The following is a 229,279-nucleotide window of genomic DNA, read 5'->3' as shown; positions in this document are numbered from 1 at the left end:
TTGGATGCTTTACTATACTATGACGTTTTTATGACATTTTGGATGCCTTACTATACTATGTCGTTTTTATGACATTTTTGACCACATACTATACTATGTCGTTTTTATGACATTTTTGACCACATACTATACTATGACATTTTTATGACATTTTTGACCACATACTGTACTATGTCGTTTTTATATTTTGGATGCTTTACTATACTATGATATTTTTATGACATTTTTGACCACATACTATACTATGACATTTTTATGACATTTTGGATGCCTTACTGTACTATGACATTTTTAGGACATTTTTGACCACATACTATACTATGTTGTTTTTATGACATTTTGGATGCTTTACTGTACTATTACATTACATACTGAATACTGAACATAAACACTTTAATGTCAGTGCTCCATGTTGGACAGTTGACATTAAACTGTTCGTGAATTACCTGGAGGCCTCTGTCCTGGTCTCAAAGAACTTCTTCATTGTACAAAGACTTTCTGTGATTGTGGACGTCTCTGCGATCGTGGACAATGTCTCTGCGATCATGGGCAATGTCTTTGTGATCATGGACGATGTCTCCGACATCATCAACAATGTCTCTCTGATCGCAGGCAATGCCACTGAATCGGTGACCCCTGTCTCTGCCAATTCTTGCGCAGGTCTCTACAAGTCAGGGACAATATCTCTGATCATGGACAACATCTCTCTCATCTTTGACAAGGTCTCTGCAATCATGGACAATGTCTCTGTCATGCTCAACAATGCCTCTCCAATCGTGGACCATGTCTTTGCGATCGTGGACAATGTCCCGGCGATTGTGGACTGGAGGAAATCAAAGAAAAACATACAAAGGAAAATGATCAATACACTACTACCTATTCCTCATCAAGAGCTTAACCATGAAAACACAGAAATATTCAACATTACAGGTGAACCACAACATTTAACAATCAGAGGGCTCTTTCAGAAAATCAGCAGTTGACTTCACCTCCTGAAGAACCAACAACAACAAATATTTGAGAAAAAGTTACTAATTAAAATTAAAGTACTTAAAGTTACTAAGATTAAAACTGACTTAATCCTGACAGTCACACTTGTCACACTTTGAGTTTCAAGACGAATACTTTGATTACAAAAGTTGAAATCTAGTTTTCAAGACTGTATTTAACACATACTGTGCTCAATCAAGTACCAAGTCACCAAAAACATATTAATAAATACACAACAGGAGATCAGTGTACGGCCATGGACTGATAACTACCACACACAGGTCCGACAGTCCGCAAAACCACTGAGGCAAGGCACAGCAAAACGACAAGGTATGACCAGGAACATAAAAAGCAACACAAAAACAATCACAGAGAGCCAAAAAAACTGAGGTGCAAAACAGGCAGTCAGAAGGCTGACGCTAATGCTAATGCTCACAACTAATGAGTTAGCTAGCTAACTTACCTTCACGCCGAGCATCCAAAACTTGTTTTAGCATCCAGATTTCCCCAGTTAATGAAGCTTCTCACAGTGCGAACAATCCAAAGCCACGAAACGATGACTCAAACATTGTTTTTTTTTTCCCTTTCACTGGTTTGTTTGTCTGCCGCTCTGCGACTGCCAGTGATGACAGACGCCAGCCAACATCTGTAGACCAAACGCTGATTGGTCGGCTGATAACTGAGTTTCACCCTAAATATAAACAACTTGTGTAACAACGATTAACTGTGTATATAACATACATAATTTATACTCAATCATCAGCCAGTTTTATCAAAAATCAACAAAACTACAAAAAAACATTTTATGTAATTTTTTCAGGAAGTAATTTATTCTGGTAGACATTTTCTGTCTAACAAGACCTAGCCTACATTTATAGAGATAGTAGTTTAACCGCTGGGTATTTTCTGGGTGTTGAGGTTTTCCAGAGACACAAAATCTTACTTTTAATACACTTTTAATATTCTTATTCTATTATTTCACAGTATTTCTGCTTAGTTGGGGATGTATTAAGGAGGCAGAATCACTCACTTTCTTAAGTTTTACAGTAGAAGTTTATATTTCAGTTTGAATTTAAAAAAAAGAGATGTTTGTATAGAAATAAAGTGACAGTGACAGTTTGACTGTATTTGTAGGTCAAAAGTCATCACAACCTGTATTTATGGAGATATTTTCACAGTGGCTGCATTTAAAGGTGCTGTTTGCAGAAAAACAGTTATTTTACAGGTTTTTTTGTATAAAACAGATTGTGTTTTGTTTTACAGCACTTGACTAACAATTCATTCTTACCCACCTCTGGTTTGTACCTTTCACCTGCATCACCATCTTCCTCAGCATGGAGGACACTGGCCCTTCAGTCTCCAGAGGCAGCTCCTCCGAACCACTCAGACCCTGACAGAGCCAAACCCCCACCTGGTAAAAGGTCCTGACATCAGTCGTGAAGTTGTGAGATGTAAGGGATGATGGGAGATGACTGGAAAGTAGATTTTTCAAGAGTTTCAAAGATGGGTCACAAGCACACGTTTTCCCCTCGGCACAAACTCTTCTAACAACTATTGTACGACTTGTGGTGATTCCTGGAGTCATACAACTTTTATATATATGCAACTGCACAACTGTCTGCTGGGTAGAGGCAGACTCAACAATTACAGGCTTCCAGGCTGCCTCGGAGTGAGTATGTGTGAGTGTGATGTATAATTAACTTCATCAAATGAGTTTGTTTGCCTCGCACTTCGAGTTTCCACAAACAAAGCCCATTTACTCACACGAGTTGTGGAGGGCAAAGGCTGTAATTGTCGTTATCTGGTAAGCAGCTCAAGTCAAACATGACTGTTTATACGTCAGGGTCGGGGAGGCAGGGGGGCGGACACAGGGAAAAGCAATTAGAGTAGAAATGCAAAACTATTCTCGCTGAGTAATGCTTTAAGCCTCTGTGTGTAGAATTCTTATGTGATTAAAGTGTCTTACAAACTTTTTCTAATGGTGATGTTTGGAGAAAATGAAACAATCACTGCGAACGCTGGCTGGTGGAGTGGGTGTTGCTTCCTCACTCATTTCAATGAAACCAATTAGTCGGCACAGCGGGGGTCCTGATGCAGAAGAGCAGAGGCAAAGAAACACAAAAGAGGCCTTTACAGGTCCAAAAGTTTGCTGCCTACCAATGCAATTGTCTGCTCGGCCAATCATGTGGCAGCAGTGCGATGAAAAGGTTCAGGCAGCTTCAGTTAATGTCCACGTCAAACATCAGAACGACTTCAACCTTTGACCCAGACTGGCTGGTTTGAGTATTCCTGACACAGCTGAACTCGTGGGATTTTCACACAGAAGTGTCTTGAGAGTTTTAGTTTTAAAAACAAAAAACATCCAATGAACAGAACAGCCAGACTGGTTGGACCTGCGAAAAAGTCTACAGTTACTCAGATAACCAACCTTTATAACAGTGGTGAGCAGAAAAACAACTCAGAATAAACAACACATTGACAACCTCTACTCTGATTTACTGATTTGTCTATTCCAGGCAGATTTACAGCATCTCAACCCTTCTAGAGTTATTTAGTCCAGCTCAGGAGGAAGTGACTCTGGCTAATTCACCATCTTCAGCTTAACATTGACGTCAAAATATGTCAACCTTTTCTTCTTGTTTTTGTTACAAATTAAACGTAAAGAATCACAACAAAATTCAGGCTTCAACCTGAGAGATCTAGCACCTGAAAATAATCCACAGCAGACCAGGTGAAGTTTTGGTTTCATATTGGTTCTTTAATAAAAAAGATCCTTCACATGAGATGTTAACTGAAGAGCTGAATACCATGTTTTTTTCCCTCCCAGGATGGATAGAATAACGTTTATGGAAAATATATCTTAAAGTTCTGGCACAATTTTTGATCTTTACTCTTTATCTTCAGTTCTTCCTCCTGGTTCTGGATCCTGGTGAAGTCTGATGCAAAGATGGAGGCAAGATGGCATGATCTGCTGTGACATCACATCCTTTGGACAGGGTTGATGCCCAAGATATCGAAGCCTTTGGCCATGACGGCGGCTGTGGCTTCGCAAAGCAGCATCCTCCACATGTTCACCTTCACCACCTCACCTGGAATAAACGGAGAAGAAACATTTAAGATTTTTTGTCTTATAATTCATTCTATTTTTTAATTTCTCAATCATTTGTGGCCCAGTAGCTGGTTAGTTTAGTTCTTTCTTCTTTCTACGTGAATCTTCCATCAAAAGGAGTCCACAAATCACCATCTTCACTTCTTCCTGCTCGACGTCCGCCATGTTTGTTTACTCTCAAGTCGCGTTTGACCACGCAACATTTTGAGTTTTGAGAGTCCAGACTATGGTTGTGAGTATTGCTAAGAGATTAAACAAGTGGTTCCCAACATTTCTGAGTCTCCTTGGCATGTTTCAGATGTCTAAAAGCCAGAGATGGGGATCACGGATTTTTATTGATATTGATCCCATTTTTGAGACTGCTTAACGATTCGGGTCTTTAATGATACTTAACCATACTGATACTTGCATACAAAAACCTTGAGTGCTTTGCACGTTCAGCCAAAGTAACAAGCAAGCAAATAAGAAACAAAGCGAGAACGAGGACATGATCGCTCCAAGAATTTAGTTCCAAGTCCATACAGAACCAGGTCTCGATGCCCATCCCTAGTTCCACCAAATTAAAAAAACTCTTTAGTTTCTCACAAAAAGTAAAAATAAATAAAAGTAAAAGAGAAACATTTGAAAGATTGATACAGTTTTATGAAGTAGATTTTTGCACCTTCCCGACCCATTAATCATCTCACAACTCCTCAGACTCACCTTAAACAAAACTATGTAAACTCTCTTTAACTGGGAGTGAATTGAGAATTAACCTCCAAGGGGGCAGGGTAAGAATCTGTTGACAGACCCTTATTGACCCCAGACATCCAGAGTTGATTTAGGTCTTTTTTTTTTTTCTTTTTTTTTTTAAAGGAAAACCAATAATTCACCTGACCCAGCCTCTTGAATGTGAATAATTTCTGGTGTCCCTGTTTTCTATGACAATAAACTCAGCATTCAGGCAAAATAAGCAGTTAGAATATGTTAACTTAGGCTTCAGGCATTATTGAGGCATCTTTTAATCTTTTTCTGACATTTCAGAGATAAAGCAATCAATCAATTATTAAAGAAAACAACTGTCAGGTATATTATTAATGAAAATAACTATTTGTTGCACCTATGATGGAATAACACGACCTTGCCTCAGGTTTTCTGTCTGAAAATTACCAGATACATAGAAAAAAAGTGAAGCTGGCTCATAAAACAAAAACATGAAGCACTTAAAGGTAGATTTTGACACTATAAGGTCTCTCTACAAGACCATGGAGGATGGAGGACCTAATATAGTCGACACTGTGTTTCATTGGTGCAGATTTCTAACAAATTTACAATGAGTCAAATTATGTAGACACAAATTATATGAGCTAAACCTGAGGCTTTTTGGCCTCCTGGGTAGTAGCCTTGCTAAGTAGTAGCTTGAGTGTGCAACGTAGTCCTGATATCCTTAGCCCCCATTCACACCTCAACCCATGTGATCCTAACGATTCATGACAACAGGGTGGCTGAATGACTCTGAGGACCACCTCCAAGAGGTTCAATACCTCAGGACTTCCAAACCAGTCTCTAGAACTGATGAAGCCTCAGGTGAAACATCTTCAAGAAACCTAAAATAAGTCCAGCTGCCTTCAACTTTAAAACTTCAGAGCAGGGGAGCAAATTAAGATAAAAGAAGTGAGGTGAAGGTGATGAAGGAGACGGAGGAAGAAAGAGAGAAAAACAAAGGGAGAGGTGAGGCAGACTGGAGAGATGGGGAAACAGAAAAACAGCCAGTGAAGCAGAGAATGACACCAACCAAACAACAAAAGGTCAGAGGGCAGGTTTAATGATGATGCCATCGCACAGCGGCGGCGGCGGCGGCCGACATCATGGCTTCAAATGAAAAAAATCAATGACCCGGACGTCCACGTCCACATGCAACATCCATGACCGTGCAGCCCATCAGGCCAAATTGCTACACGGCGCAGAAATCCAATAGAAATTAAGTCGGTAATGAGCAGCAGAGGGTGCATTACACAGACGAGTCGTTAAAGGGGCGTGAACGTCGATGGTCATTGACAGACAGCAAAATTAGTTTGTAATTTGCACAAACAAGCTGATGCTTCAGAGTTTACAAGAGGAGGACAGAGTGCTGCTGAGGAAGAAACTCTGATGAGATACAAGAGGCCGAGATCACATTTAGATTTAAAAGTGTTAACACAGTTTGATATGTTACTTATATTACTGGTTAATTGATGTAAATGGTCAGTTTAAAGCAGGAACGATTAGTTGACTAATTGAATTTTGATAGTAAGTTAAACATTTTAAAACAAACCCTGTTATAGACAATCAATCTATTAATCTAGGAAATAATTGGCAGATTATTTTAATGAAAAAAAGTTGCAGGTGTAGTTCAGTTTGATTTAAATCAGGGGCCAGAGTCACAGGACATCCTGAAGTGTGAGGAGTCTTAAAGTTGGGGCTGACTTATATGTGCACACTTTGGCCTCTTTCTCTTAGTTTTGAAAATCTTTGTACTTTTTAAATTCACCTTTTCCTCTGAAACATGAACACATGTACAGTATTTCAGAAAGTGAAGGCAGTGTTTGATTTACACTGTGACTTTCCATCAGTCTGAACTTTTACACTTCCTAAACATGACATAAAATAATAACCTCCAGCTGGGGGTTATTGCCACAGCGCTAACTGAGCATTAGCATAATTAAACAGCTTTAAGCCTGAAGTGCTAGCACTCCAGAGCACCACAGGGATAAAATGCTCATGGTAACGAGTGGAGGGCTAAGACAGCTTTTAGTGGAAAAACCCTCTCAGAGTGTGAATTACTATGAACAGACTGACTCAGAACGACTTTGCACTTTGGGTTTTGAGTTAGAAAAACATTAATTGCAAAACACAAGAGCAGAATCTCTTTCTAAATACGACTTTGTTGCTGAAGATAATCCTCCTTTATGACAGAATCTATGCATATAATTAGACTTAGACGGACTTATTATAATGCAGCCTGAAGAGTTTACAAACAGATCTCAGTACCTGTCTGTCTGTCCTTCTCCACGCAGTAGCAGCTGTCGTAGAACTCGGTGAAGGTGGTGGCGAGCTCGTACAGGTAGTCGCAGAGCGTGTGGAGCAGTAGATCATCCAGGATCTTCTGCAGGATCTCGGGGAAGCGCAGGATGCACTTCCCCAGCTTCCACTCCTTGTCGTGGTCCAGGATGACCTCTGTGGTCTCTGCCGCTTTCCTCAGCGTGGCCTCATCGATGTTGGCCAGGCGGGCGATGGACCTATGGGGAAACGATTACAACGTTAATATGGATAAACAGCTTGTAAACAGTCAGGATTTACCAGAGTCTGTTCTGACTTTTCCTGCTCAAGTGCAGCAGCAGAGATGTGGATCAAGGTGGAGTGTGTCCCAGAGGATCGTTCCAGTATTTACCAGCTGGAGTCTGCTTCTTTTGTACGAGAGAAAAAAATAACTGAGACTGCGACACAGCTGCTTTTCAGGTCAGCATCTCTGACACACAGCAGAGGGAAAGAAACTTGTTCATGTTGAGAAACGAATGGTGTGTTCTAGTTGTACTCGGAAGTCGGGTTTCCAACTCTGAGAGTCAGAGCAACCCCACCAACCCTGATATAAGACGTCAAGATGGCTGCTACTCACATCAACAGTAGTGAACACAAATTTTACAGTTCTGTCTTATTTGTTCCACATTAAGTCAGTCACACACATAGTACTGTTGCCATACTGTTTGCAAAATACAGCGTAGAGTGCTGTCATGGACTGGTATCGCTAACAATGGCTAGCAATGGCAATGGCTAGTCTGGGATGCATTCAAATTAGTTCATGGTCATAGCTTAATATTACATTAACACGATCACCAGATCTCAGTCCAATGGAGCATCTTTGGGATGTGGTGCAACAAGAGATTCACTTCATGGATATGCAGCCGACAAATCTGCAGCAACTGTGTGATGCTTTCATGACACTATGGACCAAAATCTCAGAGAAGTGTTTCCAACAACTTGTTGAATCTATGCCATGAAGAATTAATGCAGTCCTGAAGGTAAAAGGGGGTCCAACCCAGTAAAAGCAATGCGCACCTAATGAAGTGGCCGATGAGTGTCTATTTACTTGAGTTTAAATGATGCGTCTCTCTTAAGGAAGCTCTTCTGGACACCGAAAACTCAGAAAAGTAATCTTCACATTAACTGAAATCATTGCTTACGGTTCTGGTGTCTTAAAAAACACATTCAGTTCAGTCTCTGATCATGTGGCTACAAATGGCTGCTGCTCCGTTCTTCATTTATTCTGTTAGGACACAACAAGTTGAACAACCATCACCCCCCTCTGAGGTTTTGAGAAAGTCTCTCCTTCTTTTCGTGCATGACACTTGAACACCCACAGTGAGGGGAGGGAGGGGAGGAAGGGGGAGGGCTGTTGGCATCAGTGAACGCTCTATTGACTGAGTGCAGGAACATCGAGTCTTCTCAGGCAACACTGCTCTCACCCTCCCTGCTGAAAATCAAGAAGATCAATCTTCGCCGTGCACTCTGCCACCCCCAAGTCTAACACCTCGGGGGGTGTGGTGGGGGGGCTGGATCAACACAGCTCTCTGCAGCCGGGAGACGCTCACTCGATATGTGGGGTGGGGATAAGGGGTGAGGAGAAATTGCGTCTCGCGCTGGCTGAAAATACCCCAAAGACTAATCCCTTGCCACAAGCTGCCGCGAGGGCCAGCGAGGCTGATCTGATACGGCTAATGAAAGTATACTGGTGTGGGTGGGAGGTGCTCTGAGGACACGAACGAGGGAGAAACGTGTCTAAAGAACTCAGTTTATCTTCCAAAATACTTTACGTGTCCCAAAGTGAGGCGTCAAGCTGGGGTTTGAAAATGAACCAGCCTTGAGTATCTTGTGTCATGTTCATGGTAAAACTCCTGTTTTTGTCAGTGGAGTCTGGTAGTGATGTTTCTGGTGAAACAAAAATGATCTTACTCTTTAAAAAAACCTCTGTCTCTGTAGGAATCCTATCCATGATGTTGTCAGAAAACTTATAATAATAATCTGAGTCTGTCAGCAGCAAAAATATAAATCACAGTCATACACATAGTATTGTTAGTTCTAACTGACACGTTGCTACGCTGTTTATATGTGGAAAATACCATGTAGAGCATTGGTATTGCTAACAATGGCTAGCCATGACTAAAGCTAGCCCGGGATACGTTCAAGTTAAATTTGATCACATTTTAAGAATGTTCTGAAGTGTTTGCATTAAAATCTAACGTTAACATCTGAGGTGTTCCTCAGGAGGAGTGTAGATTTGTTTTGAATTTGTCTGTATTCTCAAAGACCAACTACAAAGGCTCTGCGAGCAGTCCATGTTTTTCCAACTTCTTAACTGGAACGTTGTTAACTCATACGTGACCTACGACTTCCAATGTAAATGGAGCTACAAGTTCACTACTCCTCTGAGGACTGTGACCGGTAGACATTCCAATAATAGTCAAGATATTTTACCCCTGCTGGTCTTTGTTAACCTTACACTGCTAGTAAGGCTTAAAGTAACATTAAAGCAACATCCAAGTTTTAGTTTTATCTGTAAAATACTCTCACACACATTACAGCGAGACCTCACCTGATGCGGGTGAAGGCGTAGAGGAGGTATGCCGCTGTGTTGCCCCGGTCGTCCAGCATCTTGTCGAACGAGAAGACGTAGTCGTTGATGCGGTTGTGGGAGAGATCGGCGTATTTGATACAACCAAAAGCGACAGACCTCTGGGCTTTAATCAGCTCCTCTTGGCTCAGGACCTTCAGAAACACAGACGAGTTTCGTTCAATAAAGCAGACATACTAAACACAGGTATGGAGTTAACGATCTTCCTCATCACCACTTCCCCTGAAAACTCTTTAAAGGCATTAAAAACTGTTGATAACTGTAGCTTCAATCAGCTTGTAATTACTGCAGGCACTACTTCACCTCATTCTTCTATCAGTAAAACCAGCGAGTTGAATTTAATCCAAATAATGAATCAAATTTTCTAACCTCGGGCAAAGATTAAATTGACTTATTAAGTCATAGCCTTCCCTTGACTCCATATGTGACGTGTCTGATACCACAGGGAGTGAACAGAGTAAGAAGGGGATTATGCAGAATGCAGATTTAATGATAGTGGTTTTGATTGGAAAACAAAAAAAACTGCAGTCAAGCAGAACGGAGAAGACTGAGGGAAGTAAGGGTCACAACAAGACCAATTATTAAAGAATTGAGATAAACAGTAAAGACAATACAAGAACACATTAAAAAACAAAAATATAACAGGATAAATTTGTCCTGACTTTAAATAAAATAATAATTATGCGATTTACGATGTTTATTAATGGGAGGTGAATGATGGTTCTGTCTTCCCGTATCATGATATGAGATTATGGATGTTTGTATCATGGTTTCAGGAGGAACCTCAGATTTCTTTGTCAAACCAACGATCCAAAAAGCCCCAAACACTTAATTTAGTTTCATATATAAAAGCAGAAAATTCTGACATAAGTCAATTATCAAAGTAGTGGCTGATTATTTTTATGATGTTCAACTACCTAATCAATCAACCAATCACTGCAGCTCTTGTTATAGCCGCCAATTACAAGCCACAGCAGGACAGGAAGGGACAGGATCTGAGAGGTCAGGATCCAGTGTGACACAACAGGATAAGGCCGGACAGGACAGAACATAACAGGATATAAAAGTAAAGGACACAAAAAACAGTATGGTGAATTACAGAAGAAGAGAAAGGAGTTCAAAACAACATAGTTGGAGAAAACAAATCTTAGCAGTGTTAGCGGCGCAGACTGAGGTTCACGGAGGCCAGGGTTGGGGTTCGTTTTAATGAGGCAGGGTAAGCAGATGGTAGACGTGGGCACTGACCCAGACTGAGAGCAAAGTGCCAGGCCAGAAGGGCCTGCAGGGAAACTGTGCTGGCACCGGTTTCCCACAACCTTCTCAGCATTAAAATCATTGCAGTTCAACTGGAAGTCACTGACTGTTTACACTGCACCGAGCGCTCCAGACAATACTTAACCAGGTCAGGTTCTCTCTTGCTTTGTTTAGTGTTTTTCCTCACTCATTTTTACCCACCTGCAAGTTTGATTTCAGATACAAACGCCTCAACATCAAACAGTGCAAACACATACAGTCAAATTAACAGAAAAGTCAGAGTTTTGCCTTGTGAAGTGAGGGGAAAACAACAGCTAATGATAGCCCAGGGATGGTGGAAAAGGCTTGTAAACAGATATTTTCTGGGTTGAATCGGGAGACTAGCTGGAACAATCAGGTCAGGGGGTGAAAAATAACACTTCTCATTCCTAAACAACCACCACATACTTCTTTTAACGAGGTCCAACAGAGCTGCACACGAGCCAGAGATGGAGAGTTTGTGTTGTAGCAAGAGTTTGTGTAATTTGTGAGAGTGAGGTCCCGGTGCTGCTGAGAAAATACAACTCATCAAAGCTTTCCTGGATGAGGAAAAGCTACAGAGGAAGTGATTTTGGTGAAATCTCTCACACTACCAAAAGAACAAAAGTTTGTGAAAGATGATTTCATAAGCTAAATGTCAGGGGAAACAAATGACTTTAGACTCAAAGGAATTTCCAGCTGAAACGCTTCAGCGACAAAACTTTTGATTCAAGAAGGAAAAAAAATTTGATTCTGTGAAGTGTTCGAAAGTTTCCAGAGCTGCCACTGCCCAGACTGTTTTTATGATGTGTCAGAGGTACATTTTTTTAAGCCGATGGTTTATCAGTTCACCACTTTGCTCCTGACTAAAATAACCTTACACTTTTTGGATGGACTGCCAATGAAATTTGGTTCAGACATTCTTCTTGCCCATGAGATGAATCCCAGTGACGGTGGTGTTCAACTGACTTTTCCTCTACCACCAGCAGGTCAAAACTTCAGTTCTGAACTTTGACTTATGACATAAATACAAAATTACTGCATTCAATCAGCCTCAGGTGTACTTAGTGAAACTACTGCCTTCCCATCCACTTCAGGTGTACTTGGAGAAAACTACTGCCATTCCCATCAGTTTCTGCTCTACTTTGTGTTGTACTAATTACAAATGTTAACATGGATAAAGAATTTACCAACTCAACTATTATATCGATCACAGCCTTTAACGAAACCATTTCCCAAGAGCCCAAGACCATCTTGTAGCTAGTTCCAACATGAATTTAAATGAGATATTTTTACGTTTTTGCTATCAGCTACATAGACAATGTTAGAATTAACAGCTGTTTACTTCACAGTCTAGAAGAAATGTTGTGAGTTCAGCGTCAATGTTTTGCTTCTAGTTGCTATCGCTTCTTTTCTTCTCTGTTTTTTTTTTTTTTTTGCGTTATTTAAACCATTATCACTCTGAGTTGTAAAATCCTGTCTGTGATTACTACAAAGCCTTTAACCTATGTCTTTAATCTCATTAATCAGTCAGTCAAACTGGAAACTCCTCTTTAGACGGTCTTCATCTTTGGGTTTAGGACTGTTGGTTGATCAGCACATTTGAGGATGTCATTCTGAGCTTTTTTATATTTTCTGACAATTAAGCACATGATTGAAAACTGTAATCTACAGATGAATTACTCACGAAAATAGTTGGCAACCTATTTTCATGAATTCAGTTAACTGAATTAGGCATGAACAATCATTACTGATGACAGGTTTATCAATTAATCAAAGTTTATACACAATGACAGAAGATTTTGTATATACTTTGACAACAGCTAACTGCCATAACAATGGACAAGGAATACTACAATTTTAGTAGCCGTAACATTATGACAAAGCTTACATTTTTTGTCTCTCTGGTCCTAAAGCACTTATAGCTGGGTGTGGTTCATTAAGTGACATAATTCAGTGTAGCAGGCTAATGAGGGGATGATCACACTGAAAAGTACAGTTCAGAAACAAATAGTTCTGAGTTGTTTTTTGACAAAAACATGTATTTTCAGTGATAAAAAATGAACATGAAAAGCATCGGTGTGGCTGCAGACATGAGGAGGCTTGAGCTCACACAAGCTATGGGAAGAAACAAGGAGCATGATGAAAAGATGGAGGAGAGGAGGAGGAATAAAAGCGTGCTGTCCTCAGAGCTCAGCAGATGAAGAGAAAAATGTCTGGCGATGTTGTGCCCAGGTCGTCTCTGGGCGTGATCAGAAAGAGCCAGAGTTTGGCAACGAGTTCGTGCAGGACGAGAGCGAGGAGAATTAATGGCTACTGTAGAGTGAGACGGTCATTACAGTAAAATAAGCCTTGTCAGGGTGAATCGAAAGCTGAGCGCAAAGCGGAAATAATGAGCTGCTCGCTGGACTAAATGGCTGCTTATAAAAGATTAAACATTTGTCACGAAATATTGATATAAAATGATTCAAATACAAGACGAAAAAATCTGCAATAATCTGCCAACAGACTGCAACTGAGGAGGGTTTCTGTCGTTAGGTTTTTTGCAATTATTCTGAGAAATGAGCGAAATAAAAGAGACTTCCCACGGATGTTTAAATATGAAACAGCAGCGAGCTGGACATAAATAAAAACACCTCAGAATGCTTTCACAAGGACTTAAAGTTAAATATTCAGTACAGCCATATAAAGCATTAAAAACCTCAACCCCTAGGGTGCTGAAGTCGTGTTTGGCTTCTGCAGTTCTTGGTTGTTTCAGGCCTCTAACTTCTTCTTCTTCTCCAAAAAAGTTCATTTGTCCCAATTTAAATCTTTTTGGTGTCACGTGCAGGTCAAAGGGGCTCAGGTAAGACTTTTGGAGAACCGTCCTTACGTAAAAAAACGATCACACCAATACCTGATTACAACAACACAGTAACGTCTTCTTGTTAAACAACATCTAGTGGCAGTACCCAAGCTCTGAGGTGTCATCTGTATAAAACTGATGTTTCACTTTTGCTTCAGATACAATAAATAACATTATGATAATAACAATTTTAATATAATTTGATGATAATAATAGAATTAATCTTGACAGAACAGGTGATCACAGATGGAAGAAGTTCTGCAGTAAACTGGTAAATGGACCCTGGATTAATTATTAGACCCATAATCAAGAATTAATTAAACAGTTTTTGTCTGATTTTTTTCTGTATAATCCAGAGTTATACGGACACAGTTTCCAGATGTAAATGCTGATGTTATGATTAAAACTAATTAAACTGAAAATTATCTAGCGTCTATTTTTGTCAATATTCATGCAAAAACACCAAACTTTCCACTCCAGTTTCTGAACCATGCATGCAGCTTTTCTTTGTTATAAATGAGGCTAATCTGAATATCTTTAGGCTTTAGACTGCTGTGGTGATAAAATAAGTAATTTTAGCAAAACCTTTTGCTCTGGGGAATTTAAATTGTCCCAAAACCTGTCCCTTGTCTGGTCTAGACTTTGCTTTGACCACGCCTGGTACCAGACTCCCACAATCACCTTGTCTTTGCCCTTCATTAATGTTACCCCTCTCTCTCTCTGTCTGACAGCAAAAGAGCAACTTTTTCAAAAAGCAAAAACCTACTTTCTCACCTTGTCTCTCTCCTTCTCTTTCAGTTTGTCCATTGACCTCTTCAGCCCCTCCTCCAGCAGGTCCATCAGCCTCACCGTGTCTCCAGACCGGGTCTTAAACTTCTTCCTGAGAATGAAAAGACGAGAAACCAAAGTTGGAACAAGCTGGGAAACAAAAGAAGTGATTGGGGGACAATGCGGTGAGTTTTTGGCCTGAAAAGAGATCAGACGTCTCTACATCCCCCAACAGAACTTTCCAGCAGGTACCGAGGTTTGACTTTCTGTCGACAGCAATTATCGTGACAACAAAGTATTAGATTATTTCTGCTTGCCAACGCCTCGGGGTGATACATTTTGTACAATCAAGCAAATCAGATGAGCATTACAAGCAGAACATGAGCCAAAAATTTAATAACCCCCCCTCCACCACCACCACCACCTCCCCCCTGCTCCTCCCTGTTTACTTGCAGCTATAACAGCTCCCCCCGTGGCTGCGTTAAGCTCTTATTGTCTGGTTGAGCGATTATGAAAACAGCATGATAAATTTCTAATGGAGTTTGGAGTAGCGCAGACATTGTGGGGCCAATTTACGCCTCCTCATGTTACTGTGGGGTGTTTAGCAGCATTTAGTTATGGCCTCTGCGACACGTAACGCCTGAACTCGATTCTTCCTCTCTGGACGATTGATAAGGGGAAAAAAAAAAACAGAAGCATGACAGATAGAGTTCAAATTATAGAGCCTGTTCACCTATCAGCCACACAGTAATCACTGCTTACTGTAAGAGGAAATACAGAGCACACAGGGGAAGTTTGTCCTGTGAACAAAGTGTATGTACAAATACTTTGACCTGGAAAACAAAACTGAGATCAAGGTGGAAAAAAGTGTTTTTTAAATGTTCATGACAAATGATGTGTTTCACATTTCTGACTGCTGTTTGTTTGGAAACAAAAGAATAAGGAAGAGAAGAAGAAAGGAGGAGAATAAAGGAAGAAGAAGGAGAGAAGAAGGTGAAGAGGGAGGAAGAGAAGAAGCACAAGATGAAGAAGTAAATGGAAGAGAATAAGATGACAGAGGAGAAGAAGATGATGAAGAGGAGAAGAAAAGGAGAATGAGGAGACTGAACGAGGAAAATGAGAGTAATGAAAGCGAGGAGGAAGAGGAGAAGGAGATGAAGGAGGGAAAAAGGAGGAGGATTGAAAAGGAGAAGAAGGAGGAAGTTGAGAATGAGGCCAGGAAGAAGGAGGAGGAGGAGGATAAGGAACTGGAAGGACAGGAAGGAGGATGAGGAAGAAAAGGAGGGAGTACAAGGAGAAGTAGAAGAGGAAGGGGAAAGAGGAGAAGGAGGCTGAAAAGCAGACTGAGGATGAGGAGGTAAGGAAAAGGAGGAGGGGGGAGACAGGGAAGCAGAAGAGGAGAAGGCAGCAAAGAAAAGAAAAGAGAAGAAGATGGGGGAGGAGGTGAAAGGGATGATGAAGAAGTGGAGGTGAAGAAGAAAAAGGCTGAGGATGATTCTGTTTATTACAATGTGTATTATTTAATTTCATTTGATTTTTCATAAGATAATTAAACAAAAACTAATATTACATTATCATCTGAATAAAGGTTGGTTTTGAATGTCTGTTCGCTGCTGTGTTTACTTTCTTTTCATTAAAAAACAATCAATAAGATAAGAAGGAATTTAAGCGTCTGATGAGGCTGATAATCAGACTCCAGTTTCTGCTGCATGTTCACATTCAATATTTAACAGAAGAGACTCGGCCATTGTCTGCTGTAGTTCTGCGTCTTCGGCTCTGAGGATGATGAGGCGGCTTCCTGGACATTTTTATGTCAAAGCTAATCTCTGCTGCGATGAGCTTAGAAACTCATCTTTTGAAAATTCTGTTAAAGCTAAAGGCATTTCTCAAACTTGATCCGACGCTGTCGTCCTGACTTTTAATTACCGTTGTCCACCTACAGCACTGCACAACTTTCTGCTGTTGCCTTCATCCACTCACACACTGAGTAATAACAGGCCTGTGTTGTCGTTGTTGTGTAACTGCGTTGGTAGTTCAAACACTGACTCCGCTGTTTGTGGAGCAGTGGCTGTATATTTTGCTTTTTATTTGTCGCTGCAGTCGTGTAGTAAAATTCAGTTTTTATGTTTGATAATAAATGTAATAAAAACATGAAGAAGCAGAGGTAATAAAGACACAGTGAAGGACATTCAGATGATTACAGTGTGGCGCCGGTGGTGAAGGCTCGGTCTTCAGACGAGGTGTTCGTCTTTGCTGCAGCTCTGACGACGGTGATTTGGAGTTGTGTTAAACTGTTATTAGTTTGGACGTGGCCACAGCTCTCAGGCCTTTAACAGTCTGTCAGAGATGAGTGTATTTAATGCTTTATCATCCACCACTCCTAAAGGAGAACTCCAGGGTTTTTATCGGAGTAAGATCCTTTTTGTTTGACCAGAAACATCACTGTATACTATAATTTCAGCTGAAAACTTTCAGTTCAAGAAGTAAAGATTGATTCTGTGAAGTGTTTGAAAGTTTCCAGAGCTGCCACTGCCCAGACTCTTTATGATGATTCAGAGGTACATTTTTAAGCCATGGTTTGTCAGTCCACCACTGTGCTCCTGACTAAAATAACCTTATACTTTTTGGATGTATCACCCGTAGGTTTACTTGGTGAAAACTACTGCCATTCCCATCAGCCTCAGGTGTACTTTGTGTTTGGTACTGCTGACCGTTAACATGGTAAACATTATAAATTCACAATTATATCTATCAGCAGCTTTTAACGAACACTATTTCCCATTCTTTTAAGTAGACCATCTCTAGCTAGTTCCAACAGCTATATGTAACTTTTTGCTAACACTACATAGCAAATGTTAACAGTAACAGCTCTTTATTAACAGTCTAAAGGAAATGTCCAGCACCAAGCAATGTTTTGCCTTCTTCTACTGAAGAAAATGTTTTTGTTTCAACAGTGGTATCACCATATATCACTACCAGACTCCATAGACAAAAACAGTAATTTTATGCAACAGAACACAGGAGCTGCTGGAATACCACTGCCTCCATCTGTTAGTTTGTTTGTGTTATTCTTTTTTGGCGACGCACAAGAACACAACTACAAAGTGTCAGCTCCCTGAGTGTGTTTTAAACTCACTTGTCCTCCCCCAGCACCACTCCAAAGCCGGCGTGCTCCACTCGGGTCACCTGGGGATCGTACCAGCCAATCATCTGAGCCGCAGCAAACACCACCTGGAAGTGTGTGCCCTGAAAAACAAAGAAAAAACATATACATAAACTGAGTGACATATAACATAAATGTCATGCCATACTTTGCAGATTAGGAGAGGACTTCCTGTATGTCACCGCTGCCTGGACGAGGACTGCATCCTGACCGGCTGCAACGTTAATTTTGGAGGATATCAAGACCTCATCTGAACGTCTGAATCCATCTGAGGTTGAGATACTGTATCACTGAGGATAAGTGAAAACTTTGATGCCACTGACAGAGGATGCTACCCATCTTTCCTGTCATCGTTGATAACATTTCCAACAGGTTGCCTTGTATTTACTGCTCTTGGTAAATTAAGTTTCCTCAGATGACAGCTTTAGTCTCAGTCAGTCTGCAGACACTGAGCGCCACCTCCTCCTCCTCCTGCTTGCATCTGCCGAGGACGATGTCTTTCCTCATAACAACCCACATAACATTTTAAAGCCCAACCTGCTGTCTGAGACACAGACGATGACTTCTTAAAAGTTTTCAGCCTCCAACTTGTGTAGGAAGCAACAGACAGACTGCAGGAAACTGGACACTGATTCATCTGTACTCTTACTAGACCAAATTAATTAATTAATAAATTACAGTAGGGCTGGCAATTATGGCAAAAATATGATTGTGATTTTTGTCCTTATACTGATCGATATCATGATAAATAATCTGGGAGTTTGAAGAGTATCCTGATAATGACTGAAGCCTAAAGAAACTAGTGGGTTCATTAGTGAAACTTTGAGAATTTAAGTTAGTGACAAAAACAGAATAACAATTAACCATACAAACATGTTTTATCTGCCTTTATTACGTATTACAAATTAACTTGTGAAAATTAAGTTAGAAAATGAAAATAAAACAAAATCCTGTGACGACTATGACTATCACTAATTTCTTTGATAGGACCTTCTATGTAGAGGTGAAAATTGTTTGTTATATCCAAGGTTCTTTTCGATTGTTTTTCATACAGCGAAATGGACGCAAAAGATGCCACGATAGATGTTTGTTTCGGTACAGCTCCGCTAACTGAGCTGACTTGGCGTGGACGGACAAACAGCATTTTCATCCTCTCTATGTGGTCGCTGGGATGAAAACCATAAGATTTCTCTCTTGGTACCGACCTGCAACATATTTTGCAGTCTGCCTTAATCGGAGCTTTGTAGCTTTAAAGCTAACGGAACAACTTCCATATAATGCGACCTTTCTTGTCAACAGTGAGTGTGTTTTGTGAAGTCACAGTGACACTGACGGGCAGCCATGTTGTTGCATTCAAAAGATGACTGAAAAAATTGTGAATTTAAAGTAGACTTTCTCCTTCACTGAGTTTCTTCTTCTTGAAGTTGTGAAGAATGGTAAAAAGTTATAGTTCAGGACTAACAGGTCTGAAACTGCTGTAAAACAAATCGTCCCTCTGCGCCCAATTAAGACACTTTGGTTAGTTTTTTCCCTCTTGTTTACCTTTTGACTTTTAGGTTTCTTTGTTTTCGGTTTTTTTTTTGTCCAGCTTCTGTATTTGCTCACAGTGTGAATCTAATCTCTCTGCACCCACCTGCCCACTGTCTGTGACGTAGATGATGACGTCGGCCTTCTCGTCGAAGATCCGCTGGCGGATGGCCGCGAGGTCCGAAGTGTCGTAGGTGTAGCCGCCGTCTGACTTGACGACGGTGAGGGGGATGGGCTGACCTGGGACGAAGACAACCTTGCGACCCTCGTCCAGCTGTAGTAGACCTGTGGAGAAGAAGAGACGATGAGGCAGGGAAGCAAGGGAGAAAGCATGGATGGAAACAAGAGAGAGAAAAATGGAATAAATGATGGTTACAGGAGAAGGAGAGAGTAATAATGTGGGTATGATTGGAAGGGGAAAAGAGGAGATAATGTGTGAAATGGAGAATGAAGAAAGAGCAGAAAAAGAGGGAATTGAGGGTGAAAAGGAAATTACACAACCCCAAAAAGAGAGAAGAAGAAACAGAAGGGGACAGGTAGTACATTTATGGGACAATTTTGCCCCCTAGTGGTTGAATCAGGTAAAGGCAGACTGCAGAATGACAAGTCTATTGACTGTCAAAGTATTACTGGTACAAAAATGATTTTAATAATCTCAATAACCAAAGACACTGGTTAAATATCAATAAAAGATGCAACAAAGGTCTAAGTTTATAGGTTTTGTTGTTAGGTGTCCTGAAAATAGATCTTTGACCTGTTGCACACTGACCTTTCTCCTCAAACTCCTTCACCACCTCCGTCATCATTTCCTGGTAGAACGACTCTCCCCTCTCGATGATCTGGATGTCCAGGCAGTCGTAAACCTTCTGAAACTCTGGAACACAAAGAAAAAAATCAATTTTAAGATCAATTTAAAAATCAGGGTGTGAATTAATAAAATCTCTTAAAAATGCACCTGGACTTAGTTAAAGGTCATAAAGGTGAAAAGAGCGACCAAATTTAAAGGGATTCCCTTGAAGTGTTACTAAGATATTGAGGCCAAAATAGGTCACAATGACCCTGACCTTTGACCTATGACCACCAAATTCTAATCCATTCATCCTCAAGTCCAAATAAATTTTTGTGCCAAATATAATTAAATTCTCTCCAGCCATTCCTGATATATCGCAGTCACAAGAACGTGAGGTCGTCATGACCTTGACCTCAAGTCGCTCCTCAGAGATCACATTTAAGAAGTCATAGTGATCCTGACCTTTGACCTGTGACCAACAAAATCTAATCATGTCATCCCTGAGCCCAAGTACAAAGTTACGAGTATAAATATGAAAGATCAGACAAAAAAAAAATGATCAAACAGTCAGTAATGCATGGTCTATGTCACCTGAAGCATCAAGTCTGATCTTCAGTTATCAGATATCTTCACAGATGAACACCACTGTTCTGATGTTTGAAGTAATCAGAAGTAAGAAGCTAATGTTAGGCTATAAACCAACTACACCACGGTCACATGACGTCAACGTCTCCACCACTAAGCTTCCAACTGGTCATTTCATTTAGCTCTGAGCTCTTCTACAAAAGCCTTTCTTCTTAGAAAGTTAGTGAGAGTTTGAAAGAGCGTGAGTAGAAACACAACGAGGCTGTAAAGGTGGACTGGTGAGTAGATGGGTTTTCATGTTAACGTCCCCGACAACCTCTGTAGTCTCATTTAGACACTCGTTAGCAACCGCCTTTTTTAAGACACGGAAAAGCTTCAAACATCAGGAGTGGGGGATTTACTGACCCATTTTATGTCGGAGAATAAAACCTGAAAATGTCTTGAGCTTGTGTTAAAACCACAGACCTTATTTCACACATTTAACCAGAAACACACTGACTTTGGGACTTCGTCATCAACAGACAAAGTGTACAGACGGCATCTTTGTGTGTTTTAAGGTGGACTGTTCAGAGTCTACCTCTCCTGGAGACGTCACAGATGAGATTCCAGGCTTTGATGAAGTCCGGCTCTTTGCTCTGCAGTCTGACGACACACTGGTACGCTCGTTTCTTGAAGTCCTCCTCCTCGTCGAAACGCTTCTTCGACTCCTGATTTAGAGGGAGGAGGAGGAGGAGGGAGATAAAAATGAGAGGGGGACAGAGAAAAGAAATAAATGAGAGGAGCAGAAAGAGTAGGGTGGATGATGTAAGAAGAAAATGAGGCGTGGAGAGAAATGAGGGAAGACGACAGCAGAGAGGACAGACAGAGTCAGAAAGAGAATTTTTCTTCATCGTGAAGATGATTTTCAGCTCATCCAAAAGACTTGTTTAGACATTTAGCAGCAAAGTGTCTGATTATTATCTCGCAATTTGAGCTCTACGTGTTAAAAGGGGCTGTAACTCCCACACAGTTCTTTCTACATTGATGTAAACCCACTCAAACTAAAGCTGAGACATGGCACTTTAATGTAGTATCCTTTATTTTATTCTAAACTCAAGCACAGAGCCTGAGGAACAAAAGAACTGTAGACTGTAGGACTGTAGATCTGCTTTCAACTTCGCCCACATACTGGAGGCAAACTTAAAAGGCTTCCTCTGGTAATTAAACCTGATCAGATGCAATTTTATTTGCTTATTTACAAATAAACTGTCCGACCAATCACAGGCCATTAAAAGCTCTCTGGACAGCCAAAGGAAATCAATGTTTTCTTATAATTTTTGAACGATTTCTTTGGCCTTTTACTCCAGCTGATATTTAGCCAACATTTCCTGTGGATTTCTGTGGATTCAGACGCCGAGCAACAGTGGGAAACAAAGAGGACAGACGGAATGAAGCATCAACTGACTTTGTAGAAGGCCTGCAGGTCACTGATGGGCGGCGAGACGGTCAGGTAGTCTGGGAATTTATCCTGCAGGTGGGCGATTAGCATCCCAAACTGGGTCCCCCAGTCTCCCACATGGTTCAACCTGTAAATGTTAATAGGAGGCGTCAAAAACTGAGGTTTGACTTTCTACATTTCACGTCTTTACATGAGTCATCAAGCAAAAAAAGCAGACAGCAGAACGTCCAATCATCTGCCCAGCACTCTGGTCCTGTGCAAAATATCGCTAACTCCACAGATGCTACATATTAGCATGATAAATGTCTGAATGTCACATGGGAAGTGTTGTAAGCTAACTGTTAGCATGCACACAGTTACCACAACATCTAGAAATGCTAATTGTCACATCAGTTACCATTCAGTATTCGCTAACGTTCACTTTAATGCTAACTGTGGTACTGCATGTGCTTTAGCATCATGCTAGCATGCTAATATTGGTTCTGCTTTGACTTGAATGCTACAGTTAGCTTTTAAAGTGATTAAAGTTACATGCTAAACGTGCATACTGATGCTAACTGTGGACCTGTGCTCTTGCATATCAGTATGCTATATTAACTGTTTTGTGTTAGCGTGCTAATATGCTAATATGAGCGTTCAGGCTGAGTCTAAACTATCCTAAAATGGCCACCGTACAAAGGATAATGCCACGTTTATGTCGTAATTATAAGGTTACCACTTGTGAAAAATTGCAAACATCAACATCCAGGCCGTAATCACAACCGGGAAAGTCGAATATTTCTAAATGTTTGTGAGAACAGTTGAGAGGATGCAGATCTTTACGTAGCCTAGCTCAGCCCTGTAACGTTTCAGACGCAGCGACTGAACTGACCTGAGAACGTCGTGGCCCAGAAACTCAAACAGTCGACTCATGCTCTCCCCGATGATGGTGGAGCGCAGGTGACCTACGTGCATCTCTTTGGCGATGTTGGGAGAGGAGAAATCCACCACCACCTGAGCAACAAGACACAATACAGTCAATAATAATCCTCTGAGACTCGAGTGTCTACATCTAGCTTCATGCTACATATGTGTGCGAGACAAACCCTCTTCTTGGAGGCCAGTGGCGGCGGCTGCACCCCGTTGATCAGCAGGTTGCTCAGCAGTTTGGACACAAACGACCTCTTCAGGTGGATGTTGATGAACCCTGAAGACACAACAGACATCAGACCAAGAATACAGACTAATGCTAGAGAACTGGGCTTTGAAAAGTCATTGTATTAGTATCTAGTGTGTTCTATATACCTGGTCCTGCGATCTCAGTTTTCTGGGTGAGTTCGTTGTCTGGGAGGTTCTGGACGATCTTCTCTGCGATCTCCCTCGGGTTCACTTTGATTCCTTTTGCCTTTAGCATCTGCAGCACGAAAAAAGTCGGCGACCATTTGGCTTAAAATGTGTGAAATGAACTGAAACAAAAAGATCTAATTCACCACTTTTCATCCTCAGAAAGAACCTTTATCTGAAGCTTTAAGACGGCTACATCACTGCTGCAAAAGTCTTCAAACAGCTAAAGAAAATTAGCTTTTTGTAACTTTTGACAAGTGTAATTTTAAGGTTTGCTGTAATGGATTTTCACAGATGATTAAACTTGCAGTGGTGGTGCTGATTCAGCAGTTTGCTGCTACAGAACAATATGAAATCCTAAGGAGGAGGACTAAAAACCATAAAATCTGTCTTAAAATGTTGTATTTATTTAACAATATTCAAGGCAAATCAAGGTCTGATTTAATTAAAAGACATTTAAACAGTTTCAGGATGTGTAGACTCACTGAAATGTTCATTTAACCCCAGTTTAAGAGTCTAACCTGGGCCATGGCCATGGCACTGTTGCACTGGTAGTCTCCAAACTTGGCCTGCTGGTTGGGTGTGACGGCCAGAGGAGGGTTGTCCAGCTCGGGACAGGACGCCCGGATTGCCTCGCCAAAAACCTCCTGGAGCCGCTGGTTGATGTTCATCATGGATTTACTGCAGTAGGTTCTCTCCTCTTGCAGACTCTAAGGACGCACAACAACTCAGATTCAACGTCAACGATGTGAAGATGATACATAAATAATAAACAAAATAAATAAATACAGGGAGAGAATTTTGAAGAACAGCGTGAGCCGACCACTGGTGCTATTCTCAAAAACAAGGCCTTAATATTGTGTGAAAAAGTCAGAATTTATGGAAATGTATTCTTTTATTAATCACTTGTCTAATTTGTGTGACCATTTTTTTTGTGAATTTTCATTTGCTTTGTTTTTTTCTTCACTGTCATTTTGGTTTCCTGTTTGTTTTTTTCTATCATCCCTTGTTTTTTTCTGTGGTAAATTGAGAGTTTTTTTCACCATTTTAACAATGCTTGAGTCAGTTAAAATTTTTTAATTTAATTCAACGAAATTTAAAAGTACCAAACTACTGTAAAGGACACTATACAGCTTTTTTTTAAGTTTTTTAAGTTAAGGGTGGAAACTTTAAATGTCTCAATAACGTTACTTTTCAAGATTTCTTTTTTTTTTAATAGGTTTCTTTAAATAACTGAACTCCACAATATTTAGTCACAAGCTCTTTTTAAATACTTTATATTGGTTAAATGTTTGTAAAAACCCACCAACAGATGTAATGGGTGACAAATAGCACTGATTCACAAAATACAAGATTGCAGCTCAGACTGTGATGATGAATTTGGATTCACAGTAAATTCTGGGAGTGATGATCAGATGAGGCAGCGTTAGCTCACTTTAATGTAACTAAAACATTTAGACAAGAAATAAGTTGTAGTAATATTCCCATACAACTAAGAAAAAGGCTTTATCTCTATGAAGTCAAAGCAGTGAGCTGAGAGCGCCCCCTGCTGCACTCCTGCATTATCACTCACCCTCTTCAGGATGTTAAGGCGGTATTTCAGTTTGGCGTTTTCCTCCCGCAGCTCATCCAGACGTGGAGATGAACTCAGGTCCTGTGGATTCTTTAGACTCTCGATCTCTGCAGAAAGACTTTGGATCTCCCGCTCCTGAAAATAAAAAAGAAGAAGATTGGATTCCAGTGTAGGAGGACAATACATACTAATATTATTAATAAAAGAGGACCAAGAACAGAGCCTTGTGATACTCCTCAGAACAGCTTAAGCTATTTCAACACATAACCATTCATTTGAACATCAGAACACTTAGATCAGATGTTTCCAAGGTGCATGGTGGTGTAGTAAGATCAACAGGAAGTAGTTATTCCAGTCTGTCTCCTTATAGCTCCAGAATTTACCTGAGAATCATCATGTTTTTTAATTTTTCCTTTTAACTTTTACTTTTAGTGGCGCCAGTTGTGACAAAATATTAACAAACATAGGTCAAAGGTCCCAGATGCTTAGTGTCTGAACAAAACTGAAATATTGTTTCTTCTTTCAGATACTCAGTAAAGTGAATCATCACTTTTACAGCAGCTGAAACTGGACTTACAAGATCAAATCAGTACTTTTCTTCAGTTCTTTTCTTTAATCAGACTTTATTTTCACAGCATTTTTTTTTTTAACAGTGAATTTGAATAATGAACATTTAGCCTGTGAATAAACCAGGTTTAACTGTGTTAAACTATCACTGGGTTTCTGTCAGGACTCAGGAGGAAATCTGATTATAAATGAGGCCATAAAACGTTTCCCTGCATCGGGCTGATAAAAACAAAATGAAAGCAAAAGTATTCATCCAATTGTCAGTACAGACCTTTCAGAGACTGAGAGAGACTTTTTCTAACGATTAATTTTCTTAATTAATCATGTGATAATATGATAATAACCAACATTTGTGCTTTAAAAATGTCCTAGTAGTAGTAATAGCTGCTAATTAATTTTCTGTTTTAATCAACTAAGTGATCAATCATCTAATTCTTGCAGCTGAGGTAAGGAAACTAAATTTCTTTGGATTTTAAACCACTGGTCAGAGCAGTATAATAAATATTTTTAAAGATTTTCTGACATTTAATAGAAAACAGAATAATCAGTTAATCAAAACAAGTCAGCAGGTTAGTCAGTAATTGCATAATTAATTTGCCGGAGCCCTAAAACAACATCTAAATGATGAAAACAGCTTTTATTATTCAGAAGGCCACTGGAGGGCCCCAAACAACACTTTAATAAACTGTAAAATTTATATTACATAAAGGATAGCTAGCTGTCTGACTAACACTCACCTTTTAATCATATTTAACTGCATAAAATTAATGAGATATGGAACTTATGACACAGTTCAGCGTCGGTACATAAAATGTACTCGCACAAAATTCTATTCAAATATCTTCTCATTTAATATTAACTTCATATTTAATACAGTTGCACATCTTTTAATGTACCACACTACACGTTAAATTAATTAATAACATCTTCTCTTAAGTTCGGCAAAGAAAGGAAACTTAAATTAACGATATTTTAATTAAAAAATTACCGACAACAGCCGTAAACAGATGCCCGCTGATGTGCTGTCACTGCGCCGCACTGTCAACGTCAACCAAAACCAAAAGTTGAAAATCTTCTATGATAAGCGGTTGTTGGTGTGTTGGGTGTTAGCCGAATGTGAGAGTGGTGATAAAAGACTCGAAACACGTTACTTGTTTGGTTTGGTCGTGTAGCGTTTTTAGTAAAAGACGAAAACACTTTAAATTGGTAGTTTTTCGCTCAGTAGCTATCTAACTGACGCCGGCGCTCATAGACAAACGTGTACTTCGCCTGCTAGCTAATGTTAGCCACTCTCCTCCACAGACCGGCCGGTTACCTGCTGTTGCAGCCGGGCTGTGTAGTCGGTCACAGGGTCTCCCATCTTTCTGTAACACCGCAGAGAAGCTCTTCTGTGGCTGGATGTGGACTCTCGTGGCTGATGAAACAAACTGAGAGAAGAGGAAGAAGTTCACAACTTTCCAAATGTTGTTCCGGTGCCGGCAACGTCATCTTCTTCTTCTGTGTTTTTATTGGTGGCTCATGAACCACTCTTAAAGGTGCAGGCAGCCACCTAGTGTACGGCGGAGTGTAGTAGAAATATTCAGATCCTGTTGTTAAAATGTTTAAGTACTCTTTTATACCGATAACTATATTTTCTTTGATAACTGATTGATTGTTCATTGTATGAAATTTAAAAAAAAGAAAAAATGAAGCAAAACACCCACAAAGAAACGCAAAATGAGTGAAAATAGTTGCAAAATGATGATAAAAACATGCAAAATGCTAAAAACAGACAAAAATAACAAAAGAAAAATGAGTAAAAGTAGAAGAAAAATGATCACAAAGATGTGAAGAATAAGTGGAACCAGATGCAAAATGACCACTAGGATGAGCAAAATGAGTAAAATGAAATGTAAAATGATCAGAGACTCGCAGACATGCAAAAAGAGCAAAGACATGCAAAATGACGATAAAGATGTGCAAAATGAACAAAATCAGACATAAAATAACTACAAAAAAGGCAAAATGAGTAAAAGGTAGATGAGAAATTACGATAAAAATTAGTAAAATCTGATGCAACATGGCCATGAACATGTGCAATTGTAGTAAAAATGCAAAACGGGCACAAAAAATGCTAAATGAGTAAAAATAGATGCAAATGTTTAATTTTTTCTCAGTTTCTGGAGTCTAATAAGAAACAGAAACTGACAAACACATCTGAATAGAAGAGAAGAACTTTTTTTTATTTGTTGTGAAACTACAAAACATATTTGTTTTTTTGTGCTGGTGAAATATTTACAACTCTGGTCGACAGTACAGTGTCTGAGAATAAAATTCACAGCTTTTCGGGACTCTCGCGATAAAAAGAAATAACAGGAAAAGCACACCCAAATCACAAAAGTGCAATAAATACATGCTGTATGTTTCTTGTAGCCGCCTCCATACACATTACCAGGTTCATCGCCAGTCGTAATACAAACAGATTCATTAGAAATAAAAAAAATAATCATCAAACGAGGAAAAAAATGCACTTGAACTTCAAAAAACAGACAAGAATTATATCACAACCTACATGATGAAAAAAATAATTTGTGACTAACAGCATTTGTTTTTTATCTCTGAATGATCGTGATTTCTTGTAGCAAAAATCCTACATTCCTTCATCCAGACGTTGTTACATATAAATGAGTCTTTTGTTTGATTAAAGGTTAAACAACATTCGGTCGATCATGACAAACAGACAGTACTGTTCCTCAGACTACAGAGAGTCCTATTCTTTAAATCTACTAGCTCTACAGTGGAGGAGAACAAAAAAAAAAGTTTACATTTAGAAAATTAATGCAAACGTTTCTCCACAGTTCCTGCTTCTTCAATCAGGTCAGATGATGGCGGCCATGTTTGGACACGAAAAAGAACAAAAAAACAAAAATAAAAGTAGAATAACAGTTTACACGTTGCTCTCCAAAGGCACACTCTCTCACATAACTCCAAAGGCTTTCATTCATTTCACAGTGTTCCTGCTACAGTAAAACCCTCGGCCCTGACAGAGTCCCACACAGCTGCATTCACATCGCAGGAGGAGATCACATGACTCTTAGTGTGGAAATTTTGCGTACGGAAGCCAAGAGCAGCTGTAGTTTCAATTGTTTTTTTTGTTTGTTTTTTTAATGTCATTATCAAGCTCACAAGTTAATTATTTTATCATCTCAAGATTTCTAAGCTAGGTTTTCTCATAAAACGGGTCAATCAGTTCGTTATCTTGAAATAATAAAGCTTGTTTTTTTTCTTGTGAAACTGAAACTAAACTCAATTATTTTGTTATCGCAAGATAATAAAGGTTGTGATAACATGTTAATTTATCTTGAAAATTCACCTTTTGTTTTCTTGAGATAATGTAACAAACTAACTTCCTTACAAAACCAAGCATTGTTTAATATTTTGTTATCTCACGGTGGTGGAGCTCATTTTCCCGTTACAACAGGTTTATTTATCTTGTTGTCTTGAGAAATCAACAATTCGTTTTCTTGAGATAACAAGATAAATTCACCCTTTCTCCCAAGAAAATGAGCTTTGTTATCCCGAGATCCTGAAATATTTAATTCATTTTAATAGGAAAACGGCTTTGGTATCTCAAGAATATGAAATAATTAACTCATGATCTCAAGACAATGAAATTAAAAAAAAAAAAAAAAAAAAAACAGCAAATATGGTGGTTCTCAGCTTCTGAACATTCAATTCAGATTTTGAGACACTTTCTGCTGCGGCAACGTGACCTCAGTCTGAACAGTCAGATCTAATTTTGATAACTGTCAACATTATTGTCATCATTATTATCAATTTCTGGACCAGGGACGTTGCAGGTACAATTATTTTTGTTTTACCATTTAATTTGTCTGGGACAATGCTTAAAAAAGGCACCATAAATACACAGCATATCATGAAGAATAAATAGTGTATATTGTATGTTCTGTTTGAGCATCAGGTGATAAATCTTTGGTATTGATCTAAGACTGTTCAGACTGATATCACGTATTGACCACGGTCTACTTCCTGCAGGGTGAACACAGCCTCAGTGTCAACGTCCTCACAGCATTTGATTCAGTTCCCAGTTTCACCTTTTTTTTCTTTAATATATATATTTTTTCAATACAAGGCATGATGAGTCGTAGTGTTGGTTGATTATTATTAAGTATGTGTGGGATATTTATTATTTTAATAGACCTTTGTGCAAAATATTCCTACTGCTACCTGAATATGTTGTGACTATTTATTTTTTTTTTTTGGTGAATTTCAAACATTTACAGTATTTATTTATTGGAAAACATGACTGATTATAATTGTTGGGACTTTTTGGAGATCAATTAAGGAGTAAAGGAGTGACATTATAAAGGAAAAAGGACGTGGAGACAGTTAAAACCTCCTCTGTTGGTCTTAAAAACACCAAAGGCAACAGATGAACAACACAGAAAACAAAAAAACAAGATCGATTCTGGATTTGATCCAAAGCAAACAGTAAAATGAAGAGACACATCTGGAATGACAGAAGCAGCAGCAGCAGCAGCAGCAGCTAGGTTTTTTATGAAGCTACATTCTTGTTTACACCGGGAATGGAAAGATGATTATATGAAAACCACAGCGTACCCCAAAAACACCAGTTTGGCATGGTGACCCAGCAAGAAGTGAATCCGTTCGATGGCAAAACGTCACAGGTGAAAGACCTGAATTCGACTTTAAGACTGTAAACTTCAAACTTCATCTTTCCCCAATGGTTTCTAAACCTTGGCTGTATCATCTATGAGTAATAATCCATGTTTTTGTTACTCTTCATCTATCAAAACCATTTTTCCATCATTTTCTGCTCCATCTTCATATTTTTCCTGACAATATTTCCTGTTTCCTTGTTGAATGCGAGACTCTTTATTTATTTTTTACCTGACATTTTAACAAGTAAATCCTTTAAAAAAAAAAAAAAAAAAAAAACTTATGTTGTCAGACCACCCCAAAGGAATACACATTGTATTTGGAAACTGGTAGCAATCCAGTAACTTCTTATAATTATCTTATGACATTTGGAGTCGTGTTTCTGGTCAACCGATGAATCAAACTCCAATATTCTCTCACTTTTAGCTCTATTTTTGGTCTCCTCCACCATTTCCTGAAGGGATTACGTGGCTCTTTAGCTGATAAATGCTCTATTATGTTCACCAGCTGGTTTCTAACTGTTTCTAACTGCTGTTGTTACTGACTAGTTAGAACACAGAAGGATTATAGAGCTTTTTTTTAATGCTAACACCTTCCTACGGTGGCCTAAAACGTCGCAATAAGAGCAGTAGAAGTGAACCAAAACAGTAAAGTTGTGGTCCAGATGGATAAAATAAATAATAATATTGATTTAAAGACTTGTTGGGAGGGTGATGAAGACGATATGTGCAGTTTTGCTGGGGCACCACGTTAATACGAGTCGACTTTGTACAGTTTCAGCTGCAGAGTGTCCAGTTATAAGAGACATGACTCAGATATGTATCCAAAACATCCAGTTACAGAGTAGAAACAGGAAAAATTAAAACTACAAAAACTGACTACACATAGTTTTCACCTCGTATTTCAACCAGCCAATCAGAGGAAGTAGAAATCGGAGGGGGGATTTTAGTCACTTCCAGTCTAACAATCATACAATCAGTAAGAAGTTCACAGTCATCAAAAATACATTTGATCTTCACTTCCTGTGTGTGTTTCGACAATCATTGAGTGCTTCGACAATCAACAATCATTCCAGCACGAGGCAAAGGTTTCTGGATTTTCTTTTTTTCTTTTAACTTCCAAAAAAACCCACATCAAGGTTCTTTTTTATCCTTTTTTTTACCTCAAGTTTCTTAAAGTGCAGACTATCCGATCAACTACCTGAGTGTTAGTGCTGTTTCTACGCCTTGTGTGTGTGTGTGTGTGTGTGCATGTTTGTGTTTGGTGAGAGACAATCATGACGACTTTTTTTTACTAAGTCTCGCCCACGCTCTTGGAGCATCAGATCCAGTTTATATAGTCACATTTGTAGAGTTTTCCTCTCTGAGTTATCGTGTAGTGAACCCACTTTTTTTTTAATCAAACATAAAAATACAGTTTTTCTGTCAGTGTTTGATTTGATATGAAAGTTATAATCCTTAAGATTTCACTCCTGATTTATGTGGCATCATGACAGGAGTCTTGTAGTAGCTAAGTTCATTTGGAAATGACGCATGAATCGACCACTAGGGGGCAGTAAACATGTATATTGTGTTTGCTGCCCCCTAGTGGTCGATTTAACAAAACAAAATCGATTTAACAAAATAAGAAAAACCAATGTATTTATGGACTGAGGGAAGAGAGGGGTTGCCTCGATTTAAAAAGGGTAATTTCACAATACTGCCCCCTAATGGCTGAGACATGTGACTACAGCACAATATAATGTAAAGTAATGTCTTGAATTTAAGGCTGATTATTTCACCCCTGGCTTAAACCATGCACCTATGAATGCAGATACGCTACTCTGCCTTTGTGAACGTGAAAGAAAAGAACAAATAAGATGTTGTCAAGCTAGCATTCACTTGATATGGCTTTAGCTGTGTAGCTGTGTTTAAATTTCTATGGCTTAATAATTTTAATTTGGTTAAACAGTTTGTAGTTGCTGTGTTTCAGTTTTGAAGGGCAGTATGAAACTTTGGCATGGCAGAGGACGTTGGTATAAATTAATTTAGCTAGAAAAAGAAAGACAGGGCCTGAAAGGGATTTGACAACAGTAGACATAACTTGGACCTGTCCAAACTCGAGTCCTGGGCCTAGTCTTGACAACGAGACACCAACCTCCAGATTTTAAGGACTGAAAACTACAGACTGGCTGTTTTATGCGGAGATAAACCATGGGAGTCATAGTTCATTTAATTTCTTCAGTTCTTATGTCCTCCGGCTTGAACCACCACCAACCAGGCTTTTAATATACTTATCTGTTTTTTGTAGCCAGTCACCTATGCTATCTATGAGAAAATAACCAAAATATCACCTCTAACTTGACAACTTTACGTCTACTGCTGTAAAACTGTTGCCTTAAATCATAAAAATGGGTTTTAAAGTGTACAAATCTTAAGGATTATAACTTAAGGGAGACAGTAAAGGAAACAAACTGCTCCCCTGCTGGTTTCAAATACAAACTGTAGTGACTTTAACAGATTATTAAAGGAGAATCGAGGAGCTCTCAGATCCATATTCACATGTATGGAAGTTATAGAGTGCCTTCTGTAGAGGAAATTATGATAAAAACAAACAAAATAATAATAAAAAAAAGAACGCTGTTTGTGCTTGTCTGCATATAGTTTTCAAAACGCTCCTAAACACATTACTTTTGGTTGTTTCATCACCAGTTCAAGATGCTTATTTTCCTCTAGTACCGTTGTTTTGATTTTAACTTTGTGCTACTAATACACATTAAATCCTTTACGTCCTGATGTGTCATTTTAGTACAAAACTCTTTGTACATTCATGTGCAGCTGTGTGACTTTGTGCTGGAATGATTTTAAAACACCTAAGAGCCTATAAACAGCCTGTTAGTAACAGAAACACGATGCCATAAACAGAGTGGAAGAAAGAGTGAAGTAAAAACAGAAGCTCTAGCAGTGCTGTCGCTAATTTACAAATGAACACTATCCACATTAGAAATGCTGAGCTCTTTAAAAATTTGTTTCTTCACGTTTTCTTTTTTTTCTCTACTAAACTTGTTTATTTTTAAATTCTTCATAACACCGCCAAACGTTTGCTTCATTTGTGTGGGGAACAGCAGGTTAAGACTGAGGGTGAGGGTGGAGGAGGAAGGAGGGAAATACTTTGAAATGCTTCTCTACACGTTGTCAGCCGGCAGGTCGGGGATGCTGGTCTTTGCTCGTGTGAAGAACGCCATCTTCTCTCTGAAATCACACAGGTCAGGACAGTCAGAACAGACCTCTTCTACAAAAGCCTTTCTTCTTAGAAAGTTAGTGAGAGTTTGAAAGAGCGTGAGTAGAAACACAACGAGGCTGTAAAGGTGGACTGGTGAGTAGATGGGTTTTCATGTTAACGTCCCCGACAACCTCTGTAGTCTCATTTAGACACTCGTTAGCAACCGCCTTTTTTAAGACACGTAAAAGCTTCAAACATCAGGAGTGGGGGATTTACTGACCCATTTTATGTCGGAGAATAAAACCTGAAAATGTCTTGAGCTTGTATTCAAGCTATTTAACCAAAAACCCAATGACTTTGCAGTGAGGGAACCAGTAGTGCTAAAATGCAAATTTACTTCCTGGTTTAAGACTCATTCCTGCACCAATTTTGTCTTAATTAGCACCTGAATTCTTGAGTTACTGCTCTGGGACAGACTGGGAACAAGGTCAACTGGCTGTGCCGAATCCAGCTCTATTCATACATCTCTAAGTAATAAGTAATAAGATAATTTGGTTTATCCTGCACAGTTTGTCAACCAGTTCTCTGTGTTGATTGTTTGGGTTTCTGACTTTTAATAGAGATATTTCTGGTTTAACTCAACAAGAAGATGAAGAGGTCTGTCTTCAGGTTGAATATTTGTTAAAAATGTGAAAATGTCTCGAGGTTGTGTTCAGGCATTTAACCAGAGACCCACGACTTTGAAATGAAGGAACTGGAAATCCTAAAACGCTAACTTCCGTCCTGGTTTTAGGACTCATTCCTGCACCATTTTGTTTGAACTTCAGCGTCAGATCTTAAGCCATAATTTATTAATTACACGTTAATGTCGCTTAAAGTTTAAAGTCAGTCAAATGTTTTTAAACATGTTGTTCAGGCTCTTTCTCTGAGACTCTTGATAAAAAGCAGTTTTCTCTCCCACCTGAAGGTCTGGACCTCAGGGACCTCTTTGCGGCTCTGGCCCCTGATCTTGTGGACGTCCTTGGCTGCTGCCCTCATCATCTTCTCCACCCGCTTCTCCTGCAGCTGCTCCTCTCGAGTCTGAACAGTTCAAACACAGATACTGAACCCTTCTCTCCTTCATTCAGAGCACCCTCTGGTGGCTCACTGTGGTAAAAACACTGACCCTGAACACATCAGTGGACTTCACCTGTTTCTCGGCCTGTTTGAGGAGGAGGCGGAAGCGCTCGTCCTCTTGGACCCAGGCCGGCAGCTCTCTCTGGCCCTGCTGCCTCGCCTTCTCCAGCTGAGCCTTCAGCTCCCGCAGCACCCGAAGCTCCTGGGCCAGCCGGGCCTGCCGAGTCCGAGACACCTGCAGGTCCAGCTCCAGGTCCAGGGAGGTCCGCAGGAGACCGTCCAGACCTTTGACCTGCACGGGAGGCTGGGGAGAGGAAGGGGAGGGATGTGGTTTAGTGATTATTCTCATTATTGATCAATATAGTGTCAGAAAATAATTTTTAAAAAATGGCCATCACAAGTTCCCAGAATGTCTTTGACAATCCAAAAACCAAAAGAAAAATATTTACATTCACGAATCAGGAGGAGGTAAAATTCTGCTGCTATTTTGATTAATTGATCAAAATCTTTGTAGATTAATTAACTAATCAATTAATTAGTAAGTAATTAATCGACTAACTGTTAGCAGACAGGTGATGTTAAAGATCTAAATTAAGATGCTTCATTATTAAGACAAAGCATCCGTATTAATCTGGAGCTCTGTACAGGGACAAAGGTTAGTTTTACTGCAGTCGAGTTTTTAAATTCAATTTCAGATGTTCTAGTTTAATTAACACATTTTGGTTGAACCGGCCAATATTCTAATACCTGTTACATAAATGGTTATTTACCTCTTATGAGCAAATAACATACAATCAGCTCTTAAAACCATCAAACATCAGATCAAATCAGTCATTTTTTCCTCCTGCTTTAAAAACATTGACACAAATTCCTTAACCCACGCACGTTCACTGTGATTGTGACCCTCGGCCCACCCCATAGTTTGGGAAATCAGGATGCAACGTAGCAGAAACAAACCTCCTCAAGGTTTATTTTTTGTATCACCCTGTTCTGGGGATGAGGTTTCGGCACTGTGTGAGATTATCTGCTTTAAGTGTGCAGAATCTTTGGGGTTAATTCTGGAGAATATTCTTGTATTTATCACTGTTTTGATGTCATAAAACATAAAACAAGCATATCTGTTCACTCCCATGTTGATAGGAGTATTAAAAACCTGAAAAATATCCCTTTAAGGTGCATTTTGGACAAGTAAAAAATTTCTCCAAGCAAACATCCCAAACTTTATTTAGTTCCAGCGTTGTCACCAACATCTGAGTGCGAGTGGAGGAATCATTGAAGCAGCCGTCCTCTAAATTAATTGAAGCTGGCAAATGTCAGAGTTGCATTAAACATTCAGAGGGTTATTAAATATTAAAAGTCACTTCACTGGGCCGATTTAAGAGTCAAAAAATGCAAATAGGCTCTCCCTCTCTTTCTCTGACTCTCAGGAGAACGGAGAGCATGGTTAATGTGGTTGGCAAACCCGGAGGTTTGACTTCATGATTGAACTGTCGAGAGCTCAAGAAGCAGGACGACGACGACGGGAGATATACGACCGTTAACAGGAGTCAAATCAGTAAAGTGTAGTGAGATCTACTGAGCTGCTGGGCTTCAGCGTAAAAACTCCACATCTGACTCCATCAAACAGACAAATCTGATCATTTAACGTCAGTCGCACCAAAAAACAGACGTTTATAACCGTTTGCATCATTTTATGTTTTAGATTTCTTCTTATTTGTTGTTATTTGACTGTAAACTGTCTCTTCTGTCGCAGAAAGTTATTATTACATCATTAGAATAAAACAGGAAAAACAGAAACACAAACATTTAACGTCAGAAATAAGGATAAGAAATTACTTTATAAACTTGCAAACACCCTGAGGAGTCCATAAAAGGACCTTTGTTCAAATGTTAGATGAGGATTTGACTGAATCTCTCCTCCAGCTTTACGAACAAAAATAAGCTTCAGGTGTTCAGAGCCAGTGTCTCATCTTGAACCAGCAACAGAACCGACTCTTGCACAGGAGAACAGTCTAGAACCAGCACCCACTTTGTGTTTGGTTCTTAGAGAGTTCAGTCGAGTCCAAACCAACACCAGCACAGAAGTAGGTTTGCCCTGGTGGAAAAGGGTTGATGAGGAGGAGAAAGAAGGAAAAAGTTATAAATCTGTTGTTCGTACCTTCTTCATTCGCATGCTGCGTCTCTCTGAGGCGTTCCTGACGAACGGAGACTTCTTGGAGAGGGTGGAGCTGTCGCTGTCGCTGCGGTTGATCTGAAGAGAAGCAGAAACAGAAGCAGTGAAGCGGTGAAATAAAAAGAACCTGTGCATCAGACTCATCAGACTCAGCTGGTTTTCCGGTTACCCTGCAGATGTACTGGCTCTGAGGTCCAGGGGAGAAGGTCTTGGAGCGGATGATGGTGTTCCCTCTCATGAAGGGGTTCTGGTGGACGTCCGGGCGGCGCTCTTTGGGCCGGACCACGGAGCAGTGGTGGGACGACGACAGCCCGTCCATACTTGTCTCCTTGTTCACCTGCGGCGAAGAAAACGCAGACGATTAGAAACAGGAGACGAGCTACGTCTTTAACCTTCGGGCTCGAGTGAAGTCACCTTCTCTGTGATGGCGGCGGCGGCTGCTGCTGCTGTCGGAGGAGGAGGAGGAGGTTTGGTCGCCTTCTCCTCCTCTTCCTCTTCCTCCTCTGCTTCCCATTGGCTGCTGTCGGGATAAAACTCGTCCTCCTCCAGAGGCCCCTCCCCCTCCACGCCATTTCCTTCCTCGTCATCGAACAGGTCTGTGTCCAGCGGGTCGCCATGCCTGTCGAGTATCAACTGATTACTTTACTAGATTACTTGAACGAAACCTACTCAGAGAATACAGAGGTGCAGGTGGAGCTGGTTTTAACGACTTTATATACAGTTAATGTAGTCCAGTGGTTCCCAATCTAAGGGTCGTGCACCTCCAAAGGGTCACCAGGTAAATCTGAGGGGTCATGAAGAAAAAATCAATTCTGCAACTTTATTATTTTTAAAAAACTTCTCTCTTATCTTTGTTTTTTTAATTTAAATATTTAAAGGAGCAATGTGTGGGATTTAGTGGCATCTAGTGGTGAGAACGCAAACTGCAACTGTTGAACTCTCCCTCTGTCGCGTTTTGTTAGTGGAGACAGGTCGACAGCTTGTCGCGTTAAGCACAAGAAAAGTTAAGTCAAAAAGATTTGGAACTATTTTAATCTTTCATGATAATGATGCATAATTTCATATATATACATATAGAGAGAGAGAGGTTTAAAGTGGCATAAAATAGAAATATTCAAGTGTCTTAATGAAGATCTAGAAACCGATCGTCAACAAAAGTAGAAACACTCACCACTCGTCGTCCTCAGCAGTTCTGACTCTGTCACTGCTGGAAACACGAGTCTGAAACACAAAACACAAACATCAGGTTGTTGAGAGGTGTATTTTAAACTTTAACTTAAAATCAAACAGGTAAAGTTTTGTTTTAGCTTTAGTGTCACTTCTGCTTTTACCAGTTGTTGTTACATTTATTTTTCTTTACTAGCCTTACTTAACTCACTGATTTCTGCTTAATTCTTTAAATCTATTTGACAATTTATTTCATAATAATCAGTATCACTGACAAACAACCACAGACAGACAGAAATCTTATTTAAAAACTGATAAAAAAGAGACTGTTTTTTCTCACATCGCTATAAAAGAGAATCTTCTGCAGCTAAATTCCTACACCTTTAAAACGAGTAGAAAAGATTTTTATTGTCACTGATTGAAAAACAACAAAGGACAAATTAAAGACAGATTAAAGAAACAGCTTAATTTTCACTCTGTACTTCACATTATTTGCTTTTTGAACTATTACCTCTTTATATACGACCTAATTGTCACACAGAGGAAAAGGCTTTCACTCAGTTTTAGCAGCAATAGATTAAAAATGGAGATATTTAAAGGCAGCTCTGGTTTAATATATCGTTTAAAAACTCATTTTTCAGTTGTATTTAATTGTCTCTGGAAGTCAGAGTTATAAGTGTCCACTGGGGGACAGTATCTCCCCTCTCCTCCCCTCTCCTCACCCGGTCCGAGCCTCCTGCTGCTCTGCTCTCTTTGTCCTTGCTGCTGATCTCGGGCATGTAGGCTCGGCTCAGCAGGTTGTACCACTTGGTGCATCTCTCCTCCGAACAGCTGACGTCAGCCAGACTGATCTGAGCTCCCGCCTGGAGGAGGAGGAAGAGGAGGAGAGAGGAGAGATGTTAGAGGAGGCAGGAATATTTACAGCACTGCAGCTCCTTATTTTGGCGTTTTGCCTTCTAGTTGATTGCAATTATTATGACAGATATTGTGATTTGAGTCACAGTTTTAGTGGCAATTTTTTAATTTCATTTTCACTGTGAGAAATATATTTTTTAAATGATGTAATTTTTTTTCTTGGCTGTTCTGTTACATCTGGAGAATAGACTTTGTAGGCCATTATAAATATAAATATACATACTTTACTTTTATCATAAAATAGCAGCTCCTGTGGTTTGGATATTTCACATATTGTGGTTTCCATAATACTTTGATTAGTTGTTCAGTCCTTATGAGAAGCCCCAAAAGAGATATATTTAATAACTAAAAATGATTAAATTCTCTATAATATGTAAATTTGTCTGTGATTCCTTGTTTTTATAAAACTATCTTCTAACATTAAAAGAAGGAGGATGCATTCATTGTCACTGTAAACTAAGGTGTCACAAGTTAAAAACATTCTCCAGACATTCATCATCCATATGTAAAAACAAAAACGTAACAAAAACAAAAAACAAAATCTAATAAGTAACAATTAAAAACAAAAAGACGAGGAACTGAAAATGCTAGAGCGCTAATAGCTGCTGCACAATCGCATGGTGCCATCTCACCCTCTACTCCTTAACTTTTGAAATAAGATATCCCAGAAGAATTTTTTGTTTGCAAGGCTCCAACTACAGTAACTGGCAAAATAATGATAGTATGAGGAGTTAAAGTATTTATATTATTTTTATTGATTCTGAACTACGTGCTTCCAAACTAAGATAATAAATAAATAAATAAATAAAATCAAACTCTACTGACTAGACACTCCTCGTGGCCCGACTTGCTGGTGTTGCAGACGTCGACCCGCAGGGTCTTCTGCCGCAGTGCACTGTGGGATATCTGCATGCCGAACACCTCGTTGACGTCCACGACGTCCTGAGGCGGAGAGCCACGCGTCCGGAAGAGGCAGCGAGTCGCCTCCACGCAGGGAAGCACCACCACGCGCACGTACCTGCCAGGTAAACATAGGGACAGGTGTTACAGGAAGCTGTCTGGTCACATGATACAACCAGGAAGTAAGGGTCAGTAAGTAGAGCCAAAATAAAAAATGTGTGTCTGGTTGTGATGATATGTTGATATCCTGTTATCAGTTTACCCTCAGCTCCACTTTTTTGCTGTGTAAACATCCAGAGAAAAAGTCAATAAAGCACCTGCTCAGATACACATCTGCATGAACAAACAGCGTCTATAGAGGATACAAACAAGACACGCCTGAGGAATAAGTAAACACTGTGAACTCTTTACTTCACAAGTCTCAAAGACTGATGACTCATCTCTGTTTGGAACGAGTATTTTCAAGGAACTGTGACTTTTGTTGACTTAAACTTTCTGTTTTTTGTTTTCCCTCCTTAAGTTTTCTACATTTAAAGTGACAAACAGAAGTTGCGTACATTTTCTGGTCAGCCGGCAGACAGAGGGCGCTGCAGTTGGACAGCTGCATGACGTAGACGGTGAAGCGTTGGTCTCTGGACTCATAGCGGAAGCCGAGCTGCACCTGGGAGCAGCCCGGCGCCAGCCTCTCGTCGTAGGAGCTCAGGAGGAGGTCTGCAGGGAGGCCCGGCCTGGAGGAAACACAGACAAAGCTGTAAAAATGGCCTCAATGAGACTAAGAGAATCAGTCTAATCAGCCAATCAGAGTCAGCTTAGTCCACTTCTGCCCAGAAACTGCTGAGTCATCACCAACTGCTGAGTAACTGGTTGCTATGGTGACTCAGGCCCCCAAAAGTGTTGAGCCCCAAAGAAACTGTTGTCTCATAAGGCAAAACTTGCCATCAAAAATGCCCTCCTAGCTCGAAAAGTACAAGTCCTATCCACTAAATTTCTTCACTATGAGCTCCGCAAAGCTTAAATAAAGACAGTGATGTATTATATGTGTATGTGCTGTTTACGGTTTAGGCAATGTTGCAGTTTTAAAACACCCACCATCTCTGTTTTTAACAAGAACTTCAGAGCTCAGTTTAACATGGCAGTCTATGGGACTGTGGGTCAATGCGCTCTCTGTGTTTGGAGGAGATTTATTCAAAATCTCTGAGTCATGTCGCATTGGGAGTCACACTGGATGAGAGAGGACAAATTTCTCTACAATTTCATATCGAAACTGTCTGTGTAGGTTGGAAATTGTGGGTATTAAAAGAGGTTTGAATGAGTTTTTTGGGCAAAATTTTCAAATGTGGCAGTTTAGAGTGCGAGTGATGTCACACATTCTAATCCAGAACATTCTGTGCAATACACACCCATTGAAACAGTAAAAAAAAACAAAAAAAAAAAAACATAAAACTTAAACTGCGATTTTGTCAAAACTGTAATAGCTATCATAATGCAGATTTAATACAAAAAACGTCTCAAGTCTTGTGACTTGTTTAAAGTTTCAACTAGGTTTCTATGTGAAAGTATGATGAAATCATGTGGCCTCAAAGAGGGGTGAGTTTGGTCATTTTTGCAACCACTTCCCATTTATTTCCAATGGAAAATTTTTCGTTGTCATGGTTACTAAAAACATTACTAAAAGACATAGCAAACTATTCCCAATTAAACAACATGTTTTGACCTTACTGGATGTTCATCTTATAAAATTAGCTGTACCGTGGGTAAAATTCTTCGTACCTTCGCTCTGAGGGCTCGTACACTCCACTGTCGCCAGCCACTGATTCGTCAGACACCGCCGAGGTCACGCCAATCTTCTTTGGCCCCGCCCCCGTCCCTCGTAGCTGGGGGGCAGAGTCTGAAGAAGAGGAGACGAAGGATTAATTTAGGATTGTTTTCTTGCTCCATTATTGTCCAAAAACTGTTAAAAACATCAATAAACCACACTGTTACACTGGGAGACATGTTCCTTCATCACCATAAACACACACACTGCAGTTTATTTTGACTCAGTCGGACACACACAGTCCTGCTGCCCTAAATACTCACTAGAGCACAAAATGTGGACTAATCCGCCGCTGAAAATAGTCCCTAACAAATGCACTATTTCCACTTGTTTGCTTCTTAAACCGGGTCATCATGTCTCAGAGAAACCGTATAAAAATAGAAGAATGTTTTGGAAACCTCAGCACAGATTCTGATCAAACCCTCTGTCAACACTTCACAGATAAAACCTGTTTGTTTTGTGCTATGGGATGTAATTAGGATAAAGTGGCTTTGCTGGAGTCTGCAGAGTAAACAAGCCTTTGTAGAGGTGGCAGATGGTGGTGGAGAAACCCCCCGACTGAAGACCTGTGCTCACACTTCAAAACACAAAGAGCAGCGTTTTGTAGCTGCAATATCAGTCATGTAGAATAGATTGGATTGGAGATTGTATTTAGGCTTCAAACATCAGAACAGTGTTAATGTTGATCTGGCAGCAGGGATGGAGAGTGAGCAGGAAACCCGACACCTCATCCACCTTTCACCTGCGGCTGCTGCGACGAGAGCCTGAGTTACGTTCAGCTGCAGTTCAAACTTCGACTGACCTTTAATACAATTCACTTTTAATTCTTATCAAAGCCACAAAAAAAGAATTATTTTTCATTTTCTTTCAAGGCTAATGTTACTTATTCTCTGAGTCTGAAAATGCACATTATTTTTTAGATTTATAGCATCCATATATCCACTTAGAAATCATGGAAATATTAGACTTCTTATAACTGCAGAGCTTGCCTGGGAATTGTCAGGTTTTTAGGTTTACTTCAGTATCACATGAATTCAGTGATAGTTGTCTGTACATCTATGAATACACTGCAATCAGGAGCTGCTAACAGATAATTTGGCTGCTTTCAATGTGCTGATTAATCCAACAAACAGTCAAAAAACCACAAGAGAATCAGTTTACGTTGACGAAACAGAGGAAATCCTCACATTTAAGAAGCTGGAGCTGATATAATTCACCCTCTGACAGCTGTAACATGTCAGTAAATTAACGAAAATGTCAAATATCTCCTGAAAAACCACTAAAACATGAGCTGTAATCCAACGCCTCCCTATAACCTTCACCTCCTCTCTCCTCGCTGCTCCCACCAGCAGTCAGGTTTCACTCACAGTATTAGATTTCCATCTCACACACAGAGGAGGAGGAGGAGGAGGAGGATTCCTGGTGTCCTGCTTTCCAATAAAGTTGGAGGGCGTCTAGTGTAGCAGAGATAAAGGTCTTACATCTCTCCTCTCTCTATTGCTGCTCGTTTAACTGCAGATAATTCATCACCGTTATCGTCCTCGAGTTATTAACTGGGATTATTGTTCGAGTCGTTATCCTGCAGCAGCTCTCCTGAGGTGCTATGCAAATACATGTTGGTGACAAAATTGCTGTGAGGATAAGAGACTTAGTCGCTCACTGATTTAATATTTTACTGTGTCATTTGTTCAGCTCTGACTGTGACTGAAAGATGCTGTGGTTTCATTAAAGCTATAAAAGCAACTTTTCTGCATCAAAATGTCTAACAATGACTCGATCTGTGTCGTATATTTAGTTGAGTTGTGTATTCTTCTTTTAAACCCTAAGAAATCCGTGCTGTGTTACTGGTTTTAATCACCTGGGGTTTCATTTATAACCATAACAAAGAGCTTCCTGTTTACCTTTGACCTCCTCGCCCAGCGTGGTGTTGAGGTTCTGCTTCTCCTCCAGCCCACCTGGTCCACCGTGCTCCTCCTGTCTCTGCTGCTGAGAGTCCAGGCTGAGCTCCAGTTCTGCCAGCCTGCTGTGGAGCTCCAGGTCCAGGCCGAGTCCGCCGGGCCCCGTCTGGCCCGCAAACGTCTCAGGAAGGAAGCTAGCGTCCGTGACGAGCGGCGAGCACGGCGGAGACAGCGAGGAAAGAGACGAACGCGGAGATAAAGAGCTCATGGAGCGAGGGGTTTCTGAAAGTCTGAGGGCCTGGATCCTGGACGACCCCAACTCCGCTCCTCCTCCTCCTCCTGCGCCTCCTCCTCCAGCAGAGCACCCCATGTCTCCTCCTCCCACTCCCCCAGTTTTGCCCTCGGGCCTGTTGGCATCCCTCCCGCCGCGGCCCGTCACCACCTCGTGTTCGTGGATGGTGGTGATGGAGCTGGAGGGCCGGTAGCCTCCCTGGCCGCCCTCCTGCAGGAGGCTGTCCAGCTTGTTGCGCAGGTCCGGGTCGGCCAGCTCCGGCTGCTCCAGGTAGATGTCGGTGAAGCTGAGGGAGGAGGTGGAGCCCAGGCTGGAGGTGGTGGCCAGGGAGCCACGGCTGGACGTCAGGGAGCCTCGACTGCTGCCGGAGGAACAGGACAAGGTGCTGGCCGACAGGCTGGAGTGGGAGAGGCAGAAACAGATTTAGGATCAAGAATGGAGCCCTGAGTGTCTTTTTTACGGCCTCTTATAAACTTATAAAAACAGCTTTATGAGATGATCCCTGAACTGCAGCTGCTTCAAACCCAAACTCTGAAGAATCCCTGATGATATACCGATGATATCAGCCGGCCATGCACATACTCTACAACGAGTCGGAGCCAAGCTAAATGTTAATTTGCCAATCGAGTCGAGTTACATGACCAAACCGCGGGAGTAAAACCAAACTTTTCAATAATATATGTTTACATGTAAAAAGAGATAACTCGTCGAGTCGTGTTTTGGGGTGTCAATAATTGATCAGGACAAAAGTCTTTGGAATCGGAGCAGAATTGATCAAGACCAGTGAAGCCAGACCTCGCTAACGATGCACATGTCCATGTTGGCCAATGTCCAAAAAAATATTCAGTGTCTTTTTTGAGGTGTTTTTGTGTCATGCTAGTCATGAACAGACACAAGTGAAGACCTGAGGAGGAGAGTAAAGTCATTTTCTGTGTCCTCGACGCTCCTCATCACCTCTCACTGTCTCTGCCTCTGTATGAACAGCTAATTAAAGCACGGCAGCTCGTTATCGCAGACACGGTGGAGTTCCTGTCTGCCGGCGAGACATTTGATATCAGACCATCAGAGGACAGACGGGATAATAACAGAGAGAAGAGAGAGAAATTCACTGTGAAGTAGATTAACATCTCTGAAAACATGTACGGCTCTTACAGCTGCCTTGCGTCACCGTCATCATTACAGGAGTCAAAAAAAGGCGAGGGGGAACAAAATGGCTTTCATCTTCAGCAAATGTTTGGTCATTAAAGGTTAAATAATACCTCTGCCACTTCAAAGCTCCGCCTGATTTCAATCTAACGACTAAAATGAGTCTTTTTCAGTGAAATCATCTGATGATCAACGGCTGCAGGGAATCTGCTGAACTAAAGTTGTGATAAATGAAATAATTGGCTGAATAAAATGAACAAGAGCGCACTTAATTAAACGGATATTAAACACATTATTCTGATCTTCTGTGAGCTCCTCTGTCCTTGGGAGAAACTTGGATGAAACGTTTTTCTTTGTAAACTGTCTCCAAACTGTTAAGAACCTCTCTGCTCATGTTGTCACCTGACTGTCGTCTTTTTAGTGATGTTTCCATGTTCCCAGATCTCAACGATTACTGAGTGAAATGAAGGACAATGCTACGAGAATAACACCCACACTGTAATTAGCAGCAGAGGTGAGATGAACGAACCTTTTGAGTTGAGTGTGTAGTGATGTGGCGAGTCGAACCATCTCCTCCAGCTCTCTGACCAGCTTGTTTCTCCTGCAGTGAAGTCGCAGCCTGAAATGAACAAAAAATAACTTTATTTGGAAACAAATTCACCTTTAATTGGACGTGAATCTCCTGAACATTATCCTCCATCTCTGGAGGTGTGAGGACTTGATTGTTGACAAATACGACACGGCGATGGCGATGGTGATGGCGATGGCGATACGTTGGGGTATTGTGAGCAGCTGCTTTGTGTTCAGGTGGCGGCGGTGTCACCTGTTTGTCGGAGCTTTGTTTGGAGGAAAGCTGTTCATTAACAGCTGTTAATATGATCTATGGTTTGAGTGGAAACAGGCTAAAAGAGGGGGTCAGGTTACAGACAGCTGCTGCTGCTGTGTGGGTGTTTGTGTTGTTGTCGGTAAAGTTGCAGGAAATATGGTCACTATGTCCCGTCCTGCTCCTGAGTTATGGTGCTGAATAACGACCAGAACGTCATGATGAAGATGACCTTTGACCTTCTGGACTCTTCATCATTTTATCCCATTTTACATTTGAGTTAAATTTGATCATAAACAGCGTTTGAATTTGTTTGCTTTGTTTCCTCCTCTCCTAAATCTGTCTCCTTCTCCTCTCCTCTCCTTTCTCCTTTCCTAAACAGCAGCGTGCACCAAACCAGAACCTCCCTCCTCCTCCTCCTCCTCCTCCTCCTCCTCCTCCCTCCTCCCCCTCTCTAACAGGCCTCTTGTTGTTCAGTGTTCAGGTCAGACTCTACCTGAGCTCAGTCTCTCTTTGTGTCTTGTCTCCTGTTGCTGTAACCTGAGAGGCTGAGGCAGAGCTCGACCACAAAAGAAACCTCCTGTCGTCCACCTACACACTGTTAACACACATACACACACACACACACACACACACACACACACACACACACACACACACACACACACACTCTTATTCACCGTCTGAAAATGTCACATTCACTCGCTCCGAATCAGGAAACGATGAGTCCAACAAAGTTGTTCGTGGAGTTTTTAAAGGAGTCTTAAATACTCAATACAAAAGTCCCCTTGAAAAACTGTCGATTTTACTGAGTTTAAACCGACACATTAACCACACAGTTCCTCTGTTCCAAGATGTCGTCACCAAATATTTTACCTGAAGCTGATGTGTTTAATTCATTTAAAAGATAAATAAATAGGGATATAAAGGGGTCTAAACAGAGGAGAGGAGGAGAGGAGAGGGGGAGGTCAGAGTGAAACAGAAGATGAAGGTCAGACACATCATCATCAGCTGATGAGTCAGCGATGACATCAGACACCTGTCATCACCTGAGCTAATGTTTAAAAACCGCCTGAAGACGTGAGGAGATCCAGCTGTTACTCTCCTCTCCTCTCTCTCTATTTACCACTGCCAGACTCCATTGACAAAAACACTCATTTTACCTCACAGAACACTGCTCGGTAAAATACCTGTTTTTGTCAATGGAGTCTGGTACTGATGCAGAGCGACGTTTCTGATTAAACTCTTTCTCATGTTTAGTGGATGTACATCCCTCCTCCTCACCTCTCGGTCAGGGCCTTGCTCTGGTTGTCTCTGGCGGCCTGCAGGTCTCTCTCCAGTCGTTTCTTCTCGGACTCCAGCTTCTCGGCGTCGTTGGGCTCCAGCCGCTGCCGGGGGCTGACGTACTGCAGCTCCTTCAGCAGTTCCTCCTTCTCGTTGATGAGGATGAGGCGGTCTCGCTCGGGGTCCAGCAGCCCCGGCCACGCCTCGCTGTCCAGTTTGGCGATCTGCACCTCGATGTTGGCGATCCTGCGGGACAGGAGAGAAGACGGTGAAGGTGGAGAACGGAAACAACAAAAACAAAACACAGACTGTCCAGAAAGAGCGACATCTACCTCCTCTTGGCCTCCTCGTACTTCAAACTCAGGCGAACCTTCTCCGCCAGTTTGTTGGTGCTGGTCATGAACTGATAACAAACAGAAAACAACATGAACAGAACGCCAAGATGGACGTCAACACATCAACTCACTTGAGGAAACAAAAGAAAGATCGATTTTTCTAAGCTTTTATATGACGATATAAAAAGGAACAATGGGTTACCAAGTATTCTAGTTGGGAATGATATGTAGATTAACTGATGGGTTAGGAAATTAACTGATAACAATTTATTTCTCTGTTTTTTAGGACCGTTGAATAAATATCTTTGTGTTGGGGACTGTTGATCGAACGTACAGGTAATCACAACTTATTTTGTTTTCTTCCATTTTACAGATGAAACAATCAATCAATGAAGCTGCCCTATTGTGTTCTATTAACTAAAGAGAAATAAAACCAATATACTCTAACAAACAAGGCTACGCTTTGTTGCCAAACTGCTAAATAAAAAAACATTTTACCAACAAGACAAGCAGCCCATATTAACCTCCTGGGTTTTCTGCACCTTATCCTTCATTTTGCTAAAGTTAGACCCAATGTAGTGTCAAACAAAACCACAACACACCACATCAACAGTGTAAAAACAAGATGGTGGCGATCTCCGTCAGCATATTCTACAGCCGAGATCGAGAGAAAAGCATCATCAGAGTTTCTGATGGAAATTTGTTTTTTTATGCCCAATAATATTTATTGTTTGATATGGCAACCATTCAGATTTGATTTTTCAGCTTTCTGGATGTTTATACCGATGAACCGATAAAGTAAAATAAACCAGTTTTTTCAGAAACAACTTCCTGTTCAAAGACGTGGTTTAGTTTTTATACTAATCGGGTCCTACTGATCGCAAAAAGCTTGGAGAAATTAAGACTGAGAAGCATTTAGTGCCAACGTTTAGCTCTCAACAGTTCAGATATTCCAGCTTTGTATTCAGAAAACGTCAGAGGTTTGAAGGAAACGATCAGACGTTCTGCTGTCTCCATGTTAAGTGTTGACTACTACTCTTTCTCTGTGTGTGTGGTCTTCAATGTCTCTGTGTTCACCTCAGCGGGAATGTCGGTCTGGGATCCGGCGTCGGAGTAGAGCCGAGGGATGGACAGCTCGGAGTTGGCGAGCGAGGCGCTGCTGCCCCACAGCTCCTGCTGAGAGCCCGAGTCCAGCTGGAAGCCGTCCTTCAGCACTGCCAGTTTCTGTGGGTGGAAACAGAAACAAACAGAGGCACAATATAAACGATTTACAGCAGGAAACAGCACGGAGAATATAAAAGAGGGAGGGAAGGAAGTGATGAAGGGCAGAGGAAAGGACTTATCAGATAAAATAAAACACTCCAAAATCTGTACTCGTCCTTCTTCAGGACATGATGAAAAATCATCTGGTCCTCACCAGGTTCTAAAATTATTTAAATCTAACCTCAGATTCCGCTGTGTCATAATTTATTTAACAAAAATGAAGACAAAATGGAGAAGCCACATAATAACTTGAAGTAATGGTTTTCTGTACAACATTATCTCCTCCTCACATCGTTGAACCATTCCCAGACTGATGGGCAGCAACCAATGCTTCTCTAAGCTTTTATAGAGGCGGTCACACTGGCTGATGATCAATTAATCAAGAGTATTTTATCAGCACACGACTGTACACTCTGAAGATACTGTAACCTCTGCAGTCCATTTTGAAAAATCATCCAAAATCTGCTGGGAAATCAGAGAGAAAAAGACGCTCCATGTGTCTTTGTTTCCTAATCTTTTATCGTCCACCAATCAGAAGGTCGTGGTTCGATCCGGCTCCTCCAGTCTGCATGCCGAAGTATCCTGGCAAGATACTGAACCAAATGCTCGATGTGTGTTTCACATCGGTGTGTGATGTGTTTAGAAAGCACATTAAATATAGAATATTGCTGTATGAATGTGTGTGATGGGTGAATGTGATCTGTAGTGTAAAGCGCTTTGAGTGGTCGAAAAGACTAGAAAAGCGCTATATAAGTACAGTCCATTACATCCACTGAGAGCTGCTCGGGCAAACGGACGACACTGTAAAAATCTAAACCTCCTCAGTGTTTTGCTTCATGAGTTACAGTGATGCAGCAGCAGCAGCAGCGATGGTGGTGAAGGCTGCCGCAGTGACACTTTCATCTTTACAGCCGTGATGAATATCTTATATGACTCTGCGGTTCGTTTTGAAGGCCGCTGAGGAATGTGTCTTATCTTGGTTTTTCAGATGGAGCAGAGAAATAACACATCACCTCTGTGATAAGCAGTGGCGTTACAGTATTTTGATGACTGACTCTTTTCTTTCTGAGCGCTGATTCAGCAACGTAAAGTGGCATCTCCAAGTGGCAGCCAGAGATAAGTGTTTACATTTATATTTTCAAGATTTCATTAGCCCAAAAGATACATAGCGTCTTCGCAATAAGTTCAGCTGATGCAGTTTTCCCTCCGTGGAGCAGCCTCCTCCTACAGTAGGTTTTTCCACTTCACACTCTCTAATTCAGTGTTATATGTGCATGTATAAATGTGCCTGATGTTCCCAAACCGTTCGCTGCTGCTCGTTAAGTTTACTGCTCTGAGCGAAACGTAACGACGTGAAGGTGACTCAGATCTGCAAATGGACATTTTAACAAGCTCCTCTCCTCCTCCTCCTCCTCCTCCTCCTCCTCCTCCTCCTCCTCTCTGGATTAAGATGCTGTTTCAATATTTTTTTTAAATTTCTGGTCTATTACAGCAACAAAATGTGACTTTGCTCAACTGAAACAGGTCTATATTACCCATGATCCCCGGCATCTGGAGCAGGAAGCAACAAATACACCAAACTCCATTCAGAAATCTTGTGATTCTGAAGCTGATATTTTCAGGTAAAATAGTTGAATAATGTTGCTTTAAATTTCAGAAACATTACATCATATATTTTCCTTAAAGCCAAGTTGTCATCATTAGGAATGGATCATCTTTTTCAAGGTCTTTGCAAACGATCTGGCTCAGGAGATCAGCAGTATAACATTTAGTAAATTGTGAAACTGCCAACAAGGTTTTAAATGACCCTTTTCTATCAGATTATTATCAGATGACATGATAAAGCTGCAAACTGTACTGTAGCTGTCAGTAAGAACACCACACCTCTTTCCTCACTGTCCACCTCTCTGATTTAAGGCAATCAAACATTAACAAGCACAGTGCACCACACGTAGATACACAGATATCACATACACACTTGCAGACGCACAAACATTAAGAGACAATCTCACACACACTGAGCTGTCAGCTGCAGATGGTAAGAGGGAGGGAGGGAGGCAGCGACGAGTGCACAGAGCAGATTATGTTTTATTGAACACACTTTCCTTCCTCTACTTCCAAACCGATTTGAGCCGAACGGAGCTGCAGCCAGATTTCACAGATAAAACCTGCTGTTTTAAATCTATATGGGGGTGTAATGTTGGAGCACTGTCAACACTGATGCTTTGTATTTTACAACTGGAGTCTAAAACGCTGCGGGTATTCAGTTTTGCTGCTTTATCGGTTTAATATGCCGTGCAGATGCAGATGTGCTGCGTTTATTTGCACCAGGAACGTCAAACATCTGCACTGTTAGTCGATAAAAATGATTCATACAACTGTAAAATATAAACAATAAAACAATAAATACTTGTTGCCAAAAAACCATCATGCAACTTTAATACACTGCAGCCGTGGTGGAAACGTGGATGAGTTAACACTCATGATAAAGGATGGTGGGAGTGTGGAAGGGGGAGGATGGGGGAGATATGAAACCAGGTGGAGACGCCTTCTGCATGTAAAACACCAAAACAAGAGGACAGAGCTTCATTCATCCATGCAAATAAAGATGAAAATTGGAACTAAAGAGATGGAGGAAAGAAAGAGAGGAAGTTCAGGTCACAGGGAGACTTGACTTCACCGAGACTTTCCGGACTTTTTCAAGGAGGAAAAAAGATCTGACAGTTAGAAAAAAGAAAGATGTACTTTTGTTTTTCTCGAGATCTCACAAAAGTATATCTTGCAATATCTCATGAAACTTTAGCAAAATTTCGAGAAACCTTTGCAAGATCTCGAGAAAATTTTGCAAGATCTTGTGAAACTTTTGTACAATCTCAAGAAATCTCAAGAAACTTTTGAGAGATCTCAAGAAACCTTTGCAAGATCTTGCGAAAGTTTTTCACAGAGGGGATCTCTCTTTTTATCAGTTTTCATCATGTCTTTAGGAACAAAATGTTCTATAATCTAACTAATTAGTTAATTCTGTAATAATTAATATCTTCGGACTAACGGTCACAGACCTGTGACATATAAGAGATTTGATAATTGGCCCATTTGATAGTGGAAGTAATAAACAGCACCAGTGTTTTGAGACATGAGCCCTGACGGACATTTTCCTGCTCAGAGGCACTGAGAGTTTTATACCACAGGAGCTACAGAGGAAATGAAACCCTGCAGTTGAAAAATGTTCGCTGCCATCAGCTAAATTGTTTTCACTTTCCAGAGTTTCATCTCAAACTGATGCTCGCAGCCTCTCGTCAGCTCGAGCTCGACAGGCTGTCATCACTAAAACACCACCTGCCTCCCTGCAGCCTCAGCTCCTCCAAGTCTATAAATCTCTTTTACTACATCTGGATTTTTACTTTCTTTTAATCTCACAGCAGAATAATGTAAAGTGCTTTAACGCGAGACTCTCCTGAGAGTCGTCCGGTGCCAGCCTGCCTTCTCTTCCTCGCTTCATCTCCTGTTCATTTTCTATTCTCTCTGCTTCTTCATCAAAAATCAACTCTTTTCATAACTTTACCAGAGGAGCTCGACGCTGTTTGCTCTGTTCACCCTGAGGTACATTTCATTCTGTAAACATTAAAGACCATTTAAATACATCTTAGAAGTCGAAGGAACAAATCAAAGTAGCAAGCAGGGCCGTCCCTACATAACCTACTACCTCTTCGCCAAGGTGAAGAAGGAGCCCAGTGGCCGCCATTTTGACTGTGGTGATGATTGATGACAGGGCTGTGACTTGCAACGTTCACCGACCCGAAACAGAAAAACCACAGAAGTTATAATCCTCAAAATTTATTGTATTAACCTTAAACAAGCAAAAAATGAATCAAAATGTGTTTATACAGCAGCTAGCTAGCTGCTAAATCAGATGTGCTAAATGTAAGCTAGCTAACACCACTTCATTGACAGTTAAAGAAGCTAACTATCATGGTGCTAGCTCCGTTGTGATGCGGTTTCTTCTGCCAGTTTTGACTGAAGGTGATGTTTCTATTCATTTATCCAGCATTAATATGTTTGTATATGATACAGTTTGTATAAATTACCCTAAACTTCCAGTAAATTCCCATAATTCGGACCATCTGCCCTGCTCAAGAGCTCTTAGGCAAAGCTCTCACTGCCTAAAATCTCACATAAATCTGTTCTGTAGCCGATAACTCTCCCTACCGTCCAACAACTGAAAACACAGACTACATCTTGTTGCTCTGAAACATCAGGACGAGGCCCTGCTGTGATTCCTGACATGATCCACGTGGCTCTTGGTCTCAGGTGTCGGCATGTGGATTATCTGTCTCCTCTTTCCTTCTTCTTTTGTCCGTCGAGGAGATGATACTGGAGCTGATCAAACTCAACATCCTGCCTCCAGCGGCCTTTAAACAAAGCTTTTTACACGCAGAACAAATCTGGACTTGCGTTCGCTCCTCTTTTCTCTCGTGTTCGAGATTTCAGGCTCGTTTATTTTGTGTCTTACCTACGTGATAAATCCAATCTCACCTGCATGAGCTCCTGTTTCTCCTTCTCCCCGGAGCTGATGGCGTCTCGGATGGAGCGGACCTCACTGAGGATGGCCTGCGCCTCCTGCAGCTTGTAGCCATACGGGCTGTTGGACACCTTCTGGTCGATCCTGGAGGTCAGGAGGAGGACAGATGATAGAGATATTATTAGAGCAGATATTAAAGATCTAATGACTTTAAATTAGCTGTGTTCATGCGTTCAAAGTCACAACACTTTTAGCAATGCTGCTAAACCATGCCATATGTCTATATGGCACGTATTAGATTTTTAGTTACATTCTTGTTCACTTATTTGAGGAAAAACTGGGGTTTTAAAGGAAAACATGTTGACACTCAGAAAAGGAACAGAAAATGATTTGATGATTTTCAGGTGACGCGTCCTGATAAATACGATAAATAAAAACGAGAGAGAGAATTAATCGGGAAAAATCTGATTATCGATTTCAGCTCCAGGATGTTGTTATCAGCATCTTTTTATTTTCTGGCATTTTTTCAACCAAACGAACGTCATCGATTAATAAAAAAAGGAAATAAAGGTTAGTTGCAGCCTTATTTCTGTAACACATACTGCTTATAGGTACACCATGGGTTTGAGTCAGGGTTTCAAAACCACTAATATTTTCCATCCAACACGTTAATTTTTTGGTTTTGTTCTGTTTTTTTTAACAGAAAAAACAATCTATTATTTATGTTCTGATATTGGTGAGCTGCAGGTTTAGGCTCATTTAAGGGACTTTTTTTTATTTTCATTTTATTATTTTAACGTAACATACACATTTATTAATGTTCCAAATATTCCAATTCTCACCAGGAATAACTCATTTTAGAGTTGTAATGGCGAAACTGCAGTATTTTTGTTTAAGCTTTTCACACCGTCGCAGGTGATTTCACAGGTAAAACATGTTTTTAAGGTGAGTATAATCAGCCTGAGAACAAGCTCAAATGTTTGTTTAACTTGTAGTGTCCAGGTTAAGACACATGGGAGCCTGTTTTTGGCCATGGGCAGACAGGGACGACCCGGCTTCAGGGGGAAGACGCTGCGGTAAACAACCGTCAGAGGCAGCAGCAGCAGCTACTACGTAAACCCTGTCATCAGCAAGTCATGCATGCATCCGAATAACAGGTCCGACCACATTCTTCAGAGAGGGAAGGGGGGGAGGTTCTGACAGAAAGAGAGAGACAGACGGAGGGAAAACAAGGTACAGAGAGAGAGAATGAGGAAGTGAGGGAGGGAGGGAGGGAGGCACTTGTCTGTAACAGGCAGAGAGAACAAGTAATCCTCTCTAAGTCCTCCTCAAACACGGACTTACGCTGAGTGAAAACAGTGTTATGAACTTTTAATAATTAAAATCACAACGATTGCTTTACGACAACACACAGAGAAAGAGGCGTTTAACAGATACTCAAGGGTTTAATTCACTATTCTCATGTCAATTCACGCAACGCTGGAATTAAACTAAAATATTAAATCCAGCTGAGGATGTACGGAGACCTTTAACCTCAAAATTCGTATGTTTATCTCCTATGTAAGTGTCATAACGTACAGAGCATACGACCAAAGGTATGTGGACACTAAAGCCCCACTGATACTGGATACTTTTGACGCTGATAACAAAGAAAAAAAGAACTTTATTAAAGCAGAGGCAGAGATATCCTGACCTCTAGTCTCTAGAGTGGGTCAAGCTCCAAAAACAGTGGACACTACATTTCCCATGATGCATCTTGATGTTTTCTGGTAAATCCCCTGACTTTCAAACTGGAAAGCCTTTGGAGTAAATTGCACGTTGTTATTTTCAACCCTGTCAGCTGGGACATCTCTAATTTTTCATATTATTCTTGTTTTTATTAAAAATATCTGACAATATCCTTTTTAATATGTAATTGCAAACATATTATGTCCTTTATCTTAATAACAAAATATTAAATTTAGATTAAATTAGTAGATCAGCCCATTAACACTTTTATTTTTTAAATTTTTTTGATATATTTAATAAAACAAACTTCAGGATGTGTTAAAGTGATAAATAATCTGTCAACAGATCATGTTTATGACACGTGAAACAATAAAAAAAACTTGTCATTCAAAAGAATTATCGCTTGGGTGAATTTACTTTTTGCGGTTGTAAATGTTTCCCAGATAAAACTCAGCAAGAGTTTGACGTATCCACGCGATATTTTGTGGTTCCTGGTAGGTGTTGCGTTCACTACCTGCAGACACAGTTGGACATTTCAGAGAAATCCGACTTTTGGTGCGTTCCAGTTGTACCCAGAAGTCGTAATTTTCTGTCTGTATTTCACATTACGACGTGGAATGTGATTAATATGTTTGTTCGTTTTATAAACGTTTGATATGATTGATAACATTTTTGTTTTGTGTCTTAAAGACGTTTAGTTGTGTTTCTGACGAGCTTCGTAACTTTGGCTTGTTTCTTTCTTCGGTCTGACTCTGCGAGCTTTATGAGCATGTCAGATCTTTGTTGTTGAAATGATCTGATGAACTAAACCCGCTGCTGGAGTGTGTGTTTTTGTTAACTTGACTTTATGAGTATGTTTTGTGTCTCATTATCTTTAGACAGCATTTTGTTAAATTAAAAAACTAAAGTCACCACTCCGCCAGTCGGTAACGTTGCAGGACATATCCTCACAATGTCCCCTTTTGTTCCGGAGTTATGGCGTCAAATAACGGCTGGAAAAGTGTTTTTGTTTTTGGCAGAACACCTTTGACCTTTTAGATGTAAAATATCATGCCTTCACCATTTTTGTCATAATTAGCGTATGAATTTGAGAGTTGAGCGACCTTGACTTTTGACCTTTGACCACCAAATTCTAACGGGCTCATCACTGGGTCCATGTGAATGTTTGGGCCAAATCTGAAGACATTCCCTCAAGGAGTTACTGAAATATTGCGTTCAGAAGAATCGGACGGACGAACAACCAAGGACCCAGGCTGGACCAGGTCCAACTTATTCTCTCTTTCTGCTCATACTTCATGTTTCTATCTCTTTCTATTTCCCTTTACTGGAGCATTAACAGACCCAAGAAGAGGTGTCCACATTCTTTTCTGCTCAGGAAACATCATAAAACACTCTCCTCTCCTCTGTACCAGTATTTGGTGAAATCTTATCAGGAGCTGAGAGAGTGTGTGCGGCTACATTCCAGCCCTAAGCCTATTCGTATTTCTGCAAACAGCGATTGGTGGCTGACGACTGTAACAGGAGAGGAAAGTCACAGAGGAATGCCGTCCAACCGCTCTGCCTCAGCTACTCTTTAATCCTCCTGACACTCTCGCTCGCTGTGCTGGCGTGAGGCAAGACAAACAGACCGGACATTCCTGTTTGCATCGAACCCAAACAGCACTGAAAGAGCTCTGCGTTGAAAAAAAAAAAAGACCCAACATTTGAGATGGAGAACAAATAGAGGAATGAGTGCCCCCTTTTCTGATCTGATGCCTCCATCATTGCTGCGCCCTCTCGGGAGCTCGGAGGTGTAGAAGTAGGTCGTGTTAGACGGGTTGTTTCCTCTCAAACCCTGCATTCCTGAGCTGTTGTTCCAACCGTGTGCGCGTTTTTACAGAGGTGTTGGTGTTTAATGATCGAGTGGAATGTGTGATAATGCCAAGGCAATAACTGGAGGAGATAAGCAGCAGTTTACGGCCAGTTCGAGTCTCCAAACAACCTGCAACGTTTTCACATTAACATGTATGCTTTCTAAACCAACACGCTGTCAAATGGGGCAAATTCCAACAGAGGGCAACGGCGGAGAAAGTCTTAACTCTACTGTACAACACTTCACCTGTGATGCCTGAGGGATCGTGTAGTAGTTAAGGAATAAGACAAATGGAAAGATAAGAGTAGAGTAATTTGTGCTTGTAGGTTCATTGGTTTTTCTTTAGAAACATTAATACTGGTGATTTTTTTTTTTTTTTTGGATTAGAATTTATCTTATCGTTCACTTCCCTGCTAATGTAGTGTGTGAAAACATGACATTTTCACACCAAAAAAGTAAACGTCACATGATTTGAATCATTTTAAAGGAAAACACAGGTATTGTTTAACCCAGGCCTTATTTTCCCGTGATAATGTGATTGAGTCATTTAAGTAATTTTACGGCACATAACACAGGAGTTGCTGTAATACTGCTAGGTCAGTTAGAGTAAGATCCTTTTTGTTTAACCAGAAACATTGCTATATATCAGCACCAGACTCCATTTACAAAAACAATAATTTACAAGCAGACAGAGAGCTGCTGCTCATCTGTTATTGTTTGCATTACTGTGTGTACTTTTACTAAGGTAAAGCATCTGAATACTTCTTCCACTATGGAAAGTCACACCACAACCCAAACAAACTAACAGGTGGAGGCAGTGATATTCCAGTGGCTCCTGTTTTTCTGCTCGGTAAAAGTACTGTTTTTGTCAATGGAGTCTGGTATTGATAAAACGTGTTTCTGGTTAAACAAAAAGGATCTTATTCTTTAATAAAAGCTCTGTCTCTGTAGGAATCCTAATCCATAATGTTGTCAGACACCTAACAACCTGAGCCTGTCAATGGCAAAAATGAGCACTGTAGTGGACGTACTTTGACATGGACATTTGCCCACAGATAAAGATTCAGTCATCTTGGACTGTCAGATTAATCAAAAATGAGTTGTACACCCTACTCTTTACTGACATTAATTACTAACTGTGTTTACATTTCCACACTGGACGTTTTTCACTATTATAGACCAACTGAAAATGAAAATAATCATTAATTCTAGTTGTAGTTCTGCCTTCCTGCCCTTTGAAAAGCTGATTCCTAATAAGGAAATATAAAGTTGTACCACATTAACCTTTAGGAGATGGCTGAGGAGTTACTCTAACAGCTCAGTTTTTCCAGCAGTGAACTTAACTCGAAGGTGTTCAGCAGCTCAGACGGTGAAGCTGTGAGGACTGAGAGAAGGTCACGCTTTCACTTAATATTCAAGTCGAGACTCTGGACTGTCTGGCTTTGCTCGTCAAATTAAATTAGGAGGGCTGGCACAGCCTAAAGGATCAAATCCCAGAGTCAAGTGTCAACGAATACACCTGTCAATGCACCCTTCAGCAAGGATTCAAGGTGGAGAAAGATGGAGCGGAAAGACGTCAGGAAGCAGAACTTACTCTTTGAGCGTCTCGAAGCCTTGCTCTTTGTACTGCAGCTCCTGCTTCATACAGGCCAGGTCCCGCTTCAGCTTGTTCACCTGGAGAAGGAAATACAGGATGATCTTTAAAAACACCTTACAAATATACATATAATTTCATTTTTTTATTTAAATTTCAATAAACAATGATTTTGTTGGGGACTATTTTCAGCAGCGATTTTGATCATATTTGGTGCTCTGAGTATTTCTGACATTAAGACGGTCTATCTGTGTGATAAAATAAAAATTAACTACATTTTATGATGTCTTTTTAATAGTTTGTGGACACAATTGCAGTATAGAAACACCAAAGACATGTTTGAACCAATTCAGAGACGGTTCTGTATCGGTTTGTCTTTGAGAAATTTATTTTTCCTCTTTAAAAACAGATTATTAACACATATAATTACTAGATCAGGCATGAAAACAGGTTTTACAGTTGCAACAGGAGGGAGAGGCTCTTACCCGACTTTTGGCTGTGGCTATTTCTGCTTTTAGGATCTCTGGGTCGTACTTGCTGGAGGAGGATGATCTAGAATTCACTGCAGAAAAGGTGAGATATGAGGAGAGAAAAGAGGTGTTAAAAACTGCCCCCTTATATCGTTTTCTCCTTTGGTTATTTCAGCAGTTGTCTAAGAGAGACACAGAACCATGGCTGTGGGGAAAAGTGTAGATATATATATATATATATCTGTTAAATTGAAGAAATCTCCAGAGAAATATCAGCTTGTTTTTGTTCTGTCAAGGCTTAAAGAGAAAAAGAAAAGTACAGCCACACAAAGAAGAAACCTTCAGCTTTTCTAATGTCAAGGATCATTTTTCTCTTCTCTCCACAACAAGAAGGATCGTGGGTTATTCTAAATAGCTTCTATCTGAGAAAAGGATTCGACCCTGACGGCAAAAGAAAACTCTAAACACTCTGCACTCAAAGCTGTTTGCACTCAGTTGGTGACACAAATTGTTTGTCAAAAATCAGTAAACTTGAAAGTAGAGCGGGGCAATAAAACAACCTTGATCTGGGACTGCGATAAATTATAAAAATCATAAATCATGTTGATTAAGATGATAAAATTTTATTCTAACAACCTCTCACACGGCAGCATTAATGCAACAACAGCCAGTCAAGCAGTTTTTGGCGTGTACGTCAAAGTACACGTCCATTTCCTGTCGCAAAGCATTGCTGGACGGACCAGCAGTAAAGAAAGCTATGGACAACTAAGAAACATGAGGGGAACCGGGGAGAGAAGAACTTACGTTATCCCCCAAACACAAAATTGTTGATAATAAAGGTCACACCATGTCAATTAAGCGGGTACACACGACAAGATAATCGAGTTTCGGCCCAATTCCCCCCTCCTGATCAAAGTCAGCGAAGGTCTGATTATCTGATGATTCTAAAGGAGATTGGAAACACAACAGATCTTAAGGTTTTCATTGCAGCGACCACACAGAGAGGATCATCTGTCCACACCAAGTCCTAGCAGGGCTAACAGGGTTGACAGGGCTGTACCAAAACAAGAATCTATTGTGTCATCCTTTGCGGCCATTGCCCTGAAAAGAAGCAAGGATAAAACAAACACAGTTTCCTACTTAGTGAAAGACATGATGCCCTTGGGTTCAGGAAATTGATTAAAGTTCTGAACTGTAGGTACGAACTCCCAGACAGGAAGTACTTTTCACAAACTGCAGACTGACTAATTTGCACCTCTACATGGAAGGCACTATCAAAGAAATCTGTGATCGTGGTCGTCACAGGTTTTTATTTACATTTTTTGATAAGTTACAACACAAGTTGATTTTTAATGTTTGATAAGTAACGAAAAACCCTCTACATCCCCATCCTCTTGTCTGGGGGTTTCTCCTCCATCCATACTCACAGCTGGTCTGCGACGTTGACTTGTCCCTCCACGCGTCGTTCAGCTGCCGGTACTCCTGCTGTGCCAGGCGGAGCCTCTGCTCCTTCACCTGGTAGATCTCCTTCTGGGCGCTGAGGGCGTCCCGGGCCACGGCCAGGTAGTCCCGCAGCATGGCCTCCTGCTCCCGCTGCCACTGGGCCCGCGGGTCCTCCAGCTGGGTGCTCTCTGGGAGGAAGGAGGAAGAGGATTTAGCTCTAGATAAGGGAGGGTCAGATGAAGAGTTGAGCGGTAAGAGTATCGGACGGTAACTCACTGGTGTTGTGGTCGACATAGTAAGCTCCAACAACGGGGTCGTACGCCTCCTCCCAACCGACCGGCAGCTCATCCCCGATACAGTCAGCAAACGTCAGAGGCTTCGTCTGCCTACAGAACCAGAAACTGAGCTTTAGAAACAGAATCATCTTGGCTGTGATTACGGACAGTCCCAGAAACAGAAATATCACAGAATCAGGAACACATGTACAACAAAACATGAGAAGGAAAGTCTGCAATAAGTCAGAGAGATAAAGAGACCTAAATTAAATCAAAAACATATGAAATATGATGATGTTTTCCTAAAAAGAATACACACTACAACTGTTACAACTACACAAGTAATAGAAATATGTAGGTAAAAAGTAGTATCGGTATCTGTGATGTCTTTGAAGCCTCTGCACACGCCCACATGCTGTCTCATGTTTGATTAACTATTTAAGGCATGTGACAATATAAACACTGTTGTAATAAATCATACAATACAGCAACTGGAGTCCAAACAGCCACAACATAAATCAGGTACAATAGGTAAAGAATGTGATGTGAAAGTGTACGACACACGATAATTAATGAGGCTTTTTACAGTTCATACCAAAATGATGTTACATGTTATTCTCTGGCTGCTGCTGTTCACACAATCGCCTCTAACAGCTAATCCCTAACCTCCAATCCCTCCAGTAACTTTGACCTGTTGGTGGCGCTAGATTTTAAATCAGGGGATCACCAAAATCTGTAAGATTCATGATCTGGGGACCATGAATGTCTGTATAAAATTTCATGGTAATCTATTTGACAGTTGTTGAGATATTTCAGATTAAAGTGGCACAGCAAACCACTGCCTAAAAAAATATAAATCCCTACATCATCAGCATAAAAACACACCTTATCAATCAATTGAATAAACTTATACATTTGTGTATATGACTTGCAGTTCATTAAAAGTAATTCTGTTTTTACACATGACGATCATCCTTCTGTAACAAAGTCAAACAGTGTCCAACCCAAATTAAACCCTGGTTAGAAGCAATTCTGAATAATGGACCAGACTAAAAGATGGATTTATCCCAGCTCACTGTGTTCATCTGAAAGCAGGAGAAGTAGGAGGAGGAGGAGGAGGAAGGGTGAGTGTGAATGTGGAGGAGGGGGGTGGGTAGTCTGGTGTTTCACTGAGTCCTCTATTCACCTCTGAGGGGGGGAAAAGGAGAAAGAGGGGGTCGCTGTGGCCGGCCACAATAGGAGGAAACCGGCCCGTAGCATTCCACAAGCAGCGCTGACGCATCGCCTGGAGGTTTCTGGGGCAACCCTCAGCCTTACGGCAACTTCACTGCAGCAGTGATGGTAAAATCAGCCACTTTTACATTTTTTTGACACAAATGAGTCTGAGTGTTTCACTGGGCCAAAGATAATGAAGTTTCTAATGCAACAGCAGTGAAAATCACAGTGTAATGAAGAAAATATGTGATGCAGATTAGACTTAGCTCCCCAAATACTAGCACTTATAGGAGCATGAGAACAATTAACAGCATTGTGAAAAGTTGTTTAATGGTACAAAATAACAGTAAAGCAATGAGGATTTTTCCTGCCATTGATTGATTGGGTGCAGGGAGGTGGCAGCGACAGGAAATTTAACACTTTAAGGAGGTCGCTGTCACCTGAACATGTCGTATTTTATCAAATCTGCATCCTTTTGTGTCAAAATCAAAATATTGAATCTTTTTAAGCAGTTTGTCAGAAGACCAATTTCATCTGTTTTTATTATAACAAAAGATAAAATTGATATTTAAGACTCTCATTTCCTCTAAACAATGGGTAATTTTACACTGAAACCAACAGAAACTACAGTAATTATTTATCAAATCTAAACTGCCCCTAACAGGGAGAATGGAGCCTCTGTCATTCGAACACCTGTTGTTGCTCTATTTAACTTTAGTTTTTCAGGTATGATCTCTGTCTAACTGAGTGATAGTCAGCAGCTTAAACTGCTGGAATCAGGTCCAGGAAGTTCAATGCTGAACTGTAGATGAGTTAAAAAGATTCAGAGGTCATCAAAAACCAGCGGTCATCTCTGGTATCCAGCCAGGAAACTTTGAAAATATCAAGAATTATAAACAGAGCTAGTAGCAGTAAAGTGAATTATAGATTTGATAAGAGATTTTGTGGCTGTAGAGGTTAACAAATCTAGGTATTTCACCCTCTTGGAACCAGATCCAAACAGAACCATCTACCAGAACCCATTCCTAATCAATATAAGGCGTCTGCTAAGTAATTAAGTAGTGGAGAACTAGGTCAAAAGCAACACGTCACATCACATTTTAAAACGTCATTTTAAAAGATATCGTTAAAGACAGAAACAGAAACAACTCTCTTGTGCTCCATCAACACCAGCTGCTATTTTATAAAGGTAGAATGGCTTTGGAATAATTTGACTTTGAATAGTCGTAGTGTGTTGTTACTTTCAACCTGTCCGACGGACAAAAAAACAAACAAAAAAACACATTGGTATAAACTATAAACTCAAAGTTTTACTCGTTTTTATAAAAATGTCTGACAATATCCTTGTTAATATGTAATTGCATGTTATGTCCTTTATCTTGATGACAAAATATCAAGTTTAGATTAAATTTAATCTTCAAAACACAGTACCCATAATGATCAATGCACACTGCACACTGATTTTTTCATATCTAAGTAGATCAGCCCATTGCCAACCTAACCTGCATCTATAGTGGAAAACTTCACACGGCAAACTTCAGGATGTGTTAAAGTACTAAACAATCTTTCAGTTGATTATTTTTATGACACGTGAAATAATAAAAACAACTTGTGATTCAAAAAAATACGGCTTGAGTGAATTTGCTTTTGCAGTTGAAAACAGTTTCCCGGGTAAAACTCAGAGTTTGACATATCCACGTGATATTTTGTGGTTCCTGGTAAGTGTTGCGTTCACTTCCTGCTGACACAGTCGGACACATCAGAAAAATCCACCTGTTGCGATTTTTAGTAATTCTACATACCATTCCTCTAAGATTAATCTCCATTAATGAAAGAATGAAAGAAACCACTACTCGCAGAGTAAACTAAAAAAGAAAGCACGTCCTTCTGAATGGTTTTCCTCATCTGCTGCCTCTTGTATTTCGTGACTGCAGATGCAGAGAAAACACTGAGCGCCAGTGGCGGCGATGGCGATGGCGAGGGAGAAACTGAACTGGGTCCTTTTTCAGCTGATGAATAATGAAAGGGGGCCCGGGGAGAAGATCCCCCCGAAGCTCTGCTGCTCTAAATTTAGCTCAGGAAAAGACAGGGGAGGTTTCTGCCAACTGCTGATCCTAGAGAAGGCCGGCTGGTTGGCTGGCTGGGTATCTGCATCCCATTATTTGATTCCTCTCTCCCTCTCTCTCTCTCCTCACCCACTAAATCCTTTCCTCTAATCACCAGGGCCGAAGGGGGGAGTCCGCTGACCTGGACTCGCAGCGAAGGCCCAGCTGGTGGCGGCGGCCAAACCTCCATTTCACTGTCAGTGATTTAATAGCCACTTGTAGTCGCTTCACTGCTTTTAGTGATGGCCGAGGGGGAAACATACAACTCGCCGTCCACCTAATAACAACACAAAAACCAGACCTACACAAAGAGACATGGACTGGTGGATGTGCCTCTAATTCCCCGCCCAAGTTGAATCCACATAATTACCTTGTTTAGTGAGAACCAGCCTGACTGCACACCACTTTTAGTGTTTAATCCTTTTTTTGATTGCAGTGTCGTCAACTGCTGCTACTTTAACTAAAATTAAATAATTTCATTTGACTGACTGGAAGTGGTATTAGATGGTTGGTTGTGCAGGAATGAGTCCTAAAACAGGGAAGTAAGTTAGCATATTAGCACGTCAGAAAATACCCCACTTTTGAATTTTGGAAGAAGGTTGGGGCTCCAACTCCAACTTAGAATCGTTTCCTAATCAATCAGTTGATCAATTAAACATCAGAAAATTGTTAAAACTGCCCGAGGAGATATCGTCAAACTGCTTTGTTTGATCGACCGGGAGTCCAGAACCCAAAGATGTTCAGTCGTACGAAAAGGTTTCCAACGTCCTAAAACTAAGAGGTAAGTTAGCATGTTAGTACTTCCAGTTCCCTCGTCCGACAAGTCAGAGTGTTTCTGGTTAAATGTCTGAAATAAGGTCTGTGGTTTTAACACAAGCTCAAGACATTTTCAGGTTTTATTCTCCGACATAAAATGGGTCAGTAAATCCCCCACTCCTGATGTTTGAAGCTTTTACGTGTCTTAAAAAAGGCGGATGCTAACGAGTGTCTAAATGAGGCTACAGAGGTTGGACGTTAACATGAAAACCCATCTACTCACCAGTCCACCTTTACAGCCTCGTTGTGTTTCTACTCACGCTCTTTCAAACTCTCACTAACTTTCTAAGAAGAAAGGCTTTTGTAGAAGAGCTCAGAGCTAAATGAAATGACCAGTTGGAAGCTTAGTGGTGGAGACGTTGACGTCATGTGACCGTGGGTGTAGTTGGTTTATAGCCTAACATTAGCTTCTTACTTCAAACATCAGAACAGTGGTGTTCATCTGTGAAGATGATCTGATCAACTAAACCTGAAGGATCAGAAACTTTAGCTGCTCACTGTTTATTTTCTGGAATAATCCAAAACACAATGAAAAAATCCCATTGGCTTTTTGTGGAGGAACCAGGCTGATGCTAACTTCATCCCTCCAACACTGATGCAAACTCTCTCCTCCAAATGTTGAGCATCACAGTACCAGGGGAGGTCCTGGCTGACTTCCACAGACAAAACCAACTGGTATCTGTGAAATCAGACTGGCATCAAACAGCTCGTCGTCACATGGATGAGTTGTCGAGCTGCTGGTGATCCATGTGGACCAACACAGGTAACAACACACCTGTAGGATCTGGCTCATGTAATCCTAAGAGTTTTATTATTGATTCTACTGAAAACTAGTCACATTTATGAGGCAATTGCTGACTTCAAAAAGACATAATGTGTGTCTTTATCCTCCCATTTATAATCAAATCTATAGAAAACTACAATTTCAGCAACAATTTTTAAATAATTTTTCATGCAAAAATGTCAAATTTTTCTGGCCCCAGCTTCTAAAATATGAAGATTTGCTGCTTTTTGTTATTTTTATTCAATAAAAAATGATTATTATATCTTTGAGTTTTGGGCTGTTGGTTTGTGTTTGTGGGTTTCAGAGGAGAGTTTTAGTGTCACATGACGTCTGCATGTGTTTTAAGAAGCTTATCTGAGGCTAAAACTCTGTGAGGGAAACACTGAATTCTTGTGACATCAAAATGTGGTTACAGGATGTTAATTCTGCTTCCAGATATCAGCCACAAAAAATGGAGAGCACAGACACACACCCACAGGTTTCCACACATACCAAGGTAAACAGCCAAGCCAAGCCAGGCTGGGCCGGGCCGGGCTAATGCAAGCTGACAAAGTGTGCGGCAGAGTGCAAACACACAGGGAGGCGAGCTGCATAGCTGAACGCTGAGTCAGACGGCGGAGAAATGTTCATTCAGAGCGGCGTGGAAATTCCTCAAGTCGAGTTATGAGGCTTCGGAGTACGTTTACACAACCACTCCAAAGTTCAACAACACCACAAAAACACACTCTAATCAAAGCATTTAACAGAGAAAAGGGTGAATATATCATCATAAAAAAAGACAAATCAGCCTAAGTGTGTCTTCTCATAGCGACAGTGGTGTGTTATCTGACAGATAACATTCCTTTCACCTGACGATATGCCTTCAGTGCGTCACTCCGAGGGGTGGATGGATGATATTGCACTCAGAGGAATTTATTAAGGGCCACAGAGGCAGGCCTTTCTGAAAACATCCTGAGATTTTGCACACTGGAAGTCTGCAGACACGTTAATAAGGCTGCTGATGCTTCACCAGAGGAGTGTAAAAGTGAATTTCACGTGAAATCAGCACTAATCTGGACGTCCTGTACAGCTGCAGGTACATTATTCAAATGAAGAACATCGGATATCTGTGGGTGTTCCTCCGACAGCCCCGGGCACACAAACACAACGAGCTGTCACTGTCAAAATAAAGCTGGCCGTCTTTCTTCATTCCTAAAAGTACACGACTATAATAGGCTGGTTTTCACATGACTGCAGCTGTAAAATCCTTTCTCTTTCTGTCTGTCACACACCATCATTTCAAGCTTCACATGAATACTGTAGGCGGCTCTCAGCCTTGACCTCCTCGCGAGCCGTATCTGCTGCATTCAAGCATCTTTCTATTAAAAATGTACATGTTTCTGAGGCTGAACAGGCAGAACTAACACCTTAAAGGGAAAAAATGCTGAAAAACATGAAGTATTAAGGCTGTTCTCACATTTTTTTTGTTTAGTTGATTCCTCCTACTGCAGGTTTTTCCAGTAAGAATGACTAAGTTTGATAGCGGGAAATATTTCAGCCATCTTTGCTTCCTCTTCCCTGCACAGGCAAGTGAAGAGAGGGTTTTGGTGATTCAACAGGAAAAGAGAAATATTTCTATCTGTGACAGGCCAAAAAGCCAAACAGATGTCTTCATCTGTTTTGCATCTAATGATTATCTCCATTACTGATCGATCTAATGATTGTTTTAAGCAGTTAAAAGTCAGTTTATGATGATATGAGACAGAAATCTGCAGATCCTCATACTGTGGAATCTACAACCTACGTTACTAATGTCTGACATTCTTATTTGATATATTACCTAAACTTTCATCATTAAAAACCATTTTAATTTGATTTCTTATGGATACAAGTTGGAAAAAGCTGTGAAGCTGCACATAACCATTTATTAAATGGGTTATAACACACTGTAAGGTAGTTGTAGGCAGCTGCAAGAATATTTTAAGTGTTTATTTATTATAATTTCTTCTTTCTGTGTTTTACAATATTATGATTCATTATTTGTTTATACAGCAGCCTACTCTTATGGGTGCTCACAGGATACATTAGCAAACACTTACAACTACAGTTAGAGTGTATTGTAATATTACTATCAGTCCAGTACTGGCCAAAATCACTGGACTAGATATCTTTAAAACATCCATTAAACAAGTTAATCGTCCCAGTTATACCCAGAAGTCAGAGTCGGGAATTTCAACTGGAAAGTCGAATTTCCAGCTCAGAAAGTCAGAGAAACCCCACCAACCCCAACATAAGAATTCAAGATGGCTGCTACTCGCATCAATGGTAGTGAACACTCTGCTAATTTTACTGTTTATAGCAGTGTTAAGCAGTATTGTTAGTGGTACTGCCAGTTGCTAGCAATGGCAATGTCAAGTCCAGGATACGTTCAGTTTGGTTAACGCTCATGGCTTGAGTTAAAATCTAACGTTAACAACTGAGGTGTTCTTCAGGTGAAGTTTTTTTGTTGAAGCAACTATAAAGGCTTTCCTGTGAGCATCCATGTTTTTCCGACTTCACGACTGGAACGCCGTCACTCAATGCAGCAATGCTCAAGCTTGCAGTATCGGTATCGTCCTATCCCTGATTATAAAGCTTTTAAAGCTTTGAAACTGGTAAATAGAGGCACTCAAATTCGAGTGTTATAGATTTAAAGCTTAATAAATAAACTGTAGAGGTTAAAAGAGAGAAATCTGACCACCTCCAGCTGCAGAGGTGTCAGAAAAATGGATCTAATCAAATTTATTGACTTATCTATTAACTGCCTTATCATTTCAGCTCTACTTTAATGGTATAAACTGCTCTTACTTTGCTAGAGTAAAGAAAACTCACTCCACAGTGTGGAAGCTGTGTTTTAGTCCGGTTATGTATTAAAGTAAAAACTACACTGCAGCTGTGATTGAGCCTTCGTTCAGGTCCTGGTTAACAGTCTGCAGGGCCTCACGCTGCACTTTGACCCCGTGCACCTTGGCAAGCAGTGAAAGGGATTTCAGATGAATCAGGCCTTTGGCTGGCGAGTCTGCGCGCTGCTCTTTCCTTCACGTTGTGTGTTTGTGTTTCAGGAATGTGTGTTGTGTTTTAAGGACTTTGTTTGGGAAGGCTTTCTTTCCTTCTAGCTTCCTCTATGAGTCTAAATCTGAAACGACCAGAGGAGTTTCACAAAAAAAGGGGAAAGCGTTCGTTCTACCTGCCGTCCTTTCGACTTAAAATGTCACACAATAGTAGAAAAATGTCAGTTTCAGTTGCTCGGAGCTTAAAAAGACGTCTTTGAATGTCTTGTTTTGCCTGAGAAACAGTCCAACGCCCCAAAGATATTTAATTTATAATGACGCAAAACAAAGATGAGCAGCAAATCCTCACCGTCGAGAAGCTGGTACAGGGACGATGTATTTTTGTAGTCCAAGTTGTTCTTTCTAAAATGAGTGTAGCCTGCTTCATTTAGTTTGTTAAACCAGGACAAATACATGTAAAAACGAACCTTATTTTCTGCTTTGCTGTTTTTTCTCTCAGGGCACATTCTCCTCATTTACATTCCTGTAATTAGAAATCAGGTCTGGAGGTGTGAGTTACCTTTTTTTCTCTCTCTCCATCAGTGTAATAGGCTTACAGTCCCGGCTTGTACCAAAACACAGTATAGAGGGGAGGGCAGACTCGTTTTTACCAGTTACTTAAGACCCCTCGGACTTTGACACCAAATCCTTTTAATGGCTTATGTCTGGAATTCTGGAGGCTTAGAGGTTGTTGTTTTTTTTCTTTTCTGTGTGACAACTGAGCGCACCATTTCTTTTCTTATGGCTTTAGGTTTCATTTGTGTCTGTATTTAACATAAGTTTTATCGAATGTACAAAGTGGACACTGTTTTCCAAGCTGGACTTCCTCAATCGTCCACAAACAAAAAGCCAAAAGAAGACGAATTTATCCTCAAACAATGTCCTTCTGTAGAGTTTCTCAGGCCTGTTTAGTTCAGTTTTAAATAAATACTACCTGCCAAATCACGTCCTATAAAAACATATGGCCCTTTTCTTTCTTGACTTCACAACAAAATCACCACAGCCATTTAGTTAGGGTTAGGGTTTGGAGCTATGCGACAGAAGGATCTTGATCTGGTATTGCGATAAAATCTATGCCGATTAAGACGCCAATCAGGCAGCAGTAGTACGCACCCATTTCCTGTCGCCAAACGTCATTGGACGGTAAAGAACCCGATGGAAGTAGCTGACCAGAAAGGTCACACCCATGTCAATCATATGGAAGTCATTCAGTTAGATTAAAAACAACGAAGCTCAGATGAAGAAATCCTGAAAAACACGTCGCCAGTCGGTCCAAAGAAAGATCGGAAACACAACAAATCATAAGGTTTCATCCCAACGACCACACAGAGAGGATGAAGATGCTGATTGTCTGTCCAATCCAGGTCCTAGCAGGACTAACAGGGCTGGACCCTGAACATGTGGCTTCATGTTCTGTTCTGGTTCTAAATGTGAGTATTTGCTGGTTTTCTGTCATAATAAACTGAATATTTTTAGGTTTTTTAAAGGTTTTTCAAACATTTTAAGGGTTTACTGTTTGCGCTAGAAAACTGTAACTGACATTTACTCTATTTTCAGATGTTTTTAGATCGACACAATTAGGGTAAATCGTGGTTTTTGTCATTTTTTTGTTTGTTTTTCTATCAATCTTAACACAGGTTCTTCTCCATGTATTCAGTTTATGCTGAAGGAGGAAGCCTCAGCTTCAAGGTCATGCATCTAGATCAGAGAATAATGAGGCAAGAAAGGAGCTTTGAGTCCTTCAGGGGGATAAATCAGTGGATATTATGGGCAAAGTTGTCAATTAATCGATTAATCAATGAGTCAACAACTGTTTTAATGATCTAATAATCATTTTTTAAGCAAAAATGCAAAATATTTGCAGGTTTCAGCCTCTCAAAAGTGAAGATTTGATGCCTTTCTTTGTCATAAATGTTTACAAACCAAATATTTTCAGGTTTTTAAGAGTTAGTTGGACAAATGTCACCATTTTTACATTTTATAGACAAAACTATTACTTTATTAACCAAGAAAACAATCGATATTAAAAATACTCATTAATCGCATCCCTGTCAACAGTCAACACTTAAAGTCAAATTATTTGGTGTCTTTAATTGAGAAGATGTAAACTTGAGTATTTCTCACCATTTTCTGACACTTTCTGACAAAATGGTTCATTTATTAATCAGGGAAATACTCATTACTTGCAGCCCTGCACACTTATGGTCAAATTCACTTGCTGAATAAAAGGTGTTGCCTCACAAATAGACAACTTTTCATTATAAAACAATACTTTAAAAGAGGTCGACATTCACAGCACCCCTCAGAATAAACACTGACATAAAATGAGTTTTTATCCATCACCTCTGGTGTGTACCTTCCTCTTCTAAATAAAGCATGAGGGGATGGAGTTGTATGTTTATAAACTGTAAAGTCTTCTTAATGTCCATCAGGCCTATAATGTACAGTAGCACTTAGAGGATGGTTATTACTATCTTAATTTGCAGGGATGCAAAGATTTCCCTGCTGGTAGCTGTGACTATTGGATTATTTTGACTGATTAAGCAGAGTAAGAGACTTTTATACATTATTTTCTGCCTCCTTTTTGAATTAAGCAGCATTTACTCCTTTCTACTCCTCAGTTTGGATCTAATGAACCAGCTGCTACTTGCTATGCTCCATAAATCTCCTTTCAGGAAGATTAAACTACTTTATAAGCGATCAAACAGAGATGATGAGATTATGACTTATATTCTTAAAGACGAGAGTGTGTGTTGTGATGCTCATCTGCAAGAGGTCAAAGGTCACGCATCCTCCTCCCTTACCTGTCTCGGGGGTCGATCCAGCTGGTGCACTGGTTGATGTGGTCAATGTAATAGACTTTGCCGTCAAAGTCTCTGGCTTCCTCCCAACCCTCAGGTAGTGGCAACTCCTTCCTTGGCATGTCAGGCGAGTCTCCATGTAATTAACTCCTCTCTACTCAAAATCATAACGAAGGGAAACCATCGCTCTTCTCTGTCACCATCATCATCATCATCCTCCTTTGAAAATCAGGGTTATTCCCAAAATCCCCGCTCCTGCACGGGCTGGATTGGGCTGTAATAACAATAATCCATAATAATCCACAGATGAATGATGAATCCAGAGGAGGAGGGGGTGTTAAAATAAGCTACTTCAGTGGGGGGGGTGGCTCCAGCAGGCTGCACATGAGCACCAATTCATCGCTATACATCTGTAATATAAACACAACACTAACAAAACTCAGCCGTGTTGCTATTTGAGGCGTTTTTCCAGCGGTGGGAGCATGTTTTGCAACTTTTTCAAACCCGGTGGGAAACTTTGAGGCGGTCTGATGCCAACTTTTTTCTTTTTTTCCTTTTTTTGAACTCCCAATTATCCACGGTCCAGAAAACACGGACGGTGCTGGAGCGGCTGCTGCTGCGGCTGCTGGAGCGCTGTTGTCGGCGTAAACACAGGAGCCAGCCTCCCCTCTAACCCCCGGATAGTCAAACCCCTCCCCGGGAATGTGTCCACAGCGGCGGTGTGTCACGGTCAGAACCGTCCGAGCGGGTTTAAAATCAATAGATCCTCCTTAAAATCCCCAAACCGGGCTCGTTGCTCTGTGTTCTCCCCGACAGGCCACCATGTTTAGCAGCGGTAACCGATGCTAGCCGCCAGCCGCGGGGGGAGCGAGCACTCCGAAACACCGCTGACAGAGGAGAAGTAACGAGCGGGTCCACGGCCGTTAAAATCCGCCGAATCCGCCAGAAACTCGTCTGTTTGTCTCGGTGAACTATCTCGTTTAAAAGCAGGACGGGAGGGCGGCAGCAGAAGCGGCGGCGGCGGCGGCGGTAAAGTCTTCCCTCAGTCCCGATGACTTCGGCCGGTCGACCGCTGTCAAGCTACATCCAGCCGCCATGACAGCTTCCGGTTACGATTTCAAAATAAAACGTTTTTGTTGACAAACTCATGCAGGCAAAATAAGAACTTCCGGTCTTCTGGTCAAATCTAAAAATAAACGTTTTAAATTGGTCTTTTGTTTAGATTATGGTTGATATTAACAAAATCAGTGAATACACACGTTTTTATGATGGACTGATGAGCAAAGTTTACTACTTTACTTTGACACTACATTATTGGTTTGTTAATTATCTATGTCTCAGCATCATGGTGCTGTTTCTAAAGACAAAGGCGTAATTTATTTATTTTTTCCTCCTGTTTACTGGACTTTTTATGAAGTTAACTGATGAATAAAAACTATTCATGACCTAAAACTTCAGCACAGAAATGCATGATATCAGCAATGTTCTGTATTTGTAAAGTATGCCTCTTCTTTTAATAATAATAATCTGTACAGTCCAATTTCTGTTTAGAAAGTTTATTTTTCAATCAACTAGTTGCAGTTTTCCTACATGAGGTCAAAGGTCATCTGTCCTCAGCTTGTCACAGCTCTATATTTGTTGTTGTGTGTTTTCTTTCTTTTGTTATTATTATTTAATTCATCATTCTTATTTCTTGCATCTATGTCTGTGTTGTTGTCTTTTGAGTCTTTTCATTTGTTTGTTGTTCTTTCATAAAAATATTAGGAGTGTTTTACAGTCTACAGTGTAACCTACAGCTTTCTGTACTGGCGAACTTTCAAGCTCACAGCGCCCACTGGTGGTCAGAGTAGTGAACTGCAGAGCAGATCCTCCACTCTGAGCGTCGGAGGCTGATTTCAGGTCAGTTTCTCAGGTGCCACAGGTTGAATTGTGATGAAATTTGGAGAAATGATTCCTAGCAGCCATTAATTTAAAAATGACACAATTTGATCCATGGGTAACAGAGTAAATACTAATATTAAAGACATGAATATTTCCACTCACAGACCCTGTATTTTGAATAAACTCTGGACTTAAAGGACTCTTTAACACTCCGCCCTGCTCCTGATTAAACATTTGACTGTTACTGATTGGGATTGTAGCCCAGTGCTCCGGTTGTTATCAGCTGTATACTTTGCATGGTTATAACACCGGTGTTCATCCATGTAAATCAGCTTTAAGTTAATAATGTAACCAGGAGCTTCTTCTTCTGCCACAATGTCCAAATCTAGAGGAACTCAGGGATCATTTTTTAGTCAAACCAGAGGGGCTGATGCAAGAATTAAATAAGCAACAGTACAACAGGTATTTGTCTAGTGTGTAGATTAAATGTGATTTTTGCTTTATTAGCTTCACCTAGCTTGTTTATGATGGCACCAAGTTGGAAAACAGCTTTTTAGGTTTTTGTGTCTCGTAAAGTTCTAAATGAAATAATACATACATAAGTCTTTTAATTAAAGGTGGCTTGCAATTTCAAATTCTAACTTATATATCTGGAGAACTGCGGTAAACTGCATTAATTTGAGCAAACTCCCAGATGATGCTATTTATTTTTGATTTATCTTATTCCTACTGTGTCAGTTTAAGACTTTTTAAAACATATTTAAGTTTATAAATTGATCTATTTGCTTTATTTCTAGTTGCAGAAAGTAACTGGGTAACATTTACTCAAGTACTTATTACTTTATTTGAATGTAACCACTATGTTATACACATTTTACCCAAAAGGCTTCACTTCAGAGGTAAATATTGTACTTTCACTACAGTTATTTCACACGGTTATTCTGTGCATTAAGACTTTACATCTTAATTTTAACTCAAACATAAAATATGTTGCTCTAAACCACAAGAGAAAATGATCTCAACTTGATCAACTTTAAAATACTGGTTAAGTTTAGGCATAAAAACGAACTTGGTATGGTTTAGGATAAGATCGTGATTTTGGCTAGCTTAGCAAAGAAACAAGAAGTATGATTTTTTTTTGTCGGGAGCTGAACACAGATAAGTTCCCTGATTGTTTGAACCATTCCCCCACCTCTACGCGCGTTCTTTGTCACTATTTATACATGTACTTAATAGATGTAATAATTACTACAGCCATTAAATGTCGCTTAACAAGAAGACGTCACTGTGGGTCGTAATAAGGTGTTTGCACAAACGACTTATGTGGTCGTTTTTTTCCACAGGAAGACTCAGAATGCTGCCAACACATAAATCATGTGTTATAGTTTACCTTCAGTACATTTTGCTTTTATGTATTTTCAATTCAAGACTTTTACTCGTAACAGAGTATTTTTGCACTGTGATATTCCTAGTTTTATTTGGCCTAAATCATCTATACCTTCTCCACCCTGTTCCTTCAAATCGGCAGGATATTTTAAAAAGACGAACATATACAATTGAGCCTTTTCATAAGTAAGGTTCATGAGGCTGAGGTTTGAGAATAAAAGAAGAAATATATTAAACTTGACTTGACTCTAGATGGAGCACTTCACCTCTGAGTCTTCTCCTGGATGGATGGACTGAGAGGGAGTGGTGGTGAAAACCTCAAACCACCTCCATCATCATCATCATCATCATCATCATCACTCTGATCTCAGGTCAGCACAGGCTCATTAATATTTTTAGTTTCATTCTGTTTCTGCTCGGATTCAGAACACTTCAGCTTCTGTCTTTGACGTCCGAGCTCTCGCCGGTAATCTGATGCCTTCACGTGCTGTCGGAAAAATCATAAATAAGGACTTGCAGCGCGCAGTGTGTTTTTTTTAAATAATATCCCATTGAAGATTTGTTTGGAGTGGGCCAGATACAGCCATGAATCATTTATGGTGAACATTATTTTATAGGTTAATGGCCTGTTATATGCTTTTTAAAATCACGTGTTTTATCAAAATATATTTTATCAAAATGAAAAGTGAAAAATCTTTTTCTTGTTCTTACTTCCTCTCTGCTCATGTTATTTCGTTTTATTCTCAATTTATTTGCTTTATCTGGTATTATTTATTTATGTAAGAAGTATTTTTAAGAAAAATAGACATGCAGTTTACTGTCATATGTGTCAAAGAAAAGCATTACATCTTCACATTTGAGAAGCTAGAGCCAAAAGTTTGCTTAAAATGTTTAACTGATGGTCGCAAATATATATTTATATTTTATTTATTTAATCTTATTGATTTTATTGCTTTTAGCTCCTCTGTGCTCACCGTCTGTGGTTGTGTTCTCATTTTTTTCCCTTTATCTGATTTCATTTGTTTTTGTAAAGCACTCTGGAACATTTTAGAGAAAGTGCTTTATAAATAAAGTTTATTTTATTGTTGTTATCGTTGCTGTTTTATTTATGTTATGTGCGTCCCTGAAAATGCTCGGAGCCGCATTTCCTCAAGACAAGCGAGGTGTACAAGCCGCGCTTGAACGCAGCATTTTTTTTTTTCTTCCTCCTCTTGCGCGTCTCGAAACAAAAACAAGCAGAGCGAGCTCGGTCACATGTAGAGCGACCAGCGGCAGCGGCAGAGCACCAACAACAACAAGCCGAAGAAGGAGGAAGCGGCAGGGCTCAGAGCTGTCGGTGTCCAGGAAGCAGTGACTCCCGCTCAGGACCCTCCACCCTTCTCATCCCTTAATCCCTCCCCCCTCCCTCCCGGTTCCAGTCGCCGCCGATCGGTGCGCTCCACATATGGTTCTCCTCCGGCACATCTCCATCGCCCTGACCGCCGCCGTGGCAGCCCTGGGCTCCGCTCTCTTCATCGCCCTGAACTACTTCTACAAGAGGCGAATATGGTCTCCACAGGCGGAGTACTGCACGATCAAAGAGGTGGGACAGCTCGTTTCTAATTTTAACATCATGTTTCTACTATTTTATAAATTCTATTTTCTACTCCCAAGTGTTTAAGTTGGACTGGAGAAGGTGCGTTTGGAGACTGACTGATGACTGACGGTGATGAAGATGATGAATGAGAGGAAGATGATTTTATTAAAGAATAAGAAGATGAGAATGGAGGGAGTGAGGATGAGGATGGTGCTGCTGTGTTAATAACCTGATGATGAAGATGAAGGCTTTGATTATGTGATGGTGATGAAGGTAGAGCTGATCAGAGAGGTGTGAATGGTGAGGATGATGATGATGATGATGAGGGTGCTTCTTAAATGACTGGTGATGAAGATGATGTCGGTGACGATGATGATGGTAAAACTGTTCAAAAAGGGAGGAAGATGTGATGATGATGATGCTGGTGAACATGGTTGATGGTGACGAGTTTGAAGAGGATGAAGATGTAGAAAATAATGGTAGTGATGATGATGATGATGATGATGAAGATGACGGCGATGATGGTTCTGATGATGAGGACGGTCGAATGACGAAGGTGAGGACGGTGACAGTGATGATAAAGATGAAAATATGAAAAAAATGACTGTGGTAGTTGTTGAAAAATTTTAAAAAATAATGGTGACAGTGGGGATGATGAAGATGACGGTGATGATGTCACTGATCTAGTTGATTGATGAGGATGAAGATGAGCTAAAAATGGTGACTGGTTATGAAAATGTAGTCATGATGATGATGAAATGATCAAAATGAAACCGGATGATGAAGCCGATGGTTTTGATGAACCATTGTTTCTGAAGACGGTTGCCAATCATGACAACAATGCTAGGGCTCGAACTTGCGATCATTTTCCCGATCAATCGTTCTGTGGATTAAAGGTCAGAAAATAGAGATGTCGTCAAACTGCTTTGTTCAATCGACTGAGAGTCCAGAACCCAAAGATGTTCAGTAGTAAGTTAGCATGTTAGCATGTTAGCTCTTCCTGTTGTCAGTGTGTTTCTGGATTAAATGTGTGAAATAAGGTCTGTGGTTTTAACACAAGCTCAAGACATTTTCATGTTTTATTCTCCGACATAAAATGGGTCAGTAAATCCCCCACTCCTGATGTCTGAAGCTTTTACGTGTCTTAAAAAAGGCGGTTGCTAACGAGTGTCTAAATGAGACTACAGAGGTTGTCGGGGACGTTAACATGAAAACCCATCTACTCACCAGTCCACCTTTACAGCCTCGTTGTGTTTCTACTCACGCTCTTTCAAACTCTCACTAACTTTCTAAGAAGAAAGGCTTTTGTAGAAGAGCTCAGAGCTAAATGAAATGACCAGTTGGAAGCTTAGTGGTGGAGACGTTGACGTCATGTGACCGTGGTGTAGTTGGTTTATAGCCTAACATTAGCTTCTTACTTCAAACATCAGAACAGTGGTGTTCATCTGTGAAGATTATCTGATCAACTAAACCTGAAGGATCAGAAACTTTAGTTGGTCACTGTTTAATTTCTGGAATAATCCAAAACACTAACTAACTAACTTCAGGGTTGGACTGCAGAAACACATCATCCCTGCACTACTGTATAATGTAACAAGGATCAACACACTGAAAAAAAGGGAGGTATCTTCGTCATCACCTGTAACTGAGATAACTGAGAAAGAAAGGAGCTGCTGCACTGTGCAGGAATCCGAGACAGAAACATGGGCAGTGTTGTAAAGACCCGATCCTGGATATGATTAAAACCAGGACAAGACTCCAAACAGATTGCAAATCAAAACTTTGCTTGATAAACGATTTGACAAATAACCATCATCCAAATAGTTTCGATACATTTTCTGCCAGTTGACTCAGCAATCAGTCGACTCTAATTACTGCTGCTGCTGAGAGGAAACAGAAAAAGAGGAAGAAGATGATGGTGTTGATTTTATGTCTTTCCAAAATCTGAAAATGACCAGATGTTGTATCTCAGTTGCACATCGAGTGAAGCCTCAGTTTTCCTGCAGACAGACACAGAAATGAAGCAGCCTGGTGACTTAATGAATGATTCTTCACTGGAGCACTACTGCAGACTGAATCTCTTAATAAAATCTATTTGCATGTCTCTAATCTTGTTTCCTGGATTCAATCAGCGGCAGCCTGTAATAGGCTTAGCCTCCTTTATCTGGCTCAGCCCATCTTTGGAGGATAATATTGTCAGTGTCTGCCGGCGGCGGCTCGCTATCCGCAGAGGGGACGTAAATGTTTTCATCCCCAGGAGCCAAAGTCTACCAAGATACAGTACACTGTTAATCACACATCTTCAGCTTTGGAAAAAACAGTGACAATAACAGCGTGTTTTTGACCTCGGGGGAGTTTTCAGCGGGTGGGAGGGCTGCACGTGCTCATTTATGCAGCAACAAACAATCACTGAAACAGCAGAGAGGAAGACTCAGCTGCTGGATAAATTGTACAGGAAGCTGCAGGCCAGAGTCAAGCTGACAGAAAATGTCCTGAATTTTCTGAGTCCATTTAGATGTTTGGCCTTAACTGTTATTTCTGCAGATGCATACACTATGTCAGCAGTATGGCAGGCGTTATACCGGACCATTGTGGTGAAGAGGGAGCAGACAGTCCACACTCCAACCCTAAGCTGTGGTCATGAGCTTTGGGAAAGATTTAGATCTTGAGTGCAACAAGCGGCCAAAATGAATTTCCTCCAAAAGGTAGTTGACCTGTTTTTTATGGACAGGGTAAGGAGCTCAGACGTCTGGAAGGAGGTCAGAGTAGGTTCAGAACCACTTTTCCTCCACGTGGAGAAGAACCAGCTGAGGTGGTTTGGGCATCTGATCAGGATTCCTCCAGGGTATCTTCCATTGGAGGTTTTCCAGGCACGTCCAACCGGCTGGAGACCCTGCGGTAGACCCAGGACATGCTGGAGAGACTACATATCTCACTTGGTCTAGGAACAACATGGGGTCCCCCAGGAGGAAGAGGGGTGTCTGGAACCTTGGTTAACCTGCTGCTACTGAGACCTGACCCTGGATAAAATGGATGGATGGACGGACATGTATAAATGTAGACGATGTGCTGGATGTACTTACTGGAGAGACTATATATCAGATTCAGCCCGGGAACTCTACAGGGTCCCCCAAGAGGAAGTTGAAAACACTGATGGGGAGAAGGATGTTTGGGACCTTGGTTAACCTGCTACTACCGCAAACCTGATTCACATAATCATTAGAAAACTGAGTTGTTTGAAGGGAAAGGAACTCAGGAAGAAGTAGATGTGTTAGAGAGAGACAGAGGGTATAAAGAAAATAGAAAGAAAGAAATGACAGCGTTTAATCGCAGAGGAACTCCTGGAACATGAGGGACTGATGATATGTGACAGTATTATAGGATCACAGTTTCCTTCACTTCTTCCTCCACCCAATAAAACACAGCTTTTCTATTCACCGCTGCAGGTGAGCTGGCTTTAGTGCGTCCATGTGATAAAGCCCTTGTGTTGCTGTGTCCTTGAGCAACACGTTAAATCCCTGTCAGATCCAGCAGTGCAGATCCAGCAGCCGGAGCCAGGCTGCTTCTTTTTTTTCTCCCTCCCCGTGGAGCAGAAAAACAATAGAAATCCATCGAGTATCACCGTGTCTTTATGAGAAATGTCTGAAGTGGCAGGAGTGAGTTTAAGATCTAAATGAAAAAGTCTGTGAAGATTTGAGCTGACAAACGGAGCAGGAGATAAATGGCCTTGTGCTCTGACTTGATTTAAAATGTCAGATGTATTTATTAATCAAAAAGGATAATCGGGGGGTGTTTTGTCGGGTCAAAAAGCTTTACATCATCATCTCCTGTGTGGGCCAGAGAAGGTCCAATCAGACGACCAGAGCAGAGAGCAAACGTTGTATGCCAGAATTGATCATCATGCACAAAGTCCGTGCTGATAGAGCTGCAAACAAGCAGCATGGAGCTCTGCAGCCTCAGCAGCTAACAGCGAGGCTTCAGCACTGTCAGGGTTTGAGGTTTGTCTCCCAGTGGGCTGCACAAGCCAGAAATTCATAGAGGGAAGCTGCTGAACTGTCAAAGCAGCCGTGTTTATCTGCTGCTGCCGTTTACCCCGCGACACCAGCCAGTGATTACTGCAAGAAACATGTCAGACAGAATTAAATTCATCACCAAAACATCTTAAATTCATCCTCTGATCTCCTTTTGACACAATTACAGGGTAGCTGTGGTTGAGTTTTATCTGTCGAGGAATCAAATTAGAGACGATTCTGAAGGTATAATTTTGAAAATGAGATAAATTCATCTCTGAGGCTCGATTTCATCAACAAGGAGAAGTTAAGTGTGATTTATTTTTTAAATAAGGAAGCTGAAATTGATGCATCGCTTACAGCTCTACAAAGGGCTGATATGAATTGCTAATTAACCTCGACAGTACCCACGGCTGCACGTCTGCACATGGCATGAATAAAGACCAACCTTGTGTGACTTTTAAAAGGGGAGATGACTGACGTGGGCGGGATCTCAGCGGGACTGTGGCGTCCTGGTGTCTCTCAGGCGCCACAGAGAGCAGGAGCACTGAGGTTTGAATCCACCTCTCTAACCTTTACCGAGTGTCAGTCTTTCTAAAGACGAGCCTCTGTAGCCTCTCTCAAATCTGGTTCAGAGATACAGTGATAAAGAGCAGGGTTATCATGACGCTGCTCTGAGATGAGGCTTTATTAAAGTGCAATATCAGGAGTTTTATCTCTAGAGGTTTGCAGGCAGCTGATTCATATTCCTGAACATTATGAAATGTCTTTCATTCACCCAGGGTCAAAGTCCCTCAAGTCTGCTGCATTCAGTTTGATACATAATGACAATCCAGTCTGCAGACAATGACAAAGATGCTTGCTGCTTGCTAATCTGTGAAAAGCACCAGCATTCGGTTAAGTACAGCTCGGACTGCAACAAATGATTTCCTTCATTAATTATTAATACATTGTTTAATCATTCAATCTACTCTACTTGCCCATCACAGTGCTCCAGAGCCTGAAGGTTACGTTCACAAAATGTCCAATAAACCTGAAGATGTTCAATTTAAAATAATATAAAATAGAGAAAACTAGAACATGTTGCATTTCAGAAGCTGGAACCAGAGACTGTTTGACATTTTTGCTTGATGAATCACTTGTAAATGACAGTCATCATAATAGTTGCGGATTAATTGATTCATAGTTTCAGCAACAAATGAAACCAAGCTCTTTTCTCTCGTCTCATATTGGAGTGGCAGTTCTGAAATGTATTGTTCCAGATGTTATGACATGAAAATTGGAGATGAAAGGGAGTGGCAGGAAATCTAAAAGACTATGATCTGTCAGAACTAGTTTGCCTAAAAGTGACATTAGTGTTTGTACCTGATCCAAATTCCACACTTCTAACTCCAGACTGTCACAGAGGGAGGAGGTTGATGTGATATTGTTCAAATATGCAGATAATAGCCGTCATTTTCAGATGGCCTATCAGGGAAAAGATAAATGAAAAAGAGAGCGCTAGAGAGAGAAGTACAATATCTGTTTTTTTTTCTCACAGTTGTGAAGTGGGTGTGACGGTCAGATCATCGGTTTCAGAAAGTTACACAGTAATATAGTCAGACATATCTAAAAAAAAATGAATGTCACAAAACAATTCGGTTGTTTTTCTTAGCTCAAGAAGATACATGGTGTTTCTATTTTAACAAGATGAAAACAGACACAACGTCACGATTCATCCTCAAGGATCAAGAATGTCTGTAGCAAATTTCGTGACGATTGATCCAATAGTTTAAGAAATATTTCAGTATGAAACAAAAATGATAATGTCATGATGGCACCAGAGGAGGTCAAGGGAATCGCTAAAGTTGCTAAAATTTATCCCTTAGGGACCTCGATTATTTATGGGAAATTTTGTGGCAATTTTCACCATTTGTCAAGTCAGTGAGTGATGCTAGAGAAAAATGTCAGCAAAAGAGGATGACCTAAAGAATAAGTCTGGTAATTTTGAAACAGTCATTAGGATTCATCCCCTGGGGTCCATGAATGTCCAATGTACAAAATTTCTTAGCGGTTGATTTAATAGTTGAGATGTTTCAGTTTCAACCAGAGGTGGACCAACAGAGCAAAATTTGGCTTAAAAAAAATACCCCCACCCACCCATCCAAACCGACAGGAATATTATCTGGTCTCTTTGTGACTTATCTTTGGACTCTTGACTTCCGCTATTGTTAATCAATGCTGAACTCAAATAATGTCAAAATACCTGTCTACATACTGTGCATTAGTTTACTTTTGGTCTTGGTCCCTTTGTTCCTTTACAGCTCCAGAAAACAATCATATTTAAGACAATACTGACGTTCCAAATTGGTGCAAACCTCGTTAATTCTCTTGTGACTGCTGCCTGGTTCAACATCTGGTGGAAAGACTCAAATCAGAAGAGTAGAGGTGGTTCAGATTAATAAATATGGCTTTGAATGAAAGGTTTAACAGTCACATAAGGGTGTAATGTTTTGGTGTCAACATACTTAAGTTGGAGGATCTGAAGACTCCCAACATGGCTTTTAGAGGGTGTACTGGGTTCAGACAATCTCTACTGTGCTCAGATTCAGAAGTGGTTGGATATGTGCACCACAGCATTTACACTGTTATCTTTACTCTATTTGTAAACCTAAGGCAAATCAGCCATTCTTCCATGCCCCCACTCTTCCTCAAACTGAGCAAATAACCTCATTCACTGTTGAATTAATTATATGTGTTTAATTTTCGCCTCAAGTCTACATCTCTGTGCTCTGCCTCCCCGCAGGAGGAGGAGGAGCGTGGGAAGCGCCAGGTCCTGGTCCTCGGTCTGGACGGGGCCGGGAAGAGCAGCATGTTGCAGGGCTTGACCCCCGGGGAACCGGCGGCTAAGAGAGGCCGATGCCGGCCCACCCGCGGCTTCAACTTCATGAGCCTCAACGCCCCCGCGTGTCAGCTGGATTTCCTTGAGAGTAAGACTCCCTTTATCCATCGAAATCAAACACTGCAGGCTCTGTGTGGAGTCTATGACAAATGGAAAGAATTTTTTACCCTTTTTGTTCAGTACAGTTAACCACTTGTTTCATTTAACTCGCATGGGAACACACAAATCCACAGAAAGGCCTGAAAAAGTTTGGAAAATGTGATTTTCTATCAAGATAAGCTTGAGAAACTGCAGATTGTGACTTTTGAATTGGAGTCAGTGATATGAACATGCTAATGACTAATGCCAATATTAGCATTATAACCTACTGTTATAATGATACTTTCCATTTCTGAGTTCCTAGTTCAACTGGAACGCCCCCTGAAGTCGGATTTCCAACTCAGAAAGTTGGAGCAACCCCCACATAAGAATTCAAGATGACTGCTACATTTAACATTTGTGCCTTTGTATGTGTTCCATTGAACAAAGTCATTCTGTTTTCCAACTTAATGTCTGACACAAACCAGCCACTGAATGCCTCGCTGTAGAGACGGAAGAAGAAGTAGGTAAGGTACCAATCTGAGGAGCAATTGTGAAATAAATTGTTGCTTTTATGGGGCGTCAACCTCGGTAATGCTTGTCTTGACCCCACCGGTCTGTGGAGAGCAACAGGCAAGGATGTTTTTTTGATGACGCACATCAAACATGGCCTTTTAAAGTACTGCTGAGGCCAAAGTTAAGCGATGGACAAGAGGTTCTAGATAAAAAGCAGAATCACCAGAGTCGTTAAGGTTCCTCCGCTGCGGAACCTTGAATGTCTGCACCAAATTTCATTAAAATCAATCAAATAGTTGTGAAAATAATTCACTCTGGACCAAGATATTGGGCTGTTGTTGCCATCCAGAACAAAAAAATCTGTGCTTAAAGCTAAAAATCTGTGATGAATATGAATGAAGAGTCTGGCTGTTTTTCAGAAACTGATCCAGACTTAACTTGTTTTCTTCCTGTCTCTTCCCTGAAAGCTTGCTGCATCCATCACTGCCAATACACAGGCAATCTCTGGAACTCGCTGTTTTGTCCTCATTTGTTCAGTGATCGAGGGAAACTTCCTGCAGTTTCTGTTCAGTATCAAGGTACCGAACTAGTTACAGGAGAACGTTAGAAATTCTAACTGTGACCTTTCTTCATGCAAAAAAAGAACAAATCAAACCACGCAGGAGAGGCAGTCCAGTGAGATTGTGTTATATTTACAAACACATAAATTGTCTGAATTAGTATTCCACTGGAAGCACACAGCGCTGCACTAAAAATAACATAAACGACACTGCTTTTCACTCAGCTGGTCTAAACTGCAGTCGTCCTCAGAATGAGTCTCTGTGGATGTACTCCTGTCACGTTCTGCGTCTTGATTTATTCACGATCTGAACTCAGAAATTGGAGGGTGCCAAGAATCCTTTTCTCATTTCTGAAAGTAAAGAGGAACACATGCCACCGCCCACTCAGTCAGAATATTTCAGCGGGCGCCGGTACATTAAACGTTGGAGTCTTTGTCTCTGTGACACTGATGCACAGAAATGTTGACAGCTCCGTGCACACTTAGACACATCAGAGGGTATTCGGTCCACAGGGACCGACGAGTCCTTTTTGTGGAGGCCATCAGGGGAAATCCAGCTAAAAAGCCTTTTAACTCTGCAGGAAAAGATGCAGATCAGATTTAGGCTTTGAACAGCCGAGATTTGAATTTGTGTGAAAGGGAAGTGCAACTCAGTATCAGGAAGAAGTTCCTAATATAATATACAAACTGTGCATGTGACTGAGGGCCTGCGTGCTCAGCTTTCCTCTTTAGTAAACACGCAAGTGTTAACACAGCATCTACTCGGTTGCTTTCTTCTTGATTAGAGGAACTCCGTCAGCTCATGAGCTCACGAACTGACATCTGGCATGGACACCATTATAAGGAGCAGATCAGTTTCAACTTAGTTTTATGTTCCTGTGAATTAAAAAGTTGAGCGTAGTTTACAGTAAACAGGATCCTCTTGACAGTGACAGCCTCAAATATTTTTTTTTAACAGAGAAAAACTGAGGGAAAATGGAAATGAGCTGCTGATTATACACCAGTATGCAGGTGTAAAAACATAATAAATTCACTTTTTTCTTTTACAAAACGAGCCCCAAGTATCCACCTTAGTGGTGGAATGGTGGAAAGACGAGACAACAATAAGTTGTTTACAGAACTATTTCTGCTTTTATTGTTTAACTTGAGTCTTCTTGATTTCTGAATGAATGAAATTATCCCTCAATGACACTGCTGAGGCTGAGGATTTATTTGAAACCGAATGCCCAGGGTCCCTTAAACACAATGTATAACTATACTATTTTTTATGAAAATAGTAAAAACTGATTTGGGGTTCAGTTTTATCTGATGTACAACATTCAAGTGCTTTAGCATAGACATTGCACATTCAGCCATTGTAAACAAGCAACAAGCAACCAAATGAGAAACAAAACGAGAACGAGGACGTTACAGCTGCAAGAACTGAATTCAGAAGCTTCATTGGGCAGTCAATGCAGCCTGTAAGGTTGTTAGTGCATCAGCGATTTGATTTAAATGACGCAACTCTTTCGTCCTTCACAACATCACACTGTCGGACAGGTTAGTCTCGATAGCAGTATCAGTAAGCTCAGAGCTCACTGATTTTCGAGCTTTGTGAAATTTGGAACCGGGTCTGTACAGTGACAACACCACACTTAAACATGTAGTAAACATAGTCCTTCTTAAGCATGCTCCATTGTGTGCAGCTCTGGACTCACAGTAAGGACAGTGACGTCCGATTTCTGTGCTGCAAATGTGACTAAACTCCCCGTCAGCCTCACACCTCCACCACCACCAGCCGGTACACTTCACAGCAGGCAGGAGGCATCCTTTAATTCACGCTGGCTGCATCTGACAGAAGATCACGACAGAAACCACAACTCGTAGGATAGGGTGATATTTTTTTCCAACCTTTCTGTGCAGCCTCAAAGACTACCTGCTACCACTGACCTATACAAACTGTACAGATGCTCTCTCATCTCTGTAGTCCATGCCGAGGACGGATCTATAGAGAGTGCAGTGGAAAGCCACTTGGAAATCATGTGAAGCTGCAGATTTGTTAATTGGATGTTGTTTAGATGAAGAAAGCTGAGTTTACTACAGTGTTTTTACTTTGACATGAAGGCTACCAAGATTTAAATCCCAGTGGATGCAAAGAAGAGAACAGCTTGGTCATTTTTTGAAGCCAGTGTCATGACCACTTCGAGGGGCCATTTCAAATAAAGAGACAGACAGACATGGATGCCAGTAAAGGCCAGTGGTGTAAGTGAGTGGATACTGGTGAAAACAAAATGATAAAAGAACCAGGCAAAGTGCAAGAGGAGAGAGTCTCTCTGAGAGAGCTGAAGTGGCAGCAGTGATTGGGAGGACTGGGCCCAGGTGCTCCCAGGAGAGAAAACAACCAAACCAGACCAGAGTCCAAACAGTCTGTGGAAATACTGCATTTAAACCAAGCATGGAGCACCAAGGAGCTAAAGCACAATCAAAAAATGGGGAAGCAGATCTCAAACTAACACTGGAGTGCCTCTGGATGTGCATCTTGGGATTCAGCGTATTTTGAGATTAAAGTTAAATTTTGTTGAACTTTGGCTGCAGCAGCTACGACCTCTGCAGCTGCAACCTGCACTGAAAATCAGTGAGGTTATTTTTGCTTTGAGGACTACGATATGCACACACATTCACACCCATATGACTCAGAGTCTGCTGTGTGAGCAGACGTGGGTGTATATCTAATAAGGCAGCCTGTAGAGTAGCAGGTCCGTCCTGCTGAGACGCCTCGGACTGTAAAACACAAGCTGCTCGTACCTCTGAGTGTCAGGTCCGGCCCCTCTGTACTGCATCACGTAAACAGGTATTTATTGCTGCCACATCACATCAGCTAAAGGTACATCACTACCCAGTTTCCTAGCAACATTCTCCATTAAGTCCAGCACTAATGAATTCTTGCTGCGCTGTGTGAATTTGGAGGCGGCGAGGACCTGAAGTCAGACCCGCTCGGTGTTGTGAGCAGTGATTCGTTCGGCCTGCTGGTCATTTCAGCTGCAGGTCAGCTCCTCTGCACAGCGGGATCGTGGGATGTGAAAGCCTCAAGTTACTGTGAAACTTTCCTTCCTCTGAAGCTGGAAACTGATTTTTTTTTTTTTAACAAATCTGTCCTGTGAGTGTGTGTAGGGTGAATTTCTGGGTTCAGCAATCAGTCAAGTCAGGTGACTCAAACAAGCTGCACCATCCTCCCACCAGCTCTTACATCTGACTCCTCCATCTAATTTAAACACAGTGGGTTTGTAAGCAAACAACTCAAGGATTCATGTGCACAAAGTCAGTTATTTTTCCAGAAGGCCAAAGTGAAATCAAGTATGAAGGTGAATCAAATGCACCCTCAGTTCTAATCCAGAAATCTGAGAAAAGAAAAGCAAATAAAGAACCTGGTCTAAGACATGAAGAAAAATCAAAAACACCCTAATATTAATCAAGTTCCTCTGAAAATAAAGAATAATCTGAGCTGCTGAGATTTAGAGGGAAAAGAAAAAACAGTAAAGAAAAGAAAAATAAAGTTTTAAGAAAGACAAGGAAAAAAAAATATGTCAAACCCATAAAAAGAAGAAGGAGCTGCACAGTTATATTTTCCTCAGAGCTTCGCTGACATATCATGTCTGGAGGCAACAAGACGGAAGAAATGAACCAAACCAATTTCCCTCAGCAGCGAAACCAGGATATAAATAATGGCTAAGTGCCGTCTTAGCCTATTTCATCCCTCAGTGAAAACTAGATTAGCGATTTCATTCGGTCTGGTGCACATCTGAAATTAATCTGTGGCCAATTTGTTTAAAGGAGGAATGCCAGCAGCTTATCTAATTCAGCTTATCACTCCGTCTGTTTATGTATTTTTTTGAAAGGCTTCCTTTGAAAGCCGTCTTCTTTTACCATAGCACAAAGGATACCGACTGAAAACATCTGCCAGTCATCTGAAATGTCCTTGAATGAGGCGATCAGTCAGGGCTGTGAGGCTGTTTTTCTCCAGTCGACCTTGCAGCAACAGTTTCTTTGTGTAGATCAATAAAAGGACATGACGTCAGATCCTGTTTATCTCTCAGTGCACTGGTTGTTTTTGCTGGTTTAGTATTACATAATGAAACTGATACTCTGGTAAACAGACGCCTAGGGGGTTTTATAGTTAAATAACGTGCCACTCCTTTGTTACTACAGCCTTATTTAATAATGGAAATTCCCAGTGAAAATATTATGACATTAAAGTTGTATATTTCATGCTGCATTACGTCAGAAGTATAGACAACTTCAAAACAAATACGCACTACACCTGAAGAACACCTGAGTTAATGTTAGATTTTCATGTAAACACTAGAACATTCTTTAAAAAAACACTCGAATTTAACTGTTCGAGAAAAACGTAACATTAAGCATCACTGTGAATGGAACTATCTTGGACTAACCCTTGTCATTACTAGCCATTGTTAGCGATACTAGTTAATAACAACACTATGTGGTATTTTGCACATACAAACAGCGTAGCAACATGTCCACGGATAAATCTTATCAATGATATGTGTAAGACTGACTTAATGTGAAACTAATAAGACAGAACGAACTGCTACAAACTGTAAAATTAGCAGAGTGTCAACTGCTATTGATGTGAGTAGCAGCCATCTTGAATTCTTATGTCAGGGTTGGTGGGGTTTCTCCGACTTTCCGAGTTGGAAATCAGACTTATGGAGCGTTCCAGTTAGAAACTGCTGGCTAGGAACTCAGAATTTCCAAATTCCAAGTACAACGTTACCCCCTGGTGTTTCCAAGTGGTATTGCACCATTGTCGCAAATAAGGGAAAGTTTCACCACTGTCTATTTTAGGAAGATAACGCTAGGAAGTGTGTTATTTGTTTAAATTATCAAACGGATAATTAATCATTTATTTGTTTCTGGCTGTTAGTGTTAGCAATATGGCTACTTTTCAAAACAAGAAGCAAGTGATTCAGCTTCTATATTTGTTTGTGCAGTTCACTTGTTCTTTATATGGAAAGTGACACAAATAATTGAGTGAAAAAAAAACAAAGAAATTTTAAAAAAGTTGTTGTCGGATAATATGTTTTGGAAAGTTGTGAAAAATGGAAACGTGTGGGAAAATGAATCAGGAATAGGAATTAAGAATCACAAAAATGTCCATGTTAAGTGGTTATGAATGTTTTCTCTGCTGCAGTTGGTGGCGGGGAGGACCTGCGGAGGTACTGGTCTGACTACCTGAGGAAGACTCATGTTCTGGTGTATGTGGTGGACTCCTCTGACAGGAACCGCCTCCCGTTGGCGAAGGCTGAACTGCACCGCCTCCTGAGGGTGGAGCCCCAGCTACCGGTGGTCGTTCTCGGAAACAAGCAGGTAAACGTGATTATTACCACCTTTTAAAGGAAAGGCCCAGGTTCAAAAATACCAGAGTTATCCTTTAACATACAATGTTTTTTTGGGGAACCAATGGCTGAATGAACAATAGAACAATACATCCAAAATCTAAAACTCTATAGCATGGGAAAATGTTAAATATACATCCAGTAATTTGTAGTTAAGGAGATAAAACTCACCAAAATACTGGATTTGGTCCTTTCAGCACTTCCTGTGGATGAATTGGAAGCACAATACTGGTGAAAATAGAAAAGGAGTAAACCATAACAGTAAATTTTTCCTGCAAAGTCAATAGTCACCTAAAGGCTGGTAGACTGGTATTCTGATAAAACCTGAGGTCTAACGCTGATAAATTATGTTCAATTAGGCTAAAATCCTCAAGTAAACGCAGACAAAAAAAGAGATGGATGTGTTGGTTATGTCATTCCCTCTTCATTTATCCAGCAGAGATGATCCATCAGACTTCCTGAAATAAACATTTCTACATTTCCTCTTTGGCTCATATTTCTTCACCCTGCGCGGGAGTTGTGAAATTATACATGACCCTTCAAGGGAAAAGCAGGAATATTTGTCACATGTGCTGTCAGCGCGCTGCAGCTTTCTTCCTCTCAGTACTGTGGGGTTGCTCAAAATTATTAGCAAGAAAAGAATCTGAGATAAAATCTCATTGCACTTCAGTTCAAGCTCACATCAGTATATCTTGGTTAAACCATCCAAATCGAGAGGCGTCTTAAACCACTACAGGTCTGAAATTAACATGCTCTTTCCTCCCTTCTTTCATCTTTGGAATTAAGAAGGAAACCTGGGACATCAAACAGGATATCTCCCACAGAGATGAAAGAAAGGCTTGTGCATTTTTAAACCTATTTCCTTCTGATATGATATGATAAAGGAGCCTGTCTCTCAGGTTCCACTGGTTAGCTTTGAAATGAAAACATCAATCTGCTCAACACAAATTCAAAATGTTCCTGGAGGCATGGTTTTGTTGATTTGCAAAACGTGTAGACATCTTGGTTAAGACTGGACTCAATCTAGTTAAATAATGAACATTTATTAGACATAAGTTATGTAAAACTGCTATTTATCTACACATATCCAAAGCAGATGTTTCTCATATTTTGGAATACTGGAAAACAATGTTTTCTGTCCAAAATGTGCCAAAATATGGCTAATTATATGGCTTCTGTTTGTTATACTGTGGTCAGTTGGCTCCCAGCCAAACATTGTATTTTTCAGCTGGAGTGGTTTAAGCATTGTAAAAATAAATCCATGCACTCAAAACTCTTTTAAGAATTAGATGAGTCCTGAATTCCCAAAAGCAAAAATAAAAAATATCATAAAGAAAGGACAGCACTTCAATTTGGCAAGTAGTTTTCAAAGCAGTGAAATAGATTGTCAAACTGTGTCCAAACTTTTTACAATTTTTCAACAGATTGAGCCTTTTTAAAAAAAAACAAACAAAAAAAAACTACAACCAACCCCTGCTGTGCAAATGAGGTCAGGTACAATAAAAGAAATAATGTCTTCCGTAGGAGGAGCTCTTTTTGACAGTGATACCTCGCTCTCACCCACCACTACTTTGTTCTCTGCCTCGGCACTCGCTCTGTTTAAACAGTACAAAGGATGTTTCCAGCAGAACCTGTGAGTTGGAAAAGACGTGGTGCAAAGAAACGAGGCGGACGTCTATAGACTCTAGCCTGGGTTGAATGGTTTGTGTAGGAGGCCGGCATTAAATTCACTGTCTTCACATATGAGTTTTGCTCGGGACTGAGACATCCACCGTTTGAAAGTGTGACATGTAGTTATTTGCGGTGACACATTGTGATGTATTATGTAAATCAATGATAGTTTTATTCTTACTTTGAAAGTCGAGCTACCTTCATCAGGTAGAATACATTAGTTGTTAATGTCAGACATAAAGCTAATGGCTAAAGCTACTATGACAAGTTTGTACAACTGTGCAAAACGTCTGCACAAGATTGCAACATGTACAATTTATCTCAGGGCCACTTTGAAGCATCATCTATTGAGCATCTGAGTTTAGTGAAAGCCTTGATGAAGTAAAACTGACGTAGGTGAGATGTTGCTTGAAGATCATTTCCATTTAGCAAAAAGTTTCTCTGCATTCTGCTTGGTTATTTTTACAGTTAAATATTTAAAGTTGCAGTTGATTTCTGTCATATATTATTCTTAATAAAACGTCACTACAGGCACAGTTTGCAAAATATTTTGGTTTGTTTTTTCTTGCTGGTTTTTATCTGGTTTCACGCTCTTCACAGGATAAGCCCAATGCCGTCAGTGTGTCAGAGCTACATGAAGCCTTGTCTCTGGGCTCCGTGACCGAGGACAGGAAGCTGTTCCTCTTGGCTGCCCAGCTGGGTTCGGATGGAGCCCTGAGGAACTCCTGCCGGGGCCTGGACACCTTCCAGGACCTCCTGCTCCAGCTCGTCTAATCTCATCTCCCCCCACAGAGCAGAAGAGGAGGAGACGGAGGGACGGAAACAAAGGGATGGCTTACGGACATCCTCCTCCTCCTCCTCTTCCTTTTCCTTATGTAAGCTCGGGGTTATTTGAGGCAGAGGAGGAGGAGATGATGAAGGCTTCTGAGACTGAGGCAGAGGATTTTTTTTTACTGAAGAAGAGGAGATTGAGAAGTTAGCAAAGCCTTCCATTACCTCCTCATTTTCCTCATCCTTTTCAAACTTTATCAGCTGGTTTTAGAAAAAAGTGTCCTCCTCCTCCTCCTCCTCCTCCTCTTTCAGCTCATTTTTCATTTTTTCTTCATATCGTCTTACTCACCAGGGAAGAGGAGGTGCGGAGTGAGGAGGACGAGGACAGGAGGTGGGACAGATGATAAGGGTTTATTCTCAGATCTGTGACTCAGAACCACAAAGGTCACCTCCTGCCAATGACTCAGACTTGAGTGTTAACCTGTTACAGGTTTATTTAAGCATGTAGATTACACTGTGTATAAAACGTGAACTGGAACATGTCGAGTTTGTAGAAGCGTACACAGATTTTGTTTGGGTCGCTGTTTTCTGAAAGCCCTTTCGTGTGAGATCAGAGAAGTCAGCAGAGCAGAAGAGGCAACGTTTGGAGGTTGCCAGGTTGGATGCCCTCGGGACTGAAACTGCACCAGCTCTGTGAATTCATTGACAGGGTTTAATAGATACTCGCAACTTTGACACGGAGGCTTTTCTGAGATCTAGGAGGAATTTTTGTGAGGGAATTTAAAGGGACCCCCTGACATTTTGAAAGGCAGAGTGTTATTTTTCTTCTCACAACTCTCGTCGGGTTTCCACACTTTGATGACTTTCTTCACAACACAGCTTGAGAGCATTTTAAGATTCTTTGTTTGAAATCCATTCCCTCTTTGGTTATGTGTTTAGTTGTAAAAACACTACACAAATTACAGCCAACAACCTACCTACTTTCCCAGTATCAGCGAATGTTGAATGTGTTAAAATAAAAATGTTTTCCCAGATTACATTTAGCATTTAGGCCCACAAGGAGGAAACCTTCCTCGAGTCACTTGCCAAAGCTCATCTTTTTTTTTTACCCACCGAGCATTGTGTGTTTTACTGCTAACATATGGACACGACTATTGGTTCAGCCAATAATAAATTACATTTGACAGTAATCAAACCAAATCTGAAGCTGAAGATGAACTTTACAAAATATCCCAAAAAATAATCAGTGCCATTCTGCTGCTTTCCTTGTAATGAGAAAGAGAGGAAATGGTTGTAGTTTCAATCTTTAAAAGAATGAAGAAAGACAAAGTTTGACGCCAGCGGATGCTAACGTTACTTAGCTAACCTAGCTAAGTTTAGCACCTGCTAGTAAAAGCTGGTACCCCTGATATAAGCTATGGGTTTTACAGTATGTTTTTTGCTATGAGCCCTCATTTTCATGTCTCGGTTGTCTGTCCTTTTCTGTGCTTCCCAAAAGTAGTGAAAGTAGCTAGATATACTCATTTATTTTCACCTAGCTTTAGCTAGCTAAGACCAGCTTTATTTGCCTTAGCTGGGCAGCACAGTAAAGGACTGACAAACAAAACATGAAGATTGTTTCTGGATCCAACTTCTCCGAGGCTCCTGTTTTCAAGATGTCGCTTGTTATGAGTCCTCATCTTTGTGTTTTGGTTGTTGGTCCTTTTCTTTGTTGCCCAGCTAGGGCGAATAAAGGTGGCCTTAGCTAGCTATCTTTGCCCTGCTAATGTGAAAATAGATGACCATAGCTAGCTGTTTTCGCTGCTAGGACTGACAACTGAAACACAAAGATGTGGGTTCATAGGAAGAAACACCCTGTAAAACCCACAGCTTATATCAGGGGTACCTGCTTTTACCAGCAGGTCCTAACTGGTGCCAATGTTAGCTAGGTGAGCTGGCTAACATTAGCAACCGCTGGCACCAAATTTTCTATTTGTTTAAAAATGGAAACTTATCAACTGCAACCATTTCCTCCTCTCTTTCTCATCACAAGGAAAGTGGTAGAATAACACTGAGTAATTTTTTGGACTCAGATCTGTTCAGATAATATGGAACACAGCTGCTGCGACATCTTGAAAACAACAGAACCTCGGCGAAGTTGGACCCAGAGACAGTATTTTCATCGGTTGTGACGTCAGACTCAACAAGCAGATTGGTTCCTATTTAAGATTTAGAAGCAGCGCACAAATATATAAAGCTAGATGATGATACTGATTTGACACTAGCTTAAAGCAAACATTATTCAAACAGTAGGGAATAGTGCATTTATTGGGACTATTTTCAGCAGTAGATTAATCCACATTAGTGTTCCAGTGAGTATTTGGGGCAACAGGAGTGTGTGTGTGGGACTGGGTCAAAATAAACTATGGTGTCAATTAATCAGATTAGTTTTGGTCTTTTTGTGGGGCATGTTAACAATGGGAAAAATTTTGATTATCAGCTTTATCCTTTTTGTTCATTGTTGAGGCAGAAGAAAAACAACAAGGATGTCAGAGTATTTAGTGAAAACAGCATCTAACATCGGTCCAATTTATCACCCCATCTCTCTGAGCATAATTAGGATTTCAGATCCTTTAAAGCCCACACACACTCCCAGTCCTGTTTGCTCCACAGTTAGATCACTGTGTAAATTACACTTAGACGAGGATTAATATCGAGTAAAACACGCACTCTTGAATGTAGAAGTGCTGCTGTGACTACTGAGTATTTGACTTTAAAGCTACTTGTACAGATAAACTGGAATTAGCTAGATGCTGTTTTTTTTATGCTGTATGTGTGCAGCAATGTCTGCTCATGACGCACAATTTGTAATGAATGTGAAGTTTTATTCCTTTTGATGTTGTGTAGCTCTGCAGAAATGTTTTCGCAGTAAGCAAGATTTTAGTGGATTGCTGTATGTACACTGTTTTTATTGCCAATGACTTGCTTTCTTGTTTTCTTGTGGTTGTGTAAAGGGACCTGTTAGATATGAATCCATGCATGTCTTCATGTTTTTGTTGTTCTCTTTTAAGACTTGAGCTGCAGTTTCTTAAACAGCAAGCATCAATCGGATTAAGTCTCCCTGTGTTTTTCTTGAAAAAATCATTTGTCATTTTGATGTGAAAATCTCATTGAGATTAAAATGAAACAGACATCACAGACAGGCCTCTCATTCTGCTCTAATAATAAGTGATAATAATAATAAGTAATAATGTGCAAATTAGTATTTTAAACAACATTAAATGATTGTTAGCGTTTAAAAAAAACACAACTCTAATGGGGTTTTTTGCTCATGAGAGGCTGAAAACACTGAGCATGTTTTATTTAGAGTAACATAACTTTATTATATACATTATATTATTTATTATTTTAAATATTATATATTTATTCATATATTAGGCAGAGACAAGCTGAGAAAAGTGATGTGCGATATCAACACTTGAGTGTATCAGTAGCAGTAGGTAATATTTGTAGTAGTGGTATTTGGTTATTATTTTCAGTTATTTACATATATACTAAAACGGCACAAAAACAAGTACTTTACATGGGAAAAATGTATTATAGCTTTATTTCTTACATTTGTATTTGTGCGTATAAATAGTGAATCAACCAGAGCATTAAGATCTATCTACTGGAAAAACAGGTACTGGGAGAGGACCTGCCCATAAACACAGTTATGTACTCAACCTATGTGCACAAAATGTACTCAAACAAGTTGGATTATCTCACACCACCAAAAACAACATGGGTGGATCTATAAAATGCCCCTAACCGCAAGCTGTCTTGCTCAGCATTGTAAAACAAGTCGAGGCCCTCCCCTCCGTGCGTCCGCTGACTGAGCAAGTCAATGCAAACAACATGCACAAAGATAAAAATCTATAGCCTCTATAGCTGCCTGACCTTGTTTTGTCAGGCAAAGGTCCACAGCTGATAGAACAGGAAGCATGAAAACTCACAGCCTGTACAGGAAAGCTTGCATCTACTAAGAATTCAAATTAAATAAAAGATTGTTACATAACGATATGTTACATAACGTTAAGAGAAACCCATTAAACTTGAATTCTGGATATTGACACGCTTCAGCAGTCACCTCAGGCCTTAGCTTATGATTCTGGAGATAAAGACGTTCAACTGAAGCTTTTACTGTGTTTTCCTGATGTCAACAGACGATAAGATTTTGTCCTGCAAAATTATCACCACTCCAAGAAAGAAATTAGAAACTATGAATTCAATCATTAAGGAATTATTAAGACAAACAGTGTGTCTCCAGTCAAATACCTAAAGTTACTACACCTAATTCTTGTTTTGTTTTTTTTTGTTTTTTTTAAATCAAGTAATTTAGCCTTATTTACATTGCTGGACCTGATTAACTAATTTTGTTCCCCTGTCAACATGTTGAAGAACAATGAAACGAACCTTGAACTCTCCGAAAATGACGATTGCAACATGCAACTGCGATTGTCGTCCAACAAAATACACGCGACTATTTAGTTTGTTAATGAATGTTAGCATGTCTTTATGCTAATATTTAGCATTTAGCACAAAGTACAGGAGTGGCTGATTTGGACATTATTTTTTGAAGGAATTTCCGGACTAAAACAAAAAAGGGCAGGTTTAACCTTTTGATGAAAAGTCAGGGGATTAAAGGTCATGGATTTGTTCACTGGGAACCATTTTCTGTACAAGATTTTGTGTTCAAAATGATCCATTCAGCAGAAGGGTATATTTTGCAATTACAGTTACATGACCTCCATTTTCTCATGTCAAATGTTAAGGAAATTCTACTTTACTGCACTGAGTCCAGGTAAAATCTATAATGCTGCTGTAAATAGATTTCACCAAACGCAGATACAAGTTACAGTTCCTGGCAGAAGCTCATTGTTTTTACAGAGGGTGTCTTCCAGAAATCAACCACGGCTGAGCAGTCATACTTCACATACCTTCAGTCTTCCCTTGCTTTTCAAATACTCTGCTGACTAAGTTTCGTCCCCTCCCTCTGTGGATGTTTTCCCAAAGTCTCGAACACGTGACTCAGCAGGAACTTTCTGTTCTGTTCAGTGAAACGAGGCTGTGAATGATTGACGAGAGAAGACAGGGTCACCTCGACGGATGTAGGTCAAACTATTGTTGTGCTGTAGATAATCTTGAGACAACAAGCAAAGACAATAAAGATAATGTGCTGTAGCAGCTTCACATCACACAAGCACTGAGGGAAAGTACTGAGTGTGGGCTGGTTTAATCAAGCAACTGTCGCAGTCATCCAAGGTTTTAAAAGCAGTGTGGCTGGAAAACAGTTAAAGAGATTTTGTACAGGCATTTGTAGTCCCCAGAAGATGAATCCTACTCACTATGGTGATGCCCTGGCTTATTAAAGGTGCTACACGTGAGTTTGCTACAGGTACAGAGCCAGCATAGTTAGCATTAGCAGCTGTTTACTTACCAGCATAGAGGAAACGTTCCAAGTTCAGCTTCAAACTTCATTCCTTTACTCGCAGTGGGCCGGAAAGCAGTGCTAGTGTTCAGCTCTTATTTTGCTTTTATTTCAAACACTTCTTTTCTTCTATTTAAGTTAGCATGATAACCAGCTAGCCCCAACCACGTCTCATTACTTTACATACACCATGTTTTGGCTTGATTGAGAGTCTTTGTTTTCTATACATGAAAACCGCTTAACCACTCAGGGTAGATCTATCTTGACAATCTACACAAGTAGCACATTATCCAGGTAACGTTAGCTATGTAGCTATACGGCAGATAGCTCTGCTGCGGTCTCTGGCGAATTGATGGTAACAATTTTTCTGTTAACATTAACCGTAACATTAATTTGGCCACAGCCCATAAGGAACAGTTCTAACCATTCTAAGAGTTTAAAGCATATTTTCATGATTATTGCAATAACATCATAAATCGCAATTATTTTGGCCAGGATGATCGTCACAGGGAATTTTCATATCGTCCCTTGACTAGTTCATATATTGATTCACATCTGTGAGCCCCTACCTCTCACAACAACACAACTTCACTTGTTTTCCAATTTACTGATTTCCATCTCTGACACAATGCTGCAGCTACTTTTTCATAAACCAATTTCAATGCTAAACATCACTTTAACTGGATTTTTTTTTTTTAAATCAAAATAAAATGTTCTGTCTGGCAGAATTGAAGATCCTTGAGGGAAACTTTTGCTGAGACAGCTGGTGCTGCAGGTGCTGAGAGAAGACAAAGGTAAAGTTTCGTAAAAAGACTTTGTTTGAAGGTTGTTGCCTGAAACTTCCCCTGCTCTGTTTCTATACTGATACTCTGCAGCCACGTCAACAAACTCAGTTTAGATGAGTCACACTCACGAGTGAACCCATAAAGCTGGATGTTCATACATGGTGTTCAAACTGTGCAGAATAATAATAAATGACACAGCCTGTGCATGGAGGAAATTAGACACAATTCCCTGTCAAACAACCTTCTGTTGTTTACTTCACACTGTTTTCTCCCTGAGAACCGATCCAACCACAGCTTCCAGTGATGCAAATGTCCAATTCAGTTCTAGGATCAAACGGCTCGGCTGACTGCACTTTGGCAAGATATTTTAGCAAAAAAAAAAAAAAAAGAAAAGAAAAAAAGATCTGCTGAATCAAAATCAAGCTTTCTGTTCCCAAAATGAGGCTCTCAGTGTCTTTTAATGTCATAACGATACAAATGTTTGTTGCTAGCATTCAGCAACTGTAGCTCCTATGACACTTCGTGTGTCATCGCCTGTGGATCATGGGATATATAGTTTGATGGACTTTATAGATCTAAATTCACCATTTTATAATCCATTCTAACATGTGGAAGGTTCAGCTGTGTCTCAACAACAGATTCTCTTGACAAAAGCAGAAGTGGAAACTGTTACACTACAGTGATAAACCTAACTGTAGCACGCTAACACGCCAACCAAGATTGTGAAAATGGTAAATCACCAGTATGTTAACGTTGTTATTGTGTGTGAGACGTGTCTGAAGCTGCCATACCGCCGGCTACTTCAGATATATAACATTTCATAGATGAAAAGTTAACTTTGACTTCTATTACTTCTCTTTCGGCATATTTCACTCTAAATGTAAACAGAATTGTTAAGTTTGACAAAAGTATAATGAAATGGTGAAATTATGACTTTTATCAACTAAGTTTGTAGTTATTCAAAACAATAACAATACAGTAAGACATAAAAATATAGAAGAACTCTTAGAACTCTTAATTATAAAGGACAAGTTCATCTCATAAAGTAAAATATACATTTGACTATAAAAGATAAAGCATTTTTAATTTAACTAAGTATCTTTTTATTGTTCCATACTTTAATCTTTGCTTTTTCCTCTTATGAATCACTGGATAATTTTACGTCTTCATGCCTCTAAAAACTAAAAACGTAGCCATGCTTTAACGATCAACGTTGCTGCAAAGAAGCTACTATTTCTTTCACACATCTTAAACCCGGCGGCACAGAGGATCTGTGGAATCACCACAGTTACATAGGTGGGCACCATAATTTGTGTCAATGAGAAATGTGGTCACCATCTCCCCTCCTGCTTCGGAGTTACACCTATGAATAATGGCCAGGAAAATGTTTTTGTAGGACATTATGATGTTGACTTTTAACCTTTGGGATATAAAACGTCGTCATTTTATCCCATTTGACATTTGTGTGAAATTTTGTCATGATTAGTGAATGAAATCTTCAGTTTGTGCAGTCACAGTGACCTTTGACTTTTGACCTTTGAACATTAAAATCTAATCAGTTCAGGTTTTAGTCCAAATGAATATTTGTGGCACATGTAAAGAGAGATCAGAGAAGTCAGAAACTGCTGAGAGACGAACTAACACATTGTTGGTTTCGCCTTTTTCATGGGATTTGTAGACAATGAGAAAAATATCTAATCACTCTGCACTGATCCATCATGTCCTCCCCTGGAGGCAGAGACAATCTGTCTCAACATGCTCTCTTCAAAAGATCCTCACCCTGACAACATCTCTTGTTTACTTCAAAAAAGGCATCATGGCGATAATGTGTTATTTCCTACAAGGATAACACTCAGCTGCTGCCCTGTTCATGGTCAATTTTCCTCACTCTCTCCTCAGTGTCATCCTGTTTATCTTCACTTCTGTCTCTGCTGATTAAATCGACCTTCGTTATGGCTCTGTCACACTCTCCAAAGACACTGAGGTTTTTTGAAGATTATGGGCTATAAGATATCCAAAATCCAATCAGTTCATCCTTGAATCCAAGTAAATGTTTGTGCCGTGTGTAATCTGCTTGTTAAGTCCTGACTTAACGGCTGTGTTTCGGTCATCAATCCTTTTCTGTGGTTGGCCTTAGCTAGCTTTGTCAAGCTAAGGTGAAAATAGATGACCATAGCTAGCTATTTTTGCTATTTTGTGGGAGCACAGAAAAGGACTGACAACTGAAACATGAAGATGTGGGCTCATAGCAAGAAACATCCTGTAAAACCCACAGCTTATATCAGGGGTACCTGCTTTTACCAGCGGAGGAGTCGATTTCCTTTTTTAGTGCATTAGCCGTGTTTTAAAAAATCCACACATATGTTCTTTTGGTGTAAAAGGAGTATATGTACGTTTTTGCTAAAAGTAACTTTGGCATTAACAGCTGTACCAGTCTACAAGAAACACTGCAAGTTCAGTTCTAATTCTATCACTTCTTTTCTTCTACTTAAGTTAGCATGCTAACTAGCTAGCACCAGCCTCTCACATCTCGTAATACAAGGTTACGATCGTGAGTTTCTGTGGCATCCAGTCTGACCTCAGTCTTGTAAACACAACAACGGCTAAAGCTCTTGGTAAGTAAACAGCTGTTAATGCTAACAATAGCTAAATAGCCTGAGCAAAAACTCACATATAGCACCTTTAAACAAAAGTTACAAAAGTGAAAATTCAATGTTTCCATTCTGTAATAATATGTTTAATATGGGAGTAAATAGGCATCTTAATGAGGTGATTTATTCTCAGATTATGAACTAAACCGTGTTATTGTAACCCTGCTGTTCAGAGGTCACTGATATAAACTGGGTCAATTCGGCTACATGCGTTGTAAATTTAATTTTCTATGCGTTTTATGTGTGTGGAAACATGTCTTCAACATTTCCACTGCAGTGACATCGCCCTCAGACGTCAAGACATCTGAGGCATTAAATGAAGATCTGAAATCTGTCCTGAAACTATTGATAATATGGACAAGAAGGGAAAAATGGTGCTGATGATAGGTTAAAAATGTATCTCACACAGAACACATAGTTGGCACTTTTCCTGTAAATAACGTAAAAGCTAAAAACACAAAATCTTGAGAGGGAGGACAGGAAGAAGAGAAATGTCCTTCCTCTCGCTGCAGATTTTTACTCTATTGTCTGTCTTTTCTGTGAATTCTGTCACAGTCTGAACGTACTGTCTGAAATCCAACAGTATCCAGTCTCTCCAGAATGAGATCCGTCTCATCCTGGAGACTGGTATCAAGTCCAGAGCAGGGGTCTACAGTCCATCTACTGGTCCATCGGCTGTGGAACAGATAACGAGCTGATGAAGGCGTCGTAGTGCTGCGGGTGGCAGCGCTTGTACTCGTTGATTTTCCTCTTGATCTGTTTGGGTGTGTCCTGGTAGTAGTTCTTCTCATCTCTGGCCATCGCCTGCAGAGAGGAAGAAACAACAGGAAGAGTCAGCTTGAACCATGCTGGGAGCTCACTGTAAACTCTGACAGATGCCAAACTCTTTCCTGAAAGTTTTTTCCATACTACAGAATTAAATGTAGCAGTTGAATAGTCACAAAAATACCTCCATTCTTAACCACCTTTCCTTGACCTTGATGAAAAACATGATAAAGTCAAGGAAAAATGTGAAGAACTGATAAGGACTGTGTGTGTGTGTGTGATTGTGGTATTTAGAGAATCCGACTGCACTTATGGTTGCGTTCCAGTTGTACTCGGAAGTCGGAATTTCCGAGTTCCTAGATGGACGTTTCAACCAGTGCCAATGTTAGCTAACTGCAACCAATTTCCTCCTCCATTTCTCGTCACAAGGAAAGCAGTAGAGGACGCTGAACTTTTTTAAAACTCCAATCTTTTCAAACAACACGGGGCTCAGCACTGCGACATCTCAAAAACAAGCTAGCATTTGCAAAGTTGGATCCAGCAATAGTATTTTCATTGGTTGTGACGTCACAACTTATCAAGCGGATATTGATACGGTGGCTTGGACTTTAAGCATTAATCTCAAACCAAATTACATCAAAACCAAATTTCAAGGCTGAGCAGCCAAAAGATAATGAGATGGAATAAGAGAAGAAAAAAATCTTGAGAAGTTATTTAACTGGGGGCACATGTCTATATTCTGGTCTAAACTTCAGCTAAAACCTTAAATCTGCCCTGTTTTAGTACAAACTGATCCCCCCGTTATGTGTGATGTTGTGTTGATCATCGAAACACTGCAAAAACACTTTTTAGAGGGCGGTTATATAAAGAATTGTCACAGTCGTGCAGGTGACTGACTCAGCTTTTCAGAATTTAGAGTCAAGGATGGAATATTTTCTGTCAAAGGATATTTTATTGTGTAAAGAAAAAAAAAAATACACCCTCACACACAGTATCCTCTATCCTAATATCCTCTCTTTTATTGACTGATTCTGACTTGGCAGAGCTCCCAGTGATGACTCAGTCCCATTTAAAGCAACTGTTGGAAATCCATTTCAATGAGGCACTTTTCTGATAAAAGCTCAAGTAATTTAAACTCCTGACACTTGCCGCTCTGAGTAATATAAGCTAAAAACACACTGAGCGTGTCCACTTCTCTCTGAAGTCATGAAAGAAAACAGAAGTCAGCAGCTGAGAGGGAATAGCACAGAGCCGAAACCTTATTCGTCCTTCAGCAGAACAGCTTCGTTTGCAAACTTCAAGGCGTTTCCGTCATCAGGTGCAGTACACATAGAAATATTCAACTGGCCAAATTAAGTTTCCTCAACAGCAACTGAGCACGTCCAACATGGTACAAAGAGAGAACGGTTTAGACCTTGGAAGGCAGCCCTCAGATCTCAGAAGTCAGAGTGTCCTTGAATGCACTGTTAAAACTTTTCATACAGATTAAGTTCAGCTGGTGAATATCTGACATTAAACGATGGCCAATGATGCTTCAGTAAACTTCCTCATTCAGCATTTTCTGTTTTTCCAACAGCTCCATGTGTCGCCATGATTAAATAAAATAAAATAAAATTAAATTAAATTAAATTAGAAATCCGACCTAAGGGTTTGTTCCAGTCAAAGATCTTTGTGTGCTCAGTTAAGAACTGGTATATTACCGCTGGCAGTAGAGGTGGGCAGATATTAAGGAACACGAGAGGAGCAATGTTTAGAACCCTGACTTGTTTTGGTCGTCTGGTGCAGATATGTTGAATTGACTTTTTAAGGTGGAAACCTTTGCTTTGGCGACATTCATAGAAGATGCTTGGCAGCTGAGACAAAAGACTGTATCCAGGTTGACAAGTGACTTCATGGAAATGTGTATTTTTATTTGTCATGAAGCCATCATGGTGTCCATATGGGTTGGGCACCAGAAAGGTGCAAGACACGTAAATAATCAATCAGTCAGTAGTTTATGTCAGACGTTTGTGTTGCTAAAATCCATTATCGGTTGGTCTCTGCCTGTATTAAATATAAAGGTCTTTGCTGAGTGAAATAACAACTCTGCTCTTTCTTTAAAAGTTTCATGTGGAGAAGTGGAGTGAATCAGATGAGTCGCTGTGGGTCGAGTGTTGAAATATAATGAAATAAATGGAAACCACGCTAAAAAGGTAAGAAGTCAGTCTAATACTTAAGCTTCAGGAAACAGCTGACGTCGTTCAGGGAACACTGAAGCTTCAGTTCGAGCTCTTACCTTGTAGTCGTCTTTGTGTTCTTGGATCATGTACTGAACGTACTCGATCAGGTCTGAGGATAACGTCTTGGAGTCTTTCTCCGGACGGCTGGCCTCCTCTTCCAGCTCTGCTCAACAACAACACACACCAAAAAAACCCAACATTAACAGCAGTCTCAGAGGCCTCCAAGAGACAAAAGATTAATTATACTGTTCCATCTTGCAAGCTTTTATTGATTTAGTTGACTTTTCTTTCTTGTTCATTTTCTTTTTCAGAGCTTTGACGCTACCACTGGTCTGCTGGAGGAATAAATAAGTCATTCAATCCAGAGAAGCTGCTGCTGCTGCTGAAGGTCGACTCCTCTGAGCATGCATAATAACAAAAACATGCTGTTAAAGTGAAGCTCTGCTTCCATTCACACCAGTCTGATAATTAGTCCAAATGAATAAAGAGAAAAGATCCTTGGAGGTGGTGTGAAACAGCCTTTTGTATAAAGGTGACGAACAGGAGTCGTGACGTTAAGTGAAAGTGAAGGAGGAAGTGACTTCACCTAATTTGAATGGAATCATTCAGAGAGGCAACACAAGGACGTACGGAGCTTTCACACAGACTTTAACTTTTATCCAAAGCCTGAACTATCTTAACGACACACCGAGCAGCCACAGCTTTAAAAGCACTGACAGGTGAAGTGAATAACATCGATCGTCTCATTACAATCCAATGTTCTGTTGGGAAACCTCGGGTCCTTCATTCACCTGGATGTTACTTAACACATACCAGCCACCTAAACACGACGTCAACGTCTCCACCACTAAGCTTCCAACTGGTCATTTCATTTAGCTCTGAGCTCTTCTACAAAAGCCTTTCTTCTTAGAAAGTTAGTGAGAGTTTGAAAGAGCGTGAGTAGAAACACAACGAGGCTGTAAAGGTGGACTGGTGAGTAGATGGGTTTTCATGTTAACGTCCCCGACAACCTCTGTAGTCTCATTTAGACACTCGTTAGCAACCGCCTTTTTTAAGACACGTAAAAGCTTCAAACATCAGGAGTGGGGGATTTACTGACCCATTTTATGTCTGGAGAATCAAACCTGAAAATGTCTTGAGCTTGTGTTAAAACCACAGACCTTATTTCAGACATTTAACCAGAAACACACTGACTCTGGGATGAGGGAACAGGAAGTGCTAACATGCTAACAAGCTAACTTACTTCCTGGTTTTAGGACTCAGGAAGTCAGAAAGTACAGAACAACCTGCAGAATAAAAGCACAGTAAAGAAGTGACTTACGGTTGAGGACGTAGGGCTTGGTGACGATGTTGACGGGAGCTTTAGTCTCTTTGTCGTCGCTGAGGAGCTACACGTGTGAACAAAAACAACATTATGAAGAACAATGTAGGTCAGGGGCCACTGTTTGTTTGGATTCTGGGTTAATAAGCCAGGTCAGAGGACGGTAAACAACATGTTTATCCTCCACACATCATCCGTCTTCTCTAATGTGTCAAGACAGGGTATGAAATGTGGGGTTTTTCAGCACAGAGACAACAGAGTTTTAACTGTGTTCACTCCTGAACCCAGAAGAAGAGGAAGAGGCAAAAAATAATTAATCATTTACGTGTCATTCGCTGTTGTTAAGTTAACAGAATGAAACCTTGTCTGAGGCTGCTGGAAAACAAGCTGCAGCCCAGAGGACGAGATTAACTTCAATTAACCTCTGGGAGAAACTGTCAGCAAGCAACTGAACACTGAACAACAACAAAATTAATTAAACGGGATGAAAAAATAAAAAGGCATTTATATGACTTACAATCACTGGTGTTAGGAGCAGTTACATATCTGTCAGCAGTGGATGATTAAGGATTACTTTTTTATTGCATTTTAAGAATTGAATTTGTTTCTGTGGGAAAGAGTTTAACCTTTAAAAAATCCATTGATCATCACACAGATCCCTTAAAATAAACTCACGGTCCCTTAAATGTGTGAATTTATTCCCTTAAAGAATCAGTTTTATCCACATTTGTTCTGAAAATCCGTTAAAGACATGAGATCTTTAACTGGTTCTTCTGATTTCACTTGTGTTCAGTCGTCAGCGCTCTGTCGCTCCCTTCTGGCGCAAACAAAAACTACAGAACGTGAACACAAATGTAAAGCAAACAGCTGCAGAGGAGACTCTGCTAATTCAGTGAATCGATCAGCAGAAATCTGCAGAGACAGTTTATGTAAGGTTGACTACTTGTCAGTTAAGACAGTGGACAGACAACATCTGTCAAACAAAATGAGGTCAAACTGCAAATAAAGTAAAAACAAAAGATAAAACATAAAAACAAACAGAACAGAAACGAGTTGTTCACAGAATCGTCTGAATCTGATCACAGCGAGAGTTGAACTGTGATCTGGATCTTTTCTGGACACGACATGTGCGCTCAGATGAATCCTCCTCTCTAAATAAATCAACCCACGGCAGTCACTTACCCTCTGTTTCTTTATCGGCAGAGTCCGGTTCGGATCAAACGCCAGACCCATCTCCTGCAGGTTCCTGGCCATCGACTTCTTGTCGTCCCAGGCGTTTCGAATCTGTGGACTGAAGGAAAAAGAAAGAAGAGACGAGTCAGAGTCATGGTGATGACAACCTGACGCACAAACAGTGCTGTTACATCTAAAAGACGATAAAAAGTTCTATCCAATAATAAACGGATTCATTTGTTCTGTATGAGCTCGTGCCAGATGTTAGTGTTAACAAGAGAAGAAAAACAAAACACAGAATCAGAATTAGAGTCAGAATACTTATCTTCCAGGAATCTGTTGTGTGCTTCATTCACACACAAATAAAATAACAACATAATGCAATATCTTCTAAGTATAAAATACAATGTATGTAGTTAATATTTACATGACATTTACAATTTTTTAAGTTGTGGTTCGATCTGAAGCTAAAGCCTCGTGTTGCTGCTTGTTTTGTTTTTCGTGAAAACCAGTTGTTGTGGTGTTTGATAGAGAGTTAAAGAAAATAGTGAAATAAACAGCTAAACACACAAGAGTTATTATGAAAGAGGATTTCACACAATCTGGCAACACAAAAATTGTACTTTTCTTATAACTAATATGTAAAGTATCAGTCAGTGATTCATGAAGTATTAATAAACACATTGTTTACAGCTGGTAAACCTTTTTAATATTAAGGTGACATTTGAGACGCTATGATAACTGTTAAAAACCATAAACTAGCCTTAGTTACCTTTATAATCTCTAACTTTAAAACTTTATTACACCTGCTTATTGACAGTTACTGCTATGCTATCATTGGTTTGAATGGAGGTGGACAAAATAATAGGAACACCTGTCAACAGCAGCACAAAGCCAAACCAAAGGATTTATTCCATCTGTTGTATCAGAGTGTATGAGCTGTAGCAGAACTGTTAGCTAACTGTTAGACTTATTTATGATGTTGTAATTCTGTTTTTTTTAATCATAAATTAAGTGAGGAAGAAGAGTGACACTTTAAATTATAATTAAACAGTTATCTGCCTGTTTTTATAGTGTTGTCTTTGATAGATTTGACCATTTAAAAGCGAATGAAAATAATTTGAGCTGTAGAAACCTGTCTTTACACTGAGCTTTATTAAGCTAAACCTGGGTGGAACCGGGTCTGCAGCAGGTTTAAGTGAATCCTCTGACACCTGGACCTGGACCAGGACTCAGCAGTAGGACCTGAACCACAGGTTTAAACCCGTAAATCTGAGCTAATGACAGTAAAACAGCCTCAGTCAAACACATGCCCAACATCAGCTAGCATGCTAACATGCTAACTGTCCCGCACTCACTTCTCTATCCTCGGGTTGCATTTCTTTATGAACTTCTTCTTCATCTTCTTCCGGTCCTGGTTGTAGTCGAACTTCTTCCTCTTGCCGGACTTCTTGGCTTTCGGCATGTTTGTGTGTTTTGTCTCTGTTTTCTCAGCTCGGAGGTTTGTTGCTCTGAAAACGCAACGTGCAGCAACAGCAGGGGAAGAAACAGGAAGCACGTGTATGGTTGTTCCCGTCACGTGACTTCAGGCCACGCCCCGTTTTCCACCTTTGACCTTTTTCAAAATTTTTAATTTTTACGTTTAAAAAATGTATTTTAAAGCTGACGCAATATGTGACAAAAATGACATAGAAAAAATGACATTTTAAAAAATAATGATTAAAAAAATACACATATTTAAATACGTACAATAGGAATCAAAATAATGAAATTATTACATCAGACATTTGATGAAATAAACCATAAAGTAAAAGCAAATTTGAGGAAGTGGTCAGACTAAAAAAAACAGTATAAAAAAAACATTTATTGTTATTTAAATGTTTTTAAAATATAAGATAATCACATGACCTCATGGACAGACTGTATAGATACCTGATTAACTGACCAATTGTTTTTTATGATTGTAAACAAAAAAGTGATTAAAATATGTAAACTTTAGCTTCAGGCAGCGATCAATTAGTCAAATGTATTGATAATGTAAATAATTACTGGTTGCAGCCGTACAGTTCTTCTCTGATGGAGTAATAACATCTTGCCTGAGGTTTTCTATGTTTTAATTACTTGGCACACAGAAATAATGGAAGCAAATCTGATAAACACAACACAGCTGGACCATAAGAGTTCATATAGTACTTTAAAAGTCTCAGAACAAGGTTAAAAACAACAAAAACAAACACATAAAGTTAAAACGATAAAAAAAACCAACACCTTTAAATCTGTGTCTTTGTCCATGTCTTTGAGTTTCAGAGACAAAGGTTGGAAACACCTGCAGTTGCAGCATTTATCCTCTAGGTGTCAGTGTGAGCCAAAGAAGTTACTCACAAAAGTTCAGACTCGTTCAGACAAATGTATTTTGTAGATTACCTGAACTTTTCAAGTTTATTTAGAGAATTTAATGAACGGTAACAACAGAACTATACTATATATGTGGTTTGAGAGAGGAGTGAAAGAATCTAGAATCTAGAACGACCATCTTTGATCAGAGGTGAATTAGAATCAAGTTTACAGTTGACGCTCAGAGTGAACTTCTGGGCTTAAGTCTCATTTCTTTTCGATAATCTTCTTCTTTAGTTTGGGTTTGGGTAGAATCCGAGGATGGTCTCCAGATGGACGTTCTTGAGCTCTGAAAGCCTGATCACTAAGTGACCAATAACTGATCAATAACTCTATCAACCCTCTGCCTGATATGAGCTGCAGGACAAAACGATGAAAGTCTGTCTTAATGCACCTTTAATGCACCGTGGTGCGTTCATTGATCCGTGCTGGGGAGAGATGAGCCACAAAGAGCAGCAGCAGCTCTGGAGTCAGTTGTGTATTGATTTTTGTATCTGATTGTGAGAAATAACAAAAATCTAACATTGGTTTTCTGCACATATTGATCACATTGAATTTAAGAGTCATAATACATCACATAGAATTTGAAATATGTCTGAAAATCAAATTAAGGCTGAACAAATCAAGACAGTAGCATCCTCCTGCGACTTGTATGATCAATTTTTTTTGAATAAAAGATCAATAATTTTGTCTTTAAAATGTCACAAATAATATAATAATATGACATTTTAAATAGCAAAATGCTGCAGCAGGTTTTTCACAGTTTAAAAGTTGCATCCAGTGACAGGAAACTCAAGATCCAAACCCTGGATTTTTCAGGATTTCTTAGTTAAATCCTGGATGTGGAGTTAAGATTATTTTGTCAAACCATTTATTCTGCTATTAACTCTCTGAAGTCCAGGTGCATTCTGGGTAATTTGTTTCTGCCAATTCTCTATTCATTTAATCTTTGTTTAGCACCTTTTAAACTACTCTTAACCCAGACGCATGGTCTTCTTTATTTTCAAACATAAATCTGATTTATAGGCTAATTTCATCAGTTTAATAAAGTATAAAGCAAAAACACTCAATATATTATTATAGAGCCATTAAAGGTTAAAAAAATCTATTCTTTCATGATTTATACTCACAAACACAGCAGGGAAATGGTAAGAAATATAAGTATAATGCAGTCTTTTTGCTGTAAAGTAGGATTGATCAGTTAGTTAGAGACTGTAATACAACACTTCCTGTTTGTGTTTGCTTCATTTTTATACGGCAGATGTATAAAAATGTATTTAAAAATTTGACTTTCCTTGTTTGGGTTCAAAGTTGACGTTTCATCGTTTTCTGTTTTTCTTTCACAGAACGATAAAGTTCTGTGATTCTAAATAAAAATGACTCGATGTTTTCAGCCTCTCAGAAGCAAAAAAAAAAACCACATTAAAGTTGTGTTGTTGTTTTTAACGCTAACAGTAATTTAATGTCGTTAAATGATTATTATTATTATTAGAGGCTGTAAAATGTGAGCAGAGTGAGACGTCTGTCTCCTCCTCCTCCTCTCTGACAGCAGCTCCAGGGCGGAGGGAGGAGAAAGAGGAGGGGAGGAGGAGGAGGGGAGGTGCGGACTGTCACCGGACGGGGACTGAACGAAAAGGCACAAACCGGAGAGTTGAATTTTTCCTCCTCGGCTGGGCGGTGGGAGGGAGGCGGTGGACGGTGTTTAAGGGAGGATAAGCTGAGATTGAAGCCGCCGCGGGGGACCAGGAGCTCGGTCTGCTGCCGCTGTCGGTGTGACCGCCCCCCCCTGCTCCAGACAGCATCAACATGGAGCTGGAGAACATCGTGGCCAACACGGTGCTGCTGAAAGCACGGGAAGGTAAGGATGGAGATGGCGGTGTGACAGCTCCTCTCTCCCGGTATAGATCACCGACGACACGGCAGCGGAGGGATGCCCCGGACACGACTGATATAAACTGCTACTGCACTTCCTCTTGGCCGATGATCAAATCTTTTGATGCTGCGGCTCAGCATGAACAGGATATTACCTAAAATACGCGCCGTTCTCTCGAGTGGATAGTACCCGACGCGCCGAACTCCATTTCAAACTCGAGTAATTTAAAGTTTTCTGGCTCATCCGGGAGTTTACGTAGATGATATAAACAGGACGAAACGTATTTTCAACTCTTTAGCAAACAGTGGTCAATTCGGCTTGGTACTTGTACATTTAATGTCCCTTAATTGTACAAAATCTCTTCCTTCCTTGTTCACGGTGCTCACAGTAAACTGTCAGTAACACTGGTGTAACACGCTAACCACCTTCAGCTGAACTAAGGCAGTGGCGATGCCAAGCTAGCAGGTTGTGGTACTTTAATATGTACTGTAACGAACTATTGTTTCCTACTATAGGCCGAATTAAAGAGTGGACTCCAGAGATTTGTTAAGCGTTAACATTGTTGTGTACAGTGAACGCACACGGAAGCGGCGAAAGGGCGCGTAAAATTGACACATTTTTAAACCGAGTTTGGCGTGGCTCCGACCGAGGTTCGCGAAACGCGAAGTTACGAGGTCCGGAAGGGGTTGCAACTGTGAAATGTGTCTGCAGCGACACATCGGGTTTCCCTTGCTGATGTTGCAGCATCGTCCTGTCGTTTTGCGAAACAGGATGTTGAGGCAGAGCAGCCGTGTTGTAGCTACTGAGGTTTGTACTTTTGTGCACAGGATTGCAGTTTATGATTTTAGTGTTTCATTTAGTCTTCCTCTTCTTTAGAATAAAGAGAGGCCTTTTTATTTGCAGAGCAGTCCAGATTTCTGGAGCCTCTCCAGGTTCACAGGTCAGATAAATGTTTAAAATACAAACTGCACCACAACAAATATTACATCCGCCAAACAATGGTACACTTGTGTGTCTCTTAACAACACTCTTGAGCACTTACAGTGTAAACCATAAACAGACGTCTTATTGTGAACAATGGAAACATCATCAGAGCCCTTTGTTATTGTTCCTCTGGTGACTCATTGCCAACATAATCCTAATGCCATCTGCAGAGGGACACGAGAAGATTGAGTGTCATGATCCCTCATGTGAGCTTATCTGCTCAATTCAGCTTATCTGCTGTGCTCGTAGAGGACCAGGACTCAGGCCTCTGCGCTGGCACCTGTCCTCCACCCCCGGCCAAAGTGCTGGGCCTTGACCTCTGACCTCTCTGGAGCCCTGTAGAAAAGATGGTCTTTTATCAATGGGGAACAAAACGTGTAATATCATTGTCATTATTACCTGAGTCTGTTGGGTAAAGTTCATGAATTTAAATTTAGACCTACAGACAGACTGACTGGGCTTTGTTTGTTATTTGATCCAGTTACAAAGGGAGACAGTCACTATCATGCAAAGATTTATAAGTTTGATGGACATGCTAGGGAAATGTAAAGTGAATTATGCAGCCAGATGCCAACAAATAATCAGGTGTAACCACACAGGATGACAACATGGGTGTTTATAGGTCCTTATATTTTACACCTTTCCGGTGTTTAATTTGATCTGTGAGAAGATATATTTGTGGTTTTAAGTATCAGAAACCACATGCTAACAGGTTGTTGCCTCCTCCTGCTGTCGCTTGGTTAAACTCACCGCTAAATGCGGATGTTTACGGCCACAGCTGACGAAAACTGTGAAGCAGTCAGTGCTGAAATGGGCAAAAGCAAATATCAAATTCAGACTAAAATGTTCTGATATTTCAGAAAAAGGCGAAGGCTGTGCAACAATTGTGCAGTGTTTCCTCAACAATTTTCTGTCTTGTAGCTGCAGGATTGGTGTTATTGTGTTGTTGATGAAGTTAAAACAACAAAAAATACAAAAAAGACAAACAAATGTCACTTTCAACAGTTGATTGAATCGTCAAGGTTGTCCTGGCATTGGCTTGAGACTTTAAATTTTTACAGAAAACCTGCTGAAAAGTTTTAGCCAGCCATCCATCCATTATTAAAAAATAGTGAACGTTACATCTCCTTGCTGAAACTCAGGGAAAACGACGTGACAACTAAAGTACTTTCAGAGTAGAAGTAAAAATTAAAGTGATTTGTTTTTCCGATAATCTCAACAACAAAGGTGGGGAAGATTACAAGAGGTGGCACCAACCAATGAACCTAGTGTATTTCTAGAAATAGTTACCTGTGTAACTATTGTGCTACCCTCAGTCATCTACCTTTTTCTAACAGGTGGAAACCAATCTGACTTGTTAGCAACTGGAGAGAAAACAAGGGAGGAATGGATCACTGCCATTTACAGTTCCTCCAAGCCTAATGTGATGTTCAAAACCTTAAGGATATTCATGTTACGATCGTATATACAAGCTAGCAGAATTATGGTTAGCAAAGAGTCAAGCTTGAGATAAAAAGTTTTAACTTCTTGGTGCTGAAAGAAAAAGTAAAAAAGTGTAAGAGTGTGGAAAAAGGCCTTAAACGCCTCATCCAATCCGTAACCTTGTTTTCTCATTCGTTCTTGGCCAGTATTTGGTTCGTCTCTCAGCTCCTGTTGCTTCAGTTTGGCCTTTGCTTTTAAATCTTGTCTCTTGTGAGTCATAACCAATGTTATGAAAGTGCAGCTCTGAGTTGCCGGAGTTCTCCTTTAACTACATTTTGCTTACACTTCACATTACTGCTGACCATTTTCCGAAGCGTGCCCTTCGTCCTTAGAGCGATTTCCGACCTCCCTAGGAAGCGATTAGTGCCGGTTAATTTCACTGTGCTTTGGAAATCAAATTGCAGAGTCCAGAAAAGTTGTTTGAAAGCCATCTGCAGAGGGACATGAGAAGATGAGTATCATGATCCCTCCAGTGTAATTAATCACGATTAACTTAACTGTGCTTCATCACGAGTCGGAGGCAGTGCCTTGCCGCCTTCTATCTGAGTTTGTTAACTGCTGTGTGCACATAGTTGTTTCTGTTTACAGTTATTCGTGGGAGGAAGAAATAGAAGAAGCAGAATAGACCCAGAACTGGAGCAGAGGTCACTGATAGAAGTTTTTTAGATGGTTTTAATATTGTTCTCAGCAACCGTGAAACAGCTGCTGTAATATAATCCAATGGGCAATCATCCATGTCACTGTTCGTCCACTAAAGTGGTTGTTTTTGTCACTGATAGACTCAGATTGTTATTATACGTGACAATATTAAGGATAGGATTCCTACAGAGTCAGAGCAGAGAGTAAGATCCCTTTTGTTTAACCAGAAACATCACTATATATCACTGCCAGACTCCACTGAGAAAATCAAGAATTTTACCAAGCAGAACACAGGAGTTCTGCTCGGTAAAATCCCTGTTTTTGTCAATGGAGTCTGGTAGTGATATATAGTGATGTTTCTGGTTAAACTAAAAGGATCTTCCTCTCTAATAAAAAAGGTCTGTCTCTGTAGCATTAGGCACCTTTCCATGTTGATGGCTACATGCGACAAGGAGAGAGGTAACAGGTGTGATTTTTGGATGTTCTCTCTTTGGACAGAGTGCTCAGTCTCTACTGTTAGTTTATATTTCAGTGTCACTTCCTGTCGGCAGAGACTTTTGAGTCATACTCAGCAGGGTTTCAGTTAGCAGTTAAAAGGGCCATGTGTGATTGTTCAAACAAAAATACCAACTGTAAGTCCAAACAGCTGCTTACAACTACTTCAGGTCAGGTGCGTTTAAGGGGAACGTGGCTGACGTCAAAGGCAAAATTACAAAACACTTTAATGACGATCTATAAATACCAGCCGGTAAATCGGTTAGTGGGTAATTTTCTCTTGACGTATCCCCCACCCGCCAACTTGTCTTAATGACGTGGGACACAACGAAGCAGCAGTCAAATGAGAGTTGAACCCAGACGACCTGCACTTTTACTTTTAGTGTTTTACTTGACCTCTTGACTAATTCTGTTAGTGTGAGCAAATGTGTAAGTGCTGACTGATCCTCCATCGATTCATAAAATGTTTTCAGAATGAGGGGCAAGGAGGCAGCACAGAAAATAAATACAATAATATGATATGAGTTTTAGTCCTGTTCTGTCTCTTTGATCAGACTTTGTTTGAAAATTTTAGATTCAAGTGCTCATCCAACATCTTTACTAACTACTTTTTGATATCTCTGTTGTTTTATCGGCAAAATAAATGCAATGAACAGCTGAAACAATAATTTCAATGACAGATAATTCATTATAAACAAGCAAAAATGCTAAAAATGCTCTGCTTTCTCACCTTTCTATGATAAAAACAAGACACTTAAAGATCCCAACCTTAGTTTAGGAATTTTTCTTTTACGTGTTTTCTGATATTTTACAGACTTAACATTTGTAAAGAAACAATCAGAAATTGAGTGTGCTAGAAGACAGAATACAGCTTGAAAAATCTGAAAAATATTATTTAAATCAGGACACTCATAAATCTGATCAGACACTGATTCCAACTGTCAGTGCAGGATTGTTTTGATATATAAGGTGCTAAAGACGCTTTTCGATCATCACTGTGCTACTTTCTGTTCCATTGTGACTCAAAATATTTTAATTATGTTCATACTGAAAAGCTAAATTATGTTCATGGAGTTTTCTGTTCATATTTTAAGCAGAATAAGTATCTGTTAGAGGAGCATAACAGTTATTTTGTTTGCATTAAACAGCTCTGACATGAGGTTTTTCCAGTTTCCAACACGTAAATTCTGAATGATACAGACGTGCCTGGAAAAACCACGTGTACACGAACGCCTCATGTCAGAAAAAGTCCATCATTCAAAGTAATTAAATGCAAATTAAATGGATGTAGTGCTGCCAGAGTCCGAGTCTGTGGTGTAGGCAACAAAAGCTCTTTGGTAAAGTTCAGGGAAACAATCCCCATTTTGGTTAAATAAACACTGAACTTTTTTCTGGATTAAACCAGACCAGGATGTTTACCTAAACCTGAACCAGGAGCTGAACCATAAAACTACTGGATATTGTTCTGTAAGATCAGATGTTTTGGCGGCAAACAAACACATTTATTGTGAACATTTTACTGAATATAAACATATTTGCAACTTGTCACATATATAAATTAAAAATATGTCCTCATTAATGTCATAAAGTCACAATTATACTTCCTTAAAATGTATTTGCTGTTGTATATATTTAAATATAATTCCTAGGAGACTCACAAGTCATAAACATGGGAATGTTTCCCATTGTTTCCTTTTGTCCTACATGACCTGAATGTAACATAAAACACAGGATGTTGGATGTTTCTGGTGTATTTCTTTAAATATATTTATTTAGAGGTTTTCTTCTCAATTTTAAATCTACTTTAAAGCAGCTGTAAAGTGGTGCTGAACCTGATAATCTAGAAACTCACAAGAAAAAAAAAAAAAAAAACTCATGACCTATTTTGATTATCTTGAACTAGAACCACTCAAGATTTCACTGTGGTTCCTTCACAATAAAAGCTTCTCTCTTCCCTGGAAGGCTTTTACTCTTAAAGGCAGCAATTGTATACTGTAAACATATGGAAATTACCACATATTACCACACTTGTTACTCAGTAGGGTTTTCCCTTATTTTTGGTTTGTCATCGTTTTCCAACATGTGTCATAGACAAAATGTTCGGTAAGTGTTTGTTATGTTGTTATAGGTTAACTCTGATAGTTTTATCTGTGGCACTGACCTCTTATAATCTAGAAATGAACACAGGAGTTGAAAAACATCACTTCCTTTAATTGTTGTAGTGTAACTACTGAAAACGGGAGTGCTTTTAACCTGAAAGGCAGCTGCAGGAAGTGCGTTCATCAGCATTTGGTCGCTTTTAAATTAACAGTCAGTGGGGGAAACCATGCAGGGGAGGAGGAGGGAGATCTTCTGGGAGGTGAAGTGATTGTGTTTGGGTCGCTGGTGGTAGCGTGGTGGGGGTCGGGGGGGTCCACTGCAGCAGAAATAGATTCATTAATGGACGTCGTGACCAGGTGCTCGGAGGCACTTCACGACAACAAGAGTTGATTGCAGCAGGGGAGGAAGTGTATTGAAGCTCTCAGTCAAGGGTTTGTTGGTGTAAATGAGGTGGAGAATATGAGGACAGTCAGCCGGAGACGTTTTCAGGACAGCACCTGCATCCAGTCGCTGATTAGTCAGTCAGCTGATTTACAGAAAAATCCAAAAGTACCCACTAAATTACAATGAAAATACTGTTGTTGTTGTTGTTGAGCAGATCTGAGTCCATGTCAATGGACTACGGCTAACGCTTTCCTTGTGATGAGAGAGAGAAGAGGATTTTGAACAGGAGTGACGTTTGTACGTAGCTGGTAAAAGTGGGTACCCCGATATAAGCTGTGGGTTTTACTGGGTGTTTCAGTTGTCAGTCCTTTCCTGTGCTTATTTCAGGGCTACAAGACACTCAGCTAGCTTGCATGGTGGCTAGCAGCTAGTTAGCATGGCAAGCTAGGAGCCACCATGGTCCTACACCATGCTAATGTCTGCTACATCCTCAGGCTTTGACAGATGTAGCACCATTGACTTTTAGCATTTTTCAGAATTATGAAGTGGGTGGAGTTCAGGCTCAAAGCTGGAGGTGAAGTTAGCTATGGGTTAAGAAAGTTTGCCACAAAAAACAACATTTATTTTAGTTTTATTAGAATGGTTTTATGAAGGCAGTTTTCTCATCCCAGGTTGAACTTCCTCAGTGTCTTAGGTACTGTATCGTGCCGCAGTTCACCTGTGTTGCCACAAACTTCTCCTTTCCCTGTTTCAGTGTGGGATGATCTCTCCCTTCATGATTAACAGCCATTTAGGCCGGGCTCAGTCTAATTAATGTGTTCATCATGTTGTGGAGAATCCTTCCTGTCTCACTGACACACCGTTTTCTCATGTCAGCTAATGAAGGACGTCGGCCATCTTGTTTTCTCTGTTATCAGTGAGCTCAATCAGTAATTCTGTGCTTGATAATCATCAAGTTATTTCCTCATCACAGGCAAAACATCTTGTTTGCATTGTATCTGTGAGATACAATATACTTTACTCCTGTTTGAGCAGCAGCTGTCGTCAAAGAATTTGAATAACAAATCCTGAAGCATGGCGTTGACGCTCTCCTCGTCAGAGATGTTGAATTTAGGGAGACTGGCTCTGTTATCACTTAATACTTCAGCAGCTTCCACGCCGACTAACGGTAATCAGCCCCCCCAGAAATTAATGTTCTATAACTGATAACGCCTCTGGTCAACATCTGAAGACACACAGCAACATGTTTACAGACAGTTAGATTCACTCACTGAGATATCTCATGGTTTTCTGACAAAATCCAGATCAGGGAAGCTCTTCACGGCAGTCAGAGCGGATGGAAGGCTTTTATTGCCCCTACAGATGCTCCCAAAAACACAAGGCTGTCGGCTACACAAAGCTGCAAATGTTTTAAATTAAGAAGCATTTTACTTTACTTATGTTTTTATACTTTAAATCTACAGTCTGCAGTTAATATTATCTTAAAATGTTAAAAAAAAAACATGAGGTTAAGAATATTTATCTTTATAGTAGAGATGCAAATACAACATTTTATATCACAGAACATATTTCTATCATCTAAACTGTGTAAGTAAGTACAATAACCCCTGGCTCTATCATGTCCCCTCAATTTCTGAGAAGACAAGATGTAACTGTCATTGTAGTTATACAAGGAAACCTGTTTGGCTGCAATAAAAATGTAAATAAAGTACAAGATCTTCTCAGTAAAAACAGTGCAGTGTAACAGGTATATTGAATGACATAAACAGTGGCATTGCACAGTTGTAATAACTGTATTTGCAGTCCTGGGTGTGTAGTGAGCAGGGCATTAGCAGTGTGACAACCAGGCTACAATAATTTGATTTATATACGTTGAATTATGTTTAATCTGTTGATTTATTTTGTGATTTATTGATCAGTGTCTCATGAGTTCTCAGAGCCAAAGATAACATCTTCAGATGTCCCAAACCAGTGATGGAAAGACTAAAGATATTCAGTTTATAATGATAGAAAAACAGAGAAAAGCAGTTGATTCTCACATGCGAGCAGCAGGAAACAGATAATGTTTGGCACATTTACTCACTGAATTCAAAATAGTTTTTTATCTGACCATCCAAGCAGGCCTCTGTTCACTTCACAGGAGAAAATCAACTTGCAGGGACTTAAAACTGTGCTTGGGATTTTTTTTTTTTTTTTTTTTTTTTTTTTTTACAGCAGTGTGGTGAATGAACCTGCTCTTGAAACTGTGCGTCACACACTGTACGAGCTCCTGAAAGCAGCCTGAGCACTCACACAGAAAGAACAGGAACTTCCTCTGGTTTCTCTTTGTGCTTTGGTTTGATTGCTTGACTGATGTTTGCTCTTTTGTGTTCGCTTCTCTGCCTTTTTCTTAAGAAACTCTGCTCCTCACATGGACGGACACGCAAATCTGTACTACGCCTCACTGGCTTGTGAGGACGTCTGTTCTGTGGAGGCTTACAATGATTTCAACCTTATAACTGAACCTGAATCTGAAGCCATGTTGGAACCCTAAAATAAATTATTAATCCTGTGGAGAATTGTGACCTTTTCTCTTAGCTTCAAACAAAATTCATGACGCCCAAACCAACTAAAATCTAATATAAAAGGAAAACCTTGGTATGTTAGACCCTGGGAGTGAATGATTGGTAGGGACAACAATCCTTGCAATCAGTGGAGTATTGATTGAAATGTCCACGTAAAAGTTTGTCCACTAAAGTGCTTGTTTTTGCCACTGACAGGTTAAGATTGTTATTACAAGCGTTTGACAACATTATGGATAGGATTCCTACAGAGACAAAGCTTTTTATTAAAGAGTAAGATCCTTTTTGTTTATCCAGAAACATCACTTTACATCAAGTATCAATACCAGACTCCATTGACAAAACAGTGATTTTAATGAGCAGAACACAGGAGCTGCTGGAATACCACTGCCTCTATCTGTTAGTGTGTTTGTGTGACTCTCAGTGGTGGAAGAAGTATTCAGATCCTTTACAATAATTAAAAGTACCACACAATAATACAAACAAACCAACAGATTGATGTAAGGGTATTCCAGCAGCTCCTCTGTTCTGCTTGGTAAAATTCCTCTTTTTGTCAATGAAGTCTGGTACTGACATGGGGCAATGTTTCTGGTTAAGCAAAAAGGACAGGACTTTCTGTCAGTATGAACATCCTTTGTTAAAACAAATGATGGTGTCACATCACCTATTGTATAATACTCTCTTGTTCATTTCTGTGACTCAGTAATGAATCAATTTGCTTTAAAAAAAAAAAAAAAAAAAAAGAAAGATGTCTTTTAGCATCGAACTTCATGTGAAACCAGTGCAGCTGTGATGACTCGTCGCTGGCAGCTGTGTATTTCAGGTCCGAGACAACACTGAACCTGTTGTTTTTGTTTTACAGAAACGGATAAGAAAGATTTAGGAGGTTTAGATTGTGTGAAAATGTTATGTGAATGGGAAGTCACTGAAGTTTTACCACTGAAACCACAATTTCTGTTTGTTTCGTTAAACAAGTGAGATATGACGTGTTATTTACTGATCTTTAGAGAGTTTTTTTATGGATCAAACAAGAACAAAAAGACCACGCCCTATGAGAACTCTCTGACCTTTCTGCGGTTGCCTTGTTTTCCAACCAGCTTCCTCCATCTGGACAATTAATGTCCCCTGTCGCACATTCACATGACTTGCTCACCTCAGTCAACTGAATTTGAATTAAACAAATTTAGGAAGTGTTTATGTTCTCATTCTCACTCATTTTCTTCACATGCCTGTTCCTGAGAAGAGTCACCAAGCGCAGGCACATCCTCTTCCGTTAAGAGATGGATACACAAAGACAAAAAGCTGAATGAATGTACAGACAGACCAACAGATCAGTCCTGAGTGTCGGGTTGTGAAGTGACCGTGTTAACCACCCGACGTCCACATCCGTTCTGAGTCGTTTTAAATATTGATTTTATTGTTGTTTTTCATGCAACTTCACATGCCCTAGTTTAACCCAGACCTGTTTGTTTTACAGGAGGTGGTGGAAACAGAAAAGGAAAAAGCAAGAAATGGAAGCAGATGCTGCAGTTCCCCCACATAAGTTTGTGTGAAGAGCTGCGCCAAACCACAGGTAAGATAACGGAGTCTTTCCCCAGCCTTACAGCCGTTATCTCACTTGGCATGAGTGGGTCTGGGGCGACTTGGTCGTTACTCACATCTGGTGTAGCCATCACTAGACGGCCATATCATCAAGATCTTCATGTTAAGTTTGGATGGAGGGAAAAAAAAAAAATCAGTGATAAGGAGAGCCTGTGGCAGCCCCCTTTTCTGTAAGTGGTTGCTTGTACAGATAAGTTCACAGCTTTAATGTACTGGTTTGACGTATGACGGCTTTATCTGCAGTCAACTGGCCCCTTTTTGCCAGAAATAAGACCATGGTAACTATAAACGATGGTGTCATCAGCAAACAATCAGGAATGATTGCACTTACAAATGAATTTTGTGTTATTTTAATGATTAATTGCTATGATACGATACTTTTCTGAAGCAGCCAGCCAACACTGCCATCCACTGAGTCATGGGTAAAAACCGTCAATTAGCCCAAGAAGTAGTCTAGAAGTAGTAGTATTTCCATGCATTGTTCTTCTACTGAATTAATTGCAACTGTCCTCTCGAGTTATAGAGACCAGTTCGAATTCCCTAATGAAAACTGAGCTGTATATTATTATAGGAATAACATGTGAATTACATCTTAAGCTGGGTTTTCCCTTTAAGTGACAGCAGCTGACTCGTCTTCTTCTGTGTATAGGGAAAGTCCCCACAAGGCCTCCAGACTGGGATATAAATGTGTTATTTACTACACAGGACAGCTCTATGTATAACTCTGTGTTACAGCTCGTTAAGAAACTCTTAGTCCTCTCATTGTTTCATGGATGGGTAATTTGCAGAAATGCATGACGAGTTCAACAACAAACCAAGTACAGAACAAACTGTACAGATCAGTTCTGTGCTTTTGGACACACATTATATATATATATATATATACATATATATATATATATATACGGAAAGGTGATCTGATCAGAAACTAATCATACTGTAATATCTCAGTGTTATTAATGTGTATTCACTCGAAACGTGATCAATGTTGATTTTTCATTTCCTCTGTGTAGCAGTGGTGGCCTGTAATACAGCACCAAAACAGACATCCATTCATTGATTAAGCTAGATATCAATACTCTCCGCAGCAGAACGCAGGTTGCTTACAGTGTCTTTACAATCCGAAAAACCAAAACCTGTCCTCAGTGATCAGGATCTGGCTGCAGCTAGAGATTCTGCACAGAGGTAATGGCGATGCATACACTATTGTGAGACAAGAAATAGGTCCAGTGTGAGCAGTTACTTCATCTAAACCCACAAATTTTTATATTTCTGTTTGTGTTGAACTGAACTTGATAAGTGTTTTTTTTTTTTTTTTACTTTAGACAGAGCTAGGCTAGCTGTTTCCCCTTTCTTCCAGTGTGTATGCTAAGCTAAGCTAAGTTGCTGCAGACAATCGCAAATTAATTGCAAGTTTTTTTTAGCTGTTGTAAATGGTATTTTTCACATTTTTAAATACTGTTATCAACATGGGAGTGGACAAATATGCTTGTTTTATGCAAATGTATGTTTATTATTATAGCAACAATCCAAAACAAGCTGTAGCCACCCATGTAACTATCGCCGTTGAAAGTTTCTTGCTTGTAGAGTTGTTCAGTCGTCTCTGTTGCAAACAATCCAGGATGGACTGCCTTTGGTGAAGAGTCATGTCCTGATTTATGGTCAAAAAAATTAGTGGCGTTAAAAGCAATGTGTGTCAACTCGTTATTATCGTGTTTGCTTTGACAGCCCTAATGGGTTATAAGTAAATGTGGGGTAGATGATTCCCCAAGTCCAACTACTCCAAATGTCACAGGCACAAAAACAAAGACAAGACCAAATCATGAGGCTTGCATGCAGACTTTATTGGGTGAAACAAAGTGCTACTGTTTCTAGATGCCTCTACGTTTCCAAACTTGTAAAAACTCCAGTTTTTTCCAGTATTTTGCAGCACGGTGCTCTGGTTACTTACCACAAACTGAACACTTACTAAGTGACAAGCTTGAAACTACAGAGTGAGGACTTGAATGCACGACTGGAGACAAAAGCAGTTTGTTTTACTGTAGGTAAAAGTTAGGTACACAGGTAGGCAGGGTTAGACAAACAAAACCCCAAAACAGTGAAAGACTAGGGAGCAGGAACACAAGGAAAAGACTGGAACAAAGACAAACTGGCACAGAAGGAAGGCAGACCACAGACTAAATACACTGGGAGACAATTAGACACAGGTGCAACACATCAGGGCGGAGCTCACATGGACAGGAAGTGGGATCTGAAGCGAGAGGGAGACGTACGTGACACCAAGATAATACAGGAAGTACTGCGACAAAGAGTAAAAATCAGCATCAGTAAAAAATATTTCCCAAATACTTCCCAAACCTAACCAAGTAGCCAAGTGACCATGACATCTCTTTGTTGCTCTTTATACAACCTCACCTGACTCCTGAGGTGACCTGGTGTGTTTGGTGCTAGTTAAATGGTGCTTTACAACAATTTGTGCTGTCCTGTGCACACATTTGTTTTTTACAAAAACATGAATGGTGAAGGGGGAAAAACATGGAAAAACAAGTACTGTTTTAAAATGATTTCTCATGCTCAGCCTCCACATACTCTGTTTTGAATCATCGTAACGCAGGATATTACCGATTATTTTCAAGACGAGCAGCTCAAATCTGTCCTAACCTGACTCCTTCCGTATCTAAAACATCATCATTGATCCAATTCTAAAAAGTCAGAAGCATGACGACTCTGAACGCAATGCCGGCTGGGAGAAAAAAAAAAAACTTGCTCAAGTGGTACCACAGAGGAAACTGTGGCGGGTGCAGAAAGAGGAAGCAGACTGGTGTTTTTTTGCAGTTTCAACCAGCAGTATGGTTAGTTTCACTTTAACCGGTGACAAGTTGGAGACAGAGTTTATGATGAACTCTCAGATATAGTCAAGAGAGGAGAGGGTAGCAATGAGTGAAAGTGCAACGACAAGGGGAGGAGGAAAAGTTTCTCCAGCCCGTTTGTAGTGTCTCTGGAGAACTTAGGGATTTGAAAAACTAAATTCATTGATAAAGGGAGTTGGGGTGCCATTAAATGAAGTTAAATAATGATTGTACTTTGTCTTAAGGCAACAAATGTCATAACCTTGGCTTTTATTTTGAAGCAGGTGCAAGAGTTGTTTATGTCATTTTTAATTTCTCCTAGCTATTTGGGATCAGTAGGACCTGATCAGAATAAAAACTAAACCATGACTTTGAACAGGAAGTAAAAAAAAAAAAAAAGTTGTCCACATAGAGGGACAATGGGTTTATTTCACTGAATAATAAAATAGCAGAGAGGCACACCATTAAACATGATCTGGAAATGTATCACAAGGGAATAACTAAAATAAACTATAAACTATTTATCCAGTTGTAATGTTGGTTTCTACTCAAATTTTAATTAGGTTTTGTACCTTTTCCACTTTTGTCTCGGTCTTGGATCTGGAACATTTTCATGGATATTGCCGCCATCTTGTTTTTACGCTGTTGAGTGCATTTGGATTTTTTTAACACTAGATTGCACAAAAAATGTCCACTAACGAGGACAACAGGTCTAATTTTAGGAAAATGAAGTTTAAGGTGCAGCAAACCCAAAATGTAATGTTCCTGTATGAGGACGCAGGGTTGCAGGGAGCTTGGACTACTTTCTTGCTGACGTCTGTTTTTTTTTCTGAATTGGCTCATTTAGAGGTGTGGACACTATTAAAGTGACTACAGATCAAGCTGAAGTTGAAGTTTGACTACACTAAATTTGCTTATTTTGATGTTAGTTACATTAAGTTTTCTGTTGGGTCAGTAAATTTAGGTCAAAATATTTCACTGCTCTGTTCCTGCAGGGTTTTTTTTACTGTTCTATCAAAGACACTGGTTGTTGTGAGATGGATAAAAAGCCTGTGTCACTGCTGTTACTCAGCTGTTGGCTTGTTTGTCTCTAAGGTCTTACAGTATGTGCTATTTTTAAAAAAAAGTGGGTGCATGCACACATAATGCTTCTCTGATTTTGCACTGATAAGGCTGCAACATGGGCAGGAAGTCAGGAGAAGTGATGTGTGCACCAGAGAGAGAGAGAGAAAAAAGCAAGTAAAGAAAGGTGTAGTCTGTGTAGTTTGTTGTCATCGTTGGGAAGCCAGTGAGGGATCACTGCTGCTGTTTCTGGTTGAGGAAGGTCAGCGAGATCATGAGATGTAGAGTTTCCAGCAGTGTCAGTGATATAGTGTCAGGATGTCCCTGCAGGTGGTTTCACAGTTTATTTTTAAGAAAAGTCAATAAACTTTTTTCCTTGAGACAAACACAAGTAGCCAGTGTTTGATATTTGGTCCTCACTGTCGGGAGATTCCCGATTTTTTTGAGGGGGGGACAAAGAGATGGTTCTGTTTGCTCTGCTGAAGGCCTCCCTGTTGATGGAGATGAAAGCAGCTCCTCAGGCTGATTTTCTGAAATTATAAATGTCCTGTTCTGTTTCTGCTGCGTCTTAACAATCCAAAATCTCCCTCCTCACCTCAGCCAGACGGTTGCTGCTGATGACTTTGTGTCCTGAGCACTTACAGCTCTTTTGTTGCTTGTTGTTTAGTTATTGTCAGATGTGGCCCTTTCTATCGGATACATCAACCAAAGTGAGTCTGTGCGTTAAGAGCTGTGATTTTAATCATTTTAGCTGGCAGCCATTAGGACAATAAGGTTGCAATCGAATAGTCCTTTTAGGAAGGTTCCTAACTGCGAGAACCTGTGATTGACCTGGAGGTATCAGCGGACAGCGGACCTTCCTTTACCAAAGGAGAGGAGAGAAGCGACAGATCCATGTACATGCAGACGCAAAAGAGCTCCTGTTTTATGCTTCTGACACAATCCAAAGGTTAGGAAATCGTTAGGAATTAGTCACTAAACTAACTAAATGTATTCCATTTGTTATAAATAAAGTTGGTTTTAAAAAATGGCTAGTGTAAGTACAGTCAGATTCTCTAAATACTGCGGTTCTCTTTTCCTAAGTCCTTATCAGTTCTTCTTCTCATCTTTCCTTGTGTTTCCTTGTTTGTGTTAATGTCAATAATTCCCACAAAAACAGCATCAACCGACATTTTCAGATTTCTCTGTTCTCTATAAATGGACTTGTTGAAAACCTTGTTAGAGATAGTTATGTTGTTAGAAATAACGTAGTAGCATCTGACTTTCAACATAACTGCTAGAAGTCATGATTAGATTAAAAAAATCAGTGGTTGCTTTTAAAGACAGGCACAAATATATCTTGTTTATGACTGTGTAGGCTACAAATAGAGCTGAAATCACTGAAATAAATACAATCTAATTCACAGTGTTTGTGTGTGAGTGTGGGAAGTTCCCTGCTGTAAACCAGTCAAGAGGCTTGACCTCCCCTCAAGGTTTAGTATAGTAGCATGTGATGCCAGTGTGATGTGATATATGACCACTATCAAGATGTTTACGGTGGAGTTCCCATCTGTTTGTGTATGGAGGCACTGTTGGTTAAACACATCCATACATGACAAGACAAGGCTGGTGCAGAGTAAACATACAGGCCACACTGTTAGGAAGACACTCATTAAAGAAGAAGGAGAATGAGCACTGAGGCCCAGCTGATGTTGACCTATGATAAGACATCCGCTGCCCTGAGGTGTAGCGTGGCAACAGCCAGGCTGGTTCGGATCAAAACCAGGAGGGATGGATTTATGTACAGCACATGTTTACTGGAGCTTTTACTTCCGTTTGTCCCAGGAAACAAATTAAGGAAATAAATCAGGAACAAAAAGCTTTTTACACAACAGGAACTTATCGAAAAATTAACATGCTTTTCAGGAACTTCTCTTATATTTTTTACAGTTGACTTGTCGTTTATCTGTCTGGACCACAGCTTTCCTCTTCTGGTTCACTGTCGGCGCTCTCGTGGCGTCGTTTTTGGCCTCAGCAAACAGCAGACAAACACAGTTAGACGCCAGCTGGTGAGCATAGTGAAGCATTTAGCAGCGAAAGAGACAGATATTTCTGTCAGGAGTTGGCGGAGACCAAAAATGAGTCACAACTTGAAATGTTGCTCTGTAAGTGCTGGATGTAGACTTACTTATCTCATACTATAGCCAACAACAGTTTTAGTTATGCTAGCAGCATGGCTTTCCTCTCCAAAACAAACAGACCTGATAATTAAAACCAGAAAAACACTGAATAAAGTAGTTTCATGTTGAAATTCTATCTTTCTCCGTGACGGCCTCCCACTGGATGATAAGAGCAGCTGTTTGGTCAGCGTTTTCTCCAATTACTTCAGACCCAGACGTCTGATGGCAAAAAAAAACCTTAATCTGGTTTAAGATTGTAATTCTAAAACTGAAAATGTTTTAATGTCCAGCCAACAACCAGCGCTTACGGAAAACCCTGCTGGATGGACTAAGATGTGACTTCATACGGACATTCGCGTTCTTCAGAGGATCTATCCTGACGACTTTGACTGAGGATGGGAACATGTTGTAACATTATTATGGTTTAAACAAAGTTATGCAGTTAGCTTTACGAACAAACTTGTGTTTTAAATCACGGCTTCATTTTCCTAATACCTGCCGTTCTTCAGATGCAGTGAAAGCACAAACAAGGAATGTGGAAAAGGGGTTTTTACATCCTGATTCAGTTTCTGATTTTCTGGGATTCTCATGTCAAACAGGACAAACTCTTCCTGCTGATGCTGAAATACAGAAATCTGCATGTAAAATGAAGTTTAACATTCAACAGCAGGTGTTTTTTTTCTTCAGGAAACCTTGACGACAAAGCTTCTTTCCTGAAAAGGTGTCATGCAAATAATGCTCTGATTTGACTGAGCTCAGTCAAACGTTGTTGTCTTGACAGTGTGTGTGTGTGTGATACATAGAGGCAGGAAGTTCAGCATAATAGCTGTGCAAAAAAAACCACATACAGTATGTTCTGAAAAGCTGAAGGTCCGAGGGATTAAAGGAGAAAATTTGAGGAAGGTGTGAAGTTAAAAAAAGGTAAAACAGATTAAAGACATAGATAAAGGAAGGGAAGAGCTCAGGAATGATTCAGCCCTGAAAATCTTGACTCAGTTTTGACAGTTTTTTGTGAAAGTGAGTGGGAGGGAGTCTTGAGAAAGACGTGCAGGAAACTGTCAACTTCCTTGTTTGTCAGAAACAGGTTGTACTCTTCTCTACGTTCTTTTTTTCTTTTCTATTCTCTCGTCTGCCTCCTCTTCACATCTACATGCACTGCAGCACATATTAATATTAACATATTAATATTACGTACCGCACCAAGAGCAATGTGTAGCATCTTGCACGACAACGTCTTTTGCGATGCGATCTTACATGCATCCACTGGAATTTGAATCACCAGCATTTTTGCTTGAAAATTGCTGCCGTCAAATCAACTTCAGTCTTTTCATTTAGTAATCACAAACATGAAATCCTACTACCAATGTCTTTTCTTCATCACACCTGACTGTGCCTATTATATTACTCATTCAAGACTAATGTTTTAACCTGTAAGAGTCTTTGTTCAACATCTGTGTTGATATAAAAACAGCAGAGGTTAGGAGGAGGTTGTAACTGGTGTCTGGGCCAAAACAAGTCTAGTAGATGTTGTTAGCATTGGGTGCAGGGGTTATACAACAGTGTTTGCATCGCCCTCTTCTGTTTCCATTACAGTGAGTTTAGTAGTTAAGTAATTTTGAGGCTAGATTAGGTTTGTAAAAGTTAATAGGATGCCATGCTGTTGTCCTGAGTTTCACTGTGTACGTTCCCAAAACAGGAGTGGGCTTCAGAGTTCCTGACGGGTAAACAAGAGGCTCTCTGTGTTTTGTGTTAAATGTTGTGATCTGGAAATCATTAAAAGTCGTGTGAATGCATTTGGCACTGTGATCACTGCATCTTCAAGTTGAGGGAAACTGTATTTCTGTTGTTGTTGAAGTGTGTTGCCCTCGTGGCTCTGCTGCCGTTTTCTACGAATCAGCTCCTTACCGAGACATGAGCAGGAAATTCAGTGTACAGTATATGTGCTTGTTCTCTGCACAAGTGGCAAATAAAGCATCTTTGAGATAGATGCTCCTCTCCTCCTCCTCCTCCTCCTACTGCATGTTCTGCTCTCCATCATCTTCAGGCCATTAGAGAAACTCGATCTCGCAGCAAAGCAGGTCTGTGCTGGTTTTGAAAGTTCAGCTGCTGCCGCTGCAGAAATCTTTTGTTTACATGAATCTTCACAGAAATATGTTTCTCTGTTCTGCAGTGTTGAGTAATCTAGAGAGTCTGAGGAAACCTACTGACTAATCATTTTGCTGACATATACAGTATGTTGTGTTCGCAGTTGAACTGAAGGCTGAAGTTTGACTGCTAAAGGACAGATGTGGGTTGATTGGACTGGTTAGCAGTCGCCCCCTCTAATGGATAAATGTAGACCAGAAGCATAGATAGAGATCTAGTCTGAGTTAATGACATTGGGAAGAAAAAATATGAAACTCTCACTTTTGGTCCGACCTTCATTGAGTGGATATGAAAGTGCTGTGTGCAGCTTTACTTGGATACATAGGCCCTGTTTACACAACAACGGTTTTGTGTACAACAGTAAACATTAATCGTTGTTTGGCCTTTTGTTAACACGACAACGGCCTCTGACAGTCTGATTGTGATGCCTTTCTCTGCAACACAAAGGTGTAGAAAAATTGACATCCTTCTGGAAAAGAATTACTTTGTTTTTGATGCCTAATATTCACACTGGTGTGAAAAGATCCATACCGTTCCCATGTAAACTGGCAATATGCAGTTCTTGAAAAAACAACATGAGCCCCACTTCCTGCATGGCTATCGTTATGTTTTCAGCCTAATAGCCATGCACGAAACAGAAGAAGAACAATAATTGCAGCAATAAGCAAGCAGAGTTTGAGCTGAGTCATCGCCATCTACTGGCCTGGTTTACTGCTGTGTTTTCACAGCAAAGCTGTTGTTGTATAAACAAGCTTAAAGATACATTAATAGGTTTTTAGCACTTGAGCGAGGTGGAACTGTGGACGGTTAGCAACAACTGGACTGTACGACGAGTTAAAGATTAAATTCATTTCTGAAGGCCACAGGTAGCCAGTGTGAGGAAGCCAAAACTGGAAAAATCTGAATCATATATTCTAGTTTTTGTGAGAATCCAGGCAGCAGTGTTCTGGTAGAGGCTGGAGCCGTACAGCTGATTTCTGGGTCTGGTCTCTGAATGAGGAATCAAAAGGCATGTTGGGATCAGTCTGGACCAAACTGGTGGACAGGAAAGGAGGAAAACTCTTTTACATAAGTCACTGCACAGACTCACGAGAGAGAGAGAGAATCCACCACATAATATCAGCTTGTTATTCTATAAAGAGGCAGCAGTGCCGAGACCTTGATCCAATTTCAAACCCGTGGTATCATGACTTCTCCTGGGACCCGGAGGCCCGCGGAGCCAGCAGGAGGCCTCACAGAGGCCTGTTTGTATAAGTTCCCTGTGTGATGATGTACAGCATGTTCTGTACAGTCCTAAAGCTCCTTTCATTCACATCACACCTCCAGTGATCTATTCAGATCGTCCACTGATCCACAACCGGATGATGAAAAGTTCCCAAAGCTGGGGGGTTGTTGTATCTCATGCATGAGCGGCCAGTGTGGGATCCACTCACGTGGCTTCATGATCTTTAATGAAGCTAATTTGTGGTGTTTTTCAGGGATGGATAATGGCTCTGGAATTTACATAAACAGCTGCTAAACACGCATGATTAGAAATGTAAATTAGAGTCACACTGGTCTAGAACCTGGGCAGCTTTTCCTTCTCTTTTCCGCTCCTCATTGTCCTTTTTGTCTGAGCTCTGTTCACTTTGCAGCAGGACATAGGAAGCATGTTAGCGATCATTAGACTGGGAACAAAGAGGATGCAGCAGCAGAGAGATAAGTGGAGCATTAATAAAAACTCAGAGTGGGATAAAGCAGAGCAGAACCTGACTGATCGAGCCGTCAGTTACCATCAGTCACTGTGTCATCGATAGGAGATGACTTGGCAATGTGATAAAGCACGAGTGGCATTTATCCTGAAATGATTAAAGGGGGGACTCCACCCAAGATGTGTTCATTTGGTTTGCCAGGCAGGGAGTGTCTGACAGATGCTGCTGGTTGCACCATGGGAAATATAGCATCCAGTGTTTTTTGGAGTTAACCATAAAAGTTAGGATATCTCTGCTTCTGCTCGACAACAGAAAGAGTATGAAACAGTGACTGAAACTTCGTTCATTAAGACCACATGTAAACCAGCAGTCACATCCCAACTGCTGCTGCTGCTAACATCCTGATTTTATAACCGAGACATTGGCTGACAAAAAAACCAAAGAGGAGTCTAACAATGTCATGTGTCAGTCAGTAGAACCAGCAACACAAACCAAACACCAACCAAAACCAGATGGGTGTCTCAAGGAGGCGAGAAAACCAGAACTGAGCTCTGAGAGGGTTTTTTTAAAAGGATGACCCAGGTGTGTAAAGGTCGCTAATGAGCCCAGGTGCTGATGCACCCTTGGCCACGCCCACCTCCAGTACCTGCAGGGAGAGCAGCCACACCCCAAGAAACAGGGCGGAGAGGGTCGTTACAGTCAGCTGCTGTGTGGTTAATTAAATCATTCTGGTGACTCTCTTCTGTGGAAAGTAGCTAAGGCTTGCCTGAAAAACCTTCCTAGATTTGACAGTAGATGCTAAAATAGTGAGTGGCATTTGAAGAAATTTCTATGATCAATTACTGATTGTTATTTTTTATTCTGAAAATGCCTATAGCAGAAAATAGGCTACTGAAGAAAGTGTTTTTCCTCAATGAAATCTTTATTCCAAGAAGAAATTATAGTCCAACAACAATCCTCTTAAACAAAGCCTTTAAAGTTGAACTAACATAAAGCAAAACAACAAAGATCTGCAGCCTCTTAAAGGCAGCGGAGTCGAACCAAACAAACCAAAGTTACAACGCTCAAGAGAAACAACTGAAAGTGTTATCACCGGCACTGTGATGTTTACAGCTATTCTATTGCTTCAAGACACACTAACCTTTTTAATATGAAAGTGTCGATTAAATTCCACAAGATCGGTGGAAAAGCAACGACCAATGACTCAATGACGTGTTTCTAAGGCTGACCCTCACTGTTTCAGTCCAGACAAAGATTTCTGACAAGGTTTCCTTGTTAAAGCTGGACAGTTTTATGTTCTGCGTGTGCTTTTATTTTATCATCACTGTCAAACATTTCGCACATTAAATAAACTCTATTGAATGTGTAGTCAGCTGGCAGACATCTCTTTGAGACCCTGTTAATGTTTTCTGACCACCAGCGGGTCAGTGGAGCAGAGGAACTTCTCTCAGAATAATCCCACCGACCTCGCGGCTCCTCCCTGATTCACATTTGTTTGTGCGTGAAGTTTCCTGAGCTGCTTTGCATCCACATGAGTCACAGATGCAAATCCATGTTTCCTTAGTGTTGTGTGTTTTTGATGTCCTGAAGCACAGCTGGACAGGTGAACTCACATAACCCCAGGTGTACAGTTCCTCTAAAACCTTCCCAGACAGTAATTTATGGTTTTAGGTGTTTGCATGTGGAGATATAACTGTTGTTTCAGCAGCATTAAAATATAAATGGTGTATTAGGGACCTGCTGCATAAAGACATACAGTTTAAATATAGACCAGTGGTTTCTGGACTCTATTAAAGCAAGACACCAGTCACAAAACTCCACTCATAAGCTCAGACATCAACTAATTTTTGTATGTGGATATGATTTGAACCTGATTACATTTACATCAGGTCTTAATCACCCTGTCCTGCTCCTCCAAAAAACCTGCAAACAACACCAAAAAAAAGATAGAAGAAGAAGAAGAAGAAAAATAGAAGATGGCAGCCTCTGTGAAGCTGTGTGTGTTTGCGACTGAAGAATTTGTCTTCAACAACAATAGTTGTGTGCTATGACGTTTTTCCACCCATGTAGTTGTGTGTGGATTGGCAACAAATTTGATTTTAAACGCTCAATGTGTTCACAGTCTGTGTGTCTTGGTTGCATTTACACCTGCGCTTTCACGTAGTCGAACACTGTCTAACTTCAACCTAGTTACCTGAAACACATTTTAATGCCAGGTACAAATGTTGTTACTGGCTGCATTTGATGAATCTACCTTTTATTTTCTGATTAATTGTCTGCAAACAGTGTAAAACAGCCAAAAAGGCGACTTTAAACTTTTTTGTCAGAGCAACAGTCCTCAACTCAAAGATATTCAGTTTACTAACACAGGCAGAGTAAGAAAACCAGAGTATATTCATATATGAGAAGCTAGAAGCAGTAAAAATTTAATTAGTTAATAGATCATCAGAATTATTGCTAGTTAATTTCCTGTTTTTCCCAGTTTTTGTTTCTCTAAAATATTGTCACTGTTTGCTCTGACTGTTGCTACATCTGACTGATCATAGAAAGAATGAAAAAGAAGAAATAAACTAATCTTGCTGCACCCACTCTGGGAATCTTTGACCTACAAATCTAAAATAAAACCTGTTCTATTTTCAACTAAATATCGCCCTGTTTTAGCCCAAGGTGAACATGTTTTGACCTGAAAATCCAACTGGGTGGTTCATGATGTTGCAGTTTCACTTATAAAATTGCCCCTCTCCCTCAGGTAAATACAGACGTTACCTGCTGCACCTTTAATACAAAAATGGTCGCTGTAGTTGATACTGCAGATCTATGCAAATACTATCTAAGAGTGGGTATTAGCAGCAGCAGCTGTGTGTGCTGATATTTGATTAAATGTATCAGCGTCTTTCACTGTTACACAAATTCCAGTATCTTCACATCGTAGATAGACTCCACGGATAGTTAGAGAAATCCCTGAGCTGATGAGGCAGCTCCAGGACCCAGGAAAGCCAATCAGGAAAACCATTCAACTTCCTTTTCTTCTCAGCATGTGTTGAATGTGAGAGTGTCTGGTCATATCTGAGGGTTCAGTTTGTAAACAGCGACTTTTTGTGGATAAATAAGGGTTAAAAACACAACGAACGGCAGATAATGACTCATGTGTGATGCCGATTTCCCACCACGGGAACTTATTTAGACATGATTTAACATGTAGCCATTGTCACAGGTTCTGGTTTTACTAGTTTTCCAGCCAAGTTAGGGAGAAATATCAGCTCATCTATTCAAGAGGTCAACTGAGTCAGTTCCAGGTACTTTCAGATGGTCTTGATTGGTCAAGGTCACATGGCATCAACCAGGACTTTCTCTGTAGGAAAAAGAAAGATGTCTAAGCTCTGATAAACATGTGGGGACAGGATTTAGAGGGAGCTCGAATCAGCGAGATCATCAAAGAGTTCAGATGACACATCCCAGAGATGAAACACATGAAACTAGATTCACATTTATATTTACATTTACTCATGTGGAAGTCACTTTTTGTCCAAACTAACTTGCAAGTGAGGGAAAACACTAAAGCTTCAGTGCAGCAAGAAACATTGAAGTAAGAACTAAATCTGACATCAGATCTGACATCAGTTAAAGAAGTGAACAGTAAATGCCAAATCTCAACGTATGTTTTTATGCACACAGGAAATTAGGGCACACCCAGGGTGAAAAGGTGTTAAAACCAGTAACGTTTTGGTCCTAAACCTGACCCCCAACTTTATTCACACATACACTTTAAACAGAAAACAGTTGAGTCCAATGTGTGAAAGTAAAAAGAAAACTAGAACAGTAATGAAAAAAGAAATATAATACAGAATGAAAGCTACGAAAAGAAGTAAAGTCCAAAGACTCAGAAGTTCTTAAAAGGTTTCAAGTGTAGAACCCTGATTTGTTTTGGTTGTCTGATGCGGATGTTGAGTTTCTTTGGCAGGGATTTATAGAAGACAGCTGAACTTGTGGAAGTGTCCATTTTGATTCATCATGTAGGTGCCTTGGAGGTCCACTCAAATAAACGACAATCGACATTAAGGTTTGAAACACTCAAGTCAAACTAGCCGGATGATGCAAAGGTTTCGTTCCCGGTTGGCTGGGTTTAGGCACATTTTCAATCTTTCACATGAAAAAGTTTTGAGTGGAAAAGCTGAAATACTTTGAAAAAGGTGTCACACACTTCTTGGGTTATAGGTTTAATAATTAGCTAATCATGAAAGAAACTGGAATAATTTGGAAACTCTTTTCTAATACAGCCTCAGGTTGCTGTATTTGCGTTTTTCTTCTTTTACTTAAGTGCTAGAGCGTCACATGAGCCAAGGTGTGAGTCATGAGGTGTGACTAATGAGCTCATGTGATCCTAACAACTGATATATTAACTAACTTTAGTCTGATGGGCAGTTTGTTTCGACTTTCCCCAACTTGTAAAACCCCAGGAGGTTTTTATTTCACCAGAACTGTGATCTTTCATAAGCTTAACCAAAGTGTTTTTGTTGCCTGACCCACAGACGGCACTGGGGATGTGAACTCTCTGGTCTGGTACGATAGCCACTGGTTCAGTTAAGCCATATATGAATGTAATTTCCAGGGAACAGGGTTGAAGAATTCAGTGACTGTAAAAAAGTGATTTGGTGTTGAATTACTCTTTGAAACCACAGCTGGTGTTGCTCACTTTTTTCCCTGAAGCTTAATGTCATATTTCACAACAATGTAATAATGTTTTCTGATGTTAGTGGGCTTACATCGCCTCCACTGTAGATTTCCATGGGAAACCCTGGTAGCTGATGGAAACATGCATTTGTTTTTGGCAGATTTCTTGGAAACTTGAGTGTTTCAGTGCAGTAACCTGCATGGTCTCTGTTTCTGTCTCTACAGAGAAGGACTACAGCAGCCTCTGTGAGCGGCAACCGATCGGACGGTTACTGTTCAGACAGTTCTGTGAGACCCGACCCGAACTGAGGCGCTGCGTCAAGTTCCTGGATGCTGTGGTAAGACGAGACTGGGAGAGAGTGTGTTTGTGCTGCAGAGTTTGAGAGTTTAAGTGTACGTTGGGGGAGGGGAGGATGGACTCAACCACTTAAAGTTTCTTTATTCCCTGAAAAGCTCCTCAATAGAGAGCTGCAGGAATGAGTCCTAAACCCAGGAAGTAAGTTAGCATGTTAGCACTCCTGGTTCCTCTTGTAGATTTGTGGTTTCAAATCAGTGCTCAGTATCAGGAGAATACACAACTAACTCTCTAACTAACTTGGTAACAGGAAGAGAAACGTTGCTGTCTTGGTTAAAAGAAGCTAAAGTCGAATATTGGTAGCTGACAGGATGTGAACCGGTCTCGACAGTTTGAAAGGCACATGTGGTTAACCAAGCATCCACCCCGACCTCTTTAACAAGCTAAATGTCATTGATCACCATTGTAAAGATAGTGGAGGCAGAAATCTGAAAACCTGCATTTGTTATGTGTTTTGGGTGTACTGACCATTTAAACAAAAGCTGTTTTTCAGGCAGCTGCTTCTCAAGTTGAAACTCTGATGCAGGAAGTTTAATTATTCTGAAAACGGCTCCAACACTCAAAGTTAGTGAAGGAGGAGGAGGAGGAAGGAGGAGGAAGTAGAGTTTAATATCTGTTTAATGAAATACAGGAACTCTTGACTTCTGGGAGCAAAGGAGAGTAAATGCGTCAGCGTGTCACCCTCGTTGACCTCATCTCGCTTCTCACTCTGCTCACTTGAGGAATGTTTCACTTGTTGTTTATTCCCTCTGGTGTGTGTCTGTGTATGTGTGTGTGTGTGGTTTCATTAGTGCTTTTTTTGGGTGCACACTTGATAAATGATAAACCGGGGTTGTTTCCTCCTTCAGTCCTAGTGAAGTGAAATGTTGCTTTGAAGCCTCGTCTTCCTGTTTTCTGGCCTCACTGTTACACATACCTCCACACTCATTGGACTGGTTGGTTATCGCTCACGCTTCCTGAAGGAGTTGTCACATTACTCATCAGTCCTGTCCTGTTGAAACGCATGAAAGGTCCTATGTCTTTTCTGATTATAAAGCAGGTCTAGGTCTGCAAACTATACAAGCCACACCCTCAGAGCAACTCACTTGGACCCATGTTTAACTTTTATTAACAGCACAACACAACGGTCATTCTGTCGGACGTCAGGAAGCCAATATATCATTGAACAGCCCTGCCAGCCCACCATCTATTTGTCTCATTTCAGTGCTGAACATTTTCCTCGGTGGTACAGTCAAACACAGGAGACGTAAAAACTATACTGAGATGGTTTTTTGGCACAAACTAACAGGTCGAGGCAGCTGTATTCCAGCAGCTCCTGTGTTCTGTTCGGTAAAATTCCTGTTTTTGTCAGTGGAGTCTGGTAGTGATATATAGTGACGTGTCTGGTGAAACTTATCTTACTTAAATCTTAGTCTTTAATAAAAAAGGCTCTATCTCTGTAGGAATCCTCTCCATATCTCTGTCAGACACTTAGAATAACAATCTGAGCCTGTCAGTGGCAAAAACAAGCACTTTAGTGATGTACTTTGACGTGGATAATTGCCCACTGAATAACATTGCAGCAGCTGTTCATGGTGACCAGATACACTGTTCTTGATCAATACTGCCAATTCTTTCCAAATATTATTGTCCCTATCAATCATTTACACCCAAAAAACATGGGAAAATAATTCAGCTGTAAATATGCCTCAGACAGGAGCTGAAGCTTCACCACAACTGGTTCTGACATATTTTGGGATGTCAGTGAAACAGTTTGTGGCCCTGCTGGCCGTTAGCTACCAGATCAATAGGATCTATTGACCCAAACCAGTGTCCGGCAGGCTATGTGATTGGCTGATGCCTTTATTCGCAGTCCAGAAGTTCAACAGAAATTGGCCTCTTTCCTGGAAAGATTACATTGCTTTTTTGCCACATAATATTTGCATTCTGTGTGAAAGTACTCATGACAAAAATATGTATTGATGTGCAGCAAACAAACATCTGAATGTTCAGGTAGTTCAGGTCAACCTTCAGGTACCTTGACCTTTAGGATTACGGCAGCTTTTCTGTCAGACAGCGTTGCAATCATGAAGTTTTGTGCTTGACATCACATGTTTGTTGCTCAGTCAATGGACCAGTAATTCTCTGCAGATGAGCAGAGGTGGAGAGGTTAATGAAGACCACGTCTACCTCCACTGTTTGTCAGGCTCCGCTCTGACTGACCGGCTCGGCCAAAACTGCTTTTCAGCTCTCAGTCGTCCAGCGGATATACAACTCGCACACGAAGCAATTATGTTCTCTTTTACCCCGCAACCACTTCCCGTCTCTTCTCTGAGAGCTCTGCGAGAGGGACGAGATGGAGAGGGGGGAAAATGAGATTTGAACCGTCTCCGCTGTCACTTAGCATTAGTTTACAGGCTCTCGCTGCAATAGAGAGAGAGGAAGCACTTTGGAGTTTTCCAGTCAGGCTCATCTTACTGCAAGTCATTCAGAGGGATGGTTGATGAGAGGAGGGGGAGGAGAAACAGTCAGGGTGTGGATCAGACCTCCCCAAAACTCTTCAATTAGATCTTTAATTGGGTTTTCCAATGTCAAAGCCGGAGAGGTCTTCATCGGACAAACAGAGGGCATTAATTCAGTGTTATTGCTTATTGACTCTGAGAGCAGTCATCATGTCATCATGGTGATTTGATCAGATCGTTGTTCAAAAAGCCAAGTGAGCTCATTAAAAACTAACAAAAGGAGGCGCAGAAGTTTTAGTTTTGCAAGTGTGACGAACTTTGTGACAGCAACAGCCAATCACATCACTGGATCTGCCCTGTTTACTTGATGAAAAATAAAGCAGTACTGAAATCAAAACAGGAGCTGGAAATAAAAACCTGATGAGATGAAAACACAAATAACCTGAATAAACGTCTGTTATTGTGAGTAGTGTTAAAGTTTTAAAGGACCAGTGTGGAGGATTTAGTGACATCTAGTGGTGATCTACTCTGTCAAGAAAACTAAATAGTGGCCCTGTATAGAGCCACTGTTTGGTTCAATTTGTCCATTCTGGGCTACTGTAGAAACATGGCGGACTCCCTGGAAGAGGACCCGCTCCATTTGTCGATGAATATTGTTCATTCTAAGGGAACAAAAACCCAACAGTGATTGGTTTTAGGTGACTAAACACTAATAAAAACATTTTTCTGCCAAGAGATCCCCATAAATGTTACACACTGGACCTTTAAACTCTGAGTTGAGACTGCAACCAATGATTATTTTCATTATGGATTAATCTACCAACAGTTTTCTCAATGAACTGTTTGGTCTATAAAGCATACAATTTACATGCTTAACAACATGTCAAGGAGGACAAGGTGTCCATATGTTCAGACATGTTAGCTTATCTGTTCAATGGCCAAAAAACCCTAAAATAATGAAGTTACCATGGCGTTAGACCAAATTTTTAAATTTTCTTTTTCATTTACTAATCTATAGCTGTTACACTAAAATCTGTGGACACACAGACAGAAATATGTACTGCGTATGCATTCTTTAAAGATTTATTAAAAATAGATTTACTCTCTTGTTCTCCTTATTTTCCATCTCTACCTCATATCACTCTTCAGATCACTGTATTTCACACATTCTCATCACAGTTTCATCAGTGACTTATGGGTGGTCTTTGTGTTGTTCACACATCCAAAGGTGGTTGTCAGACTGTCTAATTTGGGTTAACTTCATTATGTGTTATGTGTCTACAGGCGGAGTATGAGGTGACTCCAGATGAGAAGAGGAAGGAGTGCGGTCAGGAGCTCATCGACAAATACTTCAACCCAAAGGTAATGGCTGCTCCTGCTGCGTTCAGGGACCACTGTCACTTTCTGTGTTTTCACTGCAGAGGAACAAGTGTTGTTTTTGCACGATCTAACCACCACCTCAAGTTCCACATCTGTATATTTTAAATTACCAAAAACGATCGCACCATTAATGTTTAGATTGGGGACAGCCTCGCAGGCAGCCACTGGCTTGTGTTTTATTAAGTAAGATTTTTTTTGGGTCTGAAAAGTTTCCACACCACAACTTTTACCAAAACTTATTGGTATGAAACACTCAATGAAAGCACAGCATAAAAACTCATCTTGAATTTCACAAACGTCAAACCAATTTTTATTCCAAAGTGATATTAATGCACTTCCTCTTCCTGATGCTGTGTTGAAGAACTTGGAACACTTGCATGCTTGTGAAAGAAAAGAGTTCAATTACAGCTCAATTACAAAATTCAAGCAAAAAAGTATAAAGATATTGACCTAAAAAAGACAAACAGAGAAGATAAATGATGATATTTAAACTTTTAAATCAAATGAAACTTTGGATTAGCTCGGTTTTATTTTCTAACAACTCTGTTAATCAATACAACAGCAGACTAATGTCTGTGTGTGAATGCACCACTCAGGAGAGAAAACACTCCAGGCTGCTTCATTAAAGCGGATAGGAAATTAGAAATCTAATCAACTAATCTGAAACCACTGGAATGATTCCCTAAAGGTAAAAAAAAGATTATGAACTTCTCACAGTAAAGTGTGTTTTCACAGCAGATACAGAGACAATGAATATTAGTTGACATTATTGTGATATAAGAGTATCAGATGCCAAACTGCGGCGTCAAATCTGCAGTCCCGGGCAGGCTGAAGATCCACTCTGTTTTTCCTGATGAGTCTCTCTCTCTGTGTTCACGTCAGACTGTATCTGTGTACACACAAGTCTGAACATGCACAAGTCTGCAGAGTGTTGATGGTAATCGTCCTCCAGCGCTGTTGTAAAACCCAGTTCATCCGGCTTTCCCTCTGTGAGTTTACAGTCACAGTTGAGTCACGATGTTTACCTGGACTTTGTGGGTTTTTTTGTTTTTTTCCCGTGTTGCAGTCGGAAGACCATGTGCCTGAGGTGGAGGACGTCATGATGGCTCAGTGCACCGAGAGGCTGCAGCAGGAGGCCTGCAAAGAGCTCTTCAAGGACTGTACCAAGTAAGAACGCAGGGGTCCCCCATCTGTGCTGGTTTATTTTGGTCCATTGCTTTGTTAAGTCCCTCTGATGTCATGTCCTTGGTCACACTTGTGGACTTTTGTGTGTTTTAAAGGCCATAAAAAGGGAGTGGGCTGGGTTTTTAAGGCTGATTTATAATATTTTTTATCCTAAAACAATCCAATTAATATAGTTTTTGGCAGAGATTAATGAAGGGATTTAGTATTTCCCACTAGAATTACATATCTGGCAGTGTAGAGGAACAACAGACAGTGATGTAAAGAGGTAAATAATGAAAAAAATAATGATTGAACTGTTAAATGAAGAGATAAAATTTAATTTTCTTTTAAATACTCAGAAAATTGAACAGAGTTTGGTTGGTGGGGTTCTGCTGAGACTTTACACCCATGAAGTCAGTGTTTCTAAAACCTTGGCTTCTTCTGACTCTATTGAATTTTAATTTAATTTGTTCATATGTCAGACACAGAGTCTGCCCTTTAAATGGTGAAAAATGTAAATAAGCATATTGTTTATTTTGTCAGTTCTTCATTAAAATGTGAGTTAATAATCCTCCTGTAATATGGTACAGAAAAAACAGTTTATTTTTCATCCTGTTTCTACTTAATCATTGTCATTATTTAAGATGAATGAGGTCAAGTTGGAGTCAGTTATATCTTCCTTGGCTTTTTGTGAAGTTAATGAACACATCAATTTCAGGAAAGAGCTGCGTGATTTCCTATCAAACGCCAGAATCTGATTTATCTTCATCTTCAGCTTCGTCATTTGTAATTCGTCAGCGTGAAGTTTCCAAGCGTAAAAGTGACCCTGGTGCCCTCTCAGAAGAGCGTCCTACCAGCAGATTGTGGTATATTCAGTGAATTACACATGAGATGTTGGCAAACCATGTCAGGTTCTGCTGAATTTAACTGAAACTTATCAGATGGTGCACTCATACAAGATTTTATCCATTTACTGTGAAATAAAAAGGTATCAGTGTCAGCTTTGTCTTTCTCTGGTATCTCTTGGCTCAGCTACAATCACGCATTCAAAAAAAAAAAAAAAAAACACATCAAAACAAGTGCTGCTGGCCCCTTTTCCAGAAAAGCTGACAGCCTGAGCTCTGACCTGAATGTGGGCTCTGTCTCTGGTTCGGGGATTTGGCAGAGTCTCAAGTCTTTCAAGTCACAAGGCTCAAGTCCAAAGTGAAGTCACGAGTCAGCATGGTTTTCAGTTGCTGAGTCACTGTTGTTGAAGTCAGCTAATTAGCAGTTCTGTTTTTTTGTTGTTATTTGTTTTGTTCTGAAATTGTAACATTTGCGACTCGAGTCCGATTCCAGTTGAAGTATTAAAGTGCGTAAAACATTAAACCTTTTGTTCTCGTGACATCGGCATTTTCGGAGCCTGAAAACACAAACTTTTGTAACCGTGTTCCAAATTGTAATCTTTTGAAAACATCAGCCTTTACATTAAATTTGCAGTTCTTGCGAAAACTGCGCCCCACCTCGCACATGGCTATTATTATGTATTCATCCTAAGAGCCATACGAAATAGAATAAGAACAACAATGGTGGACTATCGAGCCGTGTTTTTCAACAGTTTTTCAATTGTTTTTCACAGATCAGTGTGCAGGAAGACCGTTTTTATTTTTTTCTGTCAAATATTTTCCGATTTGACCTCATTTGGCTTCAAACAATAAACACTATGAAAAATCTTTCTTCGCCAAAGGCCATAAGGTTGGAAACCACCGGTCTAATCTTAAACAATGCAATGCATTTTATGAGCTTATCACATGTTCCTATGTAAAATACTGATAAGAAAAGGAGCTGCAGCTGTAAGATGAGTGTGGTGAAGTAAAAAGTAAAAGTACATCCAGTACAAATACCTCATAATGGCAAGTGAAAACTGAAGATGTTAAAATGAGAGTTACTTATATAACTATGGCTCTATGAAGTCAGGATGATCACTGTGTATTATCTAAGCATTATGATGGCTAAAATATGTCTCTTATAGACCAGGAAAAAGACACAAGGAATCTCAAACAATATGGCATACAACAGCACCAACATTTGTTCGCAGTCAGGTGCCTGCATTACTGATTATTACGACTGATTATTAAGGACCATCCTGTGATCCCATGGCACGTCCAAATACGTAGCTCAGTCGTGCTCAGACGCTTTGTTTTTATTTAATTTCCACATAATGAGTTTAAGATAAGATGAACTTAATTAATCCCACGTGGGGAAATCAGCATCATTACAGCAACAGCAGTAAAACAGTTACCAGAGCAATTAAGTGTCTGAATAAAAGACAAAGTGGTGCTATTTTAAGGAAATTTGTGTATTTCTCAATCAGTAAAATGATTTGATGATGATTTATATTGACAATATTTTGGATTTAAAGAAGCAATGACCCATAGTGAGCATGGGTCAGTCATTTACAGCCAGAAACATGAGAAAATAAAATCCTGGTTCAAAAATACCAGAGTTATGATTTTAAATTTTTACTTATAATGGAGTATTTTTGCGTTGTTGTATTTGTACATTTACTTAAATACTATAATAATACTTATCTTGTAATACTTTTATAATAATCTTGTAATTTGAGAGCATCGAGTGTTTGGTCTGGGATTATTCGCACAAAAACCAACAGAAAAGACAAAAGATATAAAACGAAATAAAGTCCATGACAGCAGCTTCAGACCTGCAGCGTTAGGTCTTGATTTTGTAATTGGAAACGTTTTTACCAAACAAGGAAGTTCAGTTTGCAACGGCCGAGAACGCTCTGCAATTTCTGACCATATCTGTCGTTTATCAATGTTTTGGAAAATAAACAAAAACACTTTCCCTCTTTAAATCAGGAAGAAGAGTTTCTCTCACGGTGCAATCGGAAATAAGATGAAAACAAAGATTTTAACTCAAAATACATAAAGGACAGAAGGAAAAATATTGTACTTCATTTGTTTCTGATGAGGAAGAGTCTATGTTCATCCCAGAAACATCACTCACACATTGAGTAACATCCTCTAACGGCTCTGTTCATGCTTGTTGCGTAGGCGTGAGGCAGCAACACAGAGGCCAGTTTGTTTTTTCAAGCCACATCAAGTACAAGACATATGAGTAATTTACTCATGCTCCTGTCATACGCAGTGTTAACACCACAAACTCTGAGCTCTGGGAGTTTATTCATCTTTATCTGTCTGATTAAAAAGGTAAAATGTGGAACATTTAAAAAATTTTAGGTAGAGAAGCTATCATAACTATAAAATCTAACTTGTGCAATGCATACCTCTGTTCTGTGCATGCTGTCTATGGAAATTAATTATATCGACAATTAACCATCCAGGAGGTTTTATCGCCCCAATCAGTTGTTCCTCTGTTTTTGCCTGTAGACATGTGACCATTCATCTCAAAATAAAAGCAACTATCATCATTAATCTATGAGATTGAATCACATATTCCCAGAGAAATAACTTTTAATCGATGTTAGAAATTGTTGCAGATTTTCTTGGAAGCAACAAATCAATTAACTGACTAATTCTTTTACCTATAAAAGCTCAGGAGAATCGCAGAAAATGGACGGCATCGACCATTGTGCAGTCACCCTGTTCACCTGATCGGACCCCTCAGATTACGACCTCTTCCCTCAGATGAAGGAGGAACTCAGTGGTCGGCATTTTGACAGCGATGCTGCTGGGGTCATTTTTTCCCAAACAGAGCTGAATTTCAATTTTCAGAAAAGCAACAAAAGTTATTAACTTCAAACTTTCTGCAGAATCACTGTTGAACTGTACGTGCGGGAGACGAGAGCTATTTAACTCATCTCCTTCTACTTCAGGATGCCAACTTATCAATCACCCCTTGTGTTTTATCTAAAGCTTTAAAGTCTCTCAGATGGGGGTTTATTCCAGTGTAGTAGTGGGAACCAGCCCTCCCAAGCTCACAGTTGTTATGAAGAACTGCCCCTTCTGACCACAGAGGGTGCTGTGTAGCAGGAATTACACTGAGTCGTGTTTTAAGTTGCTGTTTGCAGCAGTGTTTCTGGACTGTGTATCTGACCTGCAGTTTCTCTTCACTGTCTTGTTTCCTAGATTGATCCACGACTACCTGAGTGTAGCGCCCTTCGCAGACTACCTCGACAGCATGTACTACAACAGGTTCCTCCAGTGGAAATGGCTGGAGAGGTAAAGATTCATATCTCTGTTTTTTTTCCTGCAGCCGTTTTTTCTCCATCATCCACATCAGCACAATGCGTAATCTCTTTACACACACCATTTAAAAGCTCACTCAGGCTTGTCTAGCAGCTACATTAGGCTTAAACTCCATCACAGTACCAGTAACAACATGCTCAGTGGGTTGCCTCACACCCCCACATGTCCTCATGTCTCCGGGGTTACTGGGGTGAGAACAACGCAATCCATGGACTTCAGGATGATATCACTGTTACATATTTCAAGATCAGCGTTTGGTATTGCTCAACCACGTAGTTTCACAGTTCAACAGGGAGGTGACTTTCCCCAACAGTCTGCTGCTGTGAAGCTGAGGTTAGACCTGAGTGATTAGTGCTGCAGATCATTCCTGACAAAGCTTTGTTTTTTGGTAATTATGGGTAGAGATGCAGGGAGGTGCAGCAGGTAGTTGTGGCATCTAAGGTATTATAATCACAGTAAAAAGCATTCATAAGGGCAGAAACCTGTGTCTCCTTCTTCAGTTATGTGCAGTCAAGTCAATAAATACCTATAGCAAGAAATAGGTGACTAAAGAAAGTGTGTTTTTCCTCAATTAAATCTTTATTCCAAGAAGAAATTCAAGTCCAACAACAGTCCTCTTAAACAAAGTTGGACTAACAGAAAGCAAAACAACAAAGATCTGCTCCAAGTCAAACTGAACAAATTAACAAACCAAAGCTACGGCGCTCGTCAGAAACGCAACTGAGAGTCTTTTTGATTGGGGTGACGGTAAAAATATGTTGGACTGACAGTCGTAGAGAAGTAGCTGCTAAAAGTCTGAGTTCCCACAGGTATTTTCCTGGGACAGATTCTGGTGAATATTCCCAAGAGACCTGCTCACACTGTTGTCTGATGTATTTTACCACTCAATGACCTGGGTGTTTGTTAGCGCAGGAATAAGTCGGTCATAATAATGGTTGTTATGAGTTTTAACAGCGTTGTTTACAGACAGAGAGAGATTATCTGGATGTCTGATGGTTCCCAGACTCCACTGTGAAAACCTCAGTGATGCTGTAAACAAATTTTAAATCCAGGGAGTGGACTGAGTTCTTTGAGGTTTTGAATCTGCTGTTCGTCAAGGATCAGCTGTGATGAGCCACTTGGGGAACTCGAGTAATCCCCAGGAATCCCCCCGGTTCAGTGAAGTAAATACAAAAAGATCAGGCCTGAATCCATGAGGGGACGATGGAGGAGTATGAGATGAGTGTCGGCAGAGATCGGAGAAAGAGATGGAGAATCAAGAAAATAAGAGACAAAACTAAAGAAAGCGAGGAGCGATAAGGTGATACCTCTGTACAGCTGCTGGATTTGGATTTGTGACATGTCGGTTTTCCATGAACTGTGGAGGGTTGATGACCTTGAATTTCTCAGTCCATCCAGTGGGGTTTTCACAAACCACAGGGTCACTGAGTTCCCCCACTGAGGACAAAAGCTAATTCTTCAACACAAAAACCACCACCATAATTGGAGTTGAGCAGTAATGTTGGGCTGAGAGTGCAGAGCGGTGGAGCTGCTTATTGAGTAAAATATTTTTTTCATTGGGCAGTAGACTGTAGCTGTGGTCACAGCTGAATCTTCCTTCAGCTCTCAAAGACGTCGCCAGTTGTTTTATTTTTGTTTCCTGGCAACAACAGGAGCAACAACTTACAAACACCTGTTTATGATGTGGTCTGATGAAAACAAGAAAAGATGCAGGGGACTAGACAACAAAAAAAAAATTCAAAAAAAAAAAAAAGATACAGTTGCGGCATGCCCAATTTTTTACCCACAACACCACCAATACCTTCTCTGATCAACCTCCTATTGTACTTAAGTACAGTGTTGAGCCACTTGTACTTTATACTTCAGATCTACAACATTTATCTGACGGCTAGTTACTTTGTTTTTGTAGGTTCTCAGTCATCCAGATCATGGTAGCCTCAAGTGCTAGAGCCGAAGGCAACCAGACTTCTTTTAGGATTCTTTAATATGTTTAACCTCTCATCTGAAAGGCTTCCTCACTTCTGGAGACTGGTTGGAGAGTCCCAGGTACTTAACCTTTTGGAGGTGGTCCTGAGAGTTGTAGACCTACCACCAAGTTTTCCTGATACGCAACAAATGAGATGAAATGTGTAAAACCAGGCTGACGTCTTCTTGACTTCTGATCCGAGCAGGACTCTTGTCCTGCCCCTGGTCTGAGGCCAGCCAGTGGTTTAAAGAGCAGGAGTAAATTTGAGTAAATGGGTGTGTGTGTTTAGCCTCCTGACACCAGCATTTTCCACAATACCAGGTTATTACTTTGAAGACAGTTATGAGTAAAACATTGCTCCTTTTTGGTTTATTATAATAATTATAGCTTGATTTCTAGAGCAGCTTTCAAAACACAAACTTTGCAAGGAATAAAATCAAAAACAAAGATCTGTAACTTCTAGGATCAGTTCAGGATCTGGAGCAGCGATCAGTCTCACAGTGACTCAGTAGATCACTGACAGAGGCAGGAGTCTCAACATTAAAGGCTTTAAAAATCAGTCCTAAAACTCACAGGTAACCACTGAAGGGAAGCGAGGACGTCTTGTTCACTGATGCCAGAATAAAGAGTCATCCAGTCTGGAGGAGATAAAACCCAGAGACACCCTTTTTCTATATCTGCAGATGAAAGCCTGATGTTGGTTAAATACCTTAGCTGGACAAAGCAGAACTGTACAACTTTAGTCACCTGACGCCAAGGTTACGCTCCTTCTTTAACACCATTAGATAAAGCATCCAGACTAGATGAGAGATTGCTGATGTTAAAGCTTGTGCTGGAGCCAGAGTGTGTAATTGGGATTATTCCTGATTTTTGGGGTCAACCTTGCAGCAGCAGGACATGATCAGACATTGAAATCAACCCCTTAATAATTGGGTTTAACTGAATATTTCATGTATGAAAACATAAATAAACTCTTTATTAAAGTTTCAAGTGGTTAGAAGAGAATGAGGTCTCAACAACAACAAAATGACTCGGGCTTGCAAAAAACTTGCATAGTCTCCACACCAGAGCACAGACTGACTTATATACCCACAGACTAATGGCTGATTGAACAAAGCTGGGTGATTGCTGATAGACAGCAGCTGAACCTGAAGGAGAACAGCAAGAGGAAAGGGACCTCTGGAGGCCAAAGGACTTAAAGACAACTAAGAATACTAGGAAGTATCATCCACAGAGGGGTTAAATACCGACAGCTTCCTGTTCAACTTAATTTTTTTGCAGATTGACTCTTATCTCAATCAGTGTCGCTTTCTACATGACTTCCTACATCATTTATCACGAAAACTTGACTGACTGATGGCCTACTGCAAAGAAAATGTAATCTGATATTTAACATTACTACCAAACTTCGTTTACCTCAAACTGCTGGAATACCACTGCTTTGATCTGCTGGTTTGTGTTGTTGTGTGGTTACTTTTACCATAGCAAATTATCTGAATACTTCTTCCACCACTGAAAGTCACACAGTAACACAAACAAACAGATGCAGGTAGTGGTATTCCAGCAGCTCCTGTGTTCTGCTCAGTAAAATTCCTGTTTTTGTCACTGGAGTCTGGTAGTTCTATATATTGATGTTTCTGATTAAACAAAAAGGATCTTTAATAAAAAGCTCTGTCTCTGTAGGAATCCCATCCATAATGTTGTCAGATACTTATACCAACAATCTGAGACTCAGTCGTTTGAAGTAAATGCATAAATTAACAGTGGAAAACGTGTTAAAACAAGCAGGAGAAACACCATCACAGGGCTTATTAAGCAGCAAATGACTCAGCCTGTTTTAATGAGTCCATACCCCAGGGTCCTTTTAATTTAAATGCTTGAATGACCAAAGTGTCCAAAGGGAGATGCTGAGTCCAGGAGGGACCAGTTCATCATCGGTGCTGGTGTTTGTTAACCTGTTTTTAAAATCACTGTGCTGTGGAAACATGGCAACAGTTGTACAGAGTTGTTGGTGTTGAAGTCGCCACATTTCCACCCGATACATTCTGCATGTTATCATTCCAAACACATCATCATTTGAGCATTATTTTTTAAATCAGTGTCCAGGTAATTAGACAAAGACATCAAATTGTTTTAATTGGACCTTCTCTCTTTTCAACAGGCAACCGGTGACGAAAAATACATTCAGACAGTACAGAGTTTTAGGGAAAGGAGGCTTCGGAGAGGTGAGTATGTTTTAATTTAACACTTTATTTTCATTGCAATAAACATGTTTTGCTTTTAAAACCCTTAAATCATCATTTCATATGTTCTCAGGTCAATTACCAAGAATAAAACATGCTGGAGTTAAATTAGGAAACCAAGTCCACTTATTTTCTTTGTGAACATTTGACAGTACTGCAGGACAGTTCGGTTCAACCAGTTTATTTCAGCATTTTACAGGCACGGTGTAAAGTTAGAGTTATAACACTTTGTGTCCAGATGTAATTTTTCCCACCAGTGACACATGATAAACAACAACATACTTTGTTGAATAAAAGTGCTGTTGTTGGCATAAATGTGCTCTGGTCAAAGAAGCTAAATCAGATTTTTTTAAATGTTATTTTTTCATATTTATTAGATTTCACTTCATTACCATGAATTTTTCCTGCTTTATCACACAAGGGCATATTTAATGAGATTTATGGTACATGAGCCTTTTATTTACATTGTTAGATATGTGAAAAGTCATGTAAATGTTTTGGTTTGAATGATGAAAGGGAAGGCATTAGGTTTTCAGGTCGTCAGTCCCATTCTTGCGGACGTGATATGTCAGGAGCACCTTGATGGAATTTCTTCAAATTTGGCACAAATGTCCACATGGACTCAAAGATGAACTCATTAGAATTGGGTGGCCAGAGGTCAACTTCAGTGTGACATTGTAATGCTCTGCAAAAAAACTTTTCTGGCCATTATTCAGGATTTTCCACAAGTGCATACAATGTCTGGCTTGATTGCATTGTTGCAACTCATTGGGTTTCATTTGTCGGTTAAGATTCCTTCAGCGTACATGGTTTAGGAGGTTTTTTACCAGGAGATGAATTATCTTTAGGTCTTCTCCTCTCCAAAACGGTTAAAAATCAGTGTTTTTCCCAGTGCTCTTTGGCAGACGTCAGTAAGGGGCTGTGGGCTGTTAGCTGAGCTGCTGCTAACATTCTGTTAGCTTGTTTTTAAGATTAGGATTCCTTCAGTGTTAGTGGTTCGGGACGTTTTTACTTGGAGCCGAATTACCCACACAGCTCTCGTTTTCTCCGAAAAAGCAGACCAAGTGATTAAAATCACAGAATAAAAGGATTTTGTGTTAAAAATCTGCGTTTTCTATGATGCCTTGGGTGAACACAGGATGTTGAGAGCGGCCGTTTGCTCAGCTTGTTTCTGAAGATCCAGACATCCGATGATAAAAAAAAAAAAAAAAAACCTTCATCCGGTTTAAGATTATGACCATATCATGATAAAAAAGTGGTGACTTCAAACAGTGAGAAAGCAATTGACTTAGAATGTTTTAATGTCCTGGCTGACACTTATGGAAAACCCTGTTATTCTACGCCATAATGTGATTCTAGTTCGTCTTTTCTTTGTATTTTTATTTGCTGTCGGGGGACTCATGTTGTAGGGTTGTGGGCAGCAAATTATATCTTTGGAAAGTCTTTCAAATGATACAACTGCCAGTTTTGTTGGGTTACTCTTTAGGCCTGTACTCTGACAAGATAAAAACACATTTTGAGAGCATCTGCTAGACACAAGGTGTTTAGACAAACTGACAGAAGGGAGGAACCACAGGGACTATATAAACTCTCGGGGGAGGGGAAACAATTAGACCCAGGTGAAGCTCATTAGGGAGGAGCAGGTAATCCCATGAGCGGGAACCACGGGAGGGTAGGAACTGAAGTATCTGAAACAAGAAAGGAGGAGAGAATTCCAAAATAAAACAGGAAACAATGACTGAAACATGAGGAAAAGATGAACATGACCTCAGACAGGAGTTTTGTTAAAATTAGACTCATGGCGACAATCCTGATGTTTGAGTGGAAGGGTTTATAGCTCCTTACACTGGGCATAGACATTAATAACAATAAGAAAAGGTAGAAGAAATAAGGTTTTAGTTTTTATTAACAAGATAACCAGGTGAGCTTAAAGAGATAAAACGAAAAGGTCAAATTAGTTTTTGATAAAGCAGGAGCCTGTAGAGCATTGCTGTACTTACAGTAGGTTTCCAAAAAAAACAAAAAAACTTCTATTTATTCTGGTTCAAAGAAATAACTACTGTTTCTACAGTGGTCAAAATAGAACAAGTGCCTTAAAGAAAAATCTTCAGTGACTTGAAAGGCTTTGATTGTGGCGTTTCTAAGTGAATCTTCTCCTTGGCTCCTGAAAAGAAGGACTTCGTCTGGTAGCGTCTAAATTCCATTACACGCCATTGAATGGTGTCTCTGTGTTGCATATTTGAGTCTTGATGCCATTCTGATCTCATGGTGATAACTGATTAAAATGGATGAGCAGTCAGGTCATGAGATAATGAGGGGTACATGAAAAGAAGAAGGAGAACATACTCATTGGATGTGTTACGGCACGTTGGCTTTAATAGTAGTAGCTGAAGTTACACGTTAACCTTTGACGTTATTCTAAGAGGTTCTGCTCAGGGACATATCAAACAGATACACCAGGGCTGGTCATGTATTTGCAGGGAATTCTTTCATGCATTTAAAGGAGGACCACAAGAATAATCTGCTTTTAAGTCAAGACGTCACAACCAATCAAAATACTGTTTCCGGGACCAACTTTCCCAAAGCTCTCGTTTTCAAGATGCCGCAGTGCTGTGTCCTGTGAACTGGTGCTAACATTAGCAGCAGGTGCTAACATTAGCCTAATGTTAGCACCCACTGGCGTCATTCATTTAAAAACTGTAATTTAGCAACTGCAACCGTTAACCTCTTCTCTTTCTCGTCACAGTGAAAATCAGTGGAATAACAATTGAATAGGTTTTTGGATTCAGATCTGAGAGACTCAGAAATACAATTTCTGGAGCCAACTTCTCTGAGATACAATCGTATTCTCAGAGTGTAAGGGGCTTTACCATATGCAACAGCTCAAAATCCAAGATTTGGTTTAATTTTCAAGAGTTCGAGCCCAATTATACAGCAACAATTTACACCTGAACGCAGCAGAGGAAACAGAGAAGTTCTTTTTTTTTCCTTTAATCACACTTTGTCTGTGAGCCTCTGTTTTTTAATGTCTTAGGTCCATTTTCTTATAATTAGATCATTTACAATCACAGTTTTGTTTTTGGTCCTGATGCTCATAGAAATGTGAAGTCACAAGTTGGACGGCGATGAAGTAGCCTCTGTTTTATTAACAGAGTGTATTGTATCTTTTATTAGTGTAGCTTGTTTCTGTGTTTAAATGGAAATGAAATTCTCTTCCTGGGAACTCTTTCCTCCCCCGTCCTCCCTCCCTGCAGGTGTGTGCGTGTCAGGTACGGGCCACAGGAAAAATGTACGCCTGCAAGAAGCTGGAGAAGAAGAGGATAAAGAAGAGGAAAGGAGAGTCAATGGCACTCAACGAGAAACAGATCCTGGAGAAAGTCAACAGCAGATTTGTAGTAAGCAGCTCATCTTATTTACAATATTTTCAACAACTCTTTCAAAAGAAAGAAATGTCCTTGTTGGTTTTGGTCTTTTTTGGGAAGATATACAGTGTATATTTCCTTTTTCTTTCTTCCAAAAATAGACATTTAAATAGTGAAACGCTTCACATATTTCCTCCTGAGTTTGTTTGCCATGTGTGGAAGTTGGACGTGACGCATGCAACATTAACTATAATTAAAAGACAACATTTGTGGTTTGTTCCGTCTCCGGTTCGGTTTGATTCTCTGCCAGATGACCTACGTTCAGCTTATTTGATTTGGACAGCAGTCGGTTGGTTTTGTCCGGAGCTCCCAGGCCTGGAAGTTCCCGAGGGGGTTCAACATGGTTTCAATGTAAAAATAACCCAGTTGGACTTTATTTACTTTATTTAACTTAATTTCTTAGAAACTTTGGCACCAAGTTTTGCTATTTTAGTTGTGGAAACGTGCAGGGAACGGTGTCTTCAACTTCCTGAATAAATCTTGCATTAAAGGAAAAATCCACTGTAACATATAGAGATCAGAGGAAGGCAGTGGGAGGTAGTCACTGTATTTGAGACTTTCTTCAGTTATTCCACCACATTTTAGATAGAAATATTGCACTTTTAGCAGCTAAAGAGCTAGATGTTTCCCTCTGGAGGTGAAGGAGACCAAAAACTGAGCTAAAAGAGAGGGATGACTGGACTTAGATTTATCATGTGGACACAAACACAACTCCACGTGAATGATCCTTAATCCTTAAGTGTCTTGTTTTGTCTGAGCAACAATCCAAAGTCTAAAAAAACTCATGCCACTCCTCTGCAGGTGAGTTTAGCGTACGCCTACGAGACGAAGGATGCTCTGTGCCTCGTGTTGACCCTCATGAACGGAGGAGACCTGAAGTTTCACATCTATCACATGGGCGAGGCGGGTTTCGACGAGACGAGAGCCGTCTTCTACTCCGCGGAGATCTGCTGTGGGCTGGAGGACCTGCACCGAGAACGCATCGTCTACCGGTCAGCACGTTTAAACCTCAAAGACGGACGTGTTCTTCCTTCTCTTTGTTTTGTTTCTCACTCCGAGTCTTTTTCTTTCTCTGTCACACAGAGACCTCAAACCAGAGAACATCCTGCTGGATGATCACGGTAAGTAGTAGTCCACTTTGTCTTCGTTCTCAGAGTCATAACTCAATCAAATCTGAAACACAGACATGAAACACACATTTTTAGATTCTGCGTGACTTACGCTTCCTGAAGATATCATCTCAGATATATTAGAGATATTATCTCTGAAGTATTGTGAATAAACATCCATAAATCCACTCAGAAATCACAGAAAAGATGCTCTTTATAACTCCAGAACTTGCCTGAGAATCATCATGTTTTTAAGTTTTGTTCAATATCAAAATAATCCAGTGATCTGTACATTTACAGGCTGCTTTGTCAAGAGGAAGTGCGGATATTTAATTTGGCCACTTAGCCAAAATCAAAACAAATACAGGCTAAAATACATCTTGGTTTTATCTGAGGGTGAGCACTGTCATATTTATAAAACCACTGATTTACAGTAATAACTGAAAATCCAAATGATACAGTTGAATACTAAACAAGAGAGTAAGTGGATCTTGAGTTAACCTTTAAAATAATTCAGCAATTCCTAAAATATTCTTAAAAGACAGACGACTGAAATACAACTTTTGATTGACATATTTAATGTGCGTGTGATAATTTTATTGTTTCATAAACAAGTGCAAATTTAATTACTTGATGCATATGTAATTAAAGTTAGAGCTTCATTAATTATTAATTCACAACATACACTGTACATTCCCCCTTAAACTTCCATCTCTGAAAATATAATTGAAAAATGCTGTGGCCAGAAGATAAAAACACTGTCTTTACATGTGATTCTGCAGAATATTTGACTGTTTTTGGGTGTAAAGGAGTCAGATTTTTCTATGCAAGATAATATTTCCGCTGTGAATCACCAGAGGGTGCTCTGACTCCAACAGCATTGTCTGATCTAAAACAAAAAGCTGTGAGAGAAAACTCTCCTCTGGCAGAGTAAGACTCTGCTGAAGAGTTTTAATCACACACATGCAATTAGACCCTAATTTAAAAAAAAAACAAAACAAAAAAAAAACAAGAAAACCCCCCAGAAAAATGCAAGAATGTAATTGCTTTTTTTAATTATTTTTTGAGTTGGTGATAACACAGTGAGTTAGAAGGGCTCTTAAAGCAGCCAGAAACAGGATGATGTCAATGTTCTGTTGTCAGTTAAAGTAATAAAACTGTGACAAAATGCAAACACCAGACTGATTAATTCGTTGTTCCTCAGCTTATATATATATACACAGAGATTACTGCGACTAAAGAGCGTAAAAATGCAGGATTTTCTCCGACAATGCGGCTGAACTCTAAAGCCTGAAATCTGCTGGTTGTTTGCACGGAATAGATCAAAGGAAACAAACATAAAAATCATTATCACTCTGATGGAAGAGGCTTCAACAAACACATGATGCTCTCAGAGCGATGACTTCTTCATAAATCACAAGATTGGAAACAAATTCTCGAGATCAGCGTGAACGATCTGACCAGAACACAGCTGTGTGACCTCGAGGTGTCTGCAGGACTCTCATAGATATGCCGTCTTTACGTATAGGCTTTATGTTTAAACTTGTGTGAATGTGAGAAACACGGTCAGTATTCCTTCACAGTTAGAGAGTCCAGCTGAAAGAATTCAAGAAAAAGTCTGAAAAAATAGGATTTCTGTTTGCTACTAATGCAAAGTAACAGCAAAAATAATACTAATAACCTATATTACCATTTACAGTGCTTCACAGACATAAGAGCAAATGAAAAAACTGAAAACTTAGACAGAGAGCACTTACAACACATACAACTTCAGAATGTGCTTTTTTCTTGATTTTTAATAAGAAAACTATTAAGAAGATTCTCCAACAAGCTCTGTTTTTGACATCTTGATGATTTCCTACGATTCTACTTAGACGTCTGATTGTATCTTGAATACTTCATATTATTTAATAATGTCTATTTTGCACATGAAAAGCTGCAGTTATCATCCAAAGCAGATTCAAAAGCACAAAAGAAAATAAACCTGTATAATACTTTGAAATATTTTCTGATTCAGAAGAAAAATATAATAAACTTTTTGAATGTTTAGTGCAGCGTGAATCAGAGCTGGTGGTGATAAGAGACAGAACTTGTGACAAGAAAAAAAGCTCAGTGATACTGAATAAATCTGAAACATTTCTTGGATTTTCTGTCATCTCTTTGTTTGTGCCTGCGTTCAGGCCACATCAGGATATCAGATCTGGGTCTAGCAGTTCATGTGCCAGAGGGACAGACCATCAAAGGACGAGTGGGAACAGTAGGATACATGGGTAAGTGACCTCTGACCTTTTATCTACCTTTACTGACAAGCAGTAGGAACTGGAAGGAGGTAAAAATGTCACCCCCTAACGTGACCTTCCTCGTCTCCTCCAGCTCCAGAGGTGGTGAAAAACGAGCGCTACACCTTCAGCCCAGACTGGTGGGCGCTGGGCTGCCTGCTGTACGAGATGATCGAAGGCCAGTCGCCCTTCCAGCAGAGGAAGAAGAAGATCAAGAGGGAGGAAGTGGAGCGGCTGGTGAGGGAGGTGGAGGAGGAATATTCCAGCAAGTTCTCCGAGGACGCCAAGTCCCTCTGCAAAATGGTGGGTGGATGTACGAGCCGCCAAATCCACTCGTCTCTCGTTTCCACTCGTCTCTAGCTCCCATCTGCTTAAGCTCCATATTCTACCACACTCTAGACTTCCAGAGCAAACCTTGTATCAACACCATCAAATCATTCCCTGACTCATTATTCTGAGTAGCAAGGTGAGCTCAGACTTTTAACTTACACAAAGAGCGATATATAATCCCCATATTTCTCCCAACAATGTTTTTATTTCATTTCAACAACAAAAAACACTAAGAATGAACAGCTCCCAATTAATTAAAACACAACCAATAGATGTATACATAAAATAAACAGAAATATAAATGAAGACAATGAGCCTCATGAGTTCTGTTTCTATTCTCAGTAAGAGTAAATTTGAGTTAAATCTTCCATATTTTGTATAAAACGCCCCCAGGTTCTGTCTTCTACTGACTGCTTGCCTGTAAGTTGACATGTTATTGTCTCTTAAGGTAAAGCTGTGGTGAGTTTGGTCGTTTCATTTGCTGATATTTGGTTTGATGTTTTTCTTTCACGAACGTGAGAAGAGTGTGAAGAGCAAACATGAAGGAAGCTGAACTTCCAAATGTGGTGTTGTACAGCCAAAACAGAAAAATGGCTGGACTTTTGTTTTCCAGGCAGATATCAGGAGCTTTCCCCAGGCAGCAGAAATGGTGGAGCTTAGCTAGGCTTTCTAGCTCAAACTGGGATTCCTACAGTTGTTTCTTGCTTCAACTGTAGCAAGAAGGTCTTGTCTTTGCAGCAGCAGTGCCTTGTGGAAACATTAGGTGTGAGGGGTAAAGTTGTCTATTGCCTCTTCAAGTTTTTATAATACTGCTTATAATGCATTCCACAAATAGCTCTGCTATTTTAATCTTTTTACTTTGTTTTATTGTTTTGTCTCTGGTGTTTCTTTAAAGACAGATAAAGGTTATTTTATGCTGGTTAGACGTAATGGATCAGTTGTTTAAGCCACAGCAGGGATTTGAAAACATGTTTTGTCACGTTCTGTTGTTTTAACGTTTTGTTTGTTGTTGTTTTTGCTAACCCTGCAGTTGCTGGCCAAAGATCCCACAGAGAGGCTGGGCTGTCAGGGGGGTGGAGCCTCTGAGGTCAAAGCCCATCCCATCTTCCGCTCCATTAACTTCAAACGGCTGGAGGCCGGCATGCTGCAGGTGCCCTTCATCCCTGACGTAAGTCTGCAGAACACCCCACCATCGGCTTATTGCACAGTATGATTCGATCAGGTCATCCACTGCAGGAATAACAGGCCTGTGGTTTGAGGTTTGATGATGTTGATCCATCCTTGTCAAGTGAAGCAATTATTTTTCTTAGTTTTTCTTGTAAATCTGTGACTTTAATCTCAGGGAATTTCTGCATTTTCTCTTGCAGATATCTGACTTTATTATCTTAGAAAATATTTCAATTTTTTTATCATAAATTTATGACTTTAATATCTGAGATTCAGAGTTTTTTCTCTGAATATTACCCACCTCCTGCGGCTCTGTCATTGTTTTTATGGGCCTAATACACCATCATTGTATCATAGATTTAACTAGTAGCTTCAATAATGGCACGAGTGTAACTAACAACATCAATCTTCTCATATACTGCAGCTTCCAGTGGGAGAACAAAGTATGTTTCATGAAATGTCAGACTGCTCCTTTAAACAGAGAAGTGGAGATTTGATATTCTCTCTAGCACAGGAAGAGGAATTAATTAATCTGATTAATAAGACTGTCACTGGGTCTCATTATATGGAGAATGCATAATTGAGCGGCACAGTGTCTGTACAGGAAGGCTTCCCCACAGTGAGAGCAGGTCTGATGTTCTGTGAGGACAGAGGGAGTTTCAATCCAAACAAAAGAGACGCCAAGTTTACCATTTACAGCAGACTGAAGTGGAAACTTGAAGTATTTGTACAGTTAAAGCTCCACTTGAAATAAATGTTGTGAACATGTTGGACTCTTCCTGTCTTGAGTGTGTTATTGAAGGAAGTGGGTTTTGTTTTGCAGCCAGCAGGCCATCTACTGTAAAGACGTGCTGGACATCGAGCAATTCTCCACAGTGAAAGGTGTCGAGCTGGAGCCAAAAGACGAGTCTTTCTACAGCAAAGTGTCCACGGGCAGTGTTTCTATTCCCTGGCAAAATGAGGTCAGAACACAACTCACACAACTACACAACTCGTAGTACAATACTGTACTGTATACTCATGTGCCATAAGAAAGAACTAATCAGCCCTGTTCAATGTATTCTAGTTATTCCACCATGAGCATGATGATAAACAACAATTATGTCATAGCTTGGAAACTTTTTTCCTGCACCATAAACAGCTCACAAACAATTTAAAAGCGGGGAGAATGAATCTTGTAACATCAGTGCACTCAAACTGTAACTAATTTTAAGAGTCATGTACCATTAAATCAAAACGTGTAACAACATAATGTAATCAAAGGAGCGCCAGTCAAACCTTAAACAACAGGAAACCAAGTGGAAAATGTGATTAAATTATGTTGTTTGTTACGTGTACTAATATGAGGAGGGAAAAAGTTGTATGTGCAACAGACAAGAAAATTCAAATATAAAAGATGGTGTCGTCTGCAAACTTTCAGACTTTATCTGTTTCCACATCGACAGACAGTTTGGTCACATATTAAGTAATTCAGTTAATATTTCCAGTTTGATCTTTTGCTTCTGCAGATGATCGAGACAGAGTGTTTCGCAGAGCTGAACATATTCTACCAGGACGGAGCAGTTCCCCCTGACCTGGACTGGAGAGGGCAGCCGTCTCCTCCGCCCAAACAGGGACTCCTGCAGCGGCTGTTTGGCAGACAGGTGGGTGGAGACTCTCTCCTCACCAAGAAACCAAAGAACCAAAGAAACCTGAAACCTCTGGTGCAGATACGGATGAATTTTTCAGTTTAGAAGGACTCATACTGTGTCCAGCAGTTAATGAATATTTACATATTCATAGGTTATGAATTTTTTAATGAGAGAGAAGGGGCAGATGTATTTTTAATAATTTTTATGAAGGTAATTGATCTACTTTGTTGAAAAATCAAATCAGACACAAGTTATTTCACATCTTTATATGTAACTGAACTTTATTTGAATATTTTCATTTTATGTTACTTTCTACTATGCCGCTACACTACTGACTGCCATTACTGCTACCTAGGGAAAGCTTTCAATAGCTACAAGGGAAAACAAAAGTTTCGCCCTTCTTTTGGTTTCCTTCTTTCCTTCTTTAGTTTTGGTTGCACAATAGAGTGGTGCAGGGATGATGTATTTCTGAAGTCCAACCTGAAGTTAGCGTCAGCCTGGTTCCCTCCACAAAAAGCCAATGGGATTTTCTCAATGGGTTTTGGATTATTCGAGAAAATAAACTGTGACCAACTACACCACGATCACATGACGTCAACGCTTCCAACTGGTCATTTCATTTAGCTCTGAGCTCTTCTACAAAAGCCTTTCTTGAGCTTGAGTTAAAACAACAGACCTTATTTCAAACATCTAACCACTTAAGAAACCTCTTGACTTTGGGTGGAGGGAACCGGAAAGAGCTAAAATGTGAACTTACTTCTGGGTTTTCGGACATGCACCACTCTATACACATTTGGAAATTCAACTTCACATTCGCCCTTTACATTTGTGCAGCTGGATATACTTGTATGAAACGGCAGATGCACTTCCTTTGTGCCGTAAAATGAACCACTTTCCATACTGGGTGGGAAACAGCATTACATAGTGGAAGTCTAAGCACTGAAGCCATCATTATTCTACATTGTGCAACATTTATTTCATAATGAACTTGTTTATTGTGAAACTGACTCTTTGTTTTCTGCCTCTTTGTGCAGGAGTGCTGTGGTAACTGCAGTGATAGTGATGAGGAGCCCACCAGGCTGTGACACACACACACACACACACACACACACACACACACACACACACAGGATCTTATTTGTTTACAACTTTTGCACATTTGTATTTTTAAGATAGTACTATCTCTGTCAGAATGTATATTTTCAGCATAGCCATAATGTTTAATGTTATTTAAAAAGAGTGAATCGATGCGTTCCAAAACCAGGAGACAGGGACAGAAGATTTTTTTTTCTTTTTTTGCTTTTGTTTGTTTTTATTTTTTTATTTTTTTATTTTTTTTGTCCAGGGAAGGCTTTGTTGCTTTCACATTCGTCCACTTACACATTTCCATGTTAGTGAACCGGGAGTTGCTGCTGCTGCTGCTGCTCCAACTGGAACAATCGCCTGCTGTAAAAGTGCCTTGCTTGAGGGCACCGTGACAGTGGTTTTTAACGAAGGGAGGACTGAGGATGATTCCTCAATCTCTTTACATTTTCCCCCACTTTGTCCTGGGGAGAAATCAAACCAGTGACTTTCAGCTCATGAACTATGACCACTCAATTTCTTCTGCCCTCCACTCTGCTGTGACAAAACCTCACTGCATTTTCAGCTCTATTTTACTTCTATTCTAATTCCATTTTCTTTTTCTTTGCTTGGACATTATGGTTTTGAACTAGTGACATCAGAGCCATGAAGTCTACATCTGCAGATATTTTTATATCAACCTTGTTTTGGGGTTTTTTTTCACTATTGATTTCTTGAGACAATCGACTCGTGTCAGTGTGGCATCAGTTACTCTCATCAGTTCAGTGCTTCAGAGTAGACGTCTTTACGAGTACAAAAATTTGAACCCAGAGACTCGGAAAGGTACTGAACCCGAACTGGAATTGTCTAGTACTTTAAAGCTAGAACCTGAACCCACACAGAACTAAGAAATGTCAGCCAGGAGACAAAGACCCAATTGGCACCGAATTGGGTCCTTTAATTTTCAAAACTAAATAAATAAAGTTTGCAGCTATAAAGTTAAAGCTTTCTCCTGTCCCTGGCCATGCTTGGCAAATCTACTCGTTATTTCAGATTAAACACATTTGTCACGGTGACGGGCGACAAATGCAATTTAGTTAGAATCGGCATTGTTGAATTGAGCAAAATAATAACTTTATCCTTTTCCGATTGCCTGTTCATTTACCAGGGACACTTCATCATGTCTGGGTCTTCTCAGATCCATGCTGGTATTACGCATTATGTTAACGAGACCCAGGACCTGTGGCAATAGAACAGAACCCAACCTTGGACCTGTTTGACCGTAGGAAACCATTGCATCGGTACCCCAATAAGGTCTTGTATTCTACGGTTTTCAGGGGACCCATGAAGACCTTTAGGTGCAGTGCCCGTCAAGCTGGAGCATGACCTTGTGAAAAGGAGTAATACTTTGCGAGGAGCTGATCACTCCTGCTCCATGGTGGTTAACAAAACAAGAACAAACTCCAAAGTTTTGCCCGTTCAGATGTTTCTGAAGTCACTGCAATGACAACGAGAGTAACTGAAGCTTTCGGGTCAAACCCTGCGTCACACAAAGACTGAAGCTGGTCTGTTCGTCACTTCAGTGAAATGCCTCAGCTGGTACTGTTGCAGTCAATGGCTTCCTCAAAGAATATGGCCATTTTAAGCTATTAAAATGAAATACCTCTGAATGTACAAATGGCTGTCATGTTATTTCTGTAGACTGATGTTTGGGAAGACGCCAAAGTCTCATCAAGTTGTAACATCTGTCTTGTCCAGGCTGAGTTTCTTGTTCCTGCTGTCAGTTCTTCATCTTTGGACACAACAACCGTGAATTCATTAAAGTGCGTAATTCTCCTTTAACTGTCCCACAGCGAATTAATGTCATCCGTCCATCCAATCCTCTGAAAGGAACTGAACATCCTACAGCACCAGGGCATGTCATAAAATGTCTCATTGTGATTATTGCGATGTAAAACAAGAAAAACAACACATTCTCACATTTGAGAAGCTGAAAAGCTCAAACTGATTCCCCACAGCCCAGTGTGACGTCCTCAAATGTCATGTTATTTTGTCCAAGTAACAGTCAAAAATCCAAAGATGGTCGGTTTACGTATGACAAGACAAACAAGTTCTCAGATTTGAGAAGCTGGAACTAACAGGTGTTTGGCGTTTTTGCTTTTAAAACTGTACTAAGGCGATTACTCGTTCACAAAATAGTTACTGATAAATTTTTTCTCATTCAACTGATTGACTTTTGTTGCAGCTCTAACTCCACCTGTGTTGGAAAACAGGACTTACCCTTTAAGACATTTGCTTCATAATTGGTTTGTTTTTAAAAATAATCAACCGACTTGTCTGTTTTTTGGGGGGTTTTATCTTAAATGAATTATTGTCAGAAGTGGCCTTTTGATGAGCACTTGCATTGATGGATTTATTGTTCGGGTTTCTTTGTATAGTCTTTCAGTCTGCCAGTTTCTTATCTGCTTCATGTTCAGCTCTTGACTTTTTTTTTTTGTTGTTGTTGTTGTTTTGTTGTTTTTTTTTTAATCAAATCTAAACCAAACCAGTTTATCCATGAATAAGATCAAAGATGACAAATTCCTTCCCATCCAAGGTGCCTTTTGGTGTTTGAAGGTACTACTCCAGCCTCTTTTTATACATACTGTACATGTTTGTTCATGCTAACCCTGCTGCTGCATTTCACTTCCTGTCTGTGGTACCCTGCATGTTCATCATCAGAGCCGTCACGGTGGACGTAGAGTGTCTTAGTGGGGAAACAAAAAACAAGGACGATGAGACTGAAAGAAAGAATCCCCCCTACCCGTAAAGACTGTCGACTCTCCCGCCCTCGACCTCTGAACTCTGGACTCTCTGCAGCCATTTTATAAAGACTGAGAGGTCGACGGGGAGTCGGAGGACCTGGATGTTTAAGTCAGGACTCAACTGCTGTGCTGTGTCTCTCTGCTGTCAGATAACCTCTGTCCTCTGTTTCCTTTGTGTGGAGGATGCACCAATATTAGCCTTAAAGGATTAATCCAGTTTATTGCAACTTGGGTCTTATTTTTTTTGGCTTTGTCAATTATTCGTATCAATAATATTTGCAAAGTCAATTTGTCATTGCTAAAAAGAAATCAGAGGGGTGAGTAAACAAGCAGACAGATGATTGGATGGTTTAAAAAGGCACTGATGCAGCATTTTCCTGGTCATTTCACATGATTTTTCCTTTGATCTCCTCAGTAGATTTAAGTAGGCAAGGCTCAGTTGGAAAAAGGTGATGTCGCACTTTCATACACCAATCAGGAAACAGCAATATTTGAACTTCGTTAACTTACAAAAAACAGAAAAGTCCACAGGGTTCTTTTAAACTTTGACTGTCACTTACTCAGTCATGAATATTTAATGTTACAGAAAAGAGGCTTTAAACAAACAGCCAGGTTAGCCAGACTTATTTTCCTGCTATTTTCCAACTGTAGTCAGACTCTAGAACAAGGACTTGAGTGGAAGCCACAGTCACCAAAATAAAACAACTCCAAATTCAGATTCAAATGATGAACTTTTCACCATAATATTTTCAATCAATATATAAATGAATACATTAATAGTTTCCTGTCATCCACACTGCGTATCACCTGTTTTCCTTCCTGTGGCCTCACAGATTCATTATTAAAGTGCTATTTCCAGCTTTTCCTTATTAAAACATTTTTATAAAATATTTAAAGATGATTAATTATGTTTTTTACGCCATCTGCCCTGTTTTAATCAAGACGAGGGAGGCTGTGGCTGCCTCCAAGTGAGGAGTTAGTGATATGTCAAATAAGCATAAATTATTTTTGTATAAATGCTCCCACAGCTTAGTGATGTGAGCTGCTGAAAGACTGTTTCAATCAACCACGACTGCTTGTGTTTCTTAACTTTCCAAATAAAAGACCCAAATAGTAACAAACCAGAATTATCCTGTAAGGCAAAAACTGTTTAAATTGGTAGAACATTTAAATAGAAATAAGTATTTATCCTGTAGGACTAAAATCTTGATTTAAATGTGTCTAAAATTAAAGCAAACTTAGCAGGATGTTATGTTTTTCCAAACACAGGAATGACATTGAGTCTCTTTATCAGTTTTCTAAATATAGAAATTTATTTTCCATGTTCATTTAAATCTTCTTTTTTTCCTTGTGTCTTTTTTTCCAGTTGTGCTTCAGTGTCACCTGATTATCTGAAGTGAAACCAAGAAAGTTGTGTTGGTGCATCTCTCATGTACATTCCAGTTTGGATTCTATGTTGTAAAGAAAGGCTCCTTTATTTAATTTTTATTTTTATTTTAGCAATAATGTTTTATAGGTTTAAAAATTGATGTCACCTGCTGAGAACTTAGAGCTGTGTTTGTGTGGATCATGTTTTTTTCTGTTGCCAGTGTTGTTTTTCTGAGCCCAGCTTGTAAAACACTGTGAGAACAGAGGGAAAGCTTCTGTTTTGTAACATAAACTCCACCAGGAGGAAATAACATCTAACAACTGATCGATCGGACAGTTATCAACATTATCGAAACACTTCATGTTTACCTTTAATACATCAAACGCTGACGGGTTTAAATGATCTATGTGAAAGAATGAGAAAACCAGAGGAAATACTTGTAATGTCATGTTGAACTTGTTTTTCTTTTCATTGTTTCTGCTTGTACATGTTCAAGGATTCAGGGAGTACAGCTCTGAATGTGTCCAGGTTTGTTTAACTGCTTTAGAAACAGCTTTTGTTTTTACTCTGTTTAATAGACCATTCATTAATCCTGAGAGCCTTACACTGAGGAAACAGCCTCTATTAATAAACAGACTGCCACCATTCATCTCCAGTCCAGTTGATTCAAAGTTTGAAGTACTCCCGTCACTCTCATGATGTTCACAGATTTTTCAGATTGGTTATGAAAGCATTTAAGGCAACATCAACTCTGAAGCTCTGCAGTGCTTTTACCAATCACTCAGATATTTCTACTGCAGCTACAGGACAAGTCTTATGAGAAAAGTAATAATTGAAAAACCTTTTAGCTCTTCAGTGACTAATGCCTCACATAGAGGTCTGTGTATCTATGCAAGCCGTCCATTCATTCCTTTGGGAACCTTTGTGTTCTCTGATATGTTTGCGAAACTCCTCCCTCCATTATTTCTTTCTATCTGGAATTTGCCTCTAATTCACTAAATATTTTTAACATTTTCAGCGTATTTCAGACAGAGAACTGAGTGCATAAAGTCAGCATAAAACAAATTAGGTAACTTTTTGACATTATACATAGGTAACATTTGTAGCATGCTAGCTGCATAATCTGCATGAATAGTGGTTCATATGTCTTTTCACAAAACTGGCAGACCAGCCTTCTCACAGTCCATTAGACTGGACAGTGAAAAAGAGACAAAATTAACATATTCAAATTGGTGCATCTATCTACCCCTAAAGATGTGCATTTCCTTGAATTGAACACTAGGGGGTGTACTCCGTTTATATGGAATAAGGGGCACAAAGCAAAACTGTGAGGAAGGAAGTTGTAATATTGAAAAATGTGAACTTTTTTCAGATTTCAGACACACCATATGGACTGCAAGCCACAGGAAGTTAGCTAGTTAGTTATAAAAACAAATTAGCAAACTTTTGGACATCATATTTAGCAAACACTTGTAGCATGCTAGCTGTTTAGCTTAACTGTGTACTACTTATATCGACAAGTACAACACTTACATGTTATCCACCTTATAGGGGTGATATAAGGAATGTGTTGGCAAAAATTGCATATTTAAGTAAACTGAAGTCGTTTTTGTAATCACCCAATGGATTTAAGTCCAAACACTTAGATTTTTTATCTGAGCTTTTTCGCTGAGAACAACTACTGCTGCTGGGAACAAGGTTTCATAGATAACCTTCAGGCAATCTCAGTGAGATCAAAATCTCCTCTGCAAGAGAGACCAGACAGAACAAAAGTACAAACAGCATCAGAGACATCACTAAATAGATCTGAAGTTAAATGTTTAAAATCAACCAGGGGGATGAAACGTTCAAGTTTTAACAATCATCTGTAAAGCGTCAGTCCAATTACGTCATTCGTATATGGAGGTCCATGCCTCGGAAAAAGTGCTTGAGCAGTTGAAGATCGAGGTTTGCTCTGTGCAGGTCAATGTGCCAAGGAGCACAAATCAAAAAACAAAATGGCACTTAGATCAAACTCGGACAGGCAGCTGAGCTACATCAGCCTGAAATTTAGTTCTGATTGGACGTTAGATTAGATGTGATGTAACCTGCCTGCCGTCTGCTGCTGCTGGATATTTTTCCAGATGCCTTCAACTTTTAGTTCTCAGTGGCAGAGAAACATTCACACTGAGATGGAGGTCGGACTGTTGTGTGTTCAGTTTGCAACCAATTTAACCAAAATATCCAGTTTATTCTTCTTCTCAGGGTGCATGGTTCTGAATTTTATATGTTCTCTTCAACAGTTCTGTTCTGCTCTGTAATGTTTGGTCTCTTTTTGTCAATAATCTCCATGGCATCACTGCCTATTGAGAAAATATACTGCAAAACAGGCACAATATTAGTATGTCTTGTTATAGGTGTGAAGATGGATGGTCTGCTGGTTCTAGAGCTGGTTTTTCTCCACTGTAAAAATGAAATACACTGTAGACAACTGTGATCATTATTAATTCTACATAAATAAAATATTAGATTTGACCTGTTGCAATTACATTGAGCACCAGGATTTGTTATTGGGAATGGACTGAGGTCGTCAGCCATCGTGTTTCCTTTGTCACAGTGTCCAGGGAGGATGTGTTGATGTTCAGATACATGTTGTAGCTGATGACCTCTGAGTCGTGTGTGGATTCAGGTCATTTGGCCACAACATTTAGGAATTATAAAGTTCATGTCCATAAACAGAAATGTTGGTGTACTCATTGAACATAAGCATATTTGTTAGTTCTATGCAAGAGAGAGAATTTTGTATATGCCAGAAATCCAAGTGATTAACAGCCAGCTTGTGATTCATCTAACTGCACATCAACAACTGATCTTGCAGAAATTTGATTCCAAGTTATTCTGAGACAATGAATTCAAGCCTGAAAATCAAGCAGGACAAGTCAGGACTCCTCTGGAGCTCTGCTGAATACCTGCAGCTGTAGTGGTCATTCCCTAAATTAAGAAAGTTGATGAAATTATTTTACTCAAAGTCTTTTTTTTTTTTTTTGACAGGTTAGGACTGAATTTTCACTCTGAGGTGTCAGAAATCGACAGCAAAGCAGGCGCTGTCATTCAGCTGCCTCTGAACCTCATGATTCACACATGTGATTTAGCTTCTGTGACGTCCACAGCTGTGCAAAAAAAAAAAAACACACAGATCTCTGCCAAAAACAGCACAACTGCCTCACATACGAACATCCTGTCCTTTGGAAATAATGAGTGGCGGTGGTGGATTTCCAGTCGGGACACGGAGTCCTGCTGGGTTTCATTTCACCATCTAATCAGGGACAGTCTCACACCAGGTGAATGAAATTAACTGTAATTAGCTGATGGGAGAGAGAACCAGCAAGACTGAGTCCCTCTGCATTAACTGTGAGAGACCGTAGACGTGTGAAAGTCTGAATCAAATTTTTTAAAAACTAATGGATTCATGTGTCTGCTGCGTTCATTTCTTGTATTTAATCCCTCTTTGTTCTTCCTCTGTATCTGTTAGTAAACTCCTTTAGTCTACCCATCGAACAGTCTGTTTTCTCTCTGATCGACTCATCTTTTTTTTTTCGTCTTCACACCTGTTCTTTGTCCTTTCCAAACAATATAAATGCCATGGTTAATGTCAACGCAGCAGCTGACGCCAACACTGAAAAGCTGTGTAAATTTAAAGCCAAAATTATCTTTTAACACTGCCACAGTGCACAGGGATCTTTTTGGGATTTTCAGTTCGAAACAATCCGAATTCTGCTGCCATCTCAGTAACAGTTCAGTTTCTCTGAACCTGGTCCTTTTGGCTCATCATGTGGGAGCAGAGAAGATGTTTTCAAGCATCAGGAAGGTAAAAATCAAAATTCATAGTGATTTCAGAACGCAGTAGACCAAAACAGCTTCTCAGGCCCTCTTTACATGACAACGGTTTTTGCGTAAAACAGTAAACCTTTGTTGTGATTTGGCCTTTCGTTCACACGACAGTGCAGCGGTTTTATGTCAGTACATCAACACTGATCAAACAGCAAGTCTACTTCAAATATAATGGATGGGAAGCCAGTTTCCACCAATGTGAAGATCCTGTAAGTTATTATAATGAGAGACTACAATCTAATATTTACTCCCACTTTTAGCTCCAGTTTGGTCTCCACACCCAAAGAAAAATATCTGGTTCAACAATGGTATCGAGCTGATTCAAGTTACATCACCATCTACCGTGGTTTCAATTGATTTCACACTGTTGCCGTGTGAACACTGAACTTTTTTTAAAACACAAAGAACTTTTCCATTTTTAGCTAAATTGTTGTTGTGTAAACAGGACCTTAGTTTGAAGTGGAGTTTGCTGAAATGACTTCTGCACCTTGATGACTGCTTTCACCAGAAAGCAGATAAGCTTCGAAATGACAGCTTCGAAACTGAAACTTCAAAAACTGATTATTAATTTGGCTTTTATCCAAAGTGACTTACAAGTGAGGGACAACACTGAAACTTCAATGTAGTAGGAGACTTTGGAGTAAGAAGTAAGAGCTACATTTGTTATATTTCTTAAATAAGGCAAAGTGTGTGCAGGAACACAGTGGCTGAGAAGGAGCTTAAGCCTGTATGAGTTCAAGTAGATGGGTGGATACCCAGAAGTCTCTCTGAAGGCTGCACTGAATTTTATTCGGACGATCACGGGTAGTTAATCAAAGACTAGACATGCTGCCTTATTTCGGACCACTTGCAAGGGTTTCACTGTGTGTGAGGGGAGGGTTTTTTTTGTGAAAGATGTTGTGTAGACTGTGGAACTGAGGTGTAATGAACAGAGAGGATCCAGAATCTGGAGTAAGCTCATTCACTGGTGATAAACAAAGGAAATGGCAGGACTGTTTCATGCTGGGAGCAAAGATAAAGTAACACAGAGGGAAGGCAGCTCACAGACTAAATACACTGGGAGACAACGAGACACAGGTGCAACACATCAGGGCAGGGCAACCAATCAGGAAGGGGGCAGGAAGTAGAACGTGACTGGATGTGAAGCACCAGGCATGACAGAAAACTTTCAGGGATCAAGCGATGGGGTTAGCTTACAGCTTTTCTGCAGCAGAGGAAGTAAATTAAGGCCTGAAAGTTGATGCAAACGATTCCTACAGGTGTCTCAGGTATAAACTTTAACAGATATGAAAGCAGAGCTGTGGGTAGTAAGCCAGTGAGTACATGTTACACATGTTAAAGCTCATAAACACACAGTTTAATCCATTCTTTTTTAAAAGATTAAAACGCTCCTATGCTCATCAGATCAAACACAGAGAAATTAACGTCTGATAAAATGAAATAAAAATAATAATCAATGCAGAGACAAAAAGCACCCGAGTGTGTAAACACACCCCCCATCATCCTGTGTTACCACGGCAACTTAAACTCAGCGAGGATTTAAAATGAAACGAATGTACTGTAAGTAGACACGCCCACACTCGTGTGCTTTCGCCCACACAGACACATGTAAAGGACACATCCAGGACTCGCACCCACCACTGCTGATTTGTCTGTGTGTTGTGGTGCATCTCTGCTGTCCTGTTGTGTTCAGAGGACAGAATTATCAGAGCCAACAGGTGATGATTCAGCCATGCTCGCTGATTTCATGATTACGTCCACTTCATCTTTCATGAAGCAGATAAAGAGAAGGAGACTGGCTGAGGACGCTCTGTGGCCTCTCAACAATCAGGGACGTCAGCTCACATCTGAAATAAACTGAATCCAGATGAAAAGGCTGAGGACAGAAGGTTTATTTTCAACAGCTGAGCTTTCAGAAAAGGCTGCAGTGACTTCAGATGCATAAATGTATTGTCTGATAACTGTTTCTCTAACAAAGACAACACCAGTAAAGATATGGATAGCATAATTTACTGCATGATGTGGACAGAGGTGAACTGAGGATGTAGGATTGAGGATTGAGGGTTGAGAGATGATGGCGGTAAGAGTCGAAGGATGAAGGAATCTGGGTTGTGGATGGATGGATGAAGTGCAGGTTCATGGATCGTGACTGTTGGGAACCAGGGAGCTGAGACTGATCAGAGCCCCAGCTCCTGTGTTCAGACAAAACAAAGAGGAACAAAAAAATCTGCTACCACTTGCCAATTCCTGTTTTCATCCAATGACAACCTGACACACTCGCCTTGAACCAATCACTCATAAGCTGTTAAAGTTTAAGCAATGTTTTCCCTCTCTGCTGTGATTTCAGCAAACCACCTTCATCCCTTCACCTACTCAACTCATATCTCCCTCTGATCAGTCTCCTGATTAAAATGCTTTTGGTGTGAAAATGTTTGGTCTTTGTTCCCAAACCGAGTAATAAAACTTAATTTAACAACTTCATTTCAGTAATGTCACCTTTTAGGCTCAATCTCTGTGGTCTAAAAACAAAAAACACTGTTCAATTCTTTCTCCTGCTGTTAACACAGACATGTGCTACCCATCTGCGGCCAATCGACTCCACCATGGACTGGATTGTTTGCATTTTTACAGATGTCAATGTGTTTTGAAAGAACACTGTGTCAAAGTCACTTCCTGTTTACTATGTAGTGCATTAGAATTAGAATTAGATAAACATTATTGTCCACATAAGTGGGACTTTGTCTTCGGCTTCTTTCCCAACACAAGAAGAAATTTGCAGGATTACACACCCTTACGAAACCTCCAGCGTACAACATACAAACAATAGTGCAACAAGCAAATTGCAGCAGCATCAGAAAGCAGGCTCCAGTCTCTCTGTGTTCAGGGCCTTTATATTTACTATATATTTAGTTTTCAATATATGCATCAAACAGTGCCCTCACAATTTCCCATTAAGGGCTGAAAAATGCTTTTCTAAAAAGTGACGTACACAACTCACTTGTCAACAATCTCACAACACAATGTGTCACGATTTATCACTGGGAAAATGACAGTCATGAGACACTGCAGCTGTCAGTTCTGATTATAATGAGGATGATTAATAGATGTCTGAAATCTCACTATAAAAAGAGACGGGGAGGTTTCACGTGGACGTCCGAGCACAAAGACCTGCTCTGTTTGTACAGTATACAGTACAGTGTGTGTGTTAGTGCTGGATCAGACGTCATGCAGTCACACTTTCACTCACCCACACACACACACACACACACACACACTCATTTGCCACCATTGTGTGTCATTTGATGTCAAATTGAGTGTGTGTTCAGACACTGACTCTGAGCAGTGACGTCACCCTGAACCCACTCAGACTCACTCGTTTTCTCTTTTCATTTCACTGTCTTCTCTCACTCTCTCTGGGTCAAATCCTACGCTCACATTTCCACTCCCGGCTGATCACTGTTGTATTGTTCAGTTATTTTTTTCATGTTGCATTGGGTCACTTGACCTGGATGACTCGACCTGCTCAGATCCTGATCCAGATCCTAACCGAGATTTAAAGCAACTACTTTTTGCTTCTTAAATCCCCCCTCAAATACGTTAACAGCTATTTGATGGATTGGGATGAAATTTGGTACAGACTTTCATGGTCCACAGAGGATGATTCCTACAAACTTTGGTGATCCTCTAACCTCTAGCACCACCATGTGGTTGGCATTAGTTTTTTGGTAAATATCTCAGCTAGTGGATGGATTTCCATGACATTTAGTACAGTTATCGTTGGTGGCTTTCTTGTCCTTGGATTGACAAACATTCTGTACAGACATTCATGGTCTGAAAACATTGTCAAAATGAAGAGGAACAGATGACATATGCAAAAACACGTCATCAAAATGGGATGAGTTTTAGGCGTGGTCTTTGTTCCCAAACTTAGTTATACAAAAGTCAAAACTTCTGTGACCTTTTTACTTTTCCTGTAGCGCCACCATGAGATTGACGTTTGAGGGGTTTTTGAGTGAAATTTCTTGACAGCTATTGAACAAATTGAAGTGAAATTTTGCATCATTTTGCATTTTGACAGTCATGCCCAACCTTCAGAATGAATCATAATAACTTTGTTGATCATCCAGTAGGATCAATATTTTAATTTGTCCAATGATTTGACCTTCAGAACTGAGGACATTCCCATCAGCCTCAGCTGTACAGTGTTTTCTGCTAACCAGGCGCTGACAGTTTTATCGTCTTAGGAAAATCTGAAGCTGTTCTGTTTTGGCAGAAACAAACATGAACACAACTGCAGCAAACCCTTTGTAAGTCGATTCCTGCAATCTCACCTCGTCACATACAATCCACCTCTCACACTCTCTGTTTCACACACACTAACACTCGTGAGGCACCGTGGGTGGAAAACCACGTCAGCTGAAAACCACTTTAGAGGAGTTTCCACTCAAGAGTGTCCATCCACCTGCTGGGAACCACAAACAGCTCAGTAATTACTCCATTTTTAGATCTTCCATCAGTCCAAAAATGAACTGTTACTATGTCATTTCTCATCTCAGTTGGAGGGGAAACCACTGTTCTGTGTGGGTATGTGTTGGGGGACTGAAATCAAGAGACCAACTCCGACTTTGGCAACAGAAATCATCAACAACTCACAGCAGTGATTGTGAAACTCTCCTATGACAAGAACCTTTTGTACTTTTGAGGTTATGTTAGGCTGTGTTTGGCTTTGCCCTTGCCATGAGGGGTCTGGATCCCTGTATGTGCTGTTGTGTGGGATTTTACAGGGTACTGGTGAGTAAAAAGTCCTAAATACTGACTAGTGCATAGTACTTCAACATTTTGGGAGAATGAGCTTGTTCTTGTTTCCTCTTGGGAGTTAGAGAAAATGATTATTACCACTCTCATGTCTGTATAGTAGACACAGTACGTAGCTGGATCAGCAGCTGGTTAGCTTAGCTTAGCATAAAGACTGGAAACAGGGAGAAACAGCTAGCCTGGCTCTGTTGGAGAGTAACAAAATCAGACTACGAGCATCTCTAAAGCTCAATAATCGTAAAAAATTTTAATATGTGCAAAAACAAAAATGTTGATTATCATCAAGTCTTTTTTATTACCTTTAAAATCTGTTGTTTTCACCCGATTCTAGCCATGCCCGAGACCACCTTTTTAAGCCGACCAATCCAAGTACACTTGACCTTGAATTCCAGTTTGTTCTATTACTGTGAACATTGTGTACCATGCCCCTGTACAGTACACAATGCTCACACTAACAAAACAAACTGGACTTCAGGGATCAAGTGTACTCAGATTGGGGCCCTGGTCCCTGATGTAAGAGCCCACTTAGTTTACTAAAGCCTGGCACACACTAACGGATTTTTTAAATCTTTAACAGTTTAGAAAACATGACGACAAATAATGACAGATTTGTTCCTATAGTGTGTGATGTGCAGAGAGAAGCTGATTTTTCTTTGTTTGTAAAACCACAATGTAATAAAGTCACTTCTTCTAACATTCACACATTTACAAGTGATTAATATGTTTGTGTTTTTAAGATATATTGGTTTGATACATATGCTCCCCTGGTACCAGCTCTACTGACCCACCGCCCCCTCCCCAGCAGCCTCAGCAAAGCCTCATGGGAACTGGGAGAAACCAGTTGGTCGAGTTCACTCAGGAGAAAAACATGACTCATTATTTTGACAGGCTGCATTAATACTAATATCTCCAGGGGGATTATTAAAGGGACATTTCGTCACTTCTCAACACAGTGTGACGGAAACTGTTGCTAATCAACAGACCATAGTAAATATTTGTGAGTGCAAACCTCTCATTGGTAATAAAAGATCATTATACAACCACTCATAACTTTAATTTCCCTAATAGCTTTACTTTAATGCTGACAAGTTAATTAGGTTCAGTTCTTGGCTTATTTTCTGTAGTGTATTCAAAACCTCATCAGCAGCAGTAAAAGTCTGGAGCCATGTGTCCAAAATTAAAACATCATGACCAGTTATATTGTTACAAATTGCTGTCTCTGTGCAGTATTTCTTATTTCTATATGAGATAATGCCTTCATACTGATGGAATATTTCTTTATCCAGATGATTAGAGGCAGAACCACACATCATTCTTTCTTGTGGAAACCTGGTGCCCACATGAGATTGGGGTGTTTTATGCTAGTAACAGTTAGCATAGCTTTTAGTCTTTAGCCTCTGGCGGAGATGAGGATCAGGCTGCAGAGATCTGGTAAGTTCACCTCCATCTAACTCTACACAAGCTGATTTTCAAAGTGTTCAGACCCAACAAACATAGACTCCAACGTTCACATGGGTGTAACAAAGGGTAAAGGAGAGGCACAGGAACTGAACTCTGGCAAGATAACTTTGCAGAGCAGCTGAGAGCCACTGTACCGCTAAGCTAGCAGATCAGTCTGGTGAGGAGTGAGGGGAGAGCTGGGGTAGAAGAATTTAACTTTGAGAGTTCGAAAAGGACTTGGAGGGGACTCGTGACCCTGAAATGCTTCTTTTTTACCCCCAGACGTGCTGCATGCAGACCACTTAATGCCTGAACAAGATGCACTCAGGTTTTCCTGCTGAGGGCAGGAAACAGGAAAGGAACTTGAGAAAACAAGCAATCAGCACTTTGGCATCTCATCAGCATGTCAATGAGCTTTTCTTATTTCTAAAATTTCAAATAACAAAGATGGTGTTAATGTAAATCCAGCCAACAAATCTGGAGACATCTGAAGTTAAAGTCAGTCTATGTGAAATGAGGATAAATATAAGATACTATCTTTGGTCTAGACATTGATCCCATGATGCTGCTGGTGGCTCAGCTTGATGAGTAAGTCTGTCTAATTAAGATTTAATAGAAAACAATAAAGTCACTCAATTTTACCTCTGTGACTCTGTCATTCTACCAACTTTGGTGCCCTCTGACTTTCTCCTCTCGCAAAAATGCGTGTCTACATTGTTGATGTACTAGTCTGTGAGTCCACAGCAGCACTGTAATTGAATGTTTCCTGATGGGAAACCTGCTGCTTTCACTACGTTACCAGTGTAGACAAGGTGTTGTGTCTTGTTATAAGGCTCCAGTCCACCTCACCCCAGGCAGACAGCTTCTTTTCTGCAGTGAGAGAGCTTTGTTACCCCCTCCTGCAGGAGAGGGTAACAAAGGTCCTTCCCTCTCAGCATCTCTGATGAGAAATCAGCTTGAAACTGGTTTGCTGAAAGAAACTCAGGTTCCTGAGTTTTCAGGAGTGTTATTCTTTAAGGGGGCTCTGAGTCAAAGTCATATGCCAAACAAAAAGGGGGCAGAATATCACCAGAATGTTTACATTGCAAGAAAAAGAAATGCAGTGTTTGGTCCCTCCTCCCCTCTTCCCTTCCACTGGCCATTAGACATATTGGGACAAACCTGGTGGGCCAACAAATTGGTGGGTCATTGGACATCAGAAAATCTTTGTGCCTGTCATTGGGGGGTGCATGAGAGCGTGCCTCAGGACTGGGCTCAGTAATAGTTGTCAATGGGATTGATTGAGACTGCAATAAAGGGACCAGTGGCGATGTTAAGGCGGGAGCATAGAGGGAACGTCCACCTGTGGCGGCAGAATGGCGGCGTATTGAAAAATTCCTGAGGAAAGAGAGGAGGAATGTGGCCGAGAGAGGACGGCTGCAACACTGGTTTACAGCCTACTGGACTGAAGTCAGACTGGACAATACAGCAACTCACAAGTGGTGTTACGACACCAGAAGGGGGCTAGCTGGTTAGCATGCTAACTTCAGTATATATCCCTGCAACACAGTACATCAATGTTTAAAAAAAACCAAAAAGGTACAAATCAACTTTAAAATCACTTTAAACATGTTGAGAAAGTGATGGCTAAGGTGAACACTGAGGCTCGGCAGGAAACATTAATGTCATTATTCGAGTGACAGGTTGCCAGACACGCGTGAACCACAGCAGTCAGTTAATAAAACTGTCGAGAGGCTTTTTATTTCCTCGTATTAAACTGTTCTCTGTACAAAACAGCTTCAGTTCACTCCGACTCTCTTTATGTAATAGCTTTTGTTTGTCCCTCGCTTCCCACAGAGAGCCGTTGTCATAGCGATGCGATCGTCTTGCGGCTCATTGCTGTATTGTTTTATCGATGCCAGTGCAGAGCGACAGGTCATCGAAGTGTGTGCGACGTGTCTCTTACTCATCGCTGCTGGATGAACAAACTCCAGAGCTGGAGATGATCTGCGGGGAAGGTGAGGAGAAAAAACAAAACAACAAAACGTCTCAGCTCTGTTGCCGTAACAATGGTGTCACTATTCTCAGCTGAAATAAGTGAAAATAAGTATATTTTCCAGTGTGTCAACTACTCCTCTAACTCAGTACTTTTATGTTTTTCCTCCACAGACAGTCAGCTGTGTGATGCCTGGGGACCACACTGATGGCAGCTAAGGAGACAATAAAGGGTCAAAAGGCCAAGAGACGAACAGACTGATCTTTATGACAGAGGAACTGATGAAGACAACAGATTCAGTGTTCATCTCAACAGGCTCAGGAAACGACCGGCTGGAGGAGAGTTACTAATCAAATGCTGTGTGTGTGTGTGTGTGTGTGTGTGGGTTTGTGTGCAAGGCCACTATACTTGCAGGGTCCGACAGCTTCCTGGGCACCAAAATGCTGGACCCTACAAATTTAAAGAACTGTTTAAGGGTCAAGAAGTTAGCTCTAATTCCACTTCAAATTCATCATCAGTGACTCAACAGAGCTCAAGAACAGATTGATCCATCCATTTTCTTCCACTTACCCAGGGTCAGGTCGCAATAGCTAAGGCTAAGCTAAGTCCAGACATCCCTCTCCCTAGCAATGTTTTCCAGCTCCACCTGTGGGCTCCCAAGGGTGTTCAGAGGCCAGATGAGATTTATAATCCCTCCAACAAGTTCTGGGTCTACCCAGGGGTCTCCTCCAAGTTGGACATGCCCAGAACACCTCCAAAGGAAAGTGCCCAGAAGGCGTCCTCATCATGCATGAACCACCTCAACTGGTGGCTCTACTCTTGTTCTTTCGGTCACTACCCAAAGCTTGTGACCACAGGTTGAGGGTTGGACCGTAGATCCAACTGGTAAATTGAAAGCTTTGCCCTCTGACTCAGCTCCTTCTTCACCACAATAGTCTGATACAGCGTCCACATTACTGCTGACGTCACACTGATCCACCTTGAACCTCAAGCCTTAAGGCCCCATTACACCTGGTATAAACATGATCTGTATGTGGATTCATTATCTTGACAGTAACACAAAGTTTTTGCATCTACACTTGGCATTAATAAGTGTACTTGTAATGTCTATTCTTGTGACCAAACTTAGACCTTAATATGCAAATTATTTAAGGCAGGGTTTTGTGTGTTTGATGAAAAGCACTTTGAGCTACTTGCTGTACATAAAAGGTGGTATACCAATTAACTCTGGGCAAAAAATTTCCCCTGTAGCTCCTCGGGTGCAAGATGAACATTTTCCCAGAAAGAGACGAACGTGAAGTGATATGACTCTGTTCCCAGAGGCTGGCTGCTCACTGTGATTTGAATTCTGTCTGCTGAAGCAGTGACGCTGTTTGGCAGTCAAATCAGCTGCAGGTAGAGTGAGCTCAGGCACCATCTTTCTCTCTCATGTAACACACACGACTGCTGCAGACTCACATTGCAAACATATTTTAGTCTAATTCAAGATGTTCAGATACCGTGTGGATTATAAACTGGATTCATGTAACGTGACTCTTTGCCTCTGGACAGAATAACGGCTCTGAAGGACTTCCTGCCTTATATGTATGTAAACTTTATCATACTGAGTTTTTAACCTTTATTTAAAGAGACTGTAATTTAAATAAGAGAGATCTTAATCTCTCACAGGTGTGTGTCTGTGTGTGGTGTGTCATCCTCTAATGAGGATATGAATATTTAATATATTGTTGGAGGTGCAGGTGTTATAAACTGATGGTCATCTGATATCAGCTCACCAGTTTGTAACTTGATGTCGCTGATTAAAAGCTGCCATCTGGTCTTTAATGTTGGAGGAACCTCTGAATGGAGAGGAGAACTGACTGTTAATTAGTCACAGTGCTACAGTATTTACAGTATTTACTGCAGTTTGGGACTCAGAGACAAGTTTAAACAATGAAAATGGTCAAAATTGAAGCACCAGAGGCTGAGCTATCCTACTTCAAAAACACTGCATACTACATTTCCCATAATGCAACCATTAGCTATTTTTCAGGCTTCCATACATCCGCTCAGAAACCTCTAGGTTACAAGCAGCCCCTGGTTTTTGCAGGACTCAGAGCCCTGCTGGTCTTCATTCTCCACATCAACTCAATGATTATTGTTCACCTCAGACTCCAGGTGAATTAGGATGACTGGGATTATGGCCAGGTGATGGAGCAGAAAAGCAGCAGGACTCTGAGACACTGACGACTAAAAACCATCAAAGCATTACTGATCTACTATAAGACATGTTAAGGATAGAGAGCAGAGGATCTACAACCTGCCCTCCTGAAGAACATTTTACTTTTCTTTAAGTGATTTCGACTGTTTTACCCCTGCTTTTGTTCATATTCCATACCACAAAACCGTAGTTCTGAGTCAATAAAGAGAGAAGGAATTCAGTCCCTGATTAGACTGTTATGAAACCCAAATCTAGTCATGTTCTCACTACTAATTTCTCTCTGCATGGTGGCCATTTAAGGACATCAAAGACTCGACTTGCAGGCTCAAAATGTATCAGTCTAAGGTAGTGATGAGTAAAAAAAATAAATAAATAAAGCTCTCTCATTCACTTCATTGGAGCCAGTCCATCAGCACAGTAGGGGGTTCAGACACACCTGACTTTGGCAGGGTCATCCAGAATACAAGTTGAACACAACACAAAGTCATTCTGTAAGAGACTGCATAAGCTTGTCACATTTATGCTAGTGCACACTTAGCACATTAATACCATTTACCTTGCAAATGATGAAAAATATAGTTGCTGCAGTGATGAACATTTCTGTCTGTGAATATGACAAACCATTACGCAGTATTAGCATCTGATAAGCTACGATTAAAAACATTAATCTGTTACTACAACTGGACTTTCTGTGTGTTTGGTGCTAATCATGCTAAATGTTAAGCTACGATGGCGGACATGATAAATATATCCGCTCACACCTGCATGTTAGTATCAGCATTAAGCTCAAAGCATGGCTGTACCTTAGTAGGCACCAGTCTAAAGGTCAACATTACCTTTAACGTACTTAGCGTCCCCTGACGGACATGGACGAAACAGGGCAGTACCACGAGGATTCGTGGAGGCTGTGTAGCCAATAGTTCAAGCGAGACACAACCACAGCGCATGACAAAGAACTTTTCTTAAATGGCAGAACTTTCTGAAGAGAGGTCAGAAGTTTTGTATAACCTCATGTTGTTATTTCACCTGGGAAACCTCTTCCACCATTCGTTGTTGTCAGAAACTTTTGACTTTGAGCTGCCCTCTAGTGGACGTTTTGCCAACGTACAAGGACGCATGGACGTACGAGTGGGCACTGATGGTTACATAGTTTAAAATGATCTGTTTTCGTGCGCAAAGGGAGATTAAATGGGTCTTGGGCAGCTCGTGACTCTTTGAGGTGACTGACCTATCATGACCAGAAACATGAAGACCATTAATAACCATCAGTGGGTCTCAAATGTTGTACTGTGAAGACATGGGAACAGGTTTGAAAGGAAGACAGAAAAGGCGAATATTTTACACCTAGACCTCCTTCCTGTGCCCTCCACAGATTCTCTCTTTGCCAAACCGTGCGTCCTTGGAAGAAGCCCTGCTGGCAGCTTGATTTGTATTCTCATCATCCAGACAGACAGACAGACAGACCGCAGACAGGCTGAGCGTCACGAAGCGCTCCTTCTGCCGCTCCAGTGATGGGGGAGGAAGGGAGGAACTGAATGAAGAGAGGGAGAGGGAGAGAGGGAGGAGCCAGGCTGTCAAGGTGAACCGATAAACCTCTCTTTTTATTAGCCCTGACGCCCAAAACACGACGCGCAGCTCCTCCAGCAGGGAGGAGGAGGAGGAGGAGAGAGGACAGGGATCGGAGGAGCACTCATCCTTTCCACAGGGTGATCATCTTGACCGGAGCCGGGGGGAGACAACAGTCCGCAGACACTGGGAGAAGGGGGAGGAAAGTGATGCAGGGGAAAGTCAGTGTTTTGTGATTTTTAAAAAAGATAAATTTGGACGTAAACTTGGATGGCTCGGAGTGAGTGGAGTGCGTCATCTCGTGTGAAACGGCCGAGGAATTAAAAGGTGAGTTTTTCCACTAACATGACATTCAGACAGAGCTGTGGAAATAAGCTGCGAGTTCACTGACACGTTCATGTTTCTATCACCTTATCTCATCATCTGTGTCCTGCGCTGACAACATGGATTTCCTGGTTTACTGTCACTGTGTTCCTGAAGAATCCCGCCTCTTTATTCTCAGGGAAATTAAAAGAGGATCAAAACACATTCTTTAAAAGCAGCAGTGCGTCTGAAGCTGTTGCGTAATGTTGGGATCGATCGGTATGTTTTTGGATGACTTGACACAGACATGATTCAGTTTGATTCAGACACCACTCTCACAGCGAAGGCGCCAAATATCAGCCACAGACTTTATAATTTGGTTGGAAGCTGTGAACACGGGTTTAATTCTCTGTAGCATCACACCCTCAAATAACAAGGGCCCACAAACACCCGGGTTCCCCTGAACAACTTTCCAAATAGACTGTTCATAGCTGAAGTTGGAAGGTAAATCCAGGTATTCATTGGAAGACATGGCCACTTTGTATTCAGGCTCTTTCCAAAATAGTTTCAGAAAATGTGCCTAACATCAGTGCAGGCCTCTACCTTCCATCTCGGGCTCACGGAGGAGTTCATGCCCTCTGGTTTAAGGAATACATTAAATATGACAACTCTCATTTTTTGAGGCATTGTGTGTTTTTTAGCTCATTGACTTGGACTCATCATTTTGTGTGTTTCTTTTTCTTCCTAAGAAATACATTAAATGTACATATACATTTGAGACGTATCCATAAATCCATATATCTTTATGGAGGTCCGTTTCTGCCAAAGTGAGGAAAGAAAAAAAACATCCCATTTGTTATTATAATGAGAAATCTTCTTGAAATATTGACATCTCAAATTAATGAGGAACCTTTTCAAAATACTGGCTCGTTATTATTATACAATGAGAGGAGAGTGTTTGCAGAGCACCTCATTGAAAATCTCTGAACTTTTCGACTGTGGCTGGTTGGTTGCTGCCATTGGCAGTAATGGGCTCCCATATGACAACATGACAAGTTTAAAAAAAAACAAAAAACAGACAACACAGGACACTGCCACTATCATTTAGGTAATGAGGTGAAGCTTCAGGTCTTGAGGGTGTGTTAGCCGAGTTAGCGTAGCCTGAAAACAAACAGTAAATGGATGGCTGGATGTCCTCTACCTCAGCATGTGAAATTTGAAAGAGTGACTAAGAGGTTAAAGTGCTGACTCTCATTTGATGTTTACATCCACATGACAACTACAGCTGATAACAGAGCGTGTGTCTCAACAACTATTGGCATAAATCACCACTTAATTGTGCTGACATTCAGGTTCTCCAGAGGATTAATCCTAATAATTTTGGTGATTCCCGGACTTTTCATCATTTAATTGGTCCAGTATTTTGGTTTTTAGACCAGATACCTGCAAAACAAACCTCAGCCTCAGTTGTGCTTTGCATTCATTGCAAATGATGGTTGTACGTTGGTTGGTTTGTCATTGTGAGAACATTTGCTGATGTTAGCTTTTCACCCATGTCTGTTGTCTCTTAGACTTGTTTTAAACAAATTTGACCTAAGAAGTAAAAGTGTAAAGTAAGAGAGAAGCATGGGAAGGGAAGGCTGGTCAAACTAAATAAGGGGAGGATACTGCAGCCTAACTGGGTCGTCAGACCTGGGTGATCCCCCTAAACTATCAAATACTAAGCCAGACAGAAAAAAAGCTAATTTATCTTCTGAAAACAAGTTCGAGTCACAAAAGAAACTGACAGCAAAAACTGCTGAGTTGCATGAATCTGCAGCTGAGTGATCTTAGTTTGAGATCACTTGTTGTTTTTAACTTATTTTTTAATCTAATAGCTGGTGATGTTTTATTTTTGTTTCCTGTTTAGAACTCTCCACAAACCGTGATACAAAACTTGAAAAATAGCTGTTTATGTATCATCCTGACCCCTCACAAATTTTTGTTCTTTCTGTACCTACACATATTTTGTGAAACATGGATGACTCTGAGAAAAGCCTAATGCCCAGAGTCCTACACTGGTCGTAAAAACCTCACATCAGATCTTGAATCTCTTTATTTCGTGCCAGTCCAGTGACCTTAACCGGAGACATGTGTTGTTGTGTTTCAAAGAATGCAAGGACACCAGTCGGGAAAATATCTTGTTACTTAAAAAAAACAAAAAGAAGTTTGAGATCTTGAAATTTTCATCTGACACCAACGACACATGTCTTCAGTGATGATGTGGGGTTTTCGCTCTGAGTGAAATGTGTTGACAGATCGGCTCAGAGGAGGTGAGGCGGCCCGCTGTGGCCTGGAGAACAAAACACTGAGCCCTCACATGATTAAAGGGCTGGATAAAGAGGTCAGACTGAACCTGGAAGTTTATCGTATATATAATGTAACAATGTCGGATGTTTGTAGTAAACATGGCCAAAGTTTCAGATGATGAGGTAAATGTAGACGTGATACCTGTGAGCAAGAAGCAGCCTGAGAGTGTTTCTTGCTATGAGCCCACATCTTTGTGTTTAGGTTGTCAGTCCTTTTCAGATCTTATCAGGCCTTAGCGAACTGAAAATAGATGGCTGTATTTAGCTATTTTCACTATTGTTGGGGAGCACAGAAAAGGTCAGGGGTACTAATGTTGGCAAGGTTAGCTGGCTAATGTTAGCACCCGCTTGCGTCATACTTTGTTTATCTTATCTTATGAAACTTATCAACTGCAGCCATTTCCTCTTCTCTCTCTTTTCAGTAGAAGGACATTGAATGAGTTGTTTGATGAGGACTCAGATTAGTTCTGACAAGACGGAACACAGCACTGAAGCACCTTGAAAACAGGAGAGCTTTGGCAAAGTTGGACTTGGAAACAGTATTTTAATTGGTCACAACTTAACAAAAGGATAGTTTATATTGCTATGGATCCATGCAAAGCTGCTGTAGGGGAGAATAAAGATACAAAGCTGGAAGAAGAGCATAATAGATTCCCTCTAAATGTTTACTTATGTAACGTCCTTTTCTACTACTGCTTTTATTCTGTCGTCCTTCAGCACTAATTCACATCCTCCTGTCCTGTAAAACAGAGGGAGTTCAGGTACTCCATAGGAGATAAAAGAGGGGTATAAATAGCGTGAGTATGTAATGTACATGTGTTGCTGTACATGTGTGGGTGTGGAGGTTGAGGTCTGAGCGTGGATCCTGAACGCTCCCTCTTCGATGACTGGCTCAGGCGGGCAGGAAGCGTGGGGAGTAAACAAAAGGCCCTGTTCCATATCAGTGCTCAGAGATTGAAATATCAGCGGCTGTGCGACCTCATGAAGGCTCTCTGCTGATGAATCACCGCTGCTGAACAATTTCAAATTACTATAGACACAGGGGTGTGATTCCCAAAGGTGATACAGAGGTGGAAGATTTGTCCAATTCAGACATAAAAACACCTTCGTCAGAGCTCATCAGTTACTTTTGTTTGAGAAATTCAATCACACGGTTTGCTTCAATTCTGGGGTAAAGTAGGTGTCACTTCTCTCCAGAGGATAAAATATCTTGCGTCAAATTAGCTGAAAATGCCATGTTTTCAGTTTAACTCCAGTTGTGACAGCGTGAGACTTTGAAGCTGATGGGATGAGTCACGACTGTTAAAGAGTATTTCAAAGTGAAGGTGATTCCCTCGAGAGTCATTCAGAGAGGAGGGATAGAAAAAACAACACCAATAATCTCATCAGTGTTTCACAACAGCATGATTCCTTCTATTTCTTTGCTGTCAACTGAAAGAACCATGACTAGTGGAAAAAAAAAAAAAAATCAAAGACTCACTGAGCATGGTTCCTGGAGGTAAGCAGATTAACTTTTTATTCACTACTGATCAAGAATCTGCAGGTTGAAACAAGTGGTTTTGGAAGGAGAGGCTGGGGGGTGAAGCTAACAGGCAAGTTTCTTTATATGACTATCATATTTAAAACAAGACAGTTATGCACATTTCACCTCACTCGAGTATCTGGATGTCTCGCTTAAGGGCAGCTTCCACACAGCTAAGAGCCTACGGCCATGCTACTGGCTCTGTTAGGCTGTAAGCACAGAAAATGCTAAAATTAGCATGCTAACAACAAGCTGATGTTTGCCAAGTGAAAATGTCACTAGTTCCGCAGTTGTTTGGTCGAAAACAAAAGGTACTGGATTCATTTAAATTTTGACCTGATGGTGGTGCTAGATGAAAAGGCAGTGGATCACAAAACTGAGTAGGGTTCGTCCAATGGGGATTATGAACGTTTGTACCAATTTTCATGGCAATCTGTTCAGTTATGGTCAAGATATGCTCCAAAACCTCTTCGGACTTGCAGACTGACATTGCATCCAAAGAACCACACTGGCTGAGTGGCGTCACAGACCTTTCTGCTTTGACCCTGAGGTTTCTCTAACCTTCACCAAAACTGAACCATAAAGATCTAAAAAAAATATTTGGAAGGAAACAACAAGCATTGTATTTGAAACTGTTTATTCAAAACCTCCCCACCACCAGACAGACGAATTCTCCATCAGCAGAAATATTAAGTCTGAGGTTCTTGGGTGGGGGGGTCAGATCTCACCAGATGGAGGTCTGCTATCTAATTAATGCCCGTCTGTTTGGGGTCGTCGACATGAAAACCTGCAGGACCTTCTGTTCTCTCTGCCACCGGCTCTGGTCTGATGTTACTGCAACTTTGAGAGAACAAATCACCCTCAAAATCATCAAATTATTTTGCTGTTAAAGGACTTTTTCCCTTTAGCCAGTTAATGTGTTAAGGAAAACACACAGGTCCTGATCCTAACATCCCATCGTTTTGCCAAATGTCCAATAACAACAAATGTTTATGTTCTAATAATAAAGACCTGGGAGTAGAGTGATGTAGTTACAGAGCAGCAGGCCTCAGGGGCAACAAAACATCTGAGTTTTAAGAAAAATAAGACTTTATGATGTATCCTGTTACTTTTTAGCTTTTTCCCGTAACTTTCTCGACATCTCTGAATATTTTTTTGTGTGAGCTGCTCTCTGAAGTGGGAAACTGATACTCACTCCCCCCGAGGTCGGCGTCATAATCCTGCCTGAACAGCTGAGATTTATAACCACACGGCCTCTGTGCTGTTTTTACTGCTCCGAGTTCTCACTGTGTCGAAAATATTGTCTGAATTTGTCCTCTGATAATCACTGACAATGGTCTCTGTCTTTGTAGAGCGGCGTGAGGCTGAGGACTCCCGCCGGGATCTGAGAAGGAAGAATCTGGTGTCCTGGCGGTGCAGACGGACCCCCGACTCCAACCCCCTGCGGTCCTGAAGGGACCAGCTGTTTGACTTCACGTGGATGAACTGGCCTGACGAGGATTCACACATCACCTCTGGGGGTTTTTGGCGCTTCTGATTGGTTCATCTGACCTCCAACTCTTCTTCTTATTTTTATTTTTCTTCCTGTCTCTCTAAAGTTCTGCCTTAGAACTCAGATGACAATGCTGCTGCAGTTTTATTTCCCATCAGAAAAGCGGAAAAGGTTTTCAGCTGCTGCGCCGTTATCAGCCTTTCAAGAAAACTGAGAGAGTGGATTATTGAAAGGAGTCTGGAGCCTTTTGGAGAATTTAAATGGATGTTTAAACACCAGGGAAGGCGCAGAGTTCATCTGTAGTCCTGAGGAATAACAGTGTGTGTCTGTCAGTTTGTGAATGTGTTTGTTCATCCTGGAGATTCAGACACATTTACATCTGAATGAGGATGAGTTCAGGCACATCTGGACATGTACACAACAGAAAGAAAGATTCAAATTTCCTGCAGGTTGACCTGAAGTGTTCTGATTCAGTTACCAGATTTTTTACCACTCAGCAACTTAAACTGTGATTCTTTTGAAGTTGAAATGAATTCACCTTCAAAATTTCTAAAGCACAAAGATTTCCTTTGAATATTTTAGTGAATGTGGTGGAGCTGGTGCTGTAGCATACAAAGTTTAAACATAATTTGGACATTATTTTTATACCCAGTGTCTATTGTCACATGTAACATCCTGTGATTTACATCCATTTCTCTGTAAACTAGTTGGACAGAACTGGTTGTGGTGAGACTAACGAGCTGCTGCTGCTGTTTCTGAGACAATTAACCTCATCATTAACATTTGGAGGAAAAATTTAATGAGATTTTATTCCATTAGAACACATGCAAGTCCACATTTTATAAAGGATGTTGCTTTTTATCGACTGTCGGCACCACCGAGACTGTAACTGCAGAATGTTTAATACTCAGACATGTGACATTTATTTCCAGCGTCCACTGAACTTTCCTGGTTTTCCTTAAAGGTTTTTTAAAGAGGAACCGTTTGCTCAATCATCTCACCAAGACAGCATTTGAATGTCTGTTTAAATTTGTGAATTATTGAGCAAGAGAGCCGCCATCTTGAGGAAGTTTAAGAGTTTTAAAGAATTTAAAAATTTGAATTCATCAGCTATTATCAACACTTAGCACCTGCATTTATTATTTTAGTTCCCGCTGTGGATTATTATGAGCCACACTTTGGCTTGTTGAACCTGGAGAGACGAATCAGAAGCTTCACAGCATCGAGAGGACACGTATAATCCCATCCCGTCCATCTGAAATCACTTCTTCCGACCTCCGGGGGGAACTTGCTGCCCACATCCCATCACCGCCATGGTGATGTCGCAGGGCACCTACACCTTCCTGGCCTGTTTCGCCGGCTTCTGGTTGGTCTGGGCCCTGATCGTCATGCTCTGCTGTTTCTGCAGCTTCCTGCAGCGCAGGCTGAAGCGCCGCCGCGAGGAGAGGCTCAGGGAGCAGTGTCTGCGAACGGTAGAGGTGGAGCCGCTCAGCTGTCACCCCGCAGGATACCCGCCTGCTGCCCCACCTCCACCTCCGCCACCACCACCGCCTACGCAGCTGCCCAGGGAGCCACCGCAGTTCTGCCCTCCTCACACCCTGTCGTCACCGCCTGTTCCTCTGCCGGTTCCTCATCCCATGCCACAAGCAACCTGGGTCAGCATGCCAGGTAACCTAACGCTTCTCTTGTTATGTACTTCTTTCAGAGGTTAGGAGGAAAAGATTAATACGTTCATTTTCTGGCAGCACACTGATCCCAAACAGTGCATGAAACAATCAGTGAGAGTTTGCCTCCCTTTAGCTCACTTCGGCAGTCAGTGTTCGTTCTCAAAATATCAACTAGTGCATCCATTAGTCTCAGCAGCAAACTCACTGCACGTCTTCTCTCGAGCAGAACATTAATCTCTTCTCTACTGCTGAGTGTAAAATCACTGACAAATGCCAAACCTGTCACGTCCCGTTTGCTTTTTACGTACGAGCCGAAAGTGTATTTCATTCATGAGACACACTCGGTTTCTTTATTTCAACAAGAAACACAACAACAACAAAAAGCACATTGATTTAAAGCATCCGTATGAGGAATTCAGATGCAGACAGAAGAGCGGAGGACAGCAGGAGGATTATATTATACATTGTGTCAGATTTTGTTTAGACTCTTCGGTTCCCAGCCTCCAGCTCCCTGCCTGCTGGGCAGCGTTCCCCCGCGGGGCGTCATGGTGACAGCTGCTGCTGAGGCGTGGGCGATGACTGTGGAGGCCGAGCGAGCAGTGACGGAACGAGCAACAACAACACGGCCGGGGCTAAACTGAAAAAGAATAAGAGACTGGGAAAAAAGGGACAAAGAGAGGGAAAGTGTAGAGTCAGCAGCAGCAGCACAGGAGAGAGGTCTCCCCAGGTCTCAGTGTTAACAGACAGGTTCACAGTTTTTCCCCATATATGCTTCTCCAGTCCATGCCAAAGTATCCTTGGGCAAGATACTGAACCCCATGTTGCCCCTGATGTGTCATTGGTGTGTGAATGGGTATGAATGTGTTAGCGCGCTTCGTGTGCAGAGCAAGAGCTGTATGAATGTGTGTGTGGATGGGTGAATGTGTAAAAGCGCTTTGAGTAAGTGCTATGTAGTACACTAAGTACATAAGCACTAGTTGGGGTGGGCGGTATAGCCTTAAGATGATATCACAATATCTCAGTGTAATTTGTGGTGATGATATTCAAGATAGTATGAAAAAAAAAAAAACAGCTTTTCAGCCACACATGACCAGCTACAGCAGATAGAAGTCGCGTGAGGACCAGAGTTTGAGTTTCATCACACTCACATCTGGTTTTGCTTGAGGTGGTGAAACAAATCGATTGCACTGCTGCCTTTAACTGTGACCATTTTCCTGCAAACTTTGCAGAAAATTGTGGTTTTCTGGAGGTCTGGCCTCTTAGAGCCAAATCACTTCGACACAACAGACATAGCTCCACATTTAGGGACCAATTCCTCGTCAGAGGTCGATGCTCTGCTCTGGCTTTTCACCATTGTTGTGGTGAGAGAAGACTAGGATGTGCCAATACGTCACCACGCTGCCATATCATTGGTATCGTGGTATGTAACCTTTTTTAAATTATATGGCACAGATTCTTGGAACCTTGGTGTCACGTTTCCTCCAGTTTTGTATCATTAATGGAGGGCGTTGCTCAATGGAACCTGCAGAGTCTAACACACCCACTGATGTTTTCACAGTTCGCAATTCAGGTCAAGGAAAATCTGCCGGTTTTTGGTTCCAGCTGGGAGCTTTCCAGGTTCAGAACCAGTTTGTTTTTGATTGAAATGTTCTGAGCAGTTCATATTTGGGTGAGGGAACTGGAGCATGTTGGTGGAAAAATGTGCATTCGATGACTTTAACTCAACTTTGTCCACACCTACAAAAGCAAAGATTGGTTCTGTTGCTTTTCCAGTTGATAAAACAGCCGTTCAAAAGAGCAGCAGCACACCTCCCAATCGTTCAACTAAATCTGGGCGATGATTCAGAGGTGTGGAACCAGATTCATCAGGATTAAGTGCTCTTTTTCATCAACACCTTGCCTGATTCATTCAGTCACTACCAGCAGCTGCCAACCACGACCACAGACTGACACTGCAGTTAACTCTGCAACATGCCAGTTGTTGCTCAGCCCAAGGCCGATGTGTACAACTGTTTTTATGGAAATTAATTCATGAGTTTTCGTTTTACCCTGCAAGCAGAGGTAAACATGAGGAAACTTTCCCTTCTTGGGAATTCAAGCTTCAACCTAGAAAAACTCCACAAGCCACTTGAATTGTAAAGACACCAGAAAAGGGAAGAAAGTGCAGCTGCAGTGAAAATTATTGTCAGCAGCATTAGCATAGATTAAAAACCATTTCATATACAACAGTGAAGAACCCAGAAAAAATCCTACAAGCTCCAAGTGACATTAGAGCATTAACATGTAGAACGGAGGCAGCATTTTCATCAAGTACTGACTTTAGGAAGTTTAAAATGCAAATTCTTGTTGGAAACTGTCTCTGAATTGCATTAGAATTTACTGATGTTCATAAAATGTGGAGAGAAAGACAGAGTGAGTCAGAAATTATCTACAGATGAAAAAGGATGATTGCAGAATAAGAAAACAATGGAGGAGCAAGAGAGCAATCACAATCAAAACCTTTTAATACCTGTATAGTGCTGGAGAGAGAGGAAGAGGGAGGATTACTGAAGAGTAAAAAAGGAAAAGCTGGAGTGAGTAAAAGAGCATCAGCTGCTGTCAAAGATGCTTGACGAGCACAGACAGACAGTAAAGGATATAACAAAAAGGTTGCTGGGGCCCTGGTCACAAAGCAGACTGATGAAGAGGTTTAGTATCCAGGCAGCAGCCGAGCTAAAAGAGAGGCAGGTGCTGACCAGCTGAGCACAGCAGAGCACTGAGACAGAGGCTGGGAGCTGTTTGAGCTCTCATAAACCCACTGTACGTTAACTATCCAACACCAGTATGGAAAACAACGTTAGCGACCAGCAGCTCGGGGACCAAACTAGGGCTAAAAACAAAACAAAAAAAAAAAAAAAAAAAAAAAGGGGGATTTACATGACTTTGTATCTAAGAAACAAGCAGAAAATGAGGATGGCAGCAATACAGGTTTGGCAGAATGACAGGAAGACAGTCAAGTCCTCTACATTTATATAGCTCCAAATCACAACAGAAGTTATCGAGGCACTTTTCATATGGAGCAGATCTAGACCGTGCTCTTTATATTATTGCATTTACAAAGAGAGACTCAACAATTCCCACCATGAGCAGCACAAGGTGAAGAAAACCTATTTTGTGGTTCCAACTGGGAACTTTTCAAGTTCCAGTCCAATTTATTTCTGGTCAAAATGCTCTGAATGGTTCAAATAAAGCTCACGTTGGGGTATTAGATGACTTTAACCCAACGTTGTCCACACCAGGTGAATCAGGTTTCATTTTGTTCATGTAAATGTAACAGCAGGTGTTGAGCAGGATCGTATGGGCAGCAGGAGGCATGCCATCACAGATCAGACTCTACAGCTGCGGAGGTAGAAATACCTGCAGAAAGTGACAGCAAGTGTCATTACTGTGGGAGAGTTTCTCATCATAATGACTTTCAGGATCTTCACATTGGCAGAAATGGGCTTCCATACGTTGTGTTTGATGTAGATGTTTAGTTTAATACCAACATAAAAATCGCTGTGCACAGTAAAACGATGTTTGTATCAGTTCTCCTGCACACACTGCTTCTGTAGTGATCCTCTAACTCACCATGACCAGTATGATCATTGTTCTTTGTGTGGTAGTGGTCACAGATTACAGTTGCCACCATGTTTACGCTGAAATCACAATATCGCTCTACATTACATACAGTACTTTGTCCTCGCAGAATTGGCTGCAGCTTCAAACAAATTCCCCTCTGATCCTCCCCGGTGGAAACATCAGTGCTGTGTGTTTCTGCTGACATTGTTTCTGTGTGGCTGATGTTTATTTAAAGCCTGTCCTGGCAGCTGGTCATATTGTTTACAGCAGAGAGATCGACAGGGGGAGTTAGGATGGAGCTGATACACGATAAGAGTCTGATCCTGTAGGTATCTGTGAGGCATGGTGGAGGAGTGATGGATTGTGGCCAGGTATACACACAAATACACAAAGGCACACACATTTGCATCCATAAATACATCCAGCTCCACGGCAACTGTTCAACAAACACCTGTTGATTTCCAACACTGATGTTTGTTTTTGTAGCCGTAAACAGACTCAAGCCAAAACTCTACTTGTTGCAGCACCTAAAATGTGAATATTGGATGATTTTTGTTTTCATCTTCAGGAGAACATGAATGTTTGTACCAAATTTCACAACTTTCACACCAGTAGATGTCAAGAAACTTCAGGAAAAACGAAGGGGTTACATATCACATGTAATTTATTGTGGCCACATTCACGTACAGCATCAGGAATCATTTAGAAAAAGATCATTTCTCAGCTGCAGTAACTCTGCACTTTTAAACTTTTCCAAGAGATGGATCAGTTGTTTTTCAGGCTGCAAACATTTTCTTTTTCCTCGAACGGATCTGGTTCATGAAGCTGGCATGAACAAGTTAATATTTCAGGTCCAGTGATGTGTTTGAGGTTGTGCAACATTTGGACAGATATCGATCAGGATCTGGGCAGATTCACCGCTCTGGAAATAGACACTGCCTTCAGTTGTTCCAAAAATCAGGATGTTTGTAGCCTCCCCGGGGGGTTTCTCAGGCTGAAAGTCTTTTCCTGTACACTGACAATACAATGAAATGTAGACTCCACAGTCTTACATTATACCCACAGGCTCTCTGGCAGGGCAGAGGTATTTTAGAGATGTTGTTTCTCTGCAGTACAACACATTCAGCCTCTTTCTCCTTTAATAATGTCAAATCAAATCAATTCCATCTGAACGATTCAGTGCTTTGTTTTCTGTTCTATCAGCCATGATAAAGGCAAATTAAATCAAATAAGGCAGAATATAATTTATGTCCCAGCACTGTAACAGCTGAGGAACCAGGTTTCTGCTTCAGTCTCAACATTTCCCTGCTGAGTGTTTTTTTAAATTGGCTGCAAATCTAAACAGAATTTAGAGTTGCTCAGGGAAACACTGGTCGGTCGAGTCTGTCAGTGTAGAAAGCAGCAGGTGTGAAGAGTCCATCAGCAGAGAAGGAGCGAGCAAATAAAACACTAAAACCAGGCAGACAAATGCTGTGCAACAAAATGCAGATATCAGCAGACAAACTAAATTTAGGTTTTCACATCATTAGATCTGAGAGCTCTGTGGGTAAAAATGAGGAAAATGATTGTCTGAGTTGTTCCTGCTGAAATCTTGTTTCCAACAGGTCTTGATGTGTGATTTTTACCATGTCTCTGACTGGAATGATTGTAGGACACACACCACAAAACAAAAACTAAAACACATCTGCATTTTTTTTTCCCACATAATGGACATAAACCTTTTAGACTTCACTTTGTTTAAGTGCTTGATGATTCTAACCTCTGCTGTGACTGAGCGTCTACAGTGAGCAGTAAATGGAGGAGATGTTAGATATGATGAATCACCATCATTACTGTGTTGCACGAGTGGAGTTCTCACATGTGTAAAAAGCTTTTGATTGTAGGTTTGTTGGTAAAAAGCAGCGTACATACCACAGATACTGATTATCCTGCTATCACTCTGAGATATAGAAGTGAGAACGATCATGGCTCCTGTTCAGAGAGAGGCCGAGAAAAAACACGAGAGCCTGAAATAGAAAAAATAAAATGTGTGTGAGAGAAAGAGGAAGAGAGAGTTCAGACCTAATGTACTGAGATGGTTTTTGTTCCCACAGCTGAACACACTGTCACAGGCTTCACACCAGGAAGGCGTTAATTACAATTGTTTGGTTTGTGACCTCGAAATGAAGTGTTTGTGGTTCACGTTTATTTCACGGTGGCTGTTCTCCAGTGTGAGACTTTGAGATGGAGTGAGTGTTGTGATTCTCACGTCCTGTCTCCTCTGTTAACTCCAGACACAGATATATTTGGGAAGCCGCCCTGCTACGAGGAGGCAGTCCTGATGGAGGATCCTCCTCCGCCCTATAGTGAGGTCCTGGCTGACCCAAGGGGGGGCACCTATCTGAAGCCTGTCCCGCTCCGAGCAGCGCCGCCACTGCCTCTTCCGCTGCCTCTCAGGGAACACCAGGATCCCGTTCCAGTGTTCACGTCCGAGACCAGCAAGCTCCCCTCGGCGACAGTGTTCCCTGATCGGGGCTACTCCTCCCTGATCCGCCTGCCTTCGTCCCAGCGCTGGGACTCCCTGGGTCACCTCCTGTCCAACATGGACCTGAACCACAACAACCTCGCCCCATCGGGCGGCCGCTCACTGCAGGCGGCCGCCGCGATGGCTACCATGCCCCGCAGAGAGCCCAGGACTCAACATGACAGACTTGGGCTCCAAGGTGGAATACCTGGACTCCAAGGGGGGATACAAGGACTTCAAGGGGGGATACAGGGATTCCAAGGAGGGCTACAGGGGCTTCAGGGGGTTCGTGGACTGAGGGGACTGGAGCCCAGCTGTGGCCTGCCCACAGCCTTCCCCCTGCTGGGTCGGAGCACTGCTGTCTAGGCTGTCTGAGGAGCCTCAGGCAGGAGATGTTTAAGGACGGACTTCCTGTGTTTTCGCCTCCTGCTCAGTGTTTACAGCACTATCACCAGTACAAGTAGATTTAATTCCCTCGTGAGAGCTAGAAGAGGGTTAAAGTACTGCAAAGGCGTCAGGAGCTCAGTTCCCCGTGCAGCTCGGTGGGCGAAGGGTGCCACTTACTGTGTGTGTGTGTGCAGGGGGGTTAAAAGAGGAAATTACACACCGTTTCAAACCAGTGTTGTTGAGTCACTGAGGTTTCCTGGTGTTGTATCCAAGTTAATCGAGTCAAGGTTTCTTTTGGAGAGCAGAGGACGAGTAACGAGGAAGAGGAAGAGCGACAAGCACAGCTGTTTCCCTACCTTTCACCCAGACTCCCTTCCTCCTCCCCCCTCTCTTTCTTTCCTTCTGTCGCCCTCTCATTCTGTTCATCCCTCCTCTCCTCTTTCTGCACCAGAGCAAACCTATTGTACCAGTCTGCTGTTGCCATGGCTCCCGGGAACTGTCTGTTGCCCACGACGACCTCTCCTCTTTTATCTGCTCTGATTTTTTGAAGACTCTGTTCGCAGCTTCGCCTCCTCTCACAGACTATGAGCACTAACACTTTACAACAAGAACACGTGGTGACTCTGGGTGGGACTCGACCACCGTGTTTGTGACATTTTGTTTACAGTCAAAACACTTCAGAAAAAAGGTAGAGAACGACAAGCTAGCCAGGACTGTGATTTGTAACATGCTGCTTTGTTGTTTTCAGTGTCGTCTTTAATCGTTGTAGTTTGGCCTCAACCTGTCGTTAAGGCTCTGTCTGTGGTCACTGGGCCATTAATGTGAAAAACCTTATTTTTCACCTACAAATTTATTATTCTTTTCAGCTTTGTGACAAACACCTTTTCTCTTGTGTGATAAAAACATCTCCACCTGTAAGGATTCTTCCAATAAAAAATAAAAAAGGGTCAAAATGTCAAAATAAAACAAATGAAACTTTGTTGTTTGTGTGTCTCTTCATATCATAAATTACTGTGAACATTAGCTGATTAAAACACATTTCTCTGTGAGAATCAATTTGAAAACCCCTGGGTTTATTGGTCAGTTGATACAGATCTGCTGCTTTTATTTCTAATCAAACAGAAGAGAAGCGATGCTCTCCAGCTCTGACCTCTGAAGTTTTCAGATGAATTATTCATCAGATTATCTCTGTTCTCTTTTCTCTGCTCGTCTCAGCTAGAAATTGATTCAGAATGTCTGCATGTGCCAATCAGGAAAGACTTTAATGCAAATGGTGCCTCCCTCAGTTGCATTCTCTCTGTGTTGTGCTTCTATTCATTCCCCCAAACCTGTTTTATCTCCTTTTGTCAGTCTCTCTGCAGGCCTAGCATTCGCATTTACACTAATACTCCTGTTTCATTGTGTGAGACGCAGCACTGTGTGATGAAGAAATTGAATCTGTCACTTTCACAAAGCCGTCATGGCTGCCACTCCTGCCGTCATCACTGGCATTGGTTTGCATATCTCAGAATTGTTTCCTGAGTCTTCCTGTGCTCAGAATGAGTCGCATGTTTCAGCCTCACTGAGAAGAGGAGTTTCCCAGGAACATCTGAGGTGACAGATGTTTCAAAGTCCTCAAATTCTGCATGTACTGATGTGCCAGTGCCTCTGGTGATGGTGAACATTAGTATCACCCACCAAGCTGCTGCATATCAAAGACAACAACAGCTCAAAATGGCTTTGGCTTCAAAGGTTCATTTCAAACATATTTCAGATTTCTTCTTCGCAACATCTAGTATTTGATTTCAACAAATGTTTCACAGTGGGAGATTCCTACATCAGATCCTTACAAAAGGTACCTCTCAGTTAAAATCATGTTTTAATCAAAGGCTCCATGTTTCCTTGCTGTCTGTAGGAGTCATGGTAATTTGACTTTTCTGTATAGTCTGAATATGTCAAATAAAAGCACACGTACAAAACAATACATTATACACCGTCATTAAGTTGAAGAACCGGAGTTGAAGAATTGTTGGAGTTAGGTTCAGAGTAAAGTCTTGTTTTGTAGATTCTGAGTTGTGTATCAGATTTCCAGTAGTTCTAGAGCTCCAAAAGGACGAACTATCCCTGACGTCGTACTACTACTGCCCTAAAATAAAAATTTTTTTTTAGGTGCTGGAGTAAACACCAAAACAGTTGAAAGTAGAATCAGCTGTGAAAGATGAAAAACCTGCTTCACATCAGTACCTGTGTGGAGAAGATTTGAACAGTCCAGTTTTCTCTACAGAAGCTGAATCAGTGTTAATTCACCTTTTAAACCGAACATTTCAAACTACAAAGACTTGTTTGAGAACAAACCCCTCAGCCACAGAGCCACAACTACTGCAATTTATTTAAATGTCACATCCTCTCAGCCTTTCCTATTCCCTGCTGCCACAAATAATAGTAATAATGGTTTTAAATTATTATAATCATTTCTAGCCCCAGCTTCCAGAAAGGTAGAGACTCAATAACAATGTCAGAGTCAATTACTCCTGTAAAATCTAAGGGAGAAAGGTCAGATCTGGCAGTTGATTAGAGAGCAACATGTTGTTCAAAGAATAAAATTTTCTGAAGTATCTGTTTTAACCTTTGAATTTAACATATGAAACGTTTGGTTCTGGGTAAATATGTTTCTTTGTCCACCTGAGTCCAGTCACACTTGTATCTGCAGTTACAGAGACTGGAGATCCAGTTCAGGTTCAGATGCTGCAGTCTGCCGTCAATCATCTGTCATTGTCTTATTTAGTATAGCAGGATTACAGCAGAGGCCTCAGGGTGATGATTCACAGATGATCAAACATTACATGTTCACACCTTCAAAGAAATATTTCTTGGCCTTGAGAAAACTGAGAAATGGGTTACGCAACTGAACACGACCATCTCAGTTTTAAAAGACGTGCATTTCACCACGGAGACAAACACCTTGATGATGATGATGATGATTCAGCCTTGGAGGTTATATAAAGAAAGAGAGAGGGAGGGAGAGAGAGAGGCCATTCAAGTCAGTTTCCACAACTACAAAATGTGCTCTCGAGTAATAAAAGATTGTTGGAAAGAGAAAGAGACAGACTCCTCGACCCTGTTCAGAAACCACTGTGTGACGTCTTCATGTCTATTGTTCATTAGGTTCTTTATTTTAGATCTCCTGAATTCTTCCAAAACCATTATGATTGCATGACCTGTCCACACCCGTCTTATTTTTCTTATTGGATATAGTTTGTCATTATAGAAAATGGCATCTCCAAAAAAAAAAGTCTGATTCATTAAAAAAAAAAAAAACTACATAAACCAGGCTCCTTTCTAATATGATGTATGTTCCGTTTTATATTGGAAACTTTCAAGATAAAAGACTGTGTGCGCGATGCTAAATGAAAAGAATAAAACCCAAGCAAATTACTGCTGCAGCCTGAATGAAACAAACCGTGTTGGGAAAAAGTTACTTCATAATTAAATCCATTTTTCAGCCCCCAAATGTTCCACACCTACACATCACTCCTCCAAGTTTAACAGGTGTAGAAATAGAGATTGAGTCATTATGGTTTAAGAAGCAGCCAATGTACAGTTTTCATAAACAGTGATCCGGTTACAGCTGTCCGGAGGTTGAGCTGCTATGATTCGAAAGCTCAATGGATCAGACCGTCCAGTTAGGAAAGTAGAATTTGTCAGAAACCTTAAGAATAAAGAATAAATATAGTTTGAAGCTCATATTTGCTGTGTCCTTATTATTTTGTAATGCATTTTGTGAGGGAAGTTTGTCCTGACAGCTGTGGGAGTGGAGGGTTTGTTTAATTTAAAAACTTCTGTCTCTATAAAGAGTGAAAGTGTTAGAGGTGAGAAGCTGACAGGGGCTTTTATTTATTTATTCAAAGGGTCAAGACACTGGTGACAAAATACACTGACACCCAGTGTGGCTCCTTCTGTTGGCACATGCTGACATTTTTCCTCCCAAACACCAAAGAAAAAAAGCAGCAGAGATTTTCTCCTCCGTCAAACCTGACTCTACTCTAACATAAAGCCGGGGATGGCATCAGTGAGAGTACGTGTTGCTGAGCAACATGATCGGCCTTGTTTACATGTGGTAAAGAGAGAACATCAGCCCACCCCTCCCCTCCGCCTCCAACGCTCTGTCACATCACCCTGGCAACTGCTGAGCATTGGCTGCCTTTTCAACCCCCCCCACCGCACGCCGCCCAGCGACCACGTCGTCCCTGCTGTCCCCGCCCACTGTTACATCACAGCCGCACAGCTGGACGCAAGCTGTTCGCAAACCAGGATCTTTTCTTAACTCCTTGCTGCGTCATAAAACGACTGACGCCAACATGGAGAACTGAAAATAATCCAGACATCAGATAAAAAACAGGATTCAAGTTTCCTTTGCCTTTAATAAAACACATCATGCTCTCTTGATAGAAGCAACTGGCAGTGTTTACAGTTTTTTTCTATTTCTATCACTTTATCTAATGTTTGTCTTGTTTGAGTCGATGGTGCACCATCATGCACCAACGCTGACCACGTTGTATTCAGATAAGCTAAGTGTATCCAACGATCCATCACCGTGGTGTACCAAGTCTATAAACTGGTTTTGGGGACCAATGTTAATCAACAGACGTTAAAAAGTTGATGCATTTTAAGCCTTTGATAGTAACAGTTGAGATGACAGGAAATGAGCAGGAGAAACACAGCAGGAAGTCAACTGAGGATTCCGCTGCTAAAGGAATTTGCACACAGTGGGTATTTTCCCTAATCATCCAGCCAATGGTTGAAGTTGAAGATTGACATGTTGAATACAGCGATTGTTACTGGTCATGTCCAAACATGACAAATGGCTGAACCCCCATCCGTTCTTCTTCATGTATGCCAACAATGATCAGCCACAACATTAAAACCACTGAAAGGTGGAGTGAATAACACTGATCATCTTGTTATGATCCAATGTTCTGCTGGGAAACCTCAGGTCCTGGGATTCATCTGGATGTTACTTTGACATGTACCACCCACCTAAACTCCCCAGATCCCAATCTGATCCAGCATCTGTGGGATGATCCAGAATAAGCCAGATCCATGGAGGCCCCACCCCACAACAGACACCACAGGACTCCCTCAGAGGTCCCGTGTCCATGCCCTGATGGTCAGAGGTGGTTTGACAGCACAAGGATTGACCCACACAACACCAGACAGATGCCAGAGATGCGGATCAGATTGGGATCTGGGGAGCTTGGTGGCCAGATCAACACCTTGGGTTAGTGGTGTAGTCAGTTTGTCTTCTGCTGGGGAGCTCTGTTGCATGGGGCTGTGCTTGGTCTACAACAATATTTAGGTGGGTGAAGGATGTCTCAGTAACCTCCACACACTGGTGGTCTTCACATGCTCTGTGGTTGTTAAATACATGACACAAGAAGCCACTTTACTGGGATCAACCCAGTGTCTGTTCTGTAATGATGCTGGACCTCCAATGAGGCCACATCACATCATATGACAACACTCCCAATAAAAAAACAAACCTTCAAACAGCCTTTGAAGAACAAACTGTTCTCAGTGTCAAGATCTAAAACAGAGAACAAACCGAGAGCGACACAGCTGCAGCTGCAGACCTCGTTTCATTCATGTCGTTCTGAGCCGATGCTTGTTCACACAGCAGCAGAGAGCTGAACACACCTGTGAAGGTTCAGTCTCCTCCACAGTTAATTATAGAGGAACAGCCTCGGTCACTCCCTCACACCTCCTCTGGTTTTTTTTTCCCTCCCTCTCCCCACTTTTCATATGAGCTCTTAGAGAAATCAGTTTGAATTCTGTTTTTATCTCTTGGCTGTTTTCCTCCTGAACGACCAGACTGTTAGCGTCATTGGCAAAAAAAAAAAAATTTTAATTCAGTCTCACATTTTATCAGTGTTTTTAATGAAGTTGCCAGTGTCTTTTCAAAGCAACAGCAAGTGTAAAAGCAAAAGAATCTGTGAGAGAAGTGAGCAGGACACAGCTGCTGTGAATTACTGATTAAAAAAGGACAGAAAAAGTGCAACTTAGTCAATAAAATCCTGTCTTCCACCAAACTCTTGTAGCCTAATGTCAGTTTAAGGCGGTTTCATTATAGTTCCTAGAAAACTGATTTAAGGTTTTCATAGAATAAGCACTGGGGCTCCTTTTTTCAAGTTTCAGATCCAGAAATCCCTGAAAACATCTTGAATTTAAGGTTTCAAGATTTGAAAAACAATTGTTCACCATTTTGGGGGACAAACTAACAATTTTCTGGTTTCTGCTTCTTAACTGTGAAGATTTGGTGCTTTTTGCTTTAAGTGATAACTAAGTTTTGGACAAACGTGTCTTTGAGGGACAAGAAAACTGTACAATTGTGAAAAAAGTGCTTTACTGGGAAGACAGAGATGGGAGTGAACCAGAGAAAACAATGGATGAAAATGTTTGGCATATGATCCCAGGAAAAGTCAAAGAAAACATGGGATGTTTTTTCAAAAAGGTTCATTTGTTGGAAAAGAAGGATTGTCAGTGATTAAAGAACTTGAAAGTTAGGTTGGGATAAAGACAAGTAAGTACAGTTTGAAACTGAAACATCTGTGAATTGATCACAAATCAAAGTAATCTTTAGGTGTAAACTAATATCAAGGCTGACAGGAGCATATCAGTCATATGAGGAAATGCCAGAGAGCAACTGACAAGGCCAGCTTTTAAAGCCTCCCCAGCTCCACAGCCCAGGTGAACCTTGTCTATCTGATGACCTCCTCTCTGCTTGGCTGCTCCCTGAAAGGGGAGGAGAATCGATCAATGGACCCCTCCTGTTGTTCAGAGCTGTGAAAAACAGGAGTCGTCACGAAATCCCACTCTCACTTCTACCTCCCCACATTCGTGAAGCTGAGGGAAAGTAAAACTTTCTCCTCCAGATTTAGTTGCTGTTGTGTTTTGTGTCTGTGAGTTAAAGAGTCTCAAAGTGTCACATTCTTGAACCGACTGTAACAAAGTCGGTGGAGCTGCTGCTCCTCACTCGGAGCCTCTGAATGAAACTTTGGAAACCAGATAAAAAACTCCTGTTCTGCTGTGTCTGCTCTTTCTCTGCTTGTCATCTGAGTGGAGAAAGAACTTGGACTCAACAGGGACGTTGTTTATGTCGGTCTTAGAAAAATATTCAGACTTCATTCATCTTCATTTTGCCTCTGTTGGCCAGAGCGACATATTTGTCTCTCAGCAGAGGTTTGCTGACAACAAATTTAATTTTACCTCTCCAAATGAAGACAGTCATGTCCTCTGTGTATTTTTTTTTCTGGGAATTTGAGAAGATGAACAGCAGATTATTTTTCAAAAGTAAATGCTACATTTTTTAGACTTGGTGCTGCTACTTTGAGTTTTTAAGTCAAAGGAAAATGAAGAAATATATTTCAGTCAGCCACATCTCATTGAATAAATGTTTAATATTAGATTTTTTTGTATCTAGACTCAGACCTCATCACTGCTCATCAAGGAAACAGCAAACCAAACAGGGAGTGGGGAGTGACGATAATAACCACAGAGATAATTTGCATCTATTTTTGATTTGAAATAAAAGAAATGAAAATATGAAAACCACCAAAGAACTGAGATGCAACTTCTTCATCAGACAGGGACAAGTTGAGTTAGACCTGACTAAGATTAATCATTCAAGTTGAACATCTAAACAGAGTGACACAACAACAAACAAATGTTGTAAGAGAAGCACAGAAGACAAAACATGAGAAGGTTTTGGAGGTTTTTTGAAGTCTTTTAATAACATACAGTACATTGGCACTTTAGCATGTCACAAAAGACCTTGTGCTTTTTTAAGAAAAGAGCGTGTAAGAAGCAGACAGAAAAGGCAGAGAAAGGGAAACTGTAAAAAAAAGAAAGAAATAGAAATGGAAAATAGAAATATCTCAGAGACAGAAGGAGTTGTTTAGAGGGTGTCGGAGGGAAAGGTTGCACTTGTTTTAGTAGGTGATGGGGGAGTTGTTCATGTTTTAGGGAGTGACGGAGTGAGAAGATGTTCTTGTTTTAGTGGATGACGGGTGAAAGGTGGTTCTTGTTTTGGAATGAGACCAGGGAGGAATTTGTCTTGTTTTAGACGATGATGGGGGAGAGGATGCTCTTGTTTTAGGGGGTGACAGTTGAGTTCCTCTGGTTTTAGGGGGTGACAGGGGAGAAGATATTCTTGTTGTAAGGAGTCATGGGGGAGAAGTTTTCCATATTTCATGGGGTGATGGGGGGAGAGAATTTTTGTTTTAAATTTAGTTGGTAACTAGTAAGAAGTTGTTCTTGTTGTAGGGGGTGATGGGGTAAGTTCCTCTGATTTTAGGGGGTGATGGGGAGAAGCTGGACTTGTTGCAGCTATAATAGTACAACTGCAGTGTTTTTCCGTGTAGTGCAGCTCTTCAAAACTACTGCACATTACCAGGACCAGTTTGAGGGGGGAGGAGAGGTCGAAAGGTTCTCAGTCACAGTTAAAGATGTAGCATTAGAAAAGTCCCAGGTCAGTCCCAGATACAAAGCAGCACAGCAGATTAATTCATTCAGTTAATGCAAACAAGTTACACCCCAGCCTCATACCAACAGGTTCATATGTTATCTTTAGGTACTGGTGATTCTCAACCAGCAGCTTTTTATTCCAAAAAGAAAAGTAGCCACCACCACAGAGAGGCCTTAATGTGCAGTTCCTCTAATGACAACCCAATGAAGGTCCCAAGGAAACGAAACCCAGGTTAACTGGGAAAACATGCAACTTCTTCCTAAAGATGAAGTCTATATGATATGTCCACAAGAGTTTAATTGCTTAACACGATTTCACATGTTCTTGGGTCAGTTTTGTTTGAAAATGGAAAAATTATCCTACAATTAACAAGCAGTTAAGGCTTAGAGAGGCCCACCTCATCTCCACCCAGGCTCCACTCTCTTTGCACAAATTTGCATTTTCTTGCCCCATTAGCTTAGAAATACGTTGGCTGACGTTATACCTGAACTCCAGGGATGCATTTGGTTCCACACTGCCTTTACTCTTCAGTTATTAAAAACAAGAAACATGTGAATCCCTCAGCGGGACAACAAAGGAACAACTGAGGCTGAAACCAAACATCCCTGACAACCAATATGAGGAAGTATTTACAAAACAAACAGGGTGATGCTACGTGTATATAATTTGCTAAGAAGATTTCCCACCATCTAGTGTGTCAATATTTTCCAAAATCTTCCTATAACACTGAAGAACTGCAAAATATTGATAACATATACAAAGAATATTATATAAAAAGGATACCCAGAGTGTCCAGCTCATGTAAATTCCCAATTTGCAATTACCTTAGAACTTTTTTCCACAGCCTTGTTTTTCCTGTCGAACCCCACAGCATCTCGTTTCTCAGAGGACACACTGAGTGAAATGAGGTGGAAGAAAACCTGCAGCCTCTCGGGCCTCAATGCCACTCGGTTGAGAGCCACTGTCACAGAGTGTAATCAGAACTCATTGCCACTGATTAATGAGTGATTAGAGGAGGCTGCTCACCAACTGGCTGAACCAATTGATTGGACAACCTTTGGAGTATTCCCATCTGTCAGCCTAATTACAGTTAACCCACCCACCTTTCCTCTCTGCCACCACAAAAAGACAGCTCAGAGGAAATAATTTTTCCTCTCAAAAATATGTCTAAATGCTTCATCAAAGGGACAAAAGCCTCCATCTGTGCATAAACAAACCTTTAAATGTGCCAATCTTTCAGGGTCAAAGGTACAACGACAAGTTAGGTGTGCAGCAGTAACAGTGACAGTAATAAGATTTAGCTCATTACAAGGATTAATAAAGTCAGTCAAAGCTATTTACATGAAAATACTGTTTTTTTTTTATTGCTCGTGGGCTCTACTTAAAGCAGACACGTGAGGAGAATTTGGAAAAACCGAATTATAAAAAAACGGCAAAACTCGGCCCAACTCAGGCCTGAAATCTTTACGGTCCCATATTATAGGAAATTAAAATATACCCGAATACTAGGATTTGAAATCCTGCTATTTCATGGGAGTTCACACCAAAATTGTTTTTGTACATTTACTTGTTTGTATACTGAAGAAAATCATGTATTGAAGAAGAATAGTTCTGCTGACATGGCTGCAGAAAAATGGATTTTCCTTCTCTGCAACCGCAGCAGTAAAAACATCAGGTCAGCAATATGAAGATGATTGTACGCCTCCAACCACTCAGACATAAAACCGTTTGGTTCTGTGTGGTTGTCATATTGTTTTTTTCACCTACAAGACCGTGTACTTTTAAGGAAAATTGTTTTTCTACTAAAAATCTTAATACCATATAGAATATTATCAGAAAGGTACAATAAATGTCTGCAGGTCATGAAAGCTGAATAATATGGGACCTTAAAGCTTAAAGCTGAAGAACTGTGCTCTGTTATCGGATTTGATAGACCTCAAGGTCGTTGTCATGAGACCTTGGACGGAGGGAGAGCTCAGCTGAAGTCCAGTCTGAGGAGAGTTTTCTAAACATGGCTGGGGTTTGTGAAAACATCAGAGGATTCAGACTTTCTGTCAGGTAAGAAAAAAAAAAAAAGACAGTTTGAAGTCATATGAGGGAGAATGGCACCATGAGAGATCTATTCGGAGAGGAAAAAGTACTACACAGATGACAGATTATCATTATTTGATCAAATGTACGACTTAGTGGCAATGCTAGGTCTGTACTGTAAGCTGTTTGTTAAGACTGGAGTGAAACATCAGAGGGAAGAGGACAGGAAACAGACAGGCATCGCCTCAGAGAGTGATAGTGCAGAGGTAGTCCAGCAGTGTTAAGCAGATACAGTGGGGACATCTAATGGTGGAAGTGTGAACTGCAAGGAGAGTGAGAAAAACAAAAAAGACTGAAAGAGTGTGAGGAGGATGAGGAGAGGAAATGTTACGAAGCAGAAACAAGCAGCTTCTCAACTGATATGTTCGCCAAACTCGGCTGGGTTTATCTGCAGGGAAATCAGATTGTTCAGACAAAGATATGTGTATGAACTCAGTAAAAGCCAGATTTAAATGTAAACCCTCAACATCATCTTGAAATGCTTCACAAATTGGAATCTCAGATTTTAAAATAAACTAATATTTTCCAAAACTTTCTACCTGAAGCCTGAACCAAGTCTGTTTATTACTCTTATTAAAGATCAATTGAAACTGGAGTATGAGTTTCAAACTCCAGTCTTTCTAAATAAAAATATCTTGCTCATCTCTTCTACACACATTTTATTCTCCAGATTTTACCGTTATTGTTCTGAGGTTGTCCATCATCCTCAGAATTAAGACTCAACACTGATTAAAATGTATTTTTACCCTAATAGACATCATTCCTTTTGCATTAAACCAAATTTTAAAAATCACTAGTTTGACTTCAAAAGGTTTTTTAGCCGATAAATCATTACTGTCACTTTGAATATTGTCCTTTTGTTGAGAAGTGCTGATTCACAAGTTGATGTGGTTTGATTTATACCTCTGCTCCAACTCCAACACAACATATTCCACTTTTCTTTTTTCAGTGAACATGTTTAATTGATTGCTGTGTTTCCACTGTGTTTTTTCTTTTTGTTTTTTTGTTTGTTGAGGGATGGAAACTTTAGTAAGAACCTATGCAGTTTTTGGGATTCCCACTATGAATCCAGTTTGTCAGTGGAGCCAGATTTCTTCTGGCCTCTTAGGGTTATATTGCCACCTGTTGGTTTGGCTCTTAACAGCACTTGTTTACAATTTCTTGATCCTCCTTCTCGATGACATGCAAGAATGTGAACAATGATTGGTGGGACGCATTTTAAATCTTTAAATTCTTCTCCATCACACAGTACCATCATTAGGTCGTCTGATTTGTCTAGAATTAATTATGCAGGAGGAGAACGAGCCCAAACAAACGGCCAAGAACAACCTTCAGAAACAAGAGGAACAAGGAGTCTGCACAGAGTCCAGATCTCAACATCATGGAGTCAGTCTGGGTTTCTACATGAAGAAACAGAAGACACCTGTCTGGAACAACCTACCTGCCGAGTTCCTGACAACACTTCTGCAGGTGTAGAGAGGAAACTGGTGCTGATTTAAAGGCAAAGGGAGGTCACAGGTTTACTGCACTTTAAATGAATTTAACTGATAAATAAAACCTATTTATGCTGTTATCTTCACTTTACTTCCTGTGCCTGAAACTGTTGAACAGCACTGTTTGTTAGATGGATGTTTATGTATAGACACACAAGTTGTATTTGTATGTGCTCCAATTTCCAAACTTACCAGGAACTCCAGCTGTTTTGTTTAATTTTTAACATCTTATTTTAAGCTCTTGCTGCCTCTCGATATTCATTTAAGATCCTGGTCAAAGGTCAAAGGATTTGTTCAGAGCTCGTCAACTAAATGTACTTTACACCTAAAAATATGGCTGCTTACACCATCATATAACACTGACATCTAAAGGGACTTTAAACACAAACTTTTCAACACTTTTCGACCAAATTACAACCAGATTTAACCAACGCATCAATGCTTCTTTTGATCTGTGAATAAGGTCTGGATCTGGATTCGTCCTCTCTGTGTCAGAATGCAGAGGTATAAATCAAACTGACTCTTCCCTTCAGGTGAACACACACAGTATCCAGGTGCTCTACACACACACAGGTGTTATTATTGCCTAGGGGAGTTTTTTATTTTCTACAGGAATTTACAGCAAAAAAGATCTAACACTGTTGTCGCTAATGATATTCAAAAAGGTCCTGAAAATCAATTCTAGCACACTGTTTGACAGGTATTAAAAACACACACGCCTCCCATTTCAGCCCGTCCCTGCCGCCTCACACTCCGGTCTCCAGAGCGACTAAACATCACATCAAAAAAAACTAAAATAAAATAAGATAAAATATATGTAGTACTTGTTGCATTGGCACAAAACAAAAGCAATCGGGCAGCAGACGGGGGTCAGAGAGAATTAGAGAAAAATAATTTGAAGTGTTTGTTTTAAGCTGTTCAGAGAAGCAGATGTCAGGAAACTCACTTTCAATAAATCTCCAACAAATGCTCCAATTTTTCTAGTATTCATTTCCTTCTATTACACCTCCACTCAGAAGAATTTGTTGATTTCATAGAGCTGTATTGGCTGTATTGGTCAAGATGTCCTAACCACTGTGTGGTTGCCAAGAAATCTTCAAAATACAGCAAGGGAAAGGGATAAAGGCGCCCTCTGGTGGTGGTGTTCCTGTTAAAATTGGTCTATTTTTGTGAATTAGAAGACAAAACCAAACCTTTGGCTGTGATTTTCTAACAGTGAGTGTATAGTTAGGTTGGTCATTGCTGCTTTTATCACAAAAAGCTCAATGTAACTTTACAGTTTATGGGGTTAGCATGACTTTCCTTCCCCACAGGTTTCTGACCACATGTTGTCCAGGTTCTGATGTGATAAGTCCTGAAAATCTGGTTCTCCGTGCAGATGAAAACAAAGACATAATAATAATAATAATATTAGCAAGAATTCATGTGGCCCAGGTTTGCTTCCAGCTGTTTCATCCCACCCTCCCCCCGTCATCCAGGATCTACTGACTGAACTCAGTGGACAGTAAGGCCAGAACAGCTGGAGATTAGTAATTTATTTTAAAAATTAGAAAAGGTAAGGCATCCTGCGTCCTCCCCCTCTCTGACTCTGAACAGGACCTGTGCCCACCTGGCCCCTTCTTCGTTGCTTTAAAACCAAACTCTACCAAAAAAAATAAAAAGTTATCTACAGTATATTGATCTAGATTGGATGCAAAGAAAGGTTTTATTGCTTGCGTAAAATATATAAGTGGGTTAAAAAACGATAAACTTCATGGAACCGGGGGTGGAGGGGAGGGCTGATGGAGAAGCTGTGGTTCATCCACAAGAAGAAGAAATAAAAGTGCACTGAAGAAAAGAAAACCAGATTTACAAGCCATTTAATCTTGAATTCAGTCTTAAAATCATACAAAAAGGAGTGAAAAAGGTCAAAAGGGAGCCACAGTCTGACTAAGGAATTTTATCTCGACAATAGATTTCTTCTTCTTCTTCTTCTGTTAGTAAAAGAAGTTCAGATACACCAGAATAAATAAAATATTTCACCTTTTTTTGAGGGCTAAATACAAGATTAACTGACTTGCAGAGGTGAGTATTTTTGGGACAAAGGCAGAAGGAAGGAGGAAGGTGAAAAAGAGGTAAGAAACAGAGAGTGAAGATATACATGGCAGCTGTAATGATCCACTGTATTAGTTTTATAGGGTGTTATTAAAGCACTACAGACTAGGTGTGTGTCGGCCGCCCGCCGCACACTGGGCTTCATTGTCTCTAATAAGCAGCAGTGCGCTACGTTAACGTGTAATAAATCATGTACACAAACAAAAGTCCCCCCGCTCCCAGCTATTACATCTGCATAGCAAAAAAAAAAAAAAAAAAAAAAGAAAAGGAAAAAGAAACCAAATAAATAAAATAACAAACACACAGAAAAAAAACATAACTGAGCCTTCAAACCGTCTTTAACATTAACTCAAACCCTGTCTTTTTTCTGTGGCTACTGTTTTCTTTTCCTCTAAAGATAATACAGAAGTAGTTTTGATGCAAGACTTGTTGTTATTATTATTACTTTTTTTGTTTGTTTCGTTTGTGTTTTGTTTTTTTAGAAAAAAATCTGTTTCTTCATGAAGCGCACTTCCTACTTCCTCTTGGTCCAGGTGGTGGCGTCTGATTGGCTGGTTAGTCGTCATCATCGTCGACCACGGGGTCCGTGTCCCAGCACGTAATGTCAATCTCTGAAAACACACAAAAACACATGTTAGTTTAATTTGTTTGATAGAACATGTATTTTTAAAATATGTATTATTTCAGTTCATTGTAAGTTGTACAGTTTCTCTGTATTAAATGTCACATTAAATGATTCTAATTTTCTTCTGTTGTAGTTTGACCCACAACAGGAGGTTTGAGCAAGAAATGATGTTGAATTCTTCAGAGCATTAGCTAAGGTTTATACAACAGGTTTGTTTTAAAACTTTAAAGAAGGAAATACATGCAAGTTCAGCAAGTTCAAGAGTGATGCTGAACTGTAGATCAGTTAAAAAGACTTACAAGTCTTTAAAAAACAGCGTTCATCTCTGACATCCAGACAGGAAACTGACGGAAATATAAAGAATTATAAAGTTTGGTGTGTTTGTTACAACGACAGCACTTCCTGCTCCAGAAACCAGGGATCATGGGTAATATACACCCACCCCCCTACTGATAGGCTTTATTTTCTGTACATAAAAAACATTTAACAGCTCAGACTCGGAGCCCCGACGGACTTTTAATTTGAACCATTTGTACAGGAAAGGTTGAGGATTTACTATTAATTTTGGTTATTTTCAAGCAAGTATCTCACCTGGTGGCTTGTTATAAAAGACCGGCGCAGGTTTAGCCGAAGACTCCTCTGATTGGCCAAATTCCTCCTCCTGTGATTGGCTGAAGTACCCCTCGCTTGCCTATAAAAGCCAAAAGAAGAAGCAGCAAAAAAGGAGAAAGAAAACAATTATTAGCAAATGAAAAGGTTGAAAATCTGTTTCTGAACGCATAGCAGCAGCATTAACCTGTCTGACCTGCGTCCCCTCTTTCAGCAGCGTCTCTCCATTGGTCATCAGCAGCTGTCCGTCGTCCAGCTCCTGCCCATCACTGGATGCATGCTGCAGTGCATGCTGGTAGCTGAGGGTCATCTGGTCAGAGCCCGTCACATCCACCAGACTGGAGGGGTCGTCCTCGGCGCCAGTGCTCGAGCAGAAAGTCCCATCCATCATCTCGTCGAAGCTGAGGAGGGGCTGGGGGCGGCCGCTGGCGGTGGCGGCGGTGGCGCTTGGCAAGCTGTCATCAGCATCGCCCATCAGGTCCACCAGATTGGAGGACTGGGAGGTCTGGGAGGGGTCTGCGGGAGGAGCGGAGCTGCTGTCCCACAGGTTGACCAGGCTGTCTGTCCCAGAACCCCACACGGAGAAGCCGGAGGAGTCGCGGGCCTGCGGGGCGACGCTCTGCACAGGCTTGGTGGATGCTGACTCCTGGACCGGAGGTTTCTGCTCTGGCACCGAATCTGGTGAAAAAACACAACCACTAATTCAATAATAATAATCCTAACTTTAGTATTTTCTTTGGACAAGTGTTGGTGTCATCATTTTAATTATCATATTTAAAAGAGAGGCAGTTTCTGACTGCATGGTGAAATATAACAACTGCTGTTTAAACAGCAATATGGAACCTTTATGAGTAAAAAACATGAAGCAGATGGAAACTATGCACTCAAATTTATTAATAATGCTTCATTTACATCAGTATGGAGGATAATCCTGTCACTTTGACTCAGGGTATTTGTAAGCTTTCTCTGCTGCTTAATGTGGTGTCTACCTGGGAGCAGGTGCTGGTGATGGTCAATCGCCAAGAGCTTCAGCCATTGTTGTGTTAACAAAACAAGAGGTTAGCACTATTCAACTTACCCCACTCATCTCTGCTGTCTTCCTCCACCCTGCTGAAGTCCTCTTTGATGGGTGTGGTGACTATTTTAGGAATGGGTGACACGGCGGCCATGCTGCGCTCTGTGCTCGCTTCGTCATCATCATCCCCTGGAGGGACAAAATGGCACAACAACAAAATATCGAAAAGGCACAGCGCACAAGATCTCGCATCTCAAAAACACTCCAATAGGTACAAGATGTGTTGAACTAACACAGAATTTGCTTATTAACTGAAATAAAGTGTCAGCTACATTATCTTAAATAATACTAAAACCATTTTTGTAACTACTACAGTCACATCCTGTGTTACTTCACCACATTAAACGGTGCCTAAAAACACACCAATCATATCACTTTTGCTGTCACACCACCAACAAACAGACAGATACAGTCACCAAACCTGGTTCCAGATCTCCAAACCACTGCCTACATCTCGTATCCTGTCCAGCAATTCAAAGGTCTGGTGACATCTCCCTTTAAATAGTGAGTCTTGTTCATCAAAGAGTGGCTTTGTTTCTTCTTATTTCATGTGAAAGTGACTTTCGAAGCCTGCCTTACACAGAAGTAAGTGCAACACATTTTGGGCATGTTGCAGAGTGTCACATAATTTAACAAATAATATGAACAGAGGAAGTTGACAAAGCAAAAGTGATAAAATTGTTGCTCTTCTGGAGTTGAAGCAAATTGGGACTGGAAATATTCCAACGTCCCAGGCAAGTCATCACCAAGCCCAAGACATAATCACTACGTTCGAGCAAGTCACGAAACAGTAATCAGATGTCTGCTGACAGTTCATTATGATACCATCTATGTATATCAACACATTACGGATGAGTCACAGCCACCATATGTACACCACATCCAGGAATACAACTCATCATGACAAACATAGTTCCAGTCACAGAAAATATCACTTTTTGCCCGCAGACGTTTCGCAGATGAATTCATGCTTGTTGAAGTCAGACGTCCTGTTCATAAACCAGAACAAGATTTCCCAGAGGACACGAACACGGTAAACCACAGATGAAGCAACAACAGCGTCACTTTGAATGGAGACAAACTGAGATGTGTGACCCTTTCAAAAATGATGAATCACATCCAGCTCAGCAGGGTCCTGCATGGGTGGGTTCTCCAATTCACCTGGTGGACAAAAACCTTTGAGGGTCGATCGACCTTATTTAGAAGAGACGGACATCATAGCTAATACATGAGTAAGGACAATAACTTGAAAGGAGGGATGGATTTTGTATAATTTCATTGAAAGAAAGAAATCTAGTGTTTAACAAAACAAATCTTTTACTGATGAAAGAAACCGATTTCAAAAAGGACTTTTTGTGAACTGTCCTTAGAAACAGTGGTGAACTGGTCTTTTCTCCACCCAGCATAATGTCATACAGACAGCAGTTATAGACATGCAGTGATACACAGTGAAGATCATAAACTACATTATTGCTGACCGGTTTTCAAAGCATTTCGTATGTTTTTAAAGATATATGCTTTTAGAGGTATATACCCATGCAGACAGACAGTTTTTTGTCCTGTTCTCTGACATTGTGATTATGTGCAATGGTGATGTACAGGCTTGGGCAAGACACTAACTTCTGTATTCTCTTCATTGATCTGCAGGTACTCCAGAACTATATAAATGTTTCAAGTGTTTTGCAATGTTTTTTCACCGTGATTTTGAGATGTACGGAAAGTTGTAAGCAGTAGGTCTGAGTCTTAACGAGCAGAGAGCTGGGATGCCGCTCGCAATGTTCTCCACAAACTTTGTAAGAGTTTGCAATGCTATGTGCTGAGTGTTGTGTAGAGCCTCACTTGTGCTCTCTCATGGATGTGAAAACAAACTGATGTGTAGTTGTTTTCATTTTTTCTTCTACAAATCAAATGTTTATCCTGATTTCTATTACTGTTATAAGCAAAGGTATTTTGGGTAAAACATTTCTGTCGTCAGGGAGGTGAATATTATTAGACACATTATTAATTATTAGAATATTATGAATAATTTTGTTTAATTTTACATTTACTGTGTTTTCACAGTAGGGGTGTTTTTTTTTTTTGCACCTATATTTTTTTTAACTGTTGTTTTTGTTTTGAGTACTTTCGCAGAGAACACAAATATCAAAAAATGCGAATACAGGCATCACAATCACACAGACTGCCAGAGGCTGCTCTGGTTCAAAGGATCCCGGTAGCTGGTTCCGACTCTTCAAATGCGGGGATCACATCCCAAGCAGGACCTCAAGTTTTATTTGTGTTGTGCTATGTGAAAAGGCCTTTATTCTCCAGATATCTGAGACAAATATCTCAACAGATGGAAAAGACCAAAACTATTTGCATGAGTCAATGCCACAAGACCCTGAGAACTAATAAATATTTAGTTGCCTTGATGTTTTGTTTACGTCAAAAGTTTGGTTTGGTACTATGGATATGTTGTGCTCTGGAAACTGGTCAGCACTAATCTCAGGTGTGATAGTTGTAGTTTATGAGCCAAAACATACAAAATCACCATTATGGTTTCTAAACTCAATGACAACTATAATCAACTCCACAGAAGTCGAACAGCAAAAGTCCATATTCAGTCAAACAATTGGCGGCGACAACCGACGGGCGGCTCAACGGCGTCAAATACACACATTCATATACAAACACTCACAGGTTGGTCAGTCGGTCAGCAGATTAAAAAGCAGCAGAAGTGTATTTGTGTGTGAGCGTTTATGCAGTCCAGGATCAGAAGCATGAGATTGAGGATCAGAAGAAAAACCAGTGAGATTCTAGTTAAAAGTTTCAGCTCTTTATCCTTGAGAGAATTGATGTAAACCACAACATCATCAGCAAAAAAAGAGACATTCACAACAATAATTCAACATCAGCAGCTGACTGGACGACATCTAAAGGATGAAGACTGAAGGGGGACGACAGACTCAACATCTACCACACAAACCAACAAACAGCTTTATGGTTCACAGCCATAAAGGATATTTTATTACTTATGTTAGTGAGATGCTAATTTAAGTGTTAGCTTGTTAGTTTATTAGCAGGGAAGGTTGAGAGTGCAAAGGTAAAAGGAAGGTGCGTTTGATAGTGGGGTTAACAACAACAAAAATTTATAATTTAATACTCAAAATAGGGAAAAGATATTTTAATGTTTTACTGTAGGTAGAAAACAGTACTGACACTGCTAGCAACCATGCTAACAATATACGCAAAGGACATTTTGTCTGGTTTGGCTCTGCACTTTGGATATTATTAACATAAATCACTTCAAATTTGAGAGTCAACTACTTGACTGAAATGAAATGAAGTCGACAGATCAAAGCTGTTGTTCAGTTGTTCAGGGAGTGGCGGGCAGGGTTGAGGATGTGAGGTCGGTAGGGGTTTGGTGTGGTGTGTTTAGGGTTGGTACGCAGATATGAGGGGAGTGAAGGAGTGTGTGTGTGCTACGTGGACTGGATGATGAAAATGAACTGATAGAAACTTAGATGATGAAAATGCATTTGGTCTCTCAAGACAGATGGGAGCAAATTTCTTGGTGTTCCCACTTCAAAGGATAACTCAAGGATCTTTGAGTGTACATCCACTAAAGTGCTAATTTTTGCCAGTGACGGGCTCAGATTGTTGTAAGAGTTTGACAATATTATGGAAAGGATTCCTACAGAGACAGAGCTTTTTATTAGAGTAAGATCTTTTTTGTTTAACTAGAAACATTGCTATATATCACTACCAGACTCCAATGACAAAAACAGGAATACCACTGCCTCCATCTGTTTGCTTGTTTGCGTTTCTGTATGACTTTCAGCGATGGAAGAAGTAATCAGATCCTTTACATAAGTTAAAGTACAACACAACAACACAAACAAACAGACTGAGGCAGTGGTAGACCAACATCTCCTGTTTTCTGCAAGATAAAATTACTGTTTTTCTGTATGGAGTCTGGTGGCTTTGAACAAGGTGATAAAACAGCTGATTCTGTTTAACCAAAAAGGATCTCACTCTTTCATAAAAGCCAACTATCTTGAGAGACTAGTTGAGTTGCTCATATTTCAACTTCACAGGCAGTTTCACCCTCTATCATTTCATCTTTGTTATTTGCAGCATCCATGTTTGAGGAGGGGATTAATGTCTGGGAGGGAGAGGTGTTCGAATGTCCGTCTGTCTCTCCTCCTTATTTCTTCTTCTTCTTCTTCTGCTGTTTATCAGTTATGTGCTGTACCTACCGGCTGCAGCAGCGGGCTGCGTCCGTGCATGTGGAGGTGGGGTGCGGAGGGGCGACGCGCCCCGGGGCGGGGGAGTCGGACTGGGGCTGCTGGGACTGTGCTGCTGCCTCAAGAACGGGCTGTCCAAACGGCCTGGCAGTCAGGACAACAAAACAAAGCCACACACCCGAACACGAAAGATACAAACAAACACAGACACGCACACAGACGTACAATATGACAAGGACACGAAGCGACGCACCAGGACAAAGAGATGTGAGGAAGATGGACGAGACGACGAGACAAAACAGACAAAATAAAGAGAGGGAGGGAAACAGAAAGGAGACAGGAGAGGTCAGAGTCAAGGTAAAAGAAGTTTTAGCCCCAGAGGAAACAGCGAGAAGCAGAAAAGGATTGTGGGACAAGATGGAGAAATCAAAGAAGACAAATTGTGGTGAGAGAGAGAGAAGGAAGAAAGAAGTGAGTGAAAAGAGAGAGAACGTATGAGGAAGGTGAACACAAATGTAGAGAAGAAAATCAAGGCAAGGCAAAGAGAAAGAAAGAAAGAAAGAAAGAAAGAAAAAGGAGAGAGAGAAAGAAAGGAAGAAAAGTGGTTAGTGTGGCTGTAAACACAGACTGTAGACAGCATGCAGTTAGGCAGAAAGGAAACGCTGACGGAGTTTGTTGGTTTTTATCCTCCGATGTTTAACTTCTGTTTCTCTCTCTCTGAGGCAGAAAATAAAATGCTTCTGAATATTAAATCCCAGAGTAGAAAAACTATTTTAAGTCCAGGTTTGACAACACAAATCTCTCAGCTTCTCTGCTTGTTAGCAAACAAGACAATGTGATGGAAACTGTTCTCACGTAGTCAAAAAGAAAAAGGTAAAATCCCATGTATCATCACAAAAACCCACATTTTGTTTCATCATAATGACACATAATGGTGTGGTTACAACTCTATTATGAAGAGAACTGGGCTTTTACTGTCTCATCTTTGACTGTTGAGATGCTTTTTCACTAAAAAACATGAACAAAAAGGTTGAAGTACTTTTTCAGGTGTCTGTAAACCTTCCCCTCAGATCAAACAATCTCAAACAATTAGAGCGCTATCAGACATTCAGACCAAACACACCTTTGTGTTCAAAAATACAAGTAACAGATCCATGAGTTTGTAATATAATGATGGGAGATTTTATTGTCTGTTGTAACAACTGGGAGATAAAGTAAGTGGAGCAGAAATTCTTTTAGAGTCACGATTTCCGGCACAAGTTCACCAACTTCCATGGTGCAAGGAAAAGGAGTCTGAGCGGTTAAAACTCCAGCAACACTTGAAGTGTACAGAACGACTTATATGTAGCCTAAAAAACACAGGATTTTGCAGAGTGTGGGGCTTGTTCTCCTCATCCCCAGTGGAAAATACATCCTCGCCACTGAGACTATAAATCTCTGTTTGAAGCAGGGTCATGACAATCACTGAAACACTGCAGACAAACAAGATGCAACGATATAAAGAGGCAAAGAAAATTCAGAAAAAAGCTCAAATGGTCCAAATTTGACAGCAGCAGCCGTCCGACTGTGAGAACAGAGATCGTCAGGTGGTTTTACAGAACAGAATCCTTCAGGTTGGGAATGTTTGCAGAACTCACATGATCAAAAACCTCTGAGATGTTTAAGTTCTGGTTCTACAGACCCCTGGTAAGCTCACCAAGTCTCGACCCCTGGGTTCCTAGATGCTCCAGTCACATCATAACTTCATTCAGTGTTCATCCCCACAAAATTGACCCCTACTTTTCGTCCCTCCCTTCGACCCAAACCATCCCAACTTACCTGACCGCAACAAGCCTTCGACCCCGTTCATCCCCTTGACTTTCAACCCTCCTCTTTCATCTCTTTCCTCGAACCCTTTCATCCCATCAAACAAGACCCTGATCCAAATAAACCACCTCTGGTTTTGTTACTGAACCTTCTATAAGTAAAAAATATATTCAGTTTTTCCAGCTGTACATTAAAATGAACTTAATCCTGGAGTGAGTTTTAAAGTGTTTACCGGTCCTGTGGATGGAGACAGGCGAGGTGTCGACACTGATGGTCATGGCTCTCTCCTTCTGCTTGAAGAACTCTCGAGGGTTTCCTGACCGCTGAGCGATGATGGCCTTCGCCTCCTGAAAACACACAAACACACAGATACATTAAGACCAAACAACAGCTCTGGATCATAATGTCTTTGATGTTCAGCCGCTAATGAACCAAAGATTTCTAAATAAGCTTTATCCTAGGTGATCTTCACTGAGGAAAACATTCAACATGTTGTAGATTTTATCCTTTATTAGAGCAAAGTTAAAATTCTTTCCCTGCTTTAATTCTTCTGACTTATTTACTTTCTAATTTTTCTAACTCACCTCCACCTCAGACTCCTTTTTGTCCAGGTTGAGGTCTTCAATGCTCAGCTCTGCTGCCTGCAGAGAAGAATAATACAGATGAAGATGCAAATGGAGGGAAAAACAATGATGAATTCAGGGACTCAAACCTAAACCAAGATCATCATTTAAATGTACTGAAACTGAACCATGAGACCTCTTTAGTCCAGACTCATGACCCAACACAAATCTGGCTCTTAGAGCTGAGAGGAATGATTACAGGTTACCACCAGCGAGGGGCGATAGAGACTCATTCAGCAGACACCATGGACTGAACAGGACCAAAGATCAATACCAGGGAGAAACTCTGACTTTTTGCTAAATTCCTCACATATTCTGACAGATATTTTGATTTGAGGTTTGGGTTTAGCTCAATTTTTAAAAGCTGTGAGCCGTCCAGGCCTCTTGGGTTCATCCACTACTGGTCTAGTTCAATATAGTACTCTTTTCTCAGGCTTTCATTTTGTTTAAAGCAACATTTTTGCTGAGCAGCAGCGCCCTCTGCAGCCATGAGTGCTATTTAATTCTGTTGGGCTCAAGAGTCTGAGCGGTTACATGGTTTTCATGTGCTGCATATGAGCCAGCTCCATCCATGCTTCATGCTTTATCAAACAGAAAAAGAGTGTGTAGCAGCAGTTAGTCACCCAGGTCGCTTGTTAGTGCCCGTTTAGAGAGGATTATGATTCCTCGGAGCGTGATTATAATTTCACCCTGACTGATTATTTAGGGAGGCAGCCAAGTTGTTGACAACTTGCTGGTTTGTTCGCACTTTGTTCCTCAGTAACAAACACTGCCTTAAGTTCCTTGAGCAAGGCAAAGGATCTGCTGAATGTTTATGAAGATGGTCTGAAATTTAGCAGAAAACATCACAGCTGTGACAGCAGGCAGCTGATTGCAAGATGTCCTAATGGTTTTATGTCTGCTTGTAAAAATAAACCACACACCACACACACACAGACAGACGAATATATTCTCACTGCCAGATTTAAAATTTTTTGCAAATCACACACACACAGCGTATAATCACTCTCTTCAAAAACAAACCCCACTGTCAGACAAATTGGTTTCATTTTTGTGTCACAGCGTGACTCTGGCACAAAAACCAGAGGCGTGTAAACGACGTCTTCGCGGTCGTTTGGGACGGGAAGTGACAGTTTGATGGGCAGAAACATCACCTTCTAGAAACATAACCACCTCTAACACAAAGAATTGAATACCTGGGATTGTTGATGTTGCAGCTGAACGTCATAACAAACAGACACTTACTATGGTGGTCTGGTTCCTTAATCTCTCTCTGGCCTCTTCCTCCTCCTGCATCTTCTTCCTGTGCTCACACACAAACACACTGATTAGATAATACGTCAAGTATAAATGTGACCTAGATATTACCAGATATTTTCCACACTAAAGTTAGAAAGTCACGCAATTTAACAGGGTTTAACATGAACATGTCTCAAACTGAACCAGGGTCCCATTTCCCCAAACAAGACTGATCGAAGAAGTTTGGAAACTGCTGATCCTTTGTCCTCATTAAGACCAGGAAAGTGGATCACATCAGTCCAGGGTTCAGATATTTGTTCTGGTTTGTTGAAGAATTGGCTTTAAAGATTCTCAGTGCTGGTTCATAAAGCAGTGCTGCATTGGAAGCTCCTAGCTTTGAGTGGGTAGGAGCTTCTCGTTAAGGTTAGGAACGTTCATCAGATGGATTTTTTTGATTATCACAGTCTTAAGATGGTTTTACGAAACGAGGCCAAGGTTCGTTTACAGGCTCAACGTTAGGTATGGATATGGACAGAGCGCTCGATGTTGGACGATCCTCACCTGTGCTCCTCGATCTGCCTCTCCCTCTCGCGGTACCTCTTCTCTCGGTTCTCCTGCTCTTTCCTCTCCAGCTCCATTCGCTCCTCCTCAAAGCGCTGCCGCTCCTCCGCCGCCTTCTTCTTCTCCTCCTCCTTCCTCATCTCCTCCTCGCGCTGGAGATGCAAACATGCAAAAATAAGACATATGTAGGTGATGAAGGGTTCTGCTGCTACAGAAGAAAAGTTGGAGACAAATTTTTGGTCATTTTTTCTTGTTAAATATCTGTTGATTGAGTAATCGATCAATCCAGATCTGATGCTGATCTGGATTTAGAGATTCTGAAGCTGTGAAGGGTAAATCGAGTGAACACCCTGCAGCTGGATGAAGCCTGTTGTCATTCTGTATTTAGTCTGAATGAGCCGAGAGCAACACAGCTGGAGGACACAACAACATTTGACTTTGTCCCTGACTTTCACTGCACTCTAAACTCCAGAACTGGGATTTACATTTACACTACACTTTATTCAAGAGGAATCAGATTTAAAGGAAGAGTTCAACATAGTGGGAAATATTATTAATAAATGTTGCTTCTATACGGTAAATGTGAAGCTACAGCCAGTAGCTGCTTAGCTTAGCTTAGCATAAAGACTGAAAACAGGTTGGAAACGGCTAGCCTGGTTCTATTAAAAGATTTAAAAAATCCAACTACCAGCACCTGCTAAACTAATTAATGAGCTCACTATTTCTATTGCACCAGAAATTCAACAAAATCCATGTTGGTATGTGACAAAGGAAAAACTATAATTAAGTTGAATCACCAATAAAATATAAACTGCAATGAAACAAAACAAATATAAAACTAAAACACAAAATAAATTAAGATAAAATGAAGATCCATTTGAACGTTACAGTACAGACAGAGAGTGGTGTGGAGCTTCTCACTGAATTATTACTAAGAAAATAAATGAGTTTATTTGGCCACTGAGAATAAAAAAGTGGAATTATTCTTTTTTTTTTTTGACCAATTCTGTTACTTCCCTCGTCTCACTCATACTATCCTTCCTCCATTCCATCCTTTTCCTCCTGCCTCTTCTCTTTTTCTTTATTTCAACCATGTTAATTTTCCTCCACTCCCTCCCTTCTTTTCTTCTTCTTTTGTATTCCACACGTACCTTGGCCTGCTCCCAAAACTCCTCTCTATTGATTTTCTTCATCTCCACCTCTGCATTGGTCTTCTGGTACACTGTGCCCTGCATCGGGAGAAAGAAAGTAATGAGACATAATGAGAAAGAGAGAAAGAGACATTTGAAAAGAAGAAGTGCAGCGGTGCATAAGTGCGAAGCAAAGTGCCTGTATCAGGAAAGTCACGGCTTGTTAAAGGCTAAAGTGAAGAGATATGTTTTTATCTTTTAGTTGACCTATACAGGTGAGAGGTGGGAGCTGTACTTACTGTTCCCTGTTGATTTAAAGTTCTTCCCCATCTTACAAACTCACTGTATTATGTCCCTGTTGTGAACAAGTTTTAATTTGAGTTTCGCAGCAGCCGAACTCTTCACTGAGGTTCAATGAGTTGTTACACTTCATTCTAAATTCTTCTGAAGGTCCTAAAGTGTCAGAAGATATCGGATATGTTTGCCTGGATCTTTGGAAAAGAGAAAGAAAACAAAAAGCTGGAACAAGCCGAAAGAATATTTGTGATATGGTAACCTAGATTTACGGCCTCGCTGTTGTATGCCTCTGCCAACCAGTGCAGCTGCAGTTTGCAGACCTTTAAACCTTCTACCAAAATCTAATCAGTTAATCCAAGTGAATTTTTGTACCAAATCTGAAGAAATTCCCTCAAGGCGTTACTGAGATATATCACAAGAATGGGACAGACGAATGGACTGACAACCCAAATCCATGGCTCTCAGCTCTGAGCTCATTGGTTCCTACTGAAGATGTACATTTTTAAAAACACTTCTCAAATGTGTAGTTTCATTATTTTTTTAAAATTTACTTTAAAAGCTGGCCACTGTAGTTTTTAAACAAGTAAATAATGCATTCATTTGGGACTATTTTCAGTGGCAGGTTAATCCACTTTGGTCTAGATCGAACTGAAATATTTATAAAGTGAACGCTGAAGGGGAAGAAGAAAATTATGCTGTATTTCAAAACCCTGATTACTGTAGGGAGATAATGTGTCTGTTCATACCACGTCTCCGTGTTCTTCGTCTCGGGTCCTCAGGCGGCTGAGGACTGGACTCGCCACTGCCGCTGTCCCGTTGGTGAGCCGCTGTCCGATGGCTGACGGGTCGATGTCGTCCAGACTGCTGGCGTTGACAATGACCTCCACCCCCTGGAGAGGCAAAGAGAAACCTCACGATTTGAGTTCATCATTTCTGATTCATCACCTACTTTCTTTAATGCAAGACTTGTAACAGATTATAATTATTTACCATGATGATGTGATCACGAGGTGCGATCATTAAGTTCCAAGACTGTTACTGTTGTGAACAAACAGAGTGTAGCATGGTAAGAGTCTGTAATGATCTCCGTCAACAGACCCAGGACAACCCTTCATGTCGAGGAGAGTTTGATCTGTGGCTACGACCCAGAGACCAAACAGCAAGAGAAGAGCAACAGTCTCCAAGACTGAAGACGGTGCGTTAGGCTTGAAGGGTGGTGCCCCTTCAATTCATCCCCCAGGTTCAGACTGTAATGGCCGAGTTCTACTGCACCGGTCAGAGGACGTTTGGCACAAACGACCTGAACTGGGGCGTGATGGCGAACAGTTAGCTTTAGCTTTAAATTATTTTATCCGGGACAGGATGTTAACTCTGTCATCCAAACCTCATAATGACTTAAACTCAAAAATAAACCAGTCAAATTCAGCTTTTTACAAAATAATTTGTGGATAAAGTGGATCCAGTACAAATTGTGCTTTTTATAGGTGCAGTCTTGGAACTTTTCGATCGCACTACAACCAAAATGGAACCAAATGGCAAATGGCAGGTTAACATTTGGTTTTCAGATTAAGATAAGGAGCTAGGGAATCCATTATGTTAGCAATGGCACCACCAATAATAGCAGCACACCACAAGGATGCATGTGTGTGTGTGTGTGTGTATCCCAAAAAGGGTCATTGAAAACCCTGTCAGTGTGATGAAGTCGAGGCTGTGTGGGAGACAGAACTGCCACTTAGAATAATGACACTTCAACACACACACACACACACACACACACACACAGACTTTGGCAGTTATGGAAAAAAATCTAAATAAAACGTCACCTCTGCTTCAATCTCGATCTTTTTATCTACTCCACAAATCCAAAAATACACACTCAGCCAGGTGTACAGGTGTGAACACACTGGTGTGTATTCACCTTGACACACTCACTCACTCACACACACACACACACATGCTTGGTGGGTGAGAGGATTGTCATTCAGCTCAGAGCTCTCAGCACAGAGAGATTACTTTAAAAAGTGGTGGTATTAGTCATGCACTGTAACACACACACACACACACACACACACACAGTTGTTCTCCTCTTTGATCCTCCTACAGGTTTAATGTGCTGTAGCTTCTTTTTCCAAAGAGAGTTGGATGAAAACACACAAGTATTCAAACGTTCTGTACGTGACACAATTTACAAAAACACAAAAAAAACCTGAAGCAGATTATGAAACAAACACGATCACATCAGCTTCATTTTCTGCTCAGAGATCTGCTGCTGCTGCATTAACTCTCATGTGTTTTCTATGAATTGATTGAATTCACCAGTTTTTCAGATCTTTTTCGAAACATCGTGATATATCAGTACCAGACTCCATTGACAAAAACAGGACTTTTACCAAGCAGAAAAACACAGTTTGTGTTATTGTGTGACTTTCAGCGGAGGAAGAAGTAATCAGATACTTTATATAAGTAAAAGTACCACTCAATAAACCACAAACACACTAACAGATGGAGGCAGTGGTCTTCCAGCAGCTCCTGTGTTGGCTCAGTATAATTCCTGTTTTTGTCAATGGAGTCTGGTAGTGATAGTGATGTTTCTGGTGAAACAAAAGGCTCTGTCTCTGTAGGAATCCTATCCATAATGTTGTCAGACACTTACAATAACAATCTGAGTCATTGGCAAAGACAAGCACTGTAGTGGACGTACTCTGACGTGGACAGTTGCCCACTGGATTACATTGCAGCAGCTGTTTGTGGTTTTTGTCCTTATCGATTACTTACACCCAAAACAAGGGAAAATTAAAGCTGCGAGCAGCGTTGAACGGGCCCTCGCACCCGGCGCCCGTCGGGGGAGCGGCGACCGCGGGACCCCGGCAACCGCGGGGTCAACGCAGGTCGCAGGGCACACGCTGGCGTAACAGTTCACACTTCCGAGATGTAAAAATTTAAAATAAAAGCTTTTATGCTAATTATTTTCTGTGATAATATTTTTCAGAGCTCATCATCTGTGACAGCTCATGGCTCTCCTGACTGTAACCTCTCTGTGGCAGCTTCTCACAGACTCAATCAACTCCTCTTCCCCTCCCCCCTCAAACACAAACACAAACACACACACACACACAGATACCCCCTCCCAAAAGGAGATAAAACTCAGTTTTAACTTGAGTTTACAAGCTTTGAGCTTTGAGCAAAAGCATTTTTTTGCAAGTTCTGTTATTGGGTGCATATATAAATCATTTATGCTTAAACAAGGGTTATAATGAAGTTATTTGAACAGTGAATATCTCATCTGCCTAAAGTCAGGGCGAAGCCACTAACCAGCTGTAGGGATGGGTATCATTAGGATTTTATCTTTATCCATACAGACTCCTATCAGTCCAGCTCAGACTGTTACTGGTTTAAGAGAGTGAAGTTTATAGCAATTTGCCAAATTTGGAGATTAGTGACAAACTAACCAGTTAGACTACATACAGACAAGCTTTCATTTTAGCTGTTAGTAACAGTTTGCCATGAGCTTAACCAGCGTGCTGTGCTTCGTGTTAAACATGTCATGAGACTGTGGACAACGTTTGAGCCAGCTTTGACATCTGCAGATATGAGTTTCTGAAGAGGGGCCTGCTGAGGTTAGATGTGCTGAATAATATCCATTTTCATATCAGAAAAAACACTGCATTAAACATTGTCTTAGCTCACTGAGCTGAGGTCAACAGGTAATATAACCAACCTGTGAGGTGGCTCACCCCCGTAAGATAAACACATAAATGATCCCTGATAGAACCGATAATTAAAGGCACATCAGTGACAGGGAATGCTATTAAAACTAAACTATAAACTGGTGACATTAACTGCAAAAGAAGATTTTTATTGATACATTTCAGGTAGAATTTAGTTTTCAATAAGGAAAATGCTGTAAGAAACCTGAATTTGTTGCAACAAATTTAAAATAAAAGCTTTTATGCTAATTATTTTCTGTGATAATATTTTTCAGAGCTCATCATCTGTGACAGCTCTTGGCTCTCCTGACTGTAACCTCTCTGTGGCAGCTTCTCACAGACTCAATCAACTCCTCTTCCCCTCCCCCCTCAAACACACACACACAGACACACACACACACAGAGACCCCCTTCCAAAAACCCATCAAAGAGTAATACAATGGCTCCATCTGTAGGATAAAGTAGAGAGTCGCAACAGGAAGTTACCCCAAAATCTGAGGTTTCAAACAGGAAGTTGGGTTTCCGAACTTTGACGGGCCAGAACCGGCACACGCTTCGACCCAAACTCACAATTTTCGGAGGACTTCTTCCAAAAATTGTCAAGGAGGGGCTGACAACATTTGAAGTGAATCTGGTCACCCGTCTAGAAACTGGACATCACACTATAAAATATGTCATTTCCTGCTATAAATAGGTGGCGCTACAACAATTGTATGAATATTGACATATGGATGTGTGCAGATAGGTACCATTAACAATCCTGTAAAGTTTGATGCAGTTTGGACAAAGTATGGCCGAAATATAGCAAAAATAAAGCAACTTCCTGTTTCGTGGCGAGTAATCGAACTTTGAGGGGCCATAACTTCCACGCCCTTCAACAAAAACTCAAAATCTGCCGCAATTTAACATCGTCTATGTCTTAAGAACATACTATTAAGTTTTGAAGTCAATGGGATAATGCGTCTAGGACTAGTTCGCGTTCAAGCGACCCCTGGAAATGGCCAAAAACACACAATTTTTTCACCTTCCGGTCAAAATAAAAATACTTTCTGTTGGGTTTAGAATATGGCTCCAAGAGACTTTTTGGTGCGTCATGGGATGTTACATATGTGTGCAGATTTTCAGATTTTTAGGCGCAACGGGCTTGAGGGGCTGTTCCGTTTAAAAATGTAGGTGGCGCTACCGAGGGCATTTTACCACGCCCATGCTCAAGACCCCTAAATTATTAAATTTTTCGCCGTGCCTGACGCGTCTGCAAATTTTGGTAAGTTTTCACGCATGTTAAGGCCCTCAAAAAGCCGATCTAAGAGGCGGAAAAAGAAGAAAAAAAAAAAAAAATTAAAGCTGCGAGCAGCGTTGAACGGGCCCTCGCACCCGGCGCCCGTCGGGGGAGCGGCGACCGCGGGACCCCGGCAACCGCGGGGTCAACGCAGGTCGCAGGGCACACGCTGGCGTAACAGTTCACACTTCCGAGATGTAAAAATTTCAAATAAAAGCTTTTATGCTAATTATTTTCTGTGATAATATTTTTCAGAGCTCATCATCTGTGACAGCTCTTGGCTCTCCTGACTGTAACCTCTCTGTGGCAGCTTCTCACAGACTCAATCAACTCCTCTTCCCCTCCCCCCTCAAACACAAACACAAACACAAACACACACACACACACACACAAACACAGAGAGAGATACCCCCTCCCAAAAGGAGATAAAACTCAGTTTTAACTTGAGTTTAAAAGCTTTGAGCTTTGAGCAAAAGCATTTTTTTTAAGTTCTGTTATTGGGTGCATATATAAATCATTTATGCTTAAACAAGGCTTATAATGAAGTTATTTGAACAGTGAATATCTCAGCTGCCTAAAGTCAGGGCGAAGCCACTAACCAGCTGTAGGGATGGGTATCATTCGGATTTTATCTTTATCCATACAGACCCCTATCAGTCCAGCTCAGACTGTTACTGGTTTAAGAGAGTGAAGTTTATAGCAATTTGCAAAATTTGGAGATTAGTGACAAACTAACCAGTTAGACTACATACAGACAAGCTTTCATTTTAGCTGTTAGTAACAGTTTGCCATGAGCTTAACCAGCGTGCTGTGCTTCCTGTTAAACATGTCATGAGACTGTGGACAACGCTGAAAATATTACTTTACTAACTACTGGCTGAACAGGCGCTTTGACAAAGAAAAGGTAAAGGCCAGCAGCTTTTACTTTTCAATGCACTTGTCGTCAACTTGAGTGGCTTATATTCAGCTGGTTCACCTCGACGCCGGTGGATGTAGACATGCACTTTTCCTGTTGCCGTACACTGAGTAACACGAAAAAATCAGCTGACCCCTTGTGAAATTTCCTAACTGATCAAAACCAAACTGTAAAGACAGCATCAATCCACGCTCAGCTTTGGTCAAGGGGAGACATATGGTAAGATTACATGAATTCAAAATAACCTACAATTCCTTCAAATTAATTTGAAGCCAGTTTAATTTTTTGAGCCAGCTTTGACATCTGCAGATATGAGTTTCTGAAGAGGGGCCTGCTGAGGTTAGATGTGCTGAATAATATCCATTTTCATATCAGAAAAAACACTGCATTAAACATTGTCTTAGCTCACTGAGCTGAGGTCAACAGGTAATATAACCAACCTGTGAGGTGGCTCACCCCCGTAAGATAAACACATAAATGATCCCTGATAGAACCGATAATTAAAGGCACATCAGTGACAGGGAATGCTATTAAAACTAAACTATAAACTGGTGACATTAACTGCAAAAGAAGATTTTTATTGATACATTTCAGGTAGAATTTAGTTTTCAATAAGGGAAACAGTGTAAGAAACCTGAATTTGTTGCAACAAATTTAAATAAAAGCTTTTATGCTAATTATTTTCTGTGATAATATTTTTCAGAGCTCATCATCTGTGACAGCTCTTGGCTCTCTTGACTGTAACCTCCCTGTGGCAGCTTCTCACAGACTCAATCAACTCCTCTTCCCCTCCCCCCTCAGACACACACACACACACACACACACACACACACACACACACAGAGACCCCCTTCCAAAAACCCATCAAAGAGTAATACAATGGCTCCATCTATAGGATAAAGTCGAGAGTCGCAACAGGAAGTTACCCCAAAATCTGAGGTTTCAAACAGGAAGTTGGGTTTCCGAACTTTGACGGGCCAGAACCGGCACACGCTTCGACCAAAACTCACAATTTTCGGAGGACTTCTTCCAAAAATTGTCAAGGAGGGGCTGACAACATTTGAAGTGAATCTGGTCACCCGTCTAGAAACTGGACATCACACTATAAAATATGTCATTTCCTGCTATAAATAGGTGGTGCTACAACAATTGTATGAATATTGACATATGGATGTGTGCAGATAGGTACCATTAACAATCCTGTAAAGTTTGATGCAGTTTGGACAAAGTATGGCCGAAATATAGCAAATATAAAGCAACTTCCTGTTTTGTGGCGAGTGATCGAACTTTGAGGGGCCATAACTTCCACGCCCTTCAATGAAAAGTCCGAAACTTTTGCAATTTAACTTCGTCTATGTCTTAAGAACAAATTATCAAATTTTGAAGTCAATCGGATAATGCGTCTAGGACTAGTTCGCGTTCAAGCGACCCCTGGAAATGGCCAAAAGCACACAATTTTTTCACCTTCCGGTCAAAATAAAAATACTTTCTGTTGGGTTTAGAATATGGCTCCAAGAGACTTTTTGGTGCGTCATGGGATGTTACATATGTGTGCAGATTTTCAGATTTTTAGGCGCAACGGGCTTGAGGGGCTGTTCCGTTAAAAATGTAGGTGGCGCTACCGAGGCCATTTTGCCACACCCATGCTCAAGACCCCTAAATTCTTAAATTTTTCGCCGTGCCTGACGCGTCTGCAAATTTTCAGGAGTTTTGACGCATGTTAAGGCCTTCAAAAAGGCAATCAAAGAGGCGGAAAAAGAAGAAAAAAAATAATAATAATAATAATTAAAGCTGCGAGCAGCGTTGAACGGGCCCTCGCACCCGGCGCCCGTCGGGGGAGCGGCGACCGCGGGACCCCGGCAACCGCGGGGTCAACGCAGGTCGCAGGGCACACGCTGGCGTAACAGTTCACACTTCCCAGATGTTAAAAATTTTAAATAAAAGCTTTTACGCTAATTATTTTCTGTGATAATATTTTTCAGAGCTCATCATCTGTGACAGCTCTTGGCTCTCTTGACTGTAACCTCTCTGTGGCAGCTTCTCACAGACTCAATCAACTCCTCTTCCCCTCCCCCTCAAACACAAACACAAACACACCCACACACACACACACAAACACACAGAGAAATACCCCCTCCCAAAAGGAGATAAAACTCAGTTTTAACTTGAGTTTACAAGCTTTGAGCTTTGAGCAAAAGCATTTTTTTAAGTTCTGTTATTGGGTGCATATATAAATCATTTATGCTTAAACAAGGCTTATAATGAAGTTATTTGAACAGTGAATATCTCATCTGCCTAAAGTCAGGGCGAAGCCACTAACCAGCTGTAGGGATGGGTATCATTAGGATTTTATCTTTATCCATACAGACCCCTATCAGTCCAGCTCAGACTGTTACTGGTTTAAGAGAGTGAAGTTTATAGCAATTTGCAAAATTTGGAGATTAGTGCACAAACTAACCAGTTAGACTACATACAGACAAGCTTTCATTTTAGCTGTTAGTAACAGTTTGCCATGAGCTTAACCAGCGTGCTGTGCTTCCTGTTAAACATGTCATGAGACTGTGGACAACGCTGAAAATATTACTTTACTAACTACTGGCCAAACAGGCGCTTTGACAAAGAAAAGGTAAAGGCCAGCAGCTTTTACTTTTCAATGCACTTGTCGTCAACTTGAGTGGCTTATATTCAGCTGGTTCACCTCGACGCTGGAGGACCTAGTGAACTTTTCCTGTCGCCGTACACTGAGTAAGACGAAAAAATCAGCTGAACCCCGTGTGAAATTTCCTAACTGATCAAAACCAAACTGTAAAGACAGCATCAATCCACGCTCAGCTTTGGTCAAGGGGAGACATATGGTAAGATTACATGAATTCATGTAATCTTCTTTGAGCACTACAATTTCAGACTTAACTAAGTCATTCACTAGTGTCTTGGC

At 40.6% G+C, this 229,279-nt stretch overlaps 7 protein-coding genes and 2 long non-coding RNA genes across 39 annotated transcripts in view; 4 read left to right on the top strand and 5 right to left on the bottom strand.

The window, feature by feature from the left end:
* Window positions 1-3,727: 3,727 nt before the first annotated feature.
* On the bottom strand, window positions 3,728-27,080 carry rars1 (arginyl-tRNA synthetase 1). Its single transcript, XM_018679661.2, has 15 exons — window positions 26,913-27,080; window positions 25,031-25,165; window positions 23,979-24,167; window positions 23,419-23,527; window positions 23,220-23,320; window positions 23,006-23,127; window positions 22,141-22,261; window positions 21,274-21,403; window positions 20,091-20,195; window positions 19,428-19,606; window positions 17,768-17,877; window positions 14,638-14,743; window positions 9,708-9,880; window positions 7,109-7,356; window positions 3,728-4,079 (listed from the first exon to the last, which is right to left on the bottom strand). Exons 1-15 carry the CDS (start codon window positions 26,955-26,957, stop codon window positions 3,970-3,972), a joined length of 1,983 nt encoding a protein of 660 aa, XP_018535177.1. The 5' UTR covers window positions 26,958-27,080; the 3' UTR covers window positions 3,728-3,969.
* A 718-nt stretch (window positions 27,081-27,798) lies between these two features.
* wwc1 (WW and C2 domain containing 1) lies at window positions 27,799-72,397 on the bottom strand. The gene is made up of 22 exons (XM_018679662.2): window positions 71,280-72,397; window positions 60,489-60,598; window positions 60,197-60,400; window positions 58,785-58,861; window positions 58,300-58,379; window positions 53,140-53,269; window positions 48,421-48,567; window positions 47,341-47,411; window positions 47,009-47,254; window positions 45,431-45,520; window positions 43,467-44,152; window positions 41,520-41,637; window positions 40,307-40,477; window positions 39,675-39,867; window positions 38,657-38,797; window positions 37,939-37,988; window positions 37,182-37,386; window positions 36,937-37,104; window positions 36,753-36,845; window positions 34,668-34,898; window positions 34,440-34,558; window positions 27,799-33,507 (listed from the first exon to the last, which is right to left on the bottom strand). The coding sequence occupies exons 1-22, from the start codon at window positions 71,396-71,398 to the stop codon at window positions 33,441-33,443; spliced, it is 3,516 nt and encodes a 1,171-aa protein (XP_018535178.1). The 5' UTR covers window positions 71,399-72,397; the 3' UTR covers window positions 27,799-33,440.
* Window positions 72,398-75,765: 3,368 nt separating this feature from the next.
* Window positions 75,766-95,091, top strand: arl10 (ADP-ribosylation factor-like 10). Its single transcript, XM_018679663.2, has 4 exons — window positions 75,766-76,125; window positions 82,915-83,098; window positions 89,355-89,530; window positions 91,831-95,091. The coding sequence occupies exons 1-4, from the start codon at window positions 75,988-75,990 to the stop codon at window positions 92,002-92,004; spliced, it is 672 nt and encodes a 223-aa protein (XP_018535179.1). The 5' UTR covers window positions 75,766-75,987; the 3' UTR covers window positions 92,005-95,091.
* On the bottom strand, window positions 83,036-91,822 carry LOC127143710 (uncharacterized). Its single transcript, XR_007815309.1, has 3 exons — window positions 89,731-91,822; window positions 89,396-89,515; window positions 83,036-83,150 (listed from the first exon to the last, which is right to left on the bottom strand). It is a non-coding gene; the product is annotated as an uncharacterized LOC127143710 (long non-coding RNA).
* Window positions 95,092-100,950: 5,859 nt separating the features above from the next.
* Window positions 100,951-107,924, bottom strand: nop16 (NOP16 nucleolar protein homolog (yeast)). The gene is made up of 5 exons (XM_018679664.2): window positions 107,723-107,924; window positions 106,374-106,482; window positions 105,192-105,258; window positions 103,927-104,033; window positions 100,951-101,690 (listed from the first exon to the last, which is right to left on the bottom strand). Exons 1-5 carry the CDS (start codon window positions 107,827-107,829, stop codon window positions 101,547-101,549), a joined length of 534 nt encoding a protein of 177 aa, XP_018535180.1. The 5' UTR covers window positions 107,830-107,924; the 3' UTR covers window positions 100,951-101,546.
* Window positions 107,925-109,305: 1,381 nt separating this feature from the next.
* grk6 (G protein-coupled receptor kinase 6) lies at window positions 109,306-165,034 on the top strand. The gene is made up of 16 exons (XM_018679666.2): window positions 109,306-110,616; window positions 120,754-120,849; window positions 135,681-135,793; window positions 139,536-139,613; window positions 140,698-140,798; window positions 144,884-144,976; window positions 149,131-149,194; window positions 152,467-152,607; window positions 153,436-153,626; window positions 153,718-153,755; window positions 155,924-156,013; window positions 156,117-156,325; window positions 157,383-157,520; window positions 158,347-158,481; window positions 159,028-159,162; window positions 160,185-165,034. The coding sequence occupies exons 1-16, from the start codon at window positions 110,565-110,567 to the stop codon at window positions 160,233-160,235; spliced, it is 1,725 nt and encodes a 574-aa protein (XP_018535182.1). The 5' UTR covers window positions 109,306-110,564; the 3' UTR covers window positions 160,236-165,034.
* Window positions 165,035-180,144: 15,110 nt separating this feature from the next.
* Window positions 180,145-195,052, top strand: LOC108885355 (proline-rich protein 7). The gene is made up of 3 exons (XM_018679667.2): window positions 180,145-180,578; window positions 185,777-187,584; window positions 193,457-195,052. Exons 2-3 carry the CDS (start codon window positions 187,230-187,232, stop codon window positions 194,050-194,052), a joined length of 951 nt encoding a protein of 316 aa, XP_018535183.1. The 5' UTR covers window positions 180,145-180,578; window positions 185,777-187,229; the 3' UTR covers window positions 194,053-195,052.
* A 12,389-nt stretch (window positions 195,053-207,441) lies between these two features.
* LOC127143694 (uncharacterized) overlaps window positions 207,442-229,279 on the top strand; it is a 24,816-nt gene continuing 2,978 nt past the window's right edge. The window contains exon 1 of the long non-coding RNA XR_007815280.1: window positions 207,442-207,591. This is a non-coding gene — a long non-coding RNA (uncharacterized LOC127143694). The remainder of the gene's footprint in view (window positions 207,592-229,279) is intronic.
* The window catches only part of dbn1 (drebrin 1), a 141,282-nt gene continuing 120,002 nt past the window's right edge, over window positions 208,000-229,279 (bottom strand). For 6 of the 31 annotated variants that reach the window (XM_051078660.1, XM_051078670.1, XM_051078658.1 and 3 more), the window contains exons 5-15: window positions 221,189-221,332; window positions 220,167-220,244; window positions 219,016-219,167; window positions 218,461-218,518; window positions 217,177-217,233; window positions 216,825-216,939; window positions 214,799-214,930; window positions 210,564-210,671; window positions 209,673-210,163; window positions 209,468-209,567; window positions 208,000-208,862 (exon numbers count right to left, since the gene is read on the bottom strand). In XM_051078660.1, coding sequence (XP_050934617.1) covers window positions 208,807-208,862; window positions 209,468-209,567; window positions 209,673-210,163; window positions 210,564-210,671; window positions 214,799-214,930; window positions 216,825-216,939; window positions 217,177-217,233; window positions 218,461-218,518; window positions 219,016-219,167; window positions 220,167-220,244; window positions 221,189-221,332 — 1,491 coding nt within the window. In that variant the 3' untranslated portion in view covers window positions 208,000-208,806. Of the gene's footprint in view, window positions 208,863-209,467; window positions 209,568-209,672; window positions 210,164-210,563; window positions 210,690-214,798; window positions 214,931-216,824; window positions 216,940-217,176; window positions 217,234-218,460; window positions 218,519-219,015; window positions 219,168-220,166; window positions 220,245-221,188; window positions 221,333-229,279 lie in introns of all 31 variants that reach the window. The other 25 variants (XM_051078648.1, XM_051078653.1, XM_051078666.1 and 22 more) reach the window with 16 other exon arrangements.

The sequence above is a fragment of the Lates calcarifer genome, linkage group LG20 (genome assembly GCF_001640805.2).
Source record: "Lates calcarifer isolate ASB-BC8 linkage group LG20, TLL_Latcal_v3, whole genome shotgun sequence".
Classification (NCBI taxonomy): domain Eukaryota; kingdom Metazoa; phylum Chordata; class Actinopteri; family Centropomidae; genus Lates; species Lates calcarifer.
Note: the sequence above shows the minus strand (reverse complement) of the source record. Positions and strands in the feature narration are given on the sequence as shown.

Excerpts from the sequence above, each read along its gene's own strand:
- rars1 (XM_018679661.2), bottom strand. The coding sequence starts at position 26,957 with ATGGGAGACCCTGTGACCGACTACACAGCCCGGCTGCAACAGCAG. Across the intron at positions 23,528-23,978 it reads GTGCCATGGCCATGGCCCAG|ATGCTAAAGGCAAAAGGAAT; the intron begins GTTAGACTCTTA and ends TTCGTGCTGCAG. Across the intron at positions 9,881-14,637 it reads AAGAGAAGGAGAGAGACAAG|GTCCTGAGCCAAGAGGAGCT; the intron begins GTGAGAAAGTAG and ends GTGTTTCTGAAG.
- wwc1 (XM_018679662.2), bottom strand. The coding sequence starts at position 71,398 with ATGCCAAGGAAGGAGTTGCCACTACCTGAGGGTTGGGAGGAAGCCAGA. Across the intron at positions 58,862-60,196 it reads GTCAACGTCGCAGACCAGCT|TGAATTCTAGATCATCCTCC; the intron begins GTGAGTATGGAT and ends CCTTTTCTGCAG. Across the intron at positions 41,638-43,466 it reads GCTGGGCGAGGAGGTCAAAG|ACTCTGCCCCCCAGCTACGA; the intron begins GTAAACAGGAAG and ends CCTCTTCTTCAG.
- arl10 (XM_018679663.2), top strand. The coding sequence starts at position 75,988 with ATGGTTCTCCTCCGGCACATCTCCATCGCCCTGACCGCCGCCGTGGCA. Across the intron at positions 76,126-82,914 it reads AGTACTGCACGATCAAAGAG|GAGGAGGAGGAGCGTGGGAA; the intron begins GTGGGACAGCTC and ends GCCTCCCCGCAG. Across the intron at positions 83,099-89,354 it reads TCAGCTGGATTTCCTTGAGA|TTGGTGGCGGGGAGGACCTG; the intron begins GTAAGACTCCCT and ends TCTCTGCTGCAG.
- nop16 (XM_018679664.2), bottom strand. The coding sequence starts at position 107,829 with ATGCCGAAAGCCAAGAAGTCCGGCAAGAGGAAGAAGTTCGACTACAAC. Across the intron at positions 106,483-107,722 it reads TGCAACCCGAGGATAGAGAA|TCCACAGATTCGAAACGCCT; the intron begins GTGAGTGCGGGA and ends TTTTTCCTTCAG. Across the intron at positions 104,034-105,191 it reads CAAGCCCTACGTCCTCAACC|AGCTGGAAGAGGAGGCCAGC; the intron begins GTAAGTCACTTC and ends GTTGTTGAGCAG.
- grk6 (XM_018679666.2), top strand. The coding sequence starts at position 110,565 with ATGGAGCTGGAGAACATCGTGGCCAACACGGTGCTGCTGAAAGCACGG. Across the intron at positions 152,608-153,435 it reads AAGTCAACAGCAGATTTGTA|GTGAGTTTAGCGTACGCCTA; the intron begins GTAAGCAGCTCA and ends ACTCCTCTGCAG. Across the intron at positions 156,326-157,382 it reads CCAAGTCCCTCTGCAAAATG|TTGCTGGCCAAAGATCCCAC; the intron begins GTGGGTGGATGT and ends CTAACCCTGCAG.
- LOC108885355 (XM_018679667.2), top strand. The coding sequence starts at position 187,230 with ATGGTGATGTCGCAGGGCACCTACACCTTCCTGGCCTGTTTCGCCGGC. Across the intron at positions 187,585-193,456 it reads AACCTGGGTCAGCATGCCAG|ACACAGATATATTTGGGAAG; the intron begins GTAACCTAACGC and ends TGTTAACTCCAG.